The sequence below is a fragment of the Acomys minous genome (assembly GCF_964271855.1).
Source record: "Acomys minous genome assembly, chromosome: 8".
NCBI lineage: Eukaryota > Metazoa > Chordata > Mammalia > Rodentia > Muridae > Acomys > Acomys minous.
The window spans coordinates 121155445-121443802 of record NC_140489.1 but is presented as its reverse complement, the minus strand read 5'-3'; the positions used below and the strand labels follow the sequence as shown (position 1 = coordinate 121443802).

General features: G+C 40.5%; 1 protein-coding gene across 2 annotated transcripts; it reads left to right on the top strand.

The window, feature by feature from the left end:
• Nucleotides 1-91974: 91974 nt before the first annotated feature.
• Nucleotides 91975-263059, top strand: FSHR (follicle stimulating hormone receptor). Of its 2 annotated transcripts, none has more exons than XM_084793864.1 (10): nt 91975-92148; nt 170793-170864; nt 217438-217512; nt 219684-219755; nt 242735-242806; nt 244289-244366; nt 247419-247487; nt 247598-247672; nt 256764-256949; nt 261150-263059. In XM_084793864.1, exons 1-10 carry the CDS (start codon nt 91997-91999, stop codon nt 262378-262380), a joined length of 2082 nt encoding a protein of 693 aa, XP_084649990.1. In that variant the 5' UTR covers nt 91975-91996; the 3' UTR covers nt 262381-263059. The 2 variants fall into 2 exon arrangements, with proteins under 2 accessions (XP_084649990.1, XP_084649989.1); XM_084793863.1 differs by having other exon boundaries at nt 219681-219755.
• Nucleotides 263060-288358: the final 25299 nt, after the last annotated feature.

Here is a 288358-nt window from a genome sequence, read left to right as displayed (position 1 = left end):
AACTCTGGATAAGACCAATAATAACTTAAAACCACCTCCCAATGAAAATAAGCATCTGTAGACCAAAAGGGTAAACAGAAACCTACCCAACCTTCCTCCAAGGAAATGGGACATTGTTCTATTAAGATTTCTTTGGGATGATATAGGGCAAATAATACCTTTGAAAGGGCCCTCCAAAACTGGGGAAATAGATAAGCAAACCAAGAATAGCATTTGTGGTCCATTTTCTAAATGCTGAGAAATTCCAGACTTAATAGGAGTCCTGTGTGGGACAGCCTGAAATGCTGGACCAATTGGCATCCGAAGCTTTCTACCATGCTCTCCTGGAAGCGTTCCTGTTCTGATGGTTACCAGCAACTGAGGTGCCTGGGGCTAGAACATGGAGGATCCAGGATGTCACCATTCAGTATGCTGAAAGGAATGAATCTTGTCAGGTCTGATCCAGTGCCAGTGTCTAGTTCTTTTGTTCCGTAAACATAATTTCTCATAAGCATTATATAGTTCTAACATTATATTTGTATAAGGTATGAGAGTTGCACAGAACAATTAAGGCTGGTTCTCTGCTCATTGTATAAGCAGAAGTAAGATATCAGCAAATCTTCCTTTATGCCATACTAAGAATGGCCTCGATAATAAGTCACAGAGAATCCGTGACCAACATGAAGATTTTTCAATGCATAGACATTAGTATCTCAGCCAGTCTCAGAGCTATTCCCATGTAGTGGGATTAGCAATATAAGTTACCTGCTTGTTCTGCAGTTTGAAGTTTTTACATCCTGATTGCAGCCACCCCCCTCCTCACCTCCTGACCCCATCTCCTGCCTCATCCCCTTTTCCTGCCTCCTGTAGTCCTTAGAAGAGGGAGCCCAGTTCCCCTGATCATCAGCTTATCCAGTATCCTCCTTACTACGTGTAGCCTCTTCCTCTGTAGCCTTGCCAGGGGTAAGTGAACAACATTAGAAGGCCCAAGTCCATGTCAGAAATAGTCTCTACTCCCCATATTGTGGGACCCACAAGGACACCGTGCAGCCTATCTACTATATCTGAGCAAAAGCTCTATGCTGACATCCTACATGGACCTTAGTTGGCACATCAGTCTCTGTATTGTAATGTAGTTAATCTGAATTCAGTGGCATTTGAAGTAAGACCTAATGATTGTTTGGATTTCCTGGGTGTCTGTTGTTATGTCCCCCTTTTCATTTCTGATTTTGTTAATTTGGTAATGTCTGTCTGCCTTTTACCTAGCTTGGATAGGGGTTTATCAATTTTCTTGATTTTCTCTAAGAACCAGCTCTTGGTTTCATTGATTCTTCCTATTGTTTTCTTTGTTTTTAATTTACTGTTTTCAGCTCTGAGCTTGATTACTTCCTGCCTTCTACTCCTTTTGAGTCTGTTTGCTCAAATTTTTTTCTGAAGCTTTCAGGTGAGCTGTGCAGTTGCTAGTATGAGAGCTCTCAAATTTCCCCATGAAGGCACTTAGTGCTATGAATATTAATCTTAGCATTACTTTCATGATGTCCCATAAGTTTGGGTATGTTATGCCTTGATTTTCATTGAATTTTAAGAAGACTCTTATTTTTTTATATCTTCACTGACCTAGTGTTCATTGAGCAGGGAGTTGTTCAGTTTCCCTGTGTATGTAGGCTTTTTTTGTTATTTTTGTTGTTGAGGTCTACATTTGATCCATGATGATCTGATAAAGACCAATGGGCTAAATCAATTTGCTTGTATTGATTGAACTTTGCTTTGTGACCAAATTATGGTTGATTTTGGAGAAGGTTCTGAGAAATTTGGGTGAAATGTTCTGTAAACATATATTAGGTCTATTTGATCATGACATCTGTTCCTTACTTCTTTATTTACTTTCTTTCTCAACGATCTCTCCGTTGGTGAGAGTGGGATGTTGAAGTCTCCCACTATTAACATATGGGAACCAATGTGTGATTTAAGCCTTAATGATCTTTATTTTACAAATGTGGGTGCCATTGTATTTGGGGCATCGATGTTCAGGATTGAGACGCCCTCTTGATGTAATTTTCTTTTAAAATGGAGTGTCCTTTTCCATCTCTTGATTAATTTTGGTTGAAAGTCTAGTTTTTTAGATATTAGAATGGCTACACCAGATTGCTTTTTGGGTCTGTTTGTTTAAACCCCCCCCCTTTTTTTTTAGCCGTTTACTCTCAAGTAACATCTACTTTTATTGCTGAAGTGTTTCTTGTATGCAAACGAATGCTGGGTCCTGTTTATGCAACCATTCTGTTAGCCTGTGTCTTTTTTTTTTTTTTTTTTTTGGAGATTTGAGTCCATTGATGGTGATAGATATTAGTGACAAATGATTGTCATTTCCTTTTTTGTGGTGTTGGTGGTGATAGTGTACTTATGTGCTTGTCTTCTTTTGGTATTATTGTTGTGAAGTTATTTATAGCCTGTGCTTTCTTGGGTGTAGTTGAACATGTTGGATTGGAGTTTTCTTTTGAATCTTCTGTAGGTCTGGGTTAGTGGATGGATATTGTTTAAGTTTGGTTTTGTCATGGAATATCTTGTTTTCTCCCTCTATAGTGACTGAAAGCTTTGCTAGGTATAGTAGTCTGAGCTGTCATGTGTGGTCTTAGTGTCTGCATAATATCTTCCCAGGCCCTTCTGTTTTTCATGGTCTCTGCTGAGCAGTCAGGTGTGATTCTGACAGCCTTTTCCCCTTGCTCCTTGTAATATTTTTGTTTTGTAGATTTAGAGTTTTAATTATTATATGGTGGGAAGAATTTCTTTTCTGGTCAAACTTATTTGGTGTTCTGTAAGAATATGGTATGTATAAAGGCATCTCTTTCTTAGGTTGGGGAAATTTTCTTCTATAATTTTCTTGAAAATATTTTCTGATCAAAATGGGAGGAAACTATACTAGCATGGAGGTTTAGGAAAGAGTAATTATGGTGCAGCATCGTGCTATAGGCTAATTAAATAGGATAAAAAAATATTTTCTGGTCCTTGGAGCCTGAAGTCTTCTTTTTCTTCTATTCCTATTATTCTTAGGTTTCCTCATTTCATGGTGTCCTTGATTTCTTTAATATTTTATGTCAGTAATTTTTTTTATTTAATATTTTTAGATGTATCAATTTCTTCTATTGTATCTTCTGTGTCTGAGATTATATACTACTCCAACTCTTGTATTTTACTGGTGATGCTTACCTCTGTTTTTCCTGTCCTCTAAGTTTTCCATCTCCAGGATATTCTCCTTTTGTGTTTCCTTTACTGATTCTATTTCCATTTTCAGGTCCTTAACAGCTGCATTCATTTCCTTCACCTGAAAATGGAAATAGAATCAACAGATAGATCTGCAGGTCTCTGGAGTCTGGAGTCCTCTTCAGGATAGCAGGGAAAGTTTGGAGGAACACAAGAAAGCATGTTTCAGGGTCAGCCATAAAGCAGGTTTCTAGTGAGCAGATGCTGTGCTCTATGCACTTAGATTCAGCAGGGTTCCACCATCTTAGACATAGACATGTGATCCTGCATACTCCCATTGTCCAGTTGGTCTCCCATGGAGGACCAGTGAGATTGTGGTTTGCAGGCTGGGGTGTTGTCTCCAGTGTCCAGACATTGCCCTTGGTGAAGTAGGAAGAATCTGAGCTCTGGTTGCTGGATTGGAGCACCCCTGGAACTGCAGACCAGTGCTCAAGTAGGCAGAAAGTGGCAAGCTGGCAGAAGTTCTGGTATGAAGTGATCATTACATGTTGTTCACAGGGATCTGGGAATCTATTTACTGCATTGCAGCTGCAGCTACCTGGGTGCAATGAGTTCATACTGAGATTTTATCACTCAACAGCATACCACAAATCCTTTTTCAGTTCTCCACAGTCCTGCAGATGAGACTGACCCTAACAATTAGGGTGGAAAAGTACTTATAAAGCTTAAAATCTGGGTTTCTGGAAGGAAAATATTCCAGAGGAGTCCCTGCAAAGCACCAATGTCCTGTCCAGCAGGGCCAGTAATTACGGGGTCGTGAGGGGAGCCATACCTGAGGGATGGGATGAGAAAGAGAGAGGCGAGACCAAGTAGAGCTCCTATCAAGGTCTGTTTATTGAATCAAAAGCAAAAGCTTATATGGGGTGGAGGCAGGGGCTAAGCAGCAGGTGGGGGCCTGAGAATGCCTCCAGATGATCCCAGCAGGGGAACATCCTGTGGTTTATCTCAAAACACTAACTCTGGGAAAGTCCCTATCTATCCTGCTGAACAACATCTGTAGGGGGTGAAAGGAGGAAGTTATGCAGAGGCTGAAAGGAGGAAATTAGCTTTGGAATGGGGCATCAGTATTTTTCCATAGCCAGTAGATTCTTTTAGCCTTGAATGACCCTGGGCTGGCTCCAAACAGACCAGCCCTCACAATAAAGCACAACAGGTGTCTAACTGCTGACCTACAACAAGGTCAGCTAGTTTCTGGTGATTGGCAGACTTCTGGAGAAATAGGAACCTAGGTTCTGACAAGATGGTTGAACATTGGCCATGTAGCCTGTCCCCAACACACCAACTCCAGTGTTCAGTCAGGTCTGTAAGGAGGATGCCTCATAGGTACCATAACACTTGAGTCACCCTTTCCTCCTCAAACACAGGGAAATCAGGCAGTGTTATCCCAAAAAGCAGATGCAAGGTTGGCATTCGCTAATGCAACAACCAGTGCTATGGTAATTGGAGCAGTGAGTCTATATTGAGCACAAGCAGTCTTTAATTCTTTGATTTGTCTCCATTCTAAATTGACATACTGTTTGATTTGACTGCCCTGAAAATCTAGCCCTCCCACAACCAGAGAAGTGAGCTCATTGTTCATTTCTTCTCTTGTGTTTCTTACTCTTGGCATTCCAGTCTCTAATGGAGACATACTCTGAAGGCTATTTATTAGACTGGAAGCCTTCTCTCTCTCTGTTCGCAATGACTTTTCTCAACATCATCAATTCTTATTCTTTCTGATTCCCTCTCTAATTGTTTCCATCTCTTAGGTAAGTTAACTTCTTCCTTTGGGGTCTGAACCTGTCCCTGAAATTTTTCAATGCAATTCTGTTGCTATGGGGATGCTGTAGACAGGGGATGCCAGTCATGCTCTTTAAAGCAAGCAGCTTCCCTTTCTATATCTTCCTTATCACTATTGCTGGATTCTCTTATATCTCCTTCCAAGACATCTTCAGCTTGTGATAATACATCTCTCATTTTGTCACTCTCATGTCTAGAATCAAGATGCCCCTGATCAAAACCCAAAGGGAAAAAACATGGCAGGTATCTCTACAGATCCCTCAGTAACATAGTGACCCTGCAATCTTTTACCAACTTTATCCCAAGTTTTTAAGCTAACCACTTTTTCTTCAAGAAGTCATGGACATACTTCACTGACAAAATCTAAGAATTTATCCAACTGTCTTTTACTTACCCTTATTCCTCACTTTTGAAACTTCTTTTCCAGTGTCTCTCTGAATAAATCTTTACTACTGCTCTGTCTCATATTTGCGTTGCTTACCTTGCCGTTTCTCTGCAAAGCTGATGAATTCGGGGCAAATGCTCCACTTGTCTTTCACTCTTCTTTCCACGCAACATCCATCACTTAATCCCTCATTTTCAGTGCCCTGCTCAGACACCAAATGTTGGGTCCCAGCCCCCTGGAAAAACTGAATCAGGGTTCACCTGAAAAAAGGAGTGGGTATTGAAAGTAGGATACAGAAACACAAGAAATAACAAATCAAATCAGGAAATTTCTGATCAAGATTCACTTTATTGCTGACTAGCAGGAACATATATAGAGCAAGGTCAATAATATCTATTCTAATCTCACTCACCCTAACCCCCAGGCAAGAATACAATAGCCTAAATCACTCTTTGTAGAACTTCCTAGTTCTCTGAGTAGTTCCTTGTAAGAACTTCCTAGATCCTCTGGGTGGTTCCAAGTTGAGACTTCTCTACTTCTTTCAAAGGTAAATAGTCCAAGGATAGCCTGGAACACAAGACCTCATGAGTCAAAGGCCAGCAAATCGAAGGTCACAGCATACAGCCTAAGCACGGGATTTCTGACATGGCAGAATTTGGCATGGCTTCTTCCCACACAATAGCAGTGTCTCCAAACCTACTACAAAGTGATCCAGTACAGTGACTGCCTAAAACTCTTAAAATTCAGCCTATGACATGTCCATTTGCATACCTTTCCTTCTCACTAGCAGGTCTTCATCCAAATGAACCAAACCTTAAATTAGAGAATAATATTGTGGTTTTGACAGAAATATTTCTGTCTCTTTATACTGCTTAGACATGAGGTTTCTATTTGAAATTAGTCAGGGAGTTAGAGTACAAGGGTGTTCTGGCTCTTTTAAAAATGCAATAAAGTCCTGGGATGATAGCCAAGAGCCCTGGCAAGCAAATACTTGACATGGGCATAGGGTAGGGGATGATATTGGAGCCATATTAGTACCATCTAATTGCTACTTTAGCTCTCTCCATTTAGCTATCCTGGGTGTCCTGGCAGAAACTCAACACTTCAGACAGAAAACCAGGCGCCAAGTGAATTTATCATCAGTTCAAATTTGTTTGTGTCTGAATTAGTCTGAAACTCAGCCACAAGAAATCATTTCCTTTGATGTTCTTCCAGATGTTCCAGCTGCTTACAGATCATCTCACTGTGGATTCAAGTTGCCCCTGGGACTAAAAATGATAATGGATCAACTTGTGGAGGTACAATCCTGGATCAATTGCTAACAGATCTGTATGCATTCTAAAAAGTGGGGCATTGGAAATAATATTTACATATTATACCAAGAGAAATACATACTTAAATACATTTGGTATGCAAAGGGAATACAACATCAAGATTTAAAATGTGATACTTTTGTTCTCCATCTCTCAAGTATTTCTCCACTGTCTCCTTCAATTCTACATTAATTACAGCAGACTCTTTATAAAAGCAAATTTTCTTGGATGGGAGCAAATCCTCCAAACACAGTCAGTGTGGTGAGTGGGAGTGACTGAATACCAAATGAGGTAAATGTGCAGAGAATAGGAGCTATAAACCAAGGTGAATATTAACTTATAGATAAACATTCTGCTAGAATGGGAAGAGCGACAATCTTGTCTCTTGAGATTGTAATACACCTTGTTAAGTCAGTGTTGCTCACAAGGTCTGGTGGGTCTCACCGGATGGTACATATGGGTAGTCTCAGCACTCAAAAATTAGGGTCTTGTGTGATTTTTTTCAGTTGGGAGTTATAAACAAATATTTTTTTTTTCAAAATGGCACTGATGGCATGACAAATAAATCAGACTACAGAAGTGTATCTTGGTGAACCAATGGGTTTATTGAGGTTTATTTTACAGGAGCATGTGTGAGTCTCCTTAAAAAGTGCTATAGTCCTACCAGTTGCTAAATCCAGACACCACATTTAAAAACATAGGCATCACATACGCAACTCACAGAATACCTGCTATAATTGAAAAAGATAATGCCTTCCATCCATTTATCATACTGCTTATCTGTTTGTAGGAAATTACAATTACATTTATGCCTTTCTTCAGGGGACCTGATGAAGTATCTCTAAAGTCAGCATTTTACCTTTTGCCTGTGCTACAGAATTGATGGAGGGAAAAAACCCTTGAACGTAGAGTCCAACTTCCCAAGCATTCTTCACATGGAGAGTAGATGCTGTGATGAGTCTTCTGCATTGTTTAAACCACCTCCCTTAGTTGCATGGCTCTCTTGTCTCCCATTCCAAACATTTCACTTAGTTGTGTGAACAGCATAAATGCAAGGTAAGAGCAAAAGAGATGTTTGTAGCATCTTCCTGTGTCAAATTCTCACATCATGAGACACCAGCCCAGACTCTAATATCTGGAAAAGGAACTAAGGAACAGAAATAGGTAACAGTGATGTGAAATAGAAAAAAAATATCTAACAACTTTATCAATTTTTCACAGCATTCCCACTGCTGACTCTGCCCTCTCTTAGATGCTACTTGCCCTCCCCCATATTTCTTTGTGAAAATTTTTTATTAAATATATATTTTTATTTTTTACATATACATTTATATTATTACACATATGTACAATAAGCTACTTAGAGCAAGAAGAACCATGACACAATCAGGAATTATATAAATGTTACATTCTTAGTGTTTTGGCTATTTGTATTTGGAAGCCTTGAAGAAAACATCTTTCCTATCTTGGTGAATCTAAAATTCTGAATGTAAATCAATATCTATCATATCTTATCATTATTAACTTAAAACATCTGGTCTCCAACCCCATCAGAGACTTGAGAAGGAATAAAATTAATTACCTGAGTATACAGGAGGTGCAGGTTAGCAGCTTCCCAAATAAGATGACAGAGACAGTTTACTACCTGAGCAGTCACCCAAAACTCTGTATAACATTGGAGTATCATTTTCAGCCTTCTGGCTCATTATATCTGACAAATGTATTTGCAAGGCAGGAACAATTGAGGACTTGCTTACCCTGTCTTAGCCGTCAACTCTGCCAGCATCGAAGCTTGCTCTTTTTTAGGCAGAATTCTGTCTGTGGTAGAAACAAGAGGTGTGTTGTCCAGTGGCTTGTTTGCCACATTTGAAGCCATCTCCATAAAGAGGTTTTTTGATGTTCATCATCCTCTTTGAGGTAGGCTGGGTATTGCCAGGAGTTAACCTGTTTCATTGTCAATGAATCTTTAAAATAATAAAAGCTTTTTAAATGCCATATTCTGCATGTCTTTGAGGTTTTTTGAAGACCTTATCTAACTATTTTACCTTATCTTTCTATAGAATCATATCTTCCCATTGCACCGAAGATGTATATTATTGTGATAAAAATAAACTAGTAATTTATATGACCATGATTTGATCAACTAACAATTAACTTGTGTAATTTTTTATCTTAAACAGCCTACAGTAGCACTTTCAAAGTATTAGAAGTTAACCTTGTATCACAATTCAATTATATGGGCACAATACCACATACTAGAGTAGAAATATATATAAAATGTGTGTGAAGAATAGTCTTAAATTTTAATTCTATACCACGGTATCTAAAATTAAACTTATTTTTCATCTGTATATAAAATTCTATACCAGTGAATTTAAAATAATCTTGTGAGTGACAATTAAGGCATAAAGTTGAGGAGTAGATTGACTAATCTACGTTTTGTCCTATCTTCCGTATATATTTCTATGTTTCCCCTTCTTTCTTTTCAACCCCTATCTCCAAACCTAAGAATAGAATATAAAGGAAAAGAGACACACCCCTGAGTCCAATCTTGTTTTCTCTCTAAATAAGACCAATAATAATAACCAACTCCCATTGAAAATAACACTCTATAGACCAGGAAAACAACCTAAAACCTTCTTGACCCCTTAAAAGACATGGGGAGTTGTTCTCTTAAGGTTTCTTTTGGCTGATTTGGGATTAATAGTACCTTTGTAGGGGCCCAGATAAAATTGTGAAAATGGTTAAACAAGTTAGAAATAGCTTTTGTGGTTTAGTTACTAAATGTTAAGAAATTCCAGGCTTAATTAAAGCCCAGTGTGGAATAGTCTGAAATGCTGGACCAATTGGGATTGGATGCTTTCTTCAAGTGTGTCCTAGGAGCTGTCTTTTTCTGATGAGGAACAGCAACTGAAGCACATGTTGCTGGAATATGAAGGATACAGGATGTCAGTGTCTAGCATACTGAGTGGAATAAATCCTGTCAGGTCTGATACAGTGTCAGTATCTGTTTCTTTCATTCTGAAAGCATATAATTTCTCACAAGCATTATACAATCCTAAAATTGTAAGTGTATAAGGTATATCTGATGCATAGAATAATTAAGGCTGGTTCTCTGCTCTTTGTATGATAAGAAAAAATAGACGTCTGTAAATCTCCATTTATGCCATACAAAGAATGGCATCTTATAATAACTCACAAGGATTCTGTAGCCAACAAGAAGCTTTGGCTACGCATGGACATTCATGTCTCAGCCTGTCTTAGAGCTATTCACGTGTAGTAGGATTAGCAATAAATGTTATCTGCTCGCTCTGTGGTTTAAATTCTTCCCATCTTGATTGTATCCCCCTCTTTCATCCCCTCCCTTTCTTTATCTCCTCTCCCTCACTCCCCTAGTCCTCAGAAAAGGGAGCCCTCCTCCTCTAACATTTGACCTCAATCTATCAAGTATCATCTGTACTACCTGTGCCCTCTTCCTCTGTAGCCTGGCAAAGCCACCCTGCCAGGGGGAAGTGATCAAAGTTCAGTGGCCAGAGTCCATGTCCAAAGCAGATCCTACTCTCCACATTGTGGGACCCACAAGGAGACTGCATTATTACATCTGAGCAGAGGGATTAGGTCCACATCATACATGGTCCTTGGTTGACGTATCAATCTCTGTATTGTAGTGTAGTTAATCTGTTTATGTAGCTAATATCTGCTTATGAGTGAGTATATACCATTCATCTCTTCTGGGTCTGGGCTACCTCACTCTGGATGATCTTTTCTAGTTCCATCAATTTGTCCTTCATTCCTTTCAAACCATTCCTCAGCTTCAGGAAGTCAGAATGGAAAGTGGATGTACTGAGACGCAACCAAGCAGTGATGTCACTTACAACATAAAAAATAGTTGCTTAAATTAATAGGTCAGTCACATGGATACTAACTTGACTACTTAGAAATCAAAGTTTCTATCATCAATTGAGACTCCTTGGTCAAATGTTGCCTGCTACCCAGTTATCTCTCCAGACTATATTGAGATTGAGATTGAATTGAGATTAGGACAGATGATTTCCTGAACTAGAATGTACAGAAAAGAGAGTGTGGGAAAAATTGTGATCTCAATAAAACCACAAAGACTGAGAGAGAAATGAAGACATGGCCTTTGGGAATATAGATTTTTGGATGGAGACAAAATCATGCTGAATGTGTTTTCTTATAGGTCAATATTCATCTCATAGGATCATAATAAGAATTAAATATAACATGTGTGAGTTTTTTGGAAAGCTTAGTTCACAGTGCAATCACCAGGGTGAGGAGGACAGCAAGGTTAGCAGTGTAAGGCATGTTTTGGAATGAATAAACCATCAGATAATTTCAAGTAGATCCAGGTGTTCAAAGAAGGAGGGTGACAAAATTCGAGTGGAATCTGATTGCAGGAATTTCTACATTCCTGGACAGGGTGCCCTGACCTAAAGGGCTACAGGTGACTCTCACTTTTGAATACATTAAGACAAGCTTAGGAGAGGTTAATGTAATGCTCTATATGTCTGGAAGTCTACCTATAATGTAGATGACAAAAGAGATTTTAAACATTTTCCTGTGTTATTTTATACATCAAATACATTCAACATTTTTCTTTTTTGAAAAAAATATCTCCAGGTTTTCTGTTTTTCTTTTTTAAAGATTTATTATTATGTATACAGTGTTCTGTCTGCATGTACACCTGCAGGCCAAAAAATGGCATCAGATCACATTCTAGATGGTTGTGAGCCACCATGTGGGTGCTGGGAATTGAATTCAGGACCTTTGGAAGAACAGGCAGTGCTCTTAACCACTGAGCCATCTCTCCAGTCCTATTCAACATTTTTTAACAATGGAATATGTGCATTAGAATATATTTTTAAAGGATAAAATTCTCACCCATTATCCCAAAATATAAATAACAAAACAATTTAACATAAATTTATTTCAAGAAGCTATTCACTGAGTACCAACTATTAAAAAATAAAGCTACCAAATAAACAATGAATGAAGAACTAGCTCTCTATGCTTATGGTGCCTAGCTTCATAGAAGACATAGATACAGATAAAATAAATATAACTGTATATTATATGTAATAGGATAATAACACATATATGCATGTTTTAAACATATTATAAAGAGGGACTATAAACAGCTATGATAACAAAGATAGGACATAAAACAATCTGCCACAGACTTAACTATGTCTTCCTTAGACTGATTTACTGAAGTCCTAATAGCCCCAATTTGATGAAACCTGGGCTTGTGAAAGTTATTCAGGTGAGGTCCTGGCATTGTTCTCCCTTCCCCTGAAACAGAAAAGGAGCAAGCCTATAGACTGGAAGTGAGCCCTCACCATAAGCTCACCATCTATATCTTTATCTTGTATTGCCAGCCTCTCATGCCATGAGAAATTAAATATCAGCCATCAAGCACCCAGTTCATGGTATTTTGCTATGGTTCCTAGGTTGACTAATATACACTCTCAGAAGTTTGTATCTTTGATATCTCCTCATCTTTCCAGCAGTGAAGACAAAATTGGATTTGTTCCTCTCATAATCTCCAGAATTGCCCCCTGAATGATGTTAGTCAATTTGGGGCCAATTCTCTTCCTGCCTGTAGCAAATGCCTCTCGGATATCCTACTTTACCTTCTAACTTCATCTTCTCTTAACAATCAAGTATAATTCTTACCACTTAGCTATTTTCAGGTGTGTATTTAAATGGTAGGTGTCACTTGGTCATATACGAATACTCTTTCTGCTGTGCACCTTGTATACACTGTGGTCAGTATCTACTGTTTGAGTTGACTAGTTGAGAAAAATGAAAAGCTCCTTTTTTTTTAGCTTGACAGTTTACTAAGTTAAAGTGATTGCAGAGAATAGTCAGTTGCTGATGTCCTTTTGATTCAAGTTTCTTAAGCAAGAGAAGAGAGTGTTTCAGTTAGAAGTCAAGTCAGGGCTACTGACTTTGTGTTCTGATGCCTTCACCAAGTGAAAACCTTGTAAAGTCTCCACCTGACCTGTAGCTAAACCTCTAAGCAGTCCCTTGTCACTGTCTTTTCCTTTTCTCCACAGGGTATGCAGAATCATATTAATAAGCATAAAATAGATGTTTATAAGCAGACATCACATCCTGTACAAAATCCCCGAGTGATTTTTATATGATCAGGTCCAAACCATTCACCATAGTTCACATCTGCTCAAGTCTCTGGCCCTTTGTGACTATGAATCTTACTGCCAATGGCCTGCTACTCTGGCACTTTTCCATCCTTAACCTTCCTGGCCCTGCTCTTGTATTAGGCCATGCTGAGCTCTGCTTTCACACCTTTCCTAGCTGCCAAAAAAGGGCCCTGACATGTTTCAAACATGAGTATCCCTTCCACAGAGGAGATTGGCAGTAGGTAGTCTGACAAGTGACTTTTTGTCTTCCTTTTCCATGAAACTTTGAAACAAACATTATTTCAATTCTGGGAAGAATATATCTTTTTTTTTGTCATTATAGTGACAGAATCCTACCTTGTATCCTATATATGGCTGGCATTCAGGTGATTTTTAACCAGTGACTGTATACAGACATGGGTGGAGATGGGTAGTTGAGCAGATGGGTGAGTGGCTGAATGGATGGGTGATGGATGGGTGAATGGTAGAAGGCTAAAGGGAAAGACATGTGAATGAGGTAGCAATGCCAAGAGAATGAGTTAGAATTTTTTTAAGAATTAAAGTTTAGACTCTTCCGAAAATTTAAAGCACCTCTACTGGGCCAGCACAAAGCTCTCTGTGTTTGTCCCCTGTTTGTCCACATCCCTGCCTCCTTGTAGTACTAGAAGTCGCTACTTCATGCTTAGCCCATTCACCTTGTTTCACATGATTTTGTTTACCACTTCATTTCTAGCTTATAGAGCTGTGCCCCACATTGAGAAGATTCTTGGTATACAAGTTTTTTTTAAATTTTATTTTATAAAACAAACCTTGGCAGCAAAAACTTCATAGGTATTTTAAGAAACCAAGTAACATGTCAAAGCATGAATTGACATCAATGGGTCTGGGCAATAATGCTTAGATATGTAAACATACTAAAAACCCTGAAATACAAGATGCTGATTTTTGTTATTTCACATATAGGCCAATGAATATAATTTGATATTTTCTCTGTGTCTTGGGATTACTGATGTCAACATCATTTATTGTTTGCTTCTGTCTTTAAGGAAGGAAAGGAGGCCCATAAGTAAATGTGACTATCAGAGCTTCATCCAGCCAACTCTGACAAGTAACCCACAATATGTAAAATGGAAATTCTAAGGTTACCAAACAAATGGTTTTCACTGGGAAAGATAAATAGATCCAAATGACAGCAACTTTTATTTTTCCTTTGAAGGCAGCAACACAGACATTGAATTTCTAGAGTAGGATGCCTCTCTATCCTTATTTAAACTTATATACAATTAAGAAAGTTGCTCGCTCTGCTTGTAACTTCCTGCTGTCACTTTCAGAATGATTTGGAGAAAGTACACTGGCAAGAGCACGGTGCTTGAAGGCAGATGAGGCTGAATCTGCATTTGAGGTTGGCAATTACAAAAGGCATGGTGGCATACTCCTTTAATCCCAGCACTAGGTAGGCAGAGACAAAGACAAGCAGATCATTGGGTGTTCAAGGCCAGCCTGGTCTACAAAGTGAGTCCAGGACAGCCAAGGCTACACAGAGAGACTCTGTCTCAAAAACCAAAAAATAAAATAAAATAAAATAAAATAAGCTGGATGAGGGGTTGTTCAGACCGTGCCTGCATAGCTTCCCAAGACCAGCAAATGCCAAATGAGAAAGCAGTCCCTTGTCTGGAGGAGGTATTCAGCTTCCTTGCTTTCTTCTTCTGTTTTGTGCCACATACAGACCCATAGAAAGAATGTATTAATTGATTTAAAGGTACTAAATGCTACAATTACTAACCTTTGTGGTTTTCACTCTCGAAGTATTTGTATCTGTGATGGAGATGATCAATTCATTTATCCATCAGCAGCTCTTTAATAATAGATTGTCAAGTACCATAGTAAAAATGTGGGTACTGTTTGCTTAGGGTGTTGGCTTCCTCATTGATATTTAAATTGAATCATTGAGGGAGTGATGGTTCTGCCTTCACACAAGGCAAAGACTTGTACCACATTTCTTAGTATTTATAATTAAAACTTTATGATCATATCTCTGAATATATGTGAACTTCCTTCAGATGTAATATAGTAAATCTTAGCTGATGTATTTCCTACCAGGAAAATCATGTAACTGCTGTGTCTTTATATAGCTGCAGCTCATTCTGACTTATTGAAGGATTTCAGCTTTTCATAGAGAGGGTTTTAACAAAGCCACTTTAAGCCCTTTTTAGATTTGAAATGATCAAAGCAATGGCATGACTCATAAGAGATAGCACAGGGGTTTCCATATGAACATCTTTTAACAGTGAAAGCTTGCCCCCATCCAAAGAGAACACTCTGCCATTTACCAGGATTTAAGGAGGAGGCCGAAGTGCAAGCATGGTGTAATTTTGAAAGGCCCCTTTGAAAGTAGGCATTTCTATGCCTAGTACAAGGAGGATTGGTTTGTCTGAGAGTCTGCAGGAGGCATATTTTCCATTTTTGTGACCAGTAGAGGCTGATTCCCAGAGTGGAAGCTAAGTTGGGACATTCTAAGGTTCCCCCGTGAAAGCAGAGTATCTTTGGATAAACTTTTAGTAGGTATGATACTTCATATGGTGGTAACTTTTACTAAACATATGGGCTAAAACAGAATACTGTTATAATTGTAACCCACAAGAAGTAAGCCTGTATTGCAGAGTGGAAGGGGAGGTAGTTTAAATTGTCTGTCTGTTATTGGCATCTTTTTAAGGCAATGATTAGCTAACATCTTCTGAAGTGGCTTCCAATGATCTTCACTTTCTAATACTCACATACCAGTGTTATCCCACATGGCTTGAATGTAGGATACATACACTGACTTGCTTCTATTTTTAAAACTTAGAGATTCTGGATTTTAAATTGTCACTCAAACCTTTTATAAGAATGAGATTTTGACTGAACAATTTAATTAATCTAGTTACAACAGCTTATTCAGAAATACCTTATATATAGTTGCTTACCAGCTTGATCTGCCCAGATTTATATCCCTATTTCACTGAGATATAGAAGCAAAAATAAGTATGTTTACTTGCATTGATTTCAAATCCAAATATTTTCCTTGTCTTTGCTAATTTATAAAACTTGGATTCCAAATATTCAACACTCCTATCTTCAAATACATCTGGCAATACTCATTGCCCCTGACTGGCTGATCTTCCTTCACTCTAGACAAATTTTGCACCCATGTATTGGGAGAAAATCATATTATTAATTAATTAATGTGATTATAAGTCTTATTTTTCTTATCTTAATTTCTGCTGCTTCTATGGGTATATTAAAAATCCCTTACCTCTTACTTTCTACATTTTCAATTTAGTAAGTATTTATTAATTATTAAAGGCCCTGGAATTCCATGCATAGTAGTATCCACTAGGCCACCTCTTTTGAGGATCTGCAATCTGGGAAATCTCTGTCTGGCCTAGTACTACCTATAAGTGAATAGTTATCAAACTACTGCTCAGATCAATAAAACATACAGACTCAAAGGAATTGAGAGCTTTCCATTAAACAAGTCTACCTTTCACTGCAACAACTTTATTTCCAATCTGCCCACAGAATGCCTGGTTACTTCTCAGTGGCTTTGCTATTACAGAGGATGGGAAAAACTATCTTGCTTTTCTTTGTGGTTTGTTACAGGGGATTTGGTCTCTTCCTTCTACAGATAGATTTATAAAATCATGTCTCTGTCCCTTTCTCTTAAATAACCTCCAGCACACTTGAACACAATGTTTCCACTCCTCGTTGAAGCCTTTCCTAAGGAGGAGAGCTAAAGGAGACTTCTGTTTTTCTATGTGGGATTGCCATTTGCATCAGAAAATCTGGATTGGACACCATAATATTCTGTAGCACCCTGGAGTAAGGGAAAGTCATTCTTACCAACACAAGCCATGATGCTATTTGCTCATCCAGATGAGGGAGTCACACAGTCGATGTTGACTGAGTAAAGGCTGAGGGTCTGGCTCAAGTGCAATGAAAGATGGGAGGTGGCAGAGGAGGCATAAACATCACTACCTCTGGTCCCATTAGGACCCACTGAGATGATAGAAAGCAAGTTTTCATAGGATTAAATTCTTAAATAAAAGAACAGGAAATCATGGCAACAACCGTGTAAATATTGGAAAGAGATGTGCAAGAGCAAACCTAAAAATTAGGAATTATGTAAAGAAGAGAATGCTTAGAACCACATTCATGCTGCAGAACCTGACTAAATGCTCAAACAGTAGGGCACCTAGCTCCTGTAAAGGTAGGGATGATGGTGGGGCTACATATTGATATTCAAGTACATTTATAAGGCATTTTCAGCCTTAGACTTTCTACCTGACTTCCTGAATGTGTCATCTCATGAGAAGACTAAATATCTGTTCCCCAGAAAGGAAAGGAAAAGAAGTGCAGCAAGGAGGATAAATGTGATAGCAAAATGGAAGAAATGGGAAAGCCTGCATATATAGATTCATGAGATATCTCCATCTCCATTCCTGTCCCAGCCCCTCTCCTGCCAAACCTTTACAGTGTTAATATAAGGTTTAACATCCCCTAGAGAAGACTGGGAAATTCTACCTTTGGAAATCTAATCAGTCCTAGAGATAACACCTCAGCTATGACATTGATGCGTTGTCATCATAATAACAGTATTTGCTACAGGTAGGAATCAAGCAGTACATACAAATGGAATTTCCATTCTCTTAAATATGTCAAGGAGCCAAAAAATGACAGAAACTTAAAAAGTAAAAAAAGAAAAAAGAAAAAAAGAAACAAATAAAATAAAGCAACTCTACTTGAAGGGTAGAAACCAAAATAGAGAAAATAACATCGGTAAAAAAAAAAAAAAGATTAAATGGAAACATTCACTAGGAGGCTTAGGAAATTAAGAAGTTATTGTGCAAAGGAAACACCAAGAGAGAGGGAGAGCAACTTCTAGACCTCACAGCTGTGACAATGCATTTAAAATATTTAATAGAAAGAATAAGAGGGGGCTTCCAAAGATTACAGTGCCCATCATTCACCATATCTGAGTAGCAGAAGATCAGAGATTGCAGACCAAGTGAGTGACCTGGTTGCTGACTGCAAATGTCTATGTTTCCTGGACAAGAGAAGGCATTCCAGGAGCTAGGAAAACACAGTTCCAGACCTTACCCCCACGGACAACTCCTTGGTCTAAGAGTCACACTCAGGCCTAGACTCATGGCCCCCAGCACTTTCTGCCTACTCAAAAATGACTATGGAGTTCCAGAAGTACACAGCTCCAGAGTCTGAACTCCAGACTCTTCCTGCCTCCCAAAGGACAACTCCTGGATACCAGGGTCAGGGTCCTAGTTATCAGCCCATAAATACACTGGACTGGAGACATCCTGGACATTATGAGCAGACAGGGTTCCCATTCCAAGATGGAGGCATCCAACTGATTCTCAGAACCAGGAATATAGTGTCTGCTGGGACATCAAGCCACCATGCTGATAACTCCCAAATGCCAATCTCTGTTTCTGTTTATCTAGAGAGGTGAAGAATCCCAACTGCCAGACAAGCACAAATACCACCTCAAACTTCCCATATACCCCTGCAATCCTAAATAAGTTTCCATATTCTAGAAGCATGCAGATATATCCTACTATCTATCTTAGGGAGATTTGCAGGATCTCACTGAATAACACAGGCTAGAAACCCACACCCTACTTCCATGTCTATAGGCCCAACTATGACACAACCAGGAGAGCAGAGATATAGGCTACAGGAGGAGCTTCAGCCCCCATCACAAAACCTAGGACTCCTCATGTATATAAAAAATGCAGCAGGTTCTGGAGAACAACCAGATGATGCCAGGGAAAACCAGATATCTAAAGGCCAGCAAAGAACACAATTAATGAGGGGGGAATCCAAGATGGCGGCAAGCAGTGTGGACCATGTTTAGAAGCTCCAGTAAATGCTTCAGGGAATTGCACAGAATTCTGAAACAGGAACACCGAGGTCCCCATACCAGTGCAGCATGAGTGCTCCATGGTTTGAAGGGGCCAGGGTGCAGAGGACCTGCATGCCCCTGTACACTGGAGGAGCACGGATCTTCTTGGCCTGGAGTGGTAGCAGCAGCAGCTGAGATTTGCAGCCCAGAGCCCTCCAGCGGAGATGATTGTTGTGGTGGCTGGTGGGAGTTGCTGTGGGAGAGGGGACTCTGGGCAGGATTTGGGCCACTGTGTGGTTTGGGCCCCGTGACCCAAGCTCAACTTGGCACACGGCTCATGCCCTGAGACTGAAACTGCACTAAACATGTATGATTTGGCCCCTGAGACCCAAGCTCTACTCATCGCACAGTTTGGCCCCTGAGACTCTAGCTTTGTGCACAGTCCTAGCCCTGAGACTCTAGCTGGACTCTGTGTTCAATTTGGTTCAGAGTCCCTGGCTGACCTCAGTGCTTGGATTGGGCCTAGAGTGCCTAGTTGAGCTTGGTGTGCAGTTCTACCCATGAGACTCTAACTGAGCTAAGTGTGTGGCTTGGAGCCAGAGTCTCTAACTGAGCTTGGCAGGCAGGTTGGGCCCAGAGTCCCCAGCTGAGCTCAGTGAGCAGTTCAGGCCCTGAGACTCTAGCTGAGCTCGATGTGCACTTTGGACACAGAGTCCCAAGCTGAGCTTGGAGCACAGTCCTGGCCCTGAAACTCTGGCTGGACTCTACATGCAGTTCAGGCCTTAAGAATATAGCTGAGCTCAGTGCGCAGATAGGGCTGAGTCCCTGGCTGGACTTGGTAGGCAGATTGGGCCCAGAGACTCCAGTTGACCTTGGCAGGTGGTCCAGTTCCTGAGACTCTAGCTGAGCTTGGCATGCGCAGTACCGGTCCTGAGACTCTACCTGAACTTGGAGGGCAGTTTAGGCCCAGAGACTCTAGCTGAGCTTGGCAGGTGGTTTGTCCCCAGAGAACCTTGCTGAGCTCGGTGCATAGTTTGGCCCAGAGTCCCTGGCTAGACTTGACGGGCAGTCCCAGCCCTGAGACTCTGGCTGTACTCATCAGGAAGTTTGGTCCCTGAGACTCTAGCTGAACTTGGCAAGCTCAGTGTGTGGTTTGGGAACAAGACTCTGGTTGGACTCAGCGCTAACTGGACTAAGTGTGTGGATTAGGCCCTGAGACTGGTTTGGGTCAAGAGATGCGAACTGGACTCAGTGTGTGGGTGGTTTGGGTCCTGTGACTCTAACCTGGACTCTGCAAGCATTCTGGGCCCTGAAATGCTACAAGGAACCACAGAAGAGTGGAGCATCAAAGCTCCAGGAATAAGGAATTCTCAGGGAGACAGGGAGTAGAGTGACTATCAGACCACCTCTGCCCAACCAGCTTCAGTCCCTGGAGAGCTCCTGTGCTATAAAAAGGATGTAGAAGGCTGTGGACACTTTGGCTAGACCTAGGACACATACTGAAACCCAGAGAAAATACAGTGGAGCTGGGGATCACTGCCTGTGAGAGACCAAAATTACATGGCTGGCCTCCTGCCATCCAGACCAGTGAAGCATCAGAGCTTCTGGCCTACAGAAATCGTGAGAAAATGGGTGAATCTACTCTTAGACTCCCTCCACCCAACTCCAGAAGAAACTTGCCAAAAAAAGAGACAGCAACATGATTAGGGGACAGCATTAAATCATACCCAAAGAACCGCAAAACAATATAGCACCTCCAGATCCCAGGAATCCCAAAGAAAACAACCCAGAGAATTCAAACACAATAGAAATACAAGAAAATAACATCAAACTCTTAGTAACGAGGATGGTAATGGAGGAAACAAATAAAATTCGTAATCAAATGCAGGAAGACACAGCCAAACAGGTGAGAGACATGAAAGAGGCCTATAAAGAGGCATTGGAAAAAATTCAGGAAAACACAAATAGATGAAGGAAATCAATAAAACTCTTCAACCTCTGAAGGCCTATAAAGAGGCAATGGAAGAAAGTCAGGAATATACAAACTATCAGATGAAAGAAATCAATAAAACAGTTCACGATCTGAAGATGAAAATGGATTCAATGAAAAACACACAGACAGAAAAAAAACGGGAATGTGAGAGCTCAGAGAGGAAGTCGAGCAACACAGAGGTGAATCTGTCTAACAGATTCCAAAAGATAGAGGAACGAATCTCAGGTCTAGAGGATACAATCATAAATCTTGAAGCAACCATTAAAGAAAATGCTAAATCTGGAAAAATCCTAACATAAAACATCCAAGATATCAAGGACACCATGAAAAAAAGAAATCTGAGGATAATAGGCATTGAGGAAAGAGAAGATATCAAACTTCAGGACCCCAAAAATATTATCAACAAAATCATAGAAGAAAACCTCCACAATATAAAGAATGAGATGCCTATATACATACGACAGGCCTATAGAACACCTAATAGAATAGACCAGAAAAGAAAATCTTCCCAGCACGTAATAATCAAAACACAAAACATACAGAACAAAGAAAAAATGTTAAAAGCTGCAAGAGAAAAGGGCCAAATAACATTTAATGGCAAACCTATCAGAATTACACCTGACTTCTCAGCAGAGATCATAAAAGCCAGAAGTGCCTGGACAGAGATCCTGCAAACCCTAAGAGACCACAGATGCCAGGCCACACTACTTTACCCAGCAAAACTATCAATAACTATTGATGGAGAAAACAAAATATTCCATGACAAAAACAAATTCAAACAGTACCTATCCACAAACCCAGCTTTACAGAACATACTAGAAGGAAAACTCCACCCCTATGGGACAAGCTACAACCAAGACTACCCAGGAAATAGATAACTACACCATGGCAAAAACACAACTACACAAATGCTCAACTGGAAACATCAAAATTAAGACTCTTAACAGTCACTTGTCATTAATATCTCTCAACATCAAAAGTCTCGATTCTCCAATAAAAAGACACAGAGTAACATAATGGATGCTTAAACAAGATCCAACATTCTTCTGTATTCAAGGAACATATGTCACCCATAAAGACAGATATTACCTCAGAATTAAAGGCTGGAAAAAATATTCCAAGCAAATGGTCACAAGAAGCAAGCAGGCATAGCAATTTTAATATCTAACAAAATAGACTTTCAACCAAAATTAATCAAAAGGGATGAGGAAGGACACTTCATACTCAATAAAGGTAAAGTCAACCAAGATGACATCACAATTCTGAACATCTATGCTCCCAATACAGGGGCACCCACATTCGTAAAAGATCTATTAACGAACTTTAAACCACACATCGATCCCCACACAATAATAGTGGGAGACTTGAACACCCCACTCTCACTGAAGGATAGGTCAGTGAAACAGAAACTAAGCCGAGAAATAACATCATTAACCAATGCCACGAATCAAATGGATCTAACAGATATTTATAGAACCTTTCACCCAAAGAAAAAGGAATATACCTTCTTCTCTGCACCCCATAGAACCTTCTCCAAAATTTATCACATATTAGGTCACAAAGCAAGCCTCAACAGATACAAGAGAATTAAAATAATACCTTGTATCCTATCAGATCACCATGGTCTAAGGCTGCACTTCAACAACAAAACAAATAACAAAAAGCCTACACATACACGGAAACTAAAAAACTCTCTGCTTAACGACATGTGGGTCAGGGAAGAAATAAAAAAGGAAATTAAGGACTTCTTGAAATTCAATGAAAATGAAGCAACAACATACCCAAATTTGTTGGATACATTGAAAGTAGCACTAAGAAGAAAATTCATAGCACTAAGTGCCTTTAAAAAGAAATTGGAAACATACCACATAAGCAACTTAAGAACAGAGCTGGAAGCCCTAGAAAAAAGAAGCAGAAAGACCCAAGACGAGTAGACCTCTGGAAATAATCAAACTCAGGGCCGAAATTAATAAATTAGAAACAAAAAGAACAATTCAAAGAATAAACAAAACCAAGAGCTGGTTCTTTGAGAAAATCAACAAGATAGACAAACTATTAGCCAAACTAACTAAAAGGCAGAGAGTCACTACCCAAATAAACAAAATCAGAAGTGAAAAAGGAGACATAAACACAGACACTATTGAAATACAAAGAATCATAAGATCCTACTTCAAAGGATCTTGCCACAAAACTTGAAAATGTAAGGGAAATGGATGATTTTCTTGATCAATTTCACTTGCCAAACTGAGTAAAAAACAGATAAACAAGCTAAATAGTCCCATATCCCCTATAGAAATAGAAGCAATCGTTCATAGTCTCCAAACCAAAAGAAGCCCAGGGCCAGATGGTTTCAGTGCAGAATTCTACCAGACTTACAAGGGCGAGCTAATACTGATACTCTTCAAGCTACTCCAAAATATAGAAATGGATGGAACAATACCAAATTCATTCTGTGAGGCCACTGTCACATTGCTACCTAAACCTCACAAAGACCCAACAAAGAAAGAGAATTTCAGAACAATTTCTCTTATGGACATTGATGCAAAAATACTCAATAAAATACTTGCAAAACAAATACAAGCACACTTCAAAGATAGCATTCACCATGACCAGGTAGGCTTCATTCCAGGCATGCAGTGATAGTTTAATACACAGAAATCCATCAATGTAATCCACCATATAAACAAACTGAAAAAAAAAACACATGATCATCTCCTTAAATGCACAGAAAGCATTTGGTAAAATCCAACACCCATTCATTTTTAAAGTTTTGGAGAGATCAGGGATAAAAGGCACACACCTCAACATAATAAAGGCTATATACAGCAAGCCAGTAGCCAAAATCAAATTAAATGGTGAGATATTCAAGGAAATTCCTCTAAAATCAGGAACAAGCAAGGCTGCCCACTCTCTCCATATCTCTTCAATATAGTACTCGAAGTTCTAGCCAGAGCAATAAGACAACAAAAGAAGATCAAGGGTATCCAAATGGGAAAGGAGGAAGTCAAATTATCCCTATTTGCAAATGATATGGTAATGTATATAAGTGACCCCCCAAAATTCAACCAGAGAGCTATTATAGCTGATAAACAACTTCAGCAAATTGACTGGATACAAAATTAACTCAAAAAAGTAAGTAGCCTTCCTATACACAAAGGACAAGCATGCAGAGGAAGAAATTAGGAAAACCACAGTCTTCACATTAACCACAAGAAATATAAAATATTTGGGAGTTACTCTAACAAAGCAAGTAAAGGAGTTGTTTGAAAAACATTTCAAAACTCTGAAGAAAGAGATTGAAGATGACATGAGAAGATGGAATGATCTTCCTTGCTCATAGATCGGGAGAAGTAACATAGTAAAAATGTCCATCTTACCAAAAGCAATCTACTGATTCAATGCAATCCCTATCAAAATACCTACACAATTTTTAAAGACATTGTAAGTTCAATTCTCAACTTCATATGGAAAAACAAAAAACCCAGAATGGCTAAAACAATCTTGTACAATAAAAGATCCTCCATAGGAATCTCCATACCTGATCTCAAACTTTACTATAAAGCAACAGTAATTAAAACAGCATGGTACTGGCACAGCAACAAGCTGGTTGATCAGTGGAAATGAAAATCGAAGACCCAGAAATGAATCCACACACATATGGTCCCTTGATTTTTTACAAGAAGCCAAATCTATTAAATGGAAAAAGGATAGCATCTTCAACAAATGGTGCTGGTCTAACTGCATTTCTACAAGTAAAAAAATGCAGTTGGACCCATATTTGTCACCATGCACAAAACTCAAATCCAAGTGGATTAAAGATCTCAACATAAAACCAGAGACCCTAAATCAGTTAGAAAAAAATGTGGCAAAGAGCCTGGAAAACATTGGCACAGGGGATAATCTCCTGAAAAGAACACCAACAGCCCAGGCCTTAAGGTCAACAATTAATAAATTGGACCTCATGAGGCTGAGAAGCTTCTGTAAGGCAGGAGACAATGTCAAGCATCAGCCTCTAGACTGGGAAAAGATCTTCACCAACCCTACATCTGACAAAGGTCTAATATCCAAAATATATAAAGAACTACAGAAATTAAACATCACCAAACTAAATAACCCAATTGAGAAATGGACCTCAGAAATAAACAGTGAATTCTCAACAGAGGAATATCAAATGGCTGAGAAACACTTAAAGAAATGCGCAACCTCCTTAGTCATCAGGGAAATGCAAATCAAAACAACTTTGCGATTCCATCTTACATCCATCAGAATGGCTAAGATCAAAAACTGAAGTGACACCATATGCTGCTGAGGATGTGGAGAGAGAGGAACACTCCTTCATCGCTGGTGGGAATGCAAACTAGTACAACCAGTTTGGAAATCTATCTGGTGGTATCTCAGAAAACTGGGAAAAGGGCTTCCTCATCACCCAGCTTTTCCATTCCTTGGAATATACCTAGAAGATGCTCCAGTGCACAATAAGAACATTTGCTCAACCATGTTCATAGATAGCAGCCTTATTCATAATAGCCAGATCATGGAAACAGCCTAAGTGTTCCTCAATAGAAGAATGGATAAAGAAATTGTGGTACATATATACTATGGAATACTATTCAGCTATTAAAAACAAGGAATTCCCAAAATTTGTGGACAAATGGATTGAACTAGAAATGATCATAAGGAGTGTGTTAACCCAGAAGCAGAAAGAGATAAATGGTATATACTCAGTTATATCTGCACACTAGCCCAAGGGGCATGTCCCATGAAAGTCTTCACTTACCAGGAAACTGGGACAGAGGGGAGGACATCCTATTGGGACTCTAGATGAGAGAAGCATGGAAGAATGGGTAAGTAGAAGGATCCAGAGGGTCCTGGAAACCTACAAGAAGAATGTTATGATGGGCAGATATGGGCCCAGGGGTCCTGCTCATACTATGTCACCAGCCAGGGACAATACATGCAGTAAACTTCAAACCCCTACCCAGATCTAACCAATGAATAGGACATTCTCCATGGTTGATGGACATCTCCCCTGGATGGGGAGGCCTGGTGGCACTCAGAGGAAGAATAGCAGGCTACCAAGAAGAAACTTGATACCCTATGAGCATATACAGGGGGAGATGGTCTTTCTCAGTCAGAGTCATAGGGAAGGGGAGTAAGAGGAAAATGGGAGGGAGGGTGGAATGGGAGGATACAAGGGATGGGATAACAATTGAGATGTAATATGAATAAATCAATAAAATAAAAAAACACAATTAACAAAATACAGAGGAATATGACAACAAGCTATGGCTATAGTAACACAGCTGAAACAAATAAAAAATGACATTAAAACTATGCTTATGAGGATGGAAGATGCACTTAAACAGGAAATAGGTAAATCACTTAAAGAAATATAGGAAAACACAATCAAACAAATAGAGTCCTGTAAGGAGGAATTGAATGAATCACTTAAAGAAATACAAGAAAATATATGAAGGAAGTGAATAAAAAATTCAAGATCTGAAAATGGAAATAGAACCAATAAAGAAAACACAAATAAAGAAAATCTTGGAGATGAGATACTTAGAACAGGAAACATAGAGTTAAGCATCATCAACAGAATACAACAGATAGAGGAAAGAATCTCAAACATAGAAGATACAATGGAAGAAATTGGTGCATCCATCAAAGAAAATAGTAAATTGAAAAAATTCCTGACAGAAAACATCCAAGAAGTCAGGGACAATATGAAAAATAAAACCTAAGAATAATGGGTATAGAGGAAAGAAAAAAATCCCTCACTCCAAGGAACAAACAATATTTTCAAAAAAATTAAAAAATAAAATTTCCCAACTTAAAAAAAGAGATGCCTTTCAATATGCAAAAGGCTTACAGAACACAAAATAGATTTGACCAGAAATGAAATCCTTCCTGCCACATAATAACAAAAACACAAAATGTACAGAACAGAGCAAATTATCAAATGCAGAAAGGGAAAAAGGCCAAGTAACATATAAGAGCAGACCTATCAGAATGATACCTGAATTCTTAACAGAGTCTATAAAAGACAGAAGGACCTGGACAGATGACACCCTAAGTGACTACAGATGTCAGCCCAGACATTTAGACCTAGCGAAGATTTCAGTCACCATAGAGAGAGAAAACCAGATTTTTTTTATTATAAAACTAACTTTAAACAATATCTACACACAAACCCGGCCCTACAGAAGATACTAGAAGGAGAACTCCAGCCAAAGGTCAACTACACCCATGAAAACACAGAATATAACTAACTTCACATCAACAAAATGAAAAGAAGGCAAGCATACAAACACACTATCAGCACCAACATTATAATAATAAAATGTCATTGGACATTAATAACTCTCAATATCAGTAAACTTAACTCTCCAATAAAAAGATATAGGCTAACAGAATGTATGCATAAATCCAACATTTTGGTACATGTAAGAAACATACCTCAGCAACAAAGATAGATATAACCTCAGAGTAAAGGGCTGAAAAAAGATTTTTCAAAGAAACAGACCCAAGAAGCATACAAAACTTATGGGACACAATGAAAAGTAGTGCTAAGAGGAAAGTTCATAGGACTAAGTACCTTCATAAAGAAATTGAAGGTATCCCATACTTGCAATTTAACAACACACTTGAAAGCTCTAGAACAAAAAGAAGCAAACACACCAAACAGGATAAGATGACAGGAAATAATCAAACTCAGGGTTAAAATCAATAAATTTGAAACAAAGAGAATAATGAAAGGATCCATAAAAGCAAGAGCTGGTTCTTTGAGAAAATCAACAATATAGACAAACCCTGACCCAAACTAACTAAAAGGCAAGGGGAAAGTATCAAAATGACAAAATCCAAAATGAAAAGGGCATAAAGCAACAGACACTGAGGATATTCAAAGAATCATTAGGTCTTACATCAAAAGGCTATATTCCACACAGTTGGAACATGTAAAAAATGGGTGATTTTCTTGATATATTACATTTACCAAAATTAAGTAAAGATCAGTTGAACAGTTTAAACAGTCCAATAACTCCTGAGGAAATAGAAGCAGCCATTAAAAGTCTCCCATCCAAAAAAGAAAAAAAGAAAAAGTCACAGAGGCCCGATGGTTTCAGTGCAGAATTCTATCAGAGCTTCAATGAAGAGCTAATACCAATACTCCTCATACTTTCCCACAAAGTAGAAACAGAAGGAACATTAACAAACTCATTCTATGAAGCTGGGTCCATCCTGATACCTAAACTATACAAAGACCCAAAAAAGAAATAGACTTTCAGACCAATTTACCATATGAATATTGATCCAAAAATAGTCAACAAAATACTCACAAACTGAATCCAGGCACACAATAAAAATATCATCTACCATGATCAAGTAGAATTCATTCCAAGAATGCAGGCATAGTTCAATATACAGAAGTCCATCATGTAAACAAATTGGAAGAAATCATGTGAAAGTCTAATAAGATGCTGAGAAAGCAATAAAACAAAACAAAATAAAACAAAAAAAACCACCCCTTCCTCTTAAAAGTCTTAGAATCACCAGGGATATAGGGCACGTACCTAAATACAATAAAGACAAAATGCAGAAAGCCAATAGGCAACTTCAAATTAAATGAAGAGAAACTCAAAGCAATCCCTCTGAAATGAGGGACAAGGAAGACAAGGATGCTCAATCTCACTGTATCTTTTCAATATAGTATTTGAAGTTCCAACCAGAACAATAAGACAACACAAGATCAAGAGGATACAAGTGGGAAAGGAAGAATAAAAAATATCACTATTTGCAGATGACATGATACTATACATAAGTAACCCCTAAAACTTCTATAGCTGATAAACACCTTCAACAAAGTGGCTGAATACAGGATTAAATAAAAAAAATCAATAGCCCTCCTATATATAAACCACAAATGGGCTGAGAAAGAAATTAGAGAACAACACCCATCAGAATAGCCACAAATAATGTAAAGTACTTTGTTGTAACTCTAACCAAGCAAGTAAAATTCTGTATTATAAGAACTTCAAGTCTCTGAATAAAAAAATTAAAGAAGATATCATAAGGTGGAAAGATCTCCCATGCTCATGGATTGATAGGATTAATATAGTAAAAATGGCCATCTCACCAAGAGCAATCTACAGATTCAATGCAACGCTCATTAAAATACCAACACAATTCTTTACAGATCTTGAAAGAATACTTCTAAACTTCATATTAAAAAAAAACAGAAACAAAAACAAAAATGAAAAAAACCCTCAGAATAACTAAAATAATCCTATACAACAAATAACTTCTGTAGATATCTTCATCTCTAACCTCAAGCTATACTACAGAGCAATAGTAATAAAAACTGCATGGTACTGGCACAGATATATACTGCTTTGCCAATGGAATTGAAATTAAGATCCAGGAATAAACCCACACACTATGGACACTTGATTTTTGACAAGGGATCCAAAACAATACAATAGAAAAAGACAACATCTTCAACAAATGGTTCTGATCTTACTGGATGTCTACATGTAGGAAATTGTAAATAGATCTGTATTTATCACCCTGCACAAAACTCAAGTTCAAATGAATCAAAGACCTCAACATAAGTCCTAATATACTAAATCTATTAGAAGAGAAAATGGGAAAGAGCTTACAGATTGGGAAAAGGTCTTCACCAATCCTACATCTGACAAGGGCTAACATACAAAATATATGAAGAACTCAGGAAATTAGACACCCACAAACCAAATAATTCAATTAAGAAATTAGAGTATAGAGATAAACATAGTTAAGAATTCTCAACAGAGGAATATAGAATACCTGAGAAACATTTAAAGACATGTTCAATGTCCTTATCATTAGGGAAATGCAAATAAAAACAAATCTGAGATTCCATCCTATACCCATCAAAATGGCTAAGATCAAAATCTCAAGTGACAGAACATGCTGGCAAGGATGTGGAAAGGGGAAAACATTCCTTCACTGCTGGTGGCAGTTCAAACTTAAAAATCACCTTGGAAATCAATTTGGCACTTTCTCCGAAAACTGGAAACAGCTCTAGCTCAAGACCCAACAATACCACTCCTGGACATACACCCAAAAGATGCTCTACTATACACGATAACACCTGTTCAAAGCAGCTTTAATTGTAATTGTCAGAAACTGGAAACAACCCAGATGTCACTCAACTGAAGACTGTATAAAGAAATTGTGGTACATCTACACAATGAAGTACTCAGCCATTAAGAACAAAGAAATCATGAAATTTGCAGGCAAATGGATGGAACTAGAAAAGAGCATCCTGAGTCAGGTAACCCATACACAGAAGATACACATGCACATGGTATGTACTCACTTATAAGTGGATTTTACCCTCATAGTACAGGATTAACATATTACAGTTCACAGACCCAATGAAGATAAGTAACAAGGAGGACCCAAGTGAGGATCATTAAATCTCACTCAGAAGGGGAAATAGAATAGATAGCAGAAGTAGTTGAAGAGAGGGAGCAAGATAGGAGAGGTAACACAGAAAGAAATGAGGGTAGAGATAATACCTGAGGAGAGTGGGAGACAAGAAGACAGAGCGCCTGCAGGAAGAAGAAAAAACTTGGGTAGAGTCATCTCTGTGACAAGCTATAGGCAGAGGACAGGGCAGACTTTTGAGAGGATAAGGATGTGACTCTAGCTGAAATTCCTAGTAGCAGGGGTAATAGAGACTGAAGAGGACACCCTCTAGCGGTGGGAGGGGAACACCAACCCACGCGCAGAAACTTCGATCTAAAATTTACATTGTCTACAAGATGTGCAGGGATAAACATAGAGCAGAGATTGAGGGACTATCCAACCAATGCCTGACTCAACCTGAGACCCACCCCATGGAAGAGAGCCAACCACTAACACTATTAATGATACTCCTCTATGCTTGCGGACAGGAGCCTAGCACGGGTATTTGCTGAGACGCTCCACTGAACAGAGATCCAAACAGATGCAGACACTCATAGCCCAACATTGTAGGAAACATACAGAGTCTTGTCAAAAAGTGGAGGTATGGAGAGAAGTACCTGGAGGTGACAGGATCTCCATAAGGACACCAACAAAGCCAACTAACCAGGGACCAGAGGGGCCTGCATAGTCTGAACCACCAATCAAGGACCAAGAATAGACTTGACATAGGCCCGTACAGAGATGAACTGATGGGCAGCTCAGGTTTCATCTGTGTCCCCTAATAAGGGGAACAGAGTTGTCTCTGAAATGGAATCTGTTGACTGCTCTTTGATACTTTTCCTCTGGTGGGACTGCCTTAACAGGCCCCAGGGGAAGTGGACATTCTCAGTCCTGATACAACTTGATGAGCTGGGTTAACTGGGTGAGGGATCTTCCTTTTTCTGAGGAATAGTGAGATGAGTGAAGAGTTGAGTGGGACCAGGAAAAGAAGAGAACAGTGCTATGCTTGGGGTGTAAAGTAAGTTAGTAAGTAAATAAATACATACATAAATAAAATTTTAAAATAAGAAAGAATAAGAGTTTAAATCTGAAGAGTTTTCTCCCTGGAGTGTACAACATGACAAAATAGAAAATTGGGGCTTATTATTGTTGTTCTATTTTGTTTTGTTCTGAGACATGGTCTCATTTCTGGCTGTCCTTGAATTCACTGTGTAGAAAGGCTGGCCTCAAACTCACAGAAACCTTCCTTTCTCTGCTTCTTGACAGCTAAGAGTAAAGGCATGCACCACCAGGACTCAGGGAAAAATATTTTTAAAGTGTGGCATGATAGATGGGAGGATACAAGGGATGGGATAACCATTGAGATGTAACAAGAATAAATTAATAAAAAAAAAGATAGATGAAAGTAGCAAATACTCATTTACTATTGGGAAAGAGGAAGGAGAGAAGTACTAGTATTGGGGTAAGAGAGAGTAGTAATAAGGAACATATAAGTAGCAACAGTAATGCTGTGATAACCAAACAAGATTGTTGGCAGAGGTTGTATTGGGAACTGAAAATCAAGGCCACGTGGCAGAGACTGCTAGTTTTCATAAGAAACTTTGAATTGCTCTTCTAAATATTTTTGTACATAACTTTAATAAAATGGTGTTTTTCTAAATAGCACAATGTATTTAGATGCTTTTTTAAAAATTTGGCTCTATTTCACACATTTTAAACATGCCATTGAATTATCTAAGTGTTCCTTATCTTTATATGGGGAGGAAATATCACACCAAGTTTTGTGAACGTCCAATATGATGCATGTGAAGAATTAACCAAAGCAATATGTATCAAAAAGGCACAATACACATTAGCCTTATTTTTCTTTTATTTTTTACTTAATTAAAATATAATAACATCACCCCCTCCTCCCTCTTAAGCTTTCACACACCCTTGCTCTCTTTCAAATTTATAATCTATTTATTATTAATATTATACAAATAAGCAAATAAATATAATCTGCCAAGTTGCTTGTATGTATATCTTTTAATGCTGACCCCTTGGGACAGGATAACAATTTAGGGGCTCATCTCTGGGGAAGAGTAAGTTTCCTTCTCTTGACTGTATTCACTTGCTTGCAGCTCTTTTTCTAAGGGTAGGGCCTCATGACATTTTCCCCATCTACATTGTTATGTCATTTGCAGGCCTTATTTTAAGCAGCCATATTGCTGATATTTTTAGTGGCAGAAAACATCTTCATTCTTCAGCTCTTCCCAACCATTCTTCTGCGATGTTTCCTGAGTCTTGGTAAGAGTTGCATTGTAAATGTGTCAACTCAGGCTGGGTCGGGTTTTCCTTGCATCATGTACTACAAAAAGAAACTTCTTTGGTGAGTGGAAAAAGCTACAGCTATCTCTGGGTATAAGGACTAATATTTAGAATGCATTTAGGAATTATACTGGTGTAGGGAATGGCAGCACTGGGTTCTCTTCTGAGATCTATGACCTCACTGGCTACAAGATACCAAGTATGATTTCCATCCTGTTGAGTGGGCCTTAATTCTAATTAAACAAGTTATTGGTAACCACGAAAATATAAGTGCCTGCTTGATGTGGTTCATAGAGGTCACACATATGTAAAAGTATTGCTTTCATCAATTGGCAGTTTGCATAGGATTTTCCTCAGGAGAAAACTTCCATATCATATCCAGCTTCATTCCTCCTTGTCCTGTATCCAAAGGGTATAGCAACTTAAACTTCTGAGAGGCAACCAAGGACAGCGTTAGCTGTCACTTTTATTCCCAAACTTAAGTAGGAATATATTTCTTGGTCAATTTACAAAGAATTCTTTGCCTACTCCTTTAAGAAGACAAAGACATAAATGTTTGTAAAAAAAAATTCCACTTTCAGGTGTCTTTGGACTTTGTAGGGAAAAAAAGTAAGTAGTAGGTTTTATATCTCCTCAACATCTGAGACCCAGGCCTATGGTTTAAACCAGTATGTGAGAAAAAAGTCATCTGGGCACCCTTACTTCATGACAAAGAACACTTTATTATTTAATTCTTCTTCTCACTCTAATAGGTTTCAGGGTCTTGATCATCAGAAGAAAGAAACGTATTAACCATTTTTTGTGGATGACAGAATGGTTCTCCAAAGATGCCCATCCCCAACTCCTTTAACACTGAACCCTGTCTGACTTTGCATAAGAAGTTTGCAGATGTTACTAAGGTTTCTAACTATAAAACAAAGATATTTTTCTAGATTATTTTAGTTGCCAAATCTAACAAGAATTCTTTTCTTAATTAAATATTTTTGTACATTTTTTACATATACATTTATATTATTACACATTTATACAATAAACTGTCTATAGCAAGAATATCCATGACACAACCAGGAATTATATAAATGTTACATTCTTAGTGTTTTGGCTATTTGTATTTGACAGCCTTGAAGAAAACCTCTTTCCTATCTTGGTGAGTCTAAACTTCTGAATGTAAATCAATATCTATCATATCTCATCATTATCAACTTAAAACATCTATCTAGACCCCAAAAAAATCTTAACCCCGGAACAATTAAGCTTAATTGTAAAACTAAACTATCTGGTCTTCAACTCCATGAGATACTTGAGAAGGAATAAAATTGATTAACTGAGTATACAGGGGGCACAGAGCAGTAGATTTCCAAATGAGAAGACGGGAGAGACAGTTTGCTACCTGAATAGTCACACAAAACTTTCTATAACATTTGGATCATCATCTTCAGCCTTCTGGCCCAATGTATCTGACAGACATATTTGTGAGGCAGGAACTATTGAGAATTTATTTACCCTGTAATGGCAGTTTGGCCATCAACTCTGCCTGCAGCCAAGCTGGCCCTATTTAGGCAGAATTATTCTGTCTGTGGTAGAAATGAAAACATTTTTCCCAATGGCTTGTTTTGGGAAATTCCCTCAGGTTGGAGAAGACAAAAAGTGGAAGACAGGAATAAAAGGGAGTAGAAGCAGGAAAAAAGTAGAGGCAGGAAAAAGACTTGACCTGCTCCATTAGGAGTCACTTGGGAAACAAGGAAGGGACACAGGCAAATTCTAGGAGCAACTGCCAGTCCTGGCTCAATGGTTAACATCAAACAAGTATACCAGATGTGTAACTTCAAGAAACTGAATTCAGGAAACAACCTGAACAAGTTTCAAAACAAATACTTCCTTGATGGCTTGAATAAGAATGGTCCCATAGGCTCTTATATTTAAAAATCTTAGTTATTAGGGAGTGGAACTCTTTAATAGGATTAAGATTAGGAGGTATAACCTCCTTGGAGGAAGTGTGTCAAAATCATGCCCATCCCCTCTCTGCTCATTCTCCAGCCTAACATGTCTGCTGCCATACTTTCTACCATGATGATAGTGGACTCCACCTCGGAAATTGTAAGTAGGCTCCAATTAAATGCCCGTTGTGTTAAGAGTTGCCTTGGCCACGGTGCCTCTTCACAGCAACAGAACAGTGACTGAGACACTTCCTTAGCATGTGGTCTTTCCTAGACTATAGCAAAGGACCCAGTTATGATCATCTGGAAACTATGACATGGTGAGGTTGGGTCAATTATGATGTTTGTGGTCAACATCTAATGACAATAGCAAACACTGATACAGTGTTCAAATAAGTCACGCCCTCATTCAGAATGGGTCTTCATTGGATTTGGCATATTTTCAGAGCTTTTACCACATTAAAGACAATAGTGTAGCAGCTTGCATCTTTTGTTTTTTAAAAAGTATTTTTAAGGTATATTTAGTACTTTCATCTTCAGTAAATCAATGAGACTTTACCAAATCTACATGTTTTTGCATGCATAAAAATCCAGAAAACTCATAATATTTCTCAGTATAACTACCTTTCAAAGGTGATTCAGTCACTTCTTAACATCATAAATGGTAAAAGACACTAATATATACCATAAAGTATAGCTTGTCAATTTTTTTCTCATTGCTATCAGGCTACATTTTAGCCTTCACTGAAAGGTGATAAAACATATTACAGAAAATTACTTAATTCCTTTCTAAAATAGAACATTTAAGTTTAAAAAGAAATAGCAATTTAAAGTGTAGAACTTTAGTGAATTAGAATGCTATCATTTCTGATTCAGTATATTATCATACTCTATAAAATATTCATATTCTATACATGGTCTCTGGGTTAAATGTTAGAAAGTTAAACAAAGAAAATGAGGTATGTTCCAAGCAAGGCTTTGAGACTATGTAATTTGCAGAAAAGTAAAAACAATAAGGTGCCATAATGGATCCTATTAAAACAGTGGAGTAAGCAATGGTAAGCCTCGGGGGAAGGCTATAAATATTACTGAATTCACTCATGTCCCCCAACACACCCAAAATTCTAGAACAATGAACTAGAAAACACCCACAGATAACTTATTCTGCAGAAAAGGGTAATACATTTCCTTAGGCAGCCCAAAAACTAGTAAATGAGTCTAAACTACTGATTGGAGATCCTGTACATCAGTAACTGAACAGGAATATAAATAGGAAAGGAGAAGAAATTCCTGGTGCATTTGAATGCCTGTGTTTTGTATATGCAAATAGCATGAAATGTCAGACCCTTCACTGTTCTTGATAATTAAAGAGAGAACTCTGTGGTACTCACAGGTATTTTTGGGTCTTAAGAAGAAGAGGCAAAAGGGATCAATCCAGATCAGTGTCAAGGATGCAAAAAATTTAACTGTTCCAGCACTCAGGAGACAGAGGCAGGTGGATCACTATGAGTTCGAGGCCAGCCTGGTCTACAAACCAAGTCTAGGACAGTCAAGGCTATACAGAGAAACCCTGTCTTGAAAAACAAACAAGACAAAACAAAACAAAAAGTTAACTCATATCTATATCCAATAGTCTCACCTAAGTGCTATCCAGAATTAAGAATCCATGACAAGACACTATATACATATACATATGTACATGTATATATATATACATGTATATATACACATATACATATGTGTATATATATATAAACATGAATGTGTGTGTGTGTGTGTGAGAGAGAGAGAGAGAGAGAGAGAGAGAGAGAGAGAGAGAGAGAGAAGGAGAGAGAGAGTTTATATATATGAGACTTATATGACTTGGTCCTTTGCTAAGGTCTAAGAAAAACACATGCTCAGGAAGTGTCTCTGTCATTAATCTATTGCTGTGAAGAGACACCATGATAGTGTCAACTCTTATTTTTTTTAAGTCATTTAGTTGTGGCCTGATTATAGTTTCAGAGGTAGAATCCATTATCATCATTCGTGGGAAGCATAGTAACACTTATGTCAGGGTGGGTGTTGGAGAAGTAGTTGAGAGGTATATCCTGATTCAAAGGCACAGTGCAAGGATATCCTTGCCTCTGAGACATTCAAGTCATTTTTTTTTTGCATAGGAGCACATGTCCTAACTATACTGTAATCCTTCAAGAATATGATTCACTTCTTAGCCACTTGATTCTCTGCCACAGCAGTTTGGATTGCTGGCTAGGTGACAAACTTCTTTAGTATTTGAATCAGGCTGTGAACTCCTTAAGGATGAGAGCACACACTAAGTTGCTCCAGAGCCACTCAGCATTCAAGTTATAGCAAACAACAGGGTAGGTATGGATAAGTGGCTTGTGACAGATGTCAATGGACAGGGCTTCCCACCTACCAGAAAAGAATTCATTAGCCATCCTGCTATTGTTGAATTAATCAGACTTCCATAACATCACTTTAAATAGATATATAGTCAAGGGAACCTCTTCTACCATTTGCCTGCTATAGAAAAGAAAATTTGCTTTTTACCTTTCTGTCCTCGGGGGACTCAGAGAGACAATGGTTGCTATTTTGAAAGATAAATTGCTAGGGAAGTTGATGGTTCAAATGTATGGGCAAGCACTTTGACTGTGAAGAAAGAATAAACAGTATAGTATTAAGGCAGCCATTAAAAGAAGCTATCCCCAGAGGCTGAGTAAACCCATCTATGGTGACATTATTCAAAACTATTGTCCAAACTGCAATCGTCTGGCAAATAGACTCTCACACCATTAGGTGAAATGATAGGTGGTGACAGGTAAAATTGAATAACCCTACCTGTTATAGATATGGAATGCCAGGGGTCATTTCTCAATATGTGGTTTACCCTGCGAGGTTAAAGCACACTGTGTTGCCAGAGAAAGAGTACAAGAAAGGAGCATCATGTGGATGTGTGGCTGAGCTAAGCAGGGATAAGTTAAGCAATCAAATGAGGGCACAAAACAAAAGGCACAGTCTTCAAGGAGAAACCAGAAATCAAATAGACATCCCTAATTTGAACGTTTGCCCCTTACCTCTTCAGCTCTCAGTCACTATTCTCTCATTATAAATTAAGATGTATTTTCAAAACTCAATACTCGGTGGATACAATGGTGGGTTTAAAGGGATTTAAAAATATTTTTTTCTTTTTCCAACTTAATATTCACAGGTACTTATCCAAAGACAACCTTCTCGCCAGTCACAAAAACAGCAAAAACTATGTTATGCTTATTAGGATCAAAGACGTATGCCTTTAATAGTCTTAACAAGCAGAGTTTTACTGAAAATACTATAGTATTTCTGGAGAGGCACTTTCACTTTGTTTAACATGCCATATCTCACCTGATGAAGCAAGCTAAATGGGTTCAGAAATGACCAGACTTAGTAAATGGGTGTTCAGAGAGGGATAGAAATGAAGCTGAGAATTAGCAAGTGGCTGGGGATAACCAGTCTGAACAGACCCACATCATCGCCACCAACGCAAAATGCAGATTAGAAATTGGCCACATCTAGAGAATTGGGCATAAACCCACCTTTCAATTAGTTTGGCCTCAAGAATCCCCCAACTCCATTTTATATTTGTCATCGTCCAGAATTCATCCATTAAAAAAATAAGATGAATTGCCCTTTATATTTCAAGAGTAGCTTTCAACTGAATAGTTCAAAACATAACCAAATTCTCACATCTTTCCTAAAGAGAGCCACAGCATACGAAATTCTTTTTAACCTATTGTGCTTTTTTTGTAAAATGATCAGAAACCATTAGAATATAAAGTTTGTGGGATGGGTCATACTTGGAAATTGTTCACTGACTACAGAAGGATTCACAGAGACTTCCCATGGAGCACTGGGCCATCTATAACACAGAACATTGTGACTATCTCAAAATGTGGCCAGTGCTAAGGTAAATGTTGACCAAGAAGAGACATGATACCCTATGAGCATATACAGGGGGAGGAGGTCCCCCTCAGGAACAGTCATAGGGGAGGGGAATAAGGGGAAAATGGGAGGGAGGGAAGAATGGGAGGATACAAGGGATGGGATAACCATTGAGATGTAACAAGAATAAATTAATAAAGGAAAAAAAAGAAGCCATCTTTCTTCAAAGATCATGGTAAAATAAAGAGAAAAGCAGAAGCATCAATATTTTCATACGGCCTCTACGCATTTATGGACATGTCTGAACCTGTATGGATCTTAGCACTCTTGCTGAATACCATGCAAGGAACTGAGTTTGGATTCCCAGCATCTACATAAAGTCTGGGCATGGTGATCCATGCCTCTCACCCTTGTACATGGAGTCAGGGTCAGGGTGAAAGGCAGGAGTATCCCCAGAACTTTATATTGAATCCTTCTAGCCCAAACAACAAACAGTAGGTTCAGCGAGTGAGTCTGCCTCAAAAAAATAAGGTAGCGAACAACAGCAGAAGATAGCAACATTGATCCCTCACCTCCCCCCAACACCACACAATTTAATCAATTAATTAAGGGTAAATACGGGTGATGCATTATCTCATGGGCTATGGTTAACACATGTTACCATTTCATAGTAAGGAACATGATGATGTTTTTGTCCAAACCTTGCTCTTCTTCCTCTAGCTAGAAGGACAAGGTAACGTCTGCTCTCTTATTACTATGACAAAACCCCCAACCAAAAGAATTTAGAGGATGAGCAATTGTTGGGGACTCACAGTTTCAGTCCATGGTTATTTGGCTCTAAATGTATGAGGATAACACCATGAAAGCAGAGGCTTGTCAGGATTGTTATTAGTTGCTAATATTATTATTGGTTATGTTTATGGAAACCAGATCTCAGAAAGAGACAGAGAGACAGAGGGAACAAGGACCAGGTAAACTCTTGAAAGCTTTGCTCCCAGGGATCACTTCCTCATGCTAGTTCCTTCTTCTCATGTTACCAAAACCTCCATAAATGGTGCCACCAACTGGGGATCAAATGTTTAACACAGGCACCAATATGACATTTCATATTCAATCCACAAATAGTGGAAGAGGCATGACATACTGCAATGGATACAGAGGGTACAGAATACTATGTCTTTCTTTTCTAAATATATTTTATTAATTTATTCATATTTCATCTCAGTGGTTGTCCCATCCCTTGTATCCTGCCATTCCTCCCTCCCTCTCATTTTCCCCTTACTCCTCTCCCCTATGACTATGAATGAGGGGGACCTCTTCCCCCCCCATATATGCTCATAGGGTATCAAGTCTCTGGGTATTTCTTCTGTAGCAAAAGGCAGTTGATACAGGTTCCAGATTAATCTAAATTGTTCAAATTATGTCCCTGAGGCTGAGTCACCTCATCTGTAAAACAAAAGGAGATGGCCAACTATGACCCTAGTGACTGAACCATGTAAGTAAGGAGTGATGATAAAAGCATGCAAAGAGAGATCCTACTGTCTGAAAAGATCTTGTTTAGAGCCCTGTACTGGCTCTTCACAAAAGAAAGAAATTTGCTCCTGTCTGATGTGAACAGTCCAGTAAAGGCCAGGAATCAGATCTCAGGAAGATATGTAGGACAAGCAAGAATGATTCAGCAGAGCAGAGGAGAGTATGGGAACACAACAGAGCCGTTAATGTACTCTGATGACTTAGCTCTTCCCCATGGACAGCCAAATTTTCTATACATTTTCCCTATCTTTTATCTTCCTACATATATTTGTACAATATTCAAACTATATATGTTCTGTCTTCCTAGTGGGCAGAAAATAGACACCCAAGGAAGAATACACATGGGCTGACTGAAGAGTTAAATTAAATGAGGTAGTGTGTAATCTATGTGGGTTGGCAATATAGTTCAAATTACATGTAGTCGACGCGAGCAAAATAATATAAAACTAAGCTCCAACAATTTTTTTCTCTAATATATAACACGGTAGAAATTCCTTCAATTATCAGGAACATTTCTCAAAAATTTCAAGCCAAAAAATTCCCTCCCTAATTTAACACTTAACCCAATTATATCTGCTCCTGGGCCCTTCCTCAAAACTTTCTGGTGTCCAATCTTTACAGCTTTGTTTTCTTTCTGTGTTCTTCCCATCCTCCACTCTCTATATTTTTTATTCCATGTGCTACTTATGTGTGGGTGTTTGTGCGGGCTAGAACAAGGCATCAGAGTCAGAGTTACAGAGGGCTGTGAGCCACCTATTGTGGTCCCAGGATCCTAACTAGAGACTTTTGGAATAACACCAAATGCTCTTAACAGCTGAGCCATCTCTCCAGCCCTTACATTTTTGCAAGCTCAACATAGATCCACCCCACCCCTGACATGCACACTAGCAAGGACTAAACCCAGAACTTCATACATACCGGCCAAGTACTCTGCCACTGAGCTTTGCCCACCCTCCCAGTTCCTCTAAAGTCTTAATTCACAAAATCCTTTAAAAATTTTTCCTGGAGGGAAGCCAAGAAATATAGAGCAAATCAACATGGAACTCATGAGAGGGGAAGCAGGAAGATTTTGTAAGGATTTATGTGTTAACCGTTTTATACAAATGTCCATTATCTACTCTATGTTAAGCAAATGGAGCAAGGATGTGTTAACCAGCTGTGCTTTACTGTACACAGTAAAGCTAAAGATGAACACATCTAGAAAGGGGAAAGGGTTAATTTGACTCACAGTTTTTGGAGGTTTCAGTTCATAGTCTATCCCTACTGTTCTCAGAACTATGGTGAAGTAGCCAGCCACAGCAGAAATATATGGAGGGGGGGGTACTGCTCATCTCAAGGCCTGAGAGAGAAAACAGAGCAGAGAGGAGAGCCTACGCAGTGGCCCAGAGGCCAAGGCCTGACCTTTTGCAGATTTCAACCACTTTCCAAAAGCACCAACCATGCTAGGGACTAAGTCTTTAGTCCATTGGTCTCCAGTGAACATTCCACATCCGAACTCTAGCTTGTCCATTCAGCTTGTTGCATCTCACCTAAATTATGCTAGAGCTAAGCTGGCACGGTGGTGGTGGTGGTGGTGGTGGTGCTGGTGGTGCTAGTGCTGCTGCTGCTGCTGCTGCTGCTGCTGCTGCTGCTGCTGCTGCCGCCGGTAGTGGTGGTGGTGGTGGTACTGCTGCTGCTGATGGTGGTGATGGTGGTGGTGGTGCTGGTTGTGCTGGTGGTGCTAGTGCTGCTGCTGCTGGTAGTGGTGGTGGTGTGCTGCTGCTGGTGGTGGTGCTGGTGGTGGTGATGGTTGTAGTGGTGGTGGTGGTGGTGGTGATGGTGGTGGTGATGGTGGTGGTGGTGGTGGTGGTGCTGGTTGTGCTGGTGGTGCTAGTGCTGCTGCTGGTGGTGGTGGTGGTGCTGCTGCTGCTGCTGGTTGTGGTGGTGCTGGTGGTGGTGGTGGTGGTGCTGGTTGTGCTGGTGGTGCTAGTGCTGCTGCTGCTGGTAGTGGTGGTGGTGTGCTGCTGCTGGTGGTGGTGCTGGTGGTGGTGATGGTTGTAGTGGTGGTGGTGGTGGTGGTGATGGTGGTGGTGGTGGTGGTGGTGCTGGTTGTGCTGGTGGTGCTAGTGCTGCTGCTGGTGGTGGTGGTGGTGCTGCTGCTGCTGCTGGTTGTGGTGGTGCTGGTGGTGGTGGTGGTGGTGCTGGTTGTGCTGGTGGTGCTAGTGCTGCTGCTGCTGGTGGTGGTAGTGGTGGTGCTGGTGGTGGTGGTGCTGGTTGTGCTGGTGGTGCTAGTGCTGCTGCTGCTGGTGGTGGTAGTGGTGGTGCTGGTGGTGGTGGTGCTGGTGGTGCTGCTGCTGCTGCTGCTGCTGCTGGTGCTGCTGGTGGTGGTAGTGGTGGTGCTGGTGGTGGTGGTGATGGTTGTAGTGATGGTGGTGGTGATGGTGGTGGTGGTGGTGGTGCTGGTTGTGATGGTGGTGCTAGTGCTGCTGCTGGTGGTGGTGGTGGTGGTGGTGCTGGTTGTGCTGGTGGTGCTAGTGCTGCTGCTGGTGGTGGTGGTGGTGCTGCTGCTGCTGCTGCTGCTGCTGGTGCTGCTGGTGGTGGTGGTGGTGGTGCTGGTTGTGCTGGTGGTGGTGGTGGTGGTGGTGGTGGTGGTGGTGGTGGTGCTGGTTGTGCTGGTGGTGCTACTGCTGCTGCTGCTGGTGGTGGTGGTGCTGCTGCTGCTGCTGCTGGTGGTGGTGCTGGTTGTGCTGGTGGTGGTGGTGGTGGTGGTGGTGGTGGTGGCGGTGGTGCTGGTTGTGCTGGTGGTGCTAGTGCTGCTGCTGCTGCTGCTGGTAGTGGTGGTGCTGGTGGTGGTGGTGATGGTTGTAGTGGTGGTGGTGGTGATGGTGGTGGTGGTGGTGGTGCTGGTTGTGCTGGTGGTGCTAGTGCTGCTGCTGGTGGTGGTAGTGGTAGTGCTGCTGCTGCTGCTGGTGGTGGTGGTGGTGGTGGTGCTGGTTGTGCTGGTGGTGGTGGTGGTGGTGGTGGTGCTGGTTGTGCTGGTGGTGGTGGTGGTGGTGGTGGTGCTGGTTGTGCTGGTGGTGGTGGTGGTGGTGGTGGTGGTGGTGCTGGTTGTGCTGGTGGTGGTGGTGGTAGTGGTGCTGGTTGTGCTGGTGGTGCTAATGCTGCTGCTGCTGCTGCTGGTAGTGGTGGTGCTGCTGTTGGTGGTGGTGATGGTGGTGGTGATGGTTGTAGTGGTGGTGGTGGTGGTGGTGCTGTTGCTGCTGCTGCTGTTGCTGGTAGTGGTGGTGCTGGTGGTGGTGGTGCTGCTGCTGCTGCTGCTGTTGCTGGTAGTGGTGGTGGTGGTGGTGGTGCTGTTGCTGCTGCTGCTGTTGCTGGTAGTGGTGGTGCTGGTGGTGGTGGTGGTCGTGCTGCTTCTGGTGCTGGTGATGGTAACTATAGCAGGAGGGTACTACTCAGTTTAGCAGTAGATCTGCTGGTCTGTCATGGTTTATACTTCCCCCTAACTCTCTAGGGAAGTAGTTCCTAATGCTGCAGCCCACAGGATGAGAACTGCTACCGTAGAGGAAAAGCACAGGGACTGTCCCAGAGCCAGGAGAGGGTGGGGTCTATTCAGAATAGGGGAGACAGAAGGCACTTGGACAGTCTGGATATTAATACAAGTCAGTCTGCAAAGTTCCTCAGTGGAATTCTGAGTTTCTGGTTTGCCTAGTCCCAAGGGTACTACTCCCCACATAACTCAGAAGGATCATGTCTCCTGTTACTGTCTCTACTCCTGCAATCCCTTTATCACTGGGTCAAAATATCATTTGCCTCTTGGGTACCTGCTAAAAATGAGAGAAATTGTAATTCCAAATCGCTAAATGAGCCCTGTCTCTCGTGTCTTGGGGCAGAATCCCTGCAATGCCTGCCATTGCCTAGGGAGAATAAAGAACAAGGTTGACTTCTTGAGGGCATGCAAGTGTATTCGCTCCAATATACCTTTGCCTTCCTCCCCATGTAGCACAGGAATCCCTTATTAACCGAGGGCAGTCTGAATCTCATTTGCATATTCCCACATTATCCAGTCCTCCTGTGCTTTTTATACTGAACCTCTCTATCTGCCTCTCCCAAAGTCTCTGTGCATAATCTACTTCTCAGGAACCGTGTTCCTTTAAGCTAGAAAGATGCCCTACATGTATTTTTTTTTATTTAAAAAAAAAAAACCTGATCACTCTAAAAACAGCTTCAGCCAATTTAAACCGCTTCTTATAAAATATCATTTGCATCAGGTTTGACAGGCTGCCATTTTCCCAGCCCATTAAGAAATGAAACAACTGAGCTACCAACTCTGGGGAAAACTGATTTTCTGCTGGAAACTGCCACTCGGTAGCAATGGTCAGAGGCCAAGAAGGTGCCTTCAGGGTCCACAACAGAGCTGAGCCTGAAAAATGGAAGGAAACTAGATCAATTTGGAAGAAGCCAAAGGACTTAGTTCTTCTAAGAGATATTAGTAGAGAAAAAAACCCACTGGTCTTACACTCTATGGGGCCCAGATGCCACCCAACCTCCTTGGACTTTGTAAAGCCTCTGTGGGACACTGAAACCCTTTCACCAAGGAAGCTGCACGTAGGATGGCTTGACAAATGCCTGTCTGCTTGGCAGAAAGTACTTCCCAAATGGAGTTAATAGTCAAACCTAGCTAGAAGTTTGAAGATTGCCTAGAATTAAGGAATTGCCTAGAACTCAAGTTGGGTTTTATGTCTCCAGCATATCATTCCACTACAAGAAATTCCATGTCCCAAATATGTCTTCTGGTTTTGAGGAGTTTTGTTGTGAATCACAGGCTAGCCTCAAACTCACAGTCTCCTGCTTTAGCCTCCAGAGTACAGGGATTGCAGACATCCACCACAGCACCCCACTTGTGCCCCACGTTCAATTGAACTGTACAATTTAGACAAGCACATGGAAGCAGGTGGAATATACTGTCTAACTGGCCCCAGCCTGTTTAAGCAGATGCCTGTATTCTAAAACTGGAATGCGTCCCCTGGATGGGGAGACCTGGTGGCACTCAGAGGAAGGATAGCAGGCTACCAAGAAGAGACTTGATACCCTATGAGCATATACAGGAGGAGAAAATCCCCCTCAGGAACAATCATAAAGGAGGGGGGTAAGGGGGAAATGGGAGGGAGGGAGGAATGGGAGGATACAAGGGATAGGATAACAATTGAGATGTAATATGAATAAATTATTAAAATATATTTTTAAAAAGAAAAACATAAATCCCCCCCCAAACCCAAAACTCCCAAACCTCATGCTCATCCCTTCTGTGGAACTTAGATCTCTGTAATGAATGGTCCTAGACTTTTGAAAAAATTCAAAATCCACAGAGAGTTGCTCCAAATACGTAATCCTCCATTTGAGCTGTCCATTTATGCTGGCTGACTTTAATTCTGCGTCTCTCAAGACATCCTCTCACCCATCCCCCTGATCAACCTTGACTCAGGCCCACACCCTTGCTGGAGTACTGTTGAGGCTTGTTCTGCCCTTCCTGATAGGTATTTGGGCTGGAAAGCTGTCATCTCTCACTTTCGTTGGACAACATAGTGGTCTCAGGATCAGAATCATGTGAACAGCATTCAACTGTTGCACTATTCATGGACTTAGAAGACAGCTTTGAGCAGAGAGAGAGAGAGAGAGAGAGAGAGAGAGAGAGACAGACAGACAGACAGACAGACAGACAGACAGACAGAGACAGATACAGAGACACAGAGAGAGAGAGACAGAGAGAGAGAGACAGAGACAGAAAAAGAGAGGTAGAGAGACACACAGAGAGAGACAGAGATAGGGACAGAAAAAGAGAGAGGTAGAGAGACAGAGAGAGAGAGAGAGACAGAGACAGGGACAGAAAAAGAGAGAGGTAGAGAGACAGAGAGACAGAGACAGAAAAAGAGAGAGGTGGAGAGAGAGAGAGAGAGAGAGAGAGAGAGAGAAAGAGAAAAGATATTGATATATATGCCTTTCTTGGGAGAGATTCTAATAAGCAAAAGAAACAATGACTTAAACTTTTTAAGAATGTCCCTTAAAAAATGTTTCCTTCATTCCCTCCATTTTCCAATAGTCACTCCCACTCTCTCCTAATTTTGTTTCTCCATAATAGAAACAAAATTTTGTTGTTTTAATCCAAACATAATACTGATACTTTCTATTTATTTTCAATGATTTACTGAAAAGTTTTATGAACTTGTTTTGACATTATTTCTATTTACAAAAAGCCAGAAACAATGCAGATAATTTAGAAAGACTTCCTGGAGCTAATGTCTTACATCACTAATGCACACCTCATGAAAGGAAGGCTAAGTGGTGTAAAGTCACTAACTAGAGCTTAGACTATACTCAGATTTCAAAAAAAACTCTATGTCTGCAAATCTGTCTGCAAATATGTTCTAGAAGTTAGCATGGGGCTCATGTCCCACGTGCATTCCTTACTCTCTTCTGATCCATTTGTTTATTTGTTTTCTGATTCTTGGGCATTGAAGCATACTAATCAAATGTCTGAAAAAATGTTCCATTGTTTTCTTTCTGTTTTTATGAGATTTGCTCCTGGTCTGATAGAGATTATAAATTGGGGGGAAATCCCACAAAGTGATGAGCCCTCATTGTATCAGCTCAAGGGCAGCTGATGAATCAGCCACCTGTTGTGACCTCTGGGTTAAATGTGTCCTCACTATAAAGGGATGTGAGTCAGCTTTCAAAGAGACAGAAAGCAAGCTGCACCTGACAGAAAATGAAACATTTAGGAGTTTATAGACACATTAAAATCACAAATCCAATAAATATTTTTGGAGAGATAATTTGAGGTTATGAGTTATGTAAGATTTCACTTTAAAGTTTCAAATCTGGAGTTTTAACGATCTTTGTAACAGGGTCACCTTCTTGTGCTGTCCCCCTCTGGTACTCCTCTGTCCCCCACACCACCTCCACCCTTGCCCAGTAACCCCCTACTCCTGTCTAATCCTCTTAGCTAAAGAAAGGCACTTCCTTAGGGTTCCATTCCAGAATAGCAGGCATGGTAAGCCTATTGTGATTTGACCACCTAGAGATACTCTTACCCCTCTTCAGAACCTGCCAAGACCTGAACATATCAGTCAGCACTCTCCATTCCCCAATCCCACAGCCTCAACTCACTCAACAGAAAACAGACAGAACAAAAATGTTCTCCTCAATCCCATTGGAATAGACAGAGGGACTGTCAGTGTCTACAGGAACCAACTGACACTATAAGCAGGGCATACAGAAACTGTCCAGAACCGAGAGTGCAGTGGTTAAGCCGTTTGTTTTGTCAGAGGAAAAAGAGCACAGGTAACTAATTAGGGCTTCATCTCTGCTTTCCTTGATCATTTAAGGGGCCATCATTAATATGTAATAGCCTATCATTTCCTCTCCTCTGCTCATGGTAATTGGTTTGTCTAGCAGGAAAATACAAATGCTGGACCTGGCAGGAGATCTAACTCCACTTCCAAGAAGAAGAAGGAGAGAAGTCATCTGAAGAACAAGGCCTCAGACAGCCCAGGGACTCCTGCCACCTGCCTCACTTTAAACCCCTGTGCCCAATATGAAGCCTGTCATATTCTCTGACTCCTTGAAGATGGAGACTCGAGATGTGAGATCTATCCCATGGTCCTCCAGTCGGACTTGACTGCACCAGTTTCTTCCACTAACTCATGTCCCCCATATTTTCAGTGATGCAGTGAGCAAAATGCACCTCCCATGTCAGCAGCAGCTATTTTGTGGCGACTTTCAAATGCTGATTCCATTCATGTAATTCAGTCTACATTTATTATTTAGATTTCCTCCACTCTCTATTCCTCTTGCTATTTGTTTATTTGATAATTTATTTATGCCACTTTGGGTTCATAGGTATTTATTTCACTCATGTTCCAGGTTTCTCAGATAATTATGAAGTGCAGACATTTTTTAGTTTATTATTTATTCACTTTACATCCCCATCATAGGTCTCTCCCTCTTCTCCTCTCGGTCCCACCCTCACTCCTCTTATCCCATCCCCTCTACCCTATTCCTAAGGAAAGGGGAACCCCCCCTACCTGTTCACCCCAGCTCATCAAGTTGCATCTAGAATGAGTTTGTTCCCTTCCTCTGTGGCCTAGCAAGGCAGCCCAGGCATGAAGAAGTGATCAAAAAACAGGCAACAGAGTCCATCCATGTCATAGACATCTCTGCTCTCCTTACTAGAGCACCCACATAAAGCCTGAGCTGCCCATCAGCTACCTACCTATAGGAGCTCTAGGTCCAATCTGCGCATGGTCCTTGGTTAGTGCTTCAGTCTCCACAAGCCCTTCTGGGCCCTGGTTAGTTGGCTCTGTTGGGGTTCTTGTAGAGCTCCTGTCAACTCTTGGCCCTTCTATCCATCTGCCCACTTTTCCACAAGATTCCCTACCCTTCACCAATGATTGGCTAGGGATCTCTGCATCTGTTTGGATCTGCTTCTGTTGGGTGTAGCCTCTCACATGCCAAATCTGCAGAGTATCATTAATACTGTCAATGGTTGGCTTGCTCCCATTGGGTAGGTCTCAGGTTGGGTCACACATTGGTTGGACATTCCTTCATTCTCTGTTCTATATCCCTACACATCTGCAGGCAGGGCAAATTTTGGGTCAAAGTTTTTGCAGGTGGGATGGTGTTCTCCTCCCTCCACTAGGCTTCCTGTCAAATTAGAGGGTGTCTTCTTCTTCAGTCTCCATTACCCCTGCTACTGGAGTCTCCACTATAGTCACTCCCATATCCTCCCAGAATCCTACCTCGTCCTCTGTCTCTAGCTTGTCACAGAGATGCCTCCCACCAACAGTTTCTTTTCTGTCTGCAGGCCCTCTGTCCTCTTGCCCCTGCTCTCACCATGTCTGATCTCTGCCCTCGTTTCTCTCTGCATTTCCTCTGCCACCTAGATCCCTCTCTTCAATACTTCCACTCTACTCTATTTTCCCTTCTGAGTGAGGTGAGATTTTAATCAACTAAAGAAAATTGTGTTTGAAGCCTTCATATGACTCAGCTCATCACACAACTGCCAAACAGGATCCACATTTGAGTTTTCTCACTCTCAGCTATCAGCTGTGTCTGGCTCTGATGGGCATACACATCACTACATATTTTGAGGAATAAACATTAACAAATGAATAAACTAATGAACAAAGCAGTAAATTTGCAAAATCACTTAACAAATTTAATCATCATACAGCACTCTCATTCTGAGAGCACAGAGACATGGGACGTGCCTGAATAGAATTTCAGCACCAATCCTGCATATCAACTCTATTCAGCAACAAATAAGCATCCATGTCTATTCAACGATACTTCCTTGTCTTTGTTTTTGCCCAAATATCTGAACTATATCATTTCCTTTGGCCTGAATTTTATCTAAGAGAGAAAACAAATGGGATCCCTGTGTAGGGAAGTCCAGCTGCTGGTGTCCTGATAATTCCCTATGGTGCCAACATGGATGTTATCCAGTGCTTCCAGGCCACGAGCTCCCCAGGGAAGTGAAAGCATGCCATGCTATGTCAAAGTTGCACTGTGCACACTCAGTTTATGTTGCTGGTCTGTCTCTTGTATTTTTGTGGCTCCTTCTGTGGGCCTCTCATACAGCCAGGGCCTCTTCCTTAACTGCCGTACCTTTAATGTTCTATGTGTTTAAAGGTCAACAGCCACAAAGAAGCTGAATTGACAAGAGATCATGTTCTAGGAACTGGGCTGGCAGAAATGTCTAGCTCCTTGCCTTATTGTCAGTACCCTGGAAGTACTAAGTAAATCTTTGAAGACACAATTCATGAAAAAGCTAGTGAGTGAACTGAAGTAGACTGAAAGGCGTCATGAAGAATATGGGACTCCAGAAGGACCAAGAACTGTGCTGCGAACAGGCAGCTTTCCCAACAAACATGAATATGTTACTTCTACAGTTTTAGGCAAAAATAGTTGATAAAAATACTTCTTCCTTTATGATTCCCTGATAAACACATGAATCAAACACCTTCTAATGTCCCTATAGTTATCTTTCAAGTCCCCAAAGAATCTACTTGGCATTGGCCCCTAGTATGCAACATAGCCAGCAATTATTTAGCACCCCAACACAGGAGTCACTTAAGTGTAATTCTATATCTCCAACAGAACTAATATTAATCTTATTAAACTGAAATAAACTCTAGGGCTTGGTACTTTATTTCTAGTTTAGTTTTTAAAGAATGTGTATGTGTGTGTGTGTGTGTGTGTGTGTGTGTGTGTGTGTGTGTGTGTGTAGCACAGCACAAAGTTACACTAAAATGGCTTGTCTCATATAACTAGATACGCTCACAGAATCAAACATAAAGACAAGGTAACAAGAACAGCTCTGAGGCCACCAAGAATTAAACCATGTTAGGCTTGCCACTGACATGATCATTCTCTGTGCATCTGTCAATCGAATCAACTTGTCTCTGATTTTATTCTCTTCTTTCCAATTGCCCAAATCCCAGTAAAGCAAAATAATGGAAAAAAACTGTCCAAAAACTGCAAATAATTAAGATATCAAATATATACTGAGTATTTCTGACTAAGTATAGAAATAAATGAAGCCACTGGATGAATAAAAATGAATAAATAAGATGTATTTGAAAATAAAGATGGAAAAAATGCACTAACATTGAGATCTTAACCGAAACTAACCTTGACATTATGTTTCTCATACCTCAGATTTTAAAGAATAAGACAAAAACATGTGACATTATGCCTGGCAGAAGAATATCCAAACATACCTTGTGTCCTTTTTTTAACTTACTTTTATTTAGTAGAATATTTATATGGTTGTAGGAGTAAAACTCAAGGTCTCTTGCATGCTAGGTATGCCCTCTTCCACTAGGCCATACTCCCAGATACAACAGGAAACTTGGCAGCCTTTTGTGTTCTCCTATGCTGGCCACTTAATGCATGACTATCACCTGAATGGAGCTGTGATTCGGTGGTTCTTCTGACTGCAACTACTTAACCCTCTTTGATCAGGAACATGGAAGTGGGCTTTTGAGGAATTCAATGAATGATGTGTAGATCATCCTTCTCATGGAGCTTCAGTAAGCTAACTAACATATTTTTGTCTCCATCGCTTTCCATATGTTTTCAAAGATGCTAAAGACATTTCCTCTGTGCAGGAACATGGGTCTCTGATAGCTTACAAGAGTATGGTCTCTTTCTTGCCTTCATCTAAGGTAACTGATTAATATAACTATGTTTCTTGCCCATTGGCTACTTTTGTGATTTTTCTAATACCATCTCTTAGTGGTCATTGCTTATATCCATGATAGACTGTATCTGTTTAGATGACTGAAGCAGCAACATGACCACATACAGATGAGTTACAATGAAGTACACTACACAACTACTGAATGGAGGAGAGAAAACAAGCATCCCTGATGGTCTTCCACAATGATGGAGGCTATAGCATTACAGTAGTGCATACTTGAAATCATTGTGAATCATAAGGAATGTGAACCATTCCTTAACTACAGATACCATGTGATGAAGACTATGATGAACAACAGAAAGGAGTACTTAGCAGGGGCTGGACCTTGCTGAGGTCTTAGAGGTAAACATAGCAGTGGCACAACAAAAACACTCTAAGCAGTCTTATCTGATCTCCACAAGACCAGGGCTGAAGAAACGTAGACAAGGCTACCTTTCCTGGCTTCTCTTTTCTTATTAGATACGGCAGAAGTTTAAGTATAATGTCCTAGAATATGGTTCCAACATAATTCAGAAATATTTCAACATAAACACGTTAAAAACCAAAGGGTTCAGAATATTTTTAAAGAGCCTTTGCAAAATTATGAATAATCCACAATAATATAAATGGAATCCATGTTTCTTGAGGTCAGAAAACATGGATATTAGATTTTTGGAGTTAAGCCAACACTGTAGCTGTGTCATACCTGAGGCACATCTAAGCATCCTTTCAGGCAGAGTATTAGCTGGTAAGAGGATAATAAATCTTGTATATGGGTGGGCCACAGAAGAATAGACCTTAGAACACACTGAAAAAATTCATAGTCTACAAAGGTGTGTGTGTGTGTGTGTGTGTGTGTGAGAGAGAGAGAGAGAGAGAGAGAGAGAGAGAGAGAGAGAGAGAGAGAGGAGAGAGAGAGAGACTATCCTATGATTTTTAAAGAAGTCAATAGTAGTATCCCTGAGGTCAGAAGAATCAAGGGCTCAGGTACACCAGGCACACCAGTGGTCAGCCTAAGCATCTTACTCCATGACAACGAAGGAAAGACTAGAGGCATGCACATAGAAGAAATCAGCCACAGCATTCATGTTTAGGAAGTAAAAATGTAAACAAGAATAAATACCAAAATTAACATACTGGTTTGAGAAAGATCTGAGTAGGTTCTAAAATTGAAATATATAGCCGCTAAAAATATTCAAAGTGTTAAACATTGGAACAGGCATGTAATAGAGAAAACAAGAAACTCAGATGTCAATGTGATAAAACTAAACAGAGAATGAGACTGAAATGGAAGAGAAAGTAATGAGTCAACAAAGCATCCTCTATCTAAGTACAGGACATATTAACAGGGAACCTCGCTGGTGATGCTAAGATAATCTGGCCTGCTTCCCTAAAACTAATGGAAATCATGAATCCTCAGATACAGAAAGTCTGTTACCTTCCAACAAAGCACAAAATACCGAAGCCCCATCCTTCTATACAACACAAACTGAAGCAATGGTAAAAAGAAGACCTTCGAGAAAAGAAAAGTGGGCCCACAGGGTAACATTGCAATGGGCAGATGGCATTTAGATGGATAGGGAACCAGCATGCTGGACAATAATACTCTCAGGTTTTTCAAATTATGAGAGAATTGGGAGTCTGCATGTGTATTTTGTAAAAAGAAATTATTAAGAACAGAAATGACAGGGGATCATGAGTTTAAAGCCAACCTAGACTACAGAGAGAGAACTACTAGAAATAAAGGCCAAAAAGTAAAAATAAAAAAGAACAAGAACAAGAACAAAATAAAAATGCATTCATATACTAAAAACATGGCTATGTCATCAAAGCCTCTAAGCCTTTTAAAGAATATTATTCTAGAATAAAATAATGAGTAAACAAAATTCTAAATGTATGATTTAAGCTAAAGAGATATTTTTCCCAACAATAATAAAAACTAATTGTTAAGAGCAAATTAAAGAATTGATATAGAGGGGGAATCCAAGATGGCGGTGAGCAGTGTGGACCATGTTTGGAAGCTCCAGTGAACAATTCAGGGAATTGCACAGATTTCTGAGCCAGGAACACCAAGGTTCCCATACCACGGCAGCAGGAGTGCTCCAAGGTTTGGAGGGACCAGGGTGGGGAGGACCTGTGGGCCCCTGCACATGGGAGGAGTGCGGATTTTCTCAGATCGGAGCAGCAGCGGCAGCGACACCAGAGGCACCAGCAGCACCAGCAGAAGTGGCTGAGGTTTGCAGCCCTGAGCCTTCCGGTGGAGGTGATTAGTGTGGTGGCCAGGGGGAGTTGCTGCGGGAAAGGGGACTCTGGACAGGATTTGGGTCACGTGGTGCCTTGTGACCCATACTGGGCTCGGCGGACAGTTCAGCCTCAGAGTCCTGGGTTCAGCTCAGTGCATAGTGCTGTGGAGACGCTGGCTCAGCGCAGCAAGCAATTTTTCCCCAGGCAATAGCTCAATGCAGCCACAGATCTCCTGCTTTGACATAGGCTGGGCAGAGCGCTCAGTTCAACCATAGGCACAAGCTCAGCGCAGCCGCAGTTTTCCGGCTGTGACGCAGGCTGGGCGGAGCACTTAGTTTCACAGGAGGCGATATCTCAGTGCAGCCGCAGTTCTCCTGCCGGGACGCAGGTTGGGTGGAGTGCTCAGTTCCACCGGAGGCACTAGCTCTCCTCAATGAGCAGTTCTGCCCAAGACACTAGCTCAGCTCAGCGGGCAGTTCTGGGGCACTGACGCAGGCTGAGGTCAGCACACAGATTCAGCCCAGAGGCCCTAGCTGGACTTGCTGGGCAGATTGGGCCCAAAGACTCTAGTTGACCTGTGCCCACAGGCTCAGCGGCCCCAAGACTCTGGCTGGACTATCCACGCAGTATAGGACTGGAGTCCCGGGCTGAATTCAGTGTGCAGTGTGAGTCCAGAGTCCCTGGCTGAGCTCAGTTCACAATTCTGCCCTGGAGACTTGGGTGGAGCTCTCCGTGCAGTTTGGGGACAGAGTCCCTAACTGTGCTTGGCACACAGATTGGGCCCAAATACTCTAGTGGAGCCTTTGGAACAGTCCCGGCTCTAAGACTCTGTTTGGACACAGTGTGAAGTTTGAATCCAGAATTCCTGGCTGAGTTGGGCAGACGTTTCAGGCCCTGAGTCAATAACTGACCATAGCACACACTTTGGGCCAAAAGTCACTAGCGGAACTCGATGTGCAGTCCCAGCCCAAAAATCCTGGCTGGACCCTGTGTGCATTTTGGGGCCAGAATCCCTAGCTGAGCTCTGCAGACAGTTCAGGGCCTGAGAATCTAGCTGAGCTCTGCGCGTGGTTCGGGCCCAGTATCCCTGGCTGGACTTGACAGGGAACCCAGGAAGCTGTGGATACCTTGGCCTGACCCAACGCTCATTCAGAGACCCAGAAGAGTGCAGGACCCACAGTACAGGGGAGCTGAGAATCACTGGCTGTGAAAGTCCAAAACGACAGGGCTAGCCTCCTCCCATCCACACCAGTGAAGTATCAGAGCTGCTAGCCTATGGAAATCATGAAAAAACAAGTGAATCTATCATCAGACACCCTCCCTCCAACTCTGGAAGCTACCCAACAAAAAAAAAAGATGGCAAGATGTCTAAAGGACAGCGTAAAAGCATACGCAACCCCCCCCCCCAAAAAACATGGTGTCTCCAGTCTCCAGCTATCCCAAAGAAAACAACCCACAGAACTCAAATACAATGGAAAAACAAGAAAATGACCTCAAATCCTTAGTAATGAGGATATTAATGAAGGAAACAAGTAAAATTCGTAATCAAATACAGGAAGATGCAGCCAAACAGGTGAGAGACATAAAAGAAGCACATAGAGTGGAACTGGAAAAATTTCAGGAAAATGCAAACAACCAAATGAAAGAAATGAGTAAAACGATTCAAGCTCTGAAGACCTATAAAGAGGCAATGGAAGAAACTCAGGAATATACAAACAATCAGATGAAAGAAATAAAAAAATCTGTTCAAGATATGAAGATGAAAATAGATTCAATGATAAACACACAGACAGAACAAAAACGAGAATGTGAGACCTCAGAGAAGAAGTCGAGCAACACAGAGGTGAGCTTTTCTAACAGAATCCAAGAGATGGAAGAATGAATCTCAGGTCTAGAAGATACAATCACAGATCTTGAAGCAATCGTTAAAGAAAATGCCAAATCTGGAAAACTCCTGACACAAAACATCCAAGAAATTAAGGACACCATGAAAAGAAGAAATCTGAGGATAATAGGCATTGAAGAAAGAGAAGATATCAGTCTCCAAGGCCCAGAAACTATTCTCAACAAAATCATAGAAGAAAATTTCCCCAATCTAAAGAAAGAGATGCCTATAAACATACAAGAGGCCTACAGAACAGCAAATAGAATTGACCAGAAAAGAAAAACTGCCCGCCACATAATAATCAAAACACAAAACATACAGAACAAAGAAAAAAATATTAAAATCTGCAAGGGAAAGGGGCCAAATAACATTTAATGGCAAACCTATCAGAATTACACCCTCAACAGAGACCATAAAAGCCAGAAGGGCCTGGACAGAGGTCCTGCAAACCCTAAAAGACCACAGATGCCAAGCCAAAATACTTTACCCAGCAAAACTATCAATAACCATTGATGGAGAAAACAAAATATTCCATGACAAAAACAAATTCAAACAGTACCTATCCACAAATCCAGCTTTACAGAAGGTACTAGAAGGAAAACTCCATCCCAAAGGTTCAAGATACAACAAAAACTACTCAGGAAATAGATAACTATACCATAGCAAAAACACAACTACACAAACGCTCGACTGGAAATAACATCAAAATTAAAACTCTTAACAGTCACTGGTCATTAATATCTCTCAACATCAATGGTCTCAATTCTCCAATAAAAAGACAAAGAATACCTGAATGGGTGCATAAACAAGACCCAACATTCTTCTGCATTCAAGAAACATCTCACACATAACAATAGGCTTTACCTCAGGGTAAAAGATTGGGAAAAAAATATTCCAAGCAAATAGTCACAAGAAGCAAGCAGGCATAGCCATTTTAATATCAGACAAAATAGACTTTCAACGAAAATTAATCAAAAGAGATGTGGAAGGACACTTCATACTCATCAAAGGTAAGGTCAACCAAGATGACATCACAATTCTGAACATCTATGCTCCCAATACAAGGGCACCTACATTTGTAAAAGATCTGCTAAAAAAGCTTAAACCACACATCGATCCCCACACAATAATAGTGGGAGAGGTCAACACCCCACTCTCACTGAAGGATAATGTCATTGAAACAGAAACTAAACCAAGAAAAAACATCATTAACCAACGCCTTGGGTCAAATGGATCTAACAGATATCTATAGAACCTTTCACCCAAACAAGAAAGAATATACCTTTTTCTCTGCACCCCATGGAACCTTCTCCAAAATTGATCACATCGTAGGTCACAAAGAAAGCCTCAACAGATACAAGAGGATTGAAATAAAACCTTGTATCCTATCAGATCACCATGCTCTTAGGCTGCAATTCAACAACAACAGAAAAAACAAAAAGCCTACACGTATGTGGAAACTAAACAACTCTCTGCTAAATGACACCTGGGTCAGGGAAATAAAGAAAGAAATCAAGGAGTTTCTGAAGTTCAATGAAAATGAAGGAACAACGTACTCAAATTTGTGGGATACACTGAAAGCAGTGCTAAGAGGAAAATTCATAGAACTAAGTGCCTTTAAAAAGAAATTGGAAACATCGCACATAAGCACCTTAACGACACAACTGGAAGCCCTAGAAAAAAAAGAAGCAGAAACACCCAAAAGGAGTAGACGTCTGGAAATAATCAAACTCAGAGGTGAAATTAACAAAATAGAAACTAAGAAAACAGTCCAAAGAGTCAACAAAACCAAGAGCTGGTTCTTTGAGAAAATGAACAAGATAGACAGACCGTTAGCCAAACTAACTAAAAGGCAGAGAGACAGTATTGAAATCAACAAAATCAGAAATGAAAAGGGAGACATAACAACAGACACTGAAGAAATACAAAGAATCATAAGATCCTACTTTGAAGGCATATATGCCACAAAATTTGAAAATCTAAGGGAAATGGATGATTTTCTTGATCAATTTCACTTGCCAAAGTTGAGTGAAGAACAGATAAATAAGCTAAATAGTCCCATTTCCCCTACAGAAATAGAGGCAATCATTGATAGTCTCCCAACCAAAAAAAGCCCAGGGCCAGATGGTTTCAGTGCAGAATTCTACCAGACTTTCAAGGGCGAGCTAATACCGATACTCTTCAAGCTACTCCAAAAGATAGAAAGGGATGGAATATTACCAAAATCATTCTATGAGGCCATAGTCACATTGATACCTAAACCTCACAAAGACTCAACAAAGAAAGAGAATTTCAGACCAATTTCTCTTATGAACATCGATGCAAAAATACTAAATAAAATACTTGCAAAACGAATACAAGAACACATCAAAGATATCATCATGACCAATTAGGTTTCATTCCAGGCATGCAGGGATGGTTTAATATATGGAAATTCATCAATGTATTCCATCATATAAACAAACTGAAAATAAAAAACCACATAATCATCTCTTTAGATGCAGAGAAAACATTTGATAAAATCCAACACCCAATCATGTTTATAGTTTTAGAGAGATCAGGGATACAAGGCACTTTCCTCAACATAATAAAGGCTATATATAGCAAGCCAATAGCCAAATCAAAGTAAATAGTGAGATACTCAAGGAAATTCCTCTAAAATCGGGAACAAGCAAGGCTGCCCACTCTCTCCATATCTCTTCAGTATAGTACTTGAAGTTCTAGCCAGAGCAATAAGACAACAGTAGGAGATCAAGGGTATCCAAATGGGAAAGGAAGAAGTCAAATTATCCCTATTTGCACATGATATGATTGTGTACATAAGTGACCCTCAAAATTCCACCAGAGAACCCCTACAGCTGATAAACACCTTCAGCAAATTGGTTGGATACAAAATTAATTCAAAAAGTCTTTAGCCTTCCTATACACAAATGACAAGCTTGCAGAGGCCCTTCACACTACCCATAAGCAATATAAAATATTTAGGAGTTACTCTAACAAAGCAAGTGAAGGACTTGTTTGAAAAAAATTTTCAAAACTCTGAGGAAAGAGATTGAGGATGACATGAGAAGATGGAATGATCTTCCTTGCTCATGGATCAGGAGAATTAACATAGTAAAAATGGCCATCCTACCACAAGCAATCTACAGATTCAATGCAATCCCTATCAAAATACCTACCCAATATTTTAAAGACATTGAAAGTTCAATTCTGAACTTCATACGGAAAAACAAAAAACCCAGAATAGTGAAAACAATCTTGTACAATAAAAGGTGCTCTGGAGGAATCTGCATACCTGATCTCAAACGGTACTATAAAGCAATAGTAATTAAAACAGCATGGTACTGGCACAGCAACAGGCTGGTTGATCAGTGGAATCGAAATGAACACCCAGATATAAACCCACACACATATGGTCACTTGATTTTTGGCAAAGAAGCCAAATCCATTCCATGGAAAAAGGATAGCATCTTCAACAAATGGTGCTGGTCTAACTGGATGTCTATGTGTAAAAAAATGCAACTGGTCTCATATTTGTCACCTTGCACAAAACTCAAATCCAAGTGGATTAAAGACCTCAACATAAAACTAGAGACACTAAGTCACTTAGAAGAAAAAGTGGGGAAGAGCCTGGAACATATTGGCACAGGAGACAACTTCCTGAACAGAACACCAACAGCCCAGGCCTTTATGTCAACAATTAATAAATGGGACCTCATGAGGCTGAGAAGCTTCTGTAAGGCAGGAGACACTGTCAAGAGAACAAAGCAACAGCCTACACACTGGGAAAAGATCTTCACCAACCCTACATATGACAAAGGTCTAATATCCAAAATATATAAAGAACTCAAGAAATTAAACACCACCAAACCAAATAACACAATTGAGAAATGGGGCTTGGAACTACACAGAGAATTCTCAACAGAGGAATATCAAATGGCTGAGAAACACTTAAAGAAATGCTCACCCTCCTAAGTCATCAGGGAAATGCAAAGCAAAACAACTCTGAGATACCATCTTACACCCATCAGAATGGCTAAGATAAAAAATTCAAGCGACACCACATGCTGGCGAGGATGTGGGGAGAGAGGAACACTCCTTCATTGCTGGTGGGAATGCAAACTAGTACAGCCACTTTGGAAATCTATCTGGTGCTATCTCAGAAAACTGGAAATAGGGTTTCCTCAAGACCCAGCTATTCCACTCCTTGGAATATACCCAGAAGATGCTCCAGCACACAACAAGAAAATTTGTTCAACCATGTTCATAGCAGCCTCACTCATAGTAGCCAGATCATGGAAACAGCCAAGTGTCCCTCAGTAGAAGAATGGATAAAGAAACTTCGGTACATATACACTATGGAATGCTACTCAGCTATTAAAAGCAAGGAATTCCTGAAATTTGTGGACAAATGGATTGAGCTAGAAATGATCATAATGAGTGAGTTACCCCAGAAGCAGAAAGACTCAAATGGTATATACTCACTTATATCTGCACACTAGCCCGAGGGGCATATCCCATGAAAGCCTTCACTTACCAGGAAACTGAGACAGAGGGGAGGACATTCTATTGGGACTCAAGATGAGAGAAGCATGGGAGAATGGCAAAGTAGAAGGATCCAGAGGGTCCTAGAAACCTACAAGTAGAACATTATGATGGGCAGATTTGGGCCCAGGAGTCCTGCTCAAACTAAGGCACCAGCCAAGGACAATACAGGCGGTAAACTTTAAACCCCTACCCAGATCTAGCCAATGGTCAGAACAGTCTCCACACTTGAGTGGAGAGTGGAATATGACCTTCTCAAGTACTCTGGTGCCTCACATTTGACCATGTCCCCTGGAGTAGGAGACCTGATGGCACTCAGAGGAAGGACAGCAGGTTACTGAGAAGAGACTTGATACCCTATGAGCATATACAGGGGAGGTAATCCCCCTCAGGAACAGTCATAGCGGAGGGGAATAAGGGGAAAATGGGGGGGGGGAGGGAGGGAAGAAGGGGAGGATACAAGGGATGGGATAACCATTGAGATGTAACAAGAATAAATTAATTTAAAAAATTAAAAAAAACAAAACAAATAAAACAACAACAACAACAAAAAAGAATTGAAATAGAAAGGCTAGGAAGTAAGAGCCTGTAGATTTGAAGTACTACAATTAAATGATTTGCCTACCTACATTTGATGAACATTTAGTATAAATAGAAAGTGATGCAGTGGGTAAACCAGAGTCAACAGTTGTAAATTATTGTTTTTATCACATTTGCAATTAGTGGGGCAACTTAGGCAACAAAAAATAAATGAACAAATTCAAATAATGCAAATTCCATGGCAAAAAGCAGAAGAGATCTTATTCTTTTTTATGCCTCTTCCATGTTCAAGTATTCTTTTTAAAAATTTAGAGATACACAGGAACATTTTTGATTGCGAGTAGAATAATTATAGTTAAGCATGTGAAATGTTTCTGGTAAAACTCTAAGATTAAAAAGAGGATACATTTTCAAAATATATAATGAGGGATGTATAATGGAATTGGAGGAGGAATATGTCAACCCAAAGAAGAAAAAAGGAGAAATATCTGAATACAAAGATAACAATAAGAATAAAAATAAATTAAAATATTTCAAGAATTATGGTTTATGAGAGTGGCCCATGTTTCTGAGAAAATGAAATAAAATGTCAGTTAATTACAAAGAACAAAGCAAAAAAATTTTAAATGAACCAGTTTCGCAACAGAGAGAGAGAGACATCCATGATCACAAAATGAAATAAATACATAGAGCATATTAGCACGAGGTATTTACATATTAACAATCTTAATTAAAAACATGAAGGATAGAAAGTATAAACCAAAATATTGCTGTGTCTAAAATGTGTATTATTTTCTGACATTAGCATAGACCACTACTTCACAGACAAGCAAGAAAGTAGACAAGAAATAGCAGTGAATTCTATAGGGTCCTGGGACTCTGATTTTGTTGTTTGTTGTTGTTGTTGTTGTTGTTGTTGTTGTTGTTGTTGTTGTTGCTGTTGTTTTTATATTGTTTTTTTTCTTTTTTATTACTGGTAGTGGTGGTTGTGCTTTGTCCTGATTTGACTTTCATTTTGTTTTGTGTGTGATAGGGTCTCATGCGTTTCACTGTTGCCTTGACCTTGCTAAATGACTGAGGAAGTCCTAGAACTCTTGATCCTCCAACCTTTTCTGCCTGAGTGCAGTATGTGAAACCATGGCCAGTTCATGTGAGGCTGAGGGTGAGGCCAGGGATTCCATACATTCAAAGCAAGTGTTGTGCCCACTGAGCATATCCTCAGTCCACCATAGTGGATTTAGACACAAATAAGTTTTTAAAAATCTATTAATATAAAAAAGGCTATATAGATATGAAATAATCATTAAAAGCTACAAAACTATCTTTATCATATAAGATTCAACATTTGCCAATAGCAAAATACTTTTGCCAGAAAGAATTTGAAGACGGGTATAATTGTACTTGTTGCTTGGGAAGATAAATTTGGAAAGTTTAGGTCACCTTGATCTATGATGTAAAGTTCAAATACAACATGAACAATAAAATAAGACCCTATTTCATACAATGAAAGAAAGAAAAGAGAAGAGAAGAAGAAAAGAAAAACAAGATCTGCTGTAGCTCAATAGCATTTGTTTACCTGAAATACGCAAAGCCCCTGAATTTGATCCCTGGTACTGGAGAAAGAAAAAAATAATGTAATAATATTCAATATGTATATAAAATGAAATTTCTAGCCAGGAAGCAAAAAACTGTCACTTCTAAACAAGCTTGTCATGGTTAATCTTTGTTAGTTTCCCTGTGATTGAAACCAGAGAGTAGACACAGTCCTGAGGTATCACTGAGGAAGGTTCTAGAGAGGCTCTACCAGGGAGGGAAGGCAAATGTCAAATGTGAGCGATGCTATCCCATGGACTTGGGGTTTACAGGAGAAAGCCAAAAAATCACAAGTACTCTTTTCTCTGTTTACTAGTCAAACAAGTCTTGAGGAGTCTCACCCACATGCTTTTATTGCTGTGAGCTCCACCATGCCTTCCCTATCCTCTTCTTCCTCCTCCTCCTCTTCCTCTACTTCCTCCTACTCTTCACCTTCTTCTTCCTCTCCTCTTTCTCTTTCTCCTTCTTCCTTCTCCTCCTTTTCCTCCTCCTCCTTCATCCTCCTCCTCCTCTTGCTATTCATCATAGTTATCTGGCCACAGTGATAAGGAAAGCAAAAACCCAGTTAAATCAGGCTAAAATTCACTGAAAAAATATTTGCAGAAAGAGGGAGGGGGTGGAGGTAATAAATGGAGGAATGTGGTGTCTGGGGAGAAAATATTCTAGACAAGCAGAACAAGAAATGGAAAGAGCTTAAAGTCAGTGGGTGGCTAGATGGTTCCAGGCAAGGGGAGCAGTGCGGCTGAAGCCCAGGTAGGCCTTCGGGAAGGTGGTAGGAAAGAAAGCCTCAGGATGAAGCAGATTGATTCTGGCTTCAAATATTTTATCTGATTTGTGTTCTAGCACCCCATTTTGACTTACATAAAGTTAATAAATTAAATAAGTAAAACACATGCAAGGAAACAAGTTGAAGACTACCATAAAATCGAGATCACTAAAGAATAGAATTTGATGGTGGCAGCTAGCTGTGAAAAAATTACTACCTGGAATTTCTTGTGAAATAAGCCTGGTGGATTGATTGGCTGATACCTTGAACTCATTACAAGAAAGTTACATAAGACTTCAATACCTTATTTCCTAAACACCTAGAATAAAGGCACTGCTAATTCTCAAAAGTGGAAACAGTACAAGCAGAAGCTAACATGGGAGCCTTTAGGTATTAACCAGACATCCAGCAGAGGTACCATGCAGGTTGTGGCTCAGAGCAGTAAAATGGGCTAGGGATATGCATTTGACAGTCATCAATAGATGAGTAGTTTTAAAAATCATGAAACTGAATGACATCATCAATGAAGTGAGTACCAATAGAAAGGAGAAGGAATTCCAGAACGGAGTTTGAGGCCACCCTTCAATTAGTTAGGGAGCTGCTGTGGCTATTCTGCTTCTTGACTGTAGAAGCATTATGGTGAGGTGCCTCACACTCCTGCTCCATCATGCCCTCCAAGCCATGATAGACTCAACCTGTAAGCCTGGATAAACCCTTTCTCCCTTAAGTTGCTTCTTGCCAGGTGTTTGGTGATATTAGCTACTAATACTGAAGCTAGAGAGAAAAGACTGGTGACTGAATGAGGTAGTAGACATGAGAAGGAAAAGTAATACCTTATGTGCACCTGGAAAGGCAATTAGCATAAGGACTGAAACACATGGCATAGATGCAAACAATATAGCAGAAAGAACAAACTACACTAAGCAGTGCTTGAAGCTAAAATCCGAAATAAGTCAGATTGGATTTATCATATGAATGCATAAGCCATATAGCATTAAAAATCTGTTATGATATTTACCATACTGACATTGAAATGGAAAATCAAATGGTAGCAGAGGACAAGGCAAAGAATTTGAAACAGTTCAATATTGACTCATAACAAAAAAAAATTGGAACCAACTAGAAACAGACCAGAGATTCTTTCAACTAATTGTGTAGTCTCCAAAATCTATAACCATGGTCCATTAAATACTCAAATAGGGGAGCTATCTCATTTTTTAAAAAATTCAAGGAGGATCATTATTGAATATTCTAACTGGGTGTTTATTGGACACTTTTGTCATCATAGTAAGTATGAAAAAGTAAAGCTTTATCAGAATTGGCATGGGAGACAGAAAACATCACTAAGTAACTGTATTGCTATATAAAATGAACATCAAAACGATTCTATAGACAAAATGTCAGCATTAGAAAGACTTTTGAAATGCAACTAAACAAAGCATTAATATACAATTGATTATATTTCTACATACCCAAAGTGGTTCTAAATGCAACTTTAAGGACAGTCTTGTGTTTACAGGAATAATGTAACATATATTATACATATATTTATATTGTACTTAAAACACAGAAAAATGACCAATACATTTCATGAAAAGAAACACCTGGATTTAAAGACATTAGAAAATAACCCAGTAAACTTTAAACTTTGAGTTTACCAATAAACCATCATCTTGGATGAGATTAAATATAAAGAATAAATATAAAGTAGTCTTACATTAGACTATGGTTTGAATGTAATTTTAGCCCAACTAATTTTCTTTAAATTTTCAACAAGTTGACTTTCAAATTCAGTGATAAATCAAGGCCAAAAGAACAAGCACATTTATGATTTTTAATGTGTGTGCATGTGTACACTATGGATTTTTGATTGCTATATAATCAGATGGGAAAGACTCCAGTCTGTTGCTAGCAGCCAGAACACTGTGGGAGTTGAGCTCGGGTATACAGACATGAAGGGAAGCACGTTTACATGCAGAGCCCTCTCACTGGCTTCACGCTCAGACACTTTTAAAGAAAAAGGACTTGCTCTATTAGAGGAAAAGATATATCATGGGTTGTAATAAATTCAACAACAAGAATTCATTCAATGCTAAACAAATACAATGCCAAGCACAGAACCCAGAAAGAAAATTGCCATGGATGTAGTTTATTAGTCTGACGGGCGTAATATAGCATGGGGAAAATGAGTGGCTCTTTAATAAATAAAGTTGGAAAAATTGCTTGTCCATATGGAAAACCCGAAATTATACCTTTAAGGCCAAATCACACAAAGGAAGCAATTTCTAATATATTACAGACTTAAATAGAAAAGGCAAACTTTGAAATACATCTCTGTGACTTTAGGGTAAAGAAGCAAAACATTTTACGAGATTGAAAAAGCATGAATGACTATGTTAATATTGAGGACTTCTATTCACCAAAATATTTCAGGAAAACAGGAAAATAGAAGATGGAAACTATTAGATAAAAACAATGACTATAGGCTTAAATGTCCCCAACAAAGGAACAAGTGAGAAATAAACAAACTTGCATAAAAACCCTTAAAATATTAAGGATTATTCAAAGAAGAAAAAATGACAAACAAATATTCACTCTAACCAGGAAGCAAAGAATTACAGGTTAAGGTCATGAGCTACTATTTGTGACCAGCAATACAAGAGTATTTTAATAAATTTTCATTATTAAATGTATTTAAATTTTTTTATTATCAATTAAAAATTTAAATTTAATCACAAAATAAAAGATTTTATTATGACCTCTCCACAAGTCCCTCACCTCACTCCACCCCCACCCACCTATGTGTGTGCATGTGTGTGTGTATGTGTATGCATGTGTGTGTGTGTGTGTGTGTGTGTGTATGTGTGTGTGTGTGTGTGTGTGTGTGTCATAGCACACTGGTAATTTTTCTCACACATGCTACTCTACTCCTCCCATCTCTGACACCCTTCCTTCTGACAAAGTCGCCCTCTGCTTTCATGCACCATATGCATGTGTGTGTTCATGTATACAAATAAAGCTATATTCCATATATGAAATAAAACACCTGATATTTAGTCCTCCCACACATTTCCCCTTTTTGCTCTCACTTGTCTTCCCCTTTGACCTCTTCCTTCCTCCCCATAATGCTTATTCTATATTCATATTATACACATGTATATGTACAAATGTTTATGGAAATGTACATATTCTGCAGAGAAGAGAAAATATGGAGTATTTTTCTTTGGGGATGTGGTTTATTTCACGTAACATAATCATCTCCAGTTTCACATAGTTTTTCACAAATGACATACTTTCATCCTTCTTTGTCATTGCGCATACATATCACATTTCATTACCTGTCCTCCCCCCTCAGTGGGTACCTAGACTTGTGCTCTATCTCAGTTATTATGAACAGAGTCCACACGGATGTGCAAAAATCTCTGTGGTGTGTCATTTAAGATGTTCTGGCATGTCGGGAATTCTACAGCTGGATTACATGATATTTTTATATCTTTGGTTTTGTGAGAAACTCCTTATTAATTTCCGTAATGCCTGCATCAGTTTACCCATCCCCCACCATCAGTGCATTAGGATTACGCTCTCCCTCACATCTCCACCAGCATTTGTCAGTAACTTTTCTGGCAGCCCACAATGGCACTTTCATATGTAAGCTTGTTAGTATTTTGAGTTGTAACTCATGTTGTGGTCTACTCTGTGCTAAATTCTTTATAAGAGAAAATTTATAAGATTGCTCAGGAAAATACCGCATCGCCACACCTATGACTACTTCTTTCTTCCCTTTTCAATGGCTGTCTGTAACTGCAGTGAAAGCACAGGATGCTAGACAATGAATAAACATCAGGTTAAAAACAACCAGACAAAAATAATCACTGGTGAACTAAATGATCCAAATTTGCATGGTTAAGCAAGTGGCCAATTCAGGATTTAAAAGAAAATCTGCTGGGAAGCAAAGTATAACTTCCCAGCACTCATGGGCAGTGATGTCATTGAGTTCATTTTCAAGTTATTGCTATCATTTATTTGTTTTCTCTTTGCTTGTTTGGTGCTAAGGAATTAACCCAGGGCCTTGTGCATACTAAACACATCTCTAGCCTCCCTTGGTCATTGCTTCCATTAGGCACTCTGTAAACACTAAGTACTTTGGCAAATTCAATTGAGCAAGACCAAGGGTTCTGATGCAAAAGTTCCCCTGAGTTCTTGGAAGCAGAAGTTTTCAGATGCCTTTAACCACCAATGATTAAGCAAATTCTTTGCACCATTCCTTAAGTGTTCTCCCCATGCTGAGGATGCACGCGAAGCTTCTCCTCTTCCACACGAGAACACTGAAGCTCAGAAAGGGCCACCATTAGCTCAGGGTTATATATGTAGAAAGTGGTCAACACAGGATTTAAATGAGTTGTAACACTAACAACTGCTACGAAAGGGTGCTAAGGTTATAGTTCAATGCTAAAGGCCTTGCATAGCACACTCAAGGTGGTGAGCACACCTAGCACTACAAAACAAACACAAAACCTAAGGAAATGCAAGTATATAGTGAGTTCTGTCACTCACTAGAGTTTGAAGATGAGTAAACACTGAGTGAAGTATTGAATACATCCATGTGTAGTGATAGAAATGTTTAAAATGAAAAGTATGGTGCAGTGTAAACCACATCTTTGTGCTGTGCATGCCTGAGTCAAGAAAGGAGGAACCCATGCTACACTGTTGGCAGGAGAGGTGAAATGAGCAGGAGAGCCAGAACCAAAAAAAAAAAAAATGGTGAGGAAAAAACGTAGGTAGAGGTTCTACAACATGCTTGACCAGCTAATGAAAATGAATGCAGAACCAGAGTATTGGGTGATTTAAGCAGTTTTGCTTTTAAAAGTATCCTTTGAAACTCGGTGATGAGTATAGTGAATAATTCATGTTCATTGGGATCACAGAACCGCTTTGAGATGCTCTAGGAAAAAGAAGAAGGGAGAAAAATCCGTCCAGAGGGGTTTGTGTGCTGTGAGAGGGAAGGGTATGTGTACTACATGTTAATGCAACCAGGAACCTGGATCCTCAAATCTTACCATGAACCATGGGAGAAGGAATCAGACTGGCTTTCAGTGGAAGTTCAAGCAGCTTTCCAAATGGTATTTTTTAAAATATCATCACACACAGAACATTCTGTGTGGGATGCAAGGTGAAACTGCCTACTCTTTCCTTCTTCCCTTATTCCAGGGCAGCTGTGTTCATTAATCTTCTGACACTCAGCCCCCTTGCTGGCCCCTTGATCCGCTGAACAGCAAGCTCTGAGATTCTAGAACAAAAATCTGAAAAGCTTAAGATACAACAACCACAGGAGGGGCTCACGGGTCAAGGGAACCCCAGTGGAGCACCAGATCATGCTATTTTGTTACTGCTGTGAAATATGTCTCAGAAGTATATTTCAACAAACCTTCAGGCATTAATGGAGGATACCAATGGTAGAATACAAGTAACTCTTTGAAATCCATCCACCAGCCATCTTCTTCCTCTGAAAGCTTCTGATTTCCCTTTTGGGGAGTAGGAGACATCCCCAGGTAGATGATACAAGGCTCCAAGCAACACAGTAAGGGGACTGGGATGGCCTTTGAGGAGTGCTGAGCTGGCAGGATATTCTAGGAAAACTTAAGAGCCAAGACCAGGAAAATGAAAGGCTAAATTCTAAGGGCTATTGAAAATGAATCATGCTGACATCCATTTCAAGAAAGCTCTGAAAATAGAAGTCAAAGATTGTGCTCTACTCTACTCTAAGGCTACATGAAAATAGCAACACCTCCAGGCAATGAAGTCTCAGCCAACACGCATTTTCAGTTTCTCAGCCACATAGCAGTTCATACACTGCTCTGCATGACCACTAATGATTACGTAAGGGCTTCTGTAGCAGTCTCTGTCTGTTATAATGAAGTTGCCTTGATGAGGGATGAGGACTACACTTGTCCGTAGGTATAATAAAATGGTCGTTGTCGGTTCCCTTACCCGGTTCAGGACTTCAGTAATCCTGAGAACTTGGATAAGGGAAGGGAGAAATGATATAATTACTATACAATTTCAAAAAGAAAAAAGTCGGGAAGCAGAGGCAGTCGGATTGCTGTGATTTCGAGGCTAGCTGGTCTACAAAGTGAATTCAGGATAACCAAGGCTACACGGAGGAACCCTGTCTTGAAAAGCAAAACAAAACAAAACAAAAAGCCCAAAACAAGCAAAAACAACAAAAACCTCAAAAAGAAACTGGAAAAATTATGATGATGGTTTACTTATAATAGTTTTTTACTAGGTAGCAAGGTCCTTACACTTAAAACCAGTTGTCCACAACAACGCCATGATGTAGGCATTATAAATTTGATTGTGGTGGTGGTGATGATGATAATGATGATGACAATAATGATGGTGGAAATACTATCATCTTCATGCAATATTCAACAGTTTAGGAAAATTTTGCACAGTTCAGTAAAACCAACAAGTTTAAGGAGTTTTAAGTAAAAAAAAAAAAATTCACATTTGTGCTCCTGTGAGATTTTGACCTCTGACCTCTTGACGTCTCTCCACCAGTGCCTTGCAAGTTTGAATAATCTATAATTCCTTTTTTAAAAAGAAAAGAAAGTAATTGTGAGTCTCCAGTATTGCTTAGCTCTAACTGTAAACTATGTATGAGTCATTAAACAAGGCCAAACATACATTAACAGCACTTAATAACTGAGGTATAAGACCAACAAAATTCAAATTAAAAACATTAATTCACCGTGTTGAAGAATGATATCCTACTTACGCTCGATCATCACTATCGGGTTTAAGAGGTAAATATGAGCTCCGAGTCAGTTTCTATACTGAATAATTTCGTGCATATTTTGGCTTCAGTAATTCAGATAATGCCTGTTAGCATAAGTATGCTATTAATTATTTCAAGGTTTTACTTGGCAGCTCAAAGTAAATAGACCACATTTCTTCCAAAACACTGCCAACAAATAAGCTTCAAGTGTCAATTTTCATTAAGTGTCAGATTATAAACCTGTAATGGTGTCTTACATGGAAAGAAGAATCTCACTGCACTGATGTTGAAATGAGTGTTCATTAAACTAATGCTGATTGCCAGAAACCTACCTCACGTCATGTGTGTGCCTATGCTGATGGCAAAGAGGCCTATCTCATGGAAAGCATTTAATGTTCACTCAGTGACAATGACCAAAACAAATGCAGCCAGGCAATGTGATGCATGCCTACACCCCAGTGGTGAGCATCTCCAGGCCTGTCTAGGTTACAGAGTGAGGAACAGCCTCAGATCTCCTGAATGTTAAATGTCCACCTCAAAGTTATTTTGTCAAATGAACACAGTAATCCTTAGAATGACTCATGACATGACCAAAACCCACCATTTTTAAATCATTTATGCAATGTTTGAACTTTAAATTTTGAGTCCAATAAAACTGTGGGAGTTGGTTTTGTAACATCCAATAAGCAGGAAGCAGCTCTATCAAGGATTCTCTACTATTAAATTTTGGTTCTGGAATCATCCTCAAATCCACACAGAGGCTCAGAGGCTCTCCCCATAAACACGGATCCTTTTCTTTCTCTCTGTGCACCCTGCACCCACAAGCAGAAGAACGTTCGCTTCTCATCACCCAGTCGGATGCACAGAATGTCTGTAAGTTGATGAACACTCTCCCTGCAGCCGACACTGACTTACTTGGCAAAAGTGGGGCTCCCCAATCCTCTGAGAGCAGATGAGCACTGGAGCCCCAAGAACCTGCTTGTCCAAATCAGTGATGAAGTCACAGGTTCCCAGTTCATGCTTTTCTCACCAATGCACTGTTCATTTGCATAACATCTGAAAGAGTTAAAGATTCCTGTGCTCTGCATATGTTTATAGAGGGAAGATGACTAATAACAGTGAAGGAAAGCTCCTAACCAGCATCCTAACCAACATCCTAACCAGCATCCTCATTGTTCTTACCGTGGTTTGGACAGGATGCTGCTGTACAGCCCAGGCTGGCCTCAAATTCTTCCATCCTCATGTTTCTAACTCTTGCACACTCTATCAATATTTATTGCTGGACAAAGGTTGAGGCAGAGGATTAAAAATTTGAAGCCAGCCTAGGCTAGACAACAAAACAATGACTTAAAAAGAAAAAGAGTAGAAATCAATACTGATTAAAATTGGTACCTCATAATAAAGGTCACAGTAATAATCCTAATGATACTATGTAAGTTTTGATTAACTTCTTTGACTAAATTGATCTGTCTGTGATCAAAAGCAAATTATTTGGGACATTGTTTTTCATCACAGGACTCTAAAATCTATTTATTAATTCTACGAATACTTATATAATAGGATACAAAGACAAACTTTACATGTTTGCATTTCTTTTTGGTAAAAATTTTTTGTTATTTATTTGATTAAAAAATTAAATTAAGAATTGTTAGATATATTTTGTAAATAAATTTCCATGTGGCCGGGCGTGGTGGCACACACCTTTAATCCCAGCACTCGGGAGGCAGAGGCAGGCAGATCGCTATGAGTTCAAGGTTATCCTGGTCTACAAAGCGAGGGCAGGACAGCCAAGGCTACACAAAGAGACCCTGTATCAAGAAAAAAACAAAAATAAAGAAACAAAAAAAATTTTCCATGTGGTGAGATAATTCAAATGGCTGGCCCCTGAGTTAAACGCAGACAATGCAAATGCTGACAGTGGCTCTCCAAGAACACTGACTACCCACCCAGCACAGATGGCACAGACAAAATTTGTGCTCTTCTTTTTTTAATTGAGTAAATTGAGTGCATCCATGGCAAACCAGACTAGTCCCTTAACGATTTAGCTAATTGTTCTAAATAGCAAGTTTAATAATTAATGCTTCTTAAATGACACTATTTAAATTAGAATATCCCAGACTTGGAGAAATATGTTGCTTTGTCTTGTGACTGCTTTTTTATGAAGTGCCTCCAAAACAAATGGATTATTAAAATCTAGCAAACTATTTCAAAAGGGGGATAACATCCTCTCCTAGGATTATTGCCTGTGGGTCCCAGAAATGATCACTGTTATGACCATGCACAGTAAACAAGGGGCTCCTCCATTACTTTATGCACTATTTGTAAATGACTCTGAACTTAGCTGTGACTCAAAAACATAATATGGTGCTTGAGAAATGCTATGGTTAGGACCTGAGCTGACAGGCAGGGTCACTAGTTTCTGCCAAGATGGGTTTGAGGATCCTCTAAGCATGCATGTTGCACCTCCTGGGAAAAGAACTACAGAAAAAACCAAGACTTTGCTAAAATTTCAATCATAAAATATTTTGTACTTATTTTAAGAGCAAAATACATAAAACTTAGTACTTAAATTTATCACTACATCTACCAGAGAGAATGCTGAACAAAGGTATAATACAAATCACACACACACCACCACACCACCTCAAAATACTTAAAACTTGGTGGTTGGTATGCTTGTGTCCTTTCATTAATAAGATGTCAGACAATGAGCTTCCTTGCTTAGAGTCAGACTATCGAAAAGTATTTAATATCTCAAACTTCTCTTCTACTGTAACATGCCATAGGGTAACTGGCTTTAGGTGGAAATGACAATAAAAGCTATGCCAGGCTCTATCCCCCATGTCTGTCTGCCTCTCTCTCAAGCACACACACACACACACACACACACACACACACGCACACGCACACGCACACGCACACGTACACACGCACACACGCACACGCACACACCCTCGCATGCACACGCGCGTGCGCACACACACACACACACACACACATACACACGCACACACACAAGCACACACACGATATTTCTCAGTCACACAGGCTCTTGAGAGGCAGCTATTCTGTCATGGCATCTGTGGTTTATCTTACTCCATAAAAACTAAATGTGAATTTTAAGAAGGAGACAAAAGACTGAATTAGCACTTGGTTTAGGCCTCAGAAGAGTATAAATGAAAAAAAAAAAAGAATCTTTGTGAACTGAATGCAAAAAAAAAAAGGAGCAGAGAAATGCATAATTAACTCCATCACCTGATAAGTAACAGGAAGATTGTCCCCTAGGCTTCAGCTTCTCTGTTCTCTCCATCTACATTTGATGTGACATGGCTTTTTCATCTTCCTCCACTAACTTAGTAGTACGAGGACAGCACCAATGATGTCTGTGTCAGACTGCAATGGAAACAGAACCTTCTGTATCAGTGTGTCTTATTACAATGGCCCACTCAGAAAAAAACAGAAAATAAAAATTCTGCCTGAGGAGGTGAAGGCCAAGAAATCCATGCAATTGAGAAACGAAGGATTTCTCCTCCCACTCTTCTACCATCATTATTGTAGTTTATTGACCAGTTATTTAAAGGTCTTCCATTGCTTGCCACATACATTATGGGAACTGGGTTCTTGTGGTGTTAGATAGTGAAAAATTGGTTTCTGAAACCTTGTTCAACACTTTCTTCATTTGGAGGAAGTGTCTATTTGCTCTGGCTTTTAAGACTGCTTTGGTCCCCTAAGTGCAAAATTCACTTTAGAAAATGCACTCTTCTCAGAATTTTTGTCTCAAAAGGTTGTCGGAATAATGCAACAGATGCCATATGAACCACCGATGGCCTCATAAGAAGATAGGGAGAGTACTTAGGAAGTAATTAAGGGATATAGCATTTGACTAGCATGTATAAGTCCCCAGGTTTCATCCCCAGAAGATGCAAAAGTAAGAAAACAAGAAAGTAAGTAGAAAGAAAGAAACACAGAAGAAAGAAGGAAGGAAGAAAGACAGAAGAAAGGAAGACAGAAGAAAGAAAGAAAAGAAGGAAAGAAGGAAGGAAGAAATAAAGAAATAGAAGAACAAAAGGAAAAAATACACTGTGAGACCAAAGATAAACACATGAGCAGACTTTCTTACCATGTGATAACTTGTGACATCATAGGCATGTAAGCTTGTGCCTCACAACTGCTTACTACAAAAGTTAGCATAGATAAAATGGAACCAGGTATTAATGAATAAGACAATGTGAAAAAATTCCCAAGGACATTTTAGACAACTTTGCACCCTCTCATCACAAATCTAAAGACCTATGAAAGAAAAATCACTTCAGAGAATCCTGGGAACTTTCTCCCAGGTTAGCATCAGTCCCAGCACATCACTAAAGTAAGCCCAAAAGTGACTTATGCCACTGCTCTGACAGACCTTGGTTTTCATGTGACAAATTCTACAGCCACACAGAATGTCAAAGTATGAGTTCATGGGAGCTTCCAGAAATATTGCAAAGAAAAGTCAGGGAATTCAGGTACAGATCTCTCAGGATGTAGCTGCCAGAGATGTCACACAATGGGACCTTGTTTGCTAAAGTCAGGCCAGCCACTGAGACCCAGAAGTATAGAACTACCAGCATGCAACACCTACCCAGAAGAGCCACAATCAATAGACTGAACAGAAAGATCTGAAGGCCAGCAAATCCAGAGGACTGTTGGAGAGCTGGGGCCCAACCCTATACCAGCACACAATGGATGCTGAGATGGAGGTGTAAGACTTAACATCTGCACCACCAGATTCAATGCAGTCCTTCTCTACTGCACTTCTATATGCTTTTAAGACAAGAAGAGCAGGGACTGCCTCGGACATGAACTCTGGTGCCCCTAATTTGATCACTTTCCCTTGGAAGTGAGGCAGCACACAGAGGAAGGGGAAGCAGGCCATCTGGATGAGACTTGATAGGCTGTGGTCATATGGTGGGGGAGGAGGCTCCCTTCTGTCAAAGGTCTAGGGGAGATTAACAGGACAAAATAGGGAGAGAGAGTGAGAATAGGAGGAGAAAAGTGATTGGATAACAATAGGGATGTAATCTGAATAAATTAATTTTTTAAAGACGAGAATATAAACTCCACACCTATCCTACCATTCTATATTGAAGATATATGCAAGTCAATATGACTTAATAGACTCATATATGGTAGCAGTTCACATTTACATCATGGGTAAGATGGTAATTTGTGTTTATGAATTAGTGCTGGGACTTCGGGACTACGTAGAAAGAATGATTGTAGTGTTTAAGGAAAATGTCATTGTCAGGAAGGTAAAAATCATTGTTAGCATAGAAAAAGCACTCATACAATTAGCCATTCTTTTAATGTCCTCTCTTCTGTTCCCACTCTTTTGATTTTCCTATAAGGTCTCTGGTTTTTTTATAAATATTTTACAAGTTTCTCCCGCAGCCCAGCATCAGGTGGTACCTCTTCTTTGACTTCAGTCTCTCTTCTTCTGCTTTACTGATAACACATTGTTTATTTTCCATTTTGTTTCAACATAAATTGATGCAACAAGATTCATCTTGGTCCTTTTGCCAAGGATCATATTCTTCTACCATGCAACATCTACAGAGCTACCAGAAAATTTTTGCAAATTAAATCTCATCGATCACTCTTCATGTCAAAGCACTCCAGTTTCCCACTGTCCACAAAACATGGTTCTTTGACCACGTACAAAATAATTTTACGATCTGGCTCCTGCCTAGCCTCTCCAAACCCCATATTCTACAGCCCCCCAACATGTGTCTTATGATCTTAACATAGAGAATTGTCTGTAGCCCCAACACATTTCAAACCATCTCTCTGTGATATTCTCCCATGCTCCTCAGTCTCGCCAATCCCACAGGCCATCCCTGACAATGAGATAGCTAGAAATTGCCCAAATTGAATAACATGAGCAAATGTGGACTAGAACCCTAAAGGGGTTCTAAATATTTTATACTTTCAGAACAAAAAACAAGGGCATAAATAGGGATCCAGAGCTTACTGACTGTAGCTGTGGTGTAAAAGGACAAGGCCTGCAAGCAGCATCGACCCTCCTATAAAACTTTGCCTTATCTTAGTCAGAGTTGACCCATTTGCTGTTACTTACAACTAAGCTTATTATCTTTTTAGCCTGTCAGTACAGACAACCTTCTGCAGGTTTGCTTGTTGTTTGGTTGGGTATTTTGCAGGAGTTGTTGTTTTGTTTTGTTTCATTGTTTTTGTTTTTTGTTTGTTTGTTTTTTGCATGAAAGACCTCAATTGGAACTTCCTGGGAGCTCCTACATTAGCATCCTCTTTCTTTTGTTTAGAGAGCTACTAGCTTCACATGCTTTTAGTCAGAGCTGTGTCTCCCTTGTTAACCCAAATGGATGCCCCAATAAAGCCCATCTGCAACTCTTTGAATAAGTTTAATTTCTACCATTACTGGACCGATGACCATGCCACCATCCAATTTAGGCGGCATAGTATTCCTTTCTGATTTTCCTTTGTGCTCAAGACTTATTTTTATTATAACAGCCTATTGTAGTAGAATAGATTCACCATAATTTACCATAAGTATCCTCTGAGTTAAAGGTTTATTGAAGGGGTTTGTCATTATACCAAGTAATCATAGTCAGTAGCCAAGGTCCCTGTAGATACAGTTTGGGAAGATCTATTGGATCACTGAAGGAAATCCAAGATTCTGTCTGCGCTAGACCACAAAGGAAGAGCTTATGGAGATGGACACAGAAACTGTCACTTATGAAAAAGAAGTTGCCTTGAAGATCTGCAGTATCGCTGGGTTCCTTAGCAAGAAAATTAACCTGGGGCCACGGTTTGGGAAAGGAATCTAGACGAGGTATAAAGGAAAGAACAAGGTGGAGTCCCTCATGGTCTTGGCATCTGTTTCTCATTATATTCGATGATGGCAACCTCCTGTGAGTAATAAGCTCTGCCTCTTTCCTGTCAATCAAATCTCAATGGATTCTTCTGGAAGGCCAGTAGAAAAAAATTACCCTGGGAAATAACAGACCTCAGCTTTGGGTATATTCACTTAACATCTTTTCTAGGAATCCCTGCTATAGACTATGAGAGTAGAAGACAGAGAACATAGTTTGTGTGCTTTAAATTGTTCAGAATTAGTGCTCACAACATGGGAAGCAATGGAGGTGGCCTGTGGCTGACACAGACTCATGTTTCTGTTCTCAGAGCACAGATGGATATGGTGCTGTACATTCTTGGGCTTAATTTTTTTTTCACACACCAAGATGGAATTTCCATGACATCAACAATAGAAAAGACTCTACTGTGAAAGGTAAATTTAATCAATAACCTATATGCATCTATTTGTTTGTAATTTAAAGAAATAAAGAATGTTCTTCTAAAGGCATTGTTTCCTCCTGATGTTCTCATGGTACTGACAGTCACACCTGTTACAATGAAATACCGTATTGTATAGACAGATCTGTTCTGAGGACAACTATCTTTATCATAAGTCAAAATGAACATGAAAGTCTGACCTAAGAATGCCAAAGTTTCTCATTGTCTGCCTTATACCACAGATAGAAATTCCAGTTTCTCTATCAATAAAACAAGGAAAGAAATTTCAGATATTAAGAAACTTTACTGAACAGATTCAAAATTCTTGAGAGGCGGCAAAGGATCTCATCCGGGGATGAGCACTCCAAAGCCTCTCATTGTTTGCACATTGATCAGTTTTGGGTTTCGGTATAATTTGCCAATTATTATAAGAGCAATATTCCCTGATAAGGGTTGAGCAATGCAACAATCTCTGGAGATAGCAATATGTCACTAGGAATTATTTACTACTGTGTTCCTTTGGAAAAATAGCAGTAGGTTTATCCCAGGGGACATGACCTATCTAACCTGAGGTAGGAAAGGTGGAAAGATTACAGAAGTCACAGAAGTCAGATGACTTCAAGGAAACAGTGTTTCCAGACACAGCAGCATGTGCACATGTGAATGTACAGAGACTGCACAGCATACTCAATACCTACACTGGCTCAGGACAGTCAAATTCACAGCCTGGAGAGGGAAGGTCAGCACAACATTTTACTCTTGGCGAAGAATATGTTGTCATTGCTCTTGAATGAGGGAAAGTCAGTTTTATTCAATGGAGTGACACTTAGTATATCAGCCACATCCCAAGACAGGCCCCACACTCAGGAGTAATCATAGTAAGACTTTATGGGTTTTGTTGTTATTATTATTTTTGTTTTGTCTTATTCTGTTGTTTTATTGTTGTGGTTTTGTTTTGAGAGAGGAGAATATTCATGAAATTATGTGTATACAGATATATAAAAAAATCTGGGAGGAGCTGACAGTTGGGAATGAATATGGTCAAAATATACTGCACGAAATTCCAAAATAATAAATGAAAGCATTTTTAAAAGAGATTTTACTGGGTATAGTAATATAGCTGTAACCCAATCATTCACTAGGGATTGAGGAGAGAAATTTCAAGATCAGCTTGAATTACATAATGAGACTCTCTCAAAGCAAATTTGCATAAAATTGCATGAATTGATTTCAATTCCACTGTATCCTGAAATTAGAATTTATAAATTCTGGTTCTAATGAAGATCGATGGAGTATTTAAGGATAATGGAGAATTTCTAGAGAAGTCATTGTGTGTTTTTATTTGGTCAGAGTTCACTTGTGCTCACTCACTTCAAAACACAGACATCTTCCTCCTGTCACTTTAATTCTTCCTCAAGGAGGACCCAAAGTCAGGTACCCATGTTTGACCATGATGAGCTCTCCATTTGGCCAACACAGGAAATATGTATAGTATTTCTCTCCTGTATTCTCTCCTTGGATTCTGTGTCCAAACCGCCTTCAGTTACATGTATTTCCTAGTTTAGCAATCTGTTCTGAAACAATTTGGGAAATTGCTTTTTAGTTGACTATTATAACATCACAACTCTATGTCTGTAACTCTCATAATAATTAACTGTCCCCTCCTGTCAGTGCCTCTAGGGCTACATCGAAGGGGAGCATGAATCAACTGATGCCTAATATAAAATAAGAGATGCCAAAGAAATGGCAGCCTTTAGCTATCTCTTCCCAAAACCTATCCCTCATTAGAGGTGGTTAGATGCGTGTCATCAAAGGACCTCATCAAAACAAACATTATCTTTGCTTAACTTACTGATAAGAAAAAAAGTTGAAACAAAGAGGATTTATTCAATCCCAGAGAGATTAGGATGAACAAAAGTTACTATCTAAACTGTCAAGGTAACTAAGAAGTGGACTTATGTTCCTTTTAATAAGATATTGCATACAAGGTAGTGTGTTAGCTAATCAATGACATTGTTATAAATCAACAATAATTTTCTGGTGACAAGAACAGATGACAGGCAGGAGGGCGAAGGACTGAAGAGAGGAAGGGGCAGATAATGAAGCCACATTGTCATACTGGAATATATTCCTGAATCCTTTTGGATAAAGCACCTGGGGTCCCTTCTTGTCACAACAGCTCATCTCCTCACCTAGTCTGCCTCTTTCCACCTCCTCACGCCTCATGTCCTTGCTTTCTTTTAGAGCCCAAGTCAATAACATGTGATACTGTGCACATTCTTGCTAGATTGCCTCTTAGGAAAATCTGGTGTTTTTTCTGTAGTACAATTTGCAAATTTTAAGCACAGTTAGAAGGCTTTTAAGAATTAGAAAGAATAAGAGCTTGAATTAGAATAGATATTTGGTTCATAACCAAGCAGTTTCTTTGGTTTCTCCATGTCACCCCGACAAAGTGAATCAGTGACATGGCTTAGAATAAGGTCAATGAAGTGTGAGAGAAACCATCACCTAAGTGTGCATTCCCCTATTCTGTAGGAGATAACCATTGCTGGAGCAGACAGAGCTAAGTTCCATCTGGCTATTTCTTATCCTGAAATTCTTCTCTGGAAAATGTGGGTCTATTAGTTCTAGGATGGCTATGTCTTTTAATATCATTCATAGAGTGACTGCTCAAAGTACTTAGGAAGGAGGTGCTGGGGTTGTCTGTGCACAATTAGTGCACAGTGCCCCTCTACCTCCAGAACTGTGCTGGTTTACGTGGTGAGCTAGTCATTACTTTGAAAACCTCATACTAAAAGCTGGTGTTGAAGCAGAGCTATTTTAGCTTTGTCATAGGCACAAATAAAAAAACATAGCCCCAATGCCGGGCACTTGGCCACAGTATGTTTGGAATGATTCTTCATGTCTGTCTGGCTAAGAAACAAATGATGGATCCCATCCTTCCAGCATCATGGGATAACAAAACGAGGAGATCTTCTCCCTAAGAAAGGCAGGAACACATACCAGTGAAGTAACTATCAGGCTGGCCCTATGCCTCCACATGCCTCTGCCTCCAGAGTGCTGGGAATAAAGGCATTCAGTGCAACACCACTGACTGGCTATTTGTTCATGTTTTCAAAAGTAAATGTCTGGCATCCTCAAGGAAAAGTCTGACACATTAGACTGTGGTACATGGTAATTTCTAGAACCAGGCCTTGGGCATGTATTGTGTATACTTCTCAATTCCTAGCCCTGGGCCTCTTGTGGACACTGGGTATATATGTCAATTGCTAGTGTTGGACTTCTACTAGACAGTGGATAAATATGCATATTACTGTTAGCTTCACTACAAACATCACATCGAAGTTTCATCTACCCGGGATTTTTAGTGAGACATTCCATGGTCCGTACCCTTCCCAATGGTATCTGGATGTTCCTTCCAGTTCCGCATACTACAAAGCCAGGACATGTTAAGGGTGAAAACATTGACTCAAAGACGACTTGCTCTGCCTGAAATGCATTCACAATCACTCTATTTTTGAAGAAGTACTAAGACTTTCCATGAGACATTATACAAGGCAAGAAATCCAAAATCCACATTTTTCACTCAAAGGGGTTTTAAATTCCCCAGGACATTTGAAAGAACATCTTTCTTCTGCTTATCGCTGGGTATTGTAGTAACTCTTTTTGTTGATATAAAGTTTCCTGCACACTCTGTTACCAAAAATAGTCAAGGACAAGTGAAAAGGGTTATTTTTTGCTCTATCCACAATGTTTGCCTTGAGCTGGGCATGGTAGCCCAAACTTTTAATCCCAGAGGAGCACTTGGGAAGCAAAGGCAGATGGAGCTCTGTGTGTTCAAGGCCAGCCTGGTCTACATAATTAGTTCCAAGACAGCCAGGGCTACATAATGAGACTTTGTCTGGAAACTACTCCCCTCCAAAAGAAAAAAAAAGGTTGCTTTGACCTCAAGTCCTCAGTAGAGAATTGCTCCAATGGGGAAGTTCAAGAAGCCACATGCTGTCATTGGAAAGCTTTATGTATGGAAGCCCAAACAACTATGTAACTGAAACTGTTCATATGTACTTTCACCACATAAACTAAGTATAAATTACCATAAGACATCCACTCTCCACTAGGCATGGCAGCACATGACTGTAATCCCATCACTTGCATAGCAGTAGAAACAGGAAGATCAAGAGTTCAAGGTTAGCCTTGGCCACATAATGACTTGGTGTCCAATCGGGGGCACATACGTTGCTCTCACTAAAACAAAAGTGAAACAAATGCTGGTGATGTAGCCCAGTTGGTAGAGTGCTTGCTGATCATGCATGAAACACAAGCCCAGCCCCAGAAACACATAAAACTAGGCATAGTGGTGCATCCTTGTGATGCCAGCACTAAAGAGACAGAGTTAGGAAGATCAGAGTTGAAACCTCATCCTTCACTATATAGAAAGTTCAAGACCAGTATGTGAAATATAAGACATTGTCAAAACAACAAAGCAACAAAGATTTCTTCTCATGACAACTGGCTTGCTGCCTCTCTCTCTCATCATGACAGCTGTGAGAAGAATGTCATACATTCTTACAAGGCTGTCTCACAGTGCTGACACATGCTATCATTCTTTCAGACTTACATAAGTGTTTACACCTATATCTCAGAGAAGAAGAAACTGACTTCCTGATGATTACAAGTATCCTGAGATGCATGACAGTGACAGAGCTATGACCAGGGCCTAGGTCTGCAAATACCAGCATATACTGTTTTTATTTTTCAGGTTTTAAGATTTGAAATGCAGATCGTGGCTTTAACTAAATTCTAAATGATAACCCTGACCACCTCCCCACTCTGCTTATTCTACTAGTGCCTTTCCTTAGCCTGCACACCAGAGACTAATGAATTTCATTCCCAGGTCCCCCACTCATTGCTGGCACCCATATGAGCCCTTTCTGCAGAGGCAACAAGGAAAGGTGTGTGTTATACACTGTTCAGCTCAACAAGCTTCACTAATACCACAGTTTATGCAATGGTCCTATCTTATCGTGGAAAAGGTAAGCCACAACCACCAATCATACGTGGCTTCTTGTGGAGCTCATATGTGGAGTATAATATATAATATATACATATATCATATATAATATAACATTCTTGTATATATATATAATATGTAACAGCCTTCAATTTGTACATAATCCTTTCTATCCTCATCATGCAAAGCACAAAATATCACTTAAAAAGACTAATATCTAAAAAGCAAGTATATATTAACAACTCAATTAATACTCTTGGTTTTATAACAATATGGAAAATTCAAAAGAAATTTGCTTCTTTATTAAGCAGAGACAGAAAATAAGACATTTTGGCACAGAAAATGAATGTCTTGGGTCAATTCATAATGTTGAGATTTTTACAAAACATCATTTTTCCCACATCATTTTTCCTCTTGTGATAACAACCTACGGATGAAAATCTGAAACTGAATCTCCAAAATTATCTATGTCAGTGTGTGAATAAGCTTCACTTTGAAAAACAATAGGAAAAAAAACATTAAAACTACAAAACAGGGACAATAGTTTTCTCTAAATGCTTCAGTAGTAGAGACAAAATACTAGTAAAAATGGTCACAATTATTCAAGCCTTCATTTGCAGCCTGCTCCACTGGATTATTGTTTTCATGGTGTAGATCCTGCTCCTCTAACTTTGAATCTAGTAGAGCTTTGTTGCTTCCTATGACCCAAAAGGCCACAGAAAAAAAAATTGATGTTATGCTAATTTGGAGTATTTTGGAATACAATCGTGTGAGCAAAACCAACCCAGCTTGCTAGGAGACACAGAGCACTTGTCAACCCAGCTGAAACCACTCATTATTATACACCAGCCAGACCAGCACAGAGGCATTGCTGACTGCAAGCATTGGGGTGAACACGCCTAAGTCTCAAAACTCTCAGCCCAATTGAGACCAAATTTCATATCCCTAGACTAGTAAATGAAGTAGTAGTTATTTTAAGCCATAATACTTTGAGGCTGGCTATTATATACTAAACCTGTTTCAATACAAAAAAAGAAAATGACATTATTGCATGTTTTTCATATATTTGTTTCCTTTTGCTAGAATAGGCCCTGATAGAAATTCTTGCACTCCATTTGCAATACTACTTAGAGAACTTTATGCACTATATGATTGTTTTACCCTTAGGTTGGCTTTATCCTCAGCCAGAGACACACAGGAGTTCACCAAAGGACCCTAGATATGTCATTTTCACATGACTACACAGAAAGGAGAAAAATGCCTTGGAAATTGGTTGTTGAGATGTGTTTGTAAGCATTGCAAATTCTGACTATGGCACAGCACTCATGATGAAGCATTAGATGCAGTTTTGTGAAGCCACCCAAGAGTCAAGACCAAATCTGCCGAAAGAACCTGCTTTAGGCTACCAGGAAGAGACCTTATAGCCTGTGATCTTATAGTGAGGGACAAGCTCCCCTTCTGTCACAGACCTAGGGGAGGGGAATAGGATGAAAGAGGGAGAGGGAATGGGAAGACACAAGTGAGGGGATAACAATTGAGATATAATATGATTAAATTACTTAAATAAAAATTTAAAAAAAGAAATTGTTTTAGTCCTAAAGGGCATTTGGGCAGAGCAATGCCTACAGATCCACTATTGTGATTTGAGGTCTGTGACACTGTAGCACTGTTATAAACTCTATGGCAATCCTTAAAGGTGATTTCTAAGACAGTAATCACAATTATGATAGTCATACATTTACTTATTTCTTCCTCTCTAATAAATCTATATAGAATCATGAACAATGGAGAGGAGGAGCCATATCTAAGGTGTCCTTTGCTGGAAGGAGGAACTAACCAATAAGGTCTAAAAAAGACTCTTCATGAAACAGACTAAATGAAAGGAAAGTCAATGACAGGATGAAAATGATAAGAAAGCTCGAGGGAGACTTTTATGGAGGGGAAAATAAGGTTTGTTTTCTTTGGAGTTCAGAGTTCAAATCTTAGCAATAAAAAATTTAATTCAGGTTCATCTTCATTTTCCATCAGATTCCCCTTTATAGTAGAGAGAGTTTTTCTCTCCCTTCTGCCTCACTTGGCATCTGTGGTAGACAAACACGGCTATCACAAATACTACTCCCCTCCTCTGACTGTCATAAGTAGGCTGTGTGCCCATGGCACAAAAAGAATACAACTCCATACAGGGAGCACACCACACATATTTACACCCTTAAACACATGCCAGTCCCTCAAAAAGTACTCAGGGAGCTAAATAGCACAGAACAAAAGCCAATGGTTGTGATAGAATGCAAATGACTAAATTCACCTTTTAAAAGACCACAGTACTGCTGCAGCCTGCCTGCAGAGCCCTCCTCCCATCAAACCTCATGCTGGGGAACTCTACCTCATTCTGTGAACCCAGGGACTTCCTAGTTCTACCCCATCCCTAACTCTCTCTGCCTTTCCTCTGAACCTATCTCCTTCATGTTCTGACACCTGCTGACTTGAAGAAGCACACTCTACCAAGGACCATACAGCTACCACTTGCCTAGGATGCAGACTAAGTAATAATAAACAAAGAATGAAACACTAACCCAACAAACATGAAGACAGATATCTACACCAAGAAAAACTTTAAACATCATAACTCCTGAAGCACAAGTCAAGGACTTCAGAAATTATATGTTCAAGGACGTTAAATAGGATATAGATAAATGTCCTAATGAAGACTCTGTGAAAACATAAACAGTTGAATACAATAATGAAAAAAATTCAAGACAAGAAAATAAAATTTAAACAAGAATACAGTTACTAAAGAAAACCCAGGCTAATATGCACGTAGAAATGAAAAATTTAAGATGAAAAATTAAAAGAAAACACAGAGGTTAGGACTCACCAAAAGAATAAAAGATATGGAAGAAAGAATGTCAAGTCTTGAAGACAAGGTAGAAAAAATAAATAGCTCAGTCAGAGAAAATGGTAAATATTTTAAAAATCCGGTCACAGAATATTCAGGGAGTCTGAGAAACTATGAAAAGACAAAACCTAAAAATAATAGGTATAGAAGTAGAATGGAAAACCAGGCCTGGAAAAACTTTTAACAAAATCTTAAAAGAATTTCCCCAATTTAAAGAAAGATATACCTATCAAGGCAACTAAAAACAAGAACCATATAGAATACCAAGTAGGCAGAATTAGAAAAGAAAGGTCCCATAATGCATAGTTATCAAAACACTAAATGTGCAGACTGAAGAAAGGACACTTACAGCAACAGAGAACAAGACCAAGTCTGACTTCATATATTTTGGATGTTAACCCTCTGAACTTAAATACCAACAAACCAAATAATCCAATTAAAAATTGAGTGCAGAGCTAAAGAGAGAATTCTCAACAAAGGAATATCGAATGACTGAGGAACACCTAAAGAAATGCTCAATATCCTTAGACATCAGGGAAATGCAAATCAGAACAACTCTGAGGTTCCATCTTACATCCATAAGAATGGCTAAGATAAAAAACCCAAGTGAGAGCCCATGTTGGCGAGGATGCTGAGTACAGTGAACACTCCTCCATTGCTGGTGGGAGTGCAAACTTGTACAACCACTGTGGAAATCAATCTGGTATTTGCTCAGAAAAACTAAGAATAGCTCTACTTCAAGACCCAGATATACCACTCCTGGGCATATACCCAAAAGATGCTCCACCATACAACAAGGACATTTGCTCAAGTATGTTCATAGCAGCCTTATTCATAATAGCCAGAATCTGGAAATAGCCTAGATTTCCCTCAAATGAAGAATGGATAAAGAAATTGTGGTACATTTACACAATGGAATATTACTCAGATATTAAAAACAAAGAAATCTTGAAATTTGCAGGCATATGGATGGAACTATAAATGATCATCCTGAGTCAGGTATCCCATAACCAGAAAAACATGCATATTAGCATATAATACAGGATAAGCACAATACAATCTACAGAGCTAAAGAAGCTAAAAAACAAACAAGGAGGACCCTAGGTAGGATGCTTAATGCTGACTTATAAAGGCAACTAGAACAGACACCAGAAGAGCTTGAAGAGAGGAAACAGGACAAGAACCTACCATAGAGTTCTCTGAAAGACTTCGTCCAGCATGAGATCAAAACCGATGCTAAGACTCACAGCCAAACTTTGGGGCAGAGCACAGGGTAACTTAGGGAAGAGTTGGGGAATAGAAGGACCTGAAGGGGACAGGAGTTCCATAAACAAAACAACAGAGCCAACAAAGTTCGGCCCAGGGGGACTTACAGAGACTAGTGTACCAAGGACCATGCATGGAGAGACCCTAGACCCCCTGTTCTGATGTAATCAATAGGCAGCATAGTCTCCATGTTAGCCCCACATTATAGAGTGTAGTTTCTGCCTTTGACATGGACCTTGTTTCTCACTCATTGATCACTTCACCCTGTCTGGGAGTCCATGTCACCCCACAGAGGAAGAGGATGAAGGCAGTCCTGATGAGACTTGATATGCTGGGGTCAGATGGTAGGGGGGATGCTTGGTTCTGCCTTCTGAGAATTAGGGAAAGATGGAGAGAGAGAAGCAGGGACTGGGAGGAGACAAGGGAGGGGCTACAATCAGGATGTAAAGTGAATAAATTAAAAATAAACAACCTTCATTAAAAAAAAATAACACTTGACTTCTCAGTGGAGACTCTGAGAGCCAGGAGAGCCTGGAAAGATGCTCTGAAAAACCACAGATGCCAGTCCACATTACTATACTGAGCAAAACTATCACTCACAAATGATGAAAAAAGAACTATAATAAAAAATTTTAAGGAAAATTTAATCTACAAATCCAGTTCTACAAAAGGCACTAGAATGAAACTAGTCTGAAGAAGTAAATTATACCAAAATGACACAAGAAATAAATTATTCAACAACAGTTAATCAAAAAATGGAGGAATCCGCACAACATCAAAATAATAGGAATCAGTAACACTGCTCATTAATAGCTCTCAATGCTAATGGTCTCAACTGCCACAGTAAATATTTACAGACAAACAGATTGGAATAGAAACTCTGACCATCTTTCTCCTGCATCCAAGACATACATTTCACCATGTAGGATGGACAGAAAAGGGTACCACAAGCAAATGGACTCAAACAATACCCCTAAAATCATGAACAAGTCAGAGCTGTCCACTCTCTTCATTGCTATTTGATATAGTACTTGAAAGCTTAGCCAGACCAATACGACAGCTGAAGGAGATCAATGAGGATAAAAATTGGAAAACAAGAGGTCAAAGTATATTTATCTGTAAATGATATGATTTTATACATAAAGGATTCCAAATATTTTACAAAGAAACTTCCATCACTGACAAACACTTTGAACAAAGTAGCAGGATACAAAATTAACACAAAAAATCAGTATCCTTCCTATATAAAAATGACAAACATGTTGAGAGAGAAAAAACAGTACCTTTTATAATAGCCTAAAGATAATCTTGGCATAAGCTCTCACAAAGCAAATGAAAAAGTTGTTTAATAAAACTCTGAGACACTGAACGAATTAACTTAAATCACAACAGAAGTGGAAAGATCCTCCATGCTCACGGGTCCGTAGGATTCATATTATGGAAATGGCCCTGCTACCAAAAGCAATCTAAGGTTCAGGCAATCCCCATCAAAATTCCAACACTGAAAAAATCAATATTCAACATCATATGGAAAAACAAAAAATAGTATAGCTGAATCAACCCTGAATAATAAAAGAACTTCTGGAGAAATTGCCAACAGATTTCAAGTTATGTTACAGAGCTTTAGAACTAAAGGCACCATGGTACTTACCACTGACACCCACTGGCAAAGGGAAAGGCAGTCACCTTCAATAGAATGTCACTATGTGTATCAGTCACACTCCAGGGCAGGGCCCATGTCCAGGGATAATTAGCTAAGACAAATGAACTCCAGGCTGGAGTATTTATTTTATTTTGACTTTTTGTTTTGTTTTGTTCTATTGGTCTTTTACTTGGCTTTTCTGATGTTCATTTTGTTTTGTTTTGTTACTATTGCTTTGAAAAAGAGAGAGAAACATTACTTGAATGTTGGTATAATTATAATGTGAAACATATATAAGTTATTTAAAAATCAGCTTAAAATATTAAGACAACTATGGATAACAGAGTAATACTTTATGGAAATAACCTTAAATAAAGCTTTTTAAAACATGAAGAATATACCACAGGTATTTGATAGGTGACTGATGTTGTAAAACTGCCAATCAACATAGTTTCTAATAAATTAAATATAAAATTCTTTCATAAAGATAAAATTTGGAGATTCTAAGGATCATGTCTGTGAGTCAGGGTTCTCGATCCAGAGACAATGGCAGCGATGGGGTGGAGCCTGAAGGCATCATCGAGAGTAACTGGAATGAGACTGTGGATAGTTTTGATGACGTAAATCTCTCAGAATCCCTCCTCCGTGGTATCTATGCCTGTGGTTTGGAGAAGCCCTCCACCATCCAGCAGCGAGCTACTCTTCCTTGTATCAAGGGTTATAATGTGATTGCTCAAGCCCACTCTAGGACTGGGAAAACAGCTACGTTTGCCATATCAATTCTACAGCAGATTGAGTTAGATCTAAAGGCTACTCAGGCTTTGATTCTGGCACCCATTCGTGAGTTGGCTCAGCAGATACAAAAGGTCCTTATGGCATTAAGGGTGCCTCTTGTCATGCCTGTATTGAGGGAACCAACGTGTGTGCTGAGGCGCAGAAGTTGCAAATGGAAGTTCCCCCATATCACTATGGGCACCCCTGGCTGGGTTTTTGATATGCTTAACCGGAGATACCTGTCCCCTAAATACATTCAAGATGTTTGTGCTGGATGAAGGAGATGAATGTTAAGGTGTGGTTTCCCAGGCAGTGGTCTTCATTAATACCAGAAGGAAGGTGGACTGGTTGACTGAGAAGGTGCAAGCCTGGGATTTCACTGTTTCTGCCGTGCATGGAGACATGGACCAAAAGGAACGAGATGTGATCATGAGGGAGTTCCGGTGTGGTTCTAGCAGAGTACTGACTACCACTGACCTGTTGGCCAGAGGCATTGATGTGCAGCAGGTCTCCTTAGACATCAACTATGACCTCCTCACCAACAGGGAAAACTACATCCACAGAATTGGTCAAAGTGGTCAGTTTGGCCATAAGAGTGTGGCTATTACCATGGTGACAGAAGAAGACAAGAGGACTCTTTGAGACATTGAGACTTTCCACAACACCTCCATTGAAGAGACGCCCCTCAGTGTTGCTGACCTCATTTGAGGGGCTGTTCTGCTACCTGGCCCTAGCTAGAGTTCAGTTGGGGCCATGAGGAACAGCTTGAGAGGGGAGGGATGGAAGCCAAGGGATGGGCATCTTGGGTTTTTGTTTTGTTTGTTTGTTTTCTTTCTCTTTGAATGTCACTTTTTGAGGCAAAAAGAAAGAACTGTGAACATTTTAGACACCCTTTTCTTTGGGGTAGGCTCTGCCCCAAGCACCATTTCCTTCCCCCCCCCCCAAAAAAATACTAATCCACTTCCCTATCCAAGTCACCTGATTCTGAAAGCTTTCCTATCCCAAACAAATCTCCAATAGTGAGTCTAGGAGCTAAATGTCTGGCCTCCTTTATTGGACCAAATTTACAGGGAGAAACCCTGAGTGAGATTGTCCAGGGAGTTGCCCCCAGGCAAGGGGAGCAGGGGAGAGAAAATGGTAGCCATTTTTACATTGTTTTGTATAGTATTTATTGATTCAGGAAACAAATACAAAATTCTGAATAAAATGACTTGGAAACTGAAAAAAAAAAAAAGATAAAATTTGGCCAAATCCACTGTAAGCACTGTTAGAAGGTTTTTTGTTGTTGTTGTTGTTTTTGTTTGTTTGTTTGTTTGTTTGTTTTATGATCCATTAAAGCTTACTTTAAATGTTTAGTAATCAAGACATTATAGAATGCTAATTTTATCAAAACACATGAACCAGGGCAAGGGACTATACAGAAGCATAGACACAGACACCCGTACAGAAACTACTTGAGATACAAAGATAGCTTTGTAAGTTAGAAAGGGGCCTATTCAACATATATCCCTAGCATTATTATTGATTTGTGTGACAACGCAGTATGCCATTAAGTAAAAACTGAAGTTGAGTCTCTGACTCGCATCACACACAATAGCAGAAACCAAATAAATCAAAGGCTAAAAGTTATAGATAAAAAATCATGAAACTTTTTAGAAGAAGGCCTAGGAAGCTATTTTATGACTTCAGACATGCCTAACTACACAGGTGACTCCTTGGAATGTCAAGTCAGTGTAAAATGTCACATAGCACAAGAGCTACTCATAGAGTTTCTATAATTTCCCAAACAGCAAAATTAAAGGACTGACTTTTAGTGACAACATTAACATTTATAAATAAAATAAATGATAAACACAGATTAGTGGCACCTCTGTGCCTTAGTTGACAAGAAATGCTCCATCAACTAAATGCAGTAGAGTTTGTCATCTCCTGTGTCTTCACCACACACGCAGTTTATTGTTATGCTTAATAAATTATTTATGAGTATTGTTAATTCATCATGACTATAAACATGGCACTTAAGGTCAAATCTCAATCGTAAGTATAGTTCAGTTCATTTTACAAAGCCTGATTTAGCCATAACTGGGCATCTCTAAACCTGTAAGTAGAAGCCTCTGGCCAATTGACTGGATGAGGTGTTGCAGATCGAGTTCCTTGTCACTGCAGTAAACCCAAGCCTTAACTGACTGAACTGCTTTCTACACCTAACAGATGATACATCTTTGGATGAGCTAGTGAGTGAATTCCTTTACCTGTTCTGCTCAGCCAAATCGTATAAGGTGCTAATAGTATAAAGTGCATATTGATACTGACACAACTTCCATCACAAAATTAGAGTCAACCAATTGGAGCCAGATCACACCCACCCGGCCCAAATTACTTGCTTCTGTTTTCCTTGAAGCCATCATTACAAGTCATTTTTCCTTGGCCAGGAAAGGAAGGGTAAGGTGTGTGTGTGTATGTGTGTGTGTGCGTGCGTGCGTGCGTGCGTGCGTGCGTGCGTGTGTGTGTGTGTGTGTGTATGTGTGTGTGTGTGTGTGTGTGTAACCATTTCACGACGAATTTTGCTGTATGAAAGCATGGTATGAAGGTAGTCTTAGCAGGTGGTAAATTTAGATCACGTAGATATGATCTTAGGAATGTGTATGCATTTATTCTTTATAGACTCTGCGTTGAAAGTAGAAAGTAGAAAGCCCCTTCACTTTGGCCAAATATTCCTCACACCTTTTATTACTAAGCTTAAAAAAATATCTAGGATGTCACTCACAGGAAACACCTAAAATATATGTATAAGCACGATACATTCATAAGTGCTAGCTGCCAAAAAAAAAGAAAAAGAAAAGAAAAAAGACAGTGCTCAGAGTCTGAAAAAGAGAAGCCAAGAAGATTACACATGACTAGGGAACACCGCAGCATTTTCCATATCCACACAGGAAGCAGCCCATGCCCCAGGACACACAAGTGAATTGTCCCCACAGAGCACCCTATTTCAAGGTCTCCCACCTGTAGAGACCTAGTGCTAACCTAGCTCCCCAGAAGTCTGTCTAGTGCTCGGTTACCTTGTTAGTCACAGTAAGAAAGAAAGTCAATGACTACAGCCCATTTGCACAGTTTATATCAGATGGTTCTCAGGAAAACAGTGACGCGAAACACTGAATGCAAGCTCTGTCTCCCTCAGGTCAGTACCTTAGAGATATGTCATACGGATAATCTTTGGGGAAAGGGTCAGTTTCATCACTGAGGAGAAGAGAGTGGTGGCCAGCAGGGACCCTTGTGCAGTAAAATAATATGAATTAGTCAAAATATGCACCAAAGTTCTGTTTGCTGTCATTTTCAAGTCAAGGAATAAAAAAAAAAAAATACAGGTTTTGAAAGATAAGGCAGAAGCTTACATTACTTCAGAAATCACTACTGACACACATTAATTTTACTTGTCTGGAAGTTACAAAAAAAAAATTTAAGAAAAAAAAAGCATCTTTTGGTGGGTCATGTGACTTTGCCTGCTCTGGGGCAGATCTCTGCTCTCCAGGCAGTGCGTGGAGGAGCCTGTGGACTCTGAAGATTTTCGCTGCCGGTGCAGGAAGAAAGCAGGTGGATGGATAAATAAGCATGGCCTTGCTCCTGGTCGCCTTGCTGGCATTCGTGGGCTCGGGATCTGGATGTCATCACTGGCTGTGTCATTGCTCTAACAGGGTCTTGCTCTGCCAAGACAGCAAGGTGACCGAGATTCCGTCCGACCTCCCCCGGAACGCCGTTGAACTGTGAGTATCACAGCGGGGATAGCTGTGTGGCTGCCATTTGTGCATTGAGCACTATTATTATTTTCCTGTTAGACTGATATCTGCTGGGCTGAAATATTTCTGTCCTGACTAAAGGCTACAATAAAACAAACTCCCCCAGGCAGTCACTTCTCTGTCTTGTGGCTTTCCAGGGCGCTTTGCTGAGAGTTTGTCAGGGAAGGCCGCTGTAGAAACCTGAATCCAGGGAAAAGGTGGGGAAGTTTGAAGGACACATTTACTCTAGGGGTTCACACTCCCTAAAGAAGCAGGAAAAATAAAAGGGAAGGCAAAATGGAAAGCTAGGGAGACGTACACCTGGAGGCAGGAAGACTGAAGACTGTGGATTTCAAGTACCTGTGGCGTTGAAAACAGGAGCAAATAGTTCCGGGATCCAGAGTTTTTTGTTTGTTTGTTTGTTTGTTTGTTTGTTTTTCTTGAGACATTCTCTGTGTAGCTTTGGCTGTCCTGGACTCGCACTGTAAACCAGGCTGGCCTCGAACTCACAGGGATCCACCTGCCTCTGCCTCCCGAGTTCTTAACTAGGGAAAGGAAACTTGGGAGGGAAAGCGGAGGGAGTGTGAATAAAGAAGGAAGAATGACTGAAAGGGAGAAAGGACACAGGATAACAAACACAGCAGGCAAAGCGGATGCCAACTTTAGATTTTTGCTGAACTATTTAAACAGGAAGTCGACATTCTCTTAGAATTGTGCCGGAACTGGAACATACCTCATTCCATCTCTTCCCTTTGCAGTTTATAGCCTAGTGGCCACGCACTAAAGGGATTTCCAAACTCTCACCTTGGGTGGAAAGGGAGCCAGAGCTTATGAAACACAGCCTGTGAGGGCCCGCCCACTCAGCGCGCTCTTTCTTGGAGCCCCAGACCTGGGCTGTTAGATTGTTCAGGTACGACTTGCCCTGAGAAGTGACAAGTGTTACTCGTGTGACAAACAACCTCAGGGTTCGCACTGCAAGCTGTGACTGTGGATCATTAGATCATCCCTTTTAGCATAATGTGTGCCACTCAAGCCTCCTGGCTGACCTCTCGAGGCTACAGCGACTGTGCAGAGGCTGTTGTACAGGAGGGAAAACACTGCCCAGCTCTGTGTTTTGGCTACACTGCCCAGATGAGTCTGCTTTTCCTGACTATGTTGAAGAATGTGCTGTGTACAAAGACAGTCTGGTGTGTGAGGTCATTCTAAACACGCGGGAGGCCAATGCACCCTGAACTCCCACAAGTTATCTGCACCTAAATGCTTTAAGCACCCGCACTCCCTGAGCTTTCTACTTTTTTATTTTATTTTATTTTTTATTGATTTTTTATATTTTATTAATTTATTCATATTGCATCTCAATGGTTATCTCATCCCCTGTATCCTCCCATTCCTCCCTCCCTCCCGTTTTCCCCTTACTCCCCTCCCCTATGACTCTGACTGAGGGGGACTACTTTTAAAGTGGTTTTAATGCCTGCTTCAGGACTGTGCCGTGGATATAGACTCCTTCCTCTGTGCCCTGAGTCACCTGTTCCAGCTCTCCTCTGCTGCTTCCCATGTGAGCCTGTGGGCCAAGCAGTACTGTTCAAGCTGTCAGCCCAATCCCTTGCAGACATAATTGTCAAGCAGTGTTCCAAGGCCCTCCCAAATTCCCTTTTGTGCCTCGCTGTTCACTGCCTGGAATTTCTTCCTAAGAAGATGGGATTCTTCCATTCTGCATAGAGGGAAAAAAAAATTTGGATAACAAGAAAAAGAAAAGGGAAGAAAACAGAAGGGGAACAAAGGAAAGAAGGAAGGAAGAAAGGAAAGTGGGAAGGAAGGAAAGGAGAGATGGGGGAGTTGTTTATGCATGATACATAAGGACCAGAAATATGGTTTCTTTGTTTTTCTTGCAAGATCGTGACTAAAATGCATCACTGTTCAAGAGCACTTCATACCTGAGGAACAAGCATGACATGTGGAGATTTCATAGAAAGCGAGGGAACCTTAGACAGAACATCAAAAATAAGTTCCATACCCTTGACTCTGGGAAGAAAAGTCATGCTGACCGTTGGCATCCCAGTCCAATTGGGAGTGAGTGTGGTGGTTCAGAAGCCCTGAGGATGCTCTAAAGGTGGTCCCTTCCTCTCCATGGGCTTTAAGTCAGACCCTACGAAAAAGTAGCTTAGCAATCTCTTGACAAAGTGTGTTGGGAAAAATAAGATAAAATAGGACAATTATCTGAGGGGTGTGTGTGTGTGTGTGTGTGTGTGTGTGTGTGTGTGTAATATGGAAGATAAATCACCAAGAACAGACATTCTGTGTGAAAGGACAATTGTTAGTTTGTTTTCTTCCATATAAGATGGACTTAGGGAGCTTGGCCAAAGACGTGAAATTGTGTGCTCAACCTGGTATTTCTCATCCACCTTGCAGGGTTCTGGGTTTGGGTAATGACTTCAGTGATGGTCATGTCAGGTGGGCCGGCTGGCTGTGCTTCACTGACTACAATGACTTGACCCACCAAGCTGGAAAAACTGCATTGCTAACCTGGAGCAAAACAATTGTCTTTCTCCATATACATGTTCATCCTGCCTTTCTGTCTAGTTTGTAGCAGTTTCACGTCATATTCACATATGTGCCACTGACACCAAAAATTACTACTATCCTCTAGGGGAAAAAACTAAACACTCCAGGTCCAAAATATTAAATCTAAGAGATGGTATAGATACAATCATTTATTCTTCTTTGGCACAGTCAGATGGCTGTAATAATTAAAGAGAATCCACTCATACCGTTCCTGGCTTACAGACTGCTGAGCTGGGCCCCTGGATGCCTGTATTAAAGCCTCTCCTCACAGTAAGTTCCCATAATTGGTTGCAATCTCATTTTACCAGCATTTACTTCTAATTCCCTAATTATCCGTTTAAATTGTTATTCTCTTTCTTGGCCTTAGGTTCCTTTCATGGTTGCCATAGGTTATTTTTCAGTTAGGAACAGGTTTTTCTGGTTTGACCTTTGTTTAGCAGAACCTTAGCTCTGAGCGGTATTTCAGTGTTCTGTGCAAAGCGGGATGGATGTCTTTGCCATGCCCATGAGTGGTACAATCTCCAAGTAAAGCAGTTCTTGATGGATTCAAACATAATCATGGTACCTTTCTTCCCTCTAGGAGATGCTCAAGGGTTTAGATTCCATAAAAGAAACTTTGGGGGTCTGGTCTATTCCTTCTTAAGAGTGAATCATAAGCAAGGCTCCTGGCTTCTGACACAATACTAGTAGAGATGAGCCTGTGGGTAGATTTTCATTGTGTTATGCTAGAGAAATGGCAACTTAATTATGTCTGATATTATTAAACAAGGGCATTCTAAAACATGGACTGTAACCATGAGAAAAATAGTCATTATCTCTTACAACCATGTAAGTTCCAAACAAGTCTTACCATTTTACAAATTCTCTTCCCACTGTCATTGCTTTTATCCGCCGACTGAAGGAATAGCTCTCCAAGGTCTTACTTTTCAGTTTGCTCATTTGTCCCCTTCTAATAAATCCCTCGTTTTCCTCCAAATCTTCCTGCTCATTGTCATTCCATTTCCTCAGCACAATGCCACCGTCATCATGTTATAAGGCACTAGTTCAAAGAACTCAATAGCTCAACAGCTTCCTTTGCTGGCTTATATCTCTTCATCTTCTGATAGCAGGGCCTACTCACAGGCTGTGGAGTTTCTCTCAAACTGCATCTCTCTCTACCTCTCTGTCTTTATATCGACTCTTGCTTCAATTGTCTTCCGTTTCTTCTTGGCCTCTCGCTGTGCACACTAGTTTACAATGATCACACTCAAAATTTGGGCCTATCATGAAGTCATCCCCGGCCACTCAGTCTTTATTTAATCTTGCCTTCATCTGAACTCGGTGCAGCTCATTTCACACTTAATCTTGCTTTGCGTTTAATTTTTTATGTGTGTCTTATTTCTCCAGCTGCAGCAAAATTTTCTCTTGTGCTGCTTGTTGCGCCTGGTTCAATGTGATGTACATTCTGGGTCTTCAATTATGTGCTGAAGAAATGATTTAATAAATCAGGCAGAATTACATCTGTTTATTTGCTCTGCTCCTCGGTATTGAAGAAAAGATTTCTATAACAGATGATTATTGCTCTCTCCTGCAGTGAACTAAGATAGCATTTGATAGTGTTCTTGTTTTCCTTGCTTTTTTTATGTGTTGTTTTAAGAAAATGCCTGTATATCATTCTGGAATCTGTAATTTATTCAGAAAGAACAAAACAAGTCACCTAAGTTAAAAGTTGAATATTCTGTACACTAGATATCTCGTTCAATTCCTTTGACTTGAGTTAACAGTGTTTGCCTCTATACCTATGAATATTAAAAAGATGGATGAAATCATCTAAACAAAATCACTTCAAAACAGACAGAAATCTTCAAAGAAAAAATATATTTTTCCAAACAGAACCAGATCTCAAATCTGGACTATTATTCCTTAGATGTTCTCTAATTGTAGCTCTGTCTGATTATTGCCAAGGAAGGACTCTTTGTGCAGATTACCTGGGTGCCCAGTGCAAATTTGCCCTCTGCCTGCCTTGTTTAAATGCTCCTTTGAAAGAAACAACTGTTCTGTGTACGCGCTAATGCGTACATAATCCTTTCTCCTAAGAAAAATCCCTGTACCTACTTTAGCAAAAACTGTCTATGGCCAGTGTTTGGAATTTAATTGGGCCGTTGGAAAGGTTTGTCTTCCTTACAGAGGAATCAAGGAGAAATGACTAAAGAAATAGTAATAGAATACAGTACCTTGAACAAGTAGAAATTACATTTCAAGGGAAAAATCTTTTAAAGCAGACGATGAACTCTACCCTGAGAATTGGCTAAGAGCTATAATTTATAGAGTCATTACCAGCAATTGAAAAGCAGGGGGTTGATAGCACAGAACTTCACTTGCTGCATGAGGATAAAAATCCCACTACTTTACCTAGAGGTACCTGCGGCCCTCCCTTAACCAAGTCTTCCCTGAAGAAGGCTACATTTTGGAAACAAGACATATGCCATTTAACTTTGATTATCCTTCTCCAAACCACTTAATTGGGTTATCCAGTCACTATAGCTGGTTAGACTATATTTTTCTTTTAGCTGTTAGATTTAGAGTCTCCAATTTAGCTTTATTTAGACTAGAGTCTAGCTTATATATGACCACAAGGTCGACTAGGAAAGAGAGTAATTATTTTTAATTGCCTAGGATCTGATTATAATGAGATCTGGATGTTTGTTCCTAATCTGACCTCTCCCTGAAATATCTGAAAGCCCGCTTTCTGTGGCTGACCCAGACACGGCATTACCTTGTTCTTTTGTATGGAATATGCCACTGATCTGAAACTAGGGATATACAAAAATATATAATTTAAATACACCAACTAAGCCCTTGCCATGGACTTGAACTCAATTATGTTTTAGTCTTAGAGATCTGAGTTCATTCTCTCTCAACTGTTCACTCAAGCCTTTTTCATCAAAACGCAACTTAGAGCCCTCACACGGAGTCCTATTTCTGCCACTGCAGGAAATGAACATCTCCATAATGCCATACTTGATGAAAACCTCCACAAAATAGAGGACCCATAAGTCCAATTAAGCTTCAATGAAATAAAAGAACCAACTGATTAAGGATACTATGGAGAAAATTCTTAAGTAGATTGCTGGAAGACTGAAGTAGGGTGATTCTGAGTTTCCTTTGATTCTGAAATACTTTCATTTCACAAATACTATCCAGGCAAATTCGCCAAAACCAATGGGATTTTCTTGAGCCTCAGGTTCCAACAGCTGGGTAATAATCTAGTTGTAAGACTCAGTATGTGATGATTCCCTTGGCCTGCATAGACAGTTTTGTTATGTGAAAAGCAGTGTGGACAATCCCCTATGTTGTTGTATAGATCGCTATATTGTTTCACAGGTATTTTGAACAAGAATTTGCTAAGAATCTCAGCTCTGACAGTGGCTTTGTACCTAAATAAACAAATCTGCGAGGTTTCTAAGCATGAGTTCTTCTAATATTGCCTTGGAGTAAGAGAGCAATAGGAAGGAGCCGCTTCTGCCACAGAAGGGCCAGGGTCTGGAGTTGCAAACTGTCAGGAGTCACTTCCACTATTCTGTCACCCCTATGAAAGTGTATGAGAATTATCTCCCAATGACAGGGTCACAACCCTAGAAGACAGTGTGGCCTGTCCCTGTGCTGTCTCTTGTCTTACACTCAGTCTGTCAGTTATTCTAGGATCCTGTCTCAGATCCCTGTGCTGACCTCTTGCGCTGGCTAACTTACCCTCTGTGATTCAGCTCTCAGATTCAGGACCAAAAGCCAGACACATTTTGTCATCAAGTTAACATTCCTGTATCCTCTGTCATCCTTTCTGACCTAAGCCATTTATGTACACACTATTTTCTCTTCCCTAGCTCCCAGATATATCTTCTATCTCCCTACCCAAACACAGTTATTTCTGTTCACCCCAATATGCTCTTCTACTCCAGTGTTATTCAATTTTGAGACCACAAGAAAGAGGCTCATTTTTCACAATATGTTCTTTTAACTGCAAATACTTATTGATTATACATGTGAGGCACTTGCCAATTGGTAAAATAGTCAGAAGAAAAGGCAATGTCCCTTCCCCTGTGAAGATGCAAAGAAAAAAGGAGCAAGTAACAACAACAGCAGTCTCCTCATTCGTACTCGTGACAACCAGCTCCACCCCAGAAGAGTCGTCTTGAGATTTACTGCACATTGCTCTGTTGCTTATGTAAAAAGAAATGGCAGATCATGAGAACTGGAAGAAAAGGACACCAGTGAAACCCAGAGAGACAGGATTGTTGCCTAGCACTGAAAGATAGCTCAGGTAGAGAGGCATGTCTGTCTACGTCTTTCCTGCTGACCACCATTTCAGGAGATGTCTTAGGTCCACTTCTCAAATGCCCATTATATAAAAGGCTGGAGAATGTTTACTACATTTTATAAAGATAACACAGGAAAGATATAAAATATAATAACAATGGGACACCAGCAAATTGATGGTAGGGCTTAACTGGCACATGTTCAGCTAAATAAGTTTTCAAATCATGAAAAGCACAGGATTGGATTCTCTGAGCTTGGAGGTGAGACACTGAGACACAAAACCTGGAAGGAACATCAAGGTAGAGAGAGTTGGCTCTTGCGTTTTTTCCCAAATGCATATCTTTCTCCAAAGGTACTGTGTTGCTAAATGCTACCATGTGTCTGTCTGGTAAAACTTTGCCTGTAAGTGAACTATGTATTCCAGACCTACCCTGCCCTATCACTACCACCACCAGCACCACCACTACCACTACCACTACCAACACCACCAACATCACCACCAATGCATATAGGTGCATTCTCTTCAGGGCAGGAAATTGTACTGACCCTGCCTCACAAAGTCCATTGCTTCTAAAAGTAACACACCTTCAAAATATAAAGGGACACTAGCAGAGGATCCCTGAGAATCATAAACTCTTAAGGAATTTCTCTTTCTTCTCAGCTTTAAACTCCTTGGCATAGCTGTATTAGCTTTAGAATAGAAAAACAAATTAAACACAAACCAGTCCACAGCATGCGCCATATCCACAGCCACCTCCAAGCTGTTGCCACTTGCATATACTTGTTAATACTGGTTTGTGACCAGAGGAGGAAGGAGACCTTTTGTGGGTGAATAGTGAGGCAAGTCTCTATGTGTATATACTGGAGAAGGGAGCAAATTGTGTAACAAGAAATATTGGTTTAAGTTACAAAACTGAGACAGCAACAAAAAAAATATAGGAGTGTTGTGACAGACAGCTGAGAGGTCATCTGGAATCCTGCCTGTGGTAGCCAAGAGGCTTATCATGCCCCTGAGCATGAGAAGTGGCCGAGTTCCTTCAAGAAGAACACACAGTCTTAGAAAGGCATCTCGTCCCCCCAAACAAAGGCTAGAGACAAGTGGATAAAGAACAAACAGTTCTGATAGCCAGATAGAAAGCCTACAGAGCAACTCTTGGGAGCAGCTCTCCTGGGAGCTATTCTGGAGACAGAAGAACTACAATAATCTCAGCAGAAGACCCAGCTGGGTCATTAAGTTGAGAGAGCATCAAATCTCGGGTCTGGTCTCAGGCACATCAGGGTCCCTGGAGACAATCTTTCAGACCTGTGCAGGAGTCTGAGACCCTTGTCAGCATTCTGGCACTCTGATGGATGAGTAAGAGCTCCGGGAGGGTAATTTAGCATTTGCATTCATAACTGGAGCCTAATGCCTATAAACCCACAGGCTTTACTTATGGTTTCTAAAGAATGCATCTTCAGTATCTGAGATGCTGGCCTGTGCCCTTCAGTCCAGCTGATTGAGAGGCTGGGGCAGGGTCGACAGCCTGGGAAACATAAAGAGATTAAGTCTTAATTTTTTTTTCTTAGTCCAAAGAGTTGGATTATACAACTAAATGGCAGAGTTCTTACCTAATATTTGTAAGTCTCTGTTTCAAGCCTCAGTACTAGACACACACACACACACACACACACACACACACACACACACACACACACACACACATGATGATGATACATGAATAAATAAATCTTTGATGTTTTGTTAATATGGGTAAGGCCTTTTGCCTAACAGCTCTTAGTGGTGTGTCTAGCTGCCTGTTTGTTTGTTTGTTTGTTTTATTGATTGATTTTTGGTTGGCAGGGATTTGAGACATGACATCACTATGTAAGTCTGGCTGGCTTAGAACTCACTATGCAGAACACACTGGCCTAGAACTGCTTGAGCTTTGTCTGTCTCTGCATTTTTTTAAGATGTGCCACCACACCTGACTTCTTAAACAAACTCTGCCAATCCTTGTCCAACTCACTTTATTACTACCTCTTTCCAAAGTTACCATACTCCAAAGTACAGGGGACTATGCATCACAAATCTCATTGGTTGAGGAGACATTACACAGAGTCTGCCAAGTCAGCACCCCTCAGCCTATAGCAAGGAAGCATGGGAGAGCTTCAGCAGATTATGTAAGCTTGAGGTTCTTCTACAGTGCCAGCAAGCCACAAGGAAATGTCACCACAGAGGTAGTCCCAGCATCTTGTTCACTGGCTTTCCAATCCTAATATTGCTCTTCTCCCTACAACCTAGTAGCTTGATACTTGAGAAAAACCTCCTCATCTCCTTAGTGGAGTTCTATGAGGAAAATGTTTGTATAACATGTCATCCCACCCAGGAATCCCCATTTGTTATTCAGTTGGTTCTGTCTGGCCTAGTGTTTCCACTGAAAATCCTTCTTGTTGCAAGTGTCGTAAACTTTACTTTATTCTCAGTCCTTTTTAATACTGCCATTAGTTTTCAAATAGAAATGGAAAGGATTGCCTGTAAACTCAAGTAACAGATATGTAGACCACCCCTTGGCTCAGAGGTTACAAAACCTCAGAGGACTCAACAGAGCTGTCATACCTGCTCAGAGTGCTATTTTCTCTTGACTCCAGGCCTTTCCAGCCCCATGCTAGAGTTTCCCTCACATCTCAGGTCAAGCCTTAATCTTCTGTGGCAAGTTCCACATTGCTGCGCAGTCTCCTATGCTGGAACACACATCCTTTCCTCTGGCCCAACTCTGCCATGAACTGCAGTCTCTGTGGTGAACTCATCCCATCCATAGCATTACATAATACATACATTCAGAATATGTGTGCTATGCTCAGCTGCTTCATGGAACCCTAGACATGAAATACACAACTATAGCCTGGATACCATCGCTTGCATCCCTCCTTGGAGTCTCCAATGTACAAGTAAAAGTCTTGTCCTCCTTCACCCATGGCCCTGAGAGACTCTCCCTGTGGAGACTCTCCAGTACCCCAACCCAAATCAACCCATTACCTGGTACTAGAGATTTAGTCCCTGAAGCATGACAGAAAAATCTCCCACAACTCCCCATTCTCTGGTTTCAGGTGAATCCATACTTCATCCCCAGTGTGGAAGCAAGATCTGCTTTCCCAAACAGCATGGCAGAGAGCCATTTAGAATTTCCCTTACTGTGAAACGTATTCAGCCCACATATCATGACACCCCTCTATGACTGATATTATTGTACCTTCTGGAGATCCAATGGAAGGAAGAACACAAAATTCTTTCTCTTGCAGAGAGCATATGCTTTACCATGAGGACAAAGTCAGCCCTGGCCTGACTCTGCTTCTGTAGGAGCATAATGCCCAATGTGTACTGCTTTCCCATTACCACCACATTCCAGTCAGCCTAGACCTACACTGGGTTCAAGCTTTTACACCCCAGCTCTTTCTCTTCCTTTTCTATCTTCCTGGAATGCTTTTCCTGATCCTTTTGGTAATTTCTGATCTTCCTACTCTACCCAAATGTCACCCCATAAAGCAGTGGTTCTCAACTTTCCTAATGCTGTGACCCTTTAATACAGTTCCTTGTGTTATAGTGGCACAAACCATAAAATTAAATCAGTGCTACTTCATAACTGTACTTTTTCTACTGCTATAAATCAAAATGTATATATCTGATATGCAGGATATTTGATCTAAGACCTCGAAGAAAGTGTCATCTATTCCCCTCCAAAGAGGTCATGACCCCAGACTTAGAACCACTTTCATAAAGGGTCTTTCTTGACCACTCTACCACAGTTGCATTTCACACTGCTCTATCCTGTGACACTCACATTCTTTTCATAAACTAACTTTAATTTAAATGTTTCATTTCCCCCTTGTCTCCCATTGGCCCTGCCACTATAAACTAGAACTAAAGTTGTATGATACCAAGAATTTCTACCATGCTAGATGGTCCCTTTCACAGGACAGTAACATTATATGTTCATGAATTCAATGAATAATTCAAAGGAGTCTTGAAGCAAAGAACAAAACAAGATCAAATGCAGCCAGTATCTGCTAAGACCCACTGAGTAGCTAAGCGTGTATGCCTATAACAATGTCTTGCAGTGTTATCACTCCCTCCAGTTTGGAAGGGAGTAGAATGAAATAAAACAACTAGCCCAAAGACACCCCACTTGTTGGTGTCACAAACAAAACTCACATCCTGGATACAGTAGATTTCAAAATACCTTTGTACTAAGCATGAAAGAAGTGGAAATGATCTCCCTTTCCCCTGAGCTCAAAAAAGAGAAAGTATGACCTCTTTATTCAAGGACTTACATATGTTCAAGGCTAGAGTTACTTACATTCAAAATGTGTATATTGTCCTGCTCCCAGCATTCGGTCATCTCTCTGAGTTGCACTGCACTTATTTGCTGAGTCCCCACTATACCCAGTCCAGATGGATACTCAATACCAACCAAGTACACAGAGGAAAAGTAAAATGAAGAATTACTCAGTGGAGCTGTGAATGAGTCAAATGAGAAATGAAGGATAAATGTCATAGACACTTCCAGCAATAAATTGCAAAATTAATCAGTAGTTGGTTAATTTTTAAGAGCTGTTTGAGCAGTATATATAATTGTGAAGGACACAATGGCAAATTTCCCTTGGCTTTTACACATTTCCTATGAATACAGATCCCAGAAGAATGAACTCTTGGCAGGAGGCACACTTGATCATCTGCCGGCGTGGAGACTTCTGCAGGAAGCAAACACAGGATAAAGGAAAAGGACTGAAGGAGACTCAGGGTCACTGGAGATGCTCTCTAAATGGGCTGCATACAAATAAATGAAACACAATACTCCACCACTTAGGGGAAAATTATATTGACCCAATATGGCCTCACCACTTCTTTTCTAAAACATATTTCTAGAGCAGAGGATTGCGCCTCTGTTTTCTCATTGTGCTGATGTAAAGCCTAGTCTGTAGATGATTGAATAAACTCACCTATCACCATGGAATCACAATTTAGCAGGCATCATCAGGTGCCATGGCACATGCTGATAATCCCAGCACTTAGGGAGGCAGAAGCAGGTGGATCTTTGTGAGTTCAAGGGCAGCCTGATCTACAAAGCAAATTCAGGACAGCCAGGGCTTCATAGAAAAACCCTGCCTGGAAAAATAAAATAAAACAACCCATACAAAAAAGAGGCATCAAATCCAGTTGCTTCCCCCAAGATATCATCTCCATGATTTGTCATAATAACATTGTTAATAAATCCTTGAACCTTAAAAATTGCCCAAATTTCCAAGACTTTGATTGAAATATAACACTGTAAAGTCATTCCAAATGTATGTGTATGTACACACACAGGCACATGCATATGTATGAGTCCACAGGGATGGAGACCACATATCAACTTTAGAGGTCATTCATCAGGTTCTCTACACCTTGATTTTTAGACACAATTTCATTTGTATGGAGCTTGATGGTCCAGCCAGGCCAGCTGACCCACACTTCCCAGGCATCTGCACATGTCTGCCTTCCCTGTACACAGGCTACCATGCCTAGGTTTCTTATTTGGGTTCTGGAGACTTAACTCAGGTCATCATGCTTATGTATTGAACATTTTATCAGCAAGGCTATCTCCTCAGCCTAAAAATACTAAAAATAGGAAACTTGTAAGGCTCCACACATAAACTGTTCATTTGTTTTGAATCATGGTCTTGCTATTTAGCCCCAACTGGCTGCTCTGGTATTTGCTACATAGCCCGTCCACCTGCCTCAACCTTCCAAGTGCTGGGATTACAGTCATGTATGACCACAGCCTGTTAAAGTTCAACTATTTATAAATTTTCAAAAAGTGTGCTGCTCAAACCCTAGTTTTAGGAGACACCCTATAAAATGTAAATTTGTTGAGGTTTATTCTAAAATCAGGTTAGTTTTGGAAATGCTGCACAAAGTGCCTCCAATCGCAGGCATTCTTGTGCTCATAATAAACGAGGAACTCTCAAAGGAAGTTCAACCCCAATAACTCATAAGTGTTTCAAAGAACACACTTTCTTTTTTTTCTTTTTTCTTTTTTTTATTAATTTATTCTTGTTACATCTCAATGGTTATCCCATCCCTTGTATCCTCCCATACTTCCCTCCCTCCCATTTTCCCCTTATTCCCCTCCCCTATGACTGTTCCTGAGGGGAATTACCTCCCCCCGTATATCCTCATAGGGTATCAAGTCTCTTCTTGGTAACCTGCTGTCCTTCCTCTGAGTGCCACAAGGTCTCCCCCTTCAGGGGACATGGTCAAAGGTGAGGTACCAGAGTATGTGAGAAAGTCATATCCCACTTTCAAGAAGCTATGATAGTGATGTAGTAACCAAGAACGTGCTTGGCCAAATGAGCTTTCATATGACCTCAGATGAACTGATGGGTTGAAAAAGGTAGTATGTAGGTGGCAATGTAAATTGACAACAGCCACCATGGCAATCAGCGTGGAGGGAGATGAGGTTTCTCAGAAATCTAAAAGTACAACCAGCTGACCCAACTAGACCATCTGGGTATACACCAAGGAACTCAAACTCTTGCTACAAAGATACTTGTACATTCATTTTTATTGCTTCACTATTTACAATCCAAGTGGTCATCTGACCAGATGTCCCATCACATACCAATGTCTAAAGAAACATTGGAACATGCACACAATGGAATTTTATTCATTCATAAAGAAAAACATCATACGTGCTTGCAAATGGATAGAACTGGAAGTCCATACTGCTAAGCAAAATACGGAAGATTTAAAAATACTACTGTTAATCTTATGTATATATCCTAGACTCCAATGTATGCATCTACACCTATGTACATATATACATGTATGTAGATAAATGGTAGATAGATGATAGATGATAGATAGATAGATAGATAGATAGATATGGTGTAAGCTATGATACTAGAAAAGGGTCCATGAGAAAGGAATAAGAGCTCCTAAGGAGAAATAGAAAAGTCAAGAACAGATAATGAGCTATATGTGACATAAAAGCATTACTTGGAAGCTGGAAGGTGACCATCCTGTGGAAGCCATAAACCAGAACAAAGGAGAAGGAAAGGAAATGAGAATCAATAAAAACAGCCTATGTCTGAAAATGCCATAAATAACCCATTCCTTTGCATTTTTATATACTAACTTAAACAGTAGTTTCAAAAACAGATTGGAAAGGTGTGAAGCAGTAAAATCAGATAAAGGAATTTGGATTTTATTAATGCGCACTGTGCACATGTGTGTAAATATCACAACAAATTTTATTAATAGGTACAATTAATCCTTGTTAGCTAGGGTAGTGCCTATAATAGCAGGTAGTCATGAAATGTGTGTGTGTGTGTGAGTGCACATGAGAGAGAGAGAGAGAGAGAGAGAGAGAGAGAGAGAGAGAGAGAGAGAGAGAGAGCACTCATGTGATGTGTGTACACCTACACATGTGAATTTAGGTCATAAAACTAGGAGAATGATAACAGGAAAAGAGGAGGTCTTAACAAGGAAGAACAAATGGAAAGATGGTGTAAACAATACAAAGCAGGAGGTGGAAACAACTCTTCCTCACTTTCTCTCTCTCTCTCTCTCTCTCTCTCTCTCTCTCTCTCTCTCTCTCTGTGTGTGTGTGTGTGTGTGTGTGTGTGTGTGTGTGTGTGTGTTTCAAATCGTTTTCCTTATTCCTTGAGATAGTGCCTCTCACTTTACCTTACGCTTGCTTAATCTCAATATAGCACAGGCTGGTCTCAACCTTGCCACAATCCTCCTGAATACAGAGATTACAAGTTTTGCTATACCTAACATCCAAAATCCTTTTTGAAAATTCTCTATAGGACAAATATTGTCCTTTGCAAATCTACTTTGTTTCACAAATCAGATAACTTTTCACTAGATGAACTTGAGACCACATGTGCAATTTTCCTCCTCTTGTTTTAACATTGAAAAATAGAGCCAGGTGTGGAGGTGCATGCCTTTAATCTCAGCTCTCAGGAGGCAGAGGCAGGTGGGTCTCTGTGAGTTTGAGGCCAGCTTGGTCTACAAAATGAGTCCAGGGCAGCCAAGGCTGCACAGAGAAACCTGTCTTGAAAAAAAAGATTGCAAAATAAAGTTCCATGCAATGAGATGACTTAGCTGAGGTAAGGCAGGTCACTGCAAGCATCATGTACAAAGACTCTCAATTCCCAAAGCCAAAGCCTTTAAGTGTGCCATACCCAAATTTCTGTGGAAGAGCTGGTGAAGATAAAACATACCTTTCCTTTGTATGAGCAGAAGAAAGACACCTGTAAATCTTCATTCATGCCATATGAAGAATGGCACGTAATAATAAGCCACAGGGATTCTGTAACCAACAAAAAGTTTTGTCTATGCACAGACATTCATGTCTCAGCCAGTCCCAGAGCTTTCCTATGTACTAGAATTAGCAATATAGGTTACCTGCTGGTTCTGCAGTTTAAATTATTCACATCTTGACTGTAGTCCCTTCCATCATTGCCTCCAGATCCCACTCTTTCCCTCATCTCCTCTCTCTTCCTCCCCTACTCCTCAGAAAAGGGAAACCCCCTTCCCAAATATCTGAACTCAGCCTATCAAATCTCATCTATACTACCTGTATCCTCTTCCTCTGTGGCCTGGCAAGGCTGCCCAGCCAGGAGGAAGTGATCAACATTTGGTGGGGGCAGAGTCCATGTCAGAAGTAGTCCCTACTCCCCATATTGTAGGACCCACAAGGAGGCTGTGCTGCCTATCTGCTACATCTGAACATATGGTCTAGGTCCATATCATACATGGTCCTTGGTTGCTGCAGAGAACAATCCTTAATTGTTCTGTGCATCACACACACCTCATATATTTATAATTTTAGCCTGTCTAATGTTTGTAAGAAATTATGTTTTCATAACAAAAGAACCAGACTCTGGATGAGACCTTACAGAATGTCATGGGCACTGACATCCTGCATCCTTCATATTCAATCAAGAAGAGCTTCAGTTGTTGTTCCTCATCAGAACAAGACAGCTTCCAGGACAGCTTCAAAGAAAGATTCCAACCCCAATTGGTCCAGCATTTCAGACTGTCCCACACAAGACTTTAATTGAGCTTGGAATTTTTTTAACATTTAGAAACTGGACCACAAATGCTATTCCTAGATTGTTTAACGATTTTCCCAAATTTTATTTGGGCCCCTACAAAGGTATTATTCATCCCAAATCAGCCAGAAGAAACCCTAAGAGAACAATGCCCCTTTCCCTTAAGAGGAGTTGGGTAGGTTTTTGGTTGCTTTCTTGAGCTATGAATGTTTATTTTCATTGGGTGTTGGTTATAAGTTATTATTGGTTTTATTCAGAGAGAAAACAAGGTTGGACTCAGGGATATCTCTCTTTTCATTAATGTTTCTTTCTTAAGTTTGGAAATAGGGGTTGAAAAAAGAAGGGGAATATAGAAATATAAAGAATGATAGGACAAAAAGTAAATTATTGAATCTACTCCACAGCTTAATGCCCTAATTGTTATTCACAAGATTATTTTTAATTCTCTGGTATAGAATCTTGTATATTGGTGCAGATTAAGTTTAATTTTGATACATTGGTGTACAATTAAAAGTTAAGATTATTCTTTACACACACACACATCCACACACACACACACATCCACACACACACAAACACACATATACATTTCTATTCTAATATGAAGTATTGTACTCATCCAACTCAAGTATAATACAAGGTTTACTTCCAATACTTTGAAAGTGCTATTTCAGGCTGCTTAGGATAATTAAGTATACAAGTTAATTGTTAATTGATCAAATCATGGTCATGTCAATTACTAGTTTATTTTTATCACAAGAATATACTCCATAGGTTTAACAGATATTTATGATTATATATATATATATATATATATATATATATATATATAGTCAGACAAGGTATTCAAAAGCCTCAGAGGGCTACAGAATATGGCATTTAAAGATGTTCTTATTTATTGTAAAGATTCTTTGACAAGATAAGTTAACTCCTGGCAACACCCAGCCTACCTCAAAGAAGATGGTGAACATCAGAGAACCTCCTTATGAAGATGGCTTCAAATATGGCAAACAAGTCACTAGGCAAAATGTCCTCATTTCTGCCACAGACAGAATTCTACCTAAAATGAGGCAAGCTTCAATGCAGGCAGATGGCCAAACTCTGCCAAGACAGGGTAAGCAAGTTCTCAATTGTTCCTGCCTCATGTGTGTGTATATACATATACATACATACACACACACACACACACACACACACACACACACACACACACACACAGAAAGTGGAAGATGATGCTCCAAAATTATAGAAAAATTTATGTGACTGTTAAGCAAGCAAATTGGCTTTGTAATGTTCTCATTTTGGAAGCTACTAATCTGCACTTCTGGTCTACTCAGATAAATAATTTTATTCATTTTCAAGTCTCTGATGGGGTTATAGACCAGGTAGTTTAGTTTTACAATTAAGTTTAGTTGTTTAAGAGTTAAGATATCTATATGTATAGATAAATGTTTTAAGTTGATAAAGATGAGATATGATATATATTGATTTACATTCAGAATTTTAGACCAACCAAGATAGGAAAGATGTTTTCTTCAAGGCGGCCAAATACAAATAGCCAAAACACTATAAATGTAACATTTATATAATTCCTGATTGATTTGTGGTTCTTCTTGCTGTGGGTAGTTTATTGTAAATATGTGTAATAATATAAATGTATATGTAAAAAAAGAAAAATAAGAAAAAAATTAACAAAAAACCAAGATACCTTTTTTCCACCACAAAACAGTCTCTGTGCCCTTCTCCTTTACAAATCAAGGAAACACTTTAGATATTGTGAGCAATTAGCATTCCACTGCTATCCTGTGTCACTTTTCCTTGAGCTTACACAGCATATCATTAGAACTTAACCACTTAATAGATATATTTCAATGAGTATTATTCTATCTACTGGAAAACACAATCATTACCAAGGTAGAACATCAAACCATGATTTCCTTTTGCAGTGCTGAGAATCAATCCCAGGACCATGGTCATCCTAGGCAAATGTTGTACCACTGACTTACTTCTGCAAACCCTAAAGCAAGTTTGTCACTTGCAAAGGTGATGCCAGACCATGCTTCTCCACACTCAGTATGCATTTATCTGGCTGATGTCTCACTAGGTTTCTCTCTTCTGGACTTGCATGAAGGCAGAATCACATGGACTCTTTTGATGCCTGTATCTTTCATTTTAATAGTAATTTCAAGGTTCATTTAAGCCGTTAACTTTCACTAATTGTAGACAGGCTGAATATTTCCAGCAATTCTCTGGGGGAATGAATTCCTCTACAAACAAATTCTTTCAAGTCATGGCTTCTTCCAAGAAATCATTTCATAAGGCAAAGATGGATATCTGTTCAGATCCTAGGATGGCTCCTTCCAACTGTCTTGCTTGCACAAGACCTCTGGGACAGTCTATCAGCTTACATTAGAATTTCAAAAATGCATGAATCTACATTTAATTTTCTCTGAGTCTAACATTTTTTGGAGTTGAGTGCACCGTGCAGAGAAGATAATGGTTTGATATTTACTTTCCCTGACTCTTCTGGCATGGAACACTGCCCTATGAACTGGGACAAAACTATTAAGGTCTCACCAGTCTTGGGCCATGCCCAAGTTATAATTGAGTAAAAGTTGCCCCAAAGAGCCTCAACTACAGGAAGTTGGCACTATGATGAGAAATGCTCAAGTCCTACTGTGTCGACTTGGAGCTGGACAAAGGGAAACAATCTAGACTGGACTCTCTACCTGTCTAAGGAGGGAAGGGGAGGAAAGCAGTGTCCTTGATTCAAATACTGTGTGTGTGTGTTTGTGTGTGTGTGTGTGTGCGCTCACACACATGCGTGCACACACACACACACACTTTACTAGATTATCATAAAGTTTTGAAACTATATTTCTTGCTTAATTCATGCCATTAGGGCCATTTCCAGGGACACTGACTGGTTTCTTATTATTTTAATAATTTTCTTAAGTTTCACCATGGTGCAGACCATCTAGTCTCCTTGCACTGTCATACTTGAGGTCAACCCTACTACTATGTTTCCAAGCAAGAAAATAAAATGGTGTGGGTTTTTACAGAAATCAGTACGTTAAGGAAACAAGATCAATCATCTGTGACATTTCTGGCATGCCTCTGAACAAGAGCAGTTGGTAAGCCAGAAAGAAATGAAACATTATCACAACCAAGTTATTAAGCCCAAGTTTGACTTTGATGTTTCTATGTGCATCATTAGTTTTAAATAATTTGGGACCTATATCTTTTTTTGCTTATTCATTCCTTACTTTTTAATTCTACCAGTAAAGCAAAGCATTTATCTTCAATTACATTTATATGCATGCAAACATAGATATATTCTATATACAGATAGCAGAAACAATAGTGATATAAATATGATTATTAAACAAATATTCACACAATTATTGAAAGATATATTTATCATACATTTTTCATGTATTTATAAGTACATATGTAAAATATTGTTGGTTATTCATGAATAGGAAGGCATTTTAAAGCCTGCTTTTTCCTCAGATATTCTCCTTTCAAATGTTTCTATATAAAATTTTGAAGGAAAGCACCATTTCAATTTTAATTGTTACCTTGCTGTGAAGAAAATTCTTTTTTTTTTGTTGAAACTGGATTATTTTCTCATGTAATATATCTGGATTACTCTTTCCCTTCCCTCTCCTCCTCCCAATTACTCCCTACTGCATATTCCCTCTGGATCTACTTCTTTCTGTCTTTCATTAGAAAAGAACAGGCTTTTAAGAGATAGCAACCATACATGACAAAATACAATATAGTAGAATGAAGCAAAAGTTTTCTCATTCATATTGATGTTGAACACAGCAACTGAACAGAAAAAAAGTCCCAAGAGCAGGCAAAAGAGTCAGAGACTCATTCATTCTCATAGTGAGAAGTCCCATAAAAATACTAAACTAATAGTGATAATATGTATGCAGAGGACTTGATGTACACCCATGTAGACTTGGTGCTTACTGCTTCATAATCTGTGAGCTGATATGAACCTTGCTCAGTTGATTCAGAGAGCCTTTGTTCTTCTGGCATCCCCATCTCCTCTGACTATTGCAATCTTTCTTCCTCTTCTACAGGATTCCCTGAGCTCTGAGGGAAGGGATTTGATGGAGACCTCCAGTTTAGACTCTCCCCTGCCCCTCTCTATCATGAGTCCCAGCATCTTTTCCCATCTCCAACAGAAGTAAGCTTTTTTAATGATGACTGGCTAAGGTACGAATCTATGAGTATGGCAGAATATCATTAGGGATCATTTTATTGACTATTTTGATGTCAGTAGTGCTTGGTTTTACACTTTTTCCCTTGACTATCTAGTCTCAGGTCATTGGTTCCCAAAGAAGTACCAGATGTGGGGTTCTTGTGGTGGAGTCAAATCAGACATTGGTTGACTACTTCCTGGAGTCTGTGAAGGTGATACCAAGGAGGACTCCTAGTAGTGGGCATATGGAGGTTCAACTAGTTATCTCTTGTATACCAATAAGACTTCTGTTGGAAAGACTAGGTTTTACTCAATTGAGTTGTTCACTAAAGGGGTCCCATAGAAATCTCCAAACAACCCAGGCTGATATTATAACAAAGAGTTCCCTCTGATAACTGACAACAGGGCCCCATTGCCAATGACATCATCCACATCACTCATTGAATGTGGAGAAGTTGTGCTGGTGCCTACATGCAACCTTCACCTCTACACTCTAGTGTCTTTGGTATAGAAAGTTTCTCTGCAGCCACAGAATCTTTTACCTACCATCTGTCCTGCCTTCAAAATCTGTTAGAGCAATGGTGCCATAGAACCTGTGGGACCTATGTCCTAAACACTAGTCTAGTCAGTGCTAATGGCTCTATCATCTACAAAATAAGGCCAGTAACCTGTCTTCTTAGCAGACATAATAGTTTCTTAAACACAGTGTGCATTGAACATGCAGAAATGGGATTACAAACAAAAAGATGCGTTCAAGGACTGCTTTGGTTTATTAGACAAAGGAAAGGAAAATATTTATTTTTTTCCTAGGTACAATAAAGATAAATTGACCTTCTTCCTCTGGGTTTATAATACTATTTGGCCAAAATGATTTTACTAACAAAGAGCACACAGTTATATCAAATAGAAATAAAATGTACACCAAAATCTGAGCTCAGCAACTTCACAGCAAATCTCTCATATATATATGAAATTTATGAACCCAAACTAGAGGCAACACATCTCGACTGAACATTTCAATATGCATAGCCATTTTATGGAAGGCCAAGACACAGGGTTTGATGACGAGGCCATATTAATGCAGCTGACAAAAGTAAACATAAGATCAGGCATATGACAAACCAAGGCTTTTCAAGTTATTTCATGATAAAGATAGGAGAAGCAGGAAAATATTAGAATCCTGAAATTCTTTGAAAAAAGCACACATATAAATATAGTATAAGGCACGTCTATAACAAAGTGAGATGTGTGCTGGGTATAAAAAGAATTTACATATATGGCAGTGAAGAACTATACACCTGGTAAGATATCATTAAGCTAAAGAAAGAGTTATTACTCTGAAGGAAATATAACCTGTGAATTATGAGTTTCTTTCCCAGAAATATCGCTTGTCCAGACCAGGGGTATACATAGGAGAAGTTGAAATATTTCTGTTCCGTATTTTTAAAGATTATCCATCAGAAAAGAATGTGGCTTCCTTTTAATAGTTTTCAGAGACTTAATTAGAAAGAATAAGGTTAAGAGTCAGAAAAATGTAATAGTGTGATAATGTTTTTTAGATCTCTATGACTAAAGTTGCAGTAAGTTAGGCCCTGCCTAAGCTTGCAACTGAGAAGTACAAATGACTTGAGTCATCACATATCTTTCAATATAAAATTAATTTTTCATTCATCTGCTTCAGCTGCCTATAGGAACTGGCTGAGATTAAGCTGTACCTAGAAAAACTTCAAATATGAAGCTACAAGTTTGTGTAATAAAGAATACTTTCAGATAAACCTCTGAGTTTAATGCACTGATTTAATCAGCCATTTATACATAGTAGTAAATTGGTGTGGATTGAACATAGAAAACTTCCCTCAAGTAAACTTGACTTTATTATTTTGTTTGTCCACACCAAACACTTCTTTTTCTTAAACAAAGAACAAAATAATAAATTGAAGTATTATGAACAATGAATACCATATACTAGAGATATTGTTCAGCGGTTAAGAATACAAGCTATTCTTTCAGAGGACCAGAGTTTAGTTTCCATTACCCAGGCTTGAAACTCAAAACTGTCCATATTTCCACTTTCAGGGAATCCAATGCCTCTGACCTCCACAAGTGCCTCCTACATTCATGTGTGCACACAAACATAACACACAACGCATAATTAAAAGTAGTTTTTAAAACCCTTTTAATAGTTCAAAAATACTGACATTAAAAAAAATGAATATCAAGAAGATGGTATAAATACCCTGCCTTTATTTATTGTATTTCTCCAACTCTGCCTTCAAGGCAGGCCATCAAGGTCAGCTAAGACCTGCAGCCCAGCTCAGTTAATGTTTTCAGCACTCCGTTGAGTTGTCTCCCTTCCAATTGTCATTAGGGTATAAGTGACACTCCAGGGGAAATCAATTACTTTTTTGACTAAGTAGAAAAGACTGTCTATCTCCCTAGAATCATAATTGGTGTTTTGTTATTTTGCTGTGGTTTAAACCTTGCAGAATCCATGCTCTTGGTTTCATCAAAGGCGAATATCTTGTCTGCTGCAACCTCCAGGGAGAGCTTTCCAGTGTTCAGGAACTCCCCATCAAGGACAGAATAATTACAAACACTTAGTTATTACAAGTGAATTTTTGAGCATCTGGCTAAATATTGTCTTCTTCATGATTTAAAGAAAAAGCCCTTTAAGTCCTTAAGGGGATAGAATTTTTTTCTTTCCACTAAAAAAGATGTGCCATGACAGACTGTGTTCAGATTTGGAAGAGTCTCAGACAGGAAGATCCCCATACCTCCTATCTGTCTTAGAAATGCCAAGTGCTATACAAGAAGGAAATCACGGGGGATTATTCTGAATGAGTATAATTAACAACTCACAGTGAATTGATGAGCTATATTGAACTGGATGGCACTAAAGTGAATTTTAAGTGCGTGTTTACGAACTGACAGGTGCCCACAATGAACATAGAAGAAAAGGTGTAGTCGTCTGAATGATAAATGTTCCATATAGACTCAGAACACTTGGTCCTGAGTTGGTGACACTGTTTGGCGCGGGTTTGGGGAGGGAGGGTGTGGAACTTTTATGACTCAGAGCCATGCTGGAGGAAGCACATTGCTGGGTAGGTGGGGTAAGCTTTGGGAAGTGATAGTCTTGCTCAACTTCAGGGGTGTTCTCAACTTCCTGTGTAGAGGATGAGAGTTGCCTCCAGCCATGCCAACAGCCATGCCTCTCCTGCCGTTACTGACTTTCCCTCTGGACCCATGATCCAAAACATGGTCATGGTGTGTTTTCACAGTTATGAAAATGGAACCAGGACAGAAGGCCAGAGTGTTGTCTGTTCACTGTGCAATCGAGGCAGGCCAGAGGTTAGAAATCCAGGGTGTCAGGTGTCTTGAACCTTGAGGAAACTTATTTTAGGTGACTTGGGCAAGGGCGGCCAGGACAAACAGGAGCTAGCTGAGAGTGTGGACCTCGTACTACAAGCACCTTATTGTTCTCAATCATACTGAGGACACACTGCGTGTCAGACCCAACTCCAAGAACTTCACCATATCATCCTAGTGAACCACAGGACACGACTTTCTACTGCCCTGTTATCAACTGAAGAGACTGAGGCATGAAATACTTAATCACTAAAGAGAAGCATCTAGGATGTGAACAAGGTCATGAAGACTTTTCCCTTAAACTTTTAAAGATATCATGGGCAGTGGAAGAAGAGCCTATGGCTTGGTAACTTAAGAGTTTATAATTTATCAGAAAAAAATAATAAGGTTTGAAGGAAATGGAGAAATAAAAGAATTTTTCCACCTTGAGAACTTGAAATTATAAACTTTTCCATTTTCCTGAACTTACATTTTTAAAATATCCAGAACTCACATGTCTAAATTTTTTATAGTTTTGCCTCATTGGAGTCTGCTAGTTCACTATTGTCCGGAGCCTGAGAGCTTGTGTTGGGCTATTATTTCTGCAGATATCATAAAGTGAAAGCTTCTGGGAATAACACATAATCTTTTATTTATGTTTATTCATTAGTTTCAGAACAACTTCATAATAATCAAATGCTCAATTGTCTCACATTCTGAGACCTCATCAATGTTCGACACTAAAATATGTATTATATAATATGTGTCATATTTATTATGATGTATAATATAATTAATGTAATATATTATGTTTATATCATACTACACTGATAAGGATATATACATATATTTGCAAATATATGTGCATATATGTATCTATACACACACATATGTATATATATATATATATATATATGTATATATATATATACATCCCACCCCAACCATAACCAAGAATTAACCCATGTACTTCCTATTGCCAGAGCAAGATCTAAGGATAAACTGTCAATAAGCTGACAACGGTTCTGCTAGATCAGTCTTCCAACTACCAAGCTATGGAAAGCAAGAAGAAAGAAGCTGGGAGGGAAGGTGGGAAGGAAGCTCAAATCCACTGGTGTTTTTAGACTCACAAATGACAAAGCTGTAAAAGGTGTATGTAAGTGGTAAAGTGGGAAGGCCAGTGAACTAATGGGTGGCTGGTTCTGACATTTATGATTGAATGGCCACCTCAGTCAGAGGTCATTCCCAGCCTCAAATTCTCCTTCTGTTTTGCATGGAAGAAGGGACGTAAAGGATTCAGCTTTATCACTTTACAGAGGAACATCCTCAGGCCCAGAGACATACATGTTGTTCCTAGTTTGTATAATAACATACATTTGGTGCTGGCACCGCACCTAGGTTTTCTGATACCCATTCACAGACTCATTGCATCAAGATACTTGGCTTCATTGTCCAGGGTCTGGAGTCTGCTGCAGTCTCCATACAAAGCCAGCAAGTGCCCTTTGTCACAGGAAGCCTTTATCTAATATTTCTATTTCTTGATTTAACAGAAAAAGATGGTCCACTTCTGTGGAGCTGTCTGAGAAAGGGCAGGCAACAGAACCTGTATTTGGAAATGTGTTTGAATGAATGAGTGGATGAATTGGTACCAACTAGTTTTTTTATACTTCTTTCTTTAGGAAATTAAATTGCCTAACTCAAAGAATTTTTAAGTCATTAACTAACTTAAATTTACAAAATTATCAGTCTTCATGATTGAATTTTGATAAGTGAATTGAATTGTAGTTGGCCTACAAGCTTCTGAAAATTCCTGTCTTCCCCTCCCATCACCTGGTAAAAAAAAACACTGAGATTAGAGAGCTCAAATTACCATCCAGATTTTCCCATGATTACTGGAAATTCAAACTCAGGCCTTCATACTTGTACAGCAAGTGCTTTCATCCAGTGAGTCATCTCTCCAGCCTTATACTGAGTTTTTATATCTGAAATTGAAATGTGTAGGAACAAATAAGAGTGAGAAAAAGGAAAGACAAACAGAGTAATATTATAATTTTTAGAAATGTAGGACATTGTGAACCAGGCAGATAGACCTCAATGTATCAATGCATTCTTCATTTTATAGAGTAGAGCTGAGATTTGTAACCAAGATTAGCCAAAGCCAAGAATAGAACCCAAGAAAGAACCTTAGCCTATCATGGTAATGACTTCTTCATCTATATAACCTTTAAGTTAGCAGAGGATTGTGTGTTTGTTATAGCTGACAATAGAAAGCCATGGCAAGCCATGAGCCAGTGGTGGAAAGCTGTATTTCCAAAATGTTCTCCTGAAGATAGATGCCCAACAGAGATTTAAAGGGGAAACGCTGGCAAAATCGAGACAAAGAAGAGGCCTCTATTGCTGCCAAGTCATGAGACAAGCAAGACCTGACCATTATAAAATTAGGAATAGGGGAATTTGCTCTCTCCATGATATATTTTAAAGGAAGAAGCTATAAGGTTTCTGGATTGTGAATGTTGAGAGCAAGAAGTAAGTCAAGGAATAACAACTGTTGCAGTGGCAGAAACTAATGAGCTGCTTCACAAACTTACTGTCACTCCATGGTTCCATTCCTAAAGGTAACTAGAGCCGTCTCCAACCCAAGCTCCAGGACAATGACAGTTCTGTCAGCTGAATCAGTATGGGACCCCCTCACTCCCCTGTAAGCCAAGAACATGCACAGGTGGCTCTGCCAATCTGCTCCTACCTCTTTTTTTTTTTCCTGTCTTGGAGGTACAAAGGGAAATGCTCAGAGCATGCTTTAGGCAAAGCATATTTTATCTCAAAGCTAAGAAGCAAAAAAGTTCACCTCTCAAATCATCCAACAGGCTCTGATTCTTTGGTTATAAGCAATTTGCAGTGGCATGCATGTTGCCTGGCTGAGCAGACATTGAGAGGAAAAACACAACAGGGGATTTGTTTGAAGTGCTTTGGATGGCAATTTTCTTGAATAAATAAATAAATAATTGGGAAAAGATCGCATTCAAGAGAAAGGTGTTTATTTTAGCCCTCATGATGAAGGGGCATGGCAGACAGAAGTTGCTTCCTGGAGGGAATTTTTCTTGAGAAAAAAATCATTATTAAAAATGAAAGACTTGGAGACTTTGATGTGGTCGCAGACCTTCCTCTGTCAGCCTCCAAGATGCTAGAGTGAATGTTTTAAGTGTGCCCTTTTTTTACATGTGTGGTAGCATTGGAGATGACTTAAATACTCAGGCAGCTTGGTCAGGAAAAGAAAGATGTTCTTCTGAGAACATCTGGAAGATAGGGGATATCAAATAAATGATCAGCCCCTTTGATGCACCACATCCAACTCCAGAGAAGCATGTGACTGCTGGTTTATAGGATATAAAAACAGTCAAGATTTCTGTTCCTAAGAGTTCTTTTGAGTGAGGACTGACTTTCACACCATCTCTAGTGCCCCATATTTGACCATTTCCCATGGATGGGGAGGCCTGGTAGCACTCAGAGGAAGGATAGCAGGCTACCAAGAAGAGACTTGATGCCCTATGAGCATATACAGGGGGAGGAGGTTCCCCTCAGTCACAATCATAGGGGAGGGGAGTAAGGGGAAAATGGGAGGGAGGCAGGGAAGAATGGGAGGATACAAGCGATGGGATAACAATTGAGATGAATAAATTAATAAAATTTATTTTTAAAAAGTTCTTTTAACATAACAATAAGTAACATTTACAGAGCAATCTGGCATTACAACACTTGGCTTTATAACGTCTAAAGTAGAGGTCATTATTCTGCATAGACAAGGACACTGCAGGTCAGAAAAGCGAAATGATATATGTATATGTATGCTCTTCAAAAAAAAAAACGATACGGCACATTGACTCCAGAGGGTATTCTCGGAAATGAAAACCAGATTGTGAAAACCACTCAGTGGTGAATGATGCTTAGAAACTGCTCGGTAAATAGCAACATCTGATGCCCAAACACACAGGCCCTCCTGACCTCACAGGACCTTACACAAATATCACACCATCAGCAATGCCTTCCTGAAAGCGTGACTGTGAAATGTTCAGTGATGAGCTGTGTGGGCACTCACTGTCTCCTGGATCCTTAAAATGAATTAGGCCATAAGGAAAAGCCCAAATTTATCCCTGTGAGCCACAGTGAAGCTCACTGGCATGTTCTAAAGACTGGCTAACATATACTAGTGTGATGTTGGTTCAGAATTTAAAACATAGAAGTCAAGTGCCAATGGAAGCTCCCACATTGGGTCACTGCCCGTTGTAAGCTCTTTGGTCATTTGATCCTGACAGCAACATTACAATGTGGAGAATAACAGTATCCCAGCCTGCAGATGTGATGGCTGAGGTGCTGGTTATTCCATCTGCAGGGGTAAGTTCTAAGAATGGTGATGTATCTGGGCTCTTGATTCATTTTTATACTTGTGTCTGATTGTTTTATGTTGAAAAATACCTTGTAGGATCCTAACGGCTGCAAAGAGAATGGATCCCATAATGATAAATCTTACCTAGATGCCAGTCGCAATCCATTATGAATGTTTATATAATGTTTGCACAAGAATCTTATAGGATAATTCAATGTTCAAAGATTTGGTCAAACCAAACAAAACAATGTCCCATGAAAGCCTTCACTTACCAGGAAACTGAGACAGAGGGGAGGACATTCTAGTGGGACTCTAGATGAGAGAATCATAGGAGAATGGCAAAGTAGAAGGATCCAGAGGGTCCTAGAAACCTACAAGTAGAACATTATGATAGGCAGATTTGGGCCCAGGGGTCCCGCTCAAACTAAGGCACTAGCCAAGGACAATACAGGCGGTAAACCTTAAACCCCTACCCAGATCTAGCCAATGGACAGAACATTCTCCACAGTAGAGTGGAGAGTGGGATATGACTTTCTCACTTACTCTGGTGCCTCACCTTTGACCATGTCCCCTGGAGGGGGATCTCTGGTGGCACTCAGAGGAAGGACAGCAGGTTACCAAGAAGAGACTTGATACCCTATGAGCATATACAGGGGGAGGTAATCCCCCTCAGGAACAGTCATAGGGGAGGGGAATAAGGGGAAAATGGGAGGGAGGGAAAAATGGGAGGATACAAGGGATGGGATAACCATTGAGATGTAACAAGAATAAATTAATAAAGGAGAAAAAAAAGTAAAAAAAAAATGAAGGTTGAAAAAAATTAAAAATGGAACAAAATTTTGCAGGTTTGAAGTAAATTGCATCAACCAATGGGCTTGAAAGGAAAATTAAAGTGAAACTTCAAGTATAGACATTTCTAGAAAAGAGATGATTAGATCTGAAAAGCTACAAGCAGACAACAACAAAAATCTACCTGCTTCTGTTCTCAACATTTGGCCAAACCATGCATTATTTGTTAATACAACACTCCTACCTGCTCCTGCCTGGCACCCTAAGTTTTCTCATCCTGTACCAGCATAACATCAACAAATGATTCTGTGATCGTAGTAAATCAAAGACCCCGTGACTTTTTTTCTCCTCTCTCTCTTCCCAATCTCCAGCAAAGGCAGCCATCAGTTCATCCTTAGATAGTTACAGCAAAGTCCTGGAGTGGGTCACATACACTCGGACATGTTTCTATGCCATTGCCGCTGTCCAGGAAGCCACTTTACATGATGCTGGCTTAGTTTTGCAGGCTAAGCTGAGAATTGAAACCCCTTTCCTCCATGTGGGCCAATTGAGCAAGCTACACATTGAAGTTCTCTTGCTTTGGCTGTCACAGAAACCTGCCCTGCCCTCTCCCTGAAGCCTCACTCATGGCTTGAAAATGTTGTGCTCCTTGCCACTGGGGAAGGAAACTTCTCAGTGTGCTTTTGCTACAGGCTTCTCTGTGGAGCAGCTGAACCAGAGCCCAAGCCTTGGAGTAGATAGACACCATCCCAGCTCTTGAGTTTTCCTCCAGGTATTCCACTCATAAATCTTAGTCCCAGAAGAATTCTAGCTCACACCATGTGAAGCCTACCATCTGCCAAATTCACATTGTCAAAGAGAATTCTCAAAGCAGCCTGTGCCTGGCCACTCTTAAGTCTCAATGTGAAGCAAAGCCCTGTGCCTCACGCTTGTCTCTAGTGCACTGGGAAGGGTTGCCAAGGTTGTGATGCTGCTGCCCAGTTCCCTACAATGAGAAGGAAGTGATCCCTTGCCCTGGGCTTCCTGCCCCTTTTCTTATAAGTAGTGAACATCTTTGTGATGCAAAATCAGACCTATGAAGCCATGGTGTGGGCATGCAACCAGATGAAAAAGGTCCCAGGGAGCAATTCATTTTCAACAGTGATCAAACAAGATAAGCAGCACAGACACAGACAGGAACACAAGGGGGAAGAAACTTGAAAACCAGAAAGAGAGGCAAGAGTAAGGAAGTTAAAATAGTTCCTGATGACATCATCACTCCAACTCATCTGTCCACACTGATTGGCCCCTTGATATCACTAAGTTATTTTTTTCCCTTCAGTTTTATTGACCAAGGCATCAAACAAGACACCTCATTTATCTGAAATAAAACTCTTTGGGGGGACTGCTATGGGTCCTCAGCGTAAACAAAAGAGAATGCTAGATTTTATGAGTCAGGCTGAGTTCCAGAGAAGCACAAAGTAAAAGAACTATCTACTTATGTACTCTCATTTCCCTTTGTTACTATCTCACCACTAGGTTATTGCTGTACAGACGCAGAGCCATAGACAAATGAGAGGAGTGGAGGAATTATGTGATGTGCTCCATTCACTATCCCCTAATGCCAGTAACGACCCAAAAGATGAGGGGCAATGGGTGGGTTTGGTTTATACAGTGCTGTTACCCAAGAGAGTGAGCAGAAGACACATATGATTAGAGTTGGTTATTCTATAGCTGCCCAAGAGGTTAATTTAAGTGTACAACAGAGGTAGACACTTGCTTTGAATGTCTCGCTTTCATTTCTTTTCTTTCCTTTTTGTCTACTTAAGAGCCAGCAGCCCCCAAAGCCTGCCATAGCAATGGTTATCTTCACCAGCATTGTTAGAGAGCTCACACAGGGCCAAGGCCATGTTTGCACAGGCGAGCTAAGGATAGGAGAGGTTCTCCCTCCCCCACCCCCACCACTGACAAGTTCTGCTTTCCTCACACAAATGTTTCCATCTTATCACATATTTACACAGAAACAGAACAAGAATGGCAACTGCCCCCCCATCCTAGGATTGTTCTTTTAATTAAGCCAAGAAAACAGATATTGTACAGAATTTGGACTAAACCCATTAGTCTAAGAAGGATAGTGGCAAAATGAAAATAATGTAAGGCATTGTTGGGGCAGACAAAGTAGCTCAACAGTAAATATACTTGTAGACAGGCCTGAGAACCCACCTGTGATCCTCAGAGCCCACATGGTAGAAGGAGACAATTGACTCTCTCCATATGATATTCTGTAGATGCACACCTATATAAATGCACACCTCCCATACTGTAGTAGCGGTGTTAGGTTTACAGACATGTGCTATTGCACCCTAGCTTTACACAGGTTCTGAGATTTCCAACTAGGAAATTAATCCTGAAAGGCACTGAACTGAGATTCACTTCATCACACCATTTTCCCCCATTTTCCAGAGGGAAAACTGAGGATCAGACATCACAGAGCTCCTAGCCAGCAAAGGCAGAGGTCCTGGTCTGTCTAATGTTAAAGTTCACATCCTCCACTTGACCACAAGGCCTTTGAGTTCACTGTCTATCTGCCTCTCCACTTTCTCCCATCTTGGTGATTGTTCAGAATATCCTATCCCCTCCCACAAGAAACAAGACTCATATGTTTACAGCATGACCCATTCGAGTCTCCCCAATATGGCTTACTTTCTGATGAAGTCCTCACTCATCTCATTTTCAGCTTCCCCAAAATGATTTCACCATAAATACAACATGTCAAGACTCCACAGTCGAGTGGAGAGCAAGGACTAACTTGGACGCACGCACTCTGGTGTCCCATATTTGAACTCTTCCCAGTGGTGGGGAGGCCTGGTGGCACTCAGAGAAAGAATAAGCAGGCTACCAAGACAAGACTTGATAGCTTATGACCATTTAGTGGGGGCGGAGGTCCCCCTCAGTTACAGACCTAGGGCAGGGGAATAGGGTGAAAGAGAGAGGGAGAGAGGGACAGGAGGATAGAAGGGATGGGATAGCAATTGGGATGTAATCTGAATAGATTAATTAAATAAAAAAGACTCCTCTTCTTTGCAGAGTTAGCATGAGATAGCCCACCTCTTTCCACAAGTAGTCTTTGCTCCCTGCCCTGCTTTGTGTTATTCTAATAAAGTGCTCCTACAGGATCAAACACAGTTTCACATCCACTCAGCAGTATTCCCGCTTCATCAGACCGTTAGCTACAGCCATTCTAGGCTCGTCGGGCACCTCTTTGCCTAGGTCACTGTACGTAACTATAAATTGTAAACTTTGATCATCGCTCAAGGTTGAGAACGTTGAAAACAGCAACTGTGGCATCTGGGTGGGGTGGCCAGGAGGACAGGGTGAAGACTTTGAGGCTGAGAGGGGCACCAACACTCTACTTCTCCCAGCACAGCTAGACACGGAGGATGATGTAGGTGAAGCCATCCTTGGGAAATACAGAATTGAGAACACCCTCTTCGAGGAGATCTCAGAACATATTGAGGAAGTATTTCTTCCAGATGATGTCTTTATTCTTGTCAACCCATCCCTGGAATAGATCTGACTTCTGAGATAGGAGGTGATGAAGTCTCTGCTAGATGGTTGTTGAAGGATTCAGTGGATCTCTATCCCTCTGTGAGTGGACTCTCCAAATTCTTTCGTATGTTCTTTGTTAAACAGTTCTCTTAACGATAGTTCTACAAAGCCATGGCTATCATAGAATTCGCTGTATGTATGAAGCATAAACAAGGTGGATCCAGTTATGGCAATTTCTCTTCCCTCTGGGTCTCCTGCTCATGTTCCTCTGTTTGGTACTTATAAAGGGCCACACAGTGCTCAAGCTGTTCTATCTTCCCTTTTCACAAGACAAGTTTTCTCTGAAGTGGGGCTGAGAAGGTTGCCTTCCACAAGACTCTAGGACTGGACTTACAAGAAGCCTCTGACATTTTATGTTAAAGTGATATTAGGAGAATCTTCTGCTGGTTTAGAATGGATGTGAGCATCCACAGGGCTCTGCAGGATACAGAGTCACTCTTTCCCAGTCACCACATTAGGAGTTTCAGAAGCATCCATCTCAGTGATGGGAAACTCACTTGGCAGAGGTTCTGTAAGTGCAGGTGGTTGTAAAGTGGTGATATAAAGATGCTGGAGTTGCAAAGGTGTTTGTGTGTATGGTGGACTCTGTGCTATCTTCTATGAGCACAGAAGAGAGAAAAAAAAAGGATTGCTAGAGAGCAAGTCTGCAGTGAGGCAGGCACCAGACCATAGCTCTCTTGTGTGTCACGACGCCAGCATGTGACTCAAGAACTAGAAAAAGGTCATGGCTGACTCATGCCTCCTTGAGTTTAATTATTTTAAACTGGAGACAAGGTCAGGAACATGATGATCATAGGAGAGGAAGGGTATGGATGCATTTGAGGCTGTTTGTGTCTGTTCAACAGAGGGCAGAGCTTACTGCCACACACCTGTCATCTACAGTTACCCACCTGCCAAGGCTTCCCTCAAAATGTTCAAAGCCATTTTTCTCTAAGTTCCACCCAGAAACCACCTTCTCTAAAATGTCACTGACAATGTAGGAAACCCAAATCTGTGTTTCTGGTGAGACTATTCAATGCCATTAAAGTAGTTTCTTTGCAGGAAAAGAAATAAAGAAATAATGTTCAGTGGTTTAATGTGCAGAGGGAAAATGCATCAAGACAATAAGGAAAATGAAATAAGCTAGAAAAGTTTTTTATTTAAATCTGGCCTCCTAATCTGCTGAGTTAACCTCCCTGCCCCCTTGTCTGTATGTTTCCCATACAGTTTGCGGGGTCATCTGTTTGTATAACTAGTCATCCACTTAAATTCCAGAAGAGATAAGACTTCAATCGAGTTCCAGAATGCAGCTTTTCTTGGGTACATCCTTTAACACTCACTGGCTACAAGGCTGCCTGGGAGCCTCATGAGAACATCTACACAGAGATTCCCATCCTATACTGAGCCGTTGGGATAGACAGTGCATTGAAATGGCTTAGCCTTGTCTGGTAGAACTGACTCTGAGAACACGGACCCTTAGGGTATCAGATGTGTTGGAGCTTGTTCAAGGTCAATGGGAGCTGATGCTTGCAGTGCAAGCCCTAAAGGCATGCTTCCCAACATCTCTACCTATTCACAATTCCTAGAGCTTTCCCTCAACTCTGCCCTTGCTTAGTCCTACTATTATCTGATCATCCAACTGCCTCCCCGTCTTCCTCCTCTTCATACTCCCAAAGGACTTTTCATTTCCACCCAAATGTTTTCAGCTAACAGGGTATTGGGCACATGGTCCAGGAATAAAGGTTCTCAGAACTGGATCCCAAGTAGCCCATTTTGCACTAATGTTCCACCCAAATAATTATGCAATATCATTTCATCAGCACATCTGGTGCAGCTTATAAACATAAATAAATCATCATCATCTGCAACAATGGAAGCTTGTGGGACAGCAAAGGATGACTAGCCCTCTACTCCATTAAGAATGAGAATTTTCTATCCTCAGAGTCAAAATGAAAGAACAATAGATGTTTGGTTTTACTGCTGACAGGGATTGTCTTATCTAATATTCTCTTTAATTTGGTCTATTGTTTCCGCATAAAGATTCCAAAGTCAGGCACTTTGCTGCCTGGCCAGTCTGTCTTTATAACATTATCGTTTTGTTCTGAAAACCTTAAGTATTTACAAGTATGCGGAAATTAACCCATTGTATCTAAGACCAACAAGGTGGATAAAATGGCTACTCTTGTTTCACCTGTGACCTCCACCTCCCACTATACTGCAATAGTATAGAGAAAGTTCGAAACATCACTAGTTCATCCATAAGTATTTTCTGTATCTTCTGATAGGACAAAATGATATTTCTGCTACCCAGCTTCACTTTCTTATTAAACACATTCGTATTCTTTCGAAGCTCCTCAGGCATACCTTATTGTAATTTTGTGAATGGAAACGAGATGATTAGAATAGATTTTTTTTTCTCTTTGCTGAACTTCAGGACACCGATAAAAGAAAGCTGACACACAGAGGCAAATCATCTATCTCACTTTATATGAGAAGTGCTATCATGATGTGAGAGGAATGTGCAAGCAAGTCTAAGTGTCAAGCTATCTCGGAAGATCAGTAGATCGCCTTCTTTTCTTAGTGTCCTTTTCCCTATGTTGTGAGAAAATCTTGCTGAGAATCCCACAGGACGATGCATGTGGAATTGCTGTAAATACAGTAGACTGTTCAATTGTAAGAAACAGTTACAGAGGGGAAGGCACTGCAGAAGCTGCACTCAGCAGGAGTGTGCAAAGACGATGGGGACTTTCCCTGCCAGCTCTGTGCTGGGGTTCCTGGAGCCTTCTGTGAAAGCTCATAATAGAGGCATGCTGAGGAGCCCTGGAGGCCCCAGCTGCAGAGCAGTGTCAGGAGAGGGTCCCTCAATACGATCTCAATCAATAAACCCACCATACCAGGCAGCACAGGCTTCCTCCTTTACTATTCATTTACAAGAACCACGAGAAAAACTGTATATTTTTTTCTCCTTTCTGAGATATGAGCAGAGGAACAAACCACTGCTCTTTCCCCTTAGAGGGAAGAAAAGTAAATGCCTAATAATAATACTTTTCTCAGCTGGCCAGATAAATGAAGGGACCAGATGAACTGAGCATAAATGATTAATCTTTGGGGGAAAAAAAACTATTATCCATTTGAATTCAAGGGCTAAATGCATTTTAAATGCAAAAAAAAGCTGGTAAGAAGAATGGACAGTGGAATTTCAACACAAAAATTTCCCTCACAGGGGTGGCTAAAAAAAAGAACAAGAGACAGAGTGGGCACTGGGAAGGATTAAAATGATAGTTGGTTATACAATGGCCCTTTGTCTGTCAGAAGAACATGCTGAGACAACAATTTTTCCCCAAATTCAAAACATGAATTGTCACATTTTAACAGTTCTTTGGGGGACAAGATGATGACAACTGAACTCATCAGGATAAATACAATCCTCAGGAAGTGTTCCTGCCTCTGGGCAACATGACCATCACATATGTGGAGCAATATTGCATGTATTATTATTATTTAAAAATATCACTGTGAGGCCAGGTTTTGGAGTACACGAGTTTAATCTCAGCACTTGGAACACAGAGGCAAAGCAGATCTCTGAGTTTGAGGCCAACTTGCTCTTCACAGAGAGTCCCAGGCTAATGGGGACTACATAATAATAACTTGTCTTAAAAATCATCATCATATTCACCGTCATCATAATCATATGCCACAATGTACTCACAAGGGAAGCATAGCGAGCCCCCCTCCAATCACAGTGGCTTAACACAACAAAAACGTTTATATTCTTTTATTAGTGAAGTCTCCATCCTATCACAATTCTGACAAGAATTCTTTTACAACCAAGTTACTTGGTTAGAGGACAATATCATTTTAGATCAAGATAAAGAAGTTAAGCTATTAGAGTTGAGACAGGATAGATATTGAATCTCATTTGGAAATTTAGACCCAACAAGACAGGAAAGACACTTACTTCAAATGAGTCTAATGCAGATCCATGAATGTAATATGTATTGAACTCATTATTCTCATTATTGTCACATGGTTCTCCCAGCTGTATATAGTTTCTTTTATACATGTGTAATAACATAAAAGTATTAAAAATTAGTTAATTAATAATAATAATATAATAATAGTAGTAGTAGTAGTAGTAATTCTGAACAGCTTATCAATGATGAAAGGATGTAAGGGGTTTGGGAACACTGTCCTTGGCTGAGTAGTTACTGGGCAGCAATAATCCTAAGCCCTGGAAGTGTGGCCGAGAGCACATCTTACAGATGTGACAAACACTGAGTGTTTTTTCATCTGTGGTTAAGACTGTTATAACCATGTGTCATATGTTGTAAGATACAGGCTAAAGCATCATGAATACTTTCTCAATGCAAAGGCTTCTACTAGTTGTTCTAAGAGAGCGGTAAAACCCTTGAGCCTCCAAAGCTGAAAGCCTAGTGAGCGTGACAACTATGCAATCAACCAACAACTGGCACGATGCTGAACTGCTGCCAATCCCACTGTGCTTCAATTGTGTGAGCCAATTTTCTTCTGTGGGATACAGGTGAGTGTTGTACCTCTATTTAGAAACAAGCCATTTACAATGCAGGTGCTCTGAAAAGAAAGCTGTATCGAGGAGTTTATTGTACAGAACATCTCATTAAATGATTAAGGAAATCAGCATCAGGGCTAGAGTGTGTGTTCAAATCTTGTGCCTGGCATTACCTGGAACTGATCTGCTGTGGGCCTGTTTTCTTGTCTATAAACAAAGGAAGGACATTGTTCTGTCTTATCTGGTAATTGAACTGACTATGTAAGCTAAAAAGATACAGTTCTTAGAAACATGCTTGGCATAAAGAGTAATGTTAATGTTAGCTGTTATGACTGCGGAAAGATGCATTAATACAACACGAGGATTCTTTCATGGCTTCATTTACAAAATGCCAATCTGGCTCCACATACTCTCTCCTTGATCACCTCTCATTGGCTCCAGTCTACCTCTGAATGCTTCCTTGGGATCTGCAGGTAGTATAGTCAAAAATTTCATCCTACATGGCTGTTGTTTTTTTTTTCACTCTTTTATAATTTTTTTATTAATTTATTCATATTACATCTCAGTTGTTAGCCCATCCCTTGTATCCTCCCATTCCTCCCTTCCTCCCACTTCCCCGCTACTCCCCTCACCTATGTCTGTGTCTGAGGGGGACCTCCTCCTCCTGTATATGCTCATAGGGTATCTGACAGTTCTTAATTTTTCTGGAGATTTAAAAAATTTATGTTTTCTGAAGTATATATATTTCCTTTTCTTAATTTATAATTTCATTTCTGCCACCCTTATGTAGCAGCTGATCTCCTTCTTTCTCTTGTGGTGATTGGGGGGGGGAATGCACTCATGTCTGAGCAATTGGGAGCCTCAGGTATGATCAACAGTGCAGGACAGATTCAGGAGTTTCCTGTGGCAAGCAATCATCTTAAGTTGGCCAATTCTCTGCCTGGTTCAGGTGGATAAAAGTGGATTCACCGTATCCTACCTCAGCCATTCTCCCAAACCCAAGGGATACCACTAGTCATCAATGTGTGCAGCAGCCTTGTGGGGTTCTCACGTACCAGCTTCTGTCCAATCCAATCTCTAAACCATAGTCTGAAAGATCTTATGGAAACACAAAAACCTGGTTGTGGCACCAGCATCCCTCACATACTTTCCCATTCAGGATAGTTTCATTAGAATTCTATATTAGTGAAGATCTCACTACTCTCTTTTTATAGAATATATAACTCAGTTCTGCTTACATCACTGAACAATCCCTTGCTTAGCTTTTCCATGAGAGGCACTTGGCAGAAGAACTGTAAGTGTAGGCAGTTAACACTAAGTCTACAGCCCGCCTACCTTAGAATCAGATTTCAATGTAATAAAAGGCTACGTTATGCTTGAGTGTTCAAAGTAAAGCATAGGAAGGAGAGAGAAGAAGAAAAAACATGAGACTCAGAGATCAGGAGTGTGTGTGTGTGTGTGTGTGTGTGTGTGTGTGTGTGTGTGTGTGTGTGCGTGTGTGTATGTGTGCATGTGTGTATGTGTGTGTGTGTGTGCATGTGTGTGTGTGTGCATGTGTGTGTGTGGGGGGGGGTGCGTGCGTGTGTACTTATATTATCCAGGACTCTTCAGAAAAGTAGAATCAAGAGGATGGATAGATAGATGAAAGACAGATAAATGATAGATAGATGACAGATGATAGGTAATTGATAGATGGGTGACAGATAGAGATAGAAAAGATAGATGAATAGATAAATATAGATTAATAATGGTGATGGTGATGAAGATAGGTAGATGACCAACAAATGATAGATAGATAAATAGATAGATAGATAGATAGATAGATAGATAGATAGAGATAGATATGACAGATATATTATGTGTGTGTGTGTGTGTGTGTGTGTGTGTGTGTGTGTGTGTGTGTAATAGAACAAATATGTGTGGAGAAAGAGATCAAGTTCTATTATGAGAAACTGATTCATATGATCACAGAGACTTAGAAGTTCCATAACCTGCCATCTCTAAGCAGAAAATATAGAAGAAAATTCACAGTGTAGTAATTTCTGGATGAACCAATGGATTAAGAATAGTCCAAGGAAAAAAAATAAAATAAATAAAATAAATTTTAAAAAAAGAATAGTCCAAGGTTAAAATGAGTGTCTCACTTCAAATAGGTCAACAAGAAAACAAAGGAAATGACTTCATCCTCCTCTAACTCTTGGCTCTGTTTGATAGATTGGATGGTGTCCACCACATTAGAAGAGGAAAATGCACATTCCTGATTCCACTGAATCAGATGCTAATCTTATTGTCAAACACCTTCACAAGGCACACTCTGAAATAATGTTTCCTGATATAATCAAATTGACACATTAACTAGCCATTACAGTATTGATGTACCAGGTAAAGAATACACTTTCAAAACACATCTCAGTGCACATCTAAGAGCTGTAGTGGCACAGAAAAATGAGCTCCAGCATCAGAGTCAGAAATAACCCACCCACAACTAATCTTTGCTGCTCATAAACAGTATAAACTTAGAGAAGTCACGTGGTCCCTCTCAACCTCATTTCCTTCATCTATAAAATTTCAGGCTAGTTGTTCTTTCTTTGTGTGGTTATTTTAGAAATAATTAGAAAATATGCCTCTAAAGCTTCCCAGTCGATCTTGACACACATCAGATTCTTAATAAAAGGTAGTCATTATTAATAATTTTGTGATTAGCCATTGTCAATCTTTTCATCTCATAATCAGATAGCTTCTTTTTTTACCATTATACATAGATCAATTATTCCCCAGCAAGTGTTTCCTAAACACCTATAATTTTCAAAGCATAAGATGAGTGAAATGCAGAGCCTGTCTCTTGGGGCTAATTATAATGGAGTAAAACAGTCAGGTCAGCAAATAACTGTAGGGATGAGATAAGCACTATAGATGTGTAAGTGCAAGACAGCAAGCAGGCTTGTTCCAGGAGAAGAAAGTCTCTTTAGAGCCTAAGGAAGCAATAGGCCACTGCTCAGAGGAGATACAAATGAAGATGAATTATTTCAGAACATAGGAAACTCCCATGAGGACCTGGAAGGAAGGTTATTTCAAATAGAGAGGACAGCATGAGAAAAAAGCAGAGATAAGGATACATGGTACATTCCAGAAACAGCAGCAGCTTGAGAGGAAACCAGAAAGCTCAAAGGGGCCAACCCATAGACAATCCCTACAGGTTGTGTTGGCAGCTGCCATCTTGGAGAATGAACTCTATTGTACATGCAATTTGCACTCATTCTCTTGCAGGGAGATGTGAGATTTGCATTTCTAGAGTTTCTTTAGCTATTGTACAGTATGAACAAGAGTGCCATTTTTTACCATCCTGGCACATGCAAATGAGGATAGTAAAGGATGGCTTCATGCTGTCAGCATCAGTCCTGTTTAGGGAGAACAGCTGTTCCCCTTTGCCCAGCTTCACAAAGGTACACAGAAGCCAGAAGCAATGTGGGGCATTATTTGAAATGGGAAGCTCTGCACTGAAAAGTCTAAGATTCATTAGGTAACGAATGTTCAGTGACTGGGCTACACTGGGGTGCTTTTCTAGAGCAAAACTAAGGAGCAAAGCCTAGGAAGCCACTGTTGTTGTAAACATTCAACATATCCAAAATATTTCTCCTGAGCCTTAGGCATGGTAGAGCTTAATAAGATGCTCCTACAATGGCATGAAACAACCTTAAAGGCAGGATGGTATGAAACATGGGGTTTTCCCTTGGTTAACTGATTTCAGTGTTACCTCTAAATTCTGAGTGGCAAGTTGGTCCTCACCCAAACAGTAAAGCTAATTCAGTTGAGCCTAGGAATTCTGTTTTGGGCCAACTACAGCATCCTGCCCCCTTGTCAAGTGTGTCTATGGCTTACAATGCATCTCAATACAATTCCTTACACCTAGGTATAACTGTCATAGCACATCTTCTCTGTGGATTTTCTGCCCTTAAGATGCTACCTCATCACTAACGTGATTAACTGGCTCCTGTTAGAGGCTTTCCAGCCCAGAGAGATCAGGAAGGAGAGGTACACAACATGCCATCTCCCAAGGGTCACTCCATTGGTCATCCCTCTGCGTGCTCAGAATGCAGAGTGCACAGCACATGCTAATTATAGAGTAGCAGCTTATAACACAGAATTTTGGACCTTAAAGATCATAGAGTTTGATTTCCAACTAGGCCAGGCTTCCTAAGGGGCAGGGGGATACGAGTAGGAAACCTCAGTTTGCCTTGGACCCCCTGTTACTCAGCATTCCTCATTTCCTACTTCACTTAGAAGAACCTGCAGTTCTGCAAGGTGATTTAAGTCAGCACATCCCAGTGACCTTCCTACAGTGCTTTGTCTGTCTGCCTAGTGGCCTTGAGTCAGCATCTCCCAGACATCTTGCATGGGAGTACAGCTAGCAAGGACAGAGGGACATTGTCCTAAAAGACCCAATGTATCAGTGTTGAGACTGAGCAGAGCTGTTTGGGGGATGGAGACTAACAGGGCCTTGGATAGGCAAAGGCAGACAGCAGAATCTGCCTTCTGAGAAAGGAGAAACATGTCTAATTTTCCCTATTTAAATATTTTCGTTTATTCTTGTCTTAGCCTCCTGGATCTTAGAGAGAGAGAGAGAGAGAGAGAGAGAGAGAGAGAGAGAGAGAGAGAGAGAGAGAGAGAGAGAGAGAGAGAGACAGACACACACAGACACAGAGAGAGAGAGAAAGAGGAGAGAAAGAGAGAGATAGACACACAGAGAGACAGAAACAGAGACAGAGAGATCCACCTGGTTGCTACTCTATTATATGAGTAACAAATGAGCTTGCTTGAAAGGCTCTACATTTTCCTGTTACACTGGAAGTTGGGTCTCAATAGTGTATGTGGTGGTGACTAGTGATTGAGAATTCTAGGCATGAGGTTGCCATCATGATCCTGTTGAGTCAGGTACACACAAGCAGCATGCTGTAGGCAGTGAGGCAGAAATGTCTCTGCCTTCAACATGGCCTTCATGTTGGTCTTCAAAGCTGACCCTCATAATTTGAGAAAACAGACTCTGCTGATGAAAAGCACCACATCTATGTGTGCTATGTCATGGTTCTGTCATTACTCCCTGACATTTTCTACTTGCCCTCACCAGTCCATAACTCTGGCTCCTGTTAGAGGCTTTCCAGCCCAGAGAGATCAGGAAGGAGAGTCTTTTTCAGAGACTTTGCTCCTATAGCTTACTTAACTGGAAACATTTATTTCTACCCATGACTTAGGTTCTCTTCCCTTTAATTCTGGTGTTTTTATTGCACCCTTATTCTCACTCTCCACATGCCCGCTAGTAGTGCTTTGAAAGCAGATCTCCTCTGCTGCAGGTGTATTCTGTCTCCTAGTAGTGCATACCACAGGTGGAATACCTCCAGGCTAAGTAGTGTGGGAGCTGGAAATCACAGGCCACATGGAAGTAGCTGCCTGATTCTCTCCATACTATGCTCTGTGGCATGAAAGTCAGGAAAGGGGGCCAAGAAGACCAAACTGAAGACACATTGTTCCTCTTTGTTGTCTTCCCACAGCCTCTCCCATGTCATACAGTACCCTTTAAAACACTGCATTGCAGTATGAAATTTTTCCTTTATTAATTTTGCAAATTAGCCTGCTTCTGCTGAGATTATAACTGAACTAGGACTCAAAGGGAACACCGAGGAATTTTTCTCCAACATAGTATTTTTTATTATTTGGGAAGGTCACAAATAGTGAAACCAATCATATACACTTTCTAGTCATCCCAGGCCCACCCCCCAATCCTTGTGACCCACTCCCCCCCCCCAAAAAAAAGAAGTAAGAAAAAATACCTGTTATTTTCTCATTTTTAAACGTTTGCCATTTTCTGTGTAAAATCCTTGATGGGTACTAAAAAGACAGGGAACAGAACACTAGCCAAATATTTTTCTTTTTTCACTAGCCAAATATTTTATACTTTTTTATTTTTAGTTTCTTCACTTTACATCCAAATAGTAGCCCCCTCCCCCATCATCTCTTGGTCCTACCCTCTCTGCCTCACCTCATCCTTCCCTCCCCTACTCCTCAGAAAGGGGGAGCACTCTGCCACTCACATCTGACTTCAGCCTCTTAATTCTCATCAGGACTGACTCTATTCTCTTCCTCTGTGATCCAGAGGGAAGTGATCCCAGTTGTTATCCCCTCACTCATATCTTCCCATTCCCACCCTCCTCCATTGCTCTTCTCCCTATTCCCCTCCCCTAGACCTCTGACAAAGGCGCTGCCCTTCCCCACCTTCTGACCACAGCCAATCAGGTCTCATCAGCATAGCCTGCATCCCCTTCCTCTGTGGAAGACCTAAAGGCTTCCCTGCCAAGGAAAAGTAATCAAATGGTAGGCAACAGAGTTCATGTCAGAGGAAGTCCATGCTCTGCCCCCACCCTAACCCCCATCACCACCCCTGAGGTTGGTAATGAGCTATCCATCAGCTACATCTGAACAGTGAATCGAGGTTCTCTGCATAAATTGTCCTTGGGTGGTGCCTCAGTTTGTGTAGCATCCTCCCCTCCATGCCTGGTCCAGATCCTCCAGTCCTCGGGTCCTTAATGGTCTCCTTGTGGAGCTCCTAACCCCTCCAGATCCTTCCATCCCTGACCCCCAACTCTTTCATACAACTGTCATAGCTCTGCCAGAATCCAGCTGCAAGTGCCAGCATCTGTCCTGGTCCCCCACTGGATGGAGTCTCTCAGAGGACATCTACGTTGAGCTAATATCCACTAATAAGTGAGTATAAACCATGTGCGGGTACCTCACTCAGGATATTTTCTAGTTCCATTCATTTGTCTGCAAATTTCATTATTTCCTTGTTTTTAATATCTGAGTAGTATTCCATTGTGTAAATATACCACAGTTTCCTGTCCATTTTTCAGTTGAGGGACATCTAGGTTGTTTCCAGATTTTGGCTATTACACATAAAGCTGCTATGAATGTCATTAAGCAAATGTTCTTGTTGTACAGTAGATCATCTTTAGGGTATATGACCAGAAATGTTATAGCTGGGTCTTGAGGGAGCACTAGTCCCCATTTTCTGAAAAAAATACCAGATTAATTTCCAAAATTGTTGGACAAGTTTTCTGTCCCACCAGGAATGGAGGGATGTTCTCCTTTCTCCACATCCTTGACAGGATGTGCTGTTACTTGAGTTTTTTATCTTTGCCATTCTAATAGATGTAAGAGGAGTTTTGATTTGCATTTCCCTGATGACTAATGACATTGAACATTTCTATAAATGTTTCTCAGCCATACTATACTCCTCTGTTGAGAGTTCTCTGTTCAGCTCTGTACCTCATTTTTAACTCGATTATTTGGTTTTCTGGTGTTTAATTTCTTGAGATCTTTATATATTTTTAGATATTACCCCTTTGTAGGTTTGGTGAAGATATTTTCTTAGTCAGTAGGCTGTCAGGTTATTTTTCTGTTGTCAATGTCTTTTGCCTTACAGAAGTTCTTCAGTTTCATGAGGTCCCATTTATTAATTATTACTCTCAGACTCTGAGCTATAAGGTTTCTGTTCAGGAAGTTGTCTCCTGTACCAATGAGCTCAAGGCTCTTCCCCACTTTTTCTTCCAACAAATGTAGTGTGTCTAGTTTAATGTTGGACTTAAGTTTTGTGCAAGGTGCAAGGTGATAAATATTGATCTATTTGCATTTTCTACATGTAGACATTCAGTTAGACCAAAACTAATTGCTGAAGATACTATCTTTTTTGCCATTGTATGGTTTTTGTGTCTTTATCAAACATCAAGTGTCCATAGTTTTTGGGTTTATTTCTGTGTCTTCAATTCAATTCCATTCATCAACCAGCCTATGTCTATGACAGAAACATGCTGTTTTTATTGCTGTTGCTCCATATTACACCTTGAGATCAGGGATGGAGATTTCTTCCAAAGATCTTTTATTTTACAGGATTGTTTTAGCTATTCTGTTTTTTTGTTTTCCATATGAAGTTGAGAATTGATCTTTCAAAATCTGTAAAGAATTGTATAGGTATTTTAATGGGGATTTCATTGAATCTGTAAATTGCTTTTGGTAAGATGTCCATTTTTACTATGTTGATCCTCTTGATCCAGGAGCATGGGAGATCTTTCAATCTTTGGATATAGTCTTCAATTTCTTTCTTCAGAGACTTGAGGTTTTTTCATACAGGTCTTTGACTTGCTGAGTTAGCGTAACACCAAGATACTTTATATTATTTTTGGCTAATGTGAAGGGTGTAGTTTTCCTAATTTCTTTCTCAGTCTATTTGTCATTTATATACAGGAGAGCCACTGATTTTTTAAAAATTAATCTTGTATCCATCCACTTTGATGAAGGTGGTTATTGACTGTAGGAGTTCTCTGTTGGAATTTGGGAGATTATTTATGTATACAATCATATCATCTGCAAATAGCAATATTTTTTAATTCTTTCTTTCTGATGTAAATTCCCTTGCTCTCCCTTTGTTGTCTTTTTGCTCTAGCTAAAATTTCAAGTACAATATTGAAGAGATATGGAAAGAGTGGGCAGCCCTATCTAGTCCCTGATTTTAGTAAAATGTTTTTGCATTGTTCTCCATTTAATTTGATGTTGGCTATAGGCTTGCTGTACATAACATTTATTTTGTTTTGGTATGTGCTTTGTACCCCTGATCAAGTGCTAGACTTTTTCAAATGCTTTTTTTTTTTTTTTTTTTTTTTTGGCATAAAGGAGCTGATCATGTGTTTTTTCCTTTCATTTTGTTTGTGTGGTAGATTACATTGATGGCTTTCGTTATATTGAACCACTCCTACATGCCTGGGATGGAGTCTTCTTTGTCATGATGAATATTTTAATGTGTTTTTAAATTCACTTTGCAGTACTTCATTGAGTATTTTTGAATCGGTGTTCATAAGAGAAATTGGTGTGAAATTCTCTTTCTTTTTTGGGTCTTTGGGAACAAAACTGTTCCCAGAACATCTTTCCTGTAGTGAATTGTTCTGAACTCTAACCATACTGGAAGACAACTCCATTCTTCCTGAGTAGCTAAAGTTCAGCTGGCTTCTGGGTGTCATCTGCACACAGATACCCTCTGCCTGAACTAGAGAAAATGTCAATGATGTGCCACAATGTCAAGAGAGCCTGTTAGGATGACCAGCCTCCTTGGACACCATCAGATAACAACTTGCCACCTGCAATGACCGCCTTGTCTAGGAGCAGTCATTAGGGCCATGGAGCATTTTACAAAGATTAAATCTACTCTAATCTTCTCTAGCTAAAGGTTGGCTGGCTAATGACCTTCCATTCCCCTGTCCAGCATGATTACTTTTGCTATCTTCCCCAGGCCTTTACAAACTGAAATTGCAAGGATAATGGTGATTTTTCTCAATGTCTTATTAAGGGATAAGGAAAGCCACAGCACACATAAACTCAATGATCTATGTTTTCTAGGCTTCCAGAGAGTTGGTACAGTCTCAGTCACTCTGGGTTCTCTTTAGTCCACATTTTATCTTAGGCTTGGTCTGGAACCTCATGAGAGGAAAACTGGTCATACTGGGGCTGGTGTATCAGTAAAATCAGGAGACTCAAGGACAGTGTCTTAGCCATTTCAGACACACCCCCTCCTTATTTAACAAGTGAGGGAAGAGGGACCTCACTCTGCATATGAGCCAGCCACATAAGCAAGCCACCATTTTCATAGAGATACCATGTCATAATTTGGCCTTTACTCTGAGATGCCACGTATAGTGTAGTGCCTGTCCCTCATATGAACTGAGTCCCATTCCTATTCATAGAGGGCTCAGCAAAACAAACTAAAAGTTCCCAGCATTGAGAAGAACAGTGAGGGGCCCTTGTACTCACTGGAAATGATACCTTTGCTTCTTAATCTAGTTTTGTGAGAATTTTCCAGTGCTACTTGAATGTGAATTGGAATTAATTTATAATCCTTTAATTTCTATGCAAGAAAGAATATGGCAATATTTCTATGCCCAACCTTTCCCAGATATCAACAGGGGTTCCCATTTCCTCCCAAGGAAAATTGAATTATTTTTCCGGAGCATTTTCTTTCAGTAAAACAATACTGAATCCAAGAAGACAAAATTTGATGAAGGACTTGGGTGGGGAGAATTCTTTTTCCTTTTAGGTCCAGATAACATATAACATGCAAATAAATAAGAAGCATATCTATGATATTAAGTTTTCATAGAAGCAAGTGGGAAGATTAGAGGAAAAACTCCTTGCCTACAAAGATTCTTTAAGGAAATGGCAATCTAATTCATTCCATCCTAAGCATTGTGTAGAGATACAGTTTCTTAATTGTTTCTTAGAGTTGTATACCCCAACTGCTCATGGAATGTTAGACACTGTGTTAGGTTCACAGGATTGGTACAACAAAGTATTATAAACTAGGTATATTAATAATAATAAGAGGTTATTCTCTCATTTCTAGAAGCTGAAAGTCCTCTTTGCAATTCCCCTAAGAGACCTTTGGTTCCATGTTCTAGTGACAGCCAGCAAACTGTGTCTTTGTGTAACTTTCCCCCTGCTATTTTAACCTCTTAAGACCATAAGTAATATTGGATCAGGACCTACCCTCATCACATATGACCTAATATTAACTTATATCACATTTGCAAAATCCTTGCTTAAAAATCAGGTCACATTCATAGGTCTGGGAGATTAGTATTTCAACACACCTTTTAAAAGGGGATATATTTCACCTCCAATAGATGCCCACCACAGAGTTTAGACGTGTCACTCACATATATAAATATTAATGGTCCTTCTTTCACACAACACTACCAATATTCAAATAAATAACCAAACCCTAGCTCTAGTATGTATGTGAGAAGATACAGTATACCCATATATAGTATACTTATATAAGTTTATGTACGTACATGTCATTTCTTCCATTCAAGTATAATACACATGACTCCCTCCTTTTAATCCCTTATCTTTGGGGCCATTTACATTCAAGTTTTCTTCAGTATTCAAGTAACAAAATCAAACTTTCACATCTTGGTGTCTATTTATGTTCTCCAGACCCTGATCTTACTGGCTCCCACTTCTACCAAATGGTTCTTATATCAACATCTTTCTTCACTGTTCCTGTTCAAAAGGTCAAAATCTACTGACCACTTAAGACCCAATGGAAGTATCAATCCCTCTAGAAACAGTCCTCCTCCTTCCTTCCTTCTTTCTTTTCTTCTCTGCCTTCATCCTTCCTCACCTCCAAAACCAAATCTAGTGTTGAATCCTCACATTTTTTATGTTTCACATCAATGCCTTTAACATGGTTTTTCATAATCATTTTCTACTTGTTTCCTCCCCAAAACTATGACCTTTTTTGTTTTTCAAGACAGGGATTCCCTGTGTAGCCCTGGATGTCCTGGCATCTAGCTCTGTAGACCAGACAGGCCTTTAACTCACAGAGATCCACTTGCCTCAGCCTCCCAAGTGCTGGGATTAAAAGCATGCTCTACCACTGACAGTGTAAACTATGAACTGTTAGGACAAAAATACATCGTTTTCCTTGAACAAATGTTCTCTGACTATGATGATACTATTTTCTGACAAACCTATCCTTTTTTTCTTTTTTTAAATTAATTTATTCTTGTTACATCTCAGTGGTTGTCCCACCCTTTGTATCCTCCCATTCTTCCCTCCCTCCCATTTCCCCCCTATGACTGTGCCTGAGGGGGACTTCCTCCCCCTTTATATGCTCATAAGGTATCAAGTCTCTTCTTGGTAGCCTGCTATCCTTCCTCTGAGTGCCACCAGGTCTCCCCCTCCAGGGGACATGGACAAACCTATACTTAATATATCTGTCCTACTAAAACTTATACCTTAGCTCAACCTACTTTAAACATAATCAGAATATTTACATTAACCTACTGTTACAGGGAAAGTCATCTAACATGAAGTTTATTTGTGATAAGGTTATGATTAGTCCATGAAATCTGTTGAATAGAGTTTATTGAGTGTAGAGTAACAGTTACTTACCCTCAAGCCCTTGGAGCAACATTGGCTACATAATGATGACCAGCAGGACAAGACAGTATCATGCCACAGACTGCTAACTTGAAAAAAGATCAAAATTCAAAATAGAGTTTCTACTAGCTTCTATTATAAATTACCATAATATCTTTTTAAATCATAAACATAACCATCATAAATCAAGGACATTCTGAACTTGTCAGATTGAGTAAATAAAATATAGACTCAGTTAAAAATTTGAATTTCAAAATCTCACTAACAAAATTTTTTCGCATGTGTATTTGTGTATCTGAGGTGTGGTGTATATGTGTGAACAAATGTGCATATGAATATGAAGATCCAGAGTTTACACTGGCTGTCTTTCTCCATTACTTATCAGAATTTTGGGAGGGATTGTTTCATTTGTTTTGGTATATGGTTTTGTTTGGTTTGTTTGGGATTTGGTGAAAATGGGGCTATTGCCTGGCCTTTTACCTATGCATTTGTTGTCAGAAATAATGACTTTAAGTCTTAAATATATATACAAAGCATAGGCCAGACATTTCAACTTATCCTCTGACTTGCTCATAACTAGTATTCTGTCTATTCTATTCTAAGTTCTGCCACATGGCTGTTTACCTCCACTCAAGTTTCATGGGTGTCTTCTCCTCAGAGTCAATGGTAATTTCCCAGAGCTTCACTCTATCCCAGAATTCACTCTTTCCCTGGAACTTCTCCCTCTTATTTCCTGCCTTAGGTATAGGCCAATCAGCTGATAATTGACAAGTGAATTATCCAGACAGTACACAAGAGATTATATCTACAATTTTGTTTGTTTTGCTTTGCTTTGGTATTTGGTTTGGTTTGTTCCTTCTGATTGATTGATAGAAGCTCACTGAACATGAACCTTGCCAATTCTGACTAATTTACTTAGCTAGATGTCCCTGGGGATCTCCTGTGTCTGCATTCCCAATCTTGGGATTATAAGAACCTGCCACATACATGCTGGGATTTTAAATTTCCATCCTCAGACTTCTGCAACAAAGTCTTTACCCACTGCAACATTTCTTTAGCACAAAATTAATTTTAAAAATTATTTAGTATTGACAAGATAGATACAAGATGGCAGTGCTGAGCACACACCGCATCTGATCAGCAGGACAGCAGTGACTGCACAGCAACCTAAGGACATAACTGAGAGCTACAAAACACCAGTGCTGGTGATTCCCAGGTGAAAGGGCTCCACAATGTGTGCGTCATGGGGGTGTATGGCACCAAGCCACTCAGCTAATACATGGAAAAGTCCCTGCATCCCCACAGGCTTGTGCTCAGTCTCCGATGTCTGGCCATTAGCTTGCAGGCATGCCATACCTGCACTTCCTTTGGTATCAGACTGAACTAAAGACTACAAAACACTAGTATGCACTGTCCTCCACCTGAGAAGCCAGGAGGGCCACCAAAGCAACTCTCTGTTCAGATCCCTTTCCAGCTGCTTGCCAGCAGCCAGATGCTCCTAGATCAGAAATAGTTCACAAACAGAGAATTAGCCCAGAAGAGGGGACTTGGGTGCGGGTCCAAAATCACATTGTCACCCATCTGGTAGAGGCCAACAGGGCCACTTGAGTAGGTCTCTGCTTGGATATCTTTCTGTCTGCTCCCCCAACATCCTGACCTACCTGAGCAAGGAATGGTGAGCAAGCAGAGACAGTGAACCCAGAGGAGGTGCTTGGGTGTGAGACCAAAGTCTCATTGTCCTCCACTCCTGGAAGACTGGCAGGGTGCAGATCTCTGTTCAGATATCTTTCTGCCTGCTCCTTAGCAGCCAGTCCCAGCTAAGTCATAGATAGTGAGTCCTCCAATGAGAGGAAGCTGGCCAGGCCACTGGAGTAGTTCTCTGTTTGGATATCTTTCTACCTGTTCCCTAGCTTCCTGGCCCATCTTTCTCATAAACAGCAAGCAAGTAGAGTAAACCCTGTGGGGTGACTTGGTGCAGACCAAAGCCCCATTGTCTATACCTACTCCCCAACTCACAGACTATCAAAAACCACCAAATTTGCTAATACCAGAGACACCACAATGGGAATAGGTTAGTGTAAGAACACAGGCAACAATTCCCAGAGCCACTTGACACCACCAAAAAATAGCAGTCCTACCAGGAGCCCAGGTGATACTATCATACCTGACACATAAGAGAAGATTTCAAATATGAGATTATAAAATGATGGAGGCCTTAAAGGAGGAAAATAAATCCCTCAACCTAGAACAGGAATATACAAAGAAAGAGGTGAAAGAATTGAACAAATCGCTTAAAGAAATTAGTGAAAGGCAGGAAACTACAATCAAGCAGAAAAGGGAAATGAATAAAGGGATACAAGACCTAAAAAAGGAGATAGAAACAATGAAGGAAAAGCAATATGAGACAATCCTGAAAACGGAAAACCTAGGGAAGAGGACAGGAACTACAGACACAAGTATCACCAACAGGATACAAGAGATGGAAAGGAAAATCTCGAAGGCACAAGGTATGGTTGAAGAAATCAATACAACAGTCAAAGAAAATCTTAAACCTAAAAAGCCCATGAACAGAACATCCAAGAAATCTTGGACACCCTGAAAAAATCAAAACTGAGAATAATAGGAAGAGAAGAAAAAGACTTCCAGCTCACGGCCCAGAAAATATTTTCAACAAAATCATAGAAAACTTTCTTAACTTAAAGAAAGAAATGCCCACAAATATATAAGAAGCCTACAGAACTTCAAATAAATTGGACAAGAAAAGCGAATCCTCTCACCACATAATAATCAAAACAATAAACAAAGAACAAAGAAAAATATTAAAAGCTGCAAGAGAAAATGGTCAAGTAATATATAGAGGCAAATATATTGGAACTATACCTGACTTCTCAACAGAGACTATGAAAGGCAGAACAGTCTAAATGGATATCATGCAGCCACTAAGAGACCATGGATGCCATCTTAGAAGTATTTTAATCACCATAGATGAAGAAAACAAGATATACCACAACAAAATCAAGTTTAAAGAGTACCTAAACATCAATCCAGATCTACAGAAGATGCTAGAAGGAAAACTCCAGTCTAAGGAGGCTAACTATACACAGAATATTTACACAGGAAGTAAATAACTCCACATCCACAAAACTAAAAGAAAGGAAACACACACACACACACACACACACACACACACAGAAATAAACACACACACAGAGAGAGAGACAAACACACACTACCACCAGCAACATAAAAAAACAGGAGATAAGAACCATTTGTCATTAATATCTCTCAATGTCAATGGCCTCAGCTACTAAATAAAAGACACACGCTAACACAATTGATGCAAAAACAAGACCCATCATTCTGTTGCATACAAGAAACATACCTCAATAATAAAGATAAACATTGCCTGAGAGTAAAGGGTTGGAAACAACCTAGATGTTCCTCAGTTGAAGAATGGATATAGAAACTACGGTACATTTAAAATATGTAATAGTACTCAGCTATTAAAAACAGGGAAATCTTGAAATTTGCAGGCAAATGGATAGAACTAGAAATGATCATCCGGAGTGAGTTAACCCAGGTCCGGAAAGATATACATGGTATATACTTACTTATAATTGGACACTAGCCCAACAGGGATGTCTTCTGAGAGTCTTCATTCAGTGAGGAATTGGGACTGATGCTGGGACTTCCTATTGGGAATCCAGGTGAAAGAGGTATGAGGGAATGGGGGAAATAGTAGAACCCAGAGGGTCCAGGAACCCTATAAGAAGCCCATCAAGGCTGGCGGATCTGGACGCAGAGGTGTCTGATCAAACTACTGTACCAACCAAGGACAGTGCATGTAGTAAACCTAGGCCCCCTATTCATATCTAGTCAATGGACAGCGCATTCTCCACAGTTGTTTGGAGAGCAGAGACTGACTCTGACATTAACTCTTGTGGCCCCTTTTTGACCATTTTCCCTTGGTGGGGAGGCCTAGTGGCACACAGAGAAAGGATAAGCAGGCTACCCAGATGAGACCAGGATAGGCTGTGATCATTTGGTGGGGGAGAAGATCTCCTTCTGTCACAGGCCTAGGGGAGTGGAATAAGATGAAAGAGGGAGTGAGGGGGGAATGGGAAGATACAAGTGAGGGGATAAAACTCAAGATGTAATCTGAATAAATTATTTAAACACTTTTAAAAAAAGAATGTGCTTTTCCAGTTGTCCAAACCATTTGGTTGACTACTACATTGAAATCTCAAACTGTCAAAAACCAGTCTCCCTAAAAGTGTGTACTGATCTCTGGTCTCTCCATTCAGTTTCACTGATTCGTATGGTTCTTTTTTTTTTTTTTTCCTCAGCTTTTCATTATTGTCATTGCTATGGCTTCATTTGAGCCATAACACTTCATCAGCAAGTATCGAGTCTCCAAATCTCTTCTTCTTTTACGGATTATGTTGGCCATTACATTTCTTTTGCAATTCTGAATGAGTTGTAGGTATCTGTAAACAATGTAGATGGAATTTTGACAAGAATTCCACTGAAACTACAGATTAATTTGGATATTATTGCTATTTTAACAGTAACTAACTCTTAGACTCCCAAAACAGTGATGCTTTTTCATTTATCTAGGTCTTCTTTATTTCTCTCATCAATGTGTAACACTTTTTCAGAGAATAAAATTCTTATCAGCTTGATTAAATTTATTCTTAAATCTTTTATTTTACTCTTTTAAATTCTGTGGTAAGTAAAGTTGGTTTCTTCTATTTATTTTGACATGCTTATTACAAGCACATAGAAATACACTTATTTTGTGTAATAATCTCATCTTGGAGAACTCTGTTAAACATATTTATTAGCTCTAAAATTTTATTACTGAAAATTCCTTATATTTTTCTATATTCAAGATCATGTTATCTAAAAATAGATGTTATTTTCCTGTTTTTCAGTGTAGGGTGCCTTATTTATTTTCATTACACAACTGAACCTCTAGCATAGTGCTCTCAAATTGAAATGTTAATCATGCAAATACTTGTCTTATTCCTGATCATACATAGAAGGCTTACAGTCTTCAGTCGTTGCATATTCTTACAGCTACATATCAGCATAAATGACTTATATCAGGCATATTTATCAAATATTAAGTATTTTTGTTGTTATTATCTTTGTTATCATTTTTGTTTTGAGGCAGAATCTGGCTACTAAGTAGCCTAGGCTAGGCTGGAACCCCAGATTCTTCTTCTCAACCTCCCAAATACTTTACCTTTGGCACACACCACCATGCCTCACACTGCTGATTTTTTTTATCATAAAGTATTTTCAATGCTTTTTAATATCTACTGAAGCAATAATATTCTGTCTGCTATTAATATGATATTGTACACTGATATTCACATGTCAAACCAATCTTGAATTTGTGAAAAAAAAAACATGCTATATTGCATAATCCCTTTTTATATGCTGTTAAATTTGGTTTTGTTGACTCAGATAACTCAAGCTGTTCTTGAACTCTCTTTGTAGTCAAGGATGGCCTTGAACCCTTCATACTCTTTCTCCCACCTCCTGAATTGATATAAGAACAGAGATATATCACCATGTTCTGTTTAAATGTTGCTGGGGAATGAACAAAGGCTTCTCGTATGCTAAGAAGTATATTAAATGAATTACCTCCCAGTCCAGTTTCTAGTATTTTAGCTAGAATTTTTGTAACTGCATTTATACAGGTATTTATTTGTGATTCTCTTTCCTTATGAAATCCTTGTCAGATATTAAAATCAGTGTAGTCGTCATCCCAAAGAACCAGCTAAGAACTACCCACTCCTTTTCTACACATGTTCAACCTTCAACTCACTGGCCACATGCACCAACAATAGCTATGAATACAGCTGAAAGCACCTAGCGACATCTTTGTAGACACCCTCATAAGAATCAATGTTAACTCTTCTCCAAACATTCAGTACAAATCTTCCATAGATCTTGATGTGGTGTAAACACGTATAATGCTAAAACCAGAGAGGAATGGCAGATGATTTTGAGTTCTCAGCAGCCTTTACTACATGATAAGACTGTATTCCAGAAAAACAAAACAAAACAATAGAAAGTTATTATTGAAGCCATTTGGTTTAGGACAATTCTTTGTGGGAAATTATTCTATTTCTATTGCTAACTCGGTCTCTTTATGGTAAATCTACTGAGACGCTTTTCATTTCTTCAGTTTGAGTATTTCTAAGTATTTGTCTCACTGGGTTATCCTCTTTATTTGTATGCTCTCTGTAGTAATCATTTATGATGCCCTCTAGTCTAATTTCAGTATTTTAAATATTCAGTCTAGTCACTCTAGATAAATTTTTGTCAATTTATCAAGTCATACTGAGATTTTCAAAGAAGCATCTTTAAGTTTTATTAGTTGTTTTCTATCTCATCTTTCATATATTTATGTTGAAATCTTTTTCCCTATTTATTATTTCTCCTTTTTCTCCCCTTTCTTGAGGTAAAATTCTAAGTTGTTGAGATCTTTCCATTATCTTCTTTTCAATTATTCCTTTTTAATATCATACTTTGATTACAAGCACTTTCTGTTTCACACAGGTCTGCCTAACTTCAAACAGTTTTATTTATTTATTTGTGTGTTTCTTTGTTTGTTTACATTCAGACATCAGTTTCCCATGCCTTCTCTCTTGCCAATCCTACCCCAAACTCACCCCCACCAACTCTTCCTCCCTTTCTCTTCAGAAAAGAGGAGGTCTTCCATGAATATTAACCACCGCTAACATATCAAGCTCAATAAGACTACGTGCATCGTCTCATATTGAGACCAAATGAGGTATCCAAGTAGGAGAAAAGGATCCCAAAGGCAGGCAACAAGGTCAGAGACAGCTCCTGTTCCCACTGTTAGGAGTCCCACATGAAGACCAAACTTCACAACTATAACATATGTGCATAGGTCCTAGGTTACTCCTGTGCAGGCTCCCTGGTTGGTGGTTCAGTCTCTGTAAACCCCTGTTGGTGTAGGTTATTTGATTCTGTAGGCTTTCTTTTGGTGTCCTTGACCCCTCTAACTCCCACCACCCTTCCTCTTCCTCTTCCACATCATTTTCCAAGCTCCACCTAATGTTTGGCTGTGGGTCTCTGTATCTGTTTCCATCAGTTGCTTGGTGAAGCCTTTTTGATGCTGCTTATGCTAGGTTCCTGTCTGCAAGTATAACAGAATATCATTAGCAGTGCCAGAGGTGAGATTCCTCTCGTGGCATGGTTCTCAGGCTGAATGAGTCATTGGTTGTCCACTCCTTCAATTTCTGCTCTATCTTTACCTCATAACATCTTGTAGGTAAGGCAAATTGTAAGTTGAGGGTTTTGTAGCTGGGTTAGGGTTCCAATCTCTCTCCTGAAAGTCTTGCCTTGTTACAGGAGATGGCCAGTTAAGGTTCCATATCCCCCCTTGCTAGGAGTCTTAGCTATGGTCACCGTCATAGTCTTGTGAGTTTTAATTGCCCTAGGATTCTAGCTCATCCCAGAGATACTCCCCACCTCTGATTCCTGTTCTCCGTCCCCTGTCCTTGCCCCACCTTATTGTTCCTGTTCCCAGTCCCACTTTCACGCTCATTATGTCCCCTCCCCCATTCACTCATGATGTTTATTCTATTTTCTCTTCTCAGTGAGATTCATGCAGCCTTATGACCCCTTCTTGTTGTCAGCTTTTGGGGGGCATCTGTGTATTGTGATATGGTTATCCTTTACTTTAAGCTGATATCCACTAATAAGTGAGTACGTACCATGTTTGTCTCTCTTGGTCTGGGTTGCTGGACTCAGGATGATCTTTTGTAGCTCCAACCATTTGCCTGCAAATTTCATGATGTCTTTGTTTTAATAGCTTAGGAATACTTCATTACATAAACATTTTCTTTATCCATTTTTTTTGGATGAGGACCATCTAGGTTGTTTCCAGTTTCAGGCTATTATGAATAAAGTGGATATGAACATAGTTGAGAAAGTGCACTTGTGGTATCATGGAGTACCTTTTGTATATATCAAGGTGTGGAATAGCTGCATCTTGATTTAGATCGAGTCCCAATGTTCTGGGAAACTGCCAAATTGATTTCCAAAGTGTTTGTACAAGTTTTCATCCTCACCAGCAATGGAGGAGTGTTTCCCCTTGCTCCACATTCTTCCCAACAGGAGCTGATGCTTGAAATTTTTATCTTAGGCATTCTGACAGGTGTAAGATGAAATCTCAGAGTCACTTTAATTTGCATTTCCCTGATCACTAAGGATGTTGAATATTTTTTAAGTTCTTCTAAGACATTAGAGATTCCTCTGTTGAGAATTCTCTTTTTAAATCTGTACACCACTTTTCAGGTGGGTTATTTGGTTGGTTGATGTATAACTTCTTGAGTTATTTATATATTTTGAATATTGGAGTGCCATCAGATGTGGGATGGGTGACGATCTTTTCACATTCTGTAAGATGCCATTTTGTCCCATTGATGGTGTCCTTACAGAATCTTTTCAGTTTTATGAGGTCCTGTTTATTAATTGATGATCTTAGTGCCTGTGCTACTGGGTTTTTGTTGTTGTTGTTGTTGTTGTTGTTGTTGTTGTTGTTGTTGTTGTTCAGGAAATTTTCTCCTGTACCAATGTGTTCAAGTCTATAACCCATTTTTTTCTTATATGAGGTTTAATGTATCTGATTTTATCTTGATCCACTTAAACTTGAGTTTGTCAAGATGATAAATATGGATCTATTTGCATTCTTCTACATTTAGACATCCAGATAGACTAGCACCAATTGCTGAAAGTGCTTTTTTTTTTCCCATTGAGTGGTTTTGGCTTCTTTGTCAAAAATCAAGTGTCCATAGGTGTGTAGCTTTATTTTAGAGTTTCTGATTCAATTCCATTTGTCAACCTGTTTGTTTTTATTTCAGTGCCATACAGGTTTTGTTACTATTACTCTCCAGTACACCTTAAAATCAGGGGTGGAGATACCTGCAGTTCTTTTATTGTATGGGATTGTTTTAGGTATCCTAGGTTTTTTACTTTTCCATATGAAATTGAGAATTGTTCTTTCAAATTCTGTGAAGAATTGTGTTGAATCGCATGGAATCTGCCAATTGCTTTTGGTAGAATGGGAATTTTTACTATGTTAATCCTACCAATCCATCAGCATGGGAGATCTTTCCATCTTCTGACATCTTTTTCAGTTTCTTTTTTTAGATACTTGAAGTTCATACAGGTCTTTCAGTTGCTTGGTTAGAGCTATACCGAGATATTTTATATTATTTTTGGTTATTGTGAAGAATGTTGTTTGCCTAATTTCTTTCTCAGACATTTTATCACTTGTATAAAGGAGAGCTACTGATTTTTTAGTTAATTTTGTACAGCCACATTGGTGAAGGTGGTTATCAGTTGTAGAAATTCTCTGGTAGTCGATTTATGTATACAATCATATCATCTGTGAGTAGCAACACTTTGACTTCTTTCTTTCAAATTTGTATGGACTTGATCTACTTTAGTTGTCTTATTGCTCCAGCTAGAAATTCAAATACTATGCGAACAGATAATGAGAGAGTGAGCAGCCTTCTCTTGTCCCTGATTTTAGTGGAATTCATTTGGCTTTCTCTCCATTTAACTTAATGTTGGATATTGACTTGCTCTATATTGCCTTTCTTGTGTTTAGGTATATACCTTGAGTCCCTGATCTCTCCAACACTTTTAACATAAAGTGGTCAATTTTATTGAAGTTTTTTGCAGCATATAATGAGACAACCATGTGGTTTTCCCCTATAGTTTGCTTATATGATGGATTACATTGGTGGATTTTCATATGTTGAAGTGTCCCTGAATCCATGTTATGAATCTTACTTGATTGTGATTTTGATGTATTCTTGGAAGATGCTTGTATTTTATTGTGTATTTTTGCATCAATGTTCATAATGGAAATTGGTCTTAAAATCTCTTGTGGAGTCTTTATGTGGTTTATGTATCATGATGACTGTGACCTGTGACCTTATAAAATGAGTTCAGCAATGTTCCTGTTTTTATTTTTGTGGAATAGTTTTAGGGGTATTGGTGTTATCTCTTCTTTGAAAGTTTGGTAGAATTCTGCACCATCTGGCCCAGAGCTCTTTTTGGATGGGAGTCTTTTATTTATGGTTTCTATTTCCTTAGAGAACATAGATCTATTTAGATTGCTTATCTGATTTGGTTTAGCTTTTATAAATTGTATCTATTGAGAAAATTCTTCATTTCTTTTAGTTTTTCCAATTTTGTAAAGTATGGGTTTAGGTAGACCTGATGATTCTTTGAATTTCCTCAGTATTTATTGTTATGCCCCAGTTTTCATTTCTAATTCTATTAACTTAGATTTTGTCTTTTTGTCTTTTACTTAGTTTGATTGAGAGTTTGTCTATCTTATTGATTTTCTCAAAGAACCAACTTTTTGTTTGTTGATTCTTTGTATTATTCTCTTTGTTTCTATCTTGTTGATCTCAGCCATGAGTTTGATTATCTCCTGCAGTCACTCCTCTTGGATGTTTTGGCCTTTTTTTGTTCTAGAATATTCAGCTGTGCTATTAAGTTGCTAGTATGAGATCTTTCTAATTTCTTTATGACGGCACTTACTGCTATGAACTTTCCTCTTAGTATTGTTTTCCTTGTGTCTGTTATGTTTGAGTACAATCTGCATTTATCTTCATTGAATCCTTGGAAGTCTTTTATTTCCCTATTTATTTCTCCCTTGACCCAGTTGTTATTGAGTAGTTGTTCAGTTTCCATGAGGTGATACGCTTTCTGTTGTTTATCTATGGTGAGCTGATAAAATACAGGGGGTTATTTCAATTTTCTTGTATCTTTTGAGGCTTACTTTGTGACCAAGTATTTCACTAATTTTGAAGAACGTTATGTGAGGTGCTGAGAAGGCATATTCTTTTGTTTTAGGGTGAGATGTCCAGTAGATATCTATTAGGTCCTATTGAGTCATAACATCTTTAATTTCTGTTATTTCTCTTTTTAACTTATGTCTGGATGACCTGTCCATTGGGAGAGTGGGATGTGGAAGTCTTCTACTATTCATGTGTGAGGGTCAATGAGTAGTTTAAGCTTTAGTGATGTTTCCTTTACAAATGTGTGTGTCCTTGCTTTTGGATCATATATGTTCAGAATTGAGACCTTATCTTGGTGGATTTTTCTTTTGACTAGCATAAAGTATCCTTCCTCATCTCTTATGATTAATTTTGTTTGAAAATCTATTTTGGTAGATATTAGAATGGCTACACCAGCTTGCTTCTTGGGTCCATTTGCTTGGAAAATCTTTTTCTAGCCCTTTACTCTGAAGAACTGTCTATTTTTGATATTGAGGTGTGTTTCTTGTATGCAGCAGAATGATGGATCCTCTTCTCACATACATTCTGTTGAGAAATTGAGTTCATTGAAGTTGAGAGATATAAATGACCAATGATTAATTCCTATTATTTTTAATGTTGGTGGTGGAGTGTGTGTGTGTGTTATTTTGGTTTTGCTAGTGTGAAATTATTTATTTCTTGTGTTTTCTTGAGTGTAGTCAAACTTACTGGGTTAAGTGTTTTTTCTAGTATCCTCTGTAGGTTCAGACTTGTGCATAAATGTTTTATTGTGGAATATCTTGTTTTCTGCATCTATGGTGATTGCAATTTTTTCTGTGTATAGTAGTCTTAGCTGACATCCGTGGTCTCTTAGAGTCTTCAAGCTACCTGCCCAGGTCCTTCTTGCTTTTGGAGTCTCTGTTGAGAAATCACCCATAATTCTAATAGGTCTGCCTTTATGTGTTACTTAGCCTTTTCACTTGAAGCTTTTAATATTCTTTATTTGTTCTAGTTTCATGTTTTGGTTATTATGTGGCAATGGAATGTGTTTCTTCTACTCCAGTCTATTTGGTGTTCTGTAAGCTTGGTGTATGTTCATAGGTATTGCTTTGTTTAGGTTATAGAAGTTTTAGTCTATGATTTTGTTGAAATTTTTCTAGACCTTGAGCTGGGAATATTTTCCTTCTCCTCCTATTATTCTTAGGATTGGTATTTTTATAGTGTTCCAGATTTCCTGGATGTTTTGTGTAAGGAAAGTTTTAGATTTAACATTTTCTTTGCCTGGCATCAATTTCTTCTATCATATCTTCTATGTCCGAGATTCTTCCTTCCATCTCTTGCATTCTGTTATTAATGCTTGTTTCTGTAGTTCCTGTTCACTTACCTAAATTTTCCATCTCCAAAACACCCTCAGTTTTTGTTTTCTTTATTGCATTTTCAGGTCTTAAACTGTTTTATCCATTTCCTTCACCTGTGTGATTGTATTTTCCTGTGTTTCTTTAAGGAATTTATTAAGTTCCTTTTTAAAGGCATCTATCATCTTCAAAGGTTGGATTTAAAGTCATTTTCTTGTGCTTAGACTGTGTAGGAATATGCAAGGATTGCTGTCATAAGATAGCTGGAGCCTGGTAACGCTTTATTGACCTGACTGTTGTTGATTGTGTTCTTGTGCTGGCCTCTAGTAATCTTGCTGTGTAGTTATTATAGATTTAGGTGCTGATTCCTGAGTTTATAATTGTTAGATGGGTAAATTTGGATTTTTCCCCTTGGTTTCTGTTTCCTCTCTGGTCTTCCTGCTTGAATGACCTAGGGTTCTGGTGAACCAAGGTCTTTAAGGTCAGTAGACTTCCTCCACTAGGGTTATCATGCTTTGCCTGACCTCTGAGGTTTTGAGTGCCAACATTGCCTCTCTGGTCTGTAGAGTTGGCATGGCCTACAGGAAATCAGAGGTTTTTTGCCAAAGATGTAAGCTGGAAAATGGAGTCCAAGAGATGAAATATAGTCTACGACTATTGGGTAGGAATTGGTGCTCTGTGTATTCAGATGCTAATTTCTGGGGCCCAAGATCTGTTTGCAATCCTGATGAACTTATTGTCATGTACATGGAACACTACTGTGTAAACTTTGTTCCCCAATTGTCTCTGATTGGTTAATTAAAAATCTAGATAGCCTATAGCTACGCAGAAGAGAGGTAGGCAGAGATTCAGTTCCCGGGCTTGGGATCTCAGGTAGGGCCAGGAGGAAAAGACAGAAAAAAGAGAAGATGGAGAAGGAGAAGGGAAAAGGAAAATAAAAGGAGGAGGATGAGGAGGAAGAGGAGGAGGAAGAGGAGGAGGAGGAGGAGGAGGAGGAGGAGGAGGAGAAGAAGAAGAAGAAGAAGAAGAAGAAGAAGAAGAAGAAGAAGAAGAAGAAGAAGAAGAAAAATGATCAATGTGGGCCATGAGGACATTACAGTGAAGACTGGCCTGGTGGAGCAGAAGCAGCAGCCCAGACAGAAACAATACATCAAGTAATATTCGGGTACATGACTAGTAAATAACAAAAGAGCCTAGAGAGTTGATATATGCCAAGCTCTAGTGTTTTAAAGCTTATTATAAATCTAATATGTCTTAATGTCTATTATTAAGGAACTAAATGGTCTAAAGTGGGGTAAACCCGTAACAGATAATTAGAAGTGAAAAGGGGCACAGCATTCCCCCCAAATAATTCTGCTTTCATTGGGTGTGCTTTAAGGGAAGTTAGTGGGCATAGGATAAGATCTTACCTGGGGCTCCTGGAGCCAGCATGGCCTGTGGGAAAGCAGCCACAGCTGTGTGCCAAAAATGTGGAGCCCAGAGGATGGGGTTTCATTTAAGGCTGCTGGATGTGCTTTAAGGGGAGTTCAGGGCATAGGGTGGAACTTCAAACTTCTTATGTACCGAGAATAACCTTGAACTTCCAAATCTCCTGCCTCCACCTCCCTGGTGCTGGGTTTTTAGGTATTCACCACCATGTATGGCTCTCTGTGATACTGGGAGCTAATCTAGAACTTCATGAATGCCCTGAAAATACTCTATTAATTGAGCCACATCCTTAGCCTATAAAATAAGAATGTATAGTTACAAATTCACTTAAAACATTGCCTCATTACATTCAACGTGTTTTAGTATGTTGTGGCTTTGGTTTCATTTAAAGAACCATGTTTTTTAGAGTTCTAAAAATACCCTTCAAAATTAGGTATGAAGGGCTGGGTGTAGTACTATGTGTACATAAGTCCAACATTTAGGAGGAAGAAGAGGAAGTATGTGGCGAATCTAAGCTACACAGTAAATTGCAGACTAACAAAGAGGAGAACTGAGATATCCTAAAAAAAAAAAAAAAAGGAAAAGAAAGAAAAAAGAAAAGAAAAGAAAAAAGAAAAAAGGAAAGAAAGAAAGGAAGCAAGCTAAGAATTCATTGCATAGTAATCCTAAAGAATATTCATCACCCAGAAGACACATCATACAAAAAAACAAAACCTTAGAATATTGACAACGAAGTGAAAGCAGCAGAAGTGGTAAATATCTAAAATATCTGGAAAACACAATAGGTTCTTCTTTCCTCTTTCTAAATCTTTAAATATGTATGAAGTTGTTGCAAGTAAAAATCAAAGCCATGCCTGATGGTATTTTCAATGTCTGTAAATTAAATGCACATGACAATTATAACATGAAGGAAGGAGGCTAAACAGACTAGGTGGTGGCAAGGCTTCTGCATTCCTATTGAATTCATAAAATATTCATTCAAAGTAGATTCTGAAATTTTAAGTGTGAATATTTTAAAACATCCACTTAAAAATTTATGCAATATGTATCCAAATACAAGTTGAAGAAAATTTCAAATAGTTCAAAAGGAAGAACAAAATAATAAGAACTAAAAAAACAAATTACTACTAGTCCATCAAAATCTAAATTTATTGATAATTATCTTATACATAAGATCATTGTGATCTACTTAAAGCTAAAAAGCTCAGCTGCATGTTTTGTACAATGAATTTATCATGCACTTTTTATGAATATGATAAATAAAAGAATTTAAGATAAATAATGAAAATACTAATGAAAGAAGAATAGAGGTCCTATATCAACATTATTAAGTAGATTAAATAGACATTAGAACAAAAAGAATTACTAAAAACAAAGAGAAACATTGCAAGAGAGTCAATGATACAAACAATTTTAAGTTTTTGGACAAATTTGCAAATATATTTGGGATTTTTACAAATCCTCTAACAGCAATAAAAAAAGGCAAGTAGACGAATAGACAAGAAATCAGTAAGTGTGGTATTCGTGGACCATGACTCCAGAAGGACTGAAATGGAAACGCTAAGATGGACTGTGTTCACACCCCAGGAATCTCAAACTTAAGATTTAAAATCTCATCCTGAGAATGGAAGCTGTGGGGCAAAGCTCTCTCTTGTTTCTGTGCCTGCCTCAGGAGCATGTGACACAACCCCGAGGTGGCTACAGTTGGTCAGTAACATGAACTTGACAGCGATTATCTTTTCCTTATTATCTTTCCCCATGTAAATAAAGCATTACCAGCATCCTAAGTCCCAGTCAGTGAGACCCATTCATTTTTAAAACCCCTTCCCACTGACCAAGGTTTATAAGTCCCTGTTTTACATTAAATAAAGTAGCCAGCATAATCTATTTCACTGAAGGACATCTGTGACTGGCTTTTTATTCTGGTCTGTCGCACTGGGGGGAAAAAGGCCTCCCTTTGTCCAGAAGAATTCATCACTGGATTCTGGACTCGAAAGCCAGCTAGGCAGTCGCCACAGAATGACCGTGGTTGCCATTGGAGCTCACCACTGCAAGCATCTGCTGTTCATCAGCAAAGGTAGATCACTGCCCTTCCTTTCTTGCCTCTCAACTGGCCAGAGTGCCCATCTGTTGGCTCTTCTCAAAGCAGCTGTTCCATTCACCCGAGTCAGGTCGGGTCTCTGTAGCGTCCTGGCTCTGGTTCATAACCCTGGGCTCCTCACCACAACCTGCCCTAATACGGTGGCCCAGCTGAAAGAACAGCAACACTTATTGTGGAGAAAAAATATTTCCTGCACCACGACTGGACCAAAGATCTTGTGGCACAGACCTTGCTCCAGCCTCACTTGGAACCTCACCTCCACACCAGACTTTTCTGCCTAGAGATCCATGGTGCTTGTAACTTCCAGCAAAGAAGCCATAAGAACATCAAAGAAAGAACATTACCAGATATGTGAATTTAATGGATATCTAAATGTCATTTTATAAGGATGGTATTACCCCACTATGAAAGCCAGACAGCAACAAGAAGGAAAACACAGGCAATCCCCCCTGAACACAGATGTAAAATCGGTAATTGCACACTAGCAATCAAACCACATGATGTGTAACAAAACTGTGCACAATGACCAAATAGAGTTTATTCTGTAGAGAAATATGGTGTTAATATTTGGAAATAAAGTGAAATAATCCACACAAAGTACCTAAAAGACTAAAGAAGGAATTAAGCCATATTAAGTAACACAGGAAACACTTGAAAACGAGATGATTTCTATTCATGGATAAACATTCAGCAAACTAGAAAGAGAAGGAAACTTTTCATCTATTTATATATTACTAAGTAGATTTGGTCCTCTGTAGCTGAAAGGCTATTAGCAGCTGAGGGGAGGTGGTGGGAATGATGACTTTTCTCTGGGACTCTGTTCAATGGTGGATTTCCTATACTCCAGTGGATAGCTGCATACTCATGACCATACAGGTAGCATTAATTAGACATGGTAAGATACATATTTTAATAAGAAAACATGACATTGAGAAACCATTTTAGGGGGTCCCAGAGTGAGTTAGATGGTAGAATTGGGAGTATATTTGATTATAATATATTGCTTACATGTATAAAATTCTCAAAAATTAATACAATTTTTTAACGATAGATATTTGTCCTTTGGCATTTTTGTATGCATATAATACACTCTGGTTATTCTTCTCACTTATCATTTTACCCCTAATTTTATCATTGGCTGTCTCTGGGATTGCAGGAATATTAATTTAAGTACTCCATTATTATAAAAGATCCCTTCCCCATAAATGTATGGGTATGTCAGCCACATAGAGTCTCAACTTCCCCATTTGCCCTTCTGGTCCCACACATTTAATTCATTGTACATTTTGTATTAATTGAGATAATTCACCATTTCCTACAAACTGTATATAAGCCTTCTAAAGTGGCCAATCTAGATTCCAAAATTTTTGGTAAAGTATACTGACATTGGATCTTGTATCTACCATACAACATTCATTTGTACCAATAATTTGGGCCATTAATCATTAACCATTGTTTGCCAGAACACATGTTTTCCAGTACTCTCAAGTGTACCTATTCTTTCTACTAGAGCAGTTTTGCCTTTGATGAAAGAAACAGTAACCACTGAGTAATTCTGTCACCTGCATTGCTTTGCGTGTCCTTTTTATGTATGCCATGATTTTAATTTATTCCTTACAGTTTCCATCTATAATACCTGGATACACAATAAATCATTGAGAAGTTAACCCGATTCTTCCCAAGAGTATTCCTACTGTTCTTGAAGGTAAAAGACCATAAACGCCAGTGGTTATTTTGTAACATTGAACTTTGGGATAGAGTGTAAGATATTTTTTTCTGCAGCCAGACCCAAAGCTGCCCTTCCTTCAGTAATGTGCATAAGATCATCAATACCTAGTTTTGTTCTCCTTGACTGTTGTTATCTCCTGGCTGACCAAAGAAAGACTGTTCCTATCTTTTGCTGTGGGACCTCAAGCTGACAGGCCCCTCTTTTCATTTCCTGATGGCAAGCAATTACCTCACATATCCTTCCTGTACTTGCAAACCATTGACCAATATTTTCCCTTTCCACAGCAGGCATAAAACCCTGGAAGCCTTGGTATACTGCTACCATTACGGCCAGAGTTGGCTTATTCCTTTCTATGAATATCATATTCTCCAGATTTAATGCAGCTGCCATTTTGTGGCCTCAAGCTTTATACCCTACAATTTCTTTGTAAATGGCCAAATTCACCACAATTAAAGCACTGCGTGTTTTTATATCCGAGATCTATAGCTGTAGCTTGTCCTATGATATTGGCATGGCGCTCCTGAGAGCAAATATCATTTGTGTCTCTTATCCGTTTATCTGTTGGGTCTGCTCATGCTTTTAAGGGTCTAACTACTCACTGACATTCAGTGTTTGCTTGTTCAAATGTCTGTCTCAACTCTTGTCTGACATAAGGGTGTGATGCAGCTCTATTTAAAGCTGAAGTCAGTCTCTGTAAGAAGTCAGTGAAGGTTTCTCCATGCCTTGTATTACCTTAGTAAATGAAGTAGATCTCTTCCCTGATTCTTCAACCATATCCCAAGCTCTTAAAGCTGCAACATGACATTGTTCCATCACAATGTTATCAGATTCAATTTGTTCTTGTAGGTCAGCATCTAATGCCCTTCAGCAGCAGTTGATTTTTAACAACATCCATTCCCCCCTGCCATATTACATTATTCCATTTTCATGGCTTCATCTCCCCACCACAACAACCGATGTAATTGCTGCCCACCTTCTAGCACAGCTGACACCAATCCCTTCCTATCATGGGGAATATTTCTATTATGCAGGGTCCAGTTACTTAATATCTGTTCAACAAATGGGAAAGGTGTTCCGTATGGCACAATAGATTCTTTAAAATATTTTCAGTCTAACATTTCCATTGGACATCATGTCATCTCAACATAAGTATAGCCTCCATCAGTAGCAAGTATATGTTGTATAAACACTGAAAAAGCTAGAAGTGCCTGTATAGTCCCAGGCAACACCTCTGGAGGTGCACTTGGCTCAGTATGAGCCCTTTTAGCCTGTAAGGTCTCCTGTTCTTCCTGGCCCCTTGCCTCAGTCAGAGGCTCCAGGCACCTGGCAGTGAAAGTGTGTGGATCATGGTGGGGCAGCAAACTAGCCTTCCAGCCTAGTCAGCTTCCCTCTTTCCCCCTGTGGCAAATTTCCACCATCAGACACCAGGCCCAGTCTTTCTCCTCTCTCTGGCACTTTTTGTTTTCAAGCACTTTAACCTCTACTTGCAAACTCTCTTGTTGCACAGCTAAGTCTTCAATGTTTTCCAAAAGGAGAGACTTCTGATTTATCTATGTCATCCACTTTTTGTTGTTCAGATCCCTCCTTATCAACTCATAACTTTTCTAATTGTTCAGTAATTTTTCCAATCTCTTTAAAAAATGGAATAAAGGAAGACAATGAAACAAAAACAGAAAATTTCCCCTGGGTGTCATGTAGGAGAGAAGCTGTCATTTTGCTGACACCCTGAAATAGTATTTTCATACTTTTAAAATCTGCAGTTTCCTCTACAGCATTAGAAATTATGTTACCCATTACGCTAAGTCATGTTGGGTGCCATCTGTAGGCTGTGATCTTTTTACAACCTTATTTATTTTGGGTTCTTTAATGCCTCTACCTCCCTCCAACCCAATTACCCTAGATAGGAGAGAAAGATGGTTAACACAGACAGTGGAAGTAGACCTATTTTAGACTCAGTTCCTTGCGAAATTTCTACTCTTTGATGTCAGGATTTCACAGAAACAGAAACAAGCATGAGCAGGAGCAATAGCAGGGACCACAGGCAGCCTCTTCAATGTTTTCTTGGGAGTATTTCTCTCTAAGAGCATCTCAAAGCAGAGCAATGTGCAGCCAAGCAGTGTGAAGTGATACAAAGTATGCAAAGTGAGACCTCTCTGTTCTGGGGCTCCAATTTATCTCCTCTCAGAGTCCTTATCAGGATGTTTTTCAAGTGGCAAAGACCATGCCTCCACACTAGGAAGTTTCTTATTGACAAAGATCATGCACTCTCTCCTGAGACTGTTTCTAGCTGACAAACATCATACACCCTCACACAAGGCAGTTTCACATCCCACACTTGGGATTAAAACAAAAACATGTTTAAATCTACTACAGTAGTCAGTTACTTTTATGTCATTTCCTCAGATCTTTCTTCCTCTTATTCAAGACTAAGCACCTTGTAAGTAGCCAGAGTCCTTCATAACAAGCTTAGAAAAGCTTCAAGGAAACTATGATCTGCATCTGCCAGGAATGACTCACATCTTATACCATTCTGTAGTCAAGTTAGTGCAAAGACATCTTTTAAATGAAACCTACGATTGATGGATGTTGTTAAAAATAGGAAATGTCAAAAGCCAGATGCAGTTCTCCCTAGAGTAGAATGCATGCAATTCTTCCTTCTGGAAGTCAAGGCCACACTTTTGTTGCTAGTCCTTAGGTATGATCTCAGGACTGCTGTATGCACTGCTGCTGCACTGCTGCATTGCAGCCAGGACGAGAGCTCTTGCTGAATTGTCACACTGTCACCTGGCAATAGCAATGAAAAGTCCTTGTGTTTTGTTGGTCATGTCTATTCTACCAATTGGTTATTATAAAAGACAAACTCAAGAGGCAGAGGCAGATGGATACCTGTAAGTTTGAGGTCAACCTGGTCTACACAAAAGTTCTAGGCCATCCAGGACTACCTAATGAGACTTTGCCTTGAAAAGAAATACATTTTATTGTTTTTGAGAAGATAGATGGCTTTGCTTATGTTCAGTGTGTGAGCTGTTTATACAGAACCTGCTCCAGTCAAGCTCAGAACCTAGAGAAACTATGTGTGCTAGGTAAGCACTTCATGTTAAGATGCAAAACAGATTTATTTAGCTTGGTCTCTGCCAACACTCTCCAGTCTATATTCAAAGAAAACAATATTTTTTAAAGTATTTTACTCTCATCCCACAGAGGAAGTTTAAGGTATGAACATACATGTCACTTTAACAGCTATATGTGGCTACCATCAGACGATCACCACAAAGTTCAAACCACTAAATCGTCACTCTTCAAATTCTGCACCATGTATGGTCTTAGAAGAGAATTGGGAGACAGGGCTCCATTCTGAGAGCTGAACCTTGCTCTTCTTTGAATTGACTTTAAATGGGTTTATGTGTTTGTTCTTGTCTTTACCAGAGTTCATTTGAGTGTTTGGCATTTGTATTCTACACATTTACCATAAGATAATTATTCAGCACATATGCTTTCTGATTAAACGTGTGAAACATCTACCCAGAACATGGAAATTGATTATAAATGCGTTATGAGAGACCTAAATCTCTCTTTGGTTCACAGAAGGCTGATGAGCTTTTCTCACCCAGCTCACTGGTGACTGTCAATCAGCCCTTAGCCGCAGATTCTAGAAGCAAGTTGATTCCTGGCTAATCCCCTCCTATCTGAGCTGAAGCAACCCCAAATTGACCTGTGTTTGACAGCTGCCTTTCATTACTGTACTATGAGTTAAATGTTGTCACTAAGAATAACAGTTAAATCAGGATGACATCAACTGAAGAGACCACAGGAACCACTCAGAGGCCAAGTGTGTTTGGCATTGTATCTCACTTGTCTGGAGGGATAGTAGGGTACTAAATTGGAATTCTGTCTATTCAGTCTGACAGATACCATGAAAGAAAGTCCTAAATTCCACCCAGAATATAATAGTTTCTATTCTGGAGCTGTATAAACCCAGGTCTGGATTATTTTGATAAAAATGACTCCCTGGAAATTACCTACTTCATATCCCTCCACCTATGCACATGTGTGTATTCATATAATTCAAAAAGTCGCCTGTGTTTATATCCTATAATATTATGCATTGCTGCATCTAAATTTTTTAAGCTGCTCCATAACCACTCCTGCTATTTTAGACTTTTCTTATGATTCTTATATCTGCCTACAACATAAGCTCATTATGGCATATAATTTATATATTTTTTTTCTGTTGTGGTGATTGCTGTTCTTATGCCACCTTGTCACCAACACATAAGTCAGGGTCTAATATTTGAATAGAAAAGCAAAAACATTTGAACAGAAGTTTTCTGTTACTTTTTCTGGATTTTTGGCTTTACTGCCATAAAGCACTCTCTGCTCTGCTGTACTGTCCACAACTACTAGTGAGTCCTTAAGAGTACACTTAAGAGATGTAACAAGAATAAAATAATTTTAAAAAGGAAAAAAAAAAAGAGTCCTCTTTCCTATGACCCTGACCCCATAAATGAAGCTCTGTTTATCAAAGGTTTCCATAGTAGTGTGTGTGTGTGTGTGTGTGTGTGTGTGTGTGTGTGTGTGTGTGTGTGTGTGTTTTATTCATTCATGCTTCTATTTGTGTGGCAATCACAGTAGTCTGTTAACTGACGGTTCTTGCTGTTCCCAGCTTGTCAAGAGCTGTTTACGTTGTGCCTAAACCATATTCTGAAAGAGAAAAGAACAGAGATAATGGAAGCCTGATGAAACATAGCCCATCACGCTCCCACTTCCTGCCAACACCTTAACAACCGGCCAGCCCAGGGCAGCTTGCTGCCTACTCTATTTCACTTAAAGCAGGTGTTCTCAACCTAACTACGCATCCACGTCCCCCAGCGAGCTGTTAAATTAAGGATGACTGATAGACAAGCCCTTTCCACGGTGGAAGCTCACGCACAGGTAGCATGTAAAAACTTCCATCAGAGGATTATAATATGTGACCAGGATTAAGAATCACTGGGCTCTGAATGATTCTGCATCATTAAAAATACAGCCTTCCTGGCACCAGAAATCCCAAACTCAAGGTTTTTAAATGACAAAGCAGAGTATCAGCAAAAAAAACTGACCAAGCAGCTCACGGCAGTGTAAACTGTCAGCTGTCATTCAGCCGGTGTCACCCATGATCATGCAGACTGCAGCACAGGGCCACTGCATCATCATTAATGATAAAGCTCTACTATCTGAATCAATTTGAGCACCTTTTTTTTTCTACCATATGGTTCCACTACAAGCCTGGAAATCAACAACTGGTGAGGAAGACAGTGTTACTTCTTCCATATTTCCTCCTCCTCTGGTTGCTATAGTTTCCTATCTCAAGTAACTTGGGCTGTGGAGAGAGAAAGACTGGAAGAAAAGGAATTCAAGTATATCATCAACCGCATGCTCATCGCTCAGGGTGTGGTATGGATCCCAATGTCTATTATTCTCGGGGAGCTTCTGTGGGCTCAGCTGTCTCCTGACACTGAAGACCCTTCTCCCCCTCTCCTCCAGCACTCACTGCTCATAGCCTCACTTTTAGTACCATATCAAAGAGTGACATAGGAAAGTCATTCTTCCCAGGATGCCCACCTCCTTTCTGTCAGGCCCAGGACTGCCTTGTGGGGAAACTCAGCTTGGCCCAATTGTCTGTGGACCAGAAATGTTCTCCTAAATAGTACCGAGTCACTTCGCAAGACACAGAGGAATCATGTTCTAGTTCCTCTACCCCACAAGTAACAGGAAGCACATGCTAACTCCTTTAAACAGTTCTCCTGTTACTGCCTATACTTGGCTTGAACAGATTCCACACCATGAAGAGGGATCAGAGAACACTGATGCTTCTCTACAGAATACTCCTTGGGAGATAATGAAGACTTCATCCACCACTTCTATTTTCTTACACATCCTGAAGGAGACTGATGAACTAATGATGGTTAGACAAATTTCCACGTGTTTTACAGCAGGCGCCATCCCATACCAAGAAACGGGACATTGGCAACAATCTTATTTCTCTCAGCACTCAGTATTTATACAAAAATATGATGAATCTTTATTTTTAAAAATAAAATATTTAATGTGATGAATGAGAAGTGGGTACACATGCTTGCTTTTACAATTATGAGGGCCCAAGCTCAGATCCCTAGGACCCACATAAATCTGGACATTTTAGTGCTTCCCTAACCCCAGCAGACTATTTGATGAGAGAATGAGAATGAGAAGCTCACAGGTCACCTAGCCTGGTGTATATAGCACAAAGAAGAAGAAATCTCATATACTCGATGTGGAAATTGAAAACTGGCACCCAAGGTTGTCCTCTGACCTTCAAATTAACACATAGCATGCATGTCTACAGTTACACACACATGTGCACACATATACACTACATCATATATCATCCATCCATCCATCCATCTATCCATGCATGCATCTATCCATCCATGAGTCAAGTTATAACCATGAGTCTTATAACCAATTAGACACCCAAATTTCTTTAAAGTCAATCTGGTCATCTGCTGCTTCATAGAAAGAAGTTAATTTCTGTTGGTTGAATTATATTTCTTTCTAATTGGTTTGTTTGCTCACTTCTATCTTTGTCTTTACGTTGTGTCCCTAAAATATGCTCAGAAATTTAGTCAGGGTAAGAGCCTGACCTAAAGAGAGCGAAGCATGAAACTTCGTGGCATTACAAGGTCAGGATGATGATCAATTCCTTCCTTCTTCATCCTTTGGCAAGCTGTTCTCACTTTAATTTTTAAATTTGTGTGAAATTCAAAGAACACTGAGCCTAGTATCATTTACACTTGGGCCATCATAAAAAGGCAGATTTCTCAAAAAGAATATTGGCTGTTTTCCAGGCTGCCAGGAAGCTTTTTATGGAATCTTTTAAACTATTCTCATTTAAGCCAGAAAGGGAAATTAAACTTGGCCATGGGTGAATGCTCTTCCCAAGATATGAATTACTGTAACCAGACACAGTCAAAAAGCCTAGAGCTTCCCAACATGAGGGTAAAGAACTGCAAAGCCCACCTGCCGCATTTATCACAGAAAGGAACTGAGTAACTCAGAATGTAATCAAGAACACTTTCTTTCTTAGAGCATCTCGGTGAATGGTACAGGCTTGTAGAAATCTTTCGTGCATTCTGCTGCTAACAGAGTGAGGTAAAGGTATCATCTCCCAAAAGGCAGGCTGATGACACTTCTAACAACATTGCCGTAAAACAAACAAATAAATATAAAAGATGCTTGGGATACAGCCTAATGAGAATTTTAATCTTCCAAAGCTGATGGTGAAATATTTCAAACATAAGGAATACAGGATGATAGAAAATATCCATCAATCATCACTCAGCCCAGTCCCCTGTTAGCTTTTGGCCACCCTTTTTTGTTTTGTTTTGTTTTGTTTTGTTTATTTTGGGGGGGATTGGTTCGTTGTTAAAATGCAGTATATTTTAGAGATGACTCTGAGCACTGCTTTACCCCTAGTGACAGAGATAAATACTGTGCTGATTCTGGTACTGGCCGTTCTCATTTCAGCAATTACGTCATCCTCTCTCTAGGTTTTGAATTGTGGGTTTTATTATTCAGATGTGGTGAAGCCAACAGGTCTGAAGACAACTATCACTGAAAAGATGGTTCCTTATCCTTCCAAATCCCAAGAGAAGGGAAATATAGTATAGATGGTGGGAAGACACTCAAGAGTCTCATTAAGGAAGCAAGGAGAAAGTGATAGGTGGGTAGCCTCGGAATCCGTGGAGCACGTGCCCTTCCCTCAGCTCTGAAGCCAGCTTCCCATTGCCATGGTAACACCAGCAAGGAAAACATCACACCTGCCCCTCCTCAGGCATCCTGATTAAAAAGAAGAAAAAGAGCATTTCTGGTTATAGGTAGAGAGAGGACATTCTGATCTTCTGTAAAGACTAGAACATGTCACAGATTTTTAAGCCTTTATTAGATAAAAAATACTTATCTTCCTTCTGGAGGCCTGCTTTTTTCTGAAGGGAACTGGGGGAAGAATGGATCTAGGAGAGAGGGGAGGTGGAGGGAGAGAAAACTGCAGTCAGTTATCTTCAATAAATATTCAAGCAAATGTAAATGTCTCTAATAATTGCCATAAATGCTAGAATTATGAGGGGTTTGTGTATTTATTTTAATTTAATATGTATTGGTGTTTGGCCTTCATGCATTTCTGTATACCACATGTGTACATGGTTCCTGAAGAGGCCGGAAGAGGGTGTCAAATCTGCTGGAGCTGGAGTTATAGGTGGTTGTGAGCTAGCATATGTGTGCTGGAGATAAACCCTTAACTGCCAAATTACTTCTCCAGCCCCTAGAATTATGAGATTTTAAAGCTTGTACAATAAACCCTAAATATCACAAAAAGTATCCTTGGTTATTTTAGTAGGAAACAGAAAACATCTTAACCTCACTACTATAGAATGAAAACTTTATATAGATTAAGTTGAAAGCTTATTGAGTCACATCCGGATAAATTTGTTAGTAAGTGGACAATGTTGAAAATTAGAAAATTCATTTCAGAGGTGGGGAGAATCTGGGAAGAGATGGGAAGGGGGAAATAATAATCAGAAATGTTGTATGAAAACAATCTATCTTCAATTTAAAAAATTAATTATCACACTTAACTTACTAAACATCGCAGCTTAGCCTAACCTGCCAAAACATGCCCAGAACACTTCCACTGGCCTGTGATTGGACAAACTCATTTAACACCAAGCCTGTTTAATGACAAAAGTATGAATGTTAATGAAATTTATTGAATACTCACATGCAAAACAGCAGTGACAACTCATAATAATCAGGCATCTGTATCCACAGACCCATTCAATATGTGTTCTGGCCATGGATCCAGATACAGAAATCACAGTCACTTCTCCAGCAACATGTCTGCTGGCATGCCACTGTGCTCCCTGCCATGAAAATGGACTAAGCCTCTGAAAACTATAAGCCAGCCGCAAACAAATGTTCTGTTTTGTAAGAATTACAATAGTCATGATGTGTCTTCAGAGCAATAGTACACTGACTAAGACACCCACCAAAGTATTAGTGGATCATGAGGTGTTATGATCATGAGGCAACGCGTTGCATTGCAGCCATAGTAAGGAATCAGCAATTAGCTCCAGTGCTCACCTCATTTGCTACTTTTCACTGAGTCTAGGACCCCAGCCCCTGAAATTAGGTTGAGTCTCCTCACCCCAGTGAACACAACCTAGATTCCCTCACAGGCGTGTCCAGAGGTCCTTCTTATTATATTGCTTTTGAGGTTCTCTTTGGATTCTAACCAGGAATGGAATGAGGAGACACTGGCATATGTTTTTTTCTGTTTCAATAATTTCCCTTCTACTGGTTTCTTATGTTGGAAGTTCAGTTCATTAATTTTCCATCTCTTTGTTCCCCCCCCCCTTCTACTAAATAATGTAAAACTAAAAGTTATATATAAGTAGGAGCTTAACTATTTATTTTGTATTTTATTATATTACCCAAAATCTTTTTATAATTGTAATTTCTTCTTTGGCCTATGTATGATTTAAAGGAGTGCTAATGTTTTGTTTTTGTTTTGATTTTCCTTATGGATGTATGTGTATTGAGGGAAGGAGTTAATTATCTTACTACTGATTTCTAAGTGACTTAGTAATTACATTCTTGTCAAAGAAAGTTATTTGTTTTTATACTAATTTGCTTTGTGACCTAGTTCGGGGTTGATATTTTTTAGCATTCCTTATTGATTTGACAGGTTTTCTGGCCACTATTAATTCCCACCTAGTCAATTATGGGTACTAATTTCTTTGTCCTCTGTTCCTCCATGAGGGGTGTGTGTGTGTGTGTGTGTGTGTGTGTGTGTGTGTGTGTGTGTGTGTGTGTGTAAACCTGTCTTCCTACTGAATTAAATTTTCTTTTCTGCAAAGGAATTACTCTGCTAAAAGGTTTTAATGTCTAATTAAATTTACCCGTAAGTATCTTTATTTTACCCTTACATTTGAATGGTAATTTTCTAGTCATATAATTCTAAATTGGCAATTACTTTTCTCTATTAGTTTTGAAGATATTTTTACAAACTTTTCTAACTTTTTCTTTGAAGATATTTTGTCTTTTTTCTTTCTGTGTGCTTTAAAACTATTTTACCTTATATATACACAGTTTTCATGCTCAGATTTCTAGCAATGAAATTTGGTTTCTTTTTTTGGGACAGCTTTTGAGATTTCTGAATCTGAGGGTTTATAGGTTTCACAAATTATGGTCTTTCCTGGGTGTTATTTCACTGCAAATTGGTTGGTCTCCATCTTCTGTTCATTCCTTCTGGAATGCATATAAAATAAAAGAAAAGGATGAATTGGGAGGAAGAGTCAAGGGTGATGAGCTAGAGAAGAAAAGAGGAAGAGAGAGAAGGAAGGAGAGCAGAAGTAGGAGAGAGCCTTTCCATTTACCGTCTACTATTTGATGGGCCAGTTTGACATCCATGTACAGATTTCTTTGTTACCAAACCTGGAATCACACTGATCACCCGCTGTATCTTAAACCCTGGTTTGTGCTCACTATTGCTCAGCAAATCATCTGAGATTCAGTTTCTTTGGGTATTGTAGAATTTTTTACACTTTTATATAAGCACAGCCATTCATGTTAAAATAATACTTGTTATGATTTATTTCTGGAGAAAATGAAAATTTATCTTTTGAAAACTTTTTTTAAAATATAGCAGTCCATAAAAATATGTTCAATACTGAGAGTGAAAATCCAGAGTGAATCTTCATAGCTTCTATTCCAAATGACTACTCAACAATATAGAATCCATTGAGGTGTATAGACTTCAGGTCTGATATATGCATTTGTTTGGTTTTGGTTTGTTTTTCCAATTTTTATAATAATGTTCATAGATTTTTAAAAACATAACTGTGTTAATAACTTTGAACCACTTGATGCAGGCTTGGTCCTTGCACTTTGAGAAAACAAGCCTGGTACTAGAAGTACAGAAGCTGTGTTGTTATGGGACAGAAGGGTCAGTCAAGGAGCAAATCATCATGATACTTCTCCCCCATGGTGGCTCATGGGCAGGAGCACAAAATGGCCAAGCTCAAACAATGGGAGATGAAAGGACTGTGTGCCTCTCATGCAGCTACAGAACATCTGAAAATCCCACACCAGCTCTAGCCATGCAAGGCAGCAGCCTATGAACAGTGATGGTAACCAAACACTGTGGCTTGGAAAGTACCATAAAAATTAATTTCTTTGCTCTCCTGTCTGGTACTATTATTCCTAACACCCATTCAGCGTGAGCTGTAACGTGCCAGGGACTAGGCTGGGTGACAACCCAGAAGAAAACCCCTGCCCTTGTAGAACTCTCATGCTACTCATGGGGAAGTGACAATTATGAGAACATGCAGGGAAGCAAGAAGAATGTAGAACATGCCAGAAGTATCATGAAGAAATTTTTAAGCAGGAAAGGAGACCAGGGGACATGTCAGGGGGAATCGTCATTTTACAAAGAGAGATCAGTAAAAAAAAAAAAAAACTAGCTGAGAAAGTGAATTTGAGAGAACGGAAGATGAGGGAACAAGCCAGGAGGACATCTGGGTAGATGTGGTGAGGTGATGAATCTGAAAATGTTACTTAAAACATGCACTGGAAACTTTTACTACTAATTAGGTTGATTATCAAGCTTAAGAGGAAATTATAGGGGCTAGGAACAGAGAGCAGGAAACTCTAGTGGGGTTCTGAATGCCACTGTAAACATTTGGATTTTTCCCTGAATGAGGTATGGAGCAGAAGCTATGGGAGTTGTCTTGTAATGAGGGTGAGACAGATATTTAAAAAAAACATGTCAAAAACTGGAGGTAGCTGAGGCTGAGAGAGACTATAAGTGCGGAGACATGATGAAGTGTTTTTCTAACAATGACAGAATCAGCAGAGGAGGTGAAATAGAAGCATGAAATACATTGAAAGAAAGGGGGATATGTTGAGAATGGGAGGGGCTGTTCTTGGACATGGCCCTGGACAGCTCCCCTGTGGTGCCAGGAGGACTGCCAGGTAGTTTAGGTCACCACAATGAGCATGTGAGAGCAGGAAGATGTTTTCTCCTCATTCTACTTTCACCTCAATATGACCTTACAGGGCAATGTGTTGGTGGCTGATATAGGGACATTGAATGGGTCTTACACAGAGTCACATGGCTGATAAGGGGCAGCCCTCGGCTATGACTTGTTCATATCTGCTACCCAGTGTTGCTTGAAATACAATGGTAAGAACCTTACCCTCCTTAAGTTAACCTCATCCTGCAAATAGAACCTGTTCTAGCACTGTTCTGTGAAGTGGAACAACATGACAGTAATTTCAATATGTACTTTTATGGCGTTCACCCCCTAATGTCACTCATCAAATACTCAATTGCTTATGACTTGGTAGACTGTAATGTTTCCTACACACTCTCTTTTCAGGAGGTTTGTGCTCACCAAGCTTCGAGTCATCCCGAAAGGATCCTTTTCTGGATTTGGAGACCTGGAGAAAATGTAGGTATCTAATGCCACTGTATAAATGCTTCAAGTGGACTATGGAAAGTGACCTTGGATGATGTCTACCATGATACTTTGCACAGGTGTCCATCAATGCTTACCAAAAGCCTCTTCCCAGCAGATTTAACAAAGCATGGATTGAACATATTTGTGTGTGTGTGTGTGTGTGTGTGTGTGTGTGTGTGTGTGTAATTATCATTGTTGTTATTCCATAACTGATACAGTATCACAACTGTTTATATAGGTTTGCATTGAATTAGATATTATAAATAAGGTAGAGTTTATTTATTTGGCAGTACACTGAATATACTGGAAGATTATGCATGTTATATACAAGTTCTATAGTGCTAAATGTAAGTCCTTAGCACCGATTGATTCAGTGACTGGGGACATGTCCTGGCACCTCTTTTCCACAGGAAGGACATGCTAGGTCTGGTTGGCTTTGAATATGGAGAAAGATCTAGCATGTGTGTTCTCAGCATTCTCTAGACCTCTGGTTCCCAAGTCATACGTGCAAGCACTGATCACTGATATGCAGATGTTTAAAAGTATTAAGAGCACTTGCAGGGCTGATGGAGAAGCCCTCCTTGATACGACAAATGCTGAATTTCTATTGATGTGGTTTAGAGTTGGCTCCAAATGGGGTTTTCTCAAAGTGAGGTGCAGCGGTAAACCCACAGTGAATCCTGCCACATCTCAGTAACATGCCCTATCTTAGAAGGGTCTAGCCTCATCTCCCAGGATTTTAGAAGGGAGACTTGTTCTCCACAGAGGCACAGCCAGGCTGCAGAAGTTACATGCAGGTATGTACAGCCATAGATGCACTGAGTCCACAGAAAGGGGACTCTTTTTTACTGTGATAAGGTGAGAGCCACCCTCCAGTTCATGCGTTTCTCATGGAAGCTGCTGGATTTTTTCCACTGAGTTATTTTATCTCCCTTTAAAAATATTTTGGCTCATATCTGGGGAAGAGACAAAGTAATTTATTAACAAAAGGAACACAAAGCAGAGAGGAAAGCACTGTTTCCAGGGGGCAGGGGGGAGGACCCTGCTTGCATGACAGTGGTCAGGGGCTTGGTTGATTGCTAGTTTCCATATGAACTGACTACGTAATCTCAAAATATCCTTTAAGACCTTTGCTTCTCCATGTGCATTTGAGAAAAGGAGTTTTGAGGGAGACTGGCATTGTCTTGTTAGATGGGAGCTCAATTTAAAACCTGGAAAAGACATTGAACACAGGGCAGGCTGAACGGACTATACCATGAAAGCCATTAGAATTTAAGAGATTTTGGCTGAAGTAGATTGGAGCTTCTTGATAAATTTTCCAAGTGCCCTGACAGTGATGTGGCACATACTAGATGACTATTAGGTATTCCTGGGTTCCAAAAAGCCTTCTACGTGCACTGAGACATAAATAACGGCTACCACAAATAATTCACCTTATAAAATTCAATCAGGCAAATATGAATGGTCCCTAACAGGGCACTCAGCATCAGACAGGCAAATATATGGCCACAGAGCCCTGACCTAGCAGTAACACAAGTGAAAAGGCAGGAGGCTCAGTAGTTCAGCATCTCCAGACATATATTACCCACTTCTGCTTGTCTTTGTCAGTTGGCTACTCTGATGGCAATAGGATATAAACTGAAGCTAGTCTTAATATTTAACACTCTTTTCTCCCTCAAGCATCACCCTTTATCCCATAGGCTGGAGTCCTGGGAAACTACCTTCTTCCCTTACTCCCCAGGCTCACCCTGGTTCCATCCTCTCACATTCTGATTTTTGTCATTAAGTTCTCATCTTTCTAAATCTACCCTCTTCCCCTGGGTGCTTCCATTACTTTTTAATCCATTTCTTAAATTTAATAAGTAATAGATTCATCTGCCACATCTCCCTCTCTACAAGTCTCTTTAACTCGTTTTGCATACGATCAAGTTCGCTTCCATCCTTACTGAAAGGAGAAACCCCCCCAATTCCATCATGAACAGCGTAGATAGAACGGCCTCCCGTGCCATCCTGCCTCGCTCCCTTTCAGTCGCCTCTCCACCTGCAGCCACTTGCTATTTGGCTACAAATTCTTCAAAACTATATAATTATACTATCAAAGGTCCCAAACACCAACTATAATTGCCCAACTTAAAGGCTTTGGGGAGCATATAGGGAAATGATCACTGTAGCAGGCTTCAGCAAGTGCCAGGCATGCGGTTAACGTCCTCAACAAATGTCAACTGCAGTGATAATTATTGGGATGAGGATGCTAATAAGAAAATCCTCCTCGGGCAACGCCTGCTGTCTTCAAGTCTCAGTTCTCCTCCAGAAACCTTTCCCAAGCACGAGGGCCACGTGGCAGGACTAATTTTCTTTGCAGACACTGTTTACCTAACCATCAAAAGCGATGACTGCCTGCGACCCTACCCACCCGGAAGCACAGAAGTGGTGACTGCAGTTTTGTTTGTGGGCCTTCTGTCCCTCACACGGAGTACATGTGGTTGCAGGAGGCACTTCCAGCTCTGAAGATGAGCTCATAACTGGGGTGGCAGGCAATTTGAACATTTGAATATCGTGTTCTCTTAACTTTCATGGCAGCTAGAGGATTGGTTCTGCAATCTAGGAAAGTCATAAATCTTGAGACTTTTATGGGATTGAGCAATGCAAAGGTCAGCTTTTTCTTCATTGAATAGAACTCCACAAAGAAAGGAAGCCAGGACAGTTGTCACCATCTATCCAGTTTGGGGGAGGAGGGGGATAAAACTAATGTAACAGAAGGGAAGACTCAGAGAGAGACCAGGTCCTAAGGACACTAGAACCTGAATAAAGCTGCTTCTGAAGCCGTTCTTCCTCTCTGACCATCATGTTAAGTGAACCATAAATTCTTTTCTTATCCATAAGCCTCTTGAGTTTATTTTCTTCTGCCTCTCAGAACAGAAAAGACTCTAACAAATATCCATATCACTGATTTTGCACATAACCTATGTATTCCTTTTTATCTGGGACTGTATTTTAATTGTGGTTATGTAATTATTTGTGTCACAGTAGATTATCATGTCCATCTCTCTGTGGACTCCTTCACTATTGACTATAGCCACTTATAGTATTTAGTATACTCTGTTCAGATTAGGAAGTCTCTTCTCACCACCTGGTACTGATTATATTTATTTACTCATCTTACGTCTGAACTTATTATATTATTGTTGTATGCACCTGACTCTCTGCACCGTGGATCCAATACTGCATAAAGACAAGATGAACACATCCTTGTACCTGTAGAATTTATATTCCAAACGCATTGTTAGAAATTAAATGTCAGGCTGGAGCAACAGCTTAGTAGTTAGGAGCACTGGCTGCTCTTCCAGAGGACACAGGCTCAATTCCCAGTGTCCACACAGCAGCGCACAACTGTCTGTAACTCCTGTTCCAGGGGCCCCGATAACTTCTCACCAATGTTCATAAAAATAAAATTAAATAAACTATTTTTTAAAATTTTAAAAGAAAATACATGTTCTATAAGAAAATGTAAATTTGCCTGATGGTAGGCACAATAGTGTAGTGAGTTAAGAGTGATTTAGGTGAGGCTGTTTATGGTAGAGGTTTTGCTCTGCTGGGAACGTTAAAGAGAGCCTTTTGGGGGGAAAGCTCTGGGGAAATGACATTTGTGTGGAAATCTGAAGGAGAAGAAGTGTCCACCTAAATGAAAGTGACAGACTAGAATGGATATTCTAGCCAGAAGTTATAATATGTACCAATGTCTCACAGTGACCTCTATGATGCATGGACTGAACAAAGGCTGGCAGAGCCAAGGAGAGCATGCAAAATGCTTACCTCTTCAAAGCAGGTTGTCTCCTGTGTTATGGGCCACCTTGCTATATAAAAAAGGGTGGTAAAGCAAAACCATGGTTGGTTAAAGGATGTGTGTGTGTGTGTGTGTGTGTGTGTGTGTGTGTGTGTGTGTGTGTAAGAGGTGACACAATCAGAAATTAATTCAGGAGCAGATATGTGTGTGTGTGTTTGTATAAGGTCTAGTATAAGAAATTAATAAAAAATTAATTCAGGAATAGAGGTGTGTGTGTCTTTCTGTTTGTCTGTGTGTGTGTGTATGTGTGTGTCTGTGTAAAAGGAAGTGTAAGATATGGCACAATCAGATATTAATTCAGGAATAGAGTTTTGTGTGTGTGTATATGTGTGTGTATATAAAGGCAAGTGTAAGATATGACACAATCAGATATTAATTCAGTAATGGAGGTGTGTGTATATGTGCCTGTCTGTCTGTCTGTCTGTGATGTGTGTGTGTGTGTGTGTGTGTGTGTGTGTGTGTGTGTGTGTGTAAGGACAAGTGTAAGAAGTGACACAATCAGAAATTAATTCAGGAACAGAGGTGTGGGTGTGTACGTGTGTGTTTGTGTGCATGTGTATGTGTAAAGGCAAGTGTAAGAGATTACACAATCAGAAATTAATTCAGGAATGAGGTGTGCATATATGTGTGTGTCTGTGTCTGTCTGTGTGTGTGTGTGTGTGTGTGTGTGTGTGTGTGTGTGTGTGTAAAGGCAAGTATAAGATATGACACAGTCAGATATTAATTCAGGAATGCTGGTGTGTGTCTGTAAGAATAAGAGGTGACACAATCAGATATTAATTCAGGAACCCTTGCTCTGGCTGCTCTGATATGGTGAGTGACAGAAAGTTTGCTAGTGGACAGGAGCAGTGTGGGGGTCAACGTCATTAAATTAAGCGCCGTGGTTCTTCACCCTCCTTCTGTGCCACACAGGCAGTACGTCTCACCTCAGTGCTAGTGTTCAGGAAACAGGTCTACAGAGTCCCAATTTCCTGCCCAAGATAACCCCATGAATAAAAGCCAGTAAAGGACACTCCCAAGCAGAATGAGCTGTGTGCTTGTGGACTTAACTAGACTGGGAGGGTTCAGAGATAACATGTCTTTATTTGCTTCACCTCTCATATCTGCCCCATGTGATAATGAGCATCTAAGTATCTATCAGCTATAGAAGTGGTACTGATAGCTCCTCGTTCATAATGTTGTCAACCATCTTAAACATCCCCTCCCTGTATCTGGAACATTGGTGGGTTTGGATCTTCATCTCTTCCTCCTGTTAAAATTACAAGAGGTCTGTACCTTTTTCCATAGGAAGAGAAGGGGAAATTGGTATACTTCCTAAGCCTTGCAGAAGCATCTTCCTGGTCCCTTAACACAGCTCTATTTTTATAAGCAGTTAGCAGGAGAATGTTGTGGGTAAGGTAGAAGCTTCTCAGTTGAAGATAACAGAGCTACTGTTCACACTCCAGCTTTCATCAGCATCCTTATCTCAAGCTTCCCAACTCTTCATTGCTTTGGGACCTGGTGGGAGACAACGGAAATCATTAGACTCTCTGCAATGTGAAGTGGCTTTGCAAAGTGCACTGTAAACTGTTTACATTGTCTTTAATTACTCTGGAGCCATATGTCAGCTTGGTATAAAGTGTGAAGATTATGCTGAATAGAGTGGGGGGGAGTAGGTGACAATGTGGTGATTTATGGTAAGCAGGAAAATTATGTATGGAAATGAGTACAATTTAAAAACACATCTACGTGCTATTATAACACTAGAGGGGGAAGAAAAGTCAGTTTATAACAAAATATCTTTGAAAATAGAAGCATGATGAATATGTAAATGAGACCAATCAACATCAGCTGAGATATGGTATATGCAGATGAGACGGCAGTGAGCCAAAAAGTAAAATAACTCCCAAACCATAAATATGAGCCATATAAAATTCATTTGAAATATTCATGATAACATAAGGACAAAAAATATAATCAAGTGATTTATTTGCATATAAAAAACAAGAACACTGGCCTGCCACTGCAGCCTCTGCCTCCAGATCATGGGGGAAAGAAAAGTTGATTTAACAAAGGGACTTCAGAGTTAACACTGTTGCAAGCACACTAAGGAAAGCTGAGGCTTGCCCCAGTTCTCAGTCCTCAGGGCTCACTAGAGACTGATAAATAGAAAGGAAGCCGATCAGGAAACTTCAAGAGTGATGACAAGAGAGCTCCATCATTTTGCCTTCCTGACACTTCTGTGCTAGAGGCCTCTTTATTCCACCCCTGCCCTTTATTCTTCCTACAATTAATGAAGAAGAGCTTCAGATCCCTCATGCTGAAATCAGCAAGAGAGACCGACAAGTCCATAAGTGTCCTGAAAAAATGGGAGGCCAGTGTGGATTGCACAGACTAGAGATAGGAAAAGTGGTCCAGTGTGGCTAGGATGAAAGTTACATCTTAACCTCCTCCCCAACTCCCCATGGAACTTAGAAAATAATCCACATATCTGAGTATTGGGAAGCACTTGTGATTCCACTTTCTATGACAAAGACAAGAAGTTACCCATATGATACTTCCTTAATGATGCTGAGATACCTCTAGAATACTTCTAGCCATACAATAATTGTAAAGAAGAACATTGTATTGGCAAATACTATCTTAACTTTTTTACTACATTTGCTTCTTATGTATGTGTGTTCCTGTAGGTACACCCAAGCCACATGCACATGTGGTGTCAGGGGAGTTGGCTCTGTCCTTCCACAAAGTTGGTCCAGTGGCTTGAACTCACTCAGGATGTCTGGATTGGTGGCAGGTACATTTTCTCACTGAGTCATTTCACCAGCACTACAACCATCATGTTACAGAGTTATTCCATAAAGGAAGAGACCTCAGGGAGAATCACGGCTGCTGAGCTTTCTTTTGGTGTCATGTGCAGCTAACTAGTGGAGAACATCGTTGCCCATGCACATCTGGACTCAGAAACCAAGCCCCAAGGGATTTTCTACCCAGCTGGCTCCAGCAAAGGAATTCTCTTCTTGGTGTGCTTCCCACTCACTCTGCTCTAAAGCTCTATGCGCCAACTCACTTCCAGGTGAAACTCCCCTGAGAGTAACTTAGGCGGAGAATTTGCAAAGTGAGAGTTGCCCTGTAAATTGCAAATGAACTTAACAGTTGGGAAAAATAAGAGTTGGATCCATTAAGTTGTCATTATTGAGTCAGGTCAAGATGAGTTAGTGTGCAGAAAATGAGTCCTTATGTCATTTCTCTTCTGTGTAAATGTCCTGAGAATAACTATTTTCGTTGTATTTATTGTTTCAACCAAGAACACAGAAGCTCTCTTCTTGCCACCTTTCCTGTTCTTGTGGTTTAGAGTTTCCCATAAGTCTCCTTGTTTTCAACTGTTTCTAAGAGGATCCTTAAAATTAGCCCTACAGTATCTAAAAATTGCCAAGTTCAGGAAAGTAATAATTTATTAGCTTTATATTCATATCCTGGAGTTTCTGCAGTTTGCTTTGCTTTTATTTTCTTCTACATATTGCCAAGGGAATGAGTGAATCTGAAAGAGAAAACAGAGTTCCGAGCATCCCAACTTTCTCTCGTTGCACCTTTCCACACCTCGGGCACTTAATACTTCATCCCTGGGGCCAGGGTGGGAAGTCCTTGGCTGGGAAGCATTGCAAGGGAAACATAGGGGAAGGGTGGAGGTAAGAGCCCTACTGTGGACTATCACGCTCTGGGTGACCAAGTTGCCAGTCATTCAGTCTCTTCCTTGGGGAAGCACTATTTCCCTCACCACACCTTCCGCCTCTGAGATCTTCTGCCTTCTTTGCCATTTCATTTTCCAACACAAGCTTGTTCCAGTGACTCCTTCCTGACTTCTTACACTAAACAGCTGAAACTTTAAGTGGTGAGACTTGGCAGATACCACTCAAGGTGTTTTTGGCTTGCCAAAAAGTACAGTCATCTTCCATTTTCTAATCAACAGCTGAGACATCTCTAGCTTTTGAATATTTCTATATCAGCACACTTCTCTCTTTCTTGGTAAGGCAGGCTATAGGGGAGAGACCTTCCAACAGCATTCACAGATATACAAGAAGATGACCTGGTCTCCTTTTCTTCTCTGCCAGTAGCTCAGTGCCTGTGTCTGTCCAGAGAAGATACAATTAAGGCAGCATGATACTCCAGTTAGTAATACCCTCAAGCCTCTTCTCTGGAGACTCTTTCTAGTTATTTTTTAATAGGATGGTATTAAAATGAAAAAGATAGCATCCAAAGGCAAGCTCAATCAAAGCACAAATTGTTTATTTTTATTTCCTCATTTAGCCCATGCCCATCACAGCTGCATCCATTGGGGGCATTAATGACTTAATAAAGATGCCTTAAGCAATAAAAACGCTCACATGGATTCTGGTCCCGCTCACCTGCCCAGTGAATCTAACACTTCATAACCTCCCCTGCAGTACTCAGATTCAACCTGCCAGCCCACACAGAAACCAAATGACCAGGGATGTGTTTTTATAGCTCAGTCCGTTTCAGAAAGTAAACAGCTAGGGGAAGAAGTGTGAGAGAACGAGAGATAAACTCCAGAGGAGCCTTGTGAGGATACCACCCCAGTGGCGCCAGAGCTCTGAAGAGAGTCTGTGCATAGAGATAGCAATTATTGATGCCAAATGTTTTGCAAACATGTAATTTGCGCTGAGATGTGAGGGTACTTTGCTAAATTAACAGCGTGTACAAATGCAAACTAAGAGGAATGAGAGGACATATGCTCAGTTGTCTTAGTGGTGTCTCAGCCCAACTGTGTGCAGCTCTATCTTTCATCCTTTTCATATTTCGCCAAAGCACTTAGGATGCGGCTGGTTTAAGAAGAAAATCACTTTAAGGCTTACTGTTTTTATCCCAAACATTTATACAACCATATTGAAATATGAGCAGCATATTCTAAAATACATATTTAAAGTGATATGTATATATATAATTTGAATGTGATATTATATATGACATATATGAATATATGCAATGAATGATTATTACAATCAAACTCATTTCCCAAGTCAGACGCTCAACTGATTTTCTTAATATTTTTCTCTAAGATAACAGTATGAAGAAAATGACCATGAAAGCCTAAGAGGCTCCTCACAGGTTTCTCTCAGACAATTGTCTTGAGAAGAAAAAGAAAAAGAAAAGTCCATAGCCACTCTGAGGGACTGCATTACTAGTGGCAGGATCTTCATCAATGTGGGACATGTCTGACTGACACATACATGAATTTACACCCGGGGAAGGATGCTCTTCCTGAGATCCTGCTGATTGTGATTTCAAGATTGACTTCATCAATAAGGGGGCGGGCCACCAACTTGCCTGGTTCACTCTTCATGTTCTTGTTTAAAATGCAGCCCTGTCCCTTTCCTTCAATCTCTTCTTTGTTTCTCTTTATGTGACATGTAACACTCAGTGAAGTCAGGTGCAATGTGACTTCGTAATTTAGTTTTTTTTTTAAAGCATTTGACTTAGGAGGGAGAGATAGTGTTTTCGCACAGCACCAAGCCTCATAGCAAGTGCATACCACACACAGAGTGCCAACCTCACTAACTTGAAAGTGAAACCAGTCAGAGATCACTGATTGAGGCTTTTTTTTTTCTTTAAAGAAAGAGATTTATAGACTCCAGTCAAATGTTCAAGACAGGTGCAGAGTGATGGATTACATCAGCTAATCCATCAGGTGATCCATCAGGGTGTGTAGAGTAAATGATTGCAACTCCCATCACTCCCGGGTCATGTGTGAGGATGTGGCAGGGAAGGCTAAGAAGCGTCTCTAAGCTGACACACCCACTTCTGATTAACGCATGTGCTGTGATCTTGTCCTACTTGTGAGCAACTCTAGTAGAAACCATGCAAAACAAGAGAAAAATGACCTACTTATCAGGCAGTAATCCAACAAACTTCTCTCGAGTCCCGGAGTGAGTCCAATACACCACAGAGTGATTTGAGGAGGCTAATGTGCTGGCCAATGCTGACCTAGTCCTTGATCTCCAGAAGCCACCCATAGCTGAGCAAGAATGGCAAAAACAATTTGTTCAGCCATAGCTTTTTAAAATCAGAATCCTTTATGAGCCCATTTACATACATTGTTTTTTTTTATTTAGCTGTAACAATCCTCTCTATTATGATGCCCATCTTATAGTGAGAATGTTGAACCTTAAGTGATTTTCATCACTTTCCCAGCATCACACATTTAATAAGTCAAGAGGCCAAGATTAGGACTCAGGTATTGTTATTCTGAAGTTCATGCAGTGATGGGTGTTATCTGTGACACTAACAGGTGTGGACCAGGTAAAATCTAGTATAAAAGGATGTTAACTTTGATCTGTAATGGAGAGAAGCTGGAGGTACATAAATACAAAACCATACAAATCTACATTTTCTCTGTGGTGAGAGCTGACAAGCCGCTATGTTGGTATTCTGCTCTATAATCTCTCTTACACCTATTAGCTCCTAATTTCCCACACCTACCCATTAACAGAAGCTGAGACAAGTAATGGTATGATTTTCTCAGAACCACCAGACATGCCCTTGGAAAATATGGTTGTCTGATCCAAGCCATGAATAATCCAATGCTTCAGTAAATGCATCTATTATTAACAATTGGCCCAACTTGGCAGGGAGCAGGGAAGACTTGGAGACAGACAGATCCCACAGCTCACTAGACAACCGTCCTAGACAATTTAGTGAGCACCAGGCTTAGTGAGGGACCATGTCTCAAAAATAGGGCAGAGAGCAATAGAAGAATATACTCAACACTGACATTTGACCCCCATGTATGCACACATAAATGAACATATCCACATATGTACATGAACACACACACACACACACACACACACACACACACACACACACATTTCAACTTGTGCCACCAACACATTTTGAAAGAAAATTTTCTAAGTCAACTAAATTAACTGGATTCATACTTTTTCCCCCTACTTCTCTCAACCTCCTCTTAAAATTAACATTCTACTGGTATGTATGCTCAACCAAAACATTTTAGTCAAGATATAGTATTTCACGCACTAAAAAACAGGATAGCTAGTCAGTTAGTATTAGAGAAAAAGTCTCATGTAACCCAAGCTAACCTCAAAATTGTTGTGTAGCCAAGACTGTCCTGGATCAGCTGACCATCACCCTCTGCTTGATTTTAGGTGCATGTCATCATGTGTAGAAAAAAAATCCTTAGTTAACCTCAGCAACCGATTCATGAGCTCCTGCTTAGTGCTCCTACATGAGACACATCAAATGATAATGAACATGCCAACTACCTGTGGCTCTACCTCATACAGAAAAGCAGATTAAACAGGCCTCCATGTCACCTAAGAGTCTATAGAACCCAGGTGTACCAAATGTTCCTGTTCTGTTATCCACACTGCATAATAAGGCCCACAACATTCTAGTCACATGCTAATAAAAGTGTGATGTGCCGTCCAACAGAAGCAGCTAGCACTCTCTTCCAGGGTAGTTGATAAAATATACATGAGACAACAGAGAACAAGATGTATGTAGAGATACACGCCTCATTGTTGTCAGTCTGATAATAGACGCTGGAAGAAAGGGTTAATGGTATGCTGGGTTTTTTGTGTGTTTGTTTCTGCCAGTGTCACAGAACACTTAATAGTTTAAACAATTCTGACGTTTCAGTTTGGCTAGTCACTTATAAAAGTGCCTTGACACTTCTAAAAGTCACCCTGTTTCGCTCAAGGACCAAAAAGTGTGCACCATCTGTTTCCAGAACGTGCCAGTGTATGAAACCCGAGCACACTGAACAGAGCACTCCTTGTTGCAGGGTATCTGTGTTATAGGCAAGAACGGAGACTGAATAAAATCACCTGTGTCCTTGATGTCTGAGGCGGGAAGAAATCAGAGGGGAAGTACAGGGTGAGGTAACACATAAGGTCTCTTCTAGGTAAAACACAGCTAGAACTGTGAGATGGGTCTGGAGGGGCACACTGTAGGAAGGTACTTAGGTTTCTGGGAAGAAGCCAAGGCCCAGTGACATTCCTGCAACAGAGCCCTGAGAGGACTCAGGTTAGAGGGAATGCTGCTGGTCGCCAGCAGTTCTTAAGGAGTAATGTGCAGAGCTAATCACTGGCCTGAGATTGCCATTTCATGCCCTTCCTCCACAAGCCATCCATCAAGTTTATAGCAGCAACAGGAGTTCATTACCATGTTCCTGTTTTGCACATTCTTGAGCAAGGTTATGCCTCCAATTTTAAGTGTGGTATATAAAATGAATGAGGGAAGGTGGGAGGGTGAGAGGGTTCCTGGAGGGAACAGTAATAAACAGAATAGGCATTCCAAGCCAACTGGAAATGTGAGTTTCTCCCCCCCCACCTATTTATGACTTTGTATAATCAGAAAGAGCATCACATCACTTACCTTCTCAGATCTGTTCCTATGAGTGGCTGCTAAGCTGTTTTTATGGATCTACCTACCCACTCATCTCTCAGCCACCATTCTATATTATAAGCTAAAAGAAAAGGTAGAATTTTCTTCTAAGGAAACTTATAACATGCATGTAGATATAAAAACATGGGTGAACAGAGGAAGGACAGAAGGATACCAAGAAGAGACTTGATACCCTATGAGCATATACAGGGGGAGGTGGTCCCCCTCAGTCACAGTCATAGGGGAGGGGAGTAGAGGGAAAGCAGAATGGAGAGAGGAATGGGAGGATGCACGGGATGGGATAACGATTGAGATATAATATGAATAAATTAATAAATTATATTTTTAAAAAACGTAGTTGAAACAAAACCTAAGCATTTAAAAGTTGCTGTCCAGATAGCAGGTGCTGAATCAGTTCCGAGAAGTGGGCATTAGACATGGAAGAGGGCGTTTGTAGTGAGCACAGGATTTCTATAATCAAAGAAGAATCAGGACCATAGTCTGTGCAGCCGATGCTCTGCCCATGAAACAGATTCAGAGTCATCACGGGCATTTGGAGTCTTCTTCCAAAGGGTGCAGCCTCCTGCCATCACTGTCCTTTGATCGCGTTACACACAACGAATCCCCACTGAGCTCTGAAAGTTCAAAGAGAAATTGAAGCAAAGAAGCACCACACACTGGATCGAGGTATCAGAAGTCACAGAGCTCTGAGTGTTTATGCTCCACCCTGGACTCCTCCCATCAATCCGTGCCCTGATAGTGACAGTGTGGGGGCTTGTGTCTAATAGGCAGACTTACGACATCTAAAATTGCTTAGTGTCACTGATTTTGGAAAGCCGGTGTTTATAGAGTTGGCTCTCCATAGAACAGGTATCCTTCACCTAGGACTTGCAAGGATCAAAGGAAATGGGGGTTTACATGTCCCCATTTATTTATTAAACCTATATTATCTCAGTGTAAGTTAAATAGCCAAATCAAGACAAGTATAAAAGTCACTGTAATTCTCTCATGCCTCTGGCTTTGTGAGTACTGTTCACCATCTATGTGATGAATGTGTACACTATGCCACCAGAACCTTACGTGGAAAAAGAAAATCACGCCTGGCATAGTTTGGCGTGGTCCCTCTTGGCACTAGGAAGTATTTCTCCTTTCTGGCAACTGAGTCAGCTTCTTCAGTGCCTCTTCACTAAGATAGGAATGAGTTCAGAAATAGAAATACTGTATTCTAGCCCAGAAAACAATGAGAATAATTTCCCCACTGTCCACTAGAGATAGCTAAATGAATGCTTATTATTCTAAAGCCATCGTTTCTCAAATGTAGATTTCTGGAAAGGCCTTGGTGCGCTTTTCCAAGTTCGCAGAGATCTGCCGTGTTCTGTCTTTTTTTCATAAATTGCTGTCAGTGTCAGGCATGGAAAATGAGTAGTCTGGTCAGTGGGTTCACGGATGACATAACACTACTGCTGGCCTCTGCCTCTCAGAAGTCCTCTACTTAAGCTATGCACATGGCAGGTACTGGCTGAAGTGAACACGCCATGACCACCAGCCTTCCTCATTAACTCTGTTTCTTTGGTCCTAACCTTCTCCTGCTCCTGGAGTATAGAAATGACCACTTTTATGGATACATTTCATCCTTTCAGGCTTTATATGTCACATTAGAAGCCATGGGGAAAAAATGAAATCTCTGGGACTGTGTTCACTAATGTGTACTTAAAAGTAAAACTCCATCCTTTGAACGACTTCAAAGATGCAGGAATGCAAACATGCTGCGGTTCCATGGCCATCCAACGCATAGGAAAGACTGCAAATGCAATGAAGTTTTCAGTTTGTGATCAAAGGCGTTGGTAGGTTTTCACATTATTCTGCCCCCACCTGAGACTTATTACACAGCCGGAACGACCCAATTATAAGGTCATTATAATTCTTTGCTAGTGACTTGTCTCTTCAACACTCCATATGTCCTCATCTCCCCTCCCCCTTGTCTGGTTTTATTCTTAAGCCTTAAAGGTTTAAGGGCAAGGATGGCTGACTGCCTTTGAGCCTCAGGCTCAATACTTCAGAACCAAAACCACTGAGCTGAAACTTGGCAGGTGGGACTTGAAAAACACTGCCTGTGGACTGCACTACCAGATGTGATATGGAGGAGTGTACACTTGCCGTATCTACACCCCTAGAAATATTTGCAAAGTGAAGAGCTGTGTGCACCATAATAGGGTGACTAAAGTATTTTAATATGCTCCCATTGCTGACTTCATGTGTGTTTTCTTCAGCCCTGTGCTGAGATGGAAAGAAGTTCCCTCCAAAACATAAGGACTTGGTCTTTGGCTTTCAGAGAAGGGAATGAATTCATAGAAACAATGCGTCGCATCGCTTAGTCTAGACCTCCTTAGACTGCCTTCCCATTCTTTGTTTTAATGTTTCCAGATTATTCCATTGTGAAGCCGGCCAATGACACTTCTTTTGTGTCTCCTTGGAATAATCTAGAAATATTAAAATGCAATCCCCTGGGGCCATCAATCAAACAACACTATCGGGAAAGAGCATGGGGTCTCAGTTCTGCCCAACCTAATTACAATTTCAATTTTCTAGTATAATTCATGGTTTCTGCCTGGCAGGAGGAGCTCCTGACATGTCACCCTCAGATGCTGGACGAAGCAAAAAGCATGCCATCTCTCTTCAGACACAGCAAAGGCGTGCTCACTGTACCGTGTAAACATTTTATACTAAGTGAATTCCATTTATATCTGCACTCATCACAAATGAGCCCCCACCAAAACACTTAAATACATATTCACGGTGTGCCTCCCAAATGCACTGTATGAGAAAAGAATGAAGTCAAAGCACAGGACACAGATCCATTTCATTTAATTAGAGCTTCAGAGAAGCCTGAAGAAAAAATTGATCAGTGACTCCCGAAGTCTTCTGCTTCCGCTCGAGGGTAGCTGTCTATCATCAGGTGGTTTGAAGTGAAATGATGCCACGTGCAAAGCCTTTGAAATCCCACTGTTTGGCTCAGGTACTGTTATCTCAGACAGAGGGGGAAAGGGGCAGGCCATGTTCTTACACGCTTTGCACAAGTGTCTACAGTCCCTTTACTGTGGATCAGGGTGAGAGGCTCACTGCATCAATACTAGATTCAGACCAAGTGTCCTGAGTGGCTCTCAGCATGCACTCTCTGTCAGCTCACCCTTTATTTTTTATTTATGTATTTATTTATTTATTTATTTTTCCTTTATTAATTTATTCTTGTTTCATCTCAATGGTTATCCCATCCCTTGTATCCTCCCATTCTTCCCTCCCTCCCATTTTCCCCTTAATCCCCCTCCCCTATGACTGTTCCTGAGGGGGACTTCCTCCCCCTGTATATGCTCACAGGGTATCAAGTCTCTTCTTGGTAACCTGCTGTCCTTCCTCTGAGTGCCACCAGGTCTCCCCTCCAGGGGACATGGTCAAAGGTGAGGCACCAGAGTATGTGAGAAAGTATTAAAAACAAGGAATTCTCGAAATTTGTGGATAAATGGATTGAGCTAAAAATGATCATAATGAGTGAGTTAACCCAGAAGCAGAAAGACTCAAATGGTATATACTCACTTATATCTGCATATTAGCCCAAGGGGCATGTCCCACGAAAGCCTTCACATACCAGGAAACTGAGACAGAGGGGAGGACATTCTATTGGGACTCTAGATGAGAGAAGCATGGGAAAATGGCAAAGTAGAAGGATCCAGAGGGTCCTGGAAATCTACAAATAGAACATTATGATAGGCAGATTTGGGCCCAGGGGTCACCAGCCAAGGACAATACAGGCGGTAAACCTTAAACCCCTACCCAGATCTAGCCAATGGACAGAACATTCTCCACAGTAGAGTGGAGAGTGGGATATTACTTTCTCACCCTTTATTTTTATTTATTTTTTTATCTTATTTCAAGCCTCATTCATCATTTCTTCTCAACTCATCATCCAGCTTCGTTTGCTGTGACTCTTGTAGAGATTCTGCCTGCTTGGTACAATCTCGTCCATTACCTTCTCATTTCCTCTGCTATGTCTTCTGCGCTGCAGTGTACGCCATGCCTCTTCATAAACACATAGCTATTTCTATTCAGTCCTCCTTTCCACATACATCTTTTTCCACAGAAGCATTACTGACCAAAGTGGACACAAATCCTGGCCCTTGTGTGATGCAGATAGTCAAACCAAGAGACAAATTATAAGACTTTGTAAAAAAGAATCAAGTGACTGATGTAGAGCGCAAGTTGATGTGATGAGCTGTAGGTGGTAAGGGATGCAGGGACGGGTGGTGAGGGGGATGGGAGCCTCTTCTAACAGGCCTCCCTCAGCCTGAGGTCACAGCACACAACATTCTCAAAGCCTATGCCTGTCTCTCCAAGTCATGGACACTCTGTGCCCACTTCAGCAGCACCTTCAGGGCATTATCCGACATTAACAGTTTAAATTGTAACTTAATATGAAAAACAATGTAAACAACAGCTATTTTCCAGTAAGTCCCACACTGTAGTGTATATTGCTTCAAGGAGCATGCACCAGATGCCTGGAAAACCTAGAGACTTCCCAAAGCTGTGGAACCAGGATAGCAGCCCCTGCCAGAACTGCCTTGGGCTTTATTTCACAGAACTGGGGTAAGAATCTTTCTGAAAGTACTACATCCTGTATGTAGGCAAAATTATACTGAAAACTTAAATAACAATTACTTTAATTCTACAATAAGATATATATGACTAACGTTTTAATGACTGGTCTTTCACAATATTTTCTCCATCTATACATACACTTAAGGAAAAATAAAATAGAATAATAATAATAAGCATGCTCATTTATAACCTAAATGTTTCACTCAGCCGTATGTTCAGAAAAAAATATTTAGAGAAAATAAGTAGCCCTTACAGCTGTCAAAGAGAGGAATAAGAATTCCTGGACTGAGAGAACTAGAACTTATCCATGACGGATCAATGGAAGATATCAGATACCAGTGAGGAAAAGCGGGAAACTGCAAAGAACTTCACCACCAGTATAACCTGAAAGCCAGCAGAGCAGCCTGGCCCAGTCAGCACACACAACATAGACAATGAAGGGACACTTTTATAGGAGAAGCCTTGTACCTTCACAGTGCTATATGCCTGCATTATGGAAGCTGAGTCCTCTCTGAAAAAGACTTTGTCTCTGTGATCTTTCCAGTCGGTGGCACTGAATATAACTGAAGAAAAGCCAATATACAAGATGTCAGGGCACCAGAGTACAAGCCTGGCAATGCAAGAATAAGACAACTCTGGGTCCTTTGAAACATTGGCCAGAAAACAATGATGTGAAATACCCCATAGACCATCCCCTATACGTAGGAACAGTATTCTAACTACAGATATTTATACAGTGATACATGCAAAAGAATAACTTGGAAAAATACCATTCTTGGCCCATGAATGTTTAAACTTTGTTTTATATTTGTGGTCAGGACACAGGTGCAAGGTATTAGAGAAGCAGAATGTTAAAATTTGTGAGAAATCAAAAGCATATGGCACCCAGCACTTGCTCACATATGCTCACATAGACACACACACACACATACACACACATACACACACACACACACACACACACACACACACACACACACACACTAATACTCTTGGTGATGATTTAAATGCCATCAGAATGCCTTTAGTTCTTCCCTCTCACTGTGCACTGCTCTCACAGAAGCCCAAATTAACCACTAGGATCACGAATTCTCACTAAACAATGAGACTTTATAATGTGTCAGTTCTGGTTTCTGTTTGCAACCCTTCATGTTTTTTTGTTTTTTTGTTTTTTTGTTTTTTTTTTGGTCTGGTACTTCAGGTCTACCCTGCTCTTAAGTTTCTCCAAGTTGTTATTAGACCTGTGCTTGAACTTCATATTCAATTAAATCAGGATCCAATTCAATTCAGTTTAGGTCAACTCAATTCAATTCAACTCAGTTTGGATTACTGTTATTTATGAAAGATTTTGCTTCTTAAATCTACTTTTTTAAAAATCTTCTGAGTTTAATTTCTTATTGCTAAAAATAAGCCATTTAGTTATGATTTTAGTTAAGGTCATGGTGTAGAGAAAACAAGCTGGAAGTTTGCTCTTTCAAGCTAATTTTCATCCTCCCAGAAGGAGCTATGCAGGCTGTTGTTGGAGCAAAGGTTGTGCCCAGCTGTCAGTCCTGCAAGCTATGAGGTGAGACCAACCTGCCAAGTAAGATGTGCCTATTTGTAGCAGTACTTTCTGTTTGATTTTGACACCTGTTGCACAAGAAGAATGCATGGCCTGTCATGGCAAGGCCATCACAACCCTGGCAGAAATCTGAATAGTAGTGTAGCATCAGTCTGTCCTTTAAATATGTACCTTTCTGCCCATAGATAAACACTCTTCTCAGTCTTGAACAGAGAAATCTCCCTTTCCAGTAGACAATGGCAATTGATTTGTGACTATACATGGTGCTGAGACTATGTGACAAATGAGTTCCTAGGCCTAAACAAGCCATTTAAATGATCCTTTCTAAGACTCAGGAAAGATAGTGTAAGTGGTGAAAAGAACATAAGAGCTAGAATATGGAGAAGGGCTGTGAAATAACATTTTCTGGGTAAGTCATGCCACTGCGATCACAGAGTCAGACCAGCTGCAGGTCTTAGAATGAGCCTGCACACAAAAGGGCCCATCAGGTGTCAGGCATGGGTGCAGGAGAGACGCAAGGACCTTACACTTCGCTGTCTAATTATTTGCCATCAATAGATTTATAGACGGGAAATAGCATCCTTCAGTTGTGTGCCCATTGATGAGCCCTGTCCCAATCAGGCTACAATAGAGAGTCTCAATCCAATTGTCATAGAAATTGATCTGGTTAAACTAATGGGGTCACAAAAAACTTGAAGTCAAGGATTTGGGAAAGAAATTTACAGAGAGGATGGTGAGAGGTGAGAGTTGTCAGGGATATGAAGGAGATAAGATGGAGAAGGGAGAGACTTATCAGAATGCATTATATACTTATATGAAATTGTCACATGACAGAAGAATCAATAAGAAAGGCTAATGATAAGTTCTTTTCAGTCTTCCTGTGTCTGACAGGATCACCCTACACACACCCCCTACTAATAATAAGCTAGGTAAGTTTATAAATCTTATTTGACCATAATTTCCAGTCAGCAGATAGGGCTATTATTTTGGTATTTATTGTTCCTTATCTAAATTATTCAGCAGAAATCTACTTTTTGGCACTCATGCCTGCTTCTTCCTGTCTAATAGATTTTCTGATGTTTTGCTTTGTCTTTGAGTATGGCTTTGTGTTTAATTTTCATGCTTGTACTTTAGTGCTTCCTTCTACACAGGCAAATTTGCTTCTTGTGAAAGAAGTTTTTTGTTAGCTTGTCAGATGAACCCCCTTCCTTATTCTCGTCTTTCCTCCTGGATCTGCTATTCGGCCTGAGTCAGAATCTCTTATATTGTTTTCTGCCTTTCTATTCTATTCACTGTGACAGAAAACCTGACAGAGGCAACTTAAAAGATGAAGGATTTAGATTGCCCCACACTTGAGGGAAATCGGTGAACTGTGGCAGCAAGAACACAAGGCAGTAGGCAGAAAGGGGAGCCAGCCTGAACCAACATGGCAACCATCCTGAAGCCCTCTCCTTCAGTAACCTGTCCTACAGGGGCCACAGCTTCTCTAGACAAGATGAACAGTGAGGACCAGGCTATGGACATCATGTCATGTTTGAGCATCTTCAATGCTTCTTCACCACCCATTTCTACCTTCTAACATGCTACATACAGTGCCTTGTCGATTTTGTAGCACATTCATATCATTTTAGAGTACACCTATTACTCAGTCTGCTTTATGCTTTTAATTGGCTTGACTATATTCTTGCTCTAGAATTTCCCAATAATTCTCTTTAAATCTATTTTTGACACCACCCTGCTTCTCTCATAATTTTTACATCTTTATCTCTCTGAGTACTTGAAAATAGGTACTTTTCAATCTCCTGTAGTTTTATTTTAATCTCTAGTTACTCAGGTATAAACATGTTCCTATGAATTTTATTTCATTATATGGATGGTATCTTAGTTAGGGTAACTGTTGCTGTGATGAAACACTGTGACCAAAAGGAGGTTGGGAAGGAAAGGGTTTATTTCACTCACAGTTCCATATAGCAGTACATCATAACCAACAGCGGGTACAGGAACTCAAGCAGAGCAGGAATCTGGAGGCAGGAGCAAGTGCAGAGGCCATGAAGGAGTACTGCTTACTGGCTTGCTACCCTTGTTCAGCTTGCTTTTTATAGAAACTAGGACAAACTACCCAGCAGTGACTCCACTCACAATGGGCTGGACCCTCCCACAACAATTAATAGTTAAGAAAATGTCCTACAGTAATCCCTACAGCCTGATCCTATGGAGGCATTTTCTCAACTGAGGCTCCCTTCTCTCTGATGACTCTAGCCTGTATAAACTCAACATGAAACTAGCCAAAACAGATGAAGTTTACCCTCTTATCAGGTCTGGGGTATGTTCATCTGAATATGGAGTATGGAAATATCCTCAGATTTCTTTCTTTTTTTCTTGCTGCTGACGAGCATTTCCTTTTGTTCCCAGCTCAGGGATGATGTCTTATTTTCTTAACTTGAGGCTCCTATGGATGGTTCTGTGGATGCTAAGAATTCTCATCCAACGTGATATTACAAATGCTTTCACATAACTACCTCCACTAGGTCCCAGGCTTTTCCTTTGATGTTTACCTGGCGGGCTGCCTCACACCACCACTGACCTTATGATTTAGTTCATCTTCAGGTCATCAAACAGTGTTCTACAACTTGACCTCATCTTCCCAAATAGGTTTTTGAAACCTGAAGCCTTAGCCATCATGTCAATGAAATATTTTTGTAGTTCTTTCGACTCCAGAATACACATACTATTTAATCATGAGATTTTTTAATGTTTTCTAAATATATGACATGTTTTATCATTGATCTGTCTAGAGAGGTAAAAGGCCCTCATCTAAGACTTCAACATTCTTGAGACATCCCAGCAACACTATTTCACTCTTTGAGACACTATACTATTGCCCCCCACTTCTCCTTTGAAGACAGAAAGTTTGCAGATAGACATGAAGAGGCTAATCTAGCCTACCTTCTGCCTTGCCCAGCTTGAGCCACAAAGTGGGACTTAGTAGCTAGACAAAGAAGGAACAATGGAAGTTGGAATAGGCTGTGTAAAGAAGATGCTTAGGATACTAGAGCCAACTGTTCAAGTAAAAAATATAAAGAAACACATATAATATACAGATATAACATATTTGTATAGAGCATACATTTTGCACTCTATAAAATACATGAAAAGAAAGCTTCTACATAAACAGTATCTACACAGAAAGTACTATGGAACACAGAAACTTACTAAGCTAAATTTGGTCATTCATCTAACGATTGTATGGAGAAATATCTTTATGTTATGCCATGTAAAGGAGATACAGAATAATGTCTTTAATAACAAGAACCAACTGAATCTGACTTTATGCCACACAATTTATACCACCACATAGGCTCCGCAGCCATGCAATAGTATTATACTCACATTAGTCACATACATTATCTTTGTAAAATGTGTAGTTGACTGTTCAAAGCATTTTTCTGCCTCCTGTTCACTTATCTTCTCAGTACATGTTGCTAACTTGGTCTTCTCATTATTCTAGAAAAGTAATGAAATAGCTATTGTCTTCATACAAACCATGAGCTACTTAGAATCCATTTAGTTTGGCATCCCATGAGCTAAAATCTACTATGTGGAAAAGACTGGGCCAAAATGTGCTGCATCTATATAGCATCTCCTATTACACTGTCTTTACCAGTTTACATGTAGGCAATAATGAAGTTGATTCACAAATTGGATGGAGGAATTTCTGGTTCCTCTTATTCTAAGTTTGACCTTTACCCCAGTGTTTCTATAATCGAACTTCATCCAGTCTTCTCCTCCCATGAGCTCTGGATGTGTTGATTTATGAAGACTTGTTATCTGAACAGGCTTAGAACAATGACATAATATGCAACTTGTCATCCAATCAGCTTTTAATAAGATGAAATTCCAAAGCAAGGCAGTTCTGAATCAATGGCCATCCGTATGAACCCTTTTTAAGAGACCTAGGTAATCTAGCTCGAGGAAAGTTTGGGGTAATTCAAAGCTAATGTTATACAATGTTCAGGTACAAATGTATAATGTACACAAACAAAAACTGCACATAAAGAATAGCTGGAGCTAATGAAGATCAAAGACAAAATATTTAATTATGACTTGATAATAAAAGAAATTAATTTCCTTGAGTACAGTAGTATCAGCCACTGTTTCTCCCATCCAAACTTTTGGCCATGGTTATTGTGGGAAATAATGGTATGCTTGAATGTCAGGTAGCACAAGTAATTGTGGTGAAGGATGTTGGTTAAAAGCCCATATCTGATCATCTAACTGTACTACATATATACCTTCCTAGCTTATGGACTACTTGTATCTCCTTATCCATGTAATGATCAGAGATATGCAGAGATGATGAGCAAGGTGAAGAGAGAAGAGGGAATGGAAGACATGTTCTCTTTTCAGATGAGATCTATATGCCTGGACTAACTATTGACATTGCCAAGGGCAGTACAAATCAAGTTCTTTGACTTGTGACCTGAGGAGATATATATATATATATATATATATATATATATATATATATATATATATATATATATATAATCTCCATTTGCTCTGAGAGCCCTCATTCTACCAGCTTGCCAGAATGCCCAAAATTCTCTTTTGGCTCATAACTTAAAGATGGCAGTTTATTAAAACACAAAGCTGTTGCCTGGAAACAGAAATACATAACACCCATGAAACACATTGGACATCTAGGGACCTTTTCATGGCATCAGATTACTTAAAAGAGTTGAAGTAAATGATTTCTAAGCTCTCTCCTCTCATTCACTTGAGGTCTAATTCTGCAATATGATGTCTGCACAGGTGAACTTTGACAGAGGATCAAGAATCAGGAAGTACCTACAGCCTTCATTGTCATAGCAGGTAGTTGAGATGGAGAAGTGTTTAAGAGCCAGTGAAAGCAGATCTGTGGTAGTCTCAGTTCCAAATCCTTCCTTTGTGGAAGCAAAGGAGGAGATACCACTGTGGGATGACCCTTCATAGTTTTCACCCTAGAGGGCATTCTGTTCATGTATATACCATGTCAATGGACTTTGGTCCTGTCTGTCACTAGCGAAGACTCCTACTGTGACATAAATTAAGAAGTTTGAGACAGCCATGCCTACTTAATAAATGAAGACCTTCATAGTGTACCATTAACATTTTCATTGCCTTCCCTCTCCTATAACTTTCCGTGGTTACCTTCTCCACAACACTGAAGAACAGCGCATATCTTTCTTAATTTTCAAAAGAATTTATTTACTCATCTATCTGTTTCTCAACAATCAAACTCATTTTCTTAGACTTGGCTGTGGACACTACACTATCTGAGCCATCTCGCTAGCCCATGTTATAGCATATCTACTTCTTAGGATATCCTTAATTTTATATTTGTATATGTGTTTTGTGTAGATGTATGTCATATCTATATGGGTGCTCACTAAGGCCAGAGAAAGCATTGAGTCACACCCAGCTGGAGTTGCTAGCAACTGTGAGTCTCCAGGGTAGACACTGAGAGACAAACCAAAGTCTTCTGCAAGTGCAGGTGCATTTACACACTGAGTCCTCTCATGAGCACACAATATATCTTCAACTGCATCATCCCCAGTTCTGAAAGAGTAATGTTTCATATGCTCTTTGTATGTACAGCCTATGAAGACCATACTTGATCATGAAGAACATTGAATTATGTGGGTTGTGGCAGTGACTGTGAATACTGAGGGAATAGCTCTATCCCCAGCACTATCTGGGGATCCCTGTAAGGGGTCATCCCCATGAGACAGAATTCTAAATGAAAACATTCCCCTAGTTTACCCTAATGCCTACATTCTTCCTCCCAGCACCATTTTACACATTAGGTATCACCTTCTATTTATACCTATTTGTAATAGACAAAAAGAAATACTAGGTCTAAAGAACAACTCGAGGAGTGAATTTATCAAGCTGCTTACAAGTTTCTTCTTTTTAAAAATGTATATCTTGAGAAAAGCATAATGGAAAGGAGGAAGAATGACACATGGCACATAATAGATCAAGGAATAACCATATCTCAAAGAAAACATGATGTGGTTGCTCCTCCACCTCCACTATGTGAAGTTCTACTTTCCCATGTGCCAGTTAACCATAATCAATGCACTTGGAAATAATTTAGAATATCCCAGAAGAAATGGTTCATACATTTTAAATTTTATGTTATAAAGCAATGTGATTAAATCTCATGACTTTCCATTAAGTCTCTTCCAGGATGTGAATCCTCATTTTGTCCAATGTATCAATATATATAGAGAGATATATCCCAGCTATTAGTCACTTAGTAGACTCTTGATATCATTGATATCAGATCAAATGTTATTATGGTGTGTGTGTGTGTGTGTGTGTGTGTGTGTCTGTGTGTGTCTGTGTGTGTCTGTGTGTGTCTGTGTGTGTGTGTCTGTAACAGACAGGGAGAGAATGAGAGATAAAATTCATATGTCTTTTATTATAATGCTTTCACTTATTTTTAAATTAATTATAATTGTTAATATAGCATTCTGTCTAACTTATGAGCAAAACATCATAAATATGTATGTATATATAGGGCTCAGTGCTACCTATAGCCTCGGGCATCCTCTTAAGAGTCTAGAGGCATATCTATCACTGATAAGGGGAGGCCATTATTGTAAGAGGACTCTTATAATAATCATTTTAGGCATTCTAAACTGCATGTTGAATGCTTTACAGTTCAGTAGATGCTTTTATCTATGACATTTTATCATGAATACATCAGAGAATTCTTTAACTCACACTGCACATGACATCTTGGAAATTAAAAGATCTTATCCCAGGCTACAACATTTTAAAAAATCAAGTAAAAAAACTCCAGCTAGATGCCAAGTATTGACTGCCTCACACTGTGTTTTGTATATATGTGACAGGTACCACATACAAAGGTATCTGGATGGTCACAGGCACCATGTCATATGGGTCAAAGATTTGGGGAATTGAACCACAGCCTTCACATGTCAGACTTTGCTTAACTACTATGAATTTGCTGGGGTTGGGGTCAGTGTAGGGAATGCTCTGATATACCAAGGCCTTCCACCTATGATGGCCCTAACATACCCTCTCATGTAATATCTGCTTCTCCCACTCAGTCATGAAGTTGAGAATAGCCAAGAAAGAAATAAGGAGAGAGGAAGAGAATGAAGGGTCACACTGAAAGAGATTCATTCTTGGTTCTCTACTGGATAAAAATAAGCCCATGAGGCCCCTAAGCTACAGGTCTTGTATCCTCAGCACAAATGTTCCCAGACACCATGCTTTCTGTCCTGCCTCCTGTAGCTTTTCTTTATGCCTGAGACACATGTTGACCTCTAGGACAAAGACCTCCCTTGCTTTCTCTAAACTGACAAGGACCTGAAGCATATTTATCGCTTACCGGATATGAAACCACAGCAGGCCATAGATGTGACCTAAGGTTCTAGAAAAAGTTCAAAGGTTCCCAGAACATCTCCACTGCCTGCTCCTTAGTACCAACTATTCATAGAGTCTCTCTTATTAAATCCCTTCTCCCTAGGAGAAGACACACCTCCTGCACTGTGGTGGTAGAACTTCTATTGACTGTCAAACACAAACGGCAATTGGTTGAGTGTGAATGGGTCTCTCTTCTTCAGAACAGACAACTGTAGAGGACAAGAGAACAAAGGAAGGCATTGAGCAGGCCCAGAAATATAGTCTGCAGAGCCAACTATGCTTCCCATAATGATTAGGGCCCAACTGTGCCTCACAGCCTCCAGTACAGGCAAGCTTCCTCTCCTCACATAGCTTTCTCTCTATTTTAGCTGAAAATAATTCTCATGAACTTGCCTCTTCATTAACCACTCTTCTGCTGTCATTTATCTTCCCTTTCAAATCGATGATTTTCCATCTTTAGTTTATGAAGCGTTTGAGGACCAGCCTCCTGTTGGCAGATTATAAACTGTCGCTCCTGGAAAAGGTATCTTTGGGTTACACAGACAGACAGCAGCAAAGGAATCCCATGTAACTCTGAGTGAAATTTCTGACAGTTTCCCATTCCCTTCCTGCACATTGGCAGTACTCTTTAAACACTGTGGGGCTTACCCCATCACTGACCTTGCCTAATCATATTGAGTGCCAGTGATTGAAGTCTAATTGTAAAGCAAGTTGCTATGGTAATTCCTGTGTCTTATGTCTTACATTTAAAGACAGAATGATTGTAAGGTGGGGGAAGGGATTGCTTGTGGTAGGTGACAGAGAAAAACATAATTAGATATGCAAATTATAAAACTAATATATTTAAATGAATTCTCAAATCTAAATCTGGGTTTGATATAATACCTTGGCCCCACAATTTCAACCAAAAGCTCGTTTGTTCTGACTATATTTATTCCCTTCCCCTAAAACTTACTTTCTTTAGGAAAAAAATGAATAAGAATGGCCATTTCTTTTGATTAGAGAAAGGTGCTAAAGCCATGGGCTGATCCTGGAGGGGTTCTTCACTGTGTGGGGCAGTTGCTCTCTTTAGAGTGGGGATGGAGCTTGGCTAGGAGAATGCTTGTGTAGCAGGCTCAAAGCCCTGGCTTCAATCTACAGCACTGTATAAATCATGTGTAACTCTGTAATTCTAGCACTTAAGAGGCAGAGGCTAGAGAATAAGAAGTTGACTTTAGTCAACCCTGTCTAGAAATAAACAAACAAAAACCAGAGACAGCTGAGAGACTGTCCAATGCTAAGGAAACATGCTGCTCTTCAGAGGACCAGAGTTCAGTCCTAACACCCATGTCACTTAGGTTATAGTTGGAAGTAACTCCAGCTCCAGAGGATCTGGCACCCCCTGCTGGCCTCTGTGGGCACAAAAATGCACATAAACACATACATATAAAAACAAGATAAACCTTTTTAAAACAGAAGAACAAAAAAGGAAGGAAGGGAAAGAGAGAAGGAAAGAGGGAAGGAAGGAAGTGGGGAAGGAAGGAAGGATAAAGGGAAGGAAGAAAGGAAACAAATCTCCCATACATAAGCAGAATGAGCAAAGCTAAAAGCCAGGCACACAGAGAGCCTGTGACATGAAGATGACATAGCACTATGTCTGAGAGAAAACCATCATGGAGTTAGATGACTAATTGTTCCTCCTTGCTTTCTTAATTTTCTTGGAAAATCAGCTGGCCTTTACATTCTTTGACAGAATTCTTAGGTCAATGAATGACATAACTGTGCTTTGTCATTCCTTTACTCTATCAACAATCAGTGACTGAGAGCCACTGATCAGACATATCGCAGGAAGCAATCTGCTCACAATGCATTGCCCGAGACACACTGACATCTTCTTGTGGATTAGAAGCTTCATGAAGTCAGTGACCATTCTGCATGTCCAAAGAGGGACAAAGGCATTTTAATTTGGTGTCAAGAATACTGCATCATTGTTCCTCCTTAACCCCTCAACTTAACACTCATGGAGAATGCAGTGAGTAGGTACAGGTAGGTAGGCACGAGAGGAGCGTGACAAGTGGTGCAGCATCAGCAGTCAGGGACCTACAAACAGCAGTGCACTTTCCGTGACTGCTAGTGTCACTGGGATAAACTATTCTGATAAAGGCACAAGCAATGTCCTAGGGAAGCTGAGAGGTTGGGAAGTCTTAACTCTGGGTGGTTAGAGAAGCTTCCCCTGGAAATTACTTGAAGAGATGTCTCTGAATGAACCTGAGATTTCCTTTTCTGCTTCACTGCTGAAAACCAGGGAGAAAGTCTACTATTACGACACACTATTTATGGCCGAAGGGCTTCCAGTGCTATAGATGGTAAATCCTACACACATAGCCAAGGAATTCCTGGGGACTATACAGGTCCACTTACAAATACAATCAAGTCACCCTGGAAATTTGGCTCTAGGTTAGACTCCAATAATTATGACAATACACACCAGGGCTGAGGTTGGAGAAGTGGCTTGGTGTTTGAGAGAAAGGATCTGAGTTTGCTTTCCAGAACCCACACCAGGCAGCTCATAACTGCCCATAACTCGAACCCCAAGAAGACCTGACATTTCTGAACTCTGGAAGCATCTGTACTCACATGCACATTCCTTGCCTCCCCCAACATACACACACAAATACACACACACACACACACACACACACACACACACACACACACACACACACAAAACTGACCTGTGTTTCTGAAGGGTCACAAAGGACAGCCTGAACAACAGCATTACATAAGCATTCCAAAGAGGAAAATAAGAGCATCAATGTGACTCAAAACCAGAAGTGGTCAAATACAGCTCGTTCACTGTGACTCACAGAGGAAGCACTTCATGCCAAGTATAAGAGTTAATGAGGTTGGAATATGGAAGGGCATAAAATGCAGAGTTATTATGAATTACAGAGTGAAAACAGAGACTGGAAGAGGAGGAAAGTCAGTTGAGGAAGCAGAGGGTGGTGTGTCACAGGTGCGGCATAGAAGGCAAAGAAGAACCACAAACCTGAAACTGTTTTTGGGTTTTGAGGTGCTGTGAGGTGAGAGCAGTAGACAGGACAGCCTTTAGTAATTACCACATACGCACAGGCGCACACATTTGCACATGTGTATTTCTAGTAGAGAAGTTTAGAATACGTGTCAGTGAAGAAGGAAATCCAATGCTGACTTGCTAGAGGTATAATGGAAACCTCTAAGATGACAATAAAATACACACTGTCTCCAAGAGAATGTCAATTTGTGCTATTGGTTCCCATCTAGCCCAGGGCTTTGAAGGAATGGCTGATGCAAGCCTGGTGCTGCTCCTTCACGTGTCTGCCCCAGGAGAGCTCTCAAGAAAACAGTTGTAGGCTCTTGAGAAGGCTGCTTCCTGGAGGCCTTCCTCGTCCCAGCACATTAGAAATGGAGGCTGGCTGTCATGGAGAACTGCCCACGATGTGGCTGGCTGCCTTTTAATAACAGAAATAATTAAAATCACAAAATTCTGAGGCTAGAAGAGACCCCAGAGATTATCTGAATCAACAGTGTTGTTTTATAGATGAGGAGCAGAGGCCCAGACAAGATAACTGATTTGACTCCAGGAAGGTGGTTAATTAGTGGCAAAGTCAGGAGTAAAGCCTAGGTCCCCTGACTCTGTGAAGAAAAGAAAATGACAGGAACTAACGTGACCTCTGCACGCTGCCATGTGTCTTGTTCTAGGGCTGGGAATGCAATATTTATGTGATCTTCAATCGCCCAGCCTGGCCAATAAAAAGGATTAAAGATACATGCACTGTGGGACAGAGGACCTTTGCAACATTTTACAGATGAAAATGGACTTATAGAAGCTCTGAGGATTTGCCAAAAGGATGGAGAGCTTCCTCTCACCCATCTGTTAGAGAGACGTTGTTTTGTGCAGCCCTGCATCTCTGGATTATAGACAGCAAGGGACTTGGGACTCTTAACCTAAATACCCTCCCAGGCTGTGTGCTAGGGAATTTAGTAGCCCTTGTAATTTAGTAGTTGTTTTGTTGGAAGAAATTTTTGTTATCGTTGTTTTGCTTTGCTTTGCTTTTTCATGAAACAATTGAAAAGGGAAGAAAAGAATCCAAGAGGCTTTATATAATCCAGTGAGCAGCAATCCCTTCCTGTGTTCACTGCAAGTGCCCAGGCAACTCAGTAACAGACAGTAGATACTGTCACTCAGGGACAGCGGCTTCTGGCTAAATGAGGTCAAACACCAATTTAGTCAAGAGGATTTTGTCATTGCTTGTTTTCTTCTAGTTGGCCAAACAGTCATCCTGTATGATTTCTAATTAACCAACAAGTAAGAATGTACTCTACACTGCCAGTATGTTCATATTTTACTCAATGGCAGATGCAAACCTTCCTCACTCTTCACAGAAGGAGCATTGGTTGATCAAGCTCTAGGTTTCATCCTGGTTACTAGACTCTTACCTTAAGTAAGGCAGATGACAGCAACAAGCATTAAAATGTCAATGACTCCTTTCTTATCAAGTGATACAAGGTGGTCCTTCTACATTCTGTTTAGAATCCCAGGCCAACAGAGGCTTTGACATCATCAGTTTTGGATTTTAAAGTTATCCTGGGCACTTCCAGGTGCCGATAAGGGGTGGGGGGAGGAGAAAGAGTATGGAATGGCAGTCTCTCCTGCTCACAGCCCCAGGGAGTGGCTGTCATCTCTCAAAACAACAACTTTAAGCAAGATTAGCTAAGAAATAGACTCTAGAGCTGAGCTTGGTAGCATATTCCTATAATCTGAGCTACCCAGAAAGTAGAAACTGTGGGTAGCCTATTAAGCCCTGGGGTCAAAAAAATATTGTTCAAAAGGTTGGGGTATAGCTTAGTGGTACAGTATTCAATCTCCAATACTAATGGGAAGTGAGAAAGCAGGAAGAGATGGGGAGAGAGGGAGGAAGGCAAGGAAGAATATATTATTTAGCTAAACATCAATAAATGAAAGGGAGTGAATATATTTTTTAAAAGTTAGCTAAAAGTATATTCCACACCATATATTATCTCTAAATGGCTAAATATTTATCCCTATTGAAAGAAGTATCATCAGTGTTAGCTGACTTGTCCCAGGTCACATTTACACTAGGCAATGATAAAAAGTCAGAATCTGGGTCCAGATTGCTCTGGCTCCCAGGGCACACTGTCACTCATATATGACTGCAAACTAGACAAGTACAAGCCATCAAAGCCATTTAGTGATATTGCCTGTGTTGAACATTTAGTACAGTGTTTGCTATGCATCAAATGTCTAATAAAGGTTAATTACTATCTACAGCACCATTGTCCCTGAAGCCTGGGATACACAACCCAAGCTTAGAAGTGTTGAACCTGAAGACAGCTGACAGCAATCCCATGTTTGTCTGGCTGCTCCACTCTCCCACTCCCACTGCCAACTTCAGCCTCTGATAAAGCTAAGGAGCCAAATTAGCATGGAGTGACATAATCAATATCACTTTCCTCTTTGCTCTGCACAGAGTCATCTCCTTTACTACCTCCATTTTTCATCACCAAGAACACAATGGATTCATGTTTAAACAATTTCTGTCAAGCACACACAGTAATAAAATAATTGCCACCCTTGCTAGTTTCTGGTTCTAACCTGGTTTTACCTGGAGAAAGTCCAGCTCCTACTCAAAGCTCATTTGTATTCTTCAAACAATACCACCACACATGGCTTCCAAACTCAGATATCATCTATACTCCTGCTTGAAGTGGACAGCAGCCCAGAGTACCAGCTTCAACTCTACTCTATTCTCTACTTAATACATTGCTGTTACTGTTGTCAGGAATCTATTCAACCAAAAGACACACAAATACCCTTAAAGCCAAATAAAAAGTCCACATTGTCAGCCTGTGGCTATACAGGGAACTTGCCTAAATCATGCAGCCCGAGCCTCACTATTCTTTGTCTATTATGCGTAAAACCACATCTGGTTACCACACTTCAGTTAGCAAGAACAGTTGACAAGAACCAAAGCTATATAAGATAAAATGTAAAGTTAGTACACTTAGAGACTTTCCTTGATTCTGAAACTATGGACTAGGTCTTTGTTCCAGTTTTTGGCAGGTGTTGGGGCCTACATGCTGGGTCCTTAGGTCAGAATGGTGCCTCCAGCATGGCTTCAGTGATGCTAAGGTCAGGGGCCTGTCATACTGTCATGTTTATTATATACTTAATGCTGAGTCTACTTCAACATCTAAAGTCAATCAAGTAGACACACTATATTTGTTTGAAAATCAGTTACTCATGACTCTCATTAAATAACTCTTGTGTTAGCACAGACTTTTAAGAACTCCTGGCTAAAGGAAATAGTAAAGAGCCATAATGAGGATAATAATGGTAGAACACAGGGTGGCATTTGCTGAAAATAGTGTGAAAAAGCAACAGAAAGGATTTAAGATCTTATTGGATAATAAATGACAGAAAAAGTCATAAATAACCCTAAGATTTGGTCCATTGCTTGAGTCAGTCCATTGTAGCAACAGTAATATTAGATGGCACTGTTATCTTAGAGCTGGGATTGAGAGGGGAAGACAGTGTGGGAGTAAATAATCATAGAATAATCGTAGAATAATTGTAGAACAAACAGTTCACAGAATAGATGGTACAACATGCCCTAAGCAGTAACAGGCGTTGGGCCAAGGTGGCCCAAGATGGAAAAGTATCGCAGTGACATATTGCTCATCAGCAAAGAGGTTGTACCTAAAGGAGTGTGAGAATGAAAACCAGTCTAAGAAATTTTTCACAGGAAAAGATTGAGAGAGCCAATGCACAGCTTGAAAAATGCTAATATTTAAGGAAACTGTAGTGGGCAAAAAAATGGGAGAAAATTCACTACCAAACTCTGTGCTAGCTATTGAAACCCCTCCCTCTCTTCCCTGACTTTTGTTCTACTGACTTTGCACTCTCTATTTCTTATACATGTGACTTTTATCCAATTAAATTGCAGATTCTTGGAACACAAGGGTGCCTCTTTTTATTATTTTATGTGCTTTATATTTGCATGAAAATGTGCTTTAAAACCACTTATCATATGGGCTGCTGCTTGGAACTTTGACTTATCTGTAGAGAGAAAATTTGCATGTTAACTTGTATATTGACTTGTCAGAATATAAGTGCCATGCATTAGGGAGGGAGGGGTGACTTGTAATTGTTTCATAGGCATATTGCTCAAAAATATCTGCTCTACTAGAGTTTAAAATAACATTAACAGGATTTTGTGAAGTAGAAAAGTTTTAGGTACTGTAAAAGTGACCCCCATTCTCTGGGATCCCCTGAGGCTTTGTAGGGGATGGATCCCTGTTGACTTTACAAGCTAACTAGGCAGTAAAGAGAAAATCAGGTAACGCTCTGTGCCTCTCTTTGCTCTTCTGCAAAAAAGGACACCTACCTCCTGAGGCAGTTGTGATCTTCACACACACACACACACACACACACACACACACACACACACACACACCACTTAATAAAGCTTAATGGCTGTGGTTGTGATTTTTAATTCCTTTCTTCATCTACTTGAAGAAGAGTAAGAAATATGTGAATATATGCATGAACGTATTCAAGATAAGATCCACGGGGGTACAATTAGGCTGAGCCACTGAGGGTGGTTTTATCACTGTGTCATTTTGGGATGTGTTTAGAGCAGCCTCAGCAAAAATTGGCCAGGTCTGTGATAAGGAAAAAAATTCTGGGAGGAAAGTACTGTCCTGGGAAGCAAAGGGAATTATTTGCCTGCTGTCATCTGAAGAGTCAGAGGAGCCTTTAGCAATGCTCCTAATTCACACTAAAGATGACCTGCTACACCTAGAACAACCCTTTTCCTAAGAACAGCTTGCTTCTTTGGTTACACTTCCAGGAGGGGTGGCCATCCATGCCAAGGTACCTTCTTGTCCTACCTAATCTCTTGGGTGTGGTCAATAAGACAGATGGCTAGCTTCTGTGGGAGTCAGAAAAGAGCTATGGGTTGGAAAAATACCATAGCCTAGCTGAAGAATGCAAATGACCTACAGATAGATGTAGGAAATGACATGGGTTTCTCTGTGTAAGGCCTGAAGGGTTCCTATGACATTTATCAGGAGATATTCCCCAGCCCTGTGGCTACCCAGGCCATCATCTCCTCATTTCCTGATCTCATCATTTCAAATGAATTAAGTCTTCAGCATCAGGAGAGGAGACATATAACCCAGCAGGCATGGTGATATTGAAATTTGCTATCAGACAAGCTTTTCCTTTCACACAGATTATTCACTCCCTTTGGGACCCACAGAATGTCCTATTCGCAACACACAGAGACTCTCGGTAGCATTCTGGTGGTAACTGATTAGTAAGGTGGAGCACGTTCAAATCTTGCTCTTGACTTTAAAAGCTCTGACTCAACCTTAAGATATTCTAAACAGAGGAGTTACAGAGGATCCAAGATGGTGCATCCCAGTATACACTGTTTCTGAGTAACAGAACCATGGTGACTATAGAAGAAGCCACGCTGTAGACTCCAAAAGCAGTGTCTGTATTTCCCAGGTAAGAATCAATCACAAGTTCTGGGAAGGAGCAGTTCTAACCTCTGCCCACCTGGCTATTCCCATCATTTGAAGAAAGTTTCCAGGTTCCAGGGTCATATATTTACAGGCTCTGGCAATCCAAATCCCAGGATCCAGGAAGATGGTTTCAGCCTGTATTCCATGGTTTTGCCTGTCTCTTGACCTCAGAACCATATAAAATCTCACTCCAAAATGGCATTCTCCATCATGCATGCTATCAGGGCTGCTTGACCACAGAGCAAGAGAGCTAATAGCAAGCAGTTGACTCTGGGAGGACTCCTGGGTTCCTGAGACCTACAGATCTTCAGGATCATACAGGCTAGGCATCTCTACTCCAGTCCTCTGCATGTGAGTCTACCTGGGACACAGACACCTGAGGAGAAATGGGGGCTATTCTGGAAGCTCCAACAATTAGTGAATAAATAAATCCAGCATCCTGAGGAGGGCTTCTCCAGAAACATCCAGTCTCCTGCCCAGGGCTCTTCCCTATACATGAGGAACGACCATCCAATGCCAGAGACTGGCTAAAGGCAAGCTTAAGAACACTACCAGCAAAGCTAGGGCAATACCACACCTCCAAAACCCAGTTATGCCAGGGCAAGCAGCCCTAGAAACCATAACATAACTAAAACACTAGAAAATAGCCTTAAAACCATGCTTTTGAAGATGATAGAAGCCTTTAAAGAGGAAATGAATAAATCCCTTAAACAAATACAGAAAAATATAATGACGCAAATTGGGGCCCTTAAAAGGAAATGAATAAATTACTTAAAGAAATACAGGAAAATACAAACTAGTGAAGGAAATGAATAAAACAGTTCAAGACCTGAAAATAGAAATTGTAACAATGAGGAAAACACAAACTGAAGATATCATGGAGATGGAAAATTTAGGGAAGAAAGCAGAAAATACAAAGGTAAGTATCACCAGTAGAACACAAGAGACAGAGGAAAGAATCTCAGATATAAAAGATACAATTGAAGAAATTGAAACATCTGTCAAAGAAATTTAAATCTTAAAAATTCCTAACACAAAACACCCAAGAAATTAAAGATACTATGAAAAGACAAAACCCAAGGATAGTAGAAATAGAACAAAGAGAAGATTCCAAGTTCCAAGTCCCAGAAAATATTTTCAACAAAATCATAGAAGAAAATTTCCCTAACCTAAAGAAATAGATTCCTAAGACCATAAAAAAAAAGGCTTACAGGGGAGTCCAAGATGGCAGCGAGCAGTGTGGACCGTGTTTGGAAGTCCAGTGAACAATTCAGGGAATTGCACAGATTTCTGAGCCAGGAACGCCAAGGTCCCCACACCACGGCAGCAGGAGTGCACCACAGTTTGGAGGGACCAGGGTGTGGAGGACCTGCATGCCCCTGCATATGGGAGGAGTGCGGATTTTCTCGGATCAGAGCAGCAGTGGCAGAGACAGCAGCAGCAGCAGCGCCAACAGCAGCAACAGCGGCAGTAGCTGAGGTTTCCAGCTCAGAGCCTTCCGGTGGAGGTGACTGGTGTGGTGGCCGGTGGGAGTTGCTGCGGGAGAAGGAACTCTGGACAGGATTTGGGTTGCGTGGTGCCTTGAGACCCAAACTGGACTCAGCGGACAGTTCAGCCCTAGAGTCCTGGATTCAGCTCAGTGCGCAGTGCTATGGAGACGCAAGCTCAGCTCAGCAAGCAATTCTGCCCAAGGCACTAGCTCAGCGCAGCCACACCTCCCCTGCTGTGATGCAGGCTGGGCAGAGCTCTCATTTCTGCCCTAGGCGCTAGATCAGCACAGCTGCAGTTCTCCTGCTGTGACGTAGGCTGGGCAGTGCACTCAGTTCCACCCTAGGTGCTAGCTCAGTGCAGCCACAGTTCTCCTGCTGTGACGCAGGCTGGGCAGAGTGCTCAGTTCCACCGGAGGCCCTAGACACTAGCTCAGCTCAGCGGGCAGTTCTGGGGTGCTGTCGCAGGCTGGGTCAGCACGCAGATTCAGCCCAGAGGCCCTAGCTGGACTTGCTGGGCATATTGGGCCCAGAGACTCTAGCTGAGCTGTGCGAACAGGCTCAGTGGCCCGGAGTCCTGGGCTGAACTCAGCATGCAATATGAGTCCAGAGTCCCTGGCTGAGCTCCGTGCACAATTCCGCCCCTGAGACTCGGGTGCAGCTCGGCATGCAGTTTGGGGCCAGAGTCCTTAACTGTGCTTGGCAGACAGATTGGGTCCAGAGACCCTAGTTGAGCTTTTGCCACAGTCCAGGCTCTAAGACTCTGGTTGGACACAGTGTGCAGTCTGAATCCAGAATTCCTTCATGAGCTAAGGCACCAGCCAAGAACAATACAGGTGGTAAACTTTAAACCGCTACCCAGATCTAGTCAATGGTCAGAATATTCTCCACAGTTGAGTGGAGAATGGGATATGACTTTCTCAAGTACTCTGGTGCCTCACATTTGACCATGTCCCCTGGAGGGGGAGACCTGGTGGCACTCAGAGGAAGGACGCAGGTTACCAAGAAGAGACTTGATACCCTATGAACATATACAGGGGGAGGTAATCCCCCTCAGGAACAGTCACAGGGGAGGGGAATAAGGGGAAAATTGGAAAGAGGGAAGAATGGGAGGAAACAAAGAATGGAATAACCATTGAGATGTAACAAAAATAAATTAATTTTAAAAAGCCTACAGAACACTAAATAGATTATACCAGAAAAGGAAATCTTCCCAACACACAATAATCAAAACATTAAATGTATAGAGGGAAAAATATATTAAAACCTGCAAGGGAAAAGGGCTATGTAACATATACATATAAAGAAAAACATCAGAATCACCTCTGACTTCTCAACAGAGACTCTAAAAGCCAAAAGGGCCTGGGGATATGTCTTGCAGACCCTAAAAGACAACAGATGTCAACCCAGACTACTACACCCAGCAAAACTTTAAATAACCAAAGTTGAAGAAAACAAGATATTCTATAACAAGCCCAAATTTAAATAATATCTGTGCTGAAGCCCAGCCCTACAGAAAATACTAGAAGAAAAACTCCATCCAACAAAAGAAAGTAAACTACACCAAAGAAAATACAGGAAATAAATAACTTCACTGCAGCAAAACAAAACAATAAAAACAAAAAAACAAATACAAACTCAATACAACCATCAACATCAAAATAAGTGGAGCTAGTAATCATTGATCATTAATATCTCTCAACATCAATGGATTTAACTTCCCAACCAACAGACACACGCTAACAGAATGGATACATAAACAGGACCCATCATTCTACTGCATACAAAAAAACATACCTTAGCAACAAAGATAGACATTACCTCAGATAAAGGGATGGAAAAAACTTTTCTCACCAATCAGACCAAAGAAGCAAGCTACAGTAGCCATTCTAACATCTTTTCAACTAAATTAATTAACTAAAAGTGATGAGGAAGGACACATCATGCTCATCAAAGGTAAAATCCACCAAGATGACATTTCAATTCTGAACATCTATACCTCAAATAAAACGGCACACACATTTGTAAAATAAATATTACTAAATCTTAAATCACACATAGAATGTCACATTTCAACATACTTCAACTCTCTGCTTTCACCAAAGGACCGGTCTTCAAGACAGAAACTAAACAGAGAAATGATTAAGCAAGCATATGCCATGAATCAAATGGACCTAAAAAAGATTTTAACACAAACACAAAGGAATATATACTCTTCTCAGCACCTCACAAAAATAGTCATATACTTGGTTACAAAGCAACTTTCAACAGATACAAGAAAACTAAAATAACTCCTTGTATCTTATGAAACCATCATGGATTAAAGCCAGATTTCAACAACAAGAGAAGCAAGAGAAAACCTAAAAATTCATATAAACTGAAAAGCTCTCTACTCAGTAACCACTGGGTAAGGGAAAAAATATGCAAGAAATTAAAGACTTCCTAGAATTCAATGATAGTGAAGACACAACATACCCAAACTTATGAGACATAATGAAAGCAGTGTTAAGGGGAAAATTCATATCACTAAATGCCTTCATAAATAAATTGGAGGGTTCTCATACTAGCAATTTAAAAACATGCCTAAAAGCCCTAGAACAAAAAGAGAAAAACACACCCAAGAGGAGTAGAAGGCAGGAAATAATGAAACTCAGGGCTGAAATCAATAAGTTAGAAAACAAGAGAACAATACAAAGAATCAATGCAACCAAAAGCTGGTTCTTTGAGAAAAACAACAAGATAGACACACTCTGGCCAAACTGACTAAAAGGCAGGGAGACAGTATGCAAATTAACAAAATCAGAAATGAAAAAAGGGACATATCAACAGATACTTTTGAAATAAAAAAAATCATTAGGTCTTACACTTCAAAAGCCTGTATTCTACAAAAATTGGAAAATCTAAAGGAAATTTATGATTTCCTTGATAGATTTCATGTACCAAAATTATGTCAAGATCAGTTAAACAGTTTAAACAATACCATAACCCCTAAGGAAATAGAAGCATTCATCAAAAGTCTCCCATTGAAAAAGAGCCCAGGGCCAGGTAGTTTTAATACAGAATTCCACCAGACATTCAAAGAACAGCTAAGACCAACACCCCTCAAATTATTCCACAAAATAGAAACAGAAGAACATTTCCAACCTTATTTTGTGAAGCCATAGTAACCCTGATACTAAATCACACAAAGACTAAACTAAAAAGAGAATTTCAGGTGGTAAACCTTAAATCCCTACCCAGATCTAGCCAATGGACAGAACATTCTCCACAGTAGAGTGGAGAGTGGGATATTACTTTCTCACATACTCTGGTGCCTCACCTTTGACCATGTCCCCTGGAGGGGGAGACCTGGTGGCACTCAGAGGAAGGACAGCAGGTTACCAAGAAGAGACTTGATACCCTATGAGCATATACAGGGGGAGGTAATCCCCCTCAGGAACAGTCATAGGGGAGGGGAATAAAGGGAAAATGGGAGAAAGGGAAGAATGGGAGGATACAAGGGATGGGATAACCATTGAGATGTAACAAGAATAAGTTAATAAAGGAGAAAAAAAGAAAAAAAAGAGAATTTCAGAACAATCTCCCTCATGAACATTGATGCAAAAATGCTCAATAATATTTGCAATCTGAATCCAAGAACACATCAAATACATCATCCACCATGATCAAGTAAGTTTCATCCCAGGGATGCAGAGGCTGGTCCAACATATGAAAATCCATCAACGTAGTTCACCACATAAGCAAAATGAAAGAAAAAAAATCACATGATCATCTTAGTAGATGAAGAAAAAAATCTTTGACAAAATCCAACACCCCTTCATGGTAAAAAGTCGTGGAGCAATCAGGGATACAAGGTTCATACCTAAACATAATAAAGGCTATACACAGCAAGCCAATAGCCAACACCAAATTAAATGTAGAGAATCTCAAAGCAGTTTCACCAAAATCAGGGACAAGACAAGGCTGCCCACTCTCTTCATATCTCTTCAATATAGTACTTCAAATTCTATCTAGAGCAATAAGACAACTAAAGGAGATCAAGGGGATATAAATCGGAAAGGAGAAGTCAAAGTATCCCCATCTGCAGATGACATGATAACATATATAAGTTATATCAAAATTACACCAGAGAATAACTATAGCTGATAAGTACTTTCAGCAAAGTTGCTGGATATAAAATTAATTCAAAAAATCAGTTGCTCTCCTGTATATAAATGACAAATGGGCTGAGAAAGAAATTAGGCAAATAACACCCTTCCCAACAGCCACAAATGTGAAATATCTTAGAATAACTCTAACCAAGCAAGTGAAAGACCTATATGACAAGAACTTCAGGTCACTGGAAAAAAAATAAATTGAAAAATATAAGATTGAAAAATCTTCCATGCTTATGAATCAGTAGGATTAACATAGTAAAAATGGGTATCTTGCCAAAAATAATCTATAGACTCATGAAAGTCTCATCAAAGAACCAACATGATTATTAGCAGACCTGGAAAAAACAAAACAAATAAACAAACAAAAACAGAATAGCTAAGATAAACCTATACAACAAAGAAAAGCAAAAAAAAAAAAAAAAAAAAAAAAAAAAAAAACCTCTGGAGGTATCTCCATCCCTGATTTTAAGCTGTACTACAGAGCAATAGTAATAAAAACTGAATGGTATTGGCATAGAAATAGACAGGTTGATGAATAAAATCAAATTGGAGACCAAGAAACAAACCCACATACCTGTGAACAGTTCATTTTTAATGAGGAAGCCAAAACCATATAATAGAAAAAAAGAAAGCATCTTCAGTAAGTAGTGCTGGTCTTACTGGATGCCTACATGTAAAAAAATGCAAATAGACCCATATTTGTCACCTTGCACACAACTCAAATCTAAGTGGATCAATGAACTCAGCATAAAACGAGAAACACAAAACATAGTGAAGAGAATGTGGGTATAGCCTTGAACTCATTGGCACAAGAGATAGCTTCCTGAACAGAACACCAACAGCTCAGGCTCTAAGATCAACAATTAATAAATGGGGCTTCATGAAATTTAGAAGCTTCTGTAAGGCAAAGGACACTATCAAGAGGACAAAATAGCAGCCCACAGATTGGGAAAAGATCTAAACCGGCCCTACATCTGACAAAGGGCTCATATACAAAATATATAAAGAACTCAAGAAAGTAAACACAAACAAACCAAATAACCTATTAAAATGGGTTATGGAGCTAAAGAGAGAATTATCAACGTTCTTTGTCATGAGGAAAATATAAATCAAAGTGACTCTGAGAATCCCTCTTACACTTTTCAGAATAGCTAAAACTCAAGTGACAATACATTCTGGTGAAGATGCAAAGAAAAAACAATACTCCTCCATTGCTAATGGGAATGCAAATTTGTACAACCACTTTCCAGTGCCTTCTCAGAAAAGTTGGAAATAATACTACCTTAAGACCCAGCTATACCACTTCTAGGCATATACTCAAAAGATGTTCCAACACACCGCAAGAAATTTGTTCAACTATGTTCATGGAAGCTTTGTTCACAATAGCCAGAAATTGGAAACAACCCAGATGTCCCTCAACCAAAGAGTAAAGAAACCTGGTACATTTACACAATGGAATACTACCCAACTATTAAAAAAAAGGAAATCATGAAATTTGCAGGCAAATGGATGGAACTAGAAAGGATCATCCTGAGCAATGTAGCCCAGACCCAGAAAGATACATATGGTATATACTCACTTATAAGTGAATATTAGCCATATTTGCAGGATAACTACATTATAAACCATGGACCCAAAGAAACTAAGTATGAGGGCCCAATGAGGTTGTCATTAAATCTCACTCAGATAGTAAATTGGATAGGAAGTGGAAGAGGTGGTAGAGAGGGAACTGGATAGGAGAAGGGAAACCTAAAGAGAGGACATCACTGAGACAAGCTGCAGACATGAGATAGGATAGGCTACATGGAAGATATAGGGATGTCTCCAGCTTCTGGGGGACACCAGTCTGAGGAGGCCACGAGGCAGGACCTATAGCGGTGAGAGGGGAACACTAATCTACCTACAAAAACTTGGAAACAAAATTTTCCCTGCCTACAAGATGTGCAGAGATAAATACAAAAAAGAGAATGAAGGAATGTCCACTCAATGCCTGACCCAGTCTGAGACCTACCCTAAGGGAAAGGGCCAACCCGTGACACCCTTAAGGATACTCTGATATACTTACACACAGGAGCCTAACTTAACAGTTCTATGAGAGGCCCCACCCAGCACCTGATTGAATCAGGTACTGAGACTCACAGCCAAGCAACAGGTGGATCTTATGGAGTCTTGTGGAAGAATGGGAGGGGGAAGGATAGAAGGACCTGGAAAGGACAAGAATGCTGTAGGAAGACCAATGGGGTCAACTAACAGACACATGAGGACTTTCAGAGACAGAAACACCAACCAAAGACCATATATGGACTGGACCTAGGCCCCCTACATATATGTAACCAATGGGCAGTTTGAGCTTCATGTAGGTTCTGTAGTAAGTTGATCAGGGGCTGTCTATGGCACTCCTGCTTTTGATCACTTGGCCCTAGTCAGCTGCTTGCCTGGCTTCAGTGGACAAGGAGGATCTCAGTCCTGATGCAACTGATGTACTGGGGTGGGATGGGAGTAGCTAGCCTTTTCTGAGGACAAGGGGAGGGGGGAGGGGGGAAGAGGGTCAAGGGAGGGACCAGGAGGAGATGAGGGAAGGGGCTACAATTGGGATGCAAAGTAAATATATAAATTAAAAATAAATTAAAATTTTTAAAAATTGAATTACACACTAAATAAAAATGAATGCAAATGGAAAGAAAAAGATTCTAAATAGGGCATGAGTGTGAATTTAAAGAGCTTTACAAACTTCTTTGGAAGGCAGTTTCATTAGAGTTTTCACTGATGTTTTCTAACTTTACACTGCACAATGAATGTCCAGAATTGAGAGTGAAGACAAGATGAAAATACAGGAGAGAGCAGGATGTGTCAATGATATACCCACTGTTATGAATGACATGCAGCCTGTATTTGCACTAATATGTCCTCATACATATTATATTACAATTACATGAAATATTATATAATGATACTTATTTATAGTCATGCATTTTGTATAATTGTATAATATAATGCATATTGTATGACACATACTATGCTTTGAATATGTATAATACACCTGTATGTATATAATATGTTCTTTTGTATCATGTGTCCTTTCATTGTGAAGCATTAAATATATGTTGTGTTTGTGGCCTTTTTCTCAACTCCTCTATAAATGTGCTTTGTGTATATATGTATATATAGTATTCTTATATGGAGTATATTATATATTAGCATGTATAATTACGTAGACCATTTTATTGAAATATAACCTACCAAAACTCCATTTTATTTTTTCTAGTAACCTAAGGGAGGCCTAGCACGTGAATCTAACTAGACTCTCAGAAATCATGTAAGACCCAGAACCCCGTTTATTTATGTCTATATTCTTGCCATCAACGTCAGCACCCAAAACACAGGTGCTGCCTGGTCAGAATGTGCTGCACGTGTTCTGCATTACTTCTCCACTCCAACGATCTCACCCTGAGATTCTGCTGAACAAGATGCTTCCCTCCTGTGTTAATATGCAATTTGATTTGCAAAGATTGTTTGCTGTGTGTGTTCAGGAGCATAGCTTTATTGTTCAAAAGCAAAGTGGGAAAATCTTTCCTAATCACTCTGAGCTAATTCATTCATTTAGCAAACAGTTGGCTGGGAACAGGAATACTAAGACAAAAGGCAATGGCTCTGTCCTCTAGAAGTTCTCTGAGGAGAGAGGGAAATGTATTTATTTAAACTATGATATCATCTCCAGGATGCAGATACAAAGTAATATGCAAGACTCACTGACAAAGGATCTATAGTCCCATGGGTTATGGGAAGGACAGATAATTAAATTTATTCTGATGTTATTAAAGAAATAAAATTTTACTCCAAATATTTAAATGCGATTGGGTGCCATAACATACCCAATCAAGGAGAAGCTAACTACATAAATCAGAGAAAAAAAATCCTCAATAGAATGATAGGGGAGTGAATGTGAAGAATTTGGACTGGGGAGTATCTCATATATTTACAAAAAAAGAAAAAGGTCTGTGAGTGTCTTAGTCCATTTAATGATACTGTAACTGAACACTTGACATGAATAGCAATAAAAGTTTTTGTTTTACCATTCTGATGACTGGAAAGTCAAACCATCATGGCACCATCATCTGCCTCACTCATATGGCAAAGCAGAAGAAAGGAGACCCACTATGTGCAGAAGGATGAGGCTCTGTGTTATAACAGCCCACTCTGGAGGAAGTTAACCCAACCTTACAACACCTAATGCACTCCCTGAATCCAGCGCCAAATCCTTCACACAGGCAATTATGACCCAGCCAGTCACCTCCCACTAAGTCCCACCTATCTCCAACTGCATCATCTCTAACTATGAGCATGATGGGAACCAAATTTCTGAGATATGAACCTTTGGACAATTGATTAAAAAATAAAACCAGGTCCGTGTCATCACACACAACAACCATTTCAAAAACATCAGTCACCAAAACTGTGAAACTGTTTAGACAGAAGCATAGGTAAAACATATCAAGACACAGGACTCTGATCCAACTGGAAACCCTCCCCAAGACTGACCCACAAAAAAGAATTGCCATGAATTAATACATTTCTTCACAGCAAAAGAAAAAAAATAGTCAGAGTGAAGAGACACTGAAGACTGGGAGAAAATCTCTGATACCTGTCCATCTAACATGAGATTACTATTGAGAGCTGAGAAAGAACTACAAAACAAAGAAAGAAAGAAAGAAAGAAAGAAAGAAAGAAAGAAAGAAAGAAAGAAAGAAAGAAAAAGAAAAAATAAAAGAAACTTCTAGTCAATGAATGGACTGATTATCCAGATAGTTCTCAAAGAAAAAAATACAAATGATTAGTAAATATTTTGTGTTTAAGATCCTAAAGCCTCATGGAAATGCAGACTGTAACAGCTTTACTCTTCCATCGCACACCAGTCAGAGTCATTATTCTTAAAAAACAACAAGTCTGGCCAGGATTTGGAAACCTTGTATGTCACTAGTGATTATGTACAGTGGTGACATCACTATGAAAACAGTATACAGGTTCCTCAAATGAATTGAAAGTAGAAAGACACAAAATATAGAAATACAGTATGATTCAGTGATACCTCTCACTCCTGGAGGATTCGAAGTCAGCGTGCAACTGAGATAATCATACATCCACATTTATTGATACAGTATTCACAGTAGCCAAGGTCAGGAACCAGCCAAGAGTCCAGCAAGAGACAAACACATAAGGAATATGCAGTACATATACTTAATGAAATTTTACTCAGCTGTAAAGAGAAGTGAAATCATGGAATTCACCAGAAAATTGATCTAACTAAAATTCACTGTGTTAAATAAAGTAAACCAGGTTCGAAAAGACAAATATCACACAATTCCTCTCATATGTAGTGTGTAGATTAAACTTCTACATGTACATGCGTGTGTGTGTGTGTGTTTGTGTGTGTGTGTGTTGTGTGTGTGTGTGTGTGTGTGTGTGTGTGTGTGTGTGTGTGTGTGTGTGTGTGTGTAGAACATGAAAGGACAAAAGGACAAATGGGACCACGAGAAGAGAGAAAACGTCTGAAGGGAGCAGCACAGAGGACCAAGTGACAGTGGTAGAATATACATGCTATGAAAGCAGAAAGTGGTCTGATTTGGAAGGAGAAGAAGACCTGTTGGAAAGTGGGTGGGACAAGGAAGGGCAGTGGGACTGGGATGAGAATGGTATGTACGCACGTCAGATGCTTCTAATGCTTCTAATGACACATCCGCATCAAGCTGCCATTTTTAAATGTCCTTGTTTTATTCTAACAAAAAAATGTTTAAATAATTTTAAGATAAGAAAGAGCAAGGATGCCTAGAGAGGGAAGGAGGGTGCACAAATAAACATTAATGTTCTCAAACGACACCGGGCAGTTTAACAAAGCACCTGCTTCATAGTCAAGAGTATGTCCAGTGAATCAAACCCCAGCCGCCAGATTCAGCCTCATGTTTTAATAAATAAAGTTTTATTTGCACACAGTTCATATCTTATGGCTTCATTGGAACTTCATTGTTCGAGGTAGTCTCAACATAGATCCAATAAATAATCCACGAAGACAACAAATAGTAAATCATCTACAAAGCCAATAGAGAGCTACTATCGGGACCTGAGAAAGTTTGCTGACCCCTGACCTTAGAAAGTTAGTTTTACTTCATTCTTTATATTTCTTTAAACACTTTTAAGTAAGTCTCCTCCAGGCTTTGATTTCTATAGCTAAAGAATCTCTAGTCTCTAAATGAACCACTACATCAGATTTATTATCCCACGGATCTGTCAACATTAGCATGTAGTGTATTGCTTTAGACTTATTACTACAGCTGACTTAAAGAAAGGAAAGCAGTTTTGTGTCTTATGAATCCTCTCAGGCACAAGGCTCTAGTTGAGTCCTTTAAGGTTTATGGGGAGAACTGAACTAACCTGAGTTATCTTTCTTTTGCTGCAGAGAGATCTCTCACAATGATGTCTTGGAGGTAATAGAGGCAGATGTGTTCTCCAACCTACCCAAGTTACATGAAATGTAAGCAACATCTCTGTGTGTGTGTGTGTGTGTGTGTGTGTGTGTGTGTGTGTGTGTGTGTGTGTGTGTGTAAAGAAGAGGGCTGTGACTATTAGAAAGAGCTTTAAAAGTTCTTTTACATCCCTGTGAGACTCTGGCTGTTCTGTTCTCAGATCCACGAATCATCATAATATGCCAGAGGCAGCCTAAAAGGGACCGTCATTTGTCTCTAGGTAGAGAGCCAGGTTCCAGTCTTGAGCTAAGCTTCATTCTGTTTACTGACTCCCTCAGCTAGGTTTCTTCTTATTTTATGTCACAGGCTCTAGACACTTTGTCCTATGACTGTGGGAAAATTCCTTCATCCCGTCGTTTCATTCAATATGATACCACAACGGCCAAAAAAAAAAAATCCCACTCTATGTAACAGAAGCTGGATAAGCCTTTTCCAAGAACTGCCTGTGCATAGACGTAGCATGAGGGTCAAGCAAGATGCATGAACATCTGAGGCCTCATTTTCTCATCTGCAAAATTAGAGTGCAATCCATACTCATGGAGTTGCTATGATGAATAAAGAACATAATAACCATCCATTAAATTTAGTATAGCAACCAGTATAAAGCAATTACATTGTAATGACCCTTGGTTGCTCTACTATTGCAGATAAACTCCCTCTTGTTGACATTCTACTTGTGTCTATGTGCAATACATAGATCTAATTCTGTTTCATGCCAGTCTCTAATTACCAGAAGATAATTTAAAGACTGATAGGATGTCAAGGCCGTAGACTTTAAAGACTGTTAGTTCAAAAAAGTTTCAAAGTATAATCTATTTGTTACTGAGATTCCTAGAAATTGTTTGAATGCTCAATAAAGAAGAAAAGGAAAAGATTTTGTGGTCAGGTAAGATGAGGAAATGCTGAGCAGATAAGAGGAAATATTGTGTCTACCATAGAAAACCTCAGAAAATGTTTTATGCTGTGTGTGTGTGTGTGTGTGTGTGTGTGTGTGTGTGTGTGTGTGTGTGTGTATTAAGGAGTTATGTACAAATGACAGCTGCCTGCCCATTTTAGCAGACTCCTTTTTTCTTCTGTCTATTCCTACCTCATTCTTCCTTGTTTTCATTAATGTCTTATTCCTTTATTCTCTCTCCGCCTGACTTCTTCTTGCTCTAGTTAGGAAAGGAGACCTGATGGGGCCTAAAAGCCTTACAAAGCATATCAGAAACATAAACCAAAGTCCTGGTGTAAAGCACCCCTTGATGCTGTCCAGTGGGCAGGGGGCTAATGGAACAGTTCTTACATGAAGAGGCACTCATGCCCATGCAACACTGGCTGCATTTGAAATGATTAATCACCTGATACTTGGCTCTGGCTAGCTACAGGTTACTGCAACATAAAAGCTAATGAAACAGGAAGGAAGTAATTATCAAGAGTATCTCTGCAAATATACATTGATCCAGCAAGATGAGAAAAAGGTAGGTGCTCTGCAGGAATCCAAATGCGAATAGGCTCACTTCCAGACGATTGATCTGGACATAATATAGACCAAAACCACGGGACAGAAGTAACCGTTCCCCTTCTCCTGTGAGAAGCCACCTCAGTCTACAGAATGGGCAGAACGTGACATCCTGCAAGATGCTATCTGCAGGAACTTGGCACTTTAAGTCAGGGATGGAAGTTAGTTGCTTTTCTCCCTGATTTTTTTCCTTTGCCAGTTCATCTCCACTTCTCCATTCCTTTGTAGTGCCTAGCTGAATCCCTCCCCTCCCACTCGCATTTTCCTTTCACCCTTCCTTGCTGGTCTGCATGTCCCTTTCTTGTCTGCATACCATTCACTAGCTCAGCTTCCCATGTTAGTGTCTTCTCCCCCTCCTTAGTTTATCCTGTATCCCGGACATCATTGCTAGTAAAATTCTTCAGCTCTCCTCATGGTTAGAAATTCACTGGAAGACAGGTACCAAGAGATGTGTGTTCAATGGACAGGGATGGTGCTCAGTTTGCACAGTTTTCTATTTTAAAATCTGCTGCATTTGCTGAAATGATGGACAGATGCATGGATGGATGGATGGATGGATGGATGGATGGATGGATGACTTGATTATTTATTTACTGGTGTACTCTACATAACATGAAAAATACCACGTCACACTTTGCTTTTCAAGTCACTTACACACACCTTCCTCTTTTACAGTAGGATTGAAAAGGCCAACAATCTGCTGCACATCAACCCTGAGGCCTTCCAGAATCTTCCCAATCTGCGATATCTGTAAGAAGCGCATCCATTATAGCATTCTTTCTGTTATTAAGTTCTGCGTTCTTATTTTATCAAAATCCCCAGTTGCTACCATGAGAAATAACTGCTTTTTCATCAAGGATGGGCAGGGGTTACCAAAGCAAAGGTGGGGAGACAGTTGGTTGTGAGTTTAGTTTTATTTAATGGGTAAAGTCCACTAATGTGATGCATTTTGTTTTCACTTCATGCAAAGGATGTCTTTTGCAATTACATGCAGACCTTCAGAAAACTCTGTCATAATTTAGGGTTAATGAGATGCAATTGACCTTTCAGCTTTCTTTCATTTTGCATCCTTGACTTGAAAGACTTTGTCTCACTTTTTTGCATATAAGGTTTTTTCTCAAATAGATTGCAGTGTTTTGTTTTGTACATTTTGGTCAATAACTGCCATAGCATTTTATCAGCACAGAGATTCCTGCTGTCAGGACTCCATCCTATGACCTGATCCCAACAGCAAAAACAGTTTCCTACACTTGAATGACTTTCACATTAGCCAAGGGGTTGATGGATACTTGGCTGTTAGGAGGAGATCTTACCAAGTGCAGACAACAGTCTACACTCTGGAGTTAAACCCTCTGAGTCCACTCACTAGCTATTTGTTAGAGGCAAGGACCTAAACTCTCATAAGCTTGTTACCTCATTAAGCTGCATAGAGGCTTAAAACAACAACAGTCTCTCATATTTTTACCTGCCTCAGTTGTTCAGCCAAATCAATCTGCTGACCAGGCTTTTGTTTGCCTGTCAGCTAAGATCACTCATGCATCTCTAGCAAGTTGGCAAATAATCTGAGGTGGGGCATTCTCAAGGGTCTCAGTTGGAATGACTCAATTCTCCATCCAATAATGATCATCTCTCCCATGTTAGTGTAGGCTTATTTTTACTGAGTTTCAAGAGAGACATCTGAAGAGTACAAGCTTCTGCAGCATTTACCCTGAATAACACAGCATCTCTTCTGGTGCATTTTATTAGACACAGAAATTCACAGAACCAGCCTGGATTCAAGAGGCAAAGAAGTAGGTGTCACTTCTTGACAGTAGAAGCTGTAGTCGGGATTTAGAGGGTGTGGACACAGGAAAGGAAAATAGGCTTGAGGACACCTTTGCAATCAATCCAAAGTATATAAAGTTTTCCACTTTGTCTATTGTCATATGGCAAAGACCCCCATGACAAAACCATAGTCCAAATCTGAGAGTCTTTATAGGGTCAGCTAGTGACTGGCTGAAGAGACAGTTCTCATGGAACAGCCCTGACTTCTTTCTGCAAGGAACTTTTAAAGGCAAATGCCATATCCTTGTTGGCAGTTGCAGGGCAAGGAGAGCAAACAAGCGGTTTAGCAGAAGCATAAATCAGCAGTGATCTGGGTCAGTGTGACCCTCAGCTCTGTGGGACAGAGTTGGGCAATGTTCTAACTTTCCCATAGGAAGGATTATAAGGGGAGGGGGCAGCTCTGAGTCAGACCTTAAATGGCTACAGCAAGGACAAGATGAAGGAACCTTGGCCCATCACACCTATCGTTGTAGATAGTCAGTAGTTGTTAGCTGCTAATAATATCATTCTCCGGCTCTAAATTTTGGTCCATACTAAATGGAGTTAGTAAACATGATAGAGGATACTGAACCATGATAGATCTTAGCTCTAAGGAGTACGATTCAGCCAATGAGGGTCCATCTAACCTTCTATGCCTTAGGTCTGACAGGAGACCCAGGAAGGGTCTAGAGAAGAAAAGGTGGGTTACTTCTGAGTTCATGTTAGAGGCAGGCCAGCCACATGGCTACACACCATATGTGGTTACATAGTTGGTTGCTTTCCATCCTTCTTCTTTCTTCCTTCCTCCTAACTTAGAGGATGTCTGAGTAGAGCACGGGGGTCATCGACCATGCTGTAACAGAACAAAGGAATCCTATGAGGTGCAAAATAGTTTCTGGCATAGAGCCATTGGCAAACTACCCCTGCTCAAGCTCTGCTGCAGAGGATAGACTCATGAAGATAATTTTATGCACACAATTCATAGACTTTTAACATAAGAGCCAGCCCAAAAAGAGCACAACACAGCAGATAATTGAGGACAGAGAGGGATCTTTCCAAACTCTGAAACTAAGCATGCAGAATTTGACTCTGGATTAGGGATTATAGCTCAGCTGTAGAATGCTTTCCTAGTATGCGATAGGTCTCAGATAGACCTTAGGTATCACAAAAATTCAAACTAGAATTGGACTGGTATTGGACCATTCATCATGGCCAGTGCCATTCAATCTTCATAATGAGGACCATCAACAAAGAAGGAACTTGGAATATGTGGATATAGACTACACAGTAAACAAGGAAAAAAGGTGTAGGTTGCCTTTGGTAGAATAAAAAAGACCTCAGAGAAAGATGTGTCATTTCTCATCAAGTCCAGCCTCCTCTTCGAGCCCTTTCTCACTTTCAGGTGAAAAGTCCTCTTGGGTCATTATCAGGGAAAGCCTCTCTTCACGGGCACAGCACCTGGAAATTTGCTCAGATGAGTCCTATAATGATCCCACCTAGAAATACCAATGATAACAGAGGCTGGTCCTAGCCCCACTGTGTTTGGAGAGATTATGCCTCAGTATATTTCATAAACTTGTTTTCTGAGCAAAGAAAATAGCTGGTAAGAAGTTGAGAGAGATTGCATTATTGTCAAAAGACCTTTATTTCCTACTCAAAAAATAAAAATAGAATTAAAAAAACCACACAGCAAAATGTTATTATCTTGATCATTTCATACTGCTACAATCACAAGTCAATACTTCTCAATTCTAGAGGCCAGAATGCTAACATCAGTTAATCTGTGGTCAGTTCTTGTATGGAGTCCTCTTCCTGGTATGTAGATGGCAGTCTTCATATGACCTCTTAGGAGCAAGTGTGTAAAGAAAGAAGAGAAAAAAAATCCCATGTTTGCACCTGCTTTTATAACATTTAGGGTTTCAACATAAATTTGGGGGAAACACCCTGTGCATAGTAATGATGTAATTCTCTACTGTATAGAGTGTTCTCACATCTGGAGTCCTGTGGCTCCTCCATAAGGAATTTGAGGATAGAAATTGTATATATTAAGCCTTTTGACTTCTGGGAGAACTGAGCTTTCCCCAGATGTGCATACCACCTCAGCATGCAGTACATGATAGATACCCCCTGAGGTTTAAAGACCTCTGCCCTCCACCAGCACTTCAACCAGCAATGCACCTGTTCATGGTTCAGACTGCTGCTCCTCTGAAATATTTCCCAGGCCACTAAGACAGATGACACAAAAGCACAGCAGGTCCTCTCACCTAAAAGGTTGTATCAGGAAAACAATGACTAGTTAAATTCCCAGTCTGCATTAGTTAGACATGGCAACTATAGCAAAATACACAAAATAGAGTTCCTTAAACAAGAGAAGTTTTCTATCAACTATGGAGGCTGGGAAGTTCAAAATCAAGACACTGGAAGATTATGCCGTTGTACCAAATCTCTTCCTGGCCTGCAGATGGCCTTTTTCTCCTTATCCTCCAATGGCAATGAGAGTGGACATGCTCTCAAAAACATGAGGATGAGCAAGAGTAAGCCGCTGGTATTGCTTCTTATAGAGATGAACCCTGAAGGGTTAGGACCCCAGTCTTGTTCCCTCACCAAAGCTGAGTTGTTTGATAAATATTCTTTCTCCAGATACAGTCACAAGGAGGTTAGGACTTGAAGTTCTGAGCAGGGAAGGGACATGGGTTTATCCCTAGCGCACCTCCTCCCAAGCTTATTCCTGTCTCAGCAGCAGGCCTCCATAGAGCGATATCATACACAGCCAGGTAGAGACAGAGATAAGAATTTCCCAAATCCTTTGGGATGATGAAAACTTGCTTCAAGACAAAAAAAAACAAAGCACCAAATAGACCAAGGGATGCAGTAGTGATGAGTAGAGTGGAGCTGCTGTTGTTTTGTTTCTAACGCTGCTGTCACTTTGGTTTTTACTTTCTTAAGCCAGGATAAATATTTAGCATCAGTGCAACTGAAAGCAGCAAATTACCAGGGGGGGGCGGGGAGGAGATGCCATTTGCTTGAGCATCCTAATTGCTGTACACACACTTAGAAATGTGGTTCTGAAGCTCCGTGATGATTCCATTTCGTGCTGTTCATTTGATAGTGCAAAATTCAGGACAAATAGAAATCAGCACCCTTCATCAACACCTTCATGCTTCACAGAGGCCTCTGAAGTAGTTAAGGAAAAAAGCATATAAATAAAGAAGTGCTCTTTAACCAGAAAAATATGCACCAAAGACTCATCTGAATGGATTTTTAAGGCAATATTTTATTTGCAGGCAAGAGTTCTTTTCTTTTCTTTCTTTCTTTCTTTCTTTCTTTTTTTTTTTCTGCTTTGCCTTCCTGGAGCTGACCTTTTATGTATGCAAGATTATCTATTGATCTGTAAATAAGGTTTATAAAATATTCTTTTCCCTTTGCATCTTGTCAATATATTCCCAGGCAGCTGGGTAGTGTTCTTTGCTACTCAATAAACTTCAATTTGTTTAGTAAGCATGTCACACTGCTGCATGCCCCACCCTCAAGCCACCAGTGACAACTATCTTCCACTCAGATGTAAACCATCAGACCTCTTCTAAAATTCCTTACGATGGCTACCGGGCCATTTGCTCGCTACAGCTGAGAACCATTCCAGCAGACTTCCCTCAGCAGTCCAGGCTGTTTTATCCCCTCCATGGATGGCTATCAGGCTTTTCTGACATGAGCATGCACTGTTTCTACAAAATGGATCACTCTGGTACTTTTGGTCCTCAGCCATACTTTCCTCTCTATGGTGGCTGGGAAAAGATCCATTCAAAGATTAAGTTTTAGAAACTGTGGCTACCATATGCATGACTCCTCTACATTTGCTCCTCAATCACTTGGGTTATGAATTGTCCAGTCAGTAAGAGCTCATCCAGTAATCCATTAAAAAAATAAATGAGGCCATACTACATACAAGACTTTTTTATGCATACCAAATATGGCAGCCTCCACCTTCATAGAGCTCACGTTCTCATTGTAGAGATAAATAATGTTGAATTAGATCAGATGATAATATCAATTATATATTTAATAGAAATATGATATCTACACACACACACACACACACACACACACACACACACACACACATATATATATATCTCAAAGGCAGTAATATTTGGGGAAGGGTGAGTGAGAAAGCATGGGGCAACTAGCTCTGTGTGGAATGTAGAAAATATCTATAAGCTAATCTTTCTTCAAGAAAAAGACTAGACTCCTTAATGCAACAGTAGGGTTTGTAGTACTGGTCATGAATGAGAGGATTTGACCCAGTGTTCTAAGCCAGATAAGCCCTGGAATGACCCATTGGAGTGGGGCAATCACGGGATTTAGAAAGACAGAGGAGAAAGGAATGGAAGAATTTCCTGTATGAAAAAAAAATAGCAAGAAAACATATGCAATGTGAAAAGATCACAAATAGCGAGAAACTGAATCCCAGGGAAAGAGCCCATGCACACTAAAGGAGTGTGACTAGATTTGGGCTTATATGACTGAGTAACGTTGGAGGGGAAACTGAGGCATGGAAGTTTAGCTCTAATAGAGTAGGAAGCAATAAGCTATTCAAGATGAGCAGCAGAGTGGTGTGATGGTGGTGACTGGATTGTAGAGAAACCTATAGTGAGCTACACTTAAAGGAGGCCTGCTAAGGGCCAGTTGCCATATACCACAGGTAGAGTAATGGTGGCAACAGCTGAAAGTCAATGAAAATCACAGCGGCCTGTTATTTACCTTTGTGCCATGCAGGGGCACAGGTAATTGAAATTACTCTCATCCACTCACTTCATTATCCTGACTTATGTACTTGCCACATAGCCATGTTAGGGATGACACTCATCAAGAATCTAGCCATCTTACACAAGACAGTGATTAAGATGGAATTATTAGCTGCCTTCTGGGCTGTCAGCATTGCATCTCAGGATGTTGCCATGACTACTAAGATGCTCGGACACAAGGAAGACTACAGAATTGCTTATTTTATCAGTAAGCTGTCTTCCAAATTTGACTTTTCTTAGCACTGTCAACCACAGGATAGCATGGTGATTCGAGGTGAGATTTGCATCTGAGCAGGACTGCTCACAAAGGCACGGGTCCCTTGTGATTGTAAACTTGTCAACATTTTTATTCTGCTAACCTTTCTTTCCCATGCAGAAAACTTTCTTCTGCAGGAACTCAATTCTTTTCCATTAGGGAGGAAATTAACTGATCTAACAATTCCTAGCAATATGCTCAGGTCTTATATTCTTTTTTCAGTGTAGTTAGCATCTTTCTGTGTTTGTTTGTACTTATTATATGTGGTTAGTATAGGTGTGTGAGTGTATACATGTGTGCACATGCATGTACATGTCTGAATGCATATGTAAGTGTAGAAGCCAAAAGTCAAAATCTAGTGTCTTCCATGATGTTCAATTGTTTTTAGAAACAGGATCTCTCAACCAAGAGCTCACCAACTGGCTAGCTGACATGGTTCCCTGTGTCTGCTCCCCCTTGGGGTAGCCAGGCTCATGGCACATCTAGCTAGACTAGAGGAAGGGAAGTTTACCTGGGCCATGGATGAGTACAGTGCAGGATCTTAGTTTGAGTGCTGTGAGCTCCTAGTCAAATACTTTAAGCCCTTGGCTTTGCCTGGAAATGCTGATATCCTCCATGAAGGCATGAGTGTGTGTAGAAAGCTTAATTGAACTCACCGGACAGCTAGTGACTGGCCAGCAATGAGTTGGCAGGTGACATATGCACTGGATTGCCCCCACACCCTAGCTAGAGCAAGCACTATGCACCAGCCATCTCTGAGTCTGTGCAGGGCCAAGGTCAGCACACAGTAGGCCATTAATGAGATTTTGGGTCTGGCATGGAATCTTACTGTTTGCGTGGTGAGAGAGGAGCAGCTGCTGTTTTTAGGGAAATATCTTGGGGCTTTGCAGAGTGCGAACACCAAAGTGACAAACGCTCTAAGGAGGAATATTTTCATCTTCAGCAGACATTGCATAAATGTTCCACTGTGGTTTAATCACAAGCTCACCCACACTGATCCACCCACAGATAAAGCCTAGTTCAAGAGGCAGGGAGCTCTCCCCTCACCCAGTTTGAATATAGAGATGTGGGTAGAGAGCAGATGGCTGGTGGGTCTATGAGAGAGGCATCTTGGCAGGCTCCTCATAAAGTTCAGTCATCACCATCTCCCTGGCAAGGACCAGACCACACAGATTACTCACCAGATGTAAGCAAAATGCTTTCCCTGACAGAAGAGTCGAAGAGACAGTTTCAAGCTATGGTTTTACCTATAAAGACAAAAACCTCCCTTGATCTCAAGAGAAACAGAGAAAAGGAGGAAATAGCTCGGTGAAGAAAGTGCTTGCCACACACAAGGAAGAGGACCAGAGTTTGGATCTCTAGAACAGAGCCTGCAACCCTGTCTGTTGCTGTGATAAAACACTCAAATAAAAGTAACCTAGGAGGTAAGAGGTTTATCACAGCTCAACTCCAGGTTACAGCCCATGACTGTAGAGGAGGCAAAGCTAAAACGTCAAACAGCTTCTCACCACATCTAGCCAAGAACAAAAGGCGGAGAATGCATAAATGTTCACTTGTTTGCTTGTATTCCACGTGATGTATCCACTGTTATGCACTTCAAGACTTCATGCCTAGGGAATTGTGACCCCCACGCTGGGCTGGGTCTTCCCACGTCAATCATCTAAATTAAAGTAACCACCCAGAGGCATGTACAGAGGCCAAATCAATATTGATAATCCCTCATCAAACCTCACTTTCCAGGTGACTGTAGATGGTGTCACATTGCCAGCTAAAGTTGACCACATGACTGCCAGGAAGGTATAGTGACTCAGAGAGAATTTCCGCTTTGGAAAGTGGACACAGGGCATCCTTATTAAGCAGGCAGTCTTATTAAGAGAAAGATCCCACCTCAGAAGAATAAGATGGAAAGCAACTGAATAAGATTGCCACATTATCCACAGGATTCTGCACCTGTGTGTGTGTGCATGAGTACACATATGTTCATATGCATGGACACGCAAACACATATACAGGCACACTGTGCACTCACGCACACACACACATTTTAAAAAGGAAAATAGAAAAACTGGAAAGAATTATAGCTGTCTCAACTCCTGAAAGAGGTCACTGTAATGAAGGGAAGGTGAAAAATGAAAGGTAGCATTTTAAAGTCAAAAGGCATTGGTCACCGGTGTGGGTTATAGGAGTTGGGCTTTAAAAAGCACTTTCACTTTGCACTCATTTGCTTACAACAGCACTGTGAACTATTTAGTGACAGATCTATGTCACAGATGGAAGCATGGGGTTGTGAGACAGTGATTAAATTGAACAAGGTCAAAATCTGAACTACAAAATTATTTGAGGGCACGAGGCCCAGGGAAAAACTTATTGAGCATGTATCACGTGGCAGATACTGAAGTGGGCATTTTGTTCACACAGTTTGTCTTGCCCTTCATTCTCCAAAAACAGTAATAAGAGTTTTGAAACTCAGAGATTAAATGATGGGTAGGATGAGGAACTGAAGCCATCAATGTATGACTCTCAGCCAGTGCATCCCACAATTGGAGATGTGTGCTGTCGATACAGCGGAAGTCAGTGTAAATCTACCCAGTGTTCAGAGCACATTGACACCACAACCATGTGTTTGCCGTTTGAAGTTTGTGATCATCCACTTGAGCAAAGTTGAAGTGTACCTAAGAAATAGCTTTCTAAATAATTTATCTTGGAAACGAGTTGTGGGAAAGGGTGTGTAAACTGTTTAAAATATTAACTTTTTTGCGGCTCCCAAATGAGACATAAATGTAACTGCTTGCCACAAATTGGTAGTTTGATTAAAGTTACCCTTACTTCAGCATCCAAGGTCTCCAAGGTTGATGCTTGGCAGCAGCATTAGCAGTGTGGCTAATCAGGATGATGTTTAGATTTTGAGAGCTTCTATGTAGACAACAAAACGTACAAGGAAGAATCCAGTTGAGAGGGTGCAAGCAGAAAGCCTGGCTTCAGACATCATGTTTTCTACCTTCTATTAGACAAATCAGCCCATTTTCTTATCTTTAAAATGCAGCTGGTAATATTACCTTCTATATAGCTTTGCATGTCAGGGGCAGTGATTTTAAGGAAAGTGAGACATTTGTGCTGGGGCATGGCATGGGCTGGGATAACAGGCACGTCCTAACAATTATTCTTCCTGGTTCAAGTTTAGAACTTCACCTGTGCATTTCTGAGTCTTGCCCCCGTGAGCCATCAAAATAGGAATTATTAAATAGCTTATGTTATATGTGCTCCAGAAGTGACAAGATATGGTTGCTTCTTTGTGTTTTCTTTTTCAAGGGAACTTTTGGGGCTGTGGCTTGCATAACCAGCTTCTGGGAGGTCACGTACCTCACCTGCAGTGGCATCTTGGTCTATTGCCACCACAGGCAACTTCCTACATAACACAAGTCTGTTTAGTGTATAAAATTTGCCACGTGGCCTTCTTAAATTCCCTCTTTCAACCTAAGTGGAGCAACAAGCCATCCCACCTCTGCCAGGGTGGCCTGTCAAGAGGGAAAAATTCGAACCTGACTTCAGAAATGCTTTTCAAAAGACTTCTCCCAAATTCCATTCTTCACTCAGTTTTCATGGTCAATGTATAAAAGGGATGTTTTCAGAAACCTATACTACAGCATCCTTTGTGTCAGCGATGCCCTGGTTACACCAAAATCTGTCCTACCCACCCATGGTGGTACCCTGTAGCATGCTCTACATAAAAGTGCAAGTGCCATCAACAGCAAGAGCTGCAGGAAGCCCATCACCAGTTTCCTTTTTATTATTATAACTAGGCCCATTTGTCAGGGATTTCTTCTCAGGGGAATTGGTTTGGTTCTCCATGGTTTATTGCCTTCTACCAGAATCAACAGTGTGGTAGGTGGGCAGCTGAGATGGGAGTGGGACTCCTTCCTGCTGAGGCTGACAGTCTCCACAGCTGTAGGTGAGTTTGCAAGAGGCTGCCTATCTGTCCTTGTCACAGTCTAGAGGAGCCACCCCGCAATGTCTTCAAATGCTGGAAGAAACCAGCCCAAACCTCACTTGGGAGTCTGCCCTCTCCCAAATGCTATCCTCTGTTTCTGTACACAGAGTTCTGTCTTACATCAAGGTCAAGGAACAGATGAACTGACTAATGAATGCTTCGAGTAAGAGAGACTTATCAGCTCCGACCCATAGTAATGGCATTTTTAGCAACTATCAACTAATCTATTATTAAAGAAATTAGTATCGATGCCTTCCTTTGTGCCAGGGCCTCCAAGGTCGAGTAGAGCACACCAAACTCAAGAACAAGAAGGAGTCTATGGGTTCAGAGAAAGAAAGCTAGTGGGTGTTTTCCTTGCTGTAGACATGTCTACTGAACGGTAAGGGCTCTGAGACCCCTGCAGAAAGAATAGCTTGGCCGTGCGTTAACCCAGCATTTTCCCCTTTTTATCGCCGTTGTAACCTTTCATCTTTAAACAAGGCAGTTCTATCCCTCAGTGCTTCTACAGTGGAAGCCATCTTAGAGATCACATTTCTATCCCCTCTCACCAAGAAACACTTCTGCAATCTGAACGCTATGCCACGGTGTAAACCCCAAACTCAGCAGTACAGTCTTCTCTTCCGGATGGCAGCTCTCATAGCATGACTCGGTCATGGTGGCAATCATAGACATACAAGATTAATTTGGATTCAGAAAGGCCTGGTCCAACTGCAGTTCAGCCTCTCCTTGTGTGGCTTTGAGAAAGTTCCTGTGCATCTCTCGGTCTGTCTCCTAAGGTGGTACACAGGAATAAATAAAAGAATCAATGGTAAGTGCTTGGTGCGGTATCTGGACCATAGGAAGTGTTCAATAAACATTGACCATTATTATTATGAATCTATACCTCCTTTCCAGAGCATCACATCACAGATCTCTTGTCATTTCCACTTGGCTACTCTTCAGAATCACAGGTTGCTCTTTCCAAGCAAATACCTTGCTTGTTAGAGTGGGAGTCTTGATTTGTCACCCTAATCCCCCATTACAAATATGACCCAAAATAAGTGGATTTCTTTATAAAGCAGATACGCATACAACTATAGTATGTATACGCATACAACTATACAAGTATAGTATAGTATAGCCCTATAAATATATGCAAAACTAATGAAGGCTGAAATTAAGAAAAGTAACTAATTAATTTTACATTTTTATCTTCCCTTAATATAGTGTTCTACATGTTACAAAGTGTTTTGTTTGTTTGTTTTGTTTGTTTTTGACTCACTAACCATAATACTGTAGAGAAAGTGGTGTCATGGGATATGAGTTGTCATTTTTCTAATGCTTACTTTAGCACTAAGAAAGGCAATCCATTTATTATATTGCTACTGTATTCTCCTGGCTGACAAAAACAAACATAAACCATTAAAATAAGTAGGTCCAATAGAAGCACTCTGTAATTACAGCTCCCAGGTTATCACACTTAGTATCCTATCTTATACCTCTTTTATATAAATATTTTTTGCAAAATTCAGCTAGTAAATTTTATTCCCTAATGTCAATCAGGTGTTCTTTCAAACTACCTGGTAGATATTGCTTTTTTTGTTTTGTTTTTAGTGAAAACATCCAAAAATCACATGGAAATTTTTTAATTGGCTAGAAAAGGTACATTTTTTATATTTAAAATATGCACTATGAGACTTTTTACATATGGTGACATAAGGCATTTTGGATGGTAAAATAAGCATGTATATACTCACACATTTTTTTCCTGTAGCTCCCTATGTAACATAGATGTTTTTAATGCTGTTGCATTCAACATTCTTAATACATTCTCTGACCTTAAAGAAATAAAAAGTATCTAACTTGAAATCATCTTTTTTATAATATTATTTTCAGTAGCCACTTGTCACCACAAAAAAGGTCACACTTAAGTCACTTGGCTCTTGAAGTGAGTAAGTCATATACCTCAACTACAATTTTATCAATGTTGTAATTTCCTTTAATATGGTGTGTTAGTTACTTTCTGTTGGTATGACAAAACACTGACCAAAATCAACTCAGGGAGGAAAGGGTTTATTTGACTTACACTCCCACATCACAGTCCACTCTTGAGAGAATTCAGGACAGGAACTGAACAAGACCTATAAGGAGACTTAAAGCAGAGGTCATGAAGAAGTGCTGCTTACTAGCTTGCTCTCTCGCCTCATGTTCAGCTTGCTTGCTTCTACATCCCAGAACCACCTGCCCAGGAGTGCACCATCCACTGTTGACTGGGCCTGCCCACATCAATCATTACTCAAGAAAATGCCTTACAGATATGCCCACAGGCCAATCTGATGGAGGCAGTTTCTCAGTTGAGCATCCTTCTTCCCAGATGACTATAGTTTATGTCAAATTGGCAAAAACTAAGTAACAACTAACTAACTAACTGAGAGTATGATACCAATTTTTTAAAAACAAGATTCAGAGACAAAACAGAATCAGGCAGGTAGAAGAGTAATTAAGGGAGGCATACCGGAAGGAAGCAGCTATCAGAGAGTAAAGGAGGGCTTTTGGAAACTCTGGAGTGGCCAGCTCCACTCTGGGTGTCATGGAGGTCAAGAAATTAGCATGTTATCACCCCTAGAGAGTTAGGAAAATGTAATCCAGACTCCAAGAAATAAGACAGAGTCTTAGCGTGGCAGCTAGAAGAGAAGACTGGCAGCTGACCACAGAAATTACAATGCAGGAAGAACAGACGAAGCTCTGTCACACAGCAAGTTCGTTCCTCTGGATAAAGGAAGGAAATCATCTAACTCCTGAGGCTAAGGTGGGACTTCTTTCTACCAAGATTCTCTGGTACCAGTCAGTTCTGTTGAGACTATGGTACATGCCCTGACCCAAAGCAGAAGCTCACTGCTCACCTGGAGCACTGGGTCAGACAACACCTAGCCACAGAGGGCTAAACTCTTGGAAGTGCTGCCCTTGGACTAACTAAATTCCCTGAGTTTACTACAGAGCCTTGTTTCCATGGAGATTAGACATGTTTGAATTGAGTACGGTAGTTAGTCCCAGTTTTTAATGTATAAAATGTGATGGCAGGAAATGAGACTGACTTTCTGGCTATCTCCTACAATCTTTTTGTGCATAGTCAATTTACAGAGAGAAACTATAAATTTACATGGTCAATCCATTCATTGGAAATCCACCTAGCTATGGTCAGTATCCTTGAGCCTAGGATCTTATTCCTTGTAATAAGTCATCTTACACATTCTTCTGTCTAACACGACTATTCTGTGATACTGAACCCAGACAAGTCTTTACTCAGTGATTCAGAAAGCACACATTATTTATCACATTGATTACTGATATACAAATTTCCCCAGTAATAATGATTTGTAGTTAAAACAAAACTCAACATGACACTAGCAACCTTCATAAGTAATGGCTTTTTTTTATGCACTTGCCCTTCTTTGCACAATCTATAAGTTCTAGTTCACTCACTTGCTAACATTTATTTCCAACCCCAAATTAGTAGTTGTGAAACAGCTGGCAGCATCCCCTCCCTAAATCAAATTCCCTGAAGAACTGATGTAATGTTCAAGCCATGGCCTGAGCTCTGTCCCTCCCTCGTGTCCTGAGCTGAGAGAGAACTGGTTCATGTAGTCTCACATTTGCTTACTTTATATTATGCTGGATTGGAAGCAGACTATAAAGAAGTGTATGATTGGTTGGCATAAGTGACATCAGGAGTGTCTTGTCATCTTTCTAGACTTACTTTGTTCTGTTTGGTAGGCTAAGTATTTGGTTTCATCATAGTTTTTCAGTTACCCCCATTAACTTGGCCTGATGACTACTATGAAGGCTTGAGGTGAAGAAACAGTGAACACAGGGATGTCCTCTGATCAGAGAAGCCTCTAGTCTTCTTCTCCTTCTAGCATCCTAAAGGTGCTTCCTACATTTCGCATCAAACCTACACCTCCCTAAATGATGTCAGAAGTTCTTGAGATGTAGCCTTCCTCTCCCCTTTCCTTCCTTCTTCCACTGCTCAGGCTCCCGTATCCGCCCCCATGACCCAGCTGTGCATGTTACCTCACTTAACTCAGACCGAGGCTCTTGACTCTCTAGGACTCTGGTTGGCTGTTCTTCCTAGATGTACACCAGCTTACTTTACTTTCTTGCCCTTTTGAACATTTAAGACATTAATGATCAATAGCATACAGTTTATGCCTATTACATTCCTTTAATGTTTTGCTTGTGTTCATCTTAATTTGATTCACATTCAAACTCCCTGAAGCAAAGCTATCATGTCTGGCTTACTCTCTGAGGCATAATGAAGCTTTATTGCGAGGATGATACTTATACCAGTTCAGCACAAACAGGCTTTTGTTAACTTAAAGGGAGATGGACAGGAATCCATAGGTGCCATTGCGGATTTATGAAAGTACCAATAGTGGATGGGGCCTTAGAGTCGCAGGATGGTCTTTTGTCAAAGTCAAGTACGTTGTGAGCCATTATGTACACAGTATGTGTACATTGTGTGTACATTAAGAGCCTGTGACAGAAGTGGGGATGATTCTTACCAAGGGCAATGACCCCAGTAAGTTATCCTGAAAGGAGAGACAATTTTAGTATGTAACCTATAGCTTAAGTGCAATTGGGATAGAAAGGCACTAACACCAGCTCAGGCTATGAAACTGGCTATTGGGAGGGGAGAGCTCCAAGCCAGTTATTTTTCTTTGAAAGACCCATTTGCAGAACTTAAATTTGCTGACATTTTACCCTGAGGCCTTTAACTGTTCCAGAAGATAAACCACAGTTGAGTGAATCAAAATAATTTTGCAGCAAACAATCATTTGACCAAAGGAAACCCATTGAGACATAGAGCTCCTAGCTGATTACCCAATTCCAGACTCCATCAGACGTGAATTTATTGATCAGAGGGGAAAGGATGAATTGGAAACTAAGTGCTCATCAGAACTCCATTTCCTGCCTTATCTTGGGGTTATAGAGAGTTTTGGCTACAGAGGTATAACCAATAATCCATCCGGCTACATGGTCACTAGATCTTTTTAAATGTCTTAAACTCAATACTACTGGAATAATTTTAGCCATTTTCACTGTGTATTTTCTTTTCTATGAAGACCAAAGATTCCGCTGAGCTTCTGTGGATGTCTGCAGATGGGAGCTCATGACAGTAGTGCAATGTTTTGTTCTCCTGTCATCCTCACTGGAAAAGCATGACTCCTTACTTTCTCAGCTCCATACAGCTCACCATCATCTGTAGTTGCTAATACCATGTCAAATCAGGTGTGTGCTGTAGATGCAGGTATTCCATAATTTCTCATGTGCCCATCCACTGACAGCACATAGGCCGTGACCTCTTTATAAGCTCGGTGGTGAAATACAGCACTCAAGAGGCAGAGACAGGCAGATCTCTATGAGTTCATGGTCTACAGACTGAGTTCCAGGACAGAAAGGACTAGACAGTGAAACCCTGTCTCAAAAACAAACAAAAAGAAAAAAATCTTGGCAAGCATCAAGAACAGCCTGTGTCCCAACCAATGTGGAAATGCTAAGTTTCCAGGGCAAACACAGAACCTGCCCTTATGCCATTCACAAAGTGGTTGAAAAATATATGCTTTGGGTTGTTGTTGTCGTTGTTGTGTTGTTGTTGTTGTTGTTGTTGTTGTTGTTGTTGTTGTTTTGAGGGCTTCTCTGTGTAGCCTTGGCTGTCCTGGACTCACTTTGTAGACCAGACTGGCCCCAAATTCACAGAGATAACCTGCTTCTGTCTTCCTGAGTGCAGGGATTAAAGGTATGCACCACTGCACCTGGCTGATGCTTTGGAATTTTTAGCTTTATGAATATTTTACCTGAATGTGTGTTTATGTACCACATATATGCCCTGTGCCTGCAGATGCCAGAAGAAGGCATCAAATGACCAGGAAGTGGGTTACAGCTTTGTCTTCTGGGAACCAAGCCCAGGACCTCTTCTAAGAGTAGCAAGTGATCTTAACCATTAAGCCACCTTTATAGGCTCTGCTTTGGAATTTTGATGAACAGCAAAGAAGAAAAGGTACAAGATCAGATGCAATTGTTCTGGAAGTAAGTAAATCAGGAGACCTAGTTAATTTTTTTTACTTTAATCGAATATCTTTTGCTTATTTTTTTTATAATTCCACATATGTAAACAATGAATCTTCCTTTCACACTGCCCCCAGGTGTCCCCAACACATCCTTCTTATCCTTTCATGTCTTTTCCTTTTAAAATTAATAACCCAGTAAATCTGATATGATACTATTGTAATATTAAGTACTTTTGTTTTGTAGTAAGTTCATAAGTGCAACAGCCATGTCACATGCAGAAGACAGCATTTCACACCACTCTTAGCCATTTTTCAGCTCTTATGTTTGCTCTCTTCCCTCTTCCACAATGTCCACTGAGCCTTGCATGGAAGTGAGGTTGATACTAATGCACCATAGAGGGATGAGCACTTAATACTCATATGTCTTCAGTTCTTTGATGAGATCTGAGTCTCTGCATCAACTGCTGAGCAACACAGAGAGAGCTTTCTCTGGCCAAGGCTGACAGCAACCCTAATTAATATAGAAGTATAAGCACAAATATGTGGAAGGCAGGTTTACGGCATGTCATTTAGCAAAATACCAGTAGTGGGTTCCTCTCTAGGGCCTTTGACCTTCTGAGACATGGACTTTTGACCGGGGTTTATAGTACTATACCCTCATTCCTTCCTGTGAACCAAACCTTAAGTTCAATCCAAAAACAATTGGCTACTGTCATAACTTTGGTGCCACTATTGCACTAATGGGCACATCTTGCTGGCATCTCACTACTGTATTATGGAGGGATAGCATTGATGGATTTTTTTCCACCAGTGATGTATATACCATTTCCTAGGTCTGTGGAAGGAAGCGAGCAGGGATGAAGTTTTCACATGAAGAGTTGGATTTCTCTATACCCTCCAATGAAACTGAAATGTGTGGTATCTTTACAATAGGGTCTTACCATCTAGTTATAGTGGGCAACCGAAAGCAATGGAAGTAGCTTGTGTTGCTTTGGGACCTTTGAGGCTTCTATGACCAATAACTTTCAAGAATATTTCAGACACCTGGCACTGAATGTTTTCATTGAATAACCATTGATTTCTAGGGGAAGCATTGTCCATACATGCACAGGTAGCTATGTTAGGTGCCCTAATTTAGATCTGCACTCAGGTCTTGTCTCTTTGGAAATTCCCTTTGCAACTGAGCTCTGAAGTTTAAATTGGCCTGGTGAAAAATGAGTGAGAGCCCTTCCGATAAGGCATATGCAAATAACTAGAGGCAGGGAGCAGCAAAGAGGAAGAGACACTGGGGTTGAACACCGTTGATGAAACAGCATGAGGCAGAAGCATAAGAGTTGGTCGTACAGAATATAAATTTCACCCTCGGTCTTATGGGAAATAATAAACCTTTCACAGTAAGGGAGCAAAGCAATCTGGTTTATGTGTCTTAGAAGAATGTGCTGCATGCTGCACAGAGAATGGATTGGAAAAGAACAAGATAAAGTGTGAGGCCAAAAGAAAACTATTTAATAAAGCTGGGGCACGGTAGTAGCTTGTTTTTGAATGGTGTCAATAGAAGTGGACAAAATTTTGTGGGCTCAAAAAACAAAATTTGGAATTAGAATCTAGGAAGGCTTGGAGACGGGCTAGCTATTGGAAGATAAGGAAGGAGCAGCCAATTTTTTTTATCAGTTTTCCAATGAATGACTGATAGATGCCAGCATATTTCTTGGGAAAGAATCAAGGGGGGAAATGTTCGATGGAAGTGACTGTTGTAGGACAAATTTAGCAATGATAATGGACCATTTAGGAGGATGTAGGAAGTAAGATCTCATCTGTAGTAGACTAGAGAAGTCAAGCTACAGGTATGAACCCTGAACTCACCTTAATCTCAATTAGAAAGCAACAGGAAACAAAATCTATTTAGCTGGGACTATTGAAGAAGATAAAGGCTTTGCAAACAAATATAGGAAAGGAAGGAAATGACACAAACAAATGGAGTACTCAAGAAAAGGAAAAACAAGCAAGTGTGACATAACAGAAATGGAAGGAGAGAGTGACAAAGAGCACTGGATGATCTAGGATGTTCTAAAAATAAAAATAAAAACTTGAATATACCTTAGATTTGAAACTTGGTGGGTTTGTAAATGTGAGACACATAGTAGTTTAGGGTAAAGATATGTAGGTTGAATAATCAGGTTAGAATAGATTAGATCAAATAAATGAGATAAGAGGCAGCAAAAATAGTATTGCAGATAATACTTTCTGAAAGCTTTGCTGAGAGAGAAGGACAAGAAACAGGACCAGACTACAGTTGAAGACATACATGATATCAGAAAAGAGATTCCCTGCCTGTGAATCTATGCAGAATGTGAAATTCAGTACAAGTTTATGTCTGTCTTAACCTAGAATATCCAAAAATGTGTGAGCAAGGGCTTACCTACAAGTGGTTTATGTACATACAAACTTAAAGGGAGTATATAGATAAGTGAGAAAGAGAGGGGGGAGGGAATATAAAATCAATAAGATATTATCAGGGTCAGGTCTGGTGGTACAAGTCTGCAATCCCACCTACTCTGAGTGCTAAGGCAAGAAAATGGCAGTTTCAAGTCTTCTCTGGACTATGACACAAGTTCAAAATCAGCCTAGGCAGCTTAGAGAGACACTGCCTCAAAACAGAAAGTAAAAAAAAAGTTGCTCAGGATATAACTAAATGGCAGAAAACCTGTGTCATATGTATGAGGTCCTAGGTAAAGATCAAGTACTATAAACAGGAAAAAAGAAAGAAAGAAAAGAAAAATAGAAAGAAAGAATGCATTCTTAACAAGAATGCATTATCACCCACTATGTTCAAAACCTATATGTTGCAATATATTACCAGACTACCAGTCAGGCTCAGTCCTCTAAGATAAAATATAAAATATATTTAGAATTGTTCACACTTGAAACAAAAATGATAGTTCTACACCAAGCAGGAACTGTCCACTTCAGTACTAACACCCAAGCATTTTTTTTAATTTGTCAAGGCCTCAGAATGGCTTAAGAGGATTCTATACACGCCTACCTTAAAAGTGGCCTAGAAGTCCATCAAAGAAAATGAAAGCCACTCAGTACAGCTGGGACAGGCATCTGCGGCATTAAATCTAACAGCATCCCATTGCCATGGCAACGCTTAGAGTAAAAGTTGGGCCAAGAGGAGGTGAAATGACAAAGAAGTGTTTGATAGATTTCTACCTTGCTGATCACAGCCCACACAGTTCTGGCCTGGATAGATAAGCTGGCTTGTGTTTGGTCCACGACAGATTTCATATGCAGGGTCTTGTGACTACTGACCTCCAGACCTCCCTACATCTGTTTAAGACTAATTACCCCAAATAGCAACGATACTTGACAAGCAAATTAACCAAATTAAAGTTTTGATATATTCCTGGTGACAGAAATAAGAAATGTTTTAGAAACATCATGAGCACATGCAACATTCCAAACCTACACACAGAGGAAGACTGTCAGAAAACATTAAACATGGTCGCTGCTTTGATGTTTCACTAGGAGAATACTGGAAGAGCACCGTGGGAAGAGGTCTAAAAATAGAGAAGGCTAGATCTGATGAAATAGGATTGTGTCGTCGTGGGTCTTTAAAGTTCCATCAGTGCTCCCAGCAACACTGAGTAGAAGCTCAGAGGTTATTGGGGAGCAATGGTGAAAGCTATTCTGGTAGAAACTCCCCCATTTCAAATACTAACAGAAGCTAATGCTGGGCCATGAGGTGATTTTTGCTTTCTTCTGCAAATGTCTCTCTAGGTTCTTCATTAGTCTCATAGTAAAAGCATATGTTACTTTGGTATGAAAAGAATATATATCCTTTTTAAATAGCCAAAGTATGCAGAGCAACTGGCACTCAAACACACTGCTGTTTGAAGGCAAAATGGTACATTTGGCTTTTTTTTTCTAAACTGTTTTCCGTTTAAACATATGCTTGTCATCTGACCCAGAAATCACACTCCAAAGCATTTACCCAATAAAAAGAAAGGCCTATGTTCTCTCTCTCTCTCTCTCTCTCTCTCTCTCTCTCTCTCTCTCTCTCTCTCTCTCTCTCTCTCTCTCTCTCTCCCTCCCTCCTCTCCCTTGTCTGACAAACAACAACCATACACAGATATTTAAAGCACCTTTTATATGTGTGTGATACACCATATGAACATTAATACATTTAACCAATATTTTTTCCACAAAAAGCCATGAAACTTCAACTGGAGAATAGATAATCAAATTGTAAATCATTCATACAAAGAAATTCTAAGCAACAAAAATAGCAAGGAACCACTGAAACACAAAACATGGGAGGGCTTCAAACACATAGCACTGGGTTTCACATGTTGGGAGTACTGAAAGAAAGCCAGCCAGACTCAAAAGTTGTTCATTCTCTGATTCCATTTTGGAAAGTGTAAACTTTTAGAAAAAGAAAAATTACAACTACAGAAAACTGATGGCAGGTCATTAGGACTGAGAAGTTAGGAAAACGTTAACTGCAAAGTGAAACTACAGAAGGGCCAGGGCAGCACCGTGTCTGGGTGGTGGTGGTAGCAGCCTCTGTGTACTTATTTTCACTCATTGACCTGAGTGCCAAAGTGTTCATTTCTCTGTATGGAAAATTAATTTTGAGATAGACTCTCATTATGGAACCTTGGCTGGCAACAAATCGCAATTCTCCTGCATCAGCTCCCTAAGTACTAGGATTCTAGGCCTGTACCCTCACATGCAGCTTTTAATTTTTAAAGGAAAATTAAGATCATAACAAGTCCTCCAAGAGAGTGTATGAATGATCCCATTAGTCTTGTAAAAAGCAGAAGGTCATCCTGATGCTGTTGGAAGTATTAAAAGATTAGTTCTACGTCCAACATTAGGAGCCAAGTGGGAACACAGCCTCAGAGAACTGTAGGCTTTGAACTCTTTCAAACCTACTTTATCCGGGCTTCTTTAATGCTTACTTCTCCCTTGTAACCCACCTACCCTAGATAGGAGGGGAAAGAGGTTAATAGGAACAGAAGAGATAGACCTTTTTAGACTCAGTTCCTTGAAGTGATTTCACTGCATAGTTGGCAGGATTCCAATAGACCAGTTAAACAGCAAATCAGCAATTCAGTGAGGGTGACTGCCACTTCAGCCGTTGGAAACCTGAGCAGCAACCAGAGCCCAGAGCCTGGAAGCCTTTACTGGAGCGATTCTCTCTAGGAGTGTCTTGTAGTGGATTGATGAACAGCCATGACCAAAAAAGCCCCAGCTCTTATACATATATATATATATATATATACACACCTATACATACACACGCACACTCTCAGAGTCCGTACTGTGATGTTTATCAGTTGGCAAAGACCATGCCCCCACAAGAGGCAGTTCTTCTTCCAGTGGACAAACATCACCTGTTCTCTCACAAGTCTGTTTTCAGAAGAAAAATACCACACACACTTGCACACGTCTATTTGACACCCCTCACTTGGGATCAAAACAAAAACATGTATACATGCACTACAGAGAACCACTACTGCAAACCAAAGACTCTCTCAATATAGACACAAGGAGCAAAACAGCAAAATCGCGTCCAGAACTTCGATGCTTCACTGTGATGTGTACCTTGATATGGTCCTTCGGGATGCAAAGGACAAGCACCAACTGTGGCTTAGCTAAGCCAGACAGAGAAGAAAGAAATGGACGTAGAGCTTAGCTTAATGGAAAGATTTTTGAGTAACTCACTGTAGATGAATCCTAAAATATGATGTACCTGATGGTTTCCGTGTGTCACAAGACAGCTAGCACCACTTCCATGGTAATGCCACCAGCTTACTGAAGGTGCAGCCGCACACCACCAGCTCACCTGGCATTTCCTCCTACTCTATACTCCCGAGGACCATCTGCACTTCGGTAAAAGGTACCCATGCAAAACCCACTGGGTACTCATCAATATCTGAGCTAGAAGCGGGCATCAGGAACATGGTACCGCCTTTGACCATTAGGAAATAAGAACCCCTTCCCTCACTGCGCACTCTTCCTTCAGAGCAATAATTCTGATATATGTTCTATAGATCTCCTAACTCAGGCCATCAGGATTACAGAACCTGCACCAGTAGCAGTGGTTGACACCATTACTCGCCCTGGCACTGACTAGCTTCCTGCTCCCCTGCTCCATGCTTCCTGCCTCAGTGCTCTGGATCTACAGTGCCCATTGCAGTAGCCACAGGCAGCCTTCATCTCAGACTCTCAGGCTTTGATTCCCAAGAAAGCTGAGCACTAGGAAGGGTCCAGGGCAGGTCGGCTGTCATGAGATGTAGGGATTGTTAAACGATCTCTCCACTCATAAAAAACTCGTCTCCAACCAACAGCGACTACTTTCAAATGGACCCTGCTTAGGCTGCTTGTGTGCCCTAAAGTCAAAGAGTGTGCACTGTCACATTGTAACCCCAACAGAACTTCTTTGAAAGGGGAAATAGTACTTCCCCATCAAGTATGCCAACGCTTGGAAATGGTGGCAATTAGGGAAATGTTGTTATCTCATTGTTAGTTACTTTTGAATAGTGCTAACTTATCAGTGTTCAAAAATACAACAATATATGAATGAGAGTAGAATATTCCCACCTTGTAAAAAGAATTGTCCCAAGGAATCAATAGCTGACTACATCCTGGTTAGATTCTTAAAACATAAAACAGGTAATAAAAGTATAATCTATATTGTGAGTGCTCTGATAGGTTTTTTCCCCTGACAGTTCAGGGTTGGTATTTTGAATTTGACAAGTTCAGGCTCTGACAAATGTTTGCATTACAGCTTCATCTCTCCTCACTCTGACTTTGTCTCTCTTTAGGTTAATATCCAACACAGGCATTAAGCACCTGCCAGTCGTTCACAAGATCCAGTCTCTTCAAAAGGTTCTATTGTAAGTTTTATTGATAGAATGCCAATCAGCCCTCCATCTTTATAGCAAATGCCTGAGATAATACACTACAAAGAACAAATGGTTGGCTTGGTTCGCACTTACCCTAATTTCAGCCTATGATTGCTTGGTCCCTGGCTGTGGGCTACTTGTGGCATTCTGGGCCCCTTATTGCCATCACACAGGACATTTTCCAAATGCATGGCTCTAGCTGAGCAGGAGGAGGAAGACAAGGAGCAAGGGGAGCAGTCGGCGGCAAAGTTCCATCTGAATGAAGTTAACAGGTTCTGCAGCAAGTATTAGCAAGAAACCAGCTTAGAACCAGATCATAGTTTTCTTCACACGGACGCTTAATTACTGGCTCCCTGGAAGGCCCCATATTCCTCCATCGTTTCCCCTTATTTCTAGACTAATGGATACTGTTGGACCAAAGCATCCAAGAGATGGAGTAAAGAAGAGGGGAAAGGAAAGGAAGGAAAAGAAGAACTTTATTTCTAATAGTGAACTGGTAATAATCCAGGCAAACCCCAAAGGAAAGGGTCAGGAGGGGTATAAGGAGATGAGGACAGAGAACAGAAAGAATCCTCTAGACATCTTGAGCTGTTTCCAACTAGTAGCACTTGCGCTGTTCTGTATTCACAAGGCCCGAGAGGTCAGTCTGATGGAAGGATAAGTAAAACAAACAGAAAAATTTTTCTCTATCTTTCAATGTGGGAAGGAAAAAAATCAATATTTCTTTTCCCGTGGCTCAAGAAAAAAAGATAGAAAGAAGCAATATATAAGAAAAAGGAAAATGAACCAAGAGGTAACTCAGATATGAGTAATTGATTTATAAGCATTAGGGCCTGAGCTTGACCCCTCAAGCCCCTACTTTTGAAAAGCCAGCGTGCACCACCATGCTTAAGGTCCCAGCACTATGGAGGTAGAGGCAGGGCACCTGACATTTGCTGACCAGCTAACCTAGCCTGCTCATCCAAATCAAAGGGAGTGGTAGATGGTGTCTCAGGAAAAAGGTTGGTGGCACCTGAGGATTGACCTTAGACTATCCTCTGACCCACACACATGCCAAGAATGTACTAAATGGATGAGAAAGGAGGAGAAGACACAAAAAAAATGAATAGAGAGATCGGTCTGCAGGTAACAGACCAGTTTCTGTGTCTATCCTATTGAGCACGACGATCTGTGGAAACAAAGCTGATAAATAGCTATATTGACAAGAACTTCAACGCAGTAACATCCTCTAAGGAATGCTCCAAAGAGAAAAGGTTCTCTGGGTGTGCAATTTAGTCTTGAAGAAGAACTAACACACGACAGATAAACGGGCTGTTTGTTGCCCAGACTTTGAGCTGTTATCCTCTGAGCAAAAATTCTAGCAAAGTGTTGTTATTTCAGCTGCAGATCACTTGGTGCCAGCAAACTGAATGAGGGATGGTTACACAGGTGGAGCCCACACAAATATCTCATTTGTCTGCACTTTCTTCTTAGAGACATCCAAGATAACATAAACATCCACATCATCGCCAGGAATTCCTTCATGGGACTGAGTTTTGAAAGCGTGATTCTGTAAGTAATGGGGGTGGGGCACCCAATGGCCTAACACTTGCTTCTTCACTTATTGATCTCAGTCTTTCTCATAACAGGCTAAGCCTTTGTTGGTGCGTTTGCTAACACTGGCACTTCACTGTTTAAATCAGTCTATGGTTTCTGTGTTTTCCTCTCATTTTTACATCTCAGAATCACAACGTGGAGTCATGTTAATAATTCATGATTCTGTAGTGTGATTCAAGTATTTAAAATTGTTCTTTGAATGATGGTCTCCCGTGAGGCAGCATCTGCTCCAAAGGACAGAATATCTTGTGTGTCAATAAAGATGATTATTGCCTGGCAAGGCTTCTGCTGCTGAAAGAAAATGATGGGGAAGGAGGTGGACTCAGGAGATGTGGCTCCTTCCCCATAATCACAGAAAGCAGCTCTCACGCGGAGCACATAATGATGGTCTCCAGTGCGCAGAATAACCTCACTTGCTGATGAGCTTGAGTTCATCGCTCTGAATTGTGGGGAAGTTTTTCAGCGCACTTAGTATCACTAAAGAATTACTTTCTAACCCTCCCTGTTTGTAGCAGGCATGTCAGTCCACCCAGGAGAACTAGATTAGTAAGCCAAATTGGCTGGTCAGCAAATGCCAGGTGTCCTGCCTCTATCTCCGTAGTGCTGGTACCATAAACATGGTGGTACATGCTGGCTTTTCAAAAATATGGTTTGAGGGGTCAAGCTCAGGCTCTCATGCTTATAAATCAATTACTCATATCCAAGTTACACATTGGGTCTTTTTTCAAGAAACCGGGTATTAGGAGCCATCCAAATGCTCACGGGATCCATGAAACTTAGAGGTACAGAATGACAGTTGGGGACTCTTTGCTTGTAATTACACCTGTAAGAAAAGAATGCCACCTTCCTGTTTTACAAATTGTCATGGGTTCACTTCATAGTGTGACTTCTCATCGTTTGGATTTTTAAATGAACTTTATTGTGTACATTTTGCCTAGAGCAGCAAATGCCATACGGAACCTGTCTGTTCTTCACCATTTTGTTTATCAGCCATGTGTGATTCCTTAGCCACCACTTTTCAAGAGAGGATACTTTTCTCTTGAGAGTCATGTTTTTTTTTCCTAGACATGTCTCTGAAAGGTAAACTCACACTTGTAAGGACATCTGTTTCCCTGCTTTTTCTGCTCCTTAATCCATAGATAATAGAGGCAGAAGATTGATACTCAATGCATCTGTAAGTCTCCAGTTGTTCTTAGTATGGTACTTTTAATACAGGGATGTTTTCTCCTAAAAGAGCCATCCAATTCACTCGGTGGAAATGTAACAAAATGGTTCTGTGCACTCAAAAGCTCTTTACCTCATCCCATCTTCAAAACTTCTAACGTCCCATTCTAAAGACAAACGTAAATGTGTATTTGTTCTAAACATCCTAAGATCATCAGGCCCTTGGCTACTGACTCAAAAGTGAGCAATAAACAGTCACTTGACCTCTATACCTTTTCTCACTTATCTCTACACAGAAAGCAGAGAGGGTCTGCTGTGGAAAGCAACTAGTGTTGGCCTTTTAGAAGAATGGCCTAATTCAGGAGAGATTAATTGTCTAGTCTACAGGCAAGTAGGGAGAGCCTATAAAGGCCTACATAGTCCTAAACAAAGACTAGCTTGTAGCTAACACTGGCTTCTACAATTGACATATATTACAAAAGAAAAAATTATTATACTTAACTACTATATTTTGTATTTTTTCAATAAGATTTGTAATATCATTTTATGAGAACCTATAAAAAGCTAATCTTGCCTCTTGTTCCATTAAGTAGAGAAAGCTTATTTGCACTTGTGGTTGATTTTAAACCCCCATGGACAAGTTTCTCAAGGGTTAGAGACTCCAGCCCCAGTAACAGTCACCACCCTGGACAGGCTGATGTGTCTCCAGTATAATTGTTTCTGGGAGACCTTTTAGGGTAGTGGTGGCAGAGAGCAGGGGCTGGAGAGCAAGGTGAAGCGCAGAGTCACTTCCTTGTCATGGAAAGCTACCTCTTGGTAACTATTGTTTGAAAGGATTTACTTTTCTTGTCTTTTAGTTTACTGGTTTTCAGAATGAGGGAAGAAAAAGACACATGGTTGTTTGCCTGTTTTTTTTTTTAAACATCCAGATGCTCATCCCAGCCCAAGAAATATCTGGAGTCCCCAAGTAGCTGCTCTGGGTCAGATCTCAGAACAGGGTTTTTAGTAAACCCGTCAAGCCTGTGTGAGAAAAGAAGCTGCTCTCCTGATGTGGGGAGTTGTTTTTGTTTGAAAGTCTGCTCAGGAGGAGAACAGGCAGAGCTGATGGCCAAAGGTGGCCTGAGGTGACCCTGTCCAAGCAAACCTGCTTCTCCGCCATCAATACAATGAGGGCAATTGTGTACACGAGTCCCACCTCCCCCAGAGCTCAGCTTGCACAAGCTCGTCCTACCAAAGCCCACACTTGCTGTAATTGATTTCTCTTCCTTTCTGCCTTGACCCAGAGCTACCTCTACAGACCTCCAATAACCAGGGTCTCATGAGTCACTAGAGAATGTTCAGGTTGTCTGACAACTTAATTAGATCACTTTTTGATGACAGCTAAGACTGCTGCTGCGGCTGAGCATGGGTGAAAAGCATACACCTGAGAGAATGGTGACACAAACCATTTTTTTCTCTGTTTTAGAAATATGTGTTCAATAATTGATCTTCCTATAGAATTTTCTCTATGTGGGTGAAGTGTGAGAAGATGGTATAAGTATAAGGTCATTATAGAGCGTGCACCCTAAAAAACTAAATTTCATTCATTTATTCTTCCCTCTGAAGCTCGGTTATTCCTGTGAATAGATAATACACATACATAATCCAAACTTCAAAAGGTTTACTGCTGTCTATGCAATAAGCCAGCGTCAGTCTCCTTTCCATCCCATCCCTGAGCTTAAGGGTCGCATCTTATTTATGTCACTAACTATGCTATCTGGCCTTGCCCCAGTGCTTCCAATTATAAAAGCCTTGTATTGTCCAAATCTGACATTATTGAGTTTTTAATGGCCTTTTATTTCAGATGGCTGAATAAGAATGGGATTCAAGAAATACACAACTGTGCATTCAACGGAACCCAGCTAGATGAACTGTGAGTAGCCCAGACTGCTCCCCCAAGGCCATTTAGAGGGAAATGGCTCTTATAACAGGGATATTTATGTGGCTTTCTTTTTCTTATTCTTTCTCCAACTCCATCCCCAGGAATCTAAGCGATAACAATAATTTGGAAGAACTGCCTAATGATGTTTTCCAGGGAGCCTCTGGGCCAGTCATTTTGTGAGTAACTCCAACTGTTTCCTTGCAGAAGACCTCAGGTTATGTAAGTTAGAAGTCAGCTTTCTCCACCTTAATGAAGCTTCCAAGAGAGGGAAGGCAAACAGGGTCAGTTCTGGTTCCTGATACCTGCAAAGACTTGTGGAGACAACTTAAGGTGGATCTACAGTATGACTTTCAGTAAAGTGACAATGATAATAACATATAAAGAGCATGTCCTGAGTGCCAGTGTTCTAAGGGGTTAAAATGTGTTCTCACTTAATCCTTATAAATCCCTCTCTAGTAAGAGCTATTATTGCCATTTTGAAGAAAGAAAAACTGCATTACCTAGAGGAGTTAACCAACTCACTCAAAAGTAATGCAAGTTTTATAGAAGGGATTTCAAGCCAAATGGTGTGACTCATGAGAAAGCCAGGCACTCTGCTATGTCTCTTCCTGGATGGGAAAAGTGTGATTCTCCTTCCTTGTCTTCAGTACCCAGGACACATATATACATGTATTCAATGCAGAGTGACACACATGCACATTAATTTTGGATCCTCTTTCCAGATCACTGGGATGCATCAGTGCCTTACTTCCTGCATCAGAACTCCTCCCAGCACTTCCCCACCCCTAAAGTTCATCAAAACAGGCTTTACCCTCTTCTCTTCTTATCCATGCCCCTTTCACTGATGATCTTTTAAGTCCTGGCCCCTCTCTAAGTCTCTCTAAAACCTTCAGCCATCAGTGACTTCCTTCCCCCTGTGATTCCCGTTGCCTTTGTGGGTGTGGAGTGGAGGGGGACTCTGTCACAATTACCAAAGGTCTTTATTGATGTGCTGCCCTGGCTGTAAGCAAGCTCCAGTGAATTAACTAGAGATTGCTCTTGGGTAAGAAAGGCAAGTAAAAGGAAGAAAAGAGGTGCAGGGAGTCTGGCAAACAAATAAATGTACCTATAGCACGCCTAAGGTACACTTCTGTTTTCTTATTTGCCAGTCACCATAGGCTTCCGTGCCTACTCAGTCACTTATCTCCTTACCGTCAGCCAACATCACTGTCACCTTCGCGGATGGCTTGTGTTCTCTTTTCTGTTAGAATCTTCGTATTTCCAGAAACACATTCTATATGGCAGAACAGTAGCTCCACAAATGTCTATTATTGATGACAAGGGATTCGCTCTACCCTTTGAAAAGAGAAAAGTATATGTTAAGAAATATTTATCACCTTGACTAAATTCAAACGTTAATCCAAAGTGCCTGAGCTGAGTTGGGCAGCATGAGCAAACAAGAAGCACTAGCCTGATTCAAGCAGAGGTGTCAAAGCAGACAGTCCTGCTTTAAATTTGGCCCTTTCCTTCTCTAAGCCTCGTATTTTTCATTTAAACACAGAAAAAAAAACAGCGGTATTTATTTGCTGTTTGAGACTTAAAGGCATCCGCCCACAGATATGTCCATAGGCATATGCGTGCATGCATGTATAACTTTCACTTGTTATATTTTAAAGATCACGGCCCTGGTATAACATGGAAAATCAAAAGTTCTTCATTGAAAGGGGAATCAGGTAATACTTACACAGCTTATGTATTAGATTATGATGCTCAGTATGAAGTACAGTGTAGGACACAGTGGAGAGTGGCAGAAGTGTAGTCCAAGTGTCCAAGGACATGGAGTGTTTAGAACCCATAATGCTTAATGGTTTCTGTTCTGAGAGTTCTCGGAAATCAAGTGGACTCTCTGATGAAGTACTTCTGATGGTCTGTGGATGAGTAGAAGTTTGTCCATTTCACTTAGCTAAAGTCCTGAGTGCTTTGGATGTTTCCATGTGGGTACTGCTCTCTGTTCATGGCAGAATATGTCAACAGTAAGATATGCTTTCAATAATCAACCTGTTGTATCTGTAGAGCCGTAACCTATTGTATGCTTCTGAAAATGTTGCATTGGATATGACCCACAAATGGCTCATTATGCAGCTGAGGTACCCAGGACCAGAGGAGAAGAGTGATCCACTGAGGGTCATACTGTAGCTATAAACAACACAGCATGAGGCATAGACTGGCCCTGATAGCTCATATGCCCATGTGTTTCCACCATAAATGCACCTACTAACACATCTGGAAGTTATTCTTCAGACCCCCTACAACTAGTGGCAAACTGAAATATAAGGGAAAAAATATGACCTAAGAACACAGGTCAGTGACACAGAAATATGGCAGGGGCCTCATCTGCTGAGGCTGCATATGCAGACCAGGCAATGACAGTGTCTCTCTTCAGAATGCTAACATAGACCACAAAATACAAATCTCCCGTCCATCCCTGTGAAGTCAGGCAGAAGGAGAGAGGGCAGCAGCAGAAGCAATTCTGCAGGGCTCTTACTCAACAAGACTGCCTTGTCATCTTCTCTGCTGCTAGCAAATACATGCACAGTATTATAGGGAGAAAGTCTGTAGAAAATCCAGCTCAATTAAGAAATACTTCAATGGACTCAACGTGATAATGAAGCCTGATGAGGCACACCTCTAATCCCAGAATTCAGGAGGCAGACACAGGAGGATTTCTATGAGCTGTAGTTGGTCTAGGTTGGTTACATAGTAAACCTGAGGCCAACCTGAGCTAAAGAGTGAGGCCTTGTCTGGTATTAAGCAAGAATGATATACCACATGCCCCATGACTTTTCATGGCCACGCATGAGGATATGTGTGCAAGAACCTGGCTGAAATCTCAGCATGGGACTACTAATTTCCTTCTGACCCTTCAAGGACAAGTCATCACTTTAACTTACAGCCTCCTTTCCTGGGGTTTTCGGATTATCCCAAATGTCCTTCACACCTCTCTGCCTGATAATCAGGATACAGGCAGATGACGGCTGATCTCATCTCCTACCTACTCCTGCAATGTTGTACAGCAACTCAATTAAACCTGCCCAATGGGCTGCTTGCTTGGATAACCAGCTCCCTCCAGGGCTTTAAACAAGTGAGTAAAAACAGGGTTATGCACAGATTCCCACAACACAGCAGGTGCTGCTCAAGCCACTGCCTTAGCTGTGTCTTGGGTCAAATTCCCCAACACCCACCCCAAGAAAGAGTGCTACAGGGTTCTGAGTTCAGGGGTTCACTACAAAGTGCTCTCTGGGTATGTGGGGAATACTTGATGGAAGCCCAGTCTGGCTGAGTGGTAACTGGATGGCAAAGCATTTATAACAGATCAGTGGGTCCCAGAGGGCGCCCTAGAATTAAGATCGGCTCTTAAGTTGTATTGGAAATACAAAAGGAAGCATGCCTCTACATAAGCAGTCATTGGGTGCAGTTGATCCTGGAAAGGAGCCACATCATGTAAGTCAGTCAAGGGCAGGGTTTGGAATAGAACATGGTTATGAGGCATCTCAGTCCTGCGTGGCATTTCATGAGCTGCAGCTGGGTTTTTAATATGATTGCACATCACCATCGTCAGCAGGCTTCTTAAACCACAGACTGCTAATTCCCATACTAAGAATGCTTGGTTCACCACTCTGGGCATTGGTTAGTGAGGAGAGGACTTGCCTACCAGGTACAAAGCCCTGGGTTTGATTCCCAGCACCTCATGAAATCGGGTATGGTGGTACATGCTTGTAATTGCTGAACTCTAGAAGTAGAGGCAAGAGGTAGAGGCAAGAGGATCAGAAGTTCAAGTTCATCTATTGCATTGCAAGTTGGAGGGCAGCCTGAGCCATGTGAGACCCTGTCTCAAAAGTTAGGGAGAGGTGATCCAAATCTCAAAGCCAGGGCTTAATCAGTGGTCCTGATGCAGGCAGACCTGAAGAGTTCTGAATATCCCTGCTCGAGAGCCAGCCTTGAGAATTGAAAATCCTTGGTCAGTCTCCACAGAGTCCACTATGGCATGTTCCTCACGACCCCCACCCCCTCCCTCGCCTCCCTATCCCCCCGCCAGTCTTTTCCTTTGTCTCTCACAGATAATAAGCACAAGAGCTTCTCAGCGAATTGGGAGTGCTCACCCAAACCGATGGCTGCTTTTTCCTGAAGGTGAAATTTCTAGCTACAGAAGAGCAGTGAGCCTCTGAACATACAAGCCTAAGCTGTTTGATTACAAAGAAGGAAGGCTGTGGGAAGCTGGGGGCACGCAGACTAGTCCACCCTGTGTCTCAGGCACAGCATCCTCAATTCCCCTTAGGAGTCTTGACCTTGAACATCAGCAGCCATCTAAGTTTTCACCGGGTATTCTGAACTCACTCGAGCTGGGCTTTTTTTTTTAAAGCAATCAAACAATTGCTGTTTCCTTAGGAAACAGTTTCCTGTGGGGAAAATTTAATGTATTGCCTTTGCAGGCTGGAGCCAGTACAATCATATTCTGATGGTTTATCAAATTGATTTGGCTATAGCTCAGATTCATTTGATAGTTCAGATTCAAACACTGAGTTATTTGTATAAGAATGATTCTCTTCCATTACCAGTGTACCCACAGTCCTATAGATAGTAAATTGCCTTTTTATCCCGCCTGGGATCATGAAAGAGAGGTCTTCCAGCCATCTGTCAATGTAGAATACACCAGAAATGTGCTCCCACTTATGGAAATGATTGACCTGTAATAACATCTTTGCTGGGAAAAATAGAAATTGTTCAAATCAAATTTGTGGCAGTGGCTATAACCGACTTTATTAAAGGGGCAGGGAGCACTATTTAACTCCTGCCTTCCCTGCCTCAGTGGCATTACCGACTGATCTCTCCTTTGCCACAATGTAACTCAATACCGAGAATCCTAACAATGCTGAAACAATTTAGGATTACATCATCTCTGAGGACCCAGCCATAGGCCTGTGGTGTCTGTCTCTGTTGGTACTTTTAACTGGCTAAAGTTTCAAAACTGTTCATTGTCAAAATATAGCATGTGTTGAAACACTAACCAAAATTATATTTTAAAATGAAAAACTATATCCATTTGACCCAAGCAGGCTAGAAGTCAAGGACTAACCAAACCAGCCCACAACTCCTGCCACCTTATCCAGCCACCAGGAACAAGGGCAGAATTGAACACTCTCAGACACTCACTCACTGAGCATTCAATAGCAGATCTGCTACTGTGTGTCTAGCACTTAGCTAGGTACGAAGAACAGAGAGACTTAAAACAAACCAAAACAGCACCCACTCTGAATTACTTGGTGGAAGGATAAATATTACCTGCCAGCAGTAAAAAACATGCTGGAAACTTTCAAAGTAGGCTGTCCGTAGCAGAACAGATTCCTAATTGCCACACCATGACTTTGGTTTGGGTTTGGATCTTTTAAAAACACGTCTTACCCTGTAGCCTAGGCTGGCCTGGAATTCACCGTATAACTCAGGCTGCCCTTGAAGCTCCAGCAGTCCTCATGATTCAGCCACTGAGGTCACAATCATGGGCCACCACACATTTCTTTCAAGTTCATTCGATACAGAATTTGTTGATCACCTACTATGTGCAAGTCTGCAGGTACTCAAGACCAGAAAACTACAGATGGCAATGAGTTGTTTTGCTCTCTTGTATAAATTCTAAATCTCTTCTGGTTTTCAAAGCCCAGAGCTCTAATCCCACCCCATGGTTCCCTGTATTCCTCAAAACATGACTGACCAGAATAGCATTCATTATGGTTTTTTGGTGTGTGTTTGGTTGGTTGGTTGGTTGATTGATTGGTTGGTTGGTTGGTTTTATTCTGGGCTGTCTTGAAATACTAACCAAAATGTCACCAACCAAATCATGATTGCAGTAATCACAATTCTCCAGAGACATATAACCAATAACAAAGAGACACATTCAGATGTATGTGATGAGATTCATCGGGGTGTCAGGTCACATGGATGTGAGAGCTGAGAAGCACACTCTAGGCCATCTGCAGCAAGGAGAACCAAGGTATCTGGTAGTGTGGCATAGTCCAAGCTCAGATCTTCAGCCCAATCTCAGAGAACCCAAAGAGTTACTGCTTCAAGTCCAAAAGCTGGTGAATCTGGACTTCGGCTATCTGAGGAGCAGGGAAAGAAAGATGAGCTAGCTCCAGAGGTGGGACGCAGTGAGGATTGGTCTTCCAACTGGACTGTGTGCACCCACATTGGTCAAAGGCAAATCTTTCTTATGCTCTACTGATTCGAGTCAAATCTTCTGAAACATCCTCATAGATGCTAAAAATAAAAAAATAAAAAATAATAAAATAAAAAAATAAACAGCTCTCTGGTTATCTCTTACTCCCATATTAACAGCTGAAAGCAACCAGCTCAGCGACTGTAGATCCTCAGTCCACAGAGGTCCTAACAGGGGATGGTCAGAAGGAACTGGAAAATAGGAGAGGCGTCTCAGAGTTAAGATGCAGATATTAGCAGCTATGGAGAAAATCATAAGGAAAACAACTCTAAATTTATATAGACCTAAAAATAACCAAGAAAGTAGAAAGCAAGAATCTTTAAAAAAAAAAAAAGGCATCTAAATGCAAAATCACAACTGGAGATTGTAGTGTACTTCTCTCGGTAATAACAGAATTGAGGTTGGGGGAATCAGTACGTGTAGAGCATTTGACCTGGAATGAGCAAATTTGATTTAATTATCAATAGGGAAAGTATAACGTAGTTGAGTACTACCTAAAGGCAATGGCTGGTTTTGAAAATGTACCTCACTATCTAGTAGCCTGGAGATCATCAGTGGTGGACACCCACTTCTAACCCCAGGGCCTAAAGAGCAAGTGACAGGTGGCCTTCTCATAGCCACAGAACTAGAGAAAGTCAGAGAAGCTAGATCTTTGGAAGATCTGCTCAAAGACTCCTGGAATCTCAGAAGAGATTCGAATGCTGCCTAAAGCAGGGAGCAGAAGATGGAGATGCTTTCTTGCCATTCCCTAAGCCTCCCACTGGCACTGTGAACAGGGTGATGCAGGTTTGAAAGGCAGACCTGGCAGGGGTCCGTCCCACTGCAACGCAGAATAGTGCACAGATAAGGGCATGGGGTAGCTGCAATATAAACCAGCAGAGGACAGGCATACCTACCCAATGATTTGTCTTTTGTCATAAGAACCATGGCAACTTGTTGAAAAATTTGAGGTCACAATCTGATTGGCATTGTAAAATTTCTACTCAAATTATGGTATGAAGATTGCACTGGAAAGAGTAGATGGTCAGGTAAAATGAGCCGTAGGTCCATCATATCTGTCCATGCTGAGGCCACAGTGACCCTCACTAAAGAAACAAAATCAATTAAACAGCAGCTAAGACAGTAGACTGATGTCCAAGTGCAGACGAGGGGAGAATCAAGGATAGTTCTCGGGTTTCTATCTTGAATAATAGGGGAACACTATAGGAGAAACACACTGAAGTGGGTAACAAAAGGAACACACTTGCAAGAAAAGCAAGTCCAATTTTGATGCTCATGCAAGTTGTCAAAATCATGGGACCCAGTGGAGAATATGTCTTGCTGAAAAACTGGGCTGACATATGCATTCAGAAGCGATAGCCATATATCTGATAGTGTGAAACTCAGGGAACAGGTGTACATATGGGTACATACCGCTATGTAAATGACAGAAAATAAAATGAACTTTTAAAATTAGATGGAAATTAAAGGAGATATCTGAAGAAAGTAAAGGGAATAAGGGTACCAAGATAGAGCATTTCAGGAAAAAGAAATGCTTCACATTCGCAGGACAACTATGAAGTCAAGATAGTGGGAACCCTGAGGTGGTCTTGGTAAGCACTGCCTCTCTGAGAATTAAGAGACAGATGGAGCTAGTGACATCATATACAGACAAGCAATTTAAGTTTGGATGGAAAAGCGAGGTGACAGGGGTCAAAGAAGTCTCACTGGACAATAGCAACCATGATAAATTTTTTGAGCAAGAGGATGACTAGGGAGTGGGGGAAAGACTTTGAGAATGCAGTTCTCACTGGGCTGTGAGAACATATGGGGGTAGCCATGCTATAGTCACACTTTGAGTTCTGTTGCTTGGACTGCTACAGCTTTGACTTACAGAGAAAGTCAACCATAGAAGATTCTTCCTTGAGTCTATCCAAGGGTCCCCTAGGGGTACTGAAAGGAACCATCCAGTCCATGACTTTCTACCACTCCCACCAGGAACACCCTCTCACAACCAAGTATGCTGCCTCCAAGGCCAAGATGGTGCCACTTATATCTCCTTGCTCTTGCCATCTGACCTTGATTTTGAAAGTTACAGTGCCAGGGCTGATACTAGCAGTATACTGCCATCACTAGCGTGGCAGCCAGGAGGGATGGGACTCAGAGGCTTCTCTCCTAGGAATAGGAACCGAGTTAAATGGTCCATTGTACCAGATCCTATCAGCTCTCTGCTGGCTTCCCCAGGCAGAGACACTCTTAGAAAGCTACCTCTGTGTGAGTATGTGCATGTGTATGCTGGGCATGATGTTTACTCCTAATAACTGCCAGGTATTAAATATTGTCTATATATTATTTCACTCTGGGTAGATATCATTTCCAATACTCTCACTTTGTGGCTGAGGAAATTGAGACATAGAAAATATGTGCTTTGACCAAGGTCATAAATCCAATAGACACATGGGGCAGGTTACATATGCAGATAAGTCTTAGATGAAAACCAAGTTCATATCCACTCTCTGCCTGCCACCTGGACGTCAGGCTGAGGGTGCCTCTACTGCCTGCCAGACTCCTCTGCCCTGTATGGCATGCTCCTTTCTCATCATTTTCTGTGATTCAGGCCACGGACTCCGCCACAGTTCACCAGAGATGTTTTTATAGCTAGCCTCACAGCGAAGGAAAATGGTTTCAATCTCAGTCAGGCACAAATCAACTGCAGAAGAGAGATGGCAGCTTATACCCCTCATCTGCAAGGATGAAGCCCAAACTAGGCAGAATGCCAGTTTGTTCAGTTAGACTGGCAGCCTTTTAGCTAGCTAACTCCTCCCATCAGGACCAGCCAGAAATCCTCCTGTGCAGCTCAAACATCTAAGCCACATGTTGACCCAGCCCATGTGTGCTGCTAAGCTGAAGTTTCCTTTCTGAGCCCTGGAAGAAATTCACCTTACTAGAATGCCTGATATTTTGTCTATCAGCTAGAAACAGAAAACTTTCAACCCAAGATGATCATGGTATATTTTGTTTACCTTCTCTCCTTATAGAGACATCTCACGGACAAAGGTTCATTCCCTGCCGAGCCGTGGCTTAGGACATCTGAAGAAGTTGAGGGCCAGGGCAACTTACAGCTTGAAAAAGCTTCCTAGTCTGGAAAAGTTTGTCGCCCTCGTGGAGGCCAGCCTCACCTACCCCAGCCACTGTTGTGCATTTGCAAACTGGAGGCGGCAAATGTGAGTCTTCTCTGGCCATGCCTGAAGGCTGGCTTGGGCCTTCTTACAGTGCAGTGGGAACCAGTACATATTGGCGACATCTATACACAGGGAGAGAGAGCCTGACTGAAGGCCTGAGTGAGGCATGTTCCACATCAAAGAGTCGGGTTTGTGCAGGGTGAGAGTAGGTCTTTGAAAAAATGATCCCAGAGAAAAGAGAGATGTGTCATATAGTGGCGCATCTACCAAATATTAAATAATAAAACGCAAAAAGCTCCCAGCATGGCTCCCTGACTTATACTGATACTTAGCTTTCCCCCTTTTCTTTGTTTCAATGTGAATTTGCTTTCAAGTGTCAGACTCTATACCTTGTAAGTGCCCCATCCTAACAACACTAAAGTCAGTTTTGGAGAAGTGAAACACAACTGCCCACCAGAAAGGGTGTTCACGTCTATAACACATCCCAAGCACATGAAGCCGCTCAGAGGCAGCAGCTGACTATAGCAACTCACAGAGAGGATGAACATTGAGACATCTGTCAGCAGTGGCCTTTACAGAAGCACAGATTTAAACAGGATAACCAAACAGAGCCGAGTCCCAGGGGCAACTCTTTTATTGCAATAATCATATCGCAATAATCTGGAAAGGGAAGAGACGGGGCAGCTTTGGACAGGGAGTCCATACATTCCCGACATGAGGTCTATTGGAAATAAGTATTCCCAAAGCTCCCATTTTCCCCTGAACCCACCAATGGGAGCCATCCCATGTAGTCTCGCTCCTCTGAATGAGGCCTTTCACATGTTCCTAAGTTAGTACACTGAGGCAGCCTCCGTGCCCCAGCCGCATATTTTTACTGTTGAGTGCACTCTTATCAGTTAGCCAGCCTTTAACATATACCGAGCTAGAGCGGACAACTCACTTGCTCGAGTCAAACGAAAGGCAAGAAAAAGAGCATCAAGACAGTCCACATCCTACCACGCTTAAAGCAATGGAAAGTACTTAGACCCGAGAGAAGAACCAGAAGAAAGGGGCTGCTTTTCAGAGTTCGTGAACATCCCTGGGAAACTACCAGGTTTAGGAAAGTCTTAAAGCTCAGCTCAACAGCTGGGGAACATCTTCCTGATAACTGGAGCTCTCGAGGGCCCAAGCTGGGGTAAATGGCTTGCCTTGTTTACATTCCAGATAAGAATTCTTCTAGCCAATCTATGGCAAAGACCCTGCAATAGAGCAGCCTTGGGAGAAATCTCAAACGATGGTGAGATCACTGTGAGAGTGGCTGCTGGCTCTGTGGCCCTACGCCAGGGAAGCACAGGAAAGAGACCTCTGACTTCGCCATCTCCTGGTTACAAGAACACAGCCTTAGGGCCCCCCTTCTCTCTCTCTCTCTCTCTCTCTCTCTCTCTCTCTCTCTCTCTCTCTCTCTCTCTCTCTTCAGAAACCTTAGGTTTTCCTTAAGTTTTCCATTTCATAAAGCTTTCTCTGGTCCTTCCAGGTCACTGATTTTCATACCGTCTATGTCTCTACTCTATCATTCATCAAGGCCTGTAGGGGTACACCACGGAAGGGACCCACATGTCTTCCACTATGGGGCATTTGGATTTTTTTCCACCTAACAGATACACACACACACACACATACAAATACAAAATGGTTGTGCTGTTTAGAAAAATGTATTCTATTGTCATTTCATTATATACCAAGTGAAGGGAGGTTTGGTAAAAAGACTTGTCTTCTAAGCTGTTTGATGGAATTATTCTTTGGGTCCTCATTCAGAAATAATGCCTAAAATATAAATACAAGTCCCATGATACCATGATGTCCTGGTTTGATGGCCCTCCTGGACCCCTGTTGAAATGCTGAGTCAACCACACCCCTTAACTGTCGCTGAGTCAGACATTTTCTATACTCCGCTTCCTTTGTTTCTCTCCTGTTCTCTAAGTTTTCTTAATTTTAGGCCATTCCCTTACAACTGTATTTTAAACTGATGCACCATTGCCCGTGCTCCCAGGTCTAGACCCCAGCGAGAACTCAGTGACCACCATCAGCTGGTTCACACTGCTGACAAGAGCAAACAGCCCCTGCCACACACTGTTCCACACTTCGCTTTTATTGCTAGCAGTGCAGACTGGAATCGTTGCCCTTGTTGGCCTCACTCCCTTATGACAAAGAAAGACAGTGTGCCTCCAAAAACTGCATCAGCACTGACCAAAGGAAGCCTCCAAGCCTCAGCCCCACCTGGTTCCAGAGCTCTGGCTCTGCGGGAGTTTGTAGTGCCACCTACTAAGCATCTGGTCACCAATGGCTGGAGTCCTCAAGTGCCACTTTTAAATTGTCAGTATGCTGACTCCCCATCCTTTATTCTACTACTTAGGATTTGCTGAAATACTGCAAGGCAACATCATTTTCCTCGGCTTTCTTTCAGATGTTATCTCGAGCTACATAGGTACCTAGCATCAGCTGGTGACTTCTGTTTCAGGAAAAGGAGACCTCACTGTTCAGTAGGTTGGAAGTAGCACCAGCAATAAGGATCTTCATCACAAAAGCCAATAACCCATAGACGAGAAGACTTTCTCTACATAGGGCAGTCAGCTCCCGTTTCACAGAGCCAGACGGAAGTCCACACATACCAACTTAGCTTCTGCTCTAGAGTTGGGCTGCAGCTAACCCAGAGACAGGATTTGAACTAAGCACCCTTGGGTCCCCTCTACACCTCTGCTGAAGCTTGCCTCACATTTGGTCACTGACTAAATTCTTAGATTGCCTGGATTTCCAATCCAGCCACTTTCAGTTATGTATGTTAAGTGTGCTCATTAGTGTAGTGATGGCAGATTTGACAAGTTTTACCACTTTCTAAAATAAAAGACAATACTCCAGAAAGGAAAAAGAAAAATAGAATCGCTTAGGTCAAAATTACTTCTGGCCAGTTAGTTCATTTCCCAGGGGCGAGAGAAAAGCAAACAGGGTTCTCCACAGTGCTGCTTCTCATGGGGGTGACAGGAAAGTGCAGTCTATGACACTGGACACACACACAGTCCTTTAGAATCAAATAAAGGCTGATCCTCCCACGGTCACCTGTCTCTTTTTCTGGGGGTTTCCAAGGGACTTTAATGCATTCTCACTTCTCTGCTGTCTGAAGCTGTGTTAAATTTGAGGAAGTATTGTCATTTAACATTGCTGTGAACTTTCCACTTGAACAGGAAAGGAAGAAGAGTAAAGGTGTATGTTTTATTTCTGTTTTCCACCCAAAAGTCTTCCCATGTGAAAAAAGTGACCCTGGTTAAACACAGAAGTATCGCTTCTTAGTAGAATATTTATACATACACTCATAGGCTGAATATTTATTTCCTGGGTTCTATTCCATTCTTTCTGTAAGTACCTCTATCATGCTGACAAGGTCTCTTATATATTTAGGCTTAAAGGCAGGGCAGGGGGAAGGATAGACAAGCGCTCTGAGAATATTCGGTGGCTACCAGAGGATATTACAGCCTGGGAACAAAGGAGGCCCCTTTAAAACTTATATTTGCTTGGCCAGCCACCCACTAGGGAATTATTTCCTGTGAGAGAGCTAGGCTCATTCCATGGAGCAAACAAATGCCTAAGACCTACTGTCACCTCTGGAAAGTGAGATGATAAAGCCCACGATCCTGGGCAGCATTTCAGGAAAATTAACTGGCCTCTCAATAGCCTGAGAAGCCGAGCGCCAAAGGATGAGGGTGCCTGAAAATTAACTACAGACTCTGATACTCTGGCTTGTGCAGATAAAACTAGCAAGTAAGCGCTCGTTCATGTCAGAGGACATAATCTTCCAATGATTAGACTAGAGAAACAGGAGTATATCTTCCCAGGCATGGTAGAAGACTCCTCAATGGAGGCAGGGAAAGGAGAGAAGTGGAGATAATATCAAGTCTATAAATTATCTGCACTTAACAGAAAGGGTTAGCTAGTCCCAGGCGCCTTCCTTCCCACATTCAGGTTGTGGCCAGATGGTTTCCCCCGTGGGCCATCCGACTCTAGGAATATATATATATAATACACACAATGTTCTGTTCATTTACAGTAAGCAGCATTAACCCACAAGTCAGTCTCAAGGGCAGACAAGATGTTGGAAAGAAAAGCAATCTCGGGAAGAAACCCTATTATATCTACCCTATACAAAGATGGTAATATATTTGCCATTATATGCCCAAGATGTTGATTCTATTCCTTTTTGTATTTTTCTAGCTCTGAACTTCATCCAATTTGCAACAAATCTATTTTAAGACAAGACATCGATGGCATGGCTCAGGCTAAGGATCAGAGAGTCTCTCTGATATATGAGGAACCCAGTTATGAAAAAGGATATGACATGATGTATAATGAGTTTGACTATGACTTATGTAATGAAGTTGTTGATGTGACCTGCTCCCCAAAACCAGATGCATTCAATCCATGTGAAGACATCATGGGATACACCATCCTCAGAGTCTTGATATGGTTCATCAGCATTCTGGCCATCACTGGGAACACCACGGTGCTGGTGATCCTGACTACAAGCCAGTATAAACTAACTGTGCCCCGGTTCCTTATGTGTAACCTTGCCTTCGCTGACCTCTGCATTGGAATTTACTTGCTACTTATAGCGTCAGTTGATATCCATACCAAGAGCCAATACCACAATTACGCCATTGACTGGCAAACCGGAGTGGGCTGCGGTGCCGCTGGGTTTTTCACTGTCTTCGCCAGTGAACTTTCAGTCTACACACTGACAGCCATCACCCTGGAAAGATGGCATACCATCACTCATGCCATGCAACTGGAATGCAAGGTGCTGCCCCGCCATGCTGCCAGCATCATGGTGCTGGGCTGGATCTTTGCCTCTGCAGCTGCGCTCTTCCCCATCTTTGGCATCAGTAGCTACATGAAAGTGAGCATCTGCCTACCCATGGATATTGACAGCCCTTTTTCGCAGCTATATATCATGGTCCTCCTTGTACTCAATGTCCTGGCCTTTGTGGTCATCTGTGCCTGCTACACCCACATCTACCTCACAGTGAGGAATCCTAACATCATGTCCTCATCAAGCGACACCAAGATTGCCAAGCGCATGGCCGTACTCATCTTCACTGACTTTCTGTGCATGGCCCCCATTTCTTTCTTCGCCATTTCTGCCTCACTCAAGGTGCCCCTCATCACTGTGTCCAAGGCCAAGATCCTCCTGGTTCTGTTCTACCCCATCAATTCGTGTGCCAATCCATTCCTCTACGCCATCTTCACCAAGAACTTCCGCAGGGATTTCTTCATCCTGATGAGCAAGTTTGGCTGTTACGAAATGCAGGCCCAGATTTATAGGACAGAAACTTCATCCACTGCCCACAACTTCCACGTAAGGAAGGGACACTGCTCCTCAGCACCCAAAGTCACCAACAGTTCCAGTCACATGCTTGTCGCTTTAAGTCATTCAGCCCGGAACTAAAGCACAATATGAAAATGGATTCTTTCCTTGAATGACAGTTATGACTTCCTTCTGCAGAGTAATCCATGGTATTGCTGACCACGTTCCTACGCATTTCCTCTAACTTTAATCTTTCTGGGTGTGCGCATGGCAAAGTGGTCAGGAACTATTAATCTCTTGTGTGACTCATTTAAGAACTGAATTATTGGCAACAGCATTTAAAATAACGCAGTACTACTGCATGTTTGTTTTACACTCCTGTTTAGATTATCTCAACTGATTTTGCAAAAAAATTATGTTCACTAGGCTGGGCAGGAAATTTTTTTTTCTTGGAGCTTTACAAATGAGGAAAACAAGACTCAAAGAACTCAGCAACATCTTTGAACTTGTTTGATATGTTAGAAGCCGGGCCAGGATGAAGTATTCCATCTCTTCAAGAACTTCCAAGAGAAACACTACACCCTTCATTATAATCTTTATTGACTGCCCACCACAGCTTTGTAATGCGTCCATGTGTATAGGCTCAACTACATTTTCCCCGAATCCCTTCTCTTGTGTGTTTTCAGTTAGGCTGGGCCACCTGGAGATTTCTTAGGAAAAGATGACATTAAAAAAAAAAAAGCAACAGCTGTGTTGTGATCAACACTGCATTGCTGAAGCTGATTCAGCTCAGGGCTGCCAAGGCCACATAGTGGGGGGATCACTCTGGCTCCTGCTGGATCCTCCCTCAGGCTCTCTGAGTGAGGGCTGGGTCACCTGTGTGTTTTTAGTACCACAGTGAAACACAAAACTGCTACAGGATGTTTTATCAGCAAGGTCAGCAGCAACAAGAACAGAACTAGGGCTCAGTTTGTCTCCCTGGGGTTGCACCCTGTGTTTGTTGAATGCATGCTCATGATCTTTCCTTTATGAGGACATATGCCCTGAGGACACTGAGCTCCACTATCAGATGTGAGGACAACAGCCTTACCCATAGTGCTTAGCCAGCCTCCCAAAGGTGGCAGAGACAATTCCCATAACAAATATTTACCACCTACACATATTTGCATTCATACATATGGATGATTGCTTCTGCTGCTCTGGCTGAACTCCGATGGAAAATACACCTATTATATGGTATGCATATAGATTACAATGTTAAGGACACAGCAGCAGCTTTGAAATCAGAGTTAAGATTTTATTCAGATTTGTAATAAGCCAGGCTCAAGCTCTTCGGGCTCAGCTTCTTCCTCTATAAAGGCATCAGCTGCATCTCTAACTTTCAGGCTCCCGGTGAGAAGAAAACAAGCAATTATAAAGTGCTCCGTGTTGCAGCAAGTTTAACATACATTAGTTTACGTCTTTCCTCTCAGGCCAGCTCCTAGGCTAGTCAGTGCTCTTCTGGCCCTCAACCTAGATTTCAGTTACCGTCTAAGGTCTTGATGGGGTCCATTTCCTCTGCCACTGGAAGAATTAAAAGGCAACAGAAATCTTAAGCACAGCAGGTGGCAATAGATGAAGTCTTGGACACAGCAGACAGAATCAGCCTGTGACAAAAGGCTTTCATTTCAGGGAAAGGAAAAACACAACGAACATGCAGCAAGAGGGCCCATTGCAGAGGGAAAAGTCGGGGGCTGTGGCCTGTGGCCTGGTCTCTCCTTGGGGCTGGGGGTTTTAAGGACATTTGAGGGGTCTTTCTCCCTTAATTTGGGGTTGTTCAGTTTGAACCAAAAGACAGAGAGGTTGTCAGGCCCACAACTTTGGGATAAGCATGTCTCAATCTAACCTCGAAATTGTGAGACTGATCCAGAGTCACAGGAGCCTTCAGTGAAGAGAAAAATCCCATCAGGCTTTTACACTTTTGGTGCCGTGTCTTCAGTCCCCATTTCTAGCCCCCTCCTCCTGTCTGCCTATCAGGGAACTTGTCAAACCTCTCGTCCTTCATGTCCATTACAGTGTGTCAATACTGAAAAATGAACAGGCCACACACACCTGTTCTCAGAACTAAGCCCATCTGGATAACTAGATTATACAAAACCACCAGAAACCACACACACACACACACACACACACACACACACACACACACACACTGCCATGGGCAGCCCACAAAGCACTGAGTACCAGGAGAAGCTCTGAGCACCAGAAGACGCTCTGAACACCAGGAGAAGCTGTGGGGGTGGTGACCTCTAAGCTACAAAAACTCTGTTGTCCTTGGGAGGTGGCTGCCGGGACCTGGTTCCCTGGCTTTCTTCTTGTGCCCAGGAAGGAAGGGACTTGAAGGTGCTTGTTGCTCCTTCCTGGTCATGTCTCCCCTCCCTCCCTCCTGTTATCCTCCCCCTTCTCTCCTGCTTTCCTCTCTCTTCCTCTCCCTCCTGTGGATTCTCCCACCAGCAATCTGGTCTTCCTCTGAAGGCCAGTTAAAGATGGTCCCTTAGGGTTTCTTAATTTAGATTAATGATGTAAAAGTGTTCCTGTCCCTTGCTCCTACCTGGGCTCCACCTCTGCAGAAGGCAATTGTTAGGGGGGGGGGAAGAAGTAAAGGAGGGGGAGTAAGAACAGGAAGGAGGGAGGGAGGCAGCATCCTACTTTAACAAACTGAGTTCACACCAGTGAGGTGGCTCAGCAGACGAAGCAGTTTCTAAAGTCCCCAGTTGTCCCCTCACCTCCAAGTCTGAGATATGACTACACTAATATATTCCCATTTTGCTGTTATATTAAATACCACACACATGCACACAGTCATCATCACCATCCATATATCATTTAAAAATCAAATGCAACTTTCTCTAAGTCTTCTGACAACATATATGTATCCGAGAACATTGCTGTCTAATACAGTAGCCAATAGCTGCATGTCACTATACAACACTTAAAATGTGGCTAGCCTGAATCCAAATGAGTGGAAAGTGTGAAACACATTGGATTATGAAGACGTAAATCACAAAAAGAAAGAAAAAGAAAATGGAAAAAAGATAAAGAAATAAAAAACAAAGAAAGAAAGATTAAAAACTAACTTCTTATATTGGTTACACATGCTTGGACATATTAGAACAAATATAACTCAATTAAAAATTAATTTCAGCTATTTTTACGCTTCTATTGTGGCTTCTGAAAATACAATTGCGTGTGTGGTTTGCTTTCCATTCCTGTGGAAAAGCTGATCTAAAGCCCTAAGAAAACACAGAACTCGTGACTTTCTCTCTCCCCAGCACTCCCCAGCTCCTAACCCTCCACTACCCACATCCCGCACACCGGTTTGATATACTGCTGGGCTGTCCCAGAACCATTGACAATCATTATTCTTCTTTGTTTGTGGCCAGAGGCAGTGTATTTCTGAATTTAGAATCAAAAGTGGAAGCTAAATTATAAATATGATGGAGAAATAATCATCTCCCAGCATAGCTGCTAATGACACACAGGTTTAAGAGGCTGGCTCTGACAGGCAAGAAGATGTTCAGAGACAAATACACAGCGCGAGAAGTTCAGAAGACATTCTGCCCATCACTGTCACTGTGACATTTCCTGCCAAGAGATGGGATAGTTGCTTAAATATAAGCAAACATATTTGGGGGTAGCTAAACTCAGTGCTTCTCAACCCTTTAGACAAATCTCAAGGGGAAGAGACACTGCCTACGCTTTCTGCACTGTAACAGAAACTATTAGAATCTGTTCGCCTGTTTCCTCTTCTTCTGAGAGCAGTAGTCCGGGCAACCCTTCTACAGCTGTGCCCCAAGGGTGGGGGCCCAGTCCTAGGAGCAGGCCTGAACATGCATACACGATTAAAAGACAACATCTCAAACAGGGCCAAAACACAGGCTGGATTCCCTCGAGCACTGCAGAAGAAATGCATCTTCTGGGGACAGGTGCTTGCAGAGTCACCCATTATGTGTCACTGCAGAGCATGCCTGCTCTTCTGCACTACCCACAAAAGTATAATTTTTACTCTGTATTCTCCTTTAAAAGTTTTGAAATATGGATGGAAGGGTAGCTCAATCACAAAGTATTTGAACAGCATATCTGAGGGGGGGGCTGCTTTCAATCTAGCACTGCAGAAAGGAAAGTTGGAGGAGGGAGAAGAAGGAATCTCAAAATAATACAGTACGAGTTTCTTTCCGTTCATTTTTTAGGTTTTATTTTGAAATTAAAATTAAAATTAAAAGGTGTATGCTTCTTCATGGGAAGAGGCACTTGTGAAAAGACACAATGCATTATCTGTTTAAAATATAAAGTAGTTTATTCTAGAACCTTCTCATCCCTTATTTCTGCTATCCTGAGAGTAAAGCTATGTCCTCCTTTCTTGGACTTGCAACGTGTACATATGTGAGTCAGGATCCCTCTGTAAATCTCCTTCAGATGGAGCAAAAATCTCCCTAAAGCCCCTAAGGGAGCACAACTTCCTACCCAATATCTAAGATTGGTACCCTCACAGTAAAAACAGCTGTCACAATAAGCCCCGGATACATGTAGGGGCGCAAAGGTTCTCCAGCCGTGAAGGTGGAAGGGGGACCACGTGGACCCTCATCCTCCAGTCTAAGTCATCTGAAATCTTGTCTGATAAGATGAAGCCAGTGAGCATCAAGACCAAGATATAGAACCCTCACATCTCTCATGTTGTTCCTCCACTGTCCTCACGTTCCTTTGTGAATCTGTTCCATCCCTCCTGAGAACAAACCCTAGAATGCAATCACTTGAGGCAGATATTGCCCAAGAAACTTCCTGTGTGAGAAAAGATACAAAAGCCAAATGAACCAATGAATAAAAGAAGCTTTAAAAGAAAGAAATAGACTATAAAAACCAAAGAGAGAGGTCATGTGGAAGAAATGGAATCTTGCTTCTGTCCATTTGCTCTGGTACTTATTCATCTCTGCCAACTTTCTGCAGGATGGACAGCACTGAATGAGCTCGGCCCAGCTCCACAGAAACGCACAAGTGCCGTGATGCTCCAGGCTCCTTTCCCATACCATAGACTAGGTCTTCAGCGGGGGAGTAAAGGATGAGTAGTGGGAGAAAATTACTGGTGGTCTTCAAATGCTCCTACCTCAGACATCAGCTAATGCAGAGCCTTGGTCAAGGGTCTTCACCATATCCTGTTCTCTACTCTCCCCACATCAGCAGTGGCCACAGCCCAATCATTCTGTTATCCAACAGACTGGGCTCGAAATGTGCCAAAGCCTATAAGAGTATCCTTGTATCTCCTCTTGCTTCCTCTTCCTGGTTTACGTACAATCAAGTATCTATTTAATCCTAAAACATTTCTCACACCTACACATACACAAGGAATATCACTAAAGATCATCTTATTTTTAATGATATTCTCCATATAATAAGATGCAAAGAACATCTCAGCCTACCGTTTAGAAAGTTTTGGGCAGCCTTCACCCCACGTATCATTAGCCAGGCTCATTTAAAACACCAGGCGTTCATGTGCTGCATAAAAATGTTGTTTGGTCATGGAAAGTTTGAAGCTGTTTCCCAGCAGCAGAAGCCTCTCATTTCCGAAGAATGTACCTGCCAAGAAGCTTTTCTCCTTTTATTAAAATTGAGAAAGGGCAAAGGCCAAGGGCAGGGAGAGTTTCTGGTAAGAGTTTGGGTACCCCCAAAACTCCTCGCTTTGTGCGTTTGCCAACACATAAGGCACAGTATAACTGGGATTGAATGAGTCATTGCCCTCCGATCTTGCAACTCAGGCTGGAGGAGGAACTTGAGCAGTGTGAAGATTGTCCCAGCACGATCCACTGAACAGCCCAGCTTCTTTTTCGGTTGTGTGCAGATATGGAATGCAAGGTTTATGGAAACCATGGAACTATTTATAAGAAACCTTCATTTAAAAATGAGAAAACAAAGACTAGCTTGCCAAAGTCAGCTATATAGTCCAGCTACACCCTTCCTCATAATTCCATCCTTAAACCAAGGACCTTAGCAACATGAACACTCATAGGCACACACAAGTGCACCACACACATGTGTTAGGGGTTGGTCTGTCTGGTGTTATGTATTCTGGTACTAATTATTGGCTCCCAAGATCTGGTTTGTGACCAAACAAATAGACACTCACATATCCCAAAATGGCGTTTGTAACCTTGCCTCCCTATTGGACCAATGTTCAACATCTTTAGCATCAGGGAAATAAAAATTCAAACTCCTTTGAGATTTCATCTTACATCCATCAGAATGTCTAAGGTGAATAAAACAAATGACAGTTCAACTGCTACGGATGTTGTGGGAGCGCAAACTTTTATAGCCACTATGAAGATCAGTGCGGTGCTTCCTTGGGAAGGTAAGATTGATCTACCACAAGATCCACTCTTGAGCATATACTCTAAGGACACTCCATGGTACTACAGAGACACTTGTCCTTCCATGTTCACTGCTGCTCTATTCACAATATCCAGAAACTGGAAACAACCTAGTGCCCTGCTCAATAGATGGATAATGAATAAAGAAAGTGTGGTGCATTTACACAATGGAATATTACTTAACTCGACTGTTCAAAAAAATTAAATCTGCAGTTAAATAGGGAGAACTAGAAAAAAAATCATCCTGAATAAAATAACTCAGACCCAACAAGAAAGATATATGTTTGATTATATGTGGATATTAGCTGTTAAACCAATGTTAACCAAGCTACAATCCATAGACCCACTGAGGTTTGGTATAGAGTGGGGGATTAGTGGAGAACAGGTAGCTCTCCCTAGGTAAGGAAAATAAAATAGATACTATGGATGGCTTGAAATAGACTGGAACAGGAAGCTCAAGTGAGAAAGAAGAGAGAGACTGCTAGAATTATGGGCCATCTGAGCAGCTGTATGAAAACCTAAAACAGTAGAAGCTTCATAAAATATAGACATATATGAAGGTGATCTAAAATCACCAAGTAATATGGGGAGACAGAGCATCAACTGGACATCTTTTGTCACCAAACAAAGGTTCTAGTAGTGGGATTGGATTACATTTAATTTGAGTTGTTAGCCATCGGGATCTCCAATCAACCCAGGTTTTTGTTGTTGTTGTTGTTGTGGTTGTTGTGGTTGTTGTTGTTTTGTTTTGTTTTGTTTGTTTTTCAAGACAGGGTTTCTCTGTGTAGTCTGGGCTGTCATATCAACCCAGGCTTTTAACTGGGTTAAGCTGCTCTTTAAGCTGCTCTTTCCAAGCTGACAACAGGGCACCATTGCTGAAGATAACCCCCATACAACTCATTTAACATGGAGAAGTTTACCTTGTAACTACGTAGTAGTGTCTTTGCCCCTTCAAGCTAGTGGGGGTTTTCGGTACAGAAAGGTACTCTGCACCCTACCAAAGGAGAAAGATAAACATTGATCCAGCCACAAACTCTTTGGTCTACAATCATGTTCTGCCATCACAATATACCAGTGCAATGGTGGCACAAAGCTTGAGGGAGTAACCACCCAATATCTCCACAAGCTGGATCCCACACCCAACACTGCTTGGGTGACCAAGAATGCACAGGAACCAAGAGTAAAACCAAATACTACTGTTCTAAAAAAATTAATAAAATAAAATAACTCCTAGATATTCTTCTAAATTCATAGAGCCATGCCTTGCTTAGCTATAACTAGAGAAGGTCCTTCCTTCAGAAAGATGGTAACAAAAACAGAGACCCACACCTAAACATTATGCAAGGAATGAGAGACTTTAGAACATTAAGGCCTAAGTGGGATATCTCCACCAAATGTCTCCTCTCAAGGCTCAGGGAGACCTGTGGAAGAGAAGACAGAAAGAATGTGAGAGATGGAGGGGATGAAGAATACCAAGGGAACAAGGCCCTCTACATCAATAAAATCAATGCAAATATGAGCTCCCAGAAACCAAGGGAGCACGCGCAGGACCTGAACAGGTACAAGAGCTGAAAAGAGAAGTGGGCATATGCCCACATCTCCAATCCAGAAGCTATCTTCAATTGATAGCCACTTGCCAATTAAAATTCTGCTTTCTCCAAGAGAGTCATTCAGGAAACAAACTACTCTAAAGGACAGGCATATACCCAACAGTAAAAGGCCAACAGAAAACAAACTCAAGGACATCAATGGAGGTTTCTTGTCCCAAAACGTTGTGTCAGAGCTATTTCATTTTTCCACATTTTCTTTCACTCTACAGGTCCTTTGCATATATACTATGACTCCCAGTTTAATGTCTTTATGAGACTCCTGAGTGTACAAAAATTGGGTCTTTGTATCTATATTTGTTTCATGTGCCTTTTCTTTTCTTTGTTTTTGTTTGGTTTGTTTTATTGGTTTTGGTTTGTTTGTTTGTTGTTTGGGTTTTTCTCTTTTTCTTCCCATTAATTTATGTATTCACTTTACATCACAATCACAGCCCCCTCCCTCTTCTCCTTCCAGGCCCACCTTCCCACCCCTTCCTCCTTTCCCCCTCCCTTTATTCTGAGAAAAGGAGACTACACACACACACACACACACACACACACACACACACATAACCCTGTACCAACCTGCCCCATCACATCAAGTCTCATCGAGACTAAGTGTATTCTCTTCCACTGAGGCTAGACAAGGCAGCTCATCTAGGGGACAGTTATCCAAAAGCAGACAACAGAGACCATGACAGAGACATCCCCTTCTCCAATTACCTGGGGATCCTCATGAAGACCAAGCTGCTGATCAGCTACATAAGTGTAGGGGACCTAGGTCCAGCTCATGCTTGCTCTTTGGTTGGTGGTTCAGTCTCTCTGTGCCCCCATGGGCCTACGTTAGCTGACTCTGTAAGTCTTCTTGTGGAGGTCTTCTCCCCTCCTGGTCTTCCACAAGACTCCCTGAGCTCCACCTAATGTTGGTCTATATGTCTCATCATCTGTTTCGATCATCTGCTGGGTGAAGCCTCTCAGAGACCAGAAATGCTAGGCTTCTGACTGTAAGCATAGCATAGTATCTTTAATAGTGTCAAGGGTGGGCTGTCTCCCAACCCTTAGTTATCCTGTACTGTATGGCTATTATCCACTCATAAGTGAGTACATACCATATGTGTCTTGCTGGGTCTGGGTTTCCTCACTCAGAATGATATTTTATAGTTCCATCCATTGCCTGCAAATTGTATAATTTCCTTGTCTTTGATAGCTGAGTAATATTCAGTTCTGTAAATGTACCATGTTTTCTTTATCCATTCTTTAGCGGAGGGACATCTGGGTTATTTCCAGTTTCTGGCTATTATGAATAAAGCTACTATGAACATAGTTGAGCAAATATCCTTACTATCTGATGGAGCATCTTTCAGGTATATACTCAGGAGTCGTATAGCTGGGTCTTGAGGTAACATTATTCCCAATCTTCTGAGAAAGCACTAGATTGTTCTCGAATGTGATTGTACAAGTTTTCACTCCCATCATAACAGAGGAATGTTCCCCTTTCTTCACATTCTCACCAGCATGTACTGTCACTTGAGTTTTTCATTTTACCCATTCTGACAGTGTAAGATGGAATATAAACCCTTAGCCAAACTAACTGAAGGGCAGAGAAAGAATACCCAAATTACCAAAATCATAAATGAAAATGGGGAAATAACAAGAAATACTAAAGAAATTCAAAGAATTATTAGGTCTTATTTCAAAAGGCTGTAGTCCACTAAACTGGAAAATCTAAATGAAATGGACAATTTTTATTATAAATTCTACTTGCCAAAATTAATTCAAGATCATGTTTGGTTTTTCAAGACAGGGTTTCTCTCCCTTTCTAAACCATGCAGGCCTTGAACTCAGATCTGCCTGCCTCTGCCTTCCAAGTGGTGGCAGTAAAAATGTGTGCCGCCACATGGAGTGACTGTTTTCTAAAGGAGGAGAATCTTAATGAGAGGAAAGGTGAAGAAGAAGGAGGAGGAGAGGCAGGGGAAATAGTAATCAGGATATGTTAGGTGAAAAAAATCTCTTTTCAATAAAGGGAGATCATGAGAGCTCTTTATAGACCACAATTTCAGAGATGTCCACAAAATTCTCCTCACTATAAATTTCTTGTACATCTACTTCCAGTGTATGCTCCCAGTATCACAGCCAGGAGATGCTTCTTCAGGGAATGGCTTGTAAAATGTCTCTATCTGTGTCTGCAGGAGCACTGGGCATGGGATAGCCAACCCTGGGAGCCCCAGGAGGCTTACATGGCCTCCATGCATGCCGGTGGGAGCACTGGACATGGGCTAGCCAACCCTGGAAGCCTGAAGAGGCTTAGATTTCTGTGTACTTCAGTAAACAGCTTTAGGTCAAAATTCAAGAGCAATTTATTTATAAAGAGGAATGTAAGCAAAAGACATAAGGGCTGGCCTTCGGATCTGTGCAAATACTTGGTCCTGGGATAAAGTATATCGCTGGTGGCCACCTCCAGAAATCAAATCCAACTCTGAAGAAGCCCACACAGTTCTGCTTTCTGTTCACTCAGTCTCGCCTTTAGTAAATATTTACTGAGTGCCTGCTGGGACAGAGTCAGTCCTACAGCGGGAAATACAATAGTTCAATAAGCCATCACCTCTACCTTCAAGGACTTTACACTCTAGCCACAGTGGCAAATGAAGTACCAGTTGCATGATTAAAATGCCTCCATGCTAAGTAGAGATGGGGCTGGTAATAAAATAATAATAATAATAATAATAATAATAATAATAATAATAATAATAACAATAATAATCATCTGAAAAGAGGTACTGAGATGGGAAAATTCAGCACTGATGTTGAGTTCAACAGAGGCTTTCTTGGCTCCTGGTAGGCTGAGATGAGGGGACTAGGGTTCTAGAAAATTCAATATTTCAAAACCATGCTGATGCAGAAGATTTTGAGTTCTTGTGTCACAGAACACAGAGGGTAAGTCAGAGAAAGAAGTTTGCTATAGATTCACAGTTGTGAGCATAAGAGAAAGGGAGAAAGCAAAACTCTTGTGCAGAAGGAAGGAGCAGCTGCTGTTCTGGGAGTGCTTCAGAAACCTTATGGCAGGAGCTAGGTTAAACATGAGGAGGAGGCTGAACTGGTCAGTCCCACTGGCCTGACCCTAAGTTGTCCAGGTGCCACTTTTCTGTTTTAATCATGTTGTCTCGTGTAGCTTCCAGGAAGCATAAGAGGTGACAAGAACCAGGAACCGGCACTCTCTTCTGGCATCCTGGCCTCCAGCAAGGACATTCTGGAGTCCATGCCTCACCCAGGCAGGTTCTCCCTCCTTCTCTCAATGGGGTGAAGTGGCAGGGAGTTATTGAATGCGGAGCATTCTCTAAGGAGAGTGATGTCTGTCTACAGACCTTAGAATTAGTTTTGAGATGTGTGGAAATTGAAGGAAGCGGGTTCCAGGGGAAAAGGCAGACTGTGAAGGCTCTAAGAATCAGATGAGGCTAGTGAATCCAGAAAAACGTCGTGTGCTCAGAACCGAAGGAAAGAAGTCAAGGTGAATACAGAGAGAGACATGCGTAGAAAGCTAAATCTTTTGGATTTCTTTATTTTGAAAAAGGTGGGCACTGAATGGCAAAATAGTAAAAATAAATTGAAAAAATAAACGCTTCTGCCTGGTGTCACATTAATACTGCTCAGGTATCAATTGCCCAGTCTGGTGCTTACCACTGGGGCATCTTGTAGTCCAGTCATCTTTTGTTTCTCTTAACAGCTTGTTCCACCTCCTTCCTCTCTCTCTCCCACCCTCCTGGCTTCAGGGTCCCCACCTAAATTGTTAGCACCTTCATCTCTCCACTGTCTCCAGAGCACAGCCCTTCCCCATGGAGCTGTCATGTGGAAAATCTATGACTAATAGCTCCTGCTACAGTAATAGCATTCTCCTAACACATGCCAACTGGATTTAAAATATCCCCCAAAGACTTGGGCTTGCAATGGCAAGTTAAATCCTCAATACACCCCTCCTCATTGAGGTAGGAAAGAGAGTTCTCTTCTTTTTAATATATTTTATTAATTATTCATATTACATCTAAATTGTTATCCTATTCCTTGTATTCTCCCATTCATCCCTCCCTCCCATTTCCCATTACTCCCTTCCCCTATAATTGTGACTGACGGGGACCTCCTCCCCTTGTGTATGCTCATAGAGTATCAAGTCTCTTCTTAGTAGCCTGTTATCCTTCCTCTGAGTGCTGCCAGACCTCACCATCCAGGGGATATGGTCAAATATGGGGCACCAGAGTGCATGTGAAAATTAGTCCCCACTCTCCACTCAACTGTGGAGAATGTCCTGTCCATTGGCTAGATCTGGGGAGGGGTTCGAAGTTTACTGCCCGTATTGTCCTTGGCTGGTGCCATAGTTTGAGCAGGACCCCTGGGCCCAGATCTTCCTGTCATAATGTTCTTCTTGTAGGTTTCTAGGACCCTCTGGATCCCTCTATTTCCCGATTCTCCCCAGCAATAAGACAACAAAATAAGATCAAGGGTATCCAAATGGGAAAGGAAGAAGTCAAATTATCCCTATATTTGCAGATGATATGATAGTGTACATAAGTGACCCCCAAAATTCCACCAGAGAACTACTATAGCTGATAAACACCTTCAGCAAATTGGCTGGATACAAAATTAACTCAAAAAAAAAAAAGCCAGTAGCCTTCCTATATACAAATGACAATCACGCAGAGGAAGAAATTAGGGAAACTACACCCTTCACGTTAGCCACAAGCAATATGAAGTATTTAGGAGTAACTCTAACCAAGCAAGTGAAGGACTTGTTTGAAAAAAATTTCAAAACTCTGAAGAAAGAGATTGAAGATGAGAGGTCCCTTCTTCTAGACAAAGAAATCACCACCTGCACTGCAGTGACCCAGCTAACCAGCTATGGTAGTGCAGCTGCTCAAGGGGAGAGCAGGAGAGTTCACGTCTCTCGGGTCCATTCTAGGCTCCCTCCTTAGTGACTGTCACAACTGATGCATCTGTTTAAAGAGTTAGAAACACCAGCCTTGGCAAGAGAAAAGAGCCACTGGCAGGGCCCACAGCCGACCAGCAATTGTGTGCTCTCTTGGCCCCCTCCACCCTGGTCATGCTGAGGCCTCTGAGGGTTGGATTTAATCAAGTGAGCAAGGAAAATGCAGTCCAAAAAGCACAGCACAGCACTCAGGTGGCAGCGTTTTTACTAATTCCCTGGGATATCATTTCTCCTGCTCTTGAGTGTCCCCCTGACTGGCATGTAGCTGAGCTCAGCAAAAGCTAGGCAGAGAGAAGAATGAAGGCCATGAAATAGGTGCTGGCCCAGGGGAGTGGTAACTCCAGAACCAAGCCTGGCTCTGGGCCGATGTAGTCAAAAAAAAAAAAAAAGGTTTGCAAACTCTAAGATGTTTCCTCCAGAGGAGAATAACCTTTAGTTCAAGTGTATCTTTGTTCATCTCCAAAAGAGCCTAGTTATTGGGAGAGAGTAGATAATCCCATGGCCTTGGCTGTAATCACTCATTTCACAAGTGAGTCCTGGTAGTAAGGAGAGCAACAGCAGAAGCACTCGGGCCTGAAAAGCAAGGGCTAGGACTGAAGGGTCTCATGCTGGCCCTCTATGGGTGCACTGCACTCTGGCCCTCTATGGGTGCACTGCACTCTGGCCCTCTATGGGTGCACTGCACTCTGGCTCTGTATGGGTGCACTGCTCTCTGGCCCTCTATGGGTGCACTGCACTCTGGCCCTCTATGGGTGCACTGCACTCTGGCCCTCTATGGGTGCACTGCACTCTGGCCCTCTATGGGTGCACTGCACTCTGGCCCTCTATGGGTGCACTGCACTCTGGCCCTCTATGGGTGCACTGCACTCTGGACCTCCATGGGTATACTGCCCCCACTCATCAAGGACTCTGAAAACTCATGATGCCGAGGAAACATGACCTCGCTATAGTACACCAAACACACCCCATTACAAAATACAGTCACACTCGGCCTTGTCATACCAGGAGAACTTCTTTCCTAGTACCCGTGCTACAGGCTTGGGAGGCCACAGAGTACTAAGGGGCTCAGAGGCATTGAGGCAGGCCCATGGATGATGCACACAGTTGGGTGCAAAGAGAATGCTGTGGGTTAGGACTTCTGTTTCCACAGCTGCCTGAATCTGGCAGATCTTGGAAGAGTAGAGGTAAACCCAATCTTCTCTTCTTCACAGCTTAAGAAGTCACCCCAGCACAGCTGGCAAACCTGTGCTGTGGCTTTCTCTTGCAGCACATCTATCTTGGGTCATACCACCATGTTTGTCATAATCTGCATGCTGTAGTCTGGATCTTATTTGTTCCCAGAAATCCAAGTGATGGCTGGAGAGATGTTTGGTGGTTGGTGATAAAGATGCTGTTTCTCCAAATGATCATAGTTCAGTTAATAAAAATTCAGGTTGACACATAAAAGCAGACACACGAAATCTGTTACAAGAAAAAGTGTGGAAGAGCTTGGAACTCATTGGCACAGGAGACAACTGCCTGAACAGAACTCCAACAGCCCAGGCTCTAAGGTCAACAGTAAATAGGACCTCATGAGGCTGAGAAGCTTCTATAAGGCAGGAAACACTGTCAACAGAACAAAGCAACAGTCTACAGACTGGGAAAAATCTAATATCCAAAATATATAACGAGCTCAAGAAATTAAACTCCACCAAACCAAATAACCCAATTAAGAAATGGAGCTCAGAATTAAACAGAGAATTCTCAACAGAGGAATATCTAATGGCTGAGAAACACTTAAAGAAATGTTCAACATCCTTAGTCATTACAGAAATACAAATCAAAACTCTGAGATTCCATCTTACACCCATCAGAATGGCTAAGATCAAAAATTCAAATGACAGTACATGCTGGTAAGGGTGTAGAGAAAGAAGAACACTCTTTCATTGCTGGTGGGAGTGAAAACTTGTACAACCACTTTGGAAATCACTCTGATGCTTTCTCAGAAAATTGGGAATAAGGCTTCCTCAAGATCCAGTTATTCCATTACTTGGAATATACCTAGAAGATGCTTCACCACACAGCAAGGACATATGCTCAACCATCTTCATGGCAGCCTTATTCATAATATCCAGTACCTAGAAACCACCTAAGTGTCCCTCAGTCGAAGAATGGATAAAGAAACTGTGGTACATTTACACTACAGAATACTATTCAGTTATTAAAAACAAGGAAATCCTGAAATTTGCACGTAAATGGATGGAACTAGAAATGATCGTAATGAGTAAGATAACCCAGACCCAGAAAGACTCACATGGTATATATTCACTTATAGTTGGTCACTAGCCCAAAAGGGATGTCCCATGAAAGTCTTCACTTACCAAGATATTGGGATAGATGCTGGGACCTCCTGTTGGGACTCTAGGTGAGAGAAGTATGGGAGAATGGGGAAATAGAAGGACCCATAGGGTCCTAGAAACCTACAAGTACATCATGACAGGTGGATCTGGACCCAGGAGAGTCTGGCTCAAACTACTGCACTAACCAAGGACAATACATGCAATAAGCATTAAACCCCTACTCAGATCCTAGCCAATAGACAGGACATTCTCCACAGTTGTGTGAAGAGCAGGGACTGACTCTGACATGAACTCTAGTACCCCATATTTGACCACTTCCCCTTGGTGGGGAGGCCTGGTGGCACTCAGAGAAAGGATAAGCAGGCTTCCAGGATGAGAGTTGATAGACTGTTACCATATGGTGGGGGAGGATGTCCCCTTCTGGCACAGACCTAGGGGAGGGAAATAGGGTGAAAGAGAGGGAAGGAGGAAAGGAAGGAGGCAAGTGAAGGGATAACAACTGAGATGTAATCTGAACAAATTAATAAAAAGTTAAAAAATATTAAAAATTCAGGTTGGCAGATGCTTGCTCCCATGGGTGGTGCTATTGGGAGATTATAAAAACTTAAAGAAATGGAAAATAGTAAAAAGGTCTTTCAATGTTTGGAAGCATGCCTTTGAAGAGGACAGTTGGACCCCACCTCCTTGATCTCTTCTTTTCCATGGTTACTGGCTGCGTGGTTTCTACTTTGACATGTGCTGCCACTGTGATGTGCAGTCCTGCCATAGACCCAGAACAGCAGGGCCAATGAATCACCTGCCTCAGCTTTCATAACTGTGAGCCAAAACAAAATTGTTACTTTCTAGCACTTCAGGTATTTTGTTAGAGTGAAAAGAGATGATGCACACTCCTGGGGCCCTCGCTCCATCTCCACCCCTGCTCTTCCCCGGTGTCCTCAGCATCATCCAACCAGACTCAGTTCCAACCTCCTAGTGCTATGACTTTACTCATCCTCAGAGCCCTACACTTGTACAAGCTTTGGTACCCTGGGAACAGATCCTGATCTTTAAGCTTCAGGAAATAGCCCTTTCCCTTCTAAAATGTTTGCCTCAAGAAATATTCCCCAAATGTGTTCATTCCCCCATCTTTTCGAGATTTTCTCCTGAGCAAGACATGTGTTTCCAGCTGCCAAGCCTCTGTGCATGTGCACACCATGTTTCCTGCTTAGAGGCCTCTCTCTCTCTCTCTCTCTCTCTCTCTCTCTCTCTCTCTCTCTCTCACACACACACACACACACACACACACACACACACACACACACACACACACACAAATCTGAGAAGAAAGGAAAGCTGGGAGCTGGAAGGTGGTCTTCCTCAATGAAGAGCAGAACAGGTTGTCCAATGCCAAGTGATCAGCATGGAAAACATATATATATAAGTAACATTATATTAGTGAAGCAGGTTATATTTAGGGGTGTGTGTGTGTGTGTGTGTGTGTGTGTGTGTGTGTGTGTGTATGCACACAAATAACAATTAGGAAAAAGGAGGCCATGAATTTGAAGGAGAGTGGGCAGAAATACATAAAAGGGCTTGGAAGGGAAAGGGCGGGAGAAGTGTTACAGTCTCCAAAGGAAAAGAAAAACTAACTCAAGCAGCTTTTTTACCACCCAGAAATCAGCTCGGGAAGTATGCAATCAGCACGATTCCATGGACATACTCACTGAAACTAGTTACTGTGGAGGATGTGAATGTTTATTTCACCATGTTCAATTTTTTCTGGTAGGGCTGTGTCCTGTGAGAAAGACATGTATTTCCTTGGAATTTAAGTATACATTGTGTGTGTGTGTGTGTGTGTGTGTGTGTGTGTGTGTGTGTGTGTGCGTGCACATGTGTGTGCATGTACGTGTGTGTGCATGTGTGTGTGCATGTGACATTTAGTGTGTGTGTATGCACATGTGTGTGCATGTACGTGTGTGTGTGTGTGTGTGTGTGTGTGTGTGTGTGTGTGTATAAGATGTGAGCATCCAGTCTGATTTCCTCTAGTGACTGGATTATTTGAGAGGAAGGCTTGGGTCTGGAGAGATGGCTTACCAGTTAAGAGCACGTACTGCTCTTGCAGAGGACCCAAGTTCAGTTGGGAGCACTGGCCTCTAATGGCTCAGAACTGCCCGTACCTTCAGTTCCAGAGGGAACTGAGACCTCTGGCTGCCAAGCCATCTGTAATCACATGCATATACCCATATGCAGACACACATAGAAACAATAAAAATAAATTTTAAAAAAGAAGCTTATCTGAAACACAGGCATTTATATCAATTCAGTGCTGGCTCTCTGCCTGATACTATCATGTGATTTTACACCTTGATTTCAGGTAATGACTCCAATAATTCTACAACACAAGAGTTTTTGGTGCTACCTAATTTGGTATATATAAGAACTGAAGTTTTTTAATAGGCTTTCCAGCATGGCATGGTGAGTAATGGGTCCATAAAGGTGTTGTTGCAGGCTTGATGTTATGACAAATACTTGAAAGAAATGGATCCAAGGAAAAAGTTTTATTTTTTTTTTCACTGCTAAGGAACATTGACGAGGCATCACATAATATGACAACGGTATATGGTAGTGAAGGCTGCTTACCCCAAGGCAGCCAAGAAGCAGAGAGAAGCAGCCATGGGCCAGGGTCTTTTCATAATGAGGGTCCACTTCCCAACGTTTCCATCATCTCTAAACAATGCTAGCTTTGAATACACTAATGAGGTGACCTACAGATCAGACAGAGCGCTGATGATCCACCGCCTTCTCCATTATTGGATCCACCATCTGAAGGACCACATTTTTTCATTTTTTTATTTAAGTGATTTATTCAGATTACATCTCAATTATTATCCCCTCACTTGTATCTTTCCATCCCCCCTCCTTCCCTCTTTCACTCTATTCCCTCCCTCAGGTCTGTGATAGAAGGCCACCTCCTTCCCCACCACAGCCTCCTTCCCCATCTCATCCTGGTAGCCTGCTTCCCCTTCCTCTGAGTGCCACCAGGCCTTCCCACCAAGGGGGAGTGGTCAAATAGGGGGCACCAGGGCTCATGTCAGAGTCAGCCCCTACTCTCCACACAACTATGGAGAATGTCCTGTTCATTGCCTAGATTTGAATAGGGGTTCAATGTTTACTGCATGCATTGTCTTTGGTTGGTACAGTAGTTTGAGCAGATTCCCCCTGGATCCAGATCCTCCAGCCTTGAAAGTCTTCTTGTGGGTTTCTAGGACCCTCTGGATCTTTCTATTTCCCCCTTCTCCCTTACTTCTCTCACCTAGAGTTCCAATAGGAAGCCTCAGCATCTATCCCAATCTCCTGCTAAGTCAAGACTTTCAGGGAACATACCTATTGGGACCAATTATAAGTGAGTATATACCACGTGTATCTTTCTGGGTTTGGGTTAACTCGTTCAAGATGATCATTTCTATTTTCATCCACTTGTCTGCAATTTTCAGGATTTCCTTTTTTTTAAATAATTGAGTAGTATTCCATAGTGTAAATGTACTAGTTTCTTTATCCATTCTTTGACTGAGGCATATCTAGGTTGTCTCCAGGTTCTGGCTATTATGAATAAGGCTTCTATGAACATGGTTGAGCATATGTCCTTGCTGTGTGGTGAAGCACATTCTGGGTATATTCCAAGGAGTGGAATAGCTGGGTCTTGAGATAGACTTATTCCAAGTTTTCTGAGAAAGCACCAGATTGATTTCCAAAGTGGTTGTACAAGTTTATGCTCCCACCAGCATTGAAGGAATGTTCCTCTTTCTTCACATCCTCGCCAGTATGTGCTGTCACTTGAGTTTTTTATCTTAGCCATTCTGATGAGTGTAAGAGTTGTTTTGACTTGCATTTCTCTGATGACTAAGGACGTTGAGCATTTCTTTAAGTGTTTCTCAGCCATTCAATATTCCTCTGTTGAGAATTCTCTGTTTAATTCTGAGCCCCATTTCTTAATTGGGTTATTTTGCATGGTGGTGTTTAATTTCTTGAGCTCTTTATATATTTTGGATATTAACCCTTTGTCAGATATAGGATTAGTGAAGATCTTTTCCCAGCCTGTATGCTGTCACTTTGTTCTGTTGACAGAGTCTTCTACCTTACAGAAGTTTCTCAGCCTCATGATATCCTATTTATTAATTGTTGACCTTAGAGCCTGGGCTGTTGGTGTTCTGTTTAGGAAGTTGTCTCCTGTACCAATGAGTTCCAGGCTCTTCCCCCACTTTTTCTTCTAATACATAAGCTTTGATGGCTACTTCATATTCAAACTGTAACAATTGGATTCATCTTTCTCTGGTTCATTTAGTCATTCGTTTGTTCATTTATACTTATGAGCTCATAGTGTGTGTAGATGCTATACAAGTCTCTGTGGATATAGACACAATAGGTAAGAATTGTTGTCACCCACAATTTGCCTTCTGATGTCAAAGACAAATAAGAAGCTGGACACATGACAACCTATCAATAAATGAACAACTAAATATCAAGGGCATGTGGGAAGAGAGAGAGGGGGGGAGGGAGGGAGGGAGGGAGAGAGGGAGAGAGAGATTCTGTCTGAGATGGGATACTCAAGAATCTACTTGTGAAACACAACTTTTCCGAAATCTTTTCTGCTTCAGAAAGTTTGTGTGATGACCAATCCTGGCCCCTCTATTTTCCCACATGCTCCAAGTCTAGTAAGGGTTTACAAACTTTATTCTATCCACTGATTGCCAAATATTTTCTTCTAAGATGTTGCAGAATTTATTTAGCGCTTCTTACCCTGAAGAGAATGTGAAGGACACCTGTGTTTGTGTCAGTACATTACCAAAGTGAAGACATAATGAGGCAGTTCATGGCGAATGCATGCTTTGCCAGCTGAGGCCCCACAGTTAGGGCACTGTGCCCCTCAGGCTGCTGGTACGTGCAGGGATAAACCCCGCCCACATGCTATGATTGAAGTGAATTAATGCTCATTATCACATGCTCTTCTCCCTCCCTCAACTCAAACCCAAATTCTCCCACCCGTGTCCTAGACTCTCCACCAGTATCAGCCATTTTTCTATCCCTACAATAAAATAACTTAGAGAGGAACCAGTGGGATAGTTTCACATGTAAGGACACTTGTCACCAAACCTAACAGCCAGAGTTCAACATGCTGGGACTGCAGAAAATAGGTCATCATGGTCCATTTTCAGTATGAACTGCATTTAGTGCTCGCCCACAAATTCCAGATAAGCAAGAGGTACTGGGCCACTGCCTTCCCTCTCCAGCAGCTGGCACTGGCTTTCCCAAGGAATTTTAGTTTATCTAAGAGTTGAAAAGTTATACTCTGTTTTGTCAGTAATGCTAAGTATCAGAAAAGGGGAAGGATCTTCATGCCCAGGATAATCCAAAGTTTTGTGTGAGCATTATGATAGAAAAGTGGTCAAGATTGTACCTCCCTGAAGAGCCCAACCAAGGAGGAATGGGGGAAAGGCCAAGGAAATATAGTTAGGATATAAAAAACCACTGTTTTGCTCCAAGTCAGCAACCAGCCATTTTTACCTTTTATTTGGGCTCATTCCAGCTTCTGCATAGCCAAAAGTAAATTGGTCACACTTCTATTACTCAGAGTCTCCAGTATTTTTATGAAATTAGGACCACGGTTTTTCACCAGACCTAGATTGTACAAGGGGAGAATTAACTCTCACAAGTTGTCCTCTGACCTCTGTACATGTTGTGTGACACACCATTACACACACAAACACATAAACATAATAAAAATAAGTTTAAGAGAAGAAATATTTGGCTCAAATTGTTGGTGACTCTACTTCTTTAGACTCTGGAAAAGATTTTGGAGGGAACTTGTTGGAGAGAAAACCACTTACAACATGAATCAGGAAGCATCAGAGCAGAGGAGGGCGTGGGTATACACAGCCCGCTTTGAAGGCTTTCCTCCAATGGCTTAAGGTCATCCCAGGGGCTCCACCTGCTAAAGGTACTTGACCCCCTGGCAGCACTACCCTGTACACCAAACTTCTAACACATGGCCATGGGAGCATCCACAGGCCTTCAGTGCCAGACCAGCATTAGCCTGCCATATGCCTTCTCCTGAAAAGAACACAGAATAATGTGTTGAAAGACCCAGTTGAATTTTGAACTTTACTGGACTTAGGACCTCGAAGAAGTCACTGAAAGCTTATGTAACAGTGAATTGAGAAAACACTCTGTTATGGGAAGGATGTGTGAGGGAGTGTGTGAGACAGAGTGTCTGAAACTGCCTGTTTGTAAAAATTGCTCCAGTTGAAATGCAAGGGTTTCTTGGGACGATGTCCATTCATGTGACTTAATCACCTGACTTGTGATACTTATTTTTTGTCTGATATGCAGGAAGGAATGCAGGTGCCAAGAGCCAGGCTGTAAATATAGAATCAGCACATGCTGGGGGCTGGGCGGGGCAGGTGCATAGAGTTTCAGGGACACTTGTGAAGCAGCCAAAAGAAAGTAAAAGAGCACTGAAGAGCAGGTTACCTCAGGTCACATGACTTGGACTATTCTGGTGGCAATGCAAGCTTAAGGCTGACTTAGCAGCACAGGGACCCTGTTAGCTTGAAGTTCACACACACACATCTCTCCCTACAAAGCTTTTAGGATCCTAGACTCCCACCTGAAACACACTGCACACACACTCCTCTCCAAACCAAGTTGCCAATCACTGCAGCGTATAATTCTCCAGCAAGTATTAGAGAGTCCCGTTTTGTGATCAAACTCATGCTGAAACACGTCCTAAGTAACGGTAATCCACCCATCCAGCTTGGACTGGTTTGGGACGCAGGTTCAATAAAACAAACTGCATTTCTGAATGAATTTTTAAGGTAAATTCCGTATTTACCATTGTATAGCTATGGATGATTCCGCATGCCTATAATTAAAATCAAATGCGTCACGGAGAAGTACATGAAGAGTGAACAATGCCCTACATAACTCAAGCTCATCGAACAAAGCAGAAAACCACGTGTATTCTGCCTCCAGCAACCAGCTCCTCCTCCCCATTTCCTGGCCTCACAAAGGAAGCCCTGGGCAGGGGCCAGGCACTCCAGAGCCTTATGTTTGCTCAGGGCCCACTGCCACCTTGCAGTGTTTCTCTTCTGTACTTCACACCAATCCTGAGTAAAAGCCTTTCCCACTCCGTTCCGCTCCAATTTGAGCGAGATGCCAAGAACCTGGAAACATCTGGTACGGAGGGAGAGCACCAGGAAGAGCAGAGCATCACCCAGGAGCATGTCGGAGCTCAGTGTGGGCCCCTCTCACAGTCAGCCACGAGGGGTCCACAGGCAGGCGGTGTTGTCCGCACAAATCAATTTAGCATCATCTCCACAGCGGTCACCCTAGAGTGCACAACCACAAGCGTCAACAGTGTGGGAATGGATCTGCCTTTCAGCCATCCTCAGGCAAATGGACTCCCTGGAATAATGCTACACAGAGAAACAACACTGAGTAAGTGAAAGTATTCTTCCTCTTCTACAAACCAGTTACTTAACTCACTCTAGACCAGGCTGCCCTCGAACCACCCAGGACAGCCAGGGTTACAAAGAGAAACCCTGTATTGAAAACCCAAACAAACAAACAAACAAAAAAATAATCTGGGGGCTGGAGAGATGGCTCAGTGGTTAAGAGCACTAGTTATTCTTCCAGAGGACCCAGGTTCAATTCCCAACACCCACATGGCAGCTCATAACTATCGGTAACTCCAGTTTCAGGGAATATGATACCCTCATACAGATATACAAACAGGCAAAATATCAAGGTGCGTAAAGAATAAATAAATCTTAAGAAATAATCAATTGCTTAACAAATAATATTAAGATGGTCAAACGTCATAGAATATTAAGACCTTGTGAAATTTTGGATAAGACAGATGGAATGATTTTAAATACAGAAAGAATTCTAGTTAAAAATGAAAGACAAATCACTAATTAGGTGTGGAAATATATGTACAGCTTTGAGCTTTCAAGAGGAGAAAATTTTAAAATGAAACAAAAATTGGCCTTAGGTAAGACAAAATTTTCTAAAGCTCAAAGCTATATTAATTTTTTTTATTAATTTATTCTTGTTACATCTCAATGGTTATCCCTTCCCTTGTATCCTCCCGTTCTTCCCTCCCTCCCATTTTCCCCTTACTCCCCTCCCCTATGACTGTTCTTGAGGGGGATTACCTCCCCCTCTATATGTTCATAGGGTATCAAGTCTCTTCTTGGTAACCTGCTGTCCTTCCTCTGAGTGCCATCAGGTCTCCCCCTCCAGGGGACATGGTCAAAGGTGAGGCACCAGAGTATGTGAGAAAGTAATATCCCACTCTCCACTCTACTGTGGAGAGTGTTCTGTCCATTGGCTAGATCTGGGTAGGGGTTTAAGGTTTACCACCTGTATTGTCCTTGGCTGGTGCCTTAGTTTGAGCGGGACCCCTGGGCCCAAATCTGCCTATCATAATGTTCTACTTGTAGGCTTCTAGGACCCTCTGGGTCCTTCTACTTTGCCTTTCTCCCATGATTCTCTCATCTAGAATCCCACTAGAATGTCCTCTCCTCTGTCTCAGTTTCCTGGTAAGTGAAGGCTTTCATGGGACATGCCCCTTGGGCTAATATGCAGATATAAGTGAGTATATACCATTTGAGTCTTTCTGCTTCTGGGTTAACTCACTCATTATGATCATTTCTAGCTCAATCCATTTATCCACAAATTTCGGGAAGTCCTTGTTTTTAATAGCTGAATAGTATTCCATAGTGTATATGTACCACAGTTTCTTTATCCATTCTTCTATTGAGGGACACTTCGGCTGTTTCCATGTTCTGGCTATTATGAATAAGGCTGCTATGAACATGGTTGAGCAAATTTTCTTGTTGTGTGCTGCAGCATCTGTTGGATATATTCCAAGGAGTGGAATAGCTGGGTCTTGAGGAAGCCCTATTCCCATTTTTCTGAGATAGCACCAGATAGATTTCCAAAGTGGCCCAGACATTAATGTCAACAATTAATAAATGGGACCTCATGAGGCTGAGAAGCTTCTGTAAGGCAGGAGACACTGTAAAGAGAACAAAGCGACAGTCTACAGACTGGGAAAAGATCTTCACCAACCCTAAGTCTGACAAAGGTCTAATATCCAAAATATATAAGGAACTCAAGAAATTAAATACCACCAAACCAAATAACCCAATCGAGAAATGGGGCATGGAACTAAACAGAGAATTCTCAACAGAGGAATATCAAATGGCTGAGAAACACTTAAAGAAATGCTCAACCTCCTTAGTCATCAGGGAAATGCAAATCAAAACAACTCTGAGATTCCATCTTACACCCATCAGAATGGCTAAGATCAAAAATTCAAGCGACACCACATGCTGGCGAGGATGTGGGGAAAGAGGAACACTCCTTCATTGCTGGTGGGAATGCAAACTAGTTCAAAGCTATATTAAAAAAGAAAAAAATAATAATCAAAATTCAACATGTGTGTTCTTCAATAGACACATCTAAAAAAGAAAAGGCATGCTAAAACTTAGGGAAGTTTTATTCAAGGTTTGTATCTGACAAGACCTCATCTCCAGAAAACATAAAGAAAGCTTACAAATGAGCACTGAGTTACATATGACCTGGGCTGGAAAGAAGGCTCAGCTGCTAAGAGCACTCGATGCTCGTCTAGAGGACCTGAGTTCACTTCTCAGAGGCTGCATCAGGCAGCTGACAACTCCCGAGATTCCAGTTCTAAGGGGTGTGATGCCCTCTTCCGGCCTTAGTGGAGTGTGTGTGTATGTGTGTGTGTGTGTGTGTGTGTGTGTATACACATATATATACACATGTGTATATATACATGAGCCTTATATATAATACATATCATAGATAATATGTAATGCATGTCTCTATATATTCCAATAGAGAGAAACATGTAAATTTAAGAAATCATTATTTTAAAAAGATACACAATAAGGGGGATCCAGAAACACCACTTATAATTTATACAAGGAAGTTTTGAAATACATCACAAAACAGATATAAATATTGCAGCCATATTTCTAAAGACCCCAAATTATAAATGATCATCAGAAAGTGAGTGGATGAATTGCGGTATGCTTATACACTAGGATATTTATTTATAGATTCATTGTATCTGTATTTTTTCAGTCTCTAAAAGTCTGGTTCTTTACTAACACTTAGAATTTGGTGGAGCGGGTAGAGAAAGCACACAACAGCCAGGGAAACTGGCAGGTACACAGGAGTAATACAACAGAGAGACAACAAGAGTTTCATAGTTAGAAAGCCCTAAATAAAATCTAAGTAAAAGCTGGGCCATGGTGGTGCACGCCTCTAATCCCAGCAATCGGGAGGCAGAGGCAGGTGGACCTCTGTGAGTTCCAGGACAGCCTGGTCTACAAAGTGAGTTCCAGGACAGGCAAGGCTACATGGAGAAACCCTGTCTCAAGAAAACAACAAAGAAACAAAAACAAAAACCTAAAGCCTAAGTAAACAAAGAGACCAATATGATCATCCACATTACACAGATAACTACTCCTCACCAAGTGAATGCACAAACCAGTACAATCTAATGGCAAAAAAGATTTCCAACTTCAATTCAGAATAGAGAGATTTCTGACTTTTTTAGAGATCATTTTGGCTATAATTTTCCCTTCCCCCAAGGAAAAGGCCCATCCCCAAATACCCAAGCATATTTGCTTAGTGGCGCGTGCGCGCGCGTGTGTGTGTGTGTGTGTGTGTGTGTGTGTGTGTGTGTGTCTGTGTGTGTGTGTGTGTGTGTGTTGCTGGAAACCAAGCCTTTGTACATGTTACGCAAAT

What these genes read in the sequence shown, in the direction of transcription:
- FSHR (XM_084793863.1), top strand. Translation starts at nt 91,997, where the DNA reads ATGGCCTTGCTCCTGGTCGCCTTGCTGGCATTCGTGGGCTCGGGATCT. An exon ending in CTTCCCAATCTGCGATATCT is followed by an intron (nt 219,756 to 242,734) that starts GTAAGAAGCGCA and finishes GTCTCTCTTTAG; the next exon opens with GTTAATATCCAACACAGGCA. An exon ending in GCCTCTGGGCCAGTCATTTT is followed by an intron (nt 247,673 to 256,763) that starts GTGAGTAACTCC and finishes CTCTCCTTATAG; the next exon opens with AGACATCTCACGGACAAAGG.